The 268,528-nt window shown below is 34.8% G+C and overlaps 10 protein-coding genes and 1 long non-coding RNA gene across 12 annotated transcripts; 6 read left to right on the top strand and 5 right to left on the bottom strand.

Annotated features, from left to right (window-relative positions):
- Nucleotides 1-71,493: 71,493 nt before the first annotated feature.
- Nucleotides 71,494-74,630, bottom strand: LOC128997200 (F-box/LRR-repeat protein 14). The gene has a single exon (XM_054422801.1). The coding sequence runs from the start codon at nt 74,487-74,489 to the stop codon at nt 73,170-73,172; it is 1,320 nt and encodes a 439-aa protein (XP_054278776.1). The 5' UTR covers nt 74,490-74,630; the 3' UTR covers nt 71,494-73,169.
- A 10,262-nt stretch (nt 74,631-84,892) lies between these two features.
- LOC128997055 (COP9 signalosome complex subunit 2) lies at nt 84,893-101,506 on the bottom strand. The gene is made up of 9 exons (XM_054422636.1): nt 101,408-101,506; nt 95,988-96,182; nt 95,089-95,214; nt 94,389-94,556; nt 93,612-93,786; nt 91,293-91,431; nt 89,007-89,197; nt 87,624-87,765; nt 84,893-86,059 (listed from the first exon to the last, which is right to left on the bottom strand). Exons 1-9 carry the CDS (start codon nt 101,459-101,461, stop codon nt 85,915-85,917), a joined length of 1,335 nt encoding a protein of 444 aa, XP_054278611.1. The 5' UTR covers nt 101,462-101,506; the 3' UTR covers nt 84,893-85,914.
- A 3,214-nt stretch (nt 101,507-104,720) lies between these two features.
- On the top strand, nt 104,721-118,451 carry LOC128996466 (ras-related protein Rab-2). The gene is made up of 5 exons (XM_054421821.1): nt 104,721-104,924; nt 107,628-107,699; nt 108,575-108,818; nt 115,531-115,711; nt 116,721-118,451. Exons 1-5 carry the CDS (start codon nt 104,879-104,881, stop codon nt 116,814-116,816), a joined length of 639 nt encoding a protein of 212 aa, XP_054277796.1. The 5' UTR covers nt 104,721-104,878; the 3' UTR covers nt 116,817-118,451.
- A 2,384-nt stretch (nt 118,452-120,835) lies between these two features.
- On the top strand, nt 120,836-141,163 carry LOC128997185 (RNA polymerase II subunit A C-terminal domain phosphatase). The gene is made up of 10 exons (XM_054422782.1): nt 120,836-121,157; nt 122,608-122,767; nt 131,282-131,407; nt 131,831-132,075; nt 133,058-133,254; nt 133,938-134,572; nt 135,928-136,116; nt 136,463-136,729; nt 137,738-137,918; nt 139,863-141,163. The coding sequence occupies exons 1-10, from the start codon at nt 120,937-120,939 to the stop codon at nt 140,114-140,116; spliced, it is 2,475 nt and encodes an 824-aa protein (XP_054278757.1). The 5' UTR covers nt 120,836-120,936; the 3' UTR covers nt 140,117-141,163.
- Nucleotides 141,164-144,135: 2,972 nt separating this feature from the next.
- LOC128997265 (uncharacterized) lies at nt 144,136-150,728 on the top strand. Its single transcript, XM_054422882.1, has 7 exons — nt 144,136-144,300; nt 144,769-144,801; nt 146,563-146,744; nt 147,271-147,493; nt 148,423-148,578; nt 149,175-149,362; nt 150,521-150,728. The coding sequence occupies exons 1-7, from the start codon at nt 144,249-144,251 to the stop codon at nt 150,659-150,661; spliced, it is 975 nt and encodes a 324-aa protein (XP_054278857.1). The 5' UTR covers nt 144,136-144,248; the 3' UTR covers nt 150,662-150,728.
- Nucleotides 150,729-153,290: 2,562 nt separating this feature from the next.
- On the top strand, nt 153,291-216,194 carry LOC128996555 (insulin-like growth factor-binding protein complex acid labile subunit). The gene is made up of 7 exons (XM_054421944.1): nt 153,291-153,452; nt 209,259-209,441; nt 211,319-211,487; nt 212,154-212,380; nt 212,895-213,269; nt 213,786-213,958; nt 214,260-216,194. Exons 1-7 carry the CDS (start codon nt 153,426-153,428, stop codon nt 214,645-214,647), a joined length of 1,542 nt encoding a protein of 513 aa, XP_054277919.1. The 5' UTR covers nt 153,291-153,425; the 3' UTR covers nt 214,648-216,194.
- A 57-nt stretch (nt 216,195-216,251) lies between these two features.
- On the bottom strand, nt 216,252-226,463 carry LOC128996556 (28S ribosomal protein S5, mitochondrial-like). Its single transcript, XM_054421945.1, has 9 exons — nt 226,225-226,463; nt 223,520-223,636; nt 221,869-221,994; nt 221,109-221,336; nt 220,381-220,415; nt 218,765-218,960; nt 217,538-217,875; nt 216,836-216,952; nt 216,252-216,405 (listed from the first exon to the last, which is right to left on the bottom strand). The coding sequence occupies exons 1-9, from the start codon at nt 226,259-226,261 to the stop codon at nt 216,280-216,282; spliced, it is 1,320 nt and encodes a 439-aa protein (XP_054277920.1). The 5' UTR covers nt 226,262-226,463; the 3' UTR covers nt 216,252-216,279.
- Nucleotides 226,464-226,716: 253 nt separating this feature from the next.
- Nucleotides 226,717-234,153, top strand: LOC128996313 (26S proteasome regulatory subunit 6A-B). Its single transcript, XM_054421557.1, has 9 exons — nt 226,717-226,905; nt 227,320-227,526; nt 230,142-230,246; nt 230,840-231,040; nt 231,915-232,017; nt 232,357-232,643; nt 233,205-233,432; nt 233,674-233,788; nt 234,082-234,153. The coding sequence occupies exons 1-8, from the start codon at nt 226,852-226,854 to the stop codon at nt 233,782-233,784; spliced, it is 1,296 nt and encodes a 431-aa protein (XP_054277532.1). The 5' UTR covers nt 226,717-226,851; the 3' UTR covers nt 233,785-233,788; nt 234,082-234,153.
- Nucleotides 234,154-234,603: 450 nt separating this feature from the next.
- On the bottom strand, nt 234,604-245,524 carry LOC128997022 (neuronal acetylcholine receptor subunit alpha-7-like). Its single transcript, XM_054422600.1, has 10 exons — nt 245,428-245,524; nt 242,965-243,042; nt 241,554-241,669; nt 240,468-240,512; nt 239,820-239,929; nt 238,515-238,716; nt 237,710-237,878; nt 236,760-236,912; nt 235,758-235,930; nt 234,604-235,428 (listed from the first exon to the last, which is right to left on the bottom strand). Exons 1-10 carry the CDS (start codon nt 245,462-245,464, stop codon nt 235,273-235,275), a joined length of 1,239 nt encoding a protein of 412 aa, XP_054278575.1. The 5' UTR covers nt 245,465-245,524; the 3' UTR covers nt 234,604-235,272.
- A 2,073-nt stretch (nt 245,525-247,597) lies between these two features.
- On the bottom strand, nt 247,598-250,118 carry LOC128997267 (uncharacterized). Of its 2 annotated transcripts, none has more exons than XM_054422886.1 (4): nt 249,923-250,118; nt 249,487-249,553; nt 248,764-248,915; nt 247,598-247,782 (listed from the first exon to the last, which is right to left on the bottom strand). In XM_054422886.1, the coding sequence occupies exons 1-4, from the start codon at nt 249,962-249,964 to the stop codon at nt 247,765-247,767; spliced, it is 279 nt and encodes a 92-aa protein (XP_054278861.1). In that variant the 5' UTR covers nt 249,965-250,118; the 3' UTR covers nt 247,598-247,764. The 2 variants fall into 2 exon arrangements, with proteins under 2 accessions (XP_054278861.1, XP_054278860.1); XM_054422885.1 differs by having other exon boundaries at nt 248,764-248,918; nt 249,923-250,117.
- An 8,475-nt stretch (nt 250,119-258,593) lies between these two features.
- LOC128997038 (uncharacterized) lies at nt 258,594-268,310 on the top strand. The gene is made up of 4 exons (XR_008491083.1): nt 258,594-259,141; nt 263,312-263,463; nt 264,166-264,315; nt 267,730-268,310. It is a non-coding gene; the product is annotated as an uncharacterized LOC128997038 (long non-coding RNA).
- Nucleotides 268,311-268,528: the final 218 nt, after the last annotated feature.

The following is a 268,528-nucleotide window of genomic DNA, read 5'->3' as shown; positions in this document are numbered from 1 at the left end:
TTTATGGGATCTTACTGGTTATGTTCAAATAAACATTAGTTTGTATTACAAAAAAAACCGTTTACTATTTTTCACCTGAAAACTAAACACGCCAAATTGCGAACCATGTGGCTACATATCAAATGTCCCTCGTTCCTGCCAAAACTGCTCAATTACTTGCCGCTCACCATATGTTGTCTGGCTAAATAGCAAAAGAAAACTGTTCGACAAAACTAATCCTATGCAAGTTTTCAGCCACACTCTATATTAATAGGCAAGCATGTTTCTTTGATCGCTTTTTTCTCATTCATGTGCATCTCAGGAAAAATCTACAAATAGGCATACTGTTAGAAGGATATTTTCCTGTACACGTGCAGAATCCCTTAATAAATTAAAAGATCAAAAACAAACAAAAAATGACGAAATAACAACGAAATTGTATAAACGGATAATCAAAACAAATTGAAGAAATTTCAATCACATGTTTTATTTAAAGAAGTCTGTACGTTACCTACACATTTTTGGTCGAGTTTTCGACCACTGGACGTCCTCTAGTAATAGGTTAAACTTACTTTTCTTTTTATAATAAAACCAAAAAAACTAAAATTCTTTATTATAAAAATATCTAAAAGTGTTGGTAGTGGATTATCGGAACAATTAGACATAGAAACACCGATTCCTTCGATTTTTCAACTGTGACGTCAGATCAAATTTATGTTTAAACAAATGTGTATATTGTATATTATTTCGCTGTTTGCGAAGTGAAGTCCTCAGTGGCTAGACTGAGGCAGATTTGTTTATTTAACCTTCATTTTTGTGATCTACTATTGGTTAATCTGTTAATTTTTAAAAGCGTAATGTAATGTTCAACGTGCATTTTATCTTTTGTTCTCATTTCACCTTCCGCAATTTCGCAAAGTGTTATGTGAGACGGATATAATTATAGCAGTAAATATGCAGTATTAAAAATTACGTAAATAAACATATTGCTTATCTGTAGTGATAACAAGTCTATGGGGTCGATGCCTATTATAACGAAAACCGTTACAATAAAATATCATCAAATTGCTAATTTAATTACCATATGATAAGACGGTCTTTTTACATTCACATGCATTTGGAAGCCAAAACTTTCAGCATACATAAAGTATGTTGTCCTTAATGATGATTTCAGTCTTTCTTAATCATTGTACTCTTAGGTGAAAATGTACTGAAATAAATAGGCCTACATATTACAAAATAAACAATTCGATAGGGATAGAACATACACGCAGTAGACCTACTAGTACAGGTAAAATAAAATTCTACTAAAAGACTAGTAGAAAACATACAAATTGGTCCGTTCATGAAACTTGCAGGAAACGTAGTAATTACCATTAGGTTTTGAAATCTGAAGAGTCCCTCGTGATTGTGGGGGTGGAAGTACCATTTTATGGGGGTTAAAGTTTATGGGGGTAGTGATTTTGAGAACGTTTTTATTTTTGGGATCCACGGAAGTGAGATGTCGTTTTCTATGTATTTTAAGATGCAGAATCGAAAAAAAACCTAATAAAATCAATACAACCGACAGTTTATGAGAAAAAGACAAATTTAATCATGAAAAACTAAATATGACAAATTAATTAAGGTAAAATAATCCAGTTAATAACAATGATCAATTTTGTAATGATTATTATTAACGTAATATTCGGAAATGCTGAATTTTTGCTATAAAAATACCCTTTTGTCGTATTTAGAATTGTTCACGAATATAAGAACAGAAAATGGTACAGATGAGTATAATCAATATAAACAAATAACGTAGACTAACTGGCCCGAATCCTATACTAAAAACATTAAAATGTGGTTTAGTTTAGACAGTTCCCTTTAATCAATGATAATGATTACTGTCGGGACCAGGTCGGGGTTGTTATTATACCAGCGACCACAGAATTAAAATTTTAATATACAGTATATCTATTATACAGTATATACAGTATATCTATGGTCGGGATAGTAACTATCATATATTTGGTTTATATCCATGATCCATACCGGTTTCTGGGGTTACTGGTTAAGGTCAAAAACGCATGTGCCACACACACTTACCACAAAAATTGCAAAAATTAGGGTTCAGATGGAGTAGCCCCCGTTTTGTTTTAGTCATTACTTTGCTATGACCAATGCACTGTGTCCACGCCACGGTCCTATCGTCCCACCCTGTAGGCGTGACGACACAGACTGCAGCGCTGCACTGCGACACTCTCTGTCGGAGGTCCGGGGAACTTCCTCGGAGTAGCGAGTGACGAGCACTCTGTCGGAAACTCCGTCAGACATACTCATCTGAACCCTTCCATCAGCTGACTGGACCTCGCGGTGTATATATGCTAAGCGCAGTCGCACAGTTTCCTGCGAGAACCAAAATGTAAAATTGGGTTTTTATAGTCTTTTGGTTGTTTTTTTGTGTTTTTCGTTTGATGGAGTTGATTAGTAGGTGTTTAGAATTGGTGTATTGGGTGAGAAGAGGTTGTAGTTATTTGTGGAAGCGTTTGTATGAAGATTTGCCTTATTATTGAGACGCGTAGTGAATTTCTTCTATGATTTTAATGGGCGAGTTAAGCTAAAACATTTTATATTAATCCTGTACTTGGTTACTGACAAAATATTTCTTAAAATCAAAACAATAACTAAACTTAAAATATCAGATGAAAAAACCATCAGTTTACGGTACTGTCGGTAGGTACAGTAGTAAAATCATTTAAATCATAAGCTACTGTAATCTATTATCAAGTTGGTCATACCAACACCTCTTCTTAAAATATGGTCAGTTTCGGGTAAAAATCTTTCCTTAAACTTTTAACATCTTTAAAAAAATCTGTATTGGTTCTGTAGGCCTACTGAGATACTAACGAAAAATTTTAAAAACTCAACAAATAAAATCAGCTGTTTGAAACAATAAGTCGGTAGTACTTAAGTATATTGTTTAACAATGTGAAACTAATAACAATTTTCTACAATAATTAATTATTATATTCAAGATAAATTAAATGCATTTACTTGTACACGCCCACAAGCTTTATTAATATAGGCTACCTATTAAGCGAAAAAAATAAAAATCTATGTTTGCAAAAACTTGGAAACTAGGTGATATGCTAAGTTGTTTTAGCTTGTTGTTGATTCATTTTTGCGAATTACATTTTGTAAGTTATTTATTAGGATTATTAAATTAATATAACTATCGAACGAAAAACTATGAGTTCAGTTATTAAAACTCATAATACATTAAATTGTTTGTAAAAGTATGCTTTCGCCTTCTTTTAATTGCTTGTTTGATCAGATATTTAATTGATTCCCTATTATTAAACTATTAAATTCTAGTACAACATTTGTTTTACATTTACACATACGACAAATAAAACGTTATATGTGTTCAGACAGGTTTTATTAATCTAAAAAAATTAACCTTAATAAAAACCAATTCTGTTTCACTCACGACAAAAGCAAATCTTGGCAAAAATGTCGCTTAAGCTGCTATCGAGTGTATTGCAAGTAAAACTGAAACCTATTTAAAATAGAGTTGAGATCATATTAGTGTAACTGAAAAAATAACTAAATAAATGTCAAAATAGCTAAGGAAATGTTAAAATTTCTTTCGTCTAGAGTTTGTCCATCTCTCAATATGCACTTTTGTTATTAGGCCTATCATTGTAGCTTGGCTAAAAATTAGTTTACACACCTTATGGATGACTGTGCTAACTATAAATCGACATAAAATGTTCATTCAATAAAATTAAGGAAACATTGTTCTACTCTACTAAGAACAAACAACGGGGTGAGATTAATGTTTGTCGTTATTGCATTCATTAATTAAAGAATAGTGGCACTGCAGCCCCTTGGAGCAATGTTCTATATTGATGGCTTGGTTTTATTGAAATTCCTCCCCTCGCAAACAAAGGGTTAATTCGCGGAAGGGATTCGTACAAGTAGCATTGTAAAGTTAAACATAGAGGGAATTGAGATTGGCAAAATGATTAATTACGTCGTAGAAAACCTGCAGATTAAGTGGACTTTTAGTTTTTTTTTATTTTAAGATTGGTTAACTACTCACATTTCAGTTAAATGAAATTCCATGCGTTATTGAATTTGAATTTTGATTGAAACAGTTAACATGATTAAAACAATATACTTTTATATCCTTACAAGCATAACAAAGCTTATTTGAGTTTTAGCGAATCTGAAGGAATCAAGATTCGTCCATTTAGTTTTTGCAATATTTAAGCCATATTTTGACACTATTTTTCACTAGGCCTACACATAATGTGTAGGGGTTACTAAAATTTTTTATTTGGGACCATACTACTGTATCTTCAAAATCACAATTTGTGTCAATAGCTGAAGATAAACTACTAATGTGGTACTGTAATATATTTGTTTGTTATCCATATACTTAATACAATACGGGTTTACGCTATTACATCCCTTTTCCACCGTTCCTACTTAACCAATCTTTTCGATTTGGTTGTCACTCTAAAACTTATGATCTAGCACATTGCGAATGGTAATTAGAAACGTAATATCATTTATGGCTTCGCCCCCCCTCATTTTTCACATATTTCTAGAATTTTGCTGATAAATTGATGCTGACGAACTTTCTCTACAGCGATTTAAATGTTAACTAGCTGTTGTACCCGTGCTTTGCAACGGGAAGAGGACACAAAATAAAAACATTTTAATCTTTATCTCTTGCATATAGGTAATAGTTACACATCCACCAACGCTTTTAGAAACAAAATTTAACTTTTATGGCCTTGATAGAAACGTTTAAGTCATGTCTTTTAAATCTGGTAAGTAGTGGATACCACCATTTTGGTTTTGATTAATTTTAAATCTTGTGTAGGCTGATATAAGAAAAACTGACCAAATCTTCGAGTAAAACTTTGACATACATAATTTACCAGATTTACCTTTATCTCCCTTAATTACACATTTTAAAATTTATTATTGACATTTTAAATTTCAATTTTGAATTTGCAAAAATACTAATTATTAAATTTAAATATCTTTATATTAAACTCTTCTTTATATTAAATCACAAATCCTTTCATCTTCAGTTTTTTCACTCACAATAAATCATTAGCAAAACTAAGTCAGCTGTTATAAACTTTAGAAATATTGCTGTGCCTTATCAATACAGTCTTTTGAAATATTAAAGAAACTATATCTATAGGTACTATAAACAATTTCAAACAAATAATTTAGAATTAAAGACAGCAGACAAAACTAATATGATTATCAAAGCATCAAGGACTAAAAAATTTAATAGCAAATACAGTATATGTTCCATTGCATCTCTGATTCTACTATACAAAAATATCAACAAACAACTTAATATACAAACCAGTTCTTTTAATCAGTTCCATCGTCCATTGCCTTTACATTTTCACACTTACCATTAAGAAAACATAGTAACAGATATTTCATTGATTTTAGAAACAAAAGAACACTGTGTACTGCTTAGTTTTATGATATTTTCCTTGGTTTAATTTAATCAGTGGTGTGGCAAAACACAAATAATAAATGTATCAAATAAAGTAAATGTGAACTGAAAGCTATGTTAAGATAAAATAAGAGTATTTTGTATTACCATTTGATAATTAAATATAGTTACACATATACAACAGATTTTAGAAAACAAAAATCAACGACAATTTAGTTATTGTCATTGATGATATTCTTTAGTTTAATCTAAGCATAGGTTTAGCAAAACACAATAACTTAATTTACCTAAATATACATATAAAAACAATGTGATGTGCAAGTTATGTTAATTTAATCTAACACATGTGAAGCAGTTAGAATTTATTTAAAGTAGCCTCCAAATTCATACCAAACATCTATACATTGTAATTTTCATCATGTTTCCATGAAAACATATCAATAACATTATTTTCACTTAAGCTTTAAAAAATCCAAAGCAGAGCCAGAGTTGATACAGCAACGGCTATAAAATCTTTTTTTCTATAATCATTGACATAGTTTTAGAATAAATAATCCATGATAAAAGGTTAGATTAAAATAAACCTACCTCATATTTATGGAAAATATTATATTTAATTTCTTTGTATCAGCTGTCTGAAATTGTGAAATATGCAGTTTAGCAGTTCTTCTTGTTTACATTTAAATGCTAAAGCAAATGTAAACAAACATTGTTAGTGTTCTCATCACAGCCATGGAGACCAATCAATATTTACTTTTAAAATGTTCACCTCAGAACTTTTAAAGCCAAAGGGGCAAAGCCTACGGTTAGTATCGAAATGTGAACAGTCCTATAATGGTCCTTGGTATGGTAACTATATTTTTGTAAAATTTTAGCCCAGTTGGTTCAGTAGTTCTTGCATCTATTAGTAATACACATACAGACCCCATTAGATTTTTATATAATAGTATAGATATAGATTGTAATTAAACAGATGATACTCCACTAATTTGATTGTAAACCAAAGTCAGATTGTAAACAAGAGACAAAACAGTTTATTAAAACGGATTTTAAATATGCTTTTGTTTTTAATTGTAACCTGAGTAAGTAAATCACTCTTTTTGGTGTATATCTAAAATAATTTTCGTGAATTGGTAGTTATTTTTCACTTTTGTTTAAACAAACATAATCCATGAAAAGAACGGGTCAATAAATCAGCACTGTGAAGATAAAGCAGGACTTTTGTCGGTAAGGCAGATTTTGTGGCGGTAAAGTAACACGTCGAGTTCATCCAATCGCCGCTAGATGTCACTACCAGCACCAAATTCGTGTTTTACCAAATTGTTTTTGTTTTCTGTCCCTTGTGGGGTGAGAAAAATATAACCATGACACAAGTTTAGTCAATCTTTTTTTATAAATTTTTGAAATTTTACACTTGATAAACTTTTCTGTACAGTAATTGAATTGATCAATAATTTGCCACAAAATTATTACAGTAGTTCTCAATTTTTTACTATATAGAATAATAATGTCTTTTATTCTACAACGTGAGCCTATGTAAATATTTTAAATATATTTATTTCAAGTGTTTAATTTCATTTTACACATTTTTAAGTACCGATATTGTAGTTAACCGTGATTTCAGGCCGTCTTTTATTCTACAACGTGAGCCTATGTACTATGTAAATATTTTAAATATATTTATTTCAAGTGTTTAATTTCATTTTACACATTTTTAAGTACCGATATTGTAGTTAACCGTGATTTCAGGCCATATTATGTAGTAAAAATGTAAGATCAAGTAATGATTTATACTGCCTTGTTATAAATTAATAGCAACACCATTCTATTCTTCATAATACAAATTAAGTAATTAGACTTAATTCCCAAAAATGTCTATTATTTAAACAAGTACCTAATAAATTTTCATTTAATCCAATCTTGCATCAAAATTATTCTTATATTATTATGTATAAAATCAAACAAATAATGAATTGACTTCGTTATTATTACAGTGTATATACAAATGTCAAAAATTAGTTTACCATTCCACGTAACATTTATGAGCGAATTTCCCCAATATTTAATAAGCTATTTTCATTGTAAGCTATCGTTGAACTAGAATTGTGTCATTATGTTAAATAATATGTTAATTTAAAATTAAGCAATCGATTCAAACATACAATGTTCTCTTAAATAAATTAATTGTCAATTTCAGCTTATCAGTCAAATTGGACGGTAATCATTTTCAATTTTAATTTATAATAACGTTATTTTCATACATTGCAGACAAATTTAATTAAAACATTATTAATAATTACGTTATGCTACAACCATACCATATACCGTTGGCAAAGTTTATTAAGCCGCATAAATAATTTGGTAATCGGAAGATACAAATTTTCATCGCGTCTCTACGGAACAATTCCGAAGAAAAACAAGAAGAGATGGGCAGCAGTGAGATTAAAAAGCTAGGCGAGAGTCTAATTTTGGCGACGGAGATTGCAGTGCTGGAGCCGGGGGGGGGGGAGGAGGGGGGTCCGAATTCCGAAGCGAGGGTAGCTGCCCCTAACAGTGGGGGGAGTAGAGTTCCATGTATCGGCTTTTGGGTCTGGTCTAGGCGCTAGGGGAGTGAACCACCTGCTTATAGTAGGCACCTGATAATGTATACATGTGAATGTGATGGGAATTCACGGAATATTCCTTGGAATGTGATAGGGATTCACTGAATATTAGAATATTCCTTGGAATATAATGGGAATTCACGGAATATCCCATGGAATGTGATGGAAATTCACTGAATATTACCATTGACTACCTACAGTCATATAAGGTATATATAGTAGGTATATATATAGGTATATTTAGACTATATAAGGTATATATAGTCAATGATATTCCTTGGTATATGATGGGAATATTCCTTGGGATTTGATAGGAATACAATGAATATTCCTTTGGATGTTATAGGAATACAATGAATATTCCTTGGAATTTGGAATATGATGGGAATTCACTGAATATTATTAGGAATACGATGGAAACATTCCTTGGGATGTGATAGGAATCAATCAATCAATCAAATATTCTTTATTCAAGTTAAGAAAATATGTCTTAAATAGCGTCATTAAACTAACATGAACAAAAAATTATAAACTAAATCATTAAAGTCATTCATTACAAAGGATCTATATAGTAAAACTAAATTGAGTGTTATTACTTAAACAAATCACAAAATCGATTACGTCAGAGTAAAACTACAATGAAATAACAATGAAAAATACAATGAATATTCCTTGGAATGTGATGAGATCCGTGAAGTTGGCGTACCCATATTAGCGTATCCACTTTTGATCATACCAATCGTTAGTTCATCGTTAGTTCTTGATAGTTCCCAAATTTTGTCGTTAGTTCTCAAAAAATAAAAAAGTTATAGCCGATAATAAGTGGGTACGCTAACTTCACACTTCCGGGTTCTAGCGCACGCCGTTTCCTGATGAGAAATGTTTACATCTATATATCAATCGTTAGTTCTTCGTTAGTTCTCGATAGTTCTCCAATATTAACGTTAGTTCTCAAAAAATAAAAAAGTTACGAGGCATACAAAGTGGGTACGCCAACTTCACACTTTTTTGAATAAAAATGCTTATATCTATATACCAATCGTTAGTTCTTTGTTAGTTCTCGATAGTTCTCCAATATTGACGTTAGTTCACAAAAAATAAAAAAGTTACGAGGCATACAAAGTGGGTACGACAACTTCACAATTATAGAATTTCCAGCGGGGACACTTTTTTGAATAAAAATGCTTACATCTATATACCAATCGTTAGTTCTTCGTTAGATCTCGATAGTTCTCCAATATTAACGTTAGTTCTCGAAAAATAAATAAGTTACGAGGCATACAAAGTGGGTACGCCAACTTCACAATTATAGAATTTCCAGCGGGCACACTTTTTTGAATAAAAATGCTTACATCTATATACCAATCGTTAGTTCTTCGTTAGTTCTCGATAGTTCTCCAATATTGACGTTAGTTCTCAAAAAATAAAAAAGTTACGAGGCATACAAAGTGGGAAATTGCTGTGCCCGCTGGAAATTGTATAACTGTGAAGTTAGCGTACACTTTGTATGCCTCGTAACTTTTTTATTTTTTGAGAACTAACGTTAATATTGGAGAACTATCGAGAACTAACGAAGAACTAACGATTGGTATATAGATGTAAGCATTTTTATTCAAAAAAAGTGTGCCCGCTGGAAATTCTATAATTGTGAAGTTGGCGTACCCACTTTGTATGCCTCGTAACTTTTTTATTTTTTGAGAACTAACGTTAATATTGGAGAACTATCGAGACCTAACGAAGAACTAACGATTGGTATATATATGTAAGCATTTTTATTCAAAAAAGTGTGCCCGCTGGAAATTCTATAATTGTGAAGTTGGCGTACCCACTTTGTATGCCTCTTAACTTTTTTATTTTTTGAGAACTAACGTTAATATTGGAGAACTATCGAGAACTAACGAAGAACTAACGATTGGTATATAGATGTAAGCATTTTTATTCAAAAAAGTGTGCCCGCTGGAAATTCTATAATTGTGAAGTTGGCGTACCCACTTTGTATGCCTCGTAACTTATTCATTTTTTGAGAACTAACGTTAATATTGGAGAACTATCGAGAACTAACGAAGAACTAACGATTGGTATATAGATGTAAGCATTTTTATTCAAAAAAGTGTGCCCGCTGGAAATTCTATAATTGTGAAGTTGGCGTACCCACTTTGTATGCCTCGTAACTTTTTTATTTTTTGAGAACTAACGTTAATATTGGAGAACTATCGAGAACTAACGAAGAACTAACGATTGATATATAGATGTAAACATTTCTCATCAGGAAACGGCGTGCGCTAGAACCCGGAAGTGTGAAGTTAGCGTACCCACTTATTATCGGCTATAACTTTGTTATTTTTTTAGAACTAACGACAAAATTTGGGAACTATCAAGAACTAACGATGAACTAACGATTGGTATGATCAAAAGTGGATACGCTAATATGGGTACGCCAACTTCACGGACCTAATGTGATGGGAACTCACTGAATATTCCTTGGGATGTGAAGGGAATTCACTGAATATTCCTTGGAATGAGTTAGGAATATTCGTTGGGATGTGATAGGAATACAATGAATATTCCTTGGAATGTTATTTTTTATGAATACAATGAATATTCCTTGGAATGTTATATGAATACAATGAATATTCCTTGGAATGTGATAGGAATACAAAAAAAAATCCTTGGAATGTGATAGGAAAAACTGTGATTACCTAATAATTTATGCTGAAATTCATTCTTAGAATGAATATTCCTCGGAATATGCATTACTTTGTTGAGCACTGGTAAATGAGAATTAAATAACACGATTAATTATTTTATGTCTAGTTTTAGGGAGTTGAAACCTGTCACGTGGTTTAAATTTATAAGACTATTTTTTTTGAATATTATGGGAATAGCTAGAATACAGTACGTTTTAAAATTTACAAATTAAAGATTCCTTGCATGTCTTAAATGTCAGACACTTTCTCCATTTTGTTTTTTTTTTATTGAGAAATACTGGTTATGTCTAAATATTCATTGGAATGTGATGGGGATATACTGGTATATTCTGTTGAATATGCTCTTGCTATTAAATAATCTAAGTACTTTCAATTGCGAAGTTTCTTGATGCATGGTGCAATGATACAATTATAGCTTTAGATTCTAGTATATAGTAGAAAAGTAAAAAAATGTGATGCATATTTATAGTATTCACTTGGAATTTAATTGGTACTCTCCAGAGTCAAGGGTGTTCATTAAAATATTATTTCACCAAAGTGATTTCAATTGAGAATTTTTAATACTACTGCTTATACATACTACTACTACTATTACTGTTATTAAGGTTTAGTCGTATGTTTTCTGTGTCCTAAGCCGGGAATATATCTTGGAATTTCCATTCATTTTGAGATTGCGAAAGTATAATTATTTTCAAAACTCAGTTATTTATCTAAATGTTACTCTTATTATTAATCACAACACATTTTATGTCTGGCTGTACATAGAGCATTCCCTTGTATACGAGTCCCCTGTCTATCCAGTGTTATCTTGACGTCCCTAGGGCGCGATCTGAGAATAAGGAGCTGCTATCACAACGGGCGAGAGCCAGGGAGAGGGGGGGGGGATGACTGATGGCCCACTGGGGGGTAAAGTGGAGGGGGGAGTTGATAAGAGCTGCATTTATTACAGCTCTTCTTACAGCTGAGTTTGATAACATTGCACTGTGTTTAGATATAATAAAACTATATCAACCTTTTTACTACACATTAGTTTACTTATGTTGCATTTCTTGTTGTTCCTTGAATGGCACTTTGTATCCTGTAATGTACAATACCATAGTCCCCTTAGTATACTTATGCTGCATTTTTTATTGTTGTAAATCCTCTAGTACATGCCTACGTGTGTGGTTAAAGCTACCCCTTTTAGTTTTAAGTTTGCAAGTACAGTAAGAAGTAACTGATGGGATGGTCTATTGTCTGTGATAAGAGTTGCATTTATTACAGCTCCCTTGCATAAAATTCAGTTTGATATGTAACACTGCTTCCTGGCCATGTACAGAGTGTGAAATAAATGTTTTATCTTCAAATAGACTTCTTTGTGTGTGTATAAACACCGGAGGCATTATTGATTACCTATTTTGTGAAGAAACTGCATAAACCTGGGTTTTTGTTAGTTTCGGGTTTTTTTAAATTTATTCTCTACCAGATATTTATATGTTAGTCTATATGTTCGTTAAAGTGCGTATCAACAAATCAAACAAATTACTTTATGACATAAATTGCTAAGGCTCCTTATTACATTGCAAAATTGGCATTAAATTAATTTCGCTATATACTTTTACACTTTGGGAACACCGAGAAACAGTTAATAGCCTAAGTAGTTAAGGGAATTATTTTGTGCTTATTACAAGCAGGTATTTCTTAGATGAGCAAGGTTTTGAAGTATATATTTCATATCTGTAATGGGTTTGTTTAGCCAAAGTATAATATTCTTCAAGAAAATATTTCGTTGACCAACGTGCAATCCTTGTATTTTAATAGACGAGGTTGTGAAAAGCACATTTCTTCACATTCAACTAATATTTATTATTCAAGCATATTTTTTCTGCAGTACTACTTTCTCAATACTTATATATTTACAATATAGGCTATCTAAAAAAACTATACAGGGTGAATTTTAAATGAGTTCCCCCCCTACTTTTTTCTACATTTCTTAAGATATCAACTTCAGACCACGTCAGATCATTGTAGTGTAGTAAGTACTTCATTTTGACTGGATAAACATTTTTGGCCGCCATCTTGGATCCGCCATATTGGATACAAAATTTTTTTTTCAAATGTAAAGGTAGGGTTGTGACCCATTGTTTCAAACTAGAATTTTACGCTAATTACAATGCCACAATTAGTTTAAAAAAATCTTGATCCGTTCTAAAGTTATGAGGACTTTTTATAACTTTATTTTTAGCCCATTTTAACATTGTGCATTTACAAACAAAGACCATAATCTCAAAATAGTGCTAGATAAAGATAAGTATACACCACCATTTATTGTCGACCTATTATCACTTGGTTATGACGGATGTATTTCTTTGGCCGCCATCTTGGATCGGCAATTTTGAAATGTGATAAATTAATTTAAATATGAAGGTGGTGTTGTGACCCATCATTTCAGACTACTTTTTTATGCTGAATTCAATGCCACAATCCGTTTTTGTTTCTCAGGCTTTCTTGATGAAATATTAAAATTATCTTATTTAAATTTCCAATATTTCAAAAAACAAATATGAAAATGCAAAACGGATTGCGGCATTAAATACAGCATAAAAAGGTAGTCTGAAATGATGGGTAATAACACCACCTTCATATTTAAATTAATTTATCACATTTCAAAATGGCAGATCCAAGATGGCGGCCAAAAAAATACATCCGTCATAACCAAGTGATAATAGGTCGACAATAAATAGTGGTGTATACTTATCTTTATCTAGCACTATTTTGAGATTATGGTCTTAGTTTGTAAATGCACAATGTTAAAATAGGCTAAAAATAAAGTTATAAAAGGTCCTCATAACTTTAGAACGAATCAAGATTTTTTAAAACTAATTGCGGCATTGTAATCAGCGTAAAATTCTAGTTTGAAACAATGGGTCACAACCCTACCTTTACATTTGAAAAAAAAATTTTGTATCCAATATGGTGGATCCAAGATGGCGGCTTAAAATGTTTATCCAGTCAAAATAAAGTACTTACTACACTACAATGATCTGACGTGGTCCGAAGTTGATATCTTTAGAAATGTAGAAAAAGGTAGGGGGGGAACTCATTTAAAATTCACCCTGTATAATAAATAAATATTTTTATGAGTCCTTGAAATAGACAACGGTTGTGATTTAAAGGGTCCTAAAATTCTTATTTAAACATTTTAAAACAAATAATTAATATTTTCATAGAGGAAGCAATTTTGAAAATTTAATGTAAATAATGCATTAAGTATAATATTTTTACACACTTATTGCATTTGGATAATCTCTATGGGTATAATTAGGCCTAATATTACCAATTTCATATTACCAATAAAAAATTTTTATCTAAGACAAAAAACATTTTATTCCTTGTCCATTTTCAACGTAAAAATTTTATTTCACAGCATCACATATAATGGAAACTGATACTGTATTGCAAATTGTACTTTTATTATTTTAAGGTTATTTATTACATGTAGTTTAGAATTGTAAGTTTTAAAAACATTCATCTAATCCTCCTATTGTTTGGATTTATATTACGTTCTTATTGACTAATATTTACAATTTTTAAAACTGCATAATAGAAAACTGAGATTTGAAGAACTCGTATGTTAAAACATGTCAAGAGGGTTTTTATTTGGGTTGTTGTAAAATAATTATTAAATCCCATTTGATATTTTCAATCTCCTAGTTGACCTTTTTACAATCGATATTAAATACAGTATCTATTTGAACACCAGATTGAGACAAACTTTCAAATTCATATTCAAACAAAATTAAAATTACTTTTTAGGCCTAAATTGGTAGGACACTTGAACATTTCCGACCACAAAACCGTGCAATTTATTTAAAATACATTTTTTCTCATTTCCTCTTTCTCCGCCTATAATCAATGCATTCCCAACATCACTAATGATCAGATAAGACCCATAAACAATCAAGTTTTTACCCAAAATTAGCGCAGTGCCTCCTTAATTGCGCAATTTTGCACGCTTTTGTGCTCCTCTGCCCGACAATTTCCCCCTAATTGCAATTAACGGTACACCATAATCAGCCTCTTAATTAAAATATAATGGAGCAATTTAAATAGGAACCTAGATAAGGCGCCTGCGAGTCGGATGAGACGTTCCTCTTTAACTTGGGTCGATCTATCCGCTTTAAAGCTGGGAACTAAAAAACTTGTGTGAGGGGGAGTCAGAGGGGGGCAGAGAGAGAGAGATAGAGAAAGAGAGAGAGAATCAGTGGGGGGAACAGGGAGGAAACAGAGGAGGGGGAGCTCCTATCACGTGTCTTTCACATTGCATTTTTTGTTTTCAAACTTTCGGTTCCAAACAACTTGTTTGAATATTCTTTGTTAAAAGCGTATTTTCACATGCACCTCAGTGTTTTATATTAAATTCTGTGGATGAAATTCCGCAATCTCGGTTTTTTACATCTTACTAGAGTTTTAATTTTTTTACGTATTTTCACATGTACCGCAGTGTTTTTATATTGAATTCCGTCAGTCAAGAAGTTTCACAATTTCTGGTGGTTGCATATCAGATTTTATTCAACATTTTACTAGGATTTTTATATATTTTTATTTTATCTTAAATATGTTTAATTTCAGTTTTTTTTTCATTTTTGTAACCTTTGTCAAACAGAAAATTAACTTTTGAACAGCGAATATACGGAATTGTAGTATAAAAATAATTGTAGTTAAATGATATTTTAATTTTTATTTTATTTTTTATTTTTAATTTTATTTTTTTATTCTTTCAACGAAAAAAAATACTCATACTGCTACTTATGTGTAGAAGTTAATGTCTATATTACCCCAAAATGTGTACAAACTTTTAGTTTAAGAATTTTAATTTAAAATTTGTTTATCAAAATGTATAACATTTTCTGTATTTTTTGCAAGAAAAACGAAATCCTTGTTTTTATTGTTACCTTTGAACGGAGTTTATAAAACTCATTTGCAAAATAATTGATTTGATATGTAATTTTATATTAAGTTCCTACACACAATAATATTAAATTATAATATATTATTACATTATAATATAAATAATTAAATTAATATTTGTGTAAGTTGCATTATAACTGTCACCTAAATATTTAGGCCTATGTGAAATTCTATACAAACTAAACATAATTTATAGGCCTAAAGATACTGTACTATTGACACAAATTTGTGTAAAATATTTGTATGGAATAGTGACTTACAGTTACAGTACAGCCCTATGTCGTGACTATTAAAGTATTTAAAGATTAAAATCATTGTTACTGTAGATTTGACACAACAAAATCAATGCATTTTGTCAATATTTTAAAAGATTATTCGAAACAAGCTAACAAGTTCTCAGTTGATGGTGGTGCTAAACATTATTAAAATATAACATTACTCGATAAAATATAACAATAATAACCACCTATAACAATACAATATTATACATTAAAAAGACAGGAATTTATTTGAAAATACAAGTATAATCTATTTAAATGACTTGAGGTTAAATCTAATAATAACAATGCACTTTTCAACATTTAAAAAATTGTAATCGAAACAAGTTTCAATCAGTGATTACAGACAAAACGAGTACGACTATACAAAATAATTCGAGACACAACTCCGTAACTAAATTGAAAATGGAAGTCGTAGGATTGGACAGACGTGGGTCAAATTAGTGGGAACGAGATGGGCTCAAAATGTGCTTGGTCCGTGGACCAAAGCGTCGAGACTGGTGTAATAGGGGGTCTGGGGTCTGGAGCCGGGGGCGATTGGGACTATTTTGTGGGCGTCCGGTTTTGAGGGCTCTATACCCAGAATAGTTGTCTGTCGTATTTTGTTTTGAAATTTTCGTCAATGTATCAACATTTGCATGCCGTGCGATTGTCATAACATGATTATTGTAAATGATTGCTCTTTGTACCTGGTGGATTTCCCAGTCATTTTACATTGGTGAAACTGGATCTTATCGCTTTCACTTACTTAGCTTTGGGACACCTCTTTTACGAATTTTTGCATTTTAAAATACATAGTACAGTACTGCTATAGGATGGGTTTCAACTGTCTTCGATAAAACACAATTCGAGTTTATACTAACAAAATCTCTGTGACGAAATTCCCCGTAGAGACGTAGGCTGGGGAAAACCCCCGACATTATCATACTGTTGAGAACATTTATATAGGCCCCTATAAAACTACATACAAGTAAAAATATATATACACAATTAATTCGAATTGTTGGTTGATAACATTATTAAAATAGCATTTTCAATCACAAGTCAAATTTGAGACAAATTATACAGAATAATCGATATATTCATAGGCAAGCATGTTTCTTTAAAATCAGTTTTCACAGCTCGTGTACATCACAGGGGAAATCTACGCATACTGTTAGATAGATATTTTCCTGTAGATGTGCAGAATCCCTTTATAAATTAAAATAGGCTCAAAAATAAGCACAAAAAATTAATTTAAATAAAAAAATTAAATTAAAACAAATAGGCCTTTATGGGTTTCCATGCTGGTGACAAAATAACAGAAATATAAACAGAAAATCAAAACAAATGGAAGAAATTCCAATCACATGTTTTATTTATAGTGTGGGGGGGGGGGTGGAAATAGAAAAGTCTGTACACATCATATTCTTGGTCTCATAACTGGACAACCTCTAGTATGTATAAAAAAGTCTACTCCGGGATAAAAGTTTCTCTATAATTTGACAGAAATGTTGAAAACTCTATATCGCTATGAAAATAAACAATAAAACAACAAGTTAGTGTTATTTTAAGTGGGGTATCATTTTCGAGCTGCATTTTCATTATAAAGTACAAATATCTACTGTAACACACAAGAATCTGTGAAAAAGCCAACTCAGGCAATTAAGTCTTTAAATGCAGACAGAAATGTATTAATTAAGAAAGGGTTGTGCCAAATCTGACAGGGAATAATTAATGATAGAGGTTACAAACAATAAATAACAATCTTAGGCAGTGCAGTGGAGCGGGCTTTAATATTTCACCCCTGTTGGTTGAGGGTGCACAAAAACCGGGGGGGGGGGTTCTGGGCCCCTCTGAATTCCAATGAACTACCCCCCTCCCCCCCCCCCGCATAGAGCTAGACCAAGCGTATAGGGCCGAGACAGGTTTATGGATCTAGTGTAATGAAATTTAGGGCCCATATTGTAAAGTGAGGGGAATGCAGGGAAAAAGCTATACCATGAAATTAGTTGTATTTTATCCATTGAATAGGTTTGACTTATTTGGGATACTGAATTTTGGTTTAATTTATGATTTCGAGACCTTAAAATATTGAAATGTAACAGGAATATAATAACATGCTGTATAATGTGATATGGAAAAAATGTTAGTTTATATAAAGGAAGATTAAATTCCTATATGTTTTAAATTGGTTTTAAGCTTGATTCATTCCTTTATGCAATTAAATATTAGTACACACCTCGATATTAATGCCAGAGAATAATTAATGTTCAAGTATCTTGGTTGAAAAAGACATATTTTTTAGTCTCAATTACACGATGTTTTAATTTGTATATTAAAACATTGCAATCTGGAAGGTAGGCATTTAAAGTTTAAATCATTCACAGAGAGATAAGGATATGGCGCAAAGTTTATCTTATCTGTTTAAATGTCCGTTATCGTCATTCATTCGTTTCATTGTTCTTTGGTATTTAAATTAATCTTTTACACGGAATGCCATTGATTATCTCAACTGATTCATTCCACATATTTCCCGAAAATGTGCTGATATGGTGTCTATATTTGCATCTTTTAAAAACATTAAATTCTCGTATTCAAGGAAATGAAAAATTTATTTTTATTTTAAAATAAACAATAACATAGCCAAAAATAATACTTTTGACAATTAAAAAGCCTACTGTATATATGATATACTTTATAAATATATATATATATATATATATATATAACCTAATATTTATATTACAGTTTTTAATTTTTAGATATTAAATATTTGTTTTACTGAATAACCGTTTAGGGAGTACTTATATATATATATATATAAATATATATATATATATATATATATATAACCTAATATTTATATTACAGTTTTTAATTTTTAGATATTAAATATTTGTTTTACTGAATAACCGTTTAGGGCGTACTAAAATATATTATGTAGTTCAATTCCTCATTTAGTTTTTCATTCTATTCTAGTTATTGGTGGCATAAAAGAACGTATAATTTCCAATTGATTGAAAATGTCGTATAGCTTAGTTGAAAGTTGGTGAACAATATGTCTATTTTTTATCCATTTGGTAAAGCTTACTCAACGTTATCAATACCCATGCAATATACATACCCAAAAGTATGAATAGCCAATTAATTTGACTAAGGACAATTTTTAAGCAATATCTGAATTCGATACATCTAGACAGGACGGGCCTGTAGGCCGTACTCAGCAACTGACAACCCTGTTTGTACCCAGTAATTATACCCCCCTGTTGGGGGGGGGGGCATGTCTGTCTGTCTGTCTGTCTGTTGTGCGTGCAGTCTGACAGTGACGGCCCTAGCACGCCCAATGCTCGCTGCGTTTTTTAATTACAGGGTAGTCCGAAATCTGTCAGATGACCCCTGCACAGCTGTTTTTAGAAAGTTTTGGTTTTTGTTTTGTACCAGTGAGCTTAGATACCACAGCAGACATCCCAGTTATGTAGAGCGTTTATTTGAGAGATTATTTAGGATATTTTCCATTGCGAATAATAGAAATTTTTTGCTATGGATCTAGATTCTAGAATATTATTCGGTTCTTTGACTAGGAATTTACAAAATCCTTTTAACATTGATAGAACTTCAATATCTCAAAGTTAGTGGTATACGTAATAAGATTAATTCACTAACCCGGTCAAAGCTAAATTGTCACAAAAGAAAAACACACAACCAAAGAGAACTGATTAGCGTTTATAACATAGACTAACCAACACATGTATACTTCTCATCCCTCATTCAAATCTATAGCTCATTTTTTCACGTCTCATATTTATATTGGTGACACTGGGGTGACAATGAAATCTGTTTCGATTATTTAATGGTTAATTTCATGATTTGTTTTGCACTGTTAAGTGAAATAACTAGGGGGCAAGTTATTGTTTAGGAAAAGATAGCTTAAATAACAAAATTGTAAAAAAGAGATACAATCCTAGCGACACCAGATTAAACTAACAATGCAATTGTCTTCAGCTGATCAATATAAGGAAGACAAATCAGATCTATGTGTTAAATCTACTGTTATAACTATCTAAATCTCCTTAAAAAACACCGTTCTCAGCTGTTTAAGTGGTTTTGTGTTCGACCTCTATACAGCTGGTTGTATTGAATGATAGTCGTGGTGTGCGTTGTCTTACCAAGCTTATAACAAGATCATCTGATCAAAGTGTTAAAATATTTTCTAGGACCTCCTTAAGCACCTATCTTCGCAAATTTGGTTGTAATTTACCTGAATACATCCAGAGTACCAAGAGTCTTATATCTTTTAACTGATCGACTAAGAAAAGTTAGCAGATTTTATGTCCTCTTTAACTCTCAGCTGTTTTGTATAGACTAATCTTTCATTTGTGTTTCATCACTATACAGTAAAACTTGTAATATCAGAGTCTTCATTTGATGTGTAAAAATCTGTGTTATTTCAAAATTAGGTTTATTATACTGTATTCTAAAATGTATCCTAATCATTCAAGTATTGTCATCAATTTAAATATTTATCGACTATGTCTTGTGATATTAAACGTGTTTCGACTAGTTTTCTATGAGTTTTACGTTGTGTCATGGTTACTCTGAGGTTGTGGCGGGAAAGCATGACTCCTTCCCGCGTTTTTTGTCCCGCCGTCACGCTGAACAGCTGATCAACCTGAACATACAAGGCTGACCAAGCTTAATGCGTGACCGCTATGTGAAATGAGGTTACGGAGATAAGAAATAAACAACTAACGGCAAATGAGGTTAAAGACGCAGTAAATAAAAAAATATTTTGAAATGAGGTTTAGTATGAGAACTAAAAAAATAATTATGAGGTTTAAGGTGCAAGACCTAAAATTATGTGACATAAGGTCTAAGGTACAAAAGATAACTAAAAAGTACTGGGGAAATTATGTTAAAGGTACGAAAGCTAAACATGTAGAGTTATCAATGCTGAAATTACAAAATTATTGTCGAAACATAACTGGTGTACTCTTGGAAAGTGTACCCGTTTGAAAATTTCGAGCTAACCCCTACCCCCACTGGAAGGGAAACATTTTCAAAATTAACCATCATAATTGCAGCCCCTCAAATCTAAGGTTGCCGCTAACCAATTTCAAATATCTCGGTTAAAAGGTTGAAGGGGTACAAGTTAATTTTCAGTCACCCTGTATATTTACTTATAACCTGTACATTTTAAAGAGTTAAAAGGTTAAAATGTCGAATATATCTGCATAGTTGGCCTTATCACAACAGCGAGGGGTTAACGCTGGCTGTGTTTTGCATGGTAATATTTTCTCCCCGCCCTCACACCAACCCCTTTACCTACTATACTGGTTGTAGTCTAGCTACCATGTGGTTTAGACGAATAACAGAGGCCAAAAAAATTAATAAGATTTAAAGTTTACTACTATCAAAAATTTTAAACATGTTCTAAGTTTGCATGAGTTACGAAATCGTAAGTCTCTTAGTTGTTCGATATAATCAGTTGATAATTTATATGTGAATTAGTATTTTAGAATTACAACATTTGCACAGGAGCTTATTAGATTGTTTTTAAATCAAAATTCCAGGGAGGAAATCCAGGAAACCTTGGTGATCTACAGTTTGATAAAAACACCTCGAATGTTTTTTTTACAGTCCAGTAGGCGTTTTCTTTATTGGGTAACACCACAGACAAGGGAATAATTGCTTATACCCTTGTTTGTGGTGAAACTGACTTCTAGCGAAAACTACCCTGAAGTACAGATATCAAAACGTATTTTATTATACTCGTATAGTAGTGTTATAATGTTATTTAAAGCCAAAATTAGCAAAAAACATAAATTATTTTTGGTACCGCAACGATGTCAATTATTCTATGTCCAACTGAATCATGTTCATTTAATTACAATAATCTTATATTAAAAAACTTTAGCAAAACTTATGACAGCTAGCCTGACTATACTACTGGACCGAATTACACACAGGCTGAACCAAAAGAAAGGTTATCGGTCTTATATGTGCATGTTTTATTTGTATTTTGAAAATAGTTATGTTAATTGGGTCAAAAATGAAATTTAAACCTTTCTTATGGAGATTTAACATGGGGCCGCTTACGACAGCCACGCTGACCATAGGCCTACTACTGGACCGAATTACACGCGGGTTGTACCAAAAGAAAGGTTATTGGTCCTATATATGCAGGTTTTATTTGTATTTTGAAAATATTTATGTTAATTTGGTCAAAAATGGAAAATCAACTTTCCTTATGGGGATTTGACATAGGAATAATTCTATATATTAATAGACAATCATGTTTATTGAAGACCTTTTTTCTCAGCTCCTGTGCATCGCAGGAAAAATCTACGCATTAGAAAGATATTCGACTGTATATGTACAAAATCTCATAAATTAAAATAAGCTAAAAAAGCACAAAAAATTAATTTAAAATAAAAAAATTAACATGGGACTTATGGGTTGCCATGTTGGTGACGAAATGACAACAAAATAGAAACAGAAAATCAAAACAAATGGAAGAAATTCCAATCACATATTTTATTTACAGCGTGGGGTGAAAATAGAGATGTTTGCACAATGTACACACTTTTGGTCGAGCTTTCGACCACGGGGCGAGCTCTAGTTACATAAAATAATCTATAAATTATGAGTAATACACATTGAATAATTTATGACTGACTAAAATACACCAATCGTAGTTTGCATCCAAGGTCAACTGTAACCAACGCACTTGCCTCATTCCACGTGTCATATGTTCTTGGTAGGCTACAGTGACATCATCGAACAGCTGTGGATGTTAACACGTGGTTATTTACACAATTAATTGTTTGCTTCAACAGCTGTTCCGTGTCATATTCATTGGTCAGCTGTTTAGTGACATCTTTGAGAATGGATGGAATAGACATTCCCATGTTAAAGTTTTAACATTCTTACATTAATTAAAATAATTATATTTCTCATTCAATAATAAATCTGAACCCTGATTTTACACAGGTTTTATGTTTGGAAAGGATTTTTAGTTACCTGTTTCTCTTACTTTTTAGAGTAGATTTTACAAATCGTTCTATACTTTTTGGCAACTACAGTATTAATATTGTTCTAGCGGTAGGTAATAACAAACAACGTTTTAACGGTTAGACTAATTTAAATTTGGTTTAAAGAATAGAAGAAATAGGTATTAGATAACATAGAGCCCATTACATATATCGGGGAACTAACATCAAAATAATTGTCCATGGCACAATACGTTTTAACCTATGCTGGTATTCAATTTGAAAATTTATTTTAAGTTCGAAAGCATTGTTAACTAAATTCGGATCTCCTAACAGCAGTCCTAATTTTATACTATCTTATTTAGTTAACCTATAAATTACGGAAGAATCGGGAAAATTAGTAATTTAGTTACTATAAAGTAGTTAATTTTTTTATTTAAGTTAGTTTAATGACGCTATGTAAGACACATTGTCTAAACTTTATTAAAGAATATTTTATTGATTGATTGATTGATTGGTAGTAAATTAATTGTTTGCTCGATTTAGTATACACAGTCAAACAATAGGCTTAATACACGAGGCCCCAAATGAAAAGAATCCAACTATAGTTATCTAAAAGCAGACTACAGAACTGATTGTAGCACTTGCGGTCGTTGACTTGTCACTTTCACTAATGTTATTGTCACTGTTATTGTTATTGTTACGTCGTTCTATGGACGTTCTTATCAGTGATGCGATGATAGGAAAGGGGTGATTGACTGATTAAGAGTTTGTGTGTGAAGGTTTTATTTATTTGAAGTTTGTTCACAGTGATAAGCTCCTTTTTTACCTGTAGAGTTAATTATGTAAGAAGGCGTCAAACTATACAAAGTTCATACCATATATCAAGTCAAACTAATCTTCAACTAATCTTAGTTCAAACCAGCGAAATTTGTACATTTATTTTCATTGATGTCAGTCAACTTTATGTTAAGACGTATTTTAATTTATTTGCCATCCCTAACATTTGTGTGATTTATTATTATAAAACACTACTAGAGGTCGTCCAGTGGTCGAAAACTCGACCAAAAGTATGTAATGTATGTATACGGACTTCTCTATTTTCACCCCACGCTGTAAATAAAACATGGGATTGGAATCTATATATATAATACGTGAAGCCGTATTTTGTTAACGCAACTCCTCCCTTATTTGTGGACCATTTTCAACGTTTAAGGTGTCAAAAGATTCGTCTCAATATGTAGTTTTGCAATAAGGTCTTAGAACTTTAAAATTTCTACTCTTAAGGGCGTGAGACCCTCTCAAAGGTCGGGTTTTCCCCATAAGAAATACATTGAACAAATTTAAAAACAAAAAACAGCTGTTTATAAAAAGAAACGCATTAGTTTTTTGGGAGTAAATATTAATGTTTTAATATTCAGTAGGTTAAGACCAAGTTAAACAGTTAATCAGTTTTGTTGGAAGAACGGAAAATGCCTCAAGTTGAAAGAAGAAATATTGAAAACGGGAGGAGGAGACAATTAATAATAAGGCATCTTATGCGTATGAGGAGAGTAGAGAAAGAGAGGCCTGATCTAAAAGATACACATCCATATACACATGCACTTGGTGAGATGAATAATATTTGCCAGTTCTGCTATGCAGCTTACTTTGGAAGTGAAAAAATATACGAAGCACATAGTGTTGTAAAATAAACTTGCCTAATGTCATATCAAATGAATGTATGCAAGAAATTTTTACTTATGACACTGACAGATCGAGATATTTCAAAACATTTATTAAAAACCATAATAATGCCTTGAGTTGATAAGTTCAATTAGTAAGATTATACCAAATATTGGCGGACTTAATGTTTTTATTGTAAACTTTTGTATTACTCGCTCTACTTTAATTGAGGAAAAACACAAATGGATTGTTTACTTCTAGGTTATGTTGCCAGTTCCTCGGACAAACGTATAACAAGTTTTTTGACTGAATTTTAGTGGCAATATTAGACATAAGTGAAGGAATTAGTGTTTATGTATTCAACGATCGAGTAGTTACAGTCAAGTTTATTTTTATGATTCAGGAGAGGCAAATAATATACGCTGTTCAAAAAGAGAAAATGAAAATTGCTATCCACATCTATAGCTACAAAAGTTTTCCAACATATTTCGACAAATGAATCCATACTCTCAAAACTTTGGGACAGGTATTAACAGAAACCCCACTGAACAACGTGAGGACGTTCTGATGCGGGGCATATACTGTGACTAACACACAACACGTTAAAATACGTTAATAAACTATCAATGGTGTTGCTGCTTTAGCCTATTCAAAGCAGATTATAGCTTTCCAGTTGATAACCCAGAGTTTGTGGGTAAAAAATGGAGCACATTAAATGGTTGATATCGCCCCACTTTTCAGGATTCTCTACGGAGAAAATTCGTTTGATTAGGGGGATGTCTAGGCAACAGTTTTATTCAATTCTCAATGTTGGAAAAACTTTGTTGCAACATGTTAGCTCGAATTGAAGCAGATCGTTTAGCATTCATTAGAAGCTATCAGTTAAAACTGAGAGCAGAAATAATGCAGGTGAACCTTGACGACGCAAATAGAGATATTTAAAAATAGTTTCTAACAAGTGTTAAACAACTCTAGAGGTAGGCCTAACTAGAATTACTTTATTAAGCATAACAATTCTATAACGTTTTCGGCGTTATGTTTCATACTATGCGGCTCATTGAGCCGCACGGGTTCTCTAGTTTCTTCTATATGTTTTGATGTTCTGTTTATATTTCTTTGTTATTTCGTCACCAGCATGGCAACCCTTAAGGCCCAAGTTATCTTCATTTTTAAATTCATTTTTATGCTTTTTTTACCCTATTTTAAGTTTTAAAGGTATTCTGCACATCTACTGGAAAATATCTTTCACAATGAGCAGATTTTTACGAGCTGAGAAAAAAGGTTTTCAAGAAACATGCTTGCCTATTAATATATAGAATTAGCCCCATGTTTAATCTCCATAAGAAAAGTTGAATATCCATTTTTGGAAAGGAAATATATATCGGATAAATGTTAGGAAACCGTCAACAATTAAGCAGGGGACCCCACAAACCATTAATTGAATAGAGAGTTTACTGTTTCGGTTTTGCACAGTTTAACTAAATTATAGTCCTGCGTGAATCTGCAAACACATGGACTACTGCGCCAACTGTTTAAGAATGAGCAGTAGATTAAGTCTGCCGTTTTGAATGACACCAACGTAAGTGCTCTGGTGTCACTACTAGACCCAGTAAATAACAAACGAATGACTTGCTATACGTCTAGATCTAGTGTAAGTATTGCGCCAACTGTACAAGAATAAGCAGTAGGGGAAGTGGCGCAGTGTTGCCAGTTGGTGCAAGGTCGCTCGGCATTCTTGACACTGCCGCTTGCGCTAGAGCCTCTCTATAAACAATATTCTAACCAACCTCATTCTGTGTGATTCTAGTAAGCATTTTAATATTTAAAAAAATCTTTTATTTAATTTTATTTTGGAACGCATTAGTGGTTCATGCGTGTTAACTTAGTAATTCTAAATAACGTATACCAAGTATGTATGTGTATATGTAGCCAGGATTTAGTCGGCAGACATTGTTAGTAACCCAAGTTAGTAAACCTAAATCCGGCTCGAAGGACCAAAAATGTCGTACGTATGTATATCTGAAGTCATTAAAGTATACAGAGTGTCTCCTATGGTAGGTAATAGTACATCTTAATACGTTATAGATATGGAAATGTATGCATGATATGTTAAAGCACACAGTGTTCAGCTAAAGGGTGAATTAATCAAAATCCGGTTCGAAGGACCAAAACTACAAAAAAAACATCTGATAATACTGCAGATGGGACAGCACGGAGTACATGATAAAGAGTGATATATTTTGAAATATAGACATTATGTTATCACACATTGTGCCTATTTTCGAACCTAACCGAAATCCGGCACGGAGGACCAAAATGCCGAAAACCACAGACGAAGTCTAGATGGGCAGAGAGGATGCGCGGACCAAGGGTAACGACCGAGGAATGTCCACGACGGATTTACAAGTATAAACAGATTTGGAGGATCGGAGGAAACCAAGAGTGCTTAACCGTTAGAGGATGGAACCGGTCGTTTGTAAACTGGTCCTGAACCTCGTCTGTTGGAGTCTAAGTCTGGGAAGGATTTACAGGGTTGGGAAGTTGAGTCGGAGTTTTTGTTTTTGGTAGGAAATTTTTGAAAATCTTAAATCCTCCCTTGTCATGAGTTGTAAGTACGTTTATAATTAGCCTACCAAAACAGCCTAACATGTAAGGGGTTTGTGTTTTGCTTCAGTTCACTATCAGAAACTGTAGAATAAATAATAAATGAGTTTTAAAAATACATGGGCTAAGAATAAACAATTTGATTTGAAAATTTTGTAAACTTAAAAATCCTTAGCCAGTTTCGGATTCTCACATTGTGCGAATGCTTCTTTGTAGCAAGTGGTATAGTGCCAGCATAAAGTGATAGTAATATTATATAATGACTGTTAGCTTAGCTTGTAGCCTATCAATAAAACCAAAACCTGTTTTAACTGTGCTATTGTACTTGAACAAAGTATTGTTAAAAGAAAATAACTACGTTAAGATAAATTACCATTGTTAACAACTACATTTTACATGAAATGAGAGTATAGACAAGTATTGAATTCTCGTTTTAAACTGGTACCACTCTGGCGTTCCACAACAGGATGTGTGAGTGTGGGGCGGATCCGCTTGGGTTGGGGTGTAAAAAACAAAATGAAAAGTGCACTTGTCGCCCTTCTCCCTTCCCCTAGGGCGCCTGTGAGTCACAACGATAGCGACTACACTGCAGCAGTCCTGAATCCTGCGTTCCGTGTCCCATATCGCAAATCATGTGTTCAGTCACTCGTATACCAAATCCTGTCTTCCATCTATGTTATTCCAAATCATGTGTTCCTTCTCTCGTATTCCAAATCCTGTGTTCCACCTCTCATATTCCACATATGTTCCATCTCTCGTATTCCAAATCCCATGTTCCATCTCTCATATTCCAAATCATGTGTTCCATCTCTCGTATTCCAAATCATGTGTTCCATCTCTCATATCCCAAATGACCCAAATCATGTGTTCAGTTTCTCGTATTCCAAATCCTGTGTTCTGTCTCTCGTATTCCAAATCCTGTGTTCTGTCTATAATATCCCAAATCATGTGTTCAGTCTCTCGTATTTCGAATCATGTGTTCCATCTCTCGTATTCCCAATCCTTTATTCCATGTCACGTATTCCAAATCCTATGTATATATTCAAAATCATATTCAAAATCCTGTGTTCCATCTCTCATATTCAAAGTGCTTACATTCACATGTCGTATAATGTATTCTGTCTCGTTTATTCCATATTATGTGTTCCGTCTTTTTATATTTTGAATCCTCTTTTCGTCCCTTAAATTAAAAGTCCCGCGAGTCCCTATCTCAAATTCCAAATCCTTTGTTCCGTATCTCACATCATTACAAATTATGCGTCTCGTCTTACATATTCCAAAATCCTGTGTTTAATCTCTTGTATTTTAAATCCTGTGTTCCATCTCTCATATTCCGAATCCAGTGTTCCATTTCTCATTTTCCATAACCTGTGTTTCGTCTCTAATATTCTAAATCATGTCTTCCGTGTCCTGTGTTCCATGCAAAGTGCTTCAAAGTTTTCACAAACTTTGAAGCACTTTGCATGGAACACAGGACACGGAAGACATGATGAACCCACCGTGTGTTGTGGACAAATATAATTTTGTCCAACATAAGCAGCAATCCCACTTTATTCCTGATCGAGGATCAATATTTACTGCAACATATTCCTATTCAATTAGTTATTCACTCCGTGAATCAACCCATTCGATGCGATCGGCACAGAAAACGTACTACTATAACCTCTGATGGCCGTGATTGAATAAGTCAGCTGTGTGCACGGGAATTGATATTCAATTGCACGAATGAGACGTATATGGAGGAATGAATGGAGGACTGAACCAATGGGTATAGTGATGGCCTACTATGTTGTATTGTGTGAGAATTAAAATATTTCACTATTTTAATGAGTCTGAATGTCAATATGCAATTGATAAAAACTATTGAATGAAAAAGTTGCACATAATGGTTGTACGGTTGGTAGATGAATTGGGTTTGTATGGTCACCATTTCAAAAGTATTAAAGTATGTTTACATTGATGAGCAACCCATTGAACAACAATTGAGAAGAATAAATATGATATCTCAGAATCTAAGAACAACGTCGGGATTCCATAACAAATCTGTAACAATTTATGTACAGTTTGACATGACGACTTTTGATTCAACTATGAATCAAATCAGTATCGCTTCCGTGAATTTTACAATCGAGAATTTGCACTGTCTAGGTTTTCGTTAAGACTTTAGTTATTTAGTCCTGAACGTTTCATCTGTGTTTTGCATGAATTACAAAAGTGAATTCACCTCAATCCCCGGACTAACCGACCTTGCTCGGTCCCCAATTCTCGACACGGTTCTCATCACCTTGAGTGGACTATTACAAACTTCTCGACTCAAGAGTTGCAATGTCGTGGCTCTTGGTGAACTTACAGAATATTTAGGCCTGGTTACACTATTATAGTTGGGAAAGTGGAAAGTGCATGAACGAGTAGTGAAACATTCTGATGAATGCCAGAAAACAATTCTGTTGGTCGTAGCACAAGTTGAATCAAAGCATATCTGGCTTTATTTTAATCAATATAAAATTCAATTATTTTTCACTGGTAATGCAACTAGCAACATATTCATGAGAAACTGTTTATTAAAGTGCCTTTTCAAGGAGAAGATAGGTTGATTTATGTATTTAAGTTTATTCAAAGTGAAAGAAAAATCTACTGATAATGCTGGACTTAAAGTTTTGAAGTGGAACCTCGCATTTATGTGTTCCAGCAGATGAAAGCCCGCAATTTTTTACAATTGATTCTTCTAAACACATTAACTTTGTTATTCTGCTATGTAAGCTCATTGAATTGTACAGAGTGTACCTTAAATTTAAACTTAAAAAAACACTGAGGGGTATATAAACAACGATCGTGTGGTTTTTAACGACTATTTCCATATGAAGATTTCAGTGTTCCCCTTACAAAATGCTACTAGCAACTAAAAACCCCTGTTTTTAGTGAAAAGTGTGATAAAAATGCAATCAAAAGTCCTCCAATATATATCACTGTTTTGATTGGATTCCCAATTCCAAACAGGTAAAGTGATACAATTATTGGAATAAATCATATTAAAAGCATTTGAGCATCATTTAAGTGATAAAACTCGTCAAATGTAAAAATAATTGAGTGCAAAAAAAATCTAAAAAATAAATGTTCCAAAAATTAATTGCAAGTTCTTATCTAGTTAGAACGTAATATCATAGTCTCGGCATAAAAAGTCGGGATTTGTTCCATATTACCACCCCTTTGTCCCAATTCAATATCACATGAAGCACATGACAGGGGTGGGGATATGATAGAGTCCAGATCAGCTGCGATATCTAGGGGTGGACTATCAGCTGATCAGGGGCAGGTGGTTCCGGTCTCACATCCGGTGCCAGTGCCACTTCCGGTGCGGCCCCGGTTATCCGGCCTCTGTGCAGCAGTGCAGCCAACCTGAGACAATGAAAACGTGGTTGCCATGGTTATCATGTGCAGCTACTTGAAATTGAGCAATGATTTTTTTATTACAATTGATATAACTTCAACAATTTAATTTAATATTAGAAAAAAAAAACTGTTTTGCTAATAATCTTTTTCCAAGTTTTTCTTACTGTATAATACTGAATACAAAAGTAATAAAGGTAATCATAGACTGCTTATAATTTCATGACCTAATAGATACAATCTGATGCGAAGCAATAACTTGATTCTTTATCTTGTCGTATAGATTTATGTTCTTGTAAAGGTACAATAGCCTATTTATATTACTTCTATGTGTCTATAGGCTTACTGTAGATAAATTTTCAATTATAAATACAGTAGAATCACAGTAAACTGTTTCTTTATTTACTATAAATATTTGGTGGATTTTGCGTTCAGTATAACTTTATACACTATAAATATTTGTTGAAGTATAAATAGAAAAATGTATAGTCTACAACTTTATAGAAATTAGATAAATGCTCAAGGATTAATATATTATTGAATAAATTAATACATTCTAGAAAACGCTAGAGTATCAATTACAGTATGGCACCGTTTAACTTTGTAAACTATAAATAAAGGATCAAGTATAAACATAAATAACAATACTGTAATTAACTTTATACTAGAGCTACATCAATTAATTACAAATCGTCCACCTCATTTTAGTTCTGAAGAAACCCAAAAGTTTCTCCCGCTATGTAAAACGCCTCCTTAATTGCAGAAAGTGCCTAAACTAAAGGTCATCCAGTGGTCGAAAACTCGACCAAAAATATGTAATGTACAGTCTTCTCTTTTTTTACCCCAAGCTGTAAATAAAACATGTGATTGGAATTTCTTTCAATTGTTTTGATTTTCTGTTTATATCTCTTTGTTATTTCGTCACCAGCGTGGCAACCCATAAGGACCATGTTAATTTTTCTAAATTTTAAAATAAATTTTTGTGCTTATTTTTGAGCCTATTTTAATTTATTAAGGTATTCTGCACATCTACAGGCAAATATATTTCTAAATGTACGTGTAGATTTTCCCTGCGATGCACACGAGCTGAGAAAAAAAGGTTGTAGAAACATGCTTGCCTCTTAATATATAGATTAGTTATAACTTCTCCATTCAATAATTATGCTTTTAGCTCAAGCCTCATTGTAGCCTGTTGCAGGTCTAAATTCCAACATAGACGAAATAATTTTGGTTGTAAACAATTCGGTATATATCGATTAAATTAACCCATCAAATTATTCGAATCATAGCTTTGTTATAGGCTTGTTACCAAGAGCTTTATTCCACAATGATGAAATTTGGCTTTTAATCCGGTTCCAATTACTTTATAACCCAATCTTCAATTTCAATCACCTTTATACGTTCATTTAAGACTGTTCAAGTGTTCAACCTACGCACAATAATGGTATTTAATCTCCAATCAATTACTTATTTAATACTAGCAGTTGTACCCGTGTTTTGCAACGGGAAGAGGACACAAAATATAAATATTTTAATCTTCACATCTGTTGCATATAATAGTTACACATCCGCCATTGCTTTTAGAAATAAAATTCAACTTTTATATCCTTAATAGAAACGTTTACTTTATGACTTTTAAATCTGGTAAGTAGTGGATACCACCATTTTGGTTTTGATTAATTTTAAATCTTGTGTAGGCTGATATGAGAAAAACTGACCAAATCTTGGAATAAAACTTTGACATACATGATTTACCTTCATCTCCCTTAGTTACATATCTTTTAATTTACTATCGACATTTTAAATTTCAATTTTGAAGTTGCAAAAATACTAATTATTAAATTTAAATGAATTTTTTTAAATAAAACTAAGTCAGCTGTTATAAACTTAAGAAATATTGCTGTATCGCTGTGCCTTATCAAAACAGTCTTTTTAAATATTGAAGAAACTATATCTATAGGTACTATAAAAAAATAATAATTTAGCATTAAACTAATATGATTATCAAAGCATCAGGGACTAAAAAATGTAATAGCAAATACAGTATGTTTCATTGCATCTCTGATTCTACTCTACAAAAATATCAACAAACAACTTAATATACAAACCAGTTCTTTTAATCAGTTCCATTGTCCATCACCTTTACATTTTCACACTTAAGTAAACATAGTAACAGATATTTCATTGATTTTAGAAACAAAAGAACACTGTGTAGTGCTTAGTTTTATGATATTTTCCTTGGTTTAATTTAATCAGTGGTGTGGCAAAACAAAAATAATAAATGTATCAAATAAAGTAAATGTGAACTGAAAGCTATGATAAGATAAAATAAGAGTATTTTGTATTACCATTTGACAATTAAATATAGTTACACATATACAACAGATTTTAGAAAACAAAAATCAACGACGTGCAATTTAGTTATTGTTAATTTTCTTTAGTTTAATTTAAGCATGTAGGTTTAGCAAAACACAATAACTTAATTTTTAAATAGACACTAGCGGTTTGCCCGTTCTACGTACGGGAATCTAGTAGTAAGTTAAAACCTTATATTCAGAACAAGAGTTGGTTTGCATATTTAGTGTGCATTTTTCCAGATATGATGGCAAAACTATAATTGTTTAGGAATACATATAAACCTTCTCAAATACAATATCTGACAGTTTCAAAGCCAAAACGAATGCTTCGCAATTAAATGTCACCCGATCGTGTTAGTTCATATTTTATATCTAACGATGAAAGGAATTGCTTTACAGTATAGATCTATGAGGCATAGCCCTAAGGTAGGCCTGTAATTGAAAGTTACTTTTCACACTGGTTAAAAGTAGTTAAAACACTACCTCAACCTCACTACTGCACACTTATTCGGGTTGAAATTTTTATTAACAATGGTGCTCTTGTCTTTTCCACGAAAAATAAGGACATTAATGCGTTACCAATAGACATACACACACAAATACAGAATTGAGTCCACACAACATTTTGGAGTCCAGACAGAAAACGCTAAAAATTATACAGTAAGAAATCAAATAAATAAGCATAAAAGCAGCAGCATTAAATTAAATAAGCAATAAGGTGCAGTGTTTATAAATAAATAGTGATGTGTTTGTAAATTATGTAAAAATGATTCTTACTGCTACCACCGGTTCCAAAAAAGGAAAGGAAAAGTAGCATTACCAAAAACCAACGTTTACATTTGAGAAAAGAACTGTAAGTAGTACTTGCGACTAATTCAACCTGTCCTTCTAATAAAACTGTATTATAGGTGTTAATCTGTTGGCAAATATATAAATAAATAAATACACAGGCCACAAAACATGTAACATGTAACGTTACCAACGTAAAGCTTTAAAAACTCACTATTGTTTGCTAAAAAAACTTTCACTTGATGTGGTGCAGTACCGAAGTTATTAATCTCCTTTGGTTTTAATTTTTTTTTTAAGTTTTCGAAAATCAAAGTTGTTTCCCATTAATAACATTATTTGTAAGCAGCTTTTATTGTTAACACATCAATGACAGTTTGAAGAAACCACCTTTATCCAAACAAAGGTTTCTTATTTAAAGATTACGTAATATCTAAACAATAATCAGTAGGCTACATATATCTAGCAAACATTCGGAGGAAATGTGACAAAAAACGCACTAATCTGGGGTTTTGTACGTTTGTAGTTTTATTTCCTAAGTAGCAAAAGTACCGATATCGTTGTCGAAATGTAAGTAAGTAGAAACCAAAAGTGACACATTGGAAAAGCGAGTTTAGCTACATCTGTTAAGTTAAACCTCTGTTACGGTACGATCACAGCGAAATTAGAAAGATCTTCCAAGATCGCAGCAACATCCACGATCACCCAATGCAGTTGTGATTTTTTACTTTGCACTTAACACAACCGTCCTTGAAGCGCCGTCAATGTGTGGAAACCTTTGTAAGCTACGGTATTGGTGACGATGATTAAAAAAATGTAAGTTTCCTTGCAATAATACAACACTGATTCACGGTATTTTCCCCGGTTATCAAAACTCAAGAACAATCGTTGCACTTGCGATTAATTAAAGCGGTTAAGTAAGGCACAACGTTTTTAATCTCACTTGGTTTGGATGTGCTGACAAAACTTGATCGGAAATGGTTGCGGTATTTGTAAACAACTTTGAATGTAAGCATATCAGTGACAGCTAGAAGTGAGAACTAATCCAAACAGCTGATTGATATTTCATAAAATGTAATAGTAAACATTGGGAGAAAATTTGACAAAAATCGAACAAAATTGGGTTTTTGGTGGTTTGTTATTTTGTTTTCAAAGAAGCGAGGCCATGTTTTTATAGCCAAAGACACTCTCACCAATCCATTAAATACAGAAAAATTATTAGAACCGTGATCGGTACTCTAGTTTTCTAGGAGTAGGCCGCGTAAAATGACATTTTGGTGTTACAGACCGAGTCACAGAATGGACAGACAGACATACAGACAGAAATTGAGATAAGACTCGTTTCGGCTTTCTTAGGCTATGAAACGTAAAAATAACCAAAAACTGCATGATTCTAAGCAATGTACAGACAAAACTCTAATTTTATTTATATAGATATAAAAAACAATGTGATGTGCAAGTTATGTTAAGTTAATCTAACACATGTTAAGCAGTTAGAATTTATTTAAAGTAGCCTCCAAATTCATACAAAACACCTATACATTGTAATTTCCATACTGTTTCCATGAAAACATATCAATAACATTATTTTTATAACTTAGACGCTATAAAAATCTAAAGCAGAGCCGGAGTTGATACAGCAATGGTTATAGAATTTTTTTTTCCATAATCATTGACATATTTTTAGAATAAATAATCCATGATAAAAGGTTAGATTAAAGTAAACCTACCTTATGGAAAATATTAGTCTATATTTAATTTCTTTGTATCAGCTGTCTGAAATTGTGAATTATGCAGTTTAGCAGTTCTTCTTGTTTACATTTAAATGCCGAAGCAAATGTAAACAAACATTGTTCGTGTTCTCATTGCAGCCATGGAGACCAATCAATATTTACTTTTAAAATGTTCACCTCAGAACTTTTAAAGCCAAAAGGGCAAAGCCTACAGTCAGTATTGAAATGTGAATAGTCCTATAATGGTCCTTGGTATGGTAACTATATTTTTGTAAAATTTAAGCCCAGTTGGTTCAGTAGTTTTTGCACCTATTAGTAACACACATACAGACAGACACCATTAGATTTTTATATAATAGTATGGATATGGATAGGCCTAATATGACTTTATATTCTTAGACCATTGCTAGTACCGTATAATTACAAGTCTATAGCCCAGTGTAAATTTATTTGCGTGTATTATGGTTGGTTTTAACAATTCATGTAGAAAATTGCTTCCACCATACGTTCAATGTAATTAATAATTCAGTGGTGGTACTTAATAACGTACACAAACCAATTCTCTAAAACTTAATTGAAAACAATATATCATGTATTAAAATGCATCGCAATAAATTGTAATAAACGCAATTGACGTATTACTCCAATTTCACCTTCGTTGAAAAACATCCATAAAACAATATGGTGTGTATCGTGATTATTTTATTAGTTATTCAAAACTCTCTGTACTATAAATTATGAAATTACAGCGTACACTACTGTTTTTAGCGTTTTATGAATTTTCCGTTGCATTCAATACCAATACAAACACCAAATCACAATTTTCCGACAGTCACCTGACAAAGTGGCCTCCCTAGCACAGAAAGTTGCTAATTGCTGCATCTATCTACTTACTTTTACCGCATACTTTTTACTTTTCCCGCACAGTTTTTTTCTCACACCTGTATTCCAACCAAACAACACAAAACAGCGTGCTCTTATTACCCACGCAATACGTGTACACTTGAAAATAAGTTGGCAGCACTTGATATTACGACTACGATCAGCTGGTGCAGTGTTATAGCATAGACAAAAAGAATTAAATATAGACCGTCAGCTGTGCTGCGGTTACCATAGCTTCTGGCGCACACCGCTTGGAGCGCCATGTATTTACGGCGTACGCGCTACCCCTACAGCGGTGTGCGCCGGAACCTATGGTAACCATGGTAACCGCAGCACAGCTGACAGTCTATATTTAATTCTTTTTGTCTATGGTTATAGTGCTTCCCATTTCGTTCAATGTTTGGATTTAACCTAACCTAAAAACGTGTTGAACAGTGTTGGAAAAACTAATTGTGCAACGCGAGTGCAAACTGTCTTTACTAGTTACACAAATAACTATTGAAAACATTATAAAAGGCAGGCAACAAAAGAACAGTATACTCTCAGTAAACTTACTCGTTAAAGCTTCTCGTTAAAGTAGTTAAAGTAGTTGGTAGTAAAGTTTCCAACTCGTTAAAGTTTATACCAATTTTCATAAAAATATCTCCGAGGGTTTTTGAGTTATTAATTATTAATAAAAAATAAAAAAAAATATAAAATGGTGGATTATGGCTAAACTAAATCTGAATCTGCATAGCCCGCTACGCTTTACAGAAACACCTTTTATTACTAGATTCCAGGATTTCAACTAATATTTATTTTAATTGTTACATTTCCCTAATTTTTGCCAATCCTCCGTAAACAAATCTGTTACGAAATTAAATTGTATACTGTAGTTTTCTCTTGGTTGAAGGGTATGAAACAATAATGTTCCCTATTGTGATATATCTCTAGGAAGGGTGGATTGTTACTGTTGGAGTCCTTGCGGAAATGAGTCAGATACGCCCATTTCCCCTAATTTTGTACCCAGAATAAATTAAAGGTGGAAGGTGGGTCGGTTGCGTGCCGGGCTGACTGCGAGTATCACGAGAGCTTGCTGCAACGTTGCGAACGTTTCAAACAGTTGTTGTGAAATATAGAAATAGTAGTTGGCGTAACAGATCCCACACTATCTTAGTTTACGTGAAAATCCCCGCAGATTCTAATTAGAAATTTTACAATTTATTCTACGTTCAAAATTAAAATTTTACTTAAATCCATGAAGCTGGCTGGCAACAAGGGACTAGACGATGTAGATATTCCATCCCTATTAAAAAAAATGAAATCAGTTGTTGGATGAAAATAAAATAAAATAAAAAACGCACTATAGTTGAACATTGCTTCCAATAGAGTACTTACTGTTATCGATTTTTTATTTTCTTTTTACGTTCAATGTCCTACTTGAACTTGAATCCATGAAGCTGATGTAAGCTATGATTTTGACTATTGATATATCCTTTACAAATATATATTCCATTCCCATCATAAATATGAAATCAATTGTTGGATAAAAATGAACGCACTTTAGTTGAATTGTGCTTCCGATAGAGTGAGCTGTTGTCGATTACAGATTTATGTTCAACTTTATAGAGCTCAAATTTTGAAATGTACTTTACCCCATTGTCCTGCAGCTAAATTTTATAGAATCCTTTAACCCTCAATCTAGCAAATCAAATTTCTAATGGGGATCGATGTTTTTCGAGAGCGCTCGGAAATATTTCTAGTCAAACGATTTTTGATTGACCTCGTTTGTTGTTTGATCTTCATACCTTTTTTGATTATGTTTACTAATTATCGTATAATTCATTTATTATTTCAGAAATTACCTTTATGTATTCTCCAGCATTTGTATACACATTGTTCAACACTATTAAATATTATACTATACTGTATAACACGGTTGGCTCAAATTATGACGAATGTCTAAATATACAACTTTTACCCAGTAACCACGAGAGAACACGTATAAAAGTCAAAGAGAACACAGGGAATTGTAAATTAACAGGATAATCACTCAACTACATTTGTGAAACGCTCTCGCAAACAAAACGTTTTAAAGCGTTCATATGTGAGTTGGGGTATTTTTTACATAGAGGGATGAAATATGCACTTGTCCACAAGGGATTGTCTTATGAAGCTAACGTATCTCTAGGGAAGGGGAAAGGGGTGTTTATAAAAGTTTCTTTGAGGCTCCCTCCTTATCGCCGCAAGCTTATGTGTAATCGCACCCTTACAAAGGGACTTTGCTTTAGATCCTTTGCATGGGAAATGCGATACGGTATAGGTATTTAAATTAGTGCATGTTTTGTGTAGGCAAAACGAGCATGGGATACAGAATGTATCTTAGTTTTGTTATTACTGTCAGTAATTAATCGTCAAGTGAATAGTGAGAGTACGCGGGAATAAACAACTAAAGGCTGGGTAGAACCCATAATGTGTATTATGATCTCAATAGTTATTCCTAGATATGGTATAGTTAAATACTCCCGCCGCAGCAAACCTGCAAGTTTCCATTTGCCTCATTGGATATACACTAAAAAGTCTCCTTAAAATATCACATGTATTCCCTATTTAAATAGCATTAGTTTAACGAGAACTTATGTTTGCTGCAACAGGGAGGGTAAAAAGGTGTTTTTTTTGTAAAATGTTAATATTTTAGTATGAAATTAATGCATTTTCCAAATTTGATCAACATATGTTCATAAACAAGCAAAATACGATAGTTACAATTTTCTCCATAAGAATAACATGGGAATTTTAAATTTCCATTTTTTTATTTTCTCCGTAACCATTAGGCATACAACAATGCTTCAATATATTAAATTATTTCTTTTTTAGGCTCTACAAAATGGTTTGGGAAAGCAATTCCAAAATGTTATGTTTTTAGGGTCAAAAATAAGAAAAACCATTTTTTACCCCTATATATACCAATATATATACTGTGTATATATATGAATTTGAACGGATGGTGATTTTGGCCTCTAGGGATTTCAAACGAAAAATTAAATCGGTCCCGGGTCCAGGTCTTACCATGAGTAGGCCTACTACGGTAATAGCTTATTCCCTTTATGGGAAATTCACTAAAACTTCAGTAATCATACTAAGAAAAGTAATATTAGCTAACCTCTAAACTTAGTAATGTACTAATTGATTTGTATTCAATGAGTCACGATCGGTCCAATATGTTCGTGCATACAGTGGCATGCATCTGTCTTTTTACTCGCTAGAAATTCCTGCAAGTATTATAACCCGTGTTAATTGACCGGGTATAAAACACAATAACTTATAAGGAATCTTTATTGGAATTTTCGATTACTAAATGAACAGGTGAACATCTTAATCTTTGCCTGAACAAAAGAGGCAGGTGGGGTGGAACGAATATTTGAATTTTGGACGTGTCGTAACACTTCGGCCCAAGTAACACTTCGGCCCAGTAACATTTCGGCCCGAAACCCTCAGATGTGGCCTACGGTCCAACTCTCTACCTGCCCACTAGTAACACTTCGTCCCAACAAAATATTTGATAGGTTAGGTTAGGTTAGGTTAGGTTAGGTTAGGTTAGGTAAGATTCCACCGATTCTCCGTCATGTGAGGTCAGAGGATGCAAGGGGTGACGGTTGGGCGACATTCCACCAGAGGGTGGTTGCAAAGTATACAGGTCATGTACCTCTTACTACCTGAACTGCGTTCCTCAACCCTTGTCAATTTTTCGTCGGGCCGAAATGTTACTCCATTAGCTTATTTAATCATCTGTAAAAGCGAGTGGGACGAAGTGATACTGTTTTTCTAAGAAATTTGAGTTTGGCCGAAATGTTACAGGGCCGAAGTGTTACTACATCATTTTGGAGTGGATTGATTGTAGGAGCTTTCAGTGCTTATTTGGGCATTGTTTAGACATTTGTTGCTCAAAATAACATTTCAGAGTTGTGATTTTAGAACAACTAGAGGTCGTCCAGAGGTTGAAAACTCTACCAAAAATATGTAATATACAGACCACGAATACTAGAAAAATAACGGTATGGATCACAAATAAAAACAAATGATGTTTTTGGTCCGAAAGTAAACACACACCCTATACTAATAGCACTAATAGCAGTAATTAATTAACATATGGTTTTGTTTACTTTCGAGCTAAAAACGTCATTTGTTTATATTTATGGTCCATGCCGGGTATTTTCTAGTATTCGGGATACAGACGTATATATTTTCACTCAACGCTGTAAATAAAACATCTGTTTGGAATTTCTTCCACTTGTTTTGATTTTCTGTTTATATTTCGTCACCAGCAGGGCAGCCCTTAACGCCCATGTTATTTTTTTCAATTTCAAGTTTATTTTTTGTGCTTTTTTAATCTTATTACCTTAGTTGATTCGCCTTTTATTTTGTTAATTGCCTTGTGTTCTTGAAGTAAAATTTATTTACTGATGAACATTTTGCCATAAGGAGTGGCATCTTCAGAGTTACACTATAGTTTTGGCACACTGTGGAAAAATGTGCTTTAGAGAATAAATTTGACTTCAAGAACACATGGGTTGCCAAAAAATAAAAGGCAATACAGTAATAGGCTACGCATTTCATTACAAAGTGTTACAAGATAGCCTATACAAGATACTTGTATAGTTTTAGCGAATTTCCCATATACGGGATAAGCTATTAGTAGGTCTTATGGTAAGACTTGGACCCAGAACCGATTTACTTTTTTCGTTTTGGAGTCCCCAGAGGCCAGAAACACAATCCGTTCAAATTCGTTTATATATAATATGTTACGTGTATGTCCTTTAGCATGGTAACTCGAGCAAAAATGGTACGATATTAATGAAGAAATTATGTATAAACGTGTATGTACACTTATTCGAACGAGTTCGCAAACAGCATGGCCAGACTATGGAAACCGGGGTTTATGGGGTAAAATTGGTTTTATCATTGTTAATCCAAAAAAATAAATCATGCAATTTCTTTCTAGCATATTATTTATAAAGGAAATAAATCTGACAATTTAAGGGAATATTTTAGTGGAAAATCCAGCCAGGTAAATGGAAATTCGCAGTCTGTAGGTTTGCTGTGGCGGGGGTATTTATTAATTACTATCTCGACAACTTAGTGCTCATGGCGTTTAGTAATTATGAGTTTTGTTTTCCAATTAGTCAAGGTCGAAGATTAAAACTAACTTTCTCGATGAATTTTGTCTGATCAACATCTCATTAGCATTTTAACGACAACTGAGGCTATATTTGGACGATTGAAGTTGAAGATGACTGATTTCTGGAATTGATCAGAAATCAGAAAACGATATACAATTGATAGGCCTCCTCAAGACGAGTTTAACTATTATTATATACGGTAATAAACTTGTTACACTCGTCTTTACAAGCAATATCGATTGTATAGGGTTCAAAAAGAGCTTGATGATAGCCAAAAATTGTTTTTTGGAGATCAAGGTCCACCAAAAAAACTTGATTTCGTAATTGTGTTAATATATATGCAAATATATACTCGTTACACTCGTCTTGAAAAGCACTATCGATTGTATAAAGCCTGGATTTTTAATGATTATTATAATATTATATAAATATATACGTATACATTTTTTTGACCATAATATTTATAGATATTTTATAACAATAATAATTATGTATGAATGAATACATTTTAATAACTGTTTTAATATTAATAATACATATATAATAATATTATAGGAAGTATAAAATGCAAATAAATATATATACATTTTTTGACCATATATAAATACATATTTTAAAATTTGTTTATCTTTATAATTAAATATGAATCAATACATTTTTTATTTTTTAAAATATTAAATATGTAATATTAAACACAAGTAGTGTGTTTGATGAAACATGTTTCCAAAATTTTACAGATTTTCGAATTTTCCCATGCTTTTATCCAAATCTAATTTTAATTTTTTGATTTAGTGTCTTTCGAAAAAGTTAAATTGTGAACTTTTGCGCAATTATTATGGTTTCCGTGTTAATTTTATTAACCGGCGATTACCGAACCTACGACTAACAAATTGAATAATTGTGAATAAAATTTTACCGTGTTTAAGACACTAGTTAACCCTCTAAAGCTAAAGGATCCTCTCGATTTCATTAAATTTTGGATACAGAAATGGATATCCCATTTAAATGGGCCAGCTGTAATTTATTAAAGAAAATGTATACTATTATATAAAAATCTAATGGTGTCTGTATGAATGTATATCACTAGTAGGCGCAAAAACTACTGAACCAACTGGGCTTAAATTTTTACAGAAATATATTTACCATGTCAAGAATGGTAGTAGGACTATTCACACTTCGATACTGCCTGTGGGCTTTGCCCCTTTGGCTTTGAAAGTTCTGAGGTGAGGGTTTTAAAAGTAAATATTGATTGGTCTCCATGGCTGCAATGAGAACACTCACAATGTTTTACATATGCTTTGACATTTCAATGTAAACAAGAAGAACTAACAAATTGCATATTTCACAATTTCAGACAGCTGGTCCATAGAAATTAAAAATAATATTTTACACAACTATGTAGTAGGTTTATTTAATCTAAAACGTGTTCATAGATTATTTATTCTAAAACTATGCCAATAATTATAGAAATAAAAAAAATATGCTATAACCCTTTCTGTATCAACTCAGGCTCTGCTTTAGATTTTTATAGGCCTAAGTTATGAAAATAATTTTATTGATATATTTTCATGGAAACAGTATGAAAATTATAATGTATAGATGTTTTGTATAAATTTGGAGTCTATTTCTTATAAATTCGAACTGCTTATGTTTTGGGTTAACTTAATTATAACTCGCACTTCACATTTACTTTTTTATATTTAGGTAAATTTAGTACAGTAGGCCTAATTGTTTTTTTGCTACACCTATGCTTAAATTCTAAAGAATATCATATATAACTAACTAGTACTCCGTTGATTTTTTGTGTTCTAAAATTTTTGGTATATATGTGTAACTATATTTAATTATTAAATGGTAATACAAAATACTCTTATTTTATCTTATCATAGCTTGCAGTTCACATTTACTTTATTGCATTTGATCGATTTATTATTTGTGTTTTTTATACACCACAAATTAAATTAAACCAAGTAAAACATCATAAAATTGAGCTGTTCACAGTGTTCTTTTGATTCTAAAATCAATAAAATATTTGTTACTATGTTTAATGGCAAGTGTAAAAATGTGAAAATGTGACTGGCTCTTATATAAAAATATCCAATCCCGGCTGATATTTTACATAGAGTACTGAGACACATTTTCTGAACGAATCAGTACAGAACTATTCATTGCCTCTACGCCTTTATAAAATATCACCAAGCCTATTTTTCTCATGAATATTTTTACGACGTTTCGACATGGCGGTGAATTACACAAGACGATGCGTCACTTTTTACTTCCTGGACAGAAGCCAAGCCGCAGATAAGTAAAATATACAGCAGGAAACGCAGTGGCGCAGCACCATATGATTTATAGTACAGATAGCAGTTGACGCCGACGGTTGACGGCCGGTGAATATTTATAAGATGGCGGCAACAGGTGGTTACGTCACTGGGAATCAAGGTCACATGACCTCTCGCCGCAGTGGTACCAACTGTAGCCAGGTAGATGAAAATGCGATATGTAACAAAGTGTATCAAGCAACGGTCACACTCGTCACACCACGGCACGGTATCACGGATTGTTGGTTCGAGGGACAAAATTAGGGGGTGTTATTGCAGAAGAGAGTGGTACCAGATTGTGGAACAAATAAATGGATAAGAACACTAAAATGTGCGCTCACCATAATGTATGCAAATGTATAAGTCTTCTAAAAATATGTAAGTATTCTTCTAAAAATGTGTAAGTACTGTAGTCTTCCAAAAATGTGTGAATAGTCTTCTAATAATGTGTGAGTAGTCTTCTAAAAAAGTATAAGTAGTATTTTACAAATGTGCGAGTATTCTTCTACAAATGTGTAAGTAGTCTTCTACAAATGTGTGAGTGGTCTTCTACAAATGTGTAAGTAGTCTTCTACAAATGTGTAAATAGTAACCTACAAATGTGTGAGTAGTCTTCTACCAAATGTGTAAGTAGTCTCCTAAAAATTGTATGAGAAGTCTTCTACAAATGTGTGAGTATTCTTCTACAAATGTGTGAGTAGTCTTCTATCAAATGTGTAAGTAATCTTCGACCAAAGGTGTGAGTAGTCTCATAAAAATGTATAAGTAGTCTTCTACAGAAATGTATAAGTAGTCTTCTACAAATGTATGAGTAGTCTCCTAAAAATTGTGTAGTACAGTAGTCTTCTACAAATGTGTTAGTAGTCTTCTACCAAAGGTTTAAGTAGTCTTCTACAAAATGTGTGAGTAGTCTACTACAAATGTGTAAGTTGTCTTCTAAAAAGTGTAATAGCATTATAACAACGTGTATAAAAATAGATGCACAATATGTAGGTGCACAATGTGTGTATTCAGTAGGTTTGAGCTGAGAAATTTGAGTAAAACCCTTTTATCTATGGTAAAACTTTGACTATAGATAAACAGTTTTCACAATATTATATAAGTAATAAGAACCATTCTGTTCATCAAGAATTGCGTTATGTGTTCGTTGACCTGATTTTGGCAAACTAATTAGATATTTTTTTAAACTCTGTCCTGTGTTCAATAGTTGATAATTAGGTAATGCGTTGATTGTGTTGTCCATTTATAAATAATCTGTTATATCCTGGGGCTTACCGCGTTCATTAGGTTTATTAATTAAACTATAAACTTATCGCTTGACTAACACAGCTTATTAGTCACGGTTAATCCGCTTGTTTAATGAGTTGCATAATGGGCCAATTAATTACGGAATAATGAGTTCATTAGGTGTAAGTCTATTCATGGGAAAGGAAAATCAAAATGTCCTCGCATGGTCCTTGAGCATATCTGTGGAAAATGTGTGTTCGAGATTCTGGAGCTGACTCCTCCTGAAAAAATCAGAACATGTTAACACGAGTTAAAAAATATATAAAAAGCCTTTAGAACACCGAAACAATATCCCTTCGTCAAGAAATCAACGTACAGTAATGGGTTAAGATTCAAACAGTAACGACTTTACCAATATAGACAAATGTACAATTCAATCAAAAGAATCCTTTAAAAAATTAACAGAACGAGGTCATTATAAAATTATTGTCCTCAAAAAATTTACTTAAGGCTTCGGCCTCACAGGTGTTTTTTTCATGCGGAAACAGGTTGTTGAAATTTTTACAGTAGCCAAAAAAATATTTTACGAAAAGAGAAAAATTGACGTCGCAGAAAAAATAACTCTTTTACATATATTTAATAAATTAACAGAAAATGTCAAGAAATGAATTAATATACGAGTCCGAGTAATTAATACATACTTGAAAAATAACATAACTGTTTTAGTGTTTGTTAACAACACTTGTACAATAATTACCAAGAAGTTTATAAGTAAATAGAACAGATTGAGGTTTTGGTTTTGAACACAACTTTATAAATCGACAAGCACGAGCAATTTTACTTCGAAATTTAAATGCAAATTTCAGAGTGGGGAGGGACATGAATATGTGTGATTTGACGCAAATTAAGACACGTGTGGCTCAAATACATAAATACTCACATGCTTTCTGGCACAATTCTACGCGTGCATTATCCAAACATCATTCATCGATATTTTAACATCGTAAATATTAGTTTTCAATTATTGACTGGTCATTTATTCCACAAGTGAACAACTCCAGGTATTCTGTATACCTACAGTATCATCGGAATAATCTCTAGTAATCCATCCAGCAAAGATTTTGGCATTATCAAACTCCCCTTAAATTCAGAAAATTCATCCCCTAAGATTAGCACCAGATTTGCTATTTCCAAAATAATCTTCGAATCCACTTTCTCTATTTCAAGGAGAGCATTGTAGTCGTATTATACTCAAGACTTCGTCAAATGTGAATTTCTCGAATTCAGCCCCTAGTTCAATCACCTCGTCTCTCACTCTTTGGGTTCATAGGTTTGGTATGTAAAGCTGTTGGCAACTTTTTATTTATGTTCAAGATTCAAAATTATTTAATTCCTTAAATTGCAACATGCAGATTCGCTGAGAAAATATTCCTCACAAACTGAAGATCTGAGAAAACTTAATGGAAAGTCAGGTAAAAATAGAGGAAATATCAGGACATAATCGAATGAGCCACAACCAGAATGCGCTGCTGTGAAAATCATATTCCATCCTTTAGGTTTTTATACTATGAAATTTGATGTAGTAATCACCGGAAATCAGTAATGCAATCAGGACCTTTTGCAATGGCTGTATTCAAATGCGTCAATTTTGATTCCAACCCCGGCTTCAGATCTAAGATGGGAATGATATGTATACTTCTACTTTTATCACTAGTATAAGCCAGTACATGTTTATAGTATAGATTGGCACTAGCATTATTTGCACCACAAAATATTCTTCGAACTTTATTATTGGTTACAAGGGTAATATATTGTATATATATAATATATATAATATTGGATCGGAAACGGTCAAAAACGGGAAAACGTCATTATTGAAGATTCCTGAAATTTGACTTCTCTCTTATTCTGAACACTGCCCATTACGTTCTAGTATAGATTCTCTGTTCTGTTCTTCGTGACGTTCCAATCCAGAGAGCTGAAACCCCACTGGACTGAGGCTGTTTTAGGACTTATAGTCTTGTATATATATATAGTCTTGTATATACTTATAGGACTTGTAGTCCTCTTCAGTCAGGGAATTCTAGTCTAGATTGACACAAGCATGATAAGTTACTCCAACGCCCCAAAATATTCTTCGAATCCACTTTCTCTATTTTCAACACGAACATTGGAATAGACCTCTGAAAACCTTTTCTTTGTCAAAGCTCACTCAGGTAGCTAAGGACACGTCTTACAATGGATCCTGAACAAAGGACGAAAGGAAGACCTGACAATAAAACCTTCTCAGTAGTGTAAAGCAGGATGTCCACCCGAACTGTGAACATCATAAATCATAGAGGAAGCAGAACATTGTGGAGTTTTAGAAAACGGTCAACGATCTTGGACTGAAGTGTGTAATCAGGTTGAAGACCTTTTGCATTGGTTTTTGGCTGTTGGCACCGTTCTATGGTTTATTGGAAAATATATTAGATTCTGATTTTCAATTTTAACGAACTACATTTGGTATAATTCCAAAACCAATCGCTGTAGAAGTAAAAAGAATAAAAGTGATTTGAGAGAAAAAAATTCTTTATTTATAACAAATTATTTTGCAGTAAGACATATAAAAATAAAAATATCACATGCCTACAATGACCTGTGCGTGAGAGAGAAGTGTGTTGTGTTGTTCACAATAAGGTATTCCTAGTTTTTATATCTACAAACAACATTGGTCGGTGGCTTTTCGTCATTTTTCTTTGGGGTTCGATCTTAATGTAATTAGGTACTTAATTTTTTTAAATCAACGTATTTTCAAGGGGTTTAATCTTATAGAGATTTGTAAGCCTAATAATTTTAAAATCGCTGTAGAGTAAAATAAAAGTTATCGCGTTTCATGATGTCCAATCTTTCAACATTTTCCAACTAATTGCTTCAAAAAAGAAAAACTATTGAAAATCACCTGGCAATCAATGATTACGAATTTTAAAGTGTCAAAACTGTAATGAATGGGACACCCTTTAACATTTTTTTACGGTTTTGATTCTCATTAAAAAAAAAACTTTCAAAATCGACCACTTTAAAAACCATTAGTTTATGAAAGAAAAATAAGACAATTATATGTAAAAAAAATAACACATGAAAGGTTCACATTTTACATTAATCTTTACTTTTACATGTTTAAATGTCATTTTGATTTATCATTTCTGCAACCATAACCAAATCATAAATCTCTACCACAAAACAAATACAATTTCGATTAGATTATCAATAAAACGAAATCATACGAATCGGAATACATTAAAAACATTACCGCACCAAACAGTAACCCCTGTGGAACTCCAAAGAACAATATTCGCAGAGGCAAAGTTTCAACTTAAACAAGCCCAAGAGAATGTTTGAGCAGTTCAATAGAACCCTTCCCTCGTATAAGTTTAATTAGAAGCTTGCATGTTTTACTCGGAACCCCTTGTATTGACTTTTCTTGCAAATTTGATCGTTTCGGAGTTCGTAGGCCTGTGAGCCTTGTGGCCGAAAAATTGCTGCATTAATGAGTGGCCGAAACAGGGAACATCTGAATATTTCATGAAGCCATGGACTGTCTGGATTGTCGGGGGGTAACTGTTTTTGGAAACAGTCAGGAGTTGTACAAGCCATTTGATGAATTGTTGGAGAGTAACTCCGTCTGAAAAAAATTGGAATTTTTTTTATGACTCATGTACACTTAACAATAAACAGACGAGTTCGAAAGTGATTCCGTATCATGAAAACAGTTGGGAATGTCATCCTGTAATCCAGCTACTAGGAGGTTACGAATTGTGGATATTTATAGGCACGCACTGTGGATGCGATACTCCCTGGTGTGGATTAACGTCCGCACGAATTCGTATATACCAAAGCAAAAATGTGGTTCGGATTCCATCATAAACTGTAGGTCCCTTAGTTGCCATTAGCTGTATGGGCTATTAATTAACAGCTGTGTCTAAGGAATAAGTCGGCCTTAGTCACTAACAAGACAACAAGATCGCACCACTCATCCTACACTCATCTCCATTCATACTTGGCTTAAAACACCTACTTTGTATGGTCGCCATTTCATTGAAAAGTACTGAAGAATTGTTGTACAATGTAATTTCCTTATAGACTGACAAGTTTGTTGGAAACATCTTGTATTCTGAAAACGATTGGGAATTATTTGATAATATTCCACAGAGTGGACGATGGACGGCAGAGCATGTAGGGAAGAAACTTATATTTTTTTATGGAAGGTTTTGTACAATATTCCATTACAGTTAACTGAACTGGTTTGTTGGGGAGGTTTGTTTGCAATATGTAATGAATTGGGCTTTGAACATTTTGGGAAGTCTGTCTTCTAAAATCCATCTGGAATTTTCGTCTCCATAAAGATGATTTAATCTAGAGCCCCCGATATTATAAAAAAATAATTACGCATTCAAAATCATCCAACAGCAAAAACATTCTTGGAACACACTTAACTTGACACATTCAAACGTAGTACTTGTCGTTGTCAAATAACAAACAATCAATCCAAAGCTTCGACTGACCAGTCATTATTCTTCTCGCTAAGAGTTTCCATAGAGTAGTGATATATAGCCATGGTCATTTGTCATTAGTGTAAAGCCACTGTACTCTATGTCCTTTGTACGGACAGACCATTCGTATCTCTTTGCGTCAAACCTGTGATCCAATACACCGTTTTTACGGTCTCTCTCTTGTTAGTCATTGACTGATGATTAATTGTTGTAATATGGAGCAGTTTAAACTGAATGAACGAGTTTAAACTGGGTTTTGATAGTAGACAGATGTGAATACTCTTTTAAAAGCAAATATTTTTTCATTGCAATCATTCATCAATTGAGATGGAGACGTCACCTAGGTGCGTATTTTAACATAATATGAGTGAGGGATAAGTGTACAATGGAGTGAGATTTGTAGCTTTGTTACTGACTAAGATCAGCTGTTTTATTATTCAGTATCATTTATTAAATGAGCAGCTGGGTCCAGTTTCAAACCACCAAAAACCTAAACTTCAGCCACTAATCCGTAGTCTTTATTTTTCGAGAAAACTTGTGTTAAATTATGGTTATAATGTGTACTCAAATTTAGTTTAATTGTTGTACAATTGTACGAAGAAATTTGATATGTGAATACAAAAAAATCGACAAAGTGAAATAAATTCTGCAATAATGTCACAAACCATGATCCAAATTTACTTAAAGGGTTTGTTATGCTGAAAACTTATAAACATTAAGAAATTATGAAAAATAAAGGAAATAACACTTCTACAGATCTCGATCAAATCAATGACGCGTTGCTTTCTACTACAGAAACTGTGATTTTCACCTCATAACCATCGAGTGCGAAACAAGACGCAAAACCGCAAGAGAAGAAACCCAGAAAACCGCTGATGACGTAAGCACAGTTGCGAAGAAGTGAAGCAACTTTAGGTCCCGGGAATAGAAGTACGACGAAACTTTTGTATACAAGGGTCATTGATAAACAGTAAAACATATCAGACTTTCTAAAATAGTTAATTAACCGATAATTCAGATAAATAATTCAACTAACTAACAGCTATAAAAACAGCATAATATACAGTAACAGCAAATGCGAGTACATTGCAATGTTCTACCTACAGATATTGTTTGGATGATTGGTCGAATATTGTCATAAATACCTGTTCATAGAAAATAACAGTGAAATTGTAAAAAGGTTGCACATTCATTTAGTTTTCACACAAAAAACATAAATGGTTATACAAAGTAGTTATTAATCCTAACCAATGATTAAGTATACTGCACAGAGAAGTTTAAACTGAAGTAAACATTTCATCTGTATAAACCATCTGTAGGAAATTTTTAACAGAAGAACATAGTTTTATTAAATGGGCCATTCACAGAGGGTACAACATTCTAAAATCATACTTCCTCACTTATTTTTTATTTTGTTTGCTGCAGATTTTGTGAGCACTGTGATAGCTTACGTTACACGAGAGGTTACAGTTTTAAAAAGGTTGTTTTTTTAGTCTGGCTTGGTTAAAAAGATGGCGTATGCATCGTTCATCAGTAGTTTATATCTAAGAACTCAGTTCAACTACTTCCTTTTTCTAAAACGGCTTAAAACTGTTTACATGAAAATTGAATGTCTAGTTTCATTCCTAGTCAAATCCTTTAACAACGTATGGAACTTACCACTGAATCCCGAGGTTTAAATGGTTTCAGAAACGTTATTTTTACCATGAATCATTTTTACAGGTTTACAAGGACCAAGTACTAGAGAGATACTACACTGTATTTGAGGAGAAAGCCGAAGAAATTCATGGAAACCACGGAAACTGGACGCTTGATTCGTCCTGGCACATTACCTGGAGTAGATCCTTTCAGCAGGATCTCAGGATGGACTCTGTTGTTGCCCAGGATCAGGATGTTGAAGAGGTGATACATCCTTAGTTCTTCTGCGTCGCTCTCTCTGTCATGTTCTTTCATTGTTCTCTGTACAGCTGTGTATACACTGTGTAGGCTAATTGCATTGTTCCTATGACCAATTTAAGTAATATGTATTGTTGGTTATTTATACGGTAAATACTAAATAACTACCTTTTTTGATCAGCTCGCTTCTGAGGTGAAGGGTGAAGCATGGCTAATCATTCGATCAACTCACTGAGCAACGTACTTTCCCTACGTGTTTTAAGCAAGAATATGTGTTCAGGCCGAGCGTAGTATGGAGTCCAGTAAAACCTCAGTACGACAAATTATGGCAATTTTTGAGAGTTTGGGAGACGTCAAGTTATCCAGAACGTTGAAATGTATAGGTTTCAATAAATGAATACTTAACAGACCTATTTTTACATAAATGTATTACTTACACGAATATTTCATGTATTGAATAAATGTTGAAAGAAATGTCAAATATTCAACAATTAAGACTTGAAAAGTCGAACACAATCGACAACGCCGGATAATCGTGCGTCCTATCAGCTGTTGTCTGTCGAGTTACCGGGTGTCGAGTTAGCGAGGGTTTACTGTATAATGACAACAGAAGTATAATGGTCCAACTTTATTACCAAGATGAACTGTTTCATTAACCAGAGTAATGTACTAGGCAAATTATCAATGACACGGTCAACTTTTGAACCATCAAAAAGTAACTAGTATTAGGATCGAACGGGTGCCTTCTGTGTTTCTCTGTTCAGTTTGTCACCATAAACACTCAGCTATTCCACATCTACATTGACATAAAAAAAAACAGCTTAAGTAAACTATTTTTACTATGTCCACAGCAGTTGTAGGATTAATTCCACACCAGACTTCGCAGGACCTTAGGCAGTCTAGAGCCGTGTCTAAGTCGAAGGTGTTGAAACCGCTACCGAGGCCTGGACAATTCGCTCCACCCCGCTGGCCTGGGGCGAGGTCCGAGGACGAGAAGAGGAATGGAGGTCATAACTCAAACGGGACGGTCAAACTCCAGGGGTTTGAGAGTTTGAAATGCAATCTAGATCAAAGGATCAAGAGGCCTTGCTGGTCTAGTGGTTAGAGCTTGTGACTTCGTTCCTAAAGGTTCTAGTTCGATTCCCGCCAATTACCAATGTTGGGTAGCTGAGATTTAAGAGCTCGCCTGATAATAAAAAAGTAACTAGTTAGATCTTAAGGCAAGTCAGTAGCTTTTTGATGGTTCGACAGTAGTCCCAGCTGTCCTTTATATGTGCTTTAAATACATAAGCCTAGCTGAAGAAACAGTTTTGTCTCAGTCAATAACAAAGCTACAGATCTCACACTATTCTAAAATCACCTTTCATTCATAATCAGCTAAAAATACCTACCAAGGTTAACATCGCAGTCTTGAAGAATTGAATTGAACATACAGTAACTGTAAATGTGATGTCTCTATTTCAGTACCTTTAAAGGCATAAATCATAAAACTATCCGTACATTTAGATCGTCACTAAGAATGAGTCAACAATTAAGCATAGACAACAATTTAGATTAATCTTGGCTGGTTAATTTAAGACATTTTTGTTGATAGCAATTTGTTCCTTCTTGGTTAACTAATTTTGGCTAGTTAATTTGAGACATTTTTGTTGATAGCAATATGTTCCTCTTATATAACTATTTTAACTGAATACGAGCTGCTGCACCCGTGCTTCGCAAAGGGGGAGTACGCGAAAGGGGATGCTTTAAGATTCTCTGTATGAAATAGTTATATGTACACATATTACTTACTTAATAAAGAAAACATTTATTTCACATCTTTAACTAGTACCTAACATTTTTCCCTTTAAATTCAGATAAAGGGTTTAAATTATCTAGGCAATAATGTACAGTACCTGGCCCTGTATATACAAGTAAGTGACCCTGATGTGTGTTTAAAAATACTTTAACTGTTTTATTTAATTTGAAAAGATTAACTTATTTGTAGATGTACACATTTTGGGGTTCATTTTGATGGGGCATATGAAAACATTTTAATTTGGTTGTCCTTATTCGATGACCAGACATTTGACTGTATCACTTTAATAATATAGGCAAAAAGATTACAATAAAACTGTGAATCGTTTGTTCCCAGGTAATACATTACTGTACAACTTGTAAAATCTGCATCGAACTGAACATGAAGTACGCATAAAAAAGATTTAAAAATAATTTACAGAAGGAAGATAAGTCTATTTGCACTTTTCAATATAAATACAGTATACTATTAGAAGATGCCCTTTCAACTGAAGATTAGACACTTTCGTCCGTAGAAGAAGTTAAAGCTTCTTTAACTGTCTAAATGTGTTCTTACTGGGGAACTTTTTATGTAACATGGACCAGATGTTAGTTGTGTTTTGATACCGAAGTTTTTCATCCGAAGATGTATGCCATATGTCTAGTGTTTATTCTAGTCCCACGGTCATGCGTTTCTTTACGAAGAAATTTTCGTTGCTTTTAAAATTCTAAGTTTAAATACTGTTAAAAGATTTACTGATAATATTCAAAAACATTTCTGACAATTTTGGAAAGAGTTGATTACCTTAAAATCCATTTGTTGTCATTTTGTTAATGTTACCTTTGACTGTCAATGCTGTTACATATAACCATTGACTATTCTATTGGATACTGAAGTGGGCTTCCCATACGCAATCAGCCATAATAACTAGTACATCCAGAAGAAATCAAATTCCTTAGCCATTCAACTCACCATAAATCCAAAGTCCAAACAATATGTCCAAACAACTGTATTGTGCAGTATTTTATTCATCTCGCGTTGAATTTATTTCATTGCGGATGAAAAAGTCCAAATATCGTTTATGTAAACCTCATACATAACACATATTCTGATTTTAGTATGAATTTCTAATATAGGAAATAAGCTATTACCGTAGGTCTCAAGGTAAGACCTGGACCTGGGACCAATTTACTTTTTCGTTTTGAGGTCCCAGAGGCTAAACACACCATTCATTCAAATTCACATATATACTTTATATATGTGTCCGTTGGCATGATAACTCGAGCAACAAATGTTAGATTTTGATTTTGATTAAATTTGGTTTAAACGTGTAAACCTACATTATATTCGAACGAGTTCACGAACCCGCATGGTTGGACTATTAGATCAGGGGTTTATAAAGTGTTTTATGAGTTAAAAATGGAGTTTTCCCATTTTTCACCATGAAAACATAAAATTTTGCCGAACCAGCATCGGACTATGGGATCAGGGGTTTATGAAGGGTTTTATAAGTTAAAAATGGGGGTTTCCCATTTTCCACCATCAAAACATAAAATTTTGCCATTTCTTTCAACACCATTTAGTAAAGCTCAAAAACAAATAATTTAGTACATTGCAGTGATCTGACAATATTAAGGGAATAATTAAGTGGAATTCTAGATAGAAATTCACTTAGTCTGCAGGTTTGCTGTGACGGGGGTATTTTAAAACGTCACATAGGTCTACAGTTGGTTAAACAACACGTAACCTCATCGCAAATTCATTTGCAACGAATACGCACGTGCTACTCCTAATAACTCTTGGCTAAGCGCTGCGCACGATGAGTATTGTAAACAAGGTGCGCAGTGCGCGGCGAACACTGCGCATGCGCAATATTTCCCTCCACCGCGCACTATTTACAACCGCGCACTAAACAGCTGAGTTACGAGCGACTCACTCCCGCTCTGTGTAATTCTGAATTATCGCAACAAGCAACAGTGTTACATGTTCGAGGGACAAAGTCTCGTAAAATGTCCCTGCAATTACCAACTCTGCAGGAATTGGGTTTAATAAGTGGTTTATGGGGTATAATTTACTGTATGAGTGCCTGTGGGTACTTGCCGAGTTGAATGGAGATGGCTTCAAGTAGACATCCGTCTATATGGACCATCTGCAACTAGTTTGTGGAATCAAATATAGTGTTTTATTTATAGTTGACTGAGCCTCGCACAAAATGTGTTAATGATAAAAATATTTTCTCCTTAATAGAGTACGATAGTCGATTTGGCATCAAATATGCTGTGGTTTCAGATAATTGTAATTTCAGTTTGGCTTAAGTAAGGATTATAGAATTAATTTATTTTAATCAACATGGTAGTGTTAATTTTACGGAAAGTAAATATAAACGTTTAATATACTTGCAATATATATTTACACTCACAAGGTTTTAAGAAGACCGCAATGCAAATACCAATAATTATGAAATTATACCTATAATTATGGAATAAGGTAATAGTGAGTGATTTTAAATTGGACTTTCATCAGATTGAATTTTCATCAGACCATTCGTGGTTACTGTATCTATATTTATAAAAGAGAAATGTCGTATTATATATTAAAGGTATACTCTTTAATCTATGGTTATATGTAATAGGCGTAAGAAACCTCCTTATCAACAATTTAGTTTTCGACCGGAAAAAATCTAATCGAAATTTCAATGCAAAAAATCGTATCGAGGCAAAATTTATCGTATGCCAATAATTTTATAAAAATAATATTGATTAAATACATTGTATTATATTTTTAATACTTTAAATAACACTGTACATTAGGATTGGACAGTTGTTACCATGGCAACTCGTCCATTATAATATCATAACAATCATTCTGTAATGGTGACTAATGGTGTCTCCAAGAGTAATGGACATTTGAGCGCGTCTTGGACCATGCTATCCACATCAGATGCATCGCTTGCCCATTGAGAAACTGAGAAGACAGTTTTATAATAATTTATTTTTGTAAAAAAATACAACCGACTTCAAACGCTCTAAAAAGAGTGAAATAATTTCAATAAAGAAAACTTTTGTATTAGGCAAGCTCACGTATTTTAAGTCGGCGTGGCTCTATGATGATTTTTGATACAAAATTGAAAGAGGGTGTCCATATTGCAGGTGACTATCTATAACTAAAGGTGTTAATCTGCATGTCTTTTTCATAGTTATGCGTTAAGTGTCATTTTATTACCGTAATCAGAGATCGGCATTATAGTGGTATTAACGAGTATCTTTAAAAAGATTATAACGCATTTAAATGTTTCTAACTTGGAATAGTAACGTTTTAATACTAAACTAGCTTATTTTCGCTATCATAATATCAAACTAAATTATTTTCCTATTCATATAGAACATTTGTGTGTGTTATTTTCATGATGCATTTATTCTGAAGTTACAAGAAAATATTTCCTTTAATATACATACAAAACAGTTCAGTATGTTTTTTTTATATATTTATGTTATCCAGCTACAATTTATTGATTTTCAAAATACACACACAATATTTAATTTCAATCATATTTGCAGTTTGAGCCGCGCCGACTTGAAATACGTGAGCTTGCCTAATACAAAAGTTTACTTTATTGAAATTATTTCACTCTTTTTAGAGCGTTTGAAGTCGGTTGTATTTTTTTACAAAAATAAATTATTTCATGATTTTTAGTGACTGTATAATTTTTTATATATTAATTACTTGAGGATTTTTGATAAGCAAAACTGTTTGAAACATCAAAAGTTCCACAGAACAATCATTATTTTAAAACTGCTTGAGTCATCTGTTCAGGTTACATAATCAATGGGTATGAAAATAAACATCTTTAGATATTCCTTAAGAATGAAAAGAGTTGTCCATTACAAAATGAAAAACTAATTGCAGGCATAATAGTATTGATATGATAGTAACTGGATAGAGAATATCAATAAACATTCCACATCTGCAAATGCATGTTTAGTAATTAAAATATTTAACACTTTTAAGACAATTGACGATTATGCACTGTCACACTTCTTAGGTCGTGTAAGGAATAATTGCATTTAATTTATATTTAGACCTGTTTTACGAATGCTTTGGTTTTCACAATACTGTACACCTTTATTTGTCAATATCATACAGCTATTCACTGAAACATATATGTTTTTGTAAGTCAGAATATTCAATACTAAAAACTGAATTACTGTATACACAAATCAGGTCAAACGTTAAAATACATTTTTTATAGTAACCAAAACAAAATGCATTTTTCTCAATGTAATTCATTTAGGCTCCATGGCAAGAAATAGTTTATTGATCAATATGAAGCAACTGTTTCATGAAGAATTGTCTGTAGCTTCATTTAAATGGTTTCAACTAACAGCTGTAGGAATGTTATTATTATTTATTGCCTTCTCTGCACAAATGTAAACAATCTGCACAAATGTAAACAAAATAAATGTTGAATATTTAAGGTTTTCAGAATTTTTCAACGAAACAAATATTATACTTAAACATAATATATAAGGTACCAAATAGAAACTCTCCTGGTTATTTTGGTGGTGGAACCACACTGATCGGTCAAAGAATCACAGAGAAATTGGTGAACATACATAAAAAAAAAAACATCGCCACAAACAAATTGAGAACCTCCTCCTTTTGTTGGTAGTGGGGAAGTCGGTTAAAAATCTCATGACATTCTAGAATCTAGACCAAATTACATGCATATATTTTTCCTTTGCCAGATTACAAGAAGTTAACTTTTCACCCTATTGCAAAATCTGATGTTTTGTGGGTGTTTCAAGCTGGATACGTTTGAGTGTGCTGATGTTGATGAGTTTTTTCTTATTAGCCTCTTTTGGTCCTTTGAAGGAGGAAACCAATATTTCAACTGGTAAATTTGTAAAAGAGCAATATAGTTGGAGGAAATGAGTTGGTTTTATCAATTGATTAGGGTGATTAATAAGCGGTGGGAGTAACTATGCTATTTTATAGGGAAAATACAAATAACTTTTCGACCGTAGTTTTTTTTCAGCTATGGGGGGCTATGCACTATTTTGTTTAGAATTGTAAAGACCATCTAGCTAAGCTAATATGGCGTAAACACAAGAGTGCATGTAATATTATGTCGTTAACAGTTGTCCGTATTTGCAGCAATTACTTCAATCTTGCCAGCGTTACAGCATCTTCTTTGGAGCCAGTTGCGGAAGAAGAAGAAGGTGGATTCCCGCTGATTTGATTCTTAGTTTTATTTTACTAAAGTCTAATTAAAATAGTGTGTGCTGAAGAATATGTAAACATCTTTGCTGCCAGTTGCCACATAAGAAGAAAATCAAACAATTATAGATTCTCCCTGATATTCTATTTTTGCAAAAGTGTGTGCATGAAATAGTACATTTCGTATCTAGGGTCGAAAATGAGGTTTTGTCGGCTCGAGATAGTTTTTAATCGAGAGCTGCAAAACCATTTTTGGTCCGTGGTACGAACACTATTTTTCACCTGTCAAAGGACAGGAAGGAAAAGGACAAAAGGAAAAACTATTTCCAACCCCAAATCAAATCCAATAAACCCCCTAAAATACAACCGCAAGATGCCACGTAACATACCTACGTAACGCATTTTCATGCCCGTATCTAGTCTTTCGTTCGATACTCAACTGAACCCCCTAAATACCTGTGCAGCTATGGAGCTATGTTGCCAAGTCTGCGTACTTTATACTTGACAATAGGAAACTTTAAACACTCTTTCCATTTTGTCTTGTCACATTCTCAAAGTTCCTCTGAACCCTCCAACCGAATGAGGCCATGTTGCCAAATCGTGCACACTCACAAAATGAAACTTATCCTAACCCATTCCCCGTATCAAGTCTGGGGTTCGAGGCTCTACAGAAACCCCCCAAATACCAAACAGCATGCCACGCTGCCAAGTCGTGTACACACTGTGTCTTGGCACACTGCCAGCCAGTACAGAGAGAGCGTAGATCTGGCAACGTCGCACTCAGACCCGTCCGGCCACTTGTCAACCTCTGCCCCAGGCTTCGGCCCGAGCACAAAAAGGAAATACTAATAAAAAGGCTCCAATTCTGGGCCGCTGCGCCGCTCCTCGGTTTTGAAAAGCCCCGTCGGTCGGCACAATGGTTTCTTTTGTCCGGTTCTGGTGAATTCCTCGGCGGGCCGATTTTTACGACCCTTTTGAGCGTCGGAGCTGGGAAGGATATTCGAGGAAAAGTGGTATGAATGAGTATGATATGTGAAAAGCAGTTTTGGTACACTTTTGGGCAATAAAATTATCTGAGTCTTTAGAGAGGACTTAGAAGAGAATTCGAAGAAAAGGTGTATGAATGAATATTTTTGTCATGTTTGAAAGTGTTTTTGGTAAGATACAAGACATTTTTCGAAAAATAAAATCCACTGGATGACAATGCCATAGCCAAAGGCCAGTTGTCAATGTATACAATCAGCTTATTAATACAACTCATAGCTTATACAATACAGTAAAGGGATTGTTTATAAATGTTATAGGAACATTTCGTATATTTAGAATCTACACATTCCCATATTCCTGTTCATTCATGTAATCAAATTAAATGCCATATTTTTATGATGTACTTTTGCTTCTTTAATCTAGAAGCCCAAATATATTTTTTGTACCCTTTGTAATATACTATTTATTCCTAAGTAGTAAGTAGGGTGAACTAGTTGCAGTGTTTTGCAACGAGAAAAGAGAACATTTAATCTTTAAAGCATATTTAAGTTATCAAAATTTACATATTTTACGCTGAATAAAACATTTCTTTAATACCCTTTATTTTCAATTTAGTTAGAATAATCTATACTTATTTAATACGCAAGCAGGTTTTTTGTGACAATTACTCCTCCGAAACTACTGAACCAATTGACATGTTTTTGGTGTCATTGGAAAGAGGGTAACGTGAAGTTGTGCAGGAAACTTTCTTTTTAGGGAAATAATGAGAGATTGAGGGCCTGGAGCCCTTTAAAGTTTCGTATTTCTCCATAAGGATAACATGGGATATAATTTTTATTTACAGAAACATATGTTTGTTACTTGAAAATAGTCAAAGGCTACTAGATAATAATTGCTGTGTATTATGACTCTTAATGTATACCTACTACATTTCAATCAAGGATTGTGTACCTTAATGTTTACCCATAATGGATCTTACTTTATTTTAATGCTGGGAATAGTAAAATTTAGCGGAGAATAAGTTACCATGATTTAGAAAACTTTACTATAATAATTTATGTATTTAAATCATAAATCTTTGACATTATTAATTCATTTAAAACTAAAAAGCTGATCGACAAATCAAACAAATCATCTACTTCATGTGAATAATGTTATTACACAACCATAGTTTTTTTTTAACCAATATCTTGATACCTTTTTACCTGTGGGTGTATTTTGAGTTTGCAGTTATGAAAGCACCAAGCCAAGTAACTTTTATCAAATGTTCTTTATAAACTAACAGTATTAATGAATTACTACATGAACTTGACAAGTTAGGTAATTAATGGTCAGTATGCCAAGGGGAAGAAGAGTGAGTCCTCAAAAACAGACGAAAGCGGAGACATCCATCTAGAAAATCCAACTGAGTTTTTAAATATAGAGGTCAGTGGATTGCCAAGACACAGATTAGACTAATAATACCCCCGCCGCAGCAAACCTGCCGACTAAGCGAATTTCCATTTGTCTGAATTGATTTTCAGTTAAATACATTTTAATAACATTAGGTTTAACAAGTACCTAGGTTTGCTGCTACAAGGAAACTAATAAAGTGTGTTTTTGAGTAAAATATTGATAGCTTAGTACAAAATAAATAAATTTGCCAAGTTTGATCAAAATATATCCATAAACAAGCAAACTACAACATTTGACAATATTCTCCATAAGAATAACATGGGAATTTTAAATTTACAATTTTTTTAATTTTCTCCGTTACTAATAATCGAACAAAAATACTTTTATATACCAAGTTATTTGTTTTTTTAAGCTCTTTAAAAAGGTCTAAAGAGAAATCGGGAAATTTTGTGTTTTGAGGGTCAAAAGTGAGAAAAACCAATTTTTACCCCATAAAACCCCCCGTAAAGCCCCGTTCCCATGGTCCGATCATGCTGGTTCGCGAACTCATTCAAGTTTATCCCGCTTTACACCTTTAAACCAAATTTCATCAAAATCGGACAAAAGTTACTCAAGTTATCGCGTTCACGGACATATATATATATATATATGTCTATATATATATATATATATGTCTATATATATATATATATACATATATAAAAATTTGAACGAATGGTGTTTTTGGCCTCTGGGGACATCAAAATGAAAAAGTAAATCGGTCCCGGGTCTAGGTCTTACCGTGCCACCTACGGTAATAGCTACTTCCCTATAGGGAAATTCGCTAAAAGGGGGCAGGGGAATTATTGGTGAGGAATAAATACTCAAAAATCAATAAACAATCATAAAGGGCCTTATTAATGGCACAAGGCTTCATGTGATCAGAATGGTTAACAACTTAATAGAATGTAAAGTCTTAACTGGAACAAGTGAGTGGGGACGTATTTTGATTTCGAGGATAAAAATTCACCCGTCTGAAAAAACTTACCTTTTAAAATGGAAAGATGCTAATTTCTGTTACCTTTGGCATTTGCAGCGCTGTTCTTACCCAGACCAATTTCAGTCATGAGCAACTATATTATGTTGTTTTAAGTAAGGCTACATCTTTTAATAGGATACGCATATTCGTTACGGAAAGCTCTGACCAGGGTAATCTTCCTGAAGGTAACTTTAAGGCTAAAATCGTAGTAGGTATTCATGGAAGTGCTTTTGTGATTAAAATGTTGTTTTTTAGTGTTTATTTTTAAAAGTGTGTTTTCTTCAAGCAGCATTTTTATGACCCTCAAAATATGCTACATAGGCCTATTGGTTTGATATTATAAAATGTTTTGTTAAATGTGTTTTAAAAATCTTTAAAAATAACTACCCTATAACCTTGCTCGCTGCCTATAACATACTTGAACTTGAACACTTATTAATTTACTAAATATAATACACATTACAGCTAGAAAATGGCTGGACTGCTTCCCTTCCAAGGCTTCATTATTACTGTTTAATTTTTGTCGTCGAGTCAATAGGTATATATAATACGATGAATTTGTTTTCTAAATTCATATGTTATTTTGCGGGGCATTGAGCCGCACAGGTTCACTAGTTTTTATTAAGACATTTGTTATGTACAGTACATTCATTTTCTTTTAAACTGAACCTCACAATTAGATTCAATTTGGTGCAATGTTTTTTTAGAAAATAATTTTATAATTTATTTGAGCATATTGCTTTTGTTCAGTTTTTTTTTTTTTGTTAAACCTGCTGTAAACAAACGGACAATGTAGGTTAATATTTTTAAAACTCTATACAAGTAAGATAAGTCAATACATTTGAATGAAACGGGTGCATATGCCTATGTAGAATAAAGTTAACATAGCAGATTATCATTGATAAAGTATGTGAACTCAGGCAGTTATATCAGGTTCTATGGAAAAACATTGATTCACAAAAGAGGCTGTGTTTACTTTTTCATCGAGCTCAGGATGAACAAACTAATTTCATTGAGGAGAGTTAACACTTTTAGGAAACCCCTAAAAAAGCTTACATTACATATTATAATGACTTACTTTAACTTTGAAAATAAAAAAAAACCTTTTTATGGGTGCGCACTACCCCAGGTCGGATTTCTCAGTTCCTATACGCCGAAGTTCCTCTACCATTGCACTGAACAGTGCCGTGAAGAGCGCTTGCAAACCTTTTGAATCTGGGTGATTAAATCGTTATCCTTACTTTTAGTAAAATAACAGCAGATTCTTGTTTTATCCTCGTTTTTTTTCTCTCTAAAAATTATTTGTATGCGTCGAAACTTTGATAAAAAAAAGGTGTATTTGAACATTTTTAACAACTAAACAGAATTTTTTTTTTAAATATCTAAATTTAAAAAGCACCGGACCCACAAAAATATTTAACGAAAAATATTACACCAAGATTTTTTAAATCAGTTTACAATTGGGAATACTGTTAGTAAGAACAAAAAACCTTGCATTTGTGCGCACCAGACGGGTAGAGTACAGAAGAAAAGCTCCTGTTATTGCTATAGAATTATAAAAACACTCCTTTTTGAATTTAGATCGATCTTTTTGGTTGCCTGGTGCATCTAAGGAAACATCATAAAATTTTCCCTAAATCAGAAGAAAATATTTAGTTGATGTAGTGCACTAAAAGCACAGAAAACATACTACTACAGTATAATCAAAAGTCACCATTATGAAACACACATATAAACAATTTTACAATGGGATGAAAAGTATTCCTATCACCTGTTATTACTATAGAATTATAAAAACACTCCTTTTAGATCGATCTTTTCGGTTACGCGTGGTGTATGTAAAGGAAACATCATAAAATCTATCCCAAATCAGAAGAAAATATTTAGTTGGTGTAGGGCACTAAAAGCTACCATTATGAAACACACATATAAACAGTGTACAATTTTACAATGGGATGAAAAGTATATCCATTCATGATCAAAGTCAATCTTGATGTTCATGATGAAAGTCAATGCCATGATCACCGTTTCTGTTTTTGAGCTGAGCGAGCGAAGCTCTTTTTTCCACATACCCATCCTGGATTATAATAATGATATCTACACAAAATATTGTCTCAGTTAAAATATTTGGTAAAAATAATAATGAAGCTTGGTGGGGACTTGGTAAGGGTCAATGACAAAATATTATAATACCCTAAACTCTGCTCAATTTTGAGGATGATTCTGCAAACACCACCTAGTATAATAAATGTATGTGCTATGCAAATTAATTTGTTGAGCGGAGCGAAGCGAAGCTTTTTGGAATCGACTTCAATAGGTTCAATGTAGACTTTCTAACACATTAACTCAATAACGGCTGAACATATTTTAGCCAAACTTACCAAGGTCGTTTAGTAAAATTTTTGCAAGGTTTAGACGAAACCAATTTCAATTTCTGATTATACCTATATAACTTAAAAGTAACTTGATTTTTTTAAATTTTAACATTGGCCTTATGGGTTGCCATGATGGTTGCAAAATAACGACATAAATGTGAACAAAACAAAGAATCATAGCATATGTTAAAATCAAGCCACGACCTTAACACAGTAGAAAGGAAAAAAATCGGATGATGACAACTGGTCAAATAATACCGAGAATGTCTTAAGTTTACATTTAAGTCGCAATTTGGAAACGACTACTGATCAAATATGTAGAGTATTTACACACTTGATTTACGTAGCTAAATAAGGTAGCCTATAACCTTATTTAATTTCCAATAGTTTTAAATAACTATGTATTCTTAAATCAATATTCAAATCTAAATAGGCTATAATGAATGCTTTCTTATTATTTACTTTGAAATATTTTTGATGATATCATCGTATTGGCAACACACTTGTTGTATAAATTGTAGTGTTGCCAACGACTAGGGGAATTTTATTGCCCAAGAAGGATAAAGTTTTATTTTGCGTTTTTGTTTTACAAGAAAATACCTAATTCGCATAAGAGTGTCTTATTAAGGAAAATTTCAGAAAGCATTCTCAAAACTGCCTGATTTGTAGAAAATGAAGACGAGCAATAAACGCCCGAAACGCATGAACAACTACTTCTAGCAATGTTTTGAGATAGTTGAATGTAGAACACTTGCTTGAAAAAACTGTCTTTCATAATTATGCTACAATATTTAAGAAAAAAAACCTCATAAGGTATAGTGACAATGACAACTATTTCTGCAATTCTGTCAAAGCAGGGAAGTCTTTAAAAGTTACATCTGCTAATCGCATGGATCCATGCAGGATTAATCGTAAATATGTTAATATACGTTAATCCGGTCTACGTAAAATCGTAGATTGTAAAACAAATAAAAAACTACAAAGGAAAATTCCTAATCCCACAGTGCACTAGATATTTCAATTAAAATCACGCTAGTTAGAAAAAAATATTTTGAGAAGGTAAATAACTTTTCATCGGGTGTTTGAAATTAATGAAATTAACATTTTATTTATGGCGGGCAAATCCAAGACGGTTTTAGCATTCATGGACTCCCTTTGAGAACAATTCAAAACTACAAGGGACATTTATAATCTCAGTAACCTAGATATTTAAATTATAATCACTTTGGTGTTTGGAAAATATTTTTGGATGATAAATAACTCTTAAGCGGCGGTTTGATATTATCCAAGATGGCCGGTAGCCTCCAAGGACTCTTAATCAAATTAGTGCGAGAAGTTTATGTGAAAATCCTTTTTTAGTAAAACATTGTTATTAGCTCTCACTTTCTGTCTGTTCTGTACACATTTTTCAATCACTTTAAACTATAACTTCCCAATGAACTAGAAACATAGCTCACAATTGGATTACAATGCAATATTAAATCATTTTATTTTCATATTTCTCTTGGGCTACGCCCCATGGGCATCCAAAGTTTCAATGTTTACATTTTGGAAGAATGTAAATAGTCAAATATATCAATTTAAGTCAGCTGTAAATACTTTAATTTGACAGTTTATTCAAAGAGCAGAGGTTAAGAGGTAGGCCCTACAGGTTCTGCTCCCGAGAGATTCTAAAGTTTTCCAATGAAAATAGTAGTAACGACATCTGATAACAGTTAAAAGGTTTTGGTTGTGTATTGGCAGGCGTTTTTAAACGTAATAAACAGCTTTAAATATGTGGAGAGAATAAACTTGTAAGATTTAAAACGAAAAACGTGGGGCGCATGCAATAGCTAATTTACGATTAATTATTTTCACCTATTGAACTATTATTATCTATTGCATGTGCCCCTCGTTTTTCGTTTTAAATCTTACAAATATTTATTCTCTTCACATATTTAAAAATCATAATGTCCCAGAAAAATAAAAACTCCAGTATATACCATAGATTATAGTATAGTACCAACATACCAAATTCCAGAAAAATCTTACCACAGGTATCGTAGGTAGTTCTGTACAAATCCAAACACACTAAAATTATTTTTCTAAGTTAAACGTTTAGATACACAAATCCTAATCTTGGATAAATGATATTCCAAAGAAAGCTTTCTCAAATGAATTGAACAATTCAAATAGAAACAACTTCTGCTCCATCAACGCCATGCTTATTAGTGTTTACGGTGTTAATAACCAAACAAGTTAACTAATTGATTGAGTGATTGATTATCTGTCTGCATAACATAGCTACCAACTGAACAGCACAAAATGTTGACAGTATTCAGTGCTACCAATTGAAGGTTTAAAATGTTTTGATTTCAACAATGCATCACCTAGCTACCAACTGCATAACACGAAATGTCCAAGTTTTATAGTAGGCCAGTCAAATCGGACAATAAAATCGCAAAGCGTGATGTATTGGTGCATTTTTAATATGTTGTTGGGACCAGTTAGGGTAACTCAAAACCAAGTTTGCAGCTTCGAGATCCCTGTGCTCCCTGCGTAATAAGTAAAATATTAAAAAATTAATGTAATTTTTTTAGTTTTTGGTCTATAACTTATTAATAGTACATTTTTTATAATACTACTCAAATGTAACAATTAAAGTACATAACATTTCCAACAATTTAAGCATAGTTCCATTTTTGAGTGTCAAATAGTTTTTAAGCAATGATTTTTTAAACATTACAATTTTTTTAAAGTAATTACCATAATTTACATTTTTCCTGGGTTGGACCCACACAAATTGGGTAATACCCATATTATGGCAGAACTCTTAAAAACTGCTTTTGTGGTAAATTTTTTTGGCTTTTGTTTTATCACAAAGCCAAGTCTGTACCTTCAACACTTTTCTGAAAACTATACAAATAATAATTTATTAATATCACGATTTTTTTATTTAATGAGTTGAAATAATGTCCCCCAACCATTAGGTGTTAAAACGAAATGAGGAAAAACATATTTAAGGTTATATTTTAAGATAAATTATGACAAAACATTCTATAGTTAGTATTTTGGCTTTTTGGACACTGAAGGCAAGGTATTAGAAATGTTTCCTGATTCAAACTCATCGGGTAAAGACATATTATCGTCAGGGTCATCTTCATCCTCTTCAATATAGTAGACTCCCCCTTATCCGCACACGTTTTAACCGGACATCAGTTTAACCGGACTTCACTCGGCGGAAATGACATCTATTTTATCCCCACCATAAAAAATGATCAAATATATCGGTCTCGGCACTAAGCCTTACCGTACCACCTATGGTAATAGCAACTTCCTATCAGTAAGTAAAAAAGAAGAATATATGTTTTTTAGGGTTTTATTTATATTAGACTTGTTTTCTTTATGTTAAGTTTTAGATATAGTTTTTGACGCCATATCAACTGATTGCTGATGTACTTTTTCCCGCAGCATCTTTTCCGAGTGCCTGAAAGACGATCTCCTTTTGTTGTGTCAACCTTGTTCACTGGTTAAAAGGACAAGGACGTCACTTGCAGGATTTTGATTAATACAAATGGAAAAATGACTTTGTTAAGTTAAAATGGCAAAAGATAAGCTGCATTTTTGATCTGATATTTATGTATATATATATAGGGTGAATATTGTTGATTTTGTACTGTATTGAAATCGGTCCCGGGCCCAGGTCTTACCATGAGTACTACGGTAATAGCTTATTCCCTATATCGAAAATTCGCTAAAACCTTATAATTTTGTTTATTTAGATGTCGAAAAAATATCATTATTTATACACAGCCGAGACTGACTTATACTTTTGACATGTAAATGTGTGTGTATGTCCATCAGCACATTAAATAGAGTAAAATAGAGTATGATCGTACTAAAGGGAACAGGTTTTATGGGATTAAAATAGGTTTCCCCATTCTCACCCTAAAAATTCCTCCTAGGAAGCTGGAGAAAAGTGCCTAATTGCTTTGTATGGTGGCAACACATACCACGATGAATTATAAAACCTTCGATTCCGCCTGTTTGTAAAGGCAGCAGCCAGCGCTAAGGTAAACTTATAACGCTTGCCCACCACCTAAGATGCAGCTTCCTTCCACTCATTTCGAGCATACCACCAAGTGCAAAAATGGTTAGGGATTGAAAAGGATCCCACAGAGTGGGGTTGGTCAAATAGCACAGCAGGATTGGTTCCAGTGACAACCTCATGCAGTCAAGCTCCATCCAACCTTCTGAAACTAATTTCATGTAGGTGCAAAAAGGGATGCACGAGTGCTTGCACATGTCGGAAGGCCGGGCTAAGAGGCGTTTACCATTACGTACTACTTGCTCTGCTAAGAATTGCCAAAATGTCACATTACCATTTACAGTATTGAAGAGGATGAAGATGATCCTGACGATAATATGTCTTTACCCGATGAGTTTGAATCAGGAAACATTTCTAATACCTTGCCTTCAGTGTCCAAAAAGCCAAAATACTAACTATAGAATGTTTTGTCATAATTTATCTTAAAATATAACCTTAAATATGTTTTTCCTCATTTCGTTTTAACACCTAATGGTTGGGGGACATTATTTCAACTCATTAAATAAAAAAATCGTGATATTAATAAATTATTATTTGTATAGTTTTCAGAAAAGTGTTGAAGGTACAGACTTGGCTTTGTGATAAAACAAAAGCCAAAAAAATTTACCACAAAAGCAGTTTTTAAGAGTTCTGCCATAATATGGGTATTACCCAATTTGTGTGGGTCCAACCCAGGAAAAATATAAATTATGGTAATTACTTTAAAAAATTTGTAATATTTAAAAAATCATTGCTCAAAAACTATTCGACACTCAAAAATGAAACCATGCTTAAATTTTTGGAAATTTTATGTACTTTAATTGTTACATTTGAGTAGTATTATAACAAATGCACTATTAATAAGTTATAGACCAAAAACTAAAAAAAAATACATAAATTTTTTAATATTTTACTTATTACGCAGGGAGCACAGGGATCTCGAAGCTGCAAACTTGGTTTTGAGTTACCTTAACTGGTCCCAACAACATATTAAAAATGCAGCAATACATCACGCTTTGCGATTTTAGCCTCTTTTTATGTACCATTTGACTGGCCTATAGTACTATAATATGTTGAGAATTCGAAGTACCTCCAAAATATAAAATAAAGACATCAATTGTGTTTATGCAAGTTTTGGATCACGCCAAATTAATTAAACTAATTTATAAAACTGCAGCTGTTACTGTATTGGTATTAGTATTATAATTTGGGATATTTGTCACTTAAATCCAGTTTGTAAATAGTCAACGAATAAAAACAATATTTATCTCCATAAAAATTTATCATTATTATCTTAATTTGCTTTGCCATAACATTTTTATTTAGCCTATTTAGTCTAAGTAGGTCCTATCTTTGACTATTAATAAGAACGACAATGGAATACTGTTAACGGACGAACCGGTAATTGGTATGCATACTACTGTGAAAACTGGATTTCCAAGTGAATAATCTTTGATGCTAAAAATATTGTACTTTTACGGTCTTTCTTAAGATTATTGTAGCTTTCAACACTTTTTTTTATATAAACTGAATAACATCATAGTAATAAAATTTGCTTACGAATCTTATATTAGCTCATTAAAGACCTAACTCGTAAAAAAATCGATTAATCTCGAAATTTGAAAGATTAATTTTTAGAATCTTCTTTAAACAAAGCAGAACGATTTAAAATAATATTAATGGGGAAAGGGAAATGTTTAGTGGTAAATTGCAAAGCATCATTTTACCAATTTTTGTAGGATCTAATTTTGAATGCATTGAGGAATGTTATATTGTACTGTAGATGTTTAGAATATGTTTTGAAATATGTAGATAAATACAATATATCTTTTCTTCCTCTATGCAAAGGAAACACTTTTCAATACTCCTCATGGTAACGTAAGACTACCTTTAGACATAATCCTGAGTCTAATCAAGACCAAGGCAAGCCAAGTTTGAAAACAGGTTTTTAAAACAAACAGCTTGTATCCAAAACCCATTTAAAATTGTAGTAAATAATAACCAATAGGGTGAATGATTCCTTTGGTTTGTTGCTAAAAGAAAAATGGTAATGTTTTTGGTTAAATTTTTAAAACACAATTGTCATTTAAGAATCTTGCCAAGTTTTACGAAGAATAAAAAAAAGCAACGTGCTTCAATTAGTTTGTTACATTAAGGGTACCTATAAAACATGGTAGACGACGTAATAAATGTACTGTACGATTCATTCCTAGGTGCTGAATTTAACACTTTTAATTTGATATAAGTAGGCTACTCTCAATTTTTTTAATATAATATGAAAGTAGGATGAGTTTGTAAGAGGTTAAGATGTAGCTTTGAATCTGACTATAATCAGCTGTTTATGTGATTTAGCCAGCTGGTCCAATTTTCCAGCTGAACCACCAAAAAGCTTCTGAAATTGCTCAGGACCAAACCACCGACTTTCTAACTTTTATTATAATTATTTTTGCCAATTGAGACGGGGACGCCACCTTTGTGCGTATTTTAACCCAAATATAACTGAAAAATTCGTGTAGAATGAAGTGAGATGATCTTTGTACCTTTGTTACTGACTAAGATCAGCTGTTTCATAGTCAGAATCATTTATTTAAAGCCCAATGATCAGGGACAGCTGGGTCCAGTTTCTTACCTTCAAAAAGCTACTGACTTTACTCAAGATCAAATTACCAGACCACCAGACGAACACTAAATAATATACTTAGATATTATTAATGAAAATCGTTCGTCATTTAGAGCAGGAATCGATGGTCAAATAGTAGTCCTGAGTTGAATAAAATCTTTTTAGAGCAGTTAATATTTTAGTAATTATTTGAGAATCAACATTTGTGCCTTGTTAGCCAAATTCATGAACGTAAATACAGCATACTACGCATAGAACTGGTTATGCAACGATTAAATCTTTGCCTCTTTTCAACAATAGTTTAATCCATAAATAATGCAGTATAACTTACTGTTAAACGTTAAATATTCTGTTTGATTAAAAACTTTAAAATAACGCACTGTCTTGGATTTCAAATGTATCCCCTGATTTCCAGTGTTATCTTAATATACTAATGATGTTTCAAAATTAAAGCACTCCTAACAAATAAAAATCAAACCTGACTAAATATTTCCTCAAAGGATAAGGGGCTAAGAAACAAGTCATTTGAATTTTAAAAATCAACTATATTGAAATTTCATCTTGCAAAGTGTAGATTACACTATAAACACATTCGTAATTTAGATATTTTTTACGAAACTAAATCATTCATTTTCTAGATACAAAATGTTACTTATTTAAGCACCTGATTCTAGCGTTGCGCTAGGAGATCGAACAAAACAAAGAGAACTTAACACAACATAATGACTAATCAATAATATGTACACTTTAACGTTAAAATAAGGTGAAAGTTTGGTAGCTTTATTAACCTAAGAAAACATAATGACAATAACTTAATCTCTTTGGTAACATTTGAAGCACTCGATGCTCATTGGAGGTTTGTTCGTTTTGTTTTTATAATTTAAGTTACAAAAGTTTGTGTCCAAGTTCTTTTTTGTGATAGTAAGTTTATTTATTTGAGAGATTAATTTGGACGTATTTAAATCGCAAAATTACGAGGTTTTTCACGGCGTTTCTGGATCGGGAATCTAAAGCCGTCCTCAAGAAGTAACTACATGTAAAACATAGCAATATTGTAGGTCTATACAAAGGCTACATAACTAGCAAGTGTGTATTCAATACCACCTGATGATAGCATCAGATTCCAGATGATGAAAATTTGTGAAATCAGGCTATTTTATAAATTGTAAACAATAAATCCTCAGATAAAACTTAGTTATGCTCTGAATAGTTTGAATTTTTAATTATTAATATAAAAAAGGTATGTAATTACGTTAATTGTATCAAATCACTCTTGCTTTGGCTTTCAATTTAAAATTAATAGCTACGGTAGGATTAAATTTATATCACATAAACCAGTGGTTACCTCTATGAAATTAGCATATAAGTTAGGATCAATAAGTGAAATGTATATATTTTGAAAACAAAAACAAGCAAACATGCCTCCAATGGTCAGGGTTGGACTACAAAATATAAAATAAAAAACGTAGGTCTAATAGGGTACTACAGTAATTTAAAAACCAGTAAGTTTTAAAGGGCTGTCATTAAATACTTACAGAAGAGAAGTCAAACAACACAATACTAAAAGTAAATTAAACAAAACATTCTTGTCGACTGTATTTAGATCTACGAGCATAAAGGGAAATTAAAATCAGATTTTTTTGCAAATAAAGAGAAATCTTTTGGTGAAGTCGCACATCTTTGCGTTAGGCCTAGAAAAATAGAAACTATAAATTTAAATTGATGTCTACTTCTTTCGTTTATTCAATAAAGTGATGATTGTGCTAAAAGTAAAAAGCTATTAAACGTTAACCACAAATATCAGATTTGATGTACTTTAACCTGAAAGTGTTAAAGAGTAAACAAATTTAAATGTTAAGTCCTTGTATTGCTCTAAAACCTTGAACTAGTTTGTCTCTAAGCTGTAACCCTGTCTCTCGTATGTTAAAGAGCAACACCTACTTTAATAGATGATCAAAACAAGAATAGACCTTCACAAGGTCAATATTTCAAAAATAAACAAGGCCAAACCAACACAATCTTTATCCTCAACAAATAAAAAGTTCAGTCGATAAACTTACGTACAAAATTCAGCTTACCAAACTTCCACCGGGAATGTCACAAACACTTAACAGAATAATAACGAGACGACTTGACGAAACCTGTACAAAGTTGAGCGATAACGAAGGAAAGGAACGGACAGTTTATCACAATATGTTGGTCATCTGCAGATCTGGCGAGTGTCGGACTTCTGCCACAGGCCGAGGTTGAGCACAGCGAGCTGGGGAAGTCTCATGACGTTCTGTATACTAGCCGTGGTGATCTTGGTGCATCCGTAGAGGTCGATGGACTTAAGATGTTTCAAAGACTCCGCGACGGCGAACAACCCTTTGTCCGTGATATTGTCACACTGTCCGATATGCAGAGTGTCCAAATCGTGCAGCGTTTTAGATATCCTGAGCAGTCCGTCGTCTGTAATCTGACAAGCACTCAAACTCAAAGACCTGAGGTTGAACAGCCCTTGCGAAATATGTATGAGAGCTTGATCCCCTATTTTGTCACAGAAGGACACGTCGAGACTGGATATCCTACTGCCACCTTCGGCGAGATACGCCATGCCGATGTCCGACACGTTGTCGCACGACCGTAAATTCAGTTCCTTGAGGGACGCCATTTTGGCCAGGTACTTGAGTCCACTATCGGTTATGCTGACGCAGAAACTTAAATTAATACTTTTCAGTCCGGTTAGGCCTGCCGACACGTGTTTCAAAGCTTCGTCCGACAGACGTTGACAGTCTTGTAGTCCGAGGTATTCCAGTTGTAGGTTTCCCTCGGCGTTCTCCTTGTTGAGCCCCGCGATGTGAGCGATCCCTTGGTCCGAGATGTGCCAGCAGGAGCGCAGGTTTAGCCACCGCAGATTTCTAAGACCCCACGCGATCAAGAGCAGTCCTGTGTTGGTGACGTTGCAACATCCTCCGAGATCTAGCACCTCCAGGTTCTTCAGCTGCGCGATCCTGCCCAAGCTGCTGTCCGTGATTTGTTTACACAACGATAGATTCAACCTGGTGATCGTGGACAGTTCGTTGAAGAACGCTTGAGTAAGAGCTACATCGGTGACGTTGTAACAACCGCTTAAATTTAGCGACACCAAATTCGGAATACCTTGAACCACGTCCTTCAGCGACCTCTTCAGTGACAGAACTTGAACTCTTCTAATCCCCCTTCGGACCAAACTCCCGAACAACGCTGGGTTAGAACGTCTCAAATGAAGCTTGGCTTCCACTCCACGCCAAACCGACTTGTGGTACGAAGCTTCCCTCCAAGCGGAACATACCTGGGCAGCTCTCCCCTTGTCGCGGACCTCCAGGTAGCTGAAGATGAGCGCGAGGATCTCCGGGTAGAGCGACGAGACATGGGTGCCAGTGATGGGGGGTGACGGAGGGATGTGTAGATGAGGTTGATGTAGAGGAGCGTACGGATGGTGTCTTGACGGTCGGTGCAGCGGCAACGGTAACTCCGTATAAACAACACGTTCCTCCATCACAAACACATCACCGTGACATAACCTCACACACTCTCCACGACGTCCCGCACTCGACTGACTCAAGCGCCCCTCCTCCGCCTCTAGCGGTCGACGCGACAACTAACTGCTGTCTCGTGATTGGTCCACGCTCCGGTCATGTGACTCTCTACCAACGTATTGATTCGGGCGCGAGTCGGCGGCATTTTTAAATTTTTCGAAGCGTGTTCTCCCCTCCCCGGCCAGCCTGGCCAATAACAACACTTGCCACTATCGATCATGTTGATAACTGCGATAGTGGATCACCACGTGATTTTTTAACATATAAATACCCGTTAGTTTTATTATTATTATTACTTATTATTATTTTATATTTATTAGCTTAGGTTAGCCTACGCATTTTAACGTTGTAAAAATAGCGCAAGAGAAAAAGTAGTTTCTTCTTTCTTCTAACATTTCCGGTAGAACCTGATTAAAATAAAACCAACTGTTCTTTTTTTACTTAGTAAACAATGTGTATTCTTCCTGGGGGTGGAAGTAATTGTATCAGATTTTATTACTTGCTTTTTTAATGCGTGTTGATATAATCCGTTTATTTTTCACGAAATTCATTTGACGTATTTGCAGGGACGTAACTAGGCTATTCAGCACCCGGGGCAAACGCGTATTTGAAGAACACCATTAGCAATATTAGCTTTTCTTGGAAATCCAAACATGCATGTATTTGTTAGTTGAAAAAATCAGTCCATTCTGTTATCAAATAATTTCAGGTACACATTTTCATCTACCCATTTTAATGCGTTTGAGCAAATAGTGACAGCATAGAATAACCGAGTATTTGTAGCAGTTCTGTAATTGAAGATTTCAAACTACTACATATAATATTTGCAAAACAGGTTAGTATTATTGTACAGTATTGCTAAATATCCTGTGTGAATTAAACAGTACAATATCATTGACGCAGCAATATCATTACGCTAACCTTTGCGTAACAATTATGAAGGACTACATATTTTAAGTTTACACTACTAAGATGATTTAAGTATGCGATTTAATTATGCTATGTATACTCAACACAATAAATTAATGCAGTAGTGTTCATGCAAAATTTTATAGTTGAATTTAAATTATATTATTATATTCATACAGGTGTTTCGGTTCTCGTAGGTCTGTTAAACATACTAAATATACTAATGTTTGGAATACTATAGGGATAGATCTACTTCCCACACCAACAAATAATTGATTCATTATGATCTTGGTATATGCTATACTTGTCTAATCGAAGAGGGTATAATTTTATTTCTTAGAAACATCAAAGGTTCGATAGTTTATTCACAATATATTACCATAAAACGTATATAGTGTAGTTTGTATTTTATTCTGTAATATTGTTAGTTCTCCCTTCACCTAGTGTATGAATGTGGCAACGTTTATTACGTTTTTTCTAAGGAATTAAAGATATAGGTAAATATACTTTAAAATGAGTATACTAAATACAGAACTTGTTGCTATTGTATTTCGTACTAAGCTATTAACATTGCAATCAAAATGACTTTATTGTTTTCCCTGTAGCTGCGAATTTTAGTTCATATTCAATTAATGTTATTTAAATAGGAACATTTTATGGGATTATTTTAGGAGGAAACTAGTCATGGAAACGAGGTATTTAGCCTATGAAGTTTTATTTTTCAAAGATTTGGTTTTTAAATTTTTTTCTCTTTTAAACATGGAAATGCAAAATTTTCGTTACCATCACCGTGATTTTGTGTTTTGAAGTGTTGTAATTAAAGATAACGGGGGAAAAATATCTGTACATTTCAATTCCCATGTTATTCTAATCTCTTATGGAGAAAAGGAAAACTGTTGTAGTTTACTTGCTTATGTTGATCAAATTTGGCAAATTTGTGTATTTCAACCTATCCTACTATTAACGGTTGGTAAAAAAAACACATTTTGCCCTTCCCGTAGCAGCAAACCTGAGCACTCGTTAAATCCAATGTTATTTAAATGTGGAATAAATATTATTTCTTATTTATGGTAATAGCGTAGTAAAAGACAATCAGGTTAAAATGCGCTTAGGTTATAATGGTAGCTCCAGCAGGGGTATTTTATTTTGTTGTCCCCAGAGGCCAAAAACACGTTTCGTTCAAATTGTTACGTTTATATACTGTATGTGTGTGTCTGTGTTACGACAACTGGTGTAATTTTGGTGAAATTGTGATGAAATTTTACATAAATGTGTTAAAGTAGGGACAAACTTTATGGATAAACTTGTTTCGGTTCGTGAATTAGCAATTAAGTTCTGGTAATGGGCACGAGGTTTTAATGTAATTTCGGTGTAATTTTACATGTGTTTGATGTAATTTTTAATGTAATTGTAATTTTTATGGGGTTTTGAACTATATACAAAATTTCAGTTTTACCTACACAATTTTTAAAAGCTTTGTTGCAGCCATCGTGTGGAACTACAAAGCAAACAAATAGTCTTGAAGCGTTGTAGTACAATTAACAGTTAAAAAACAAATGTGGCATTTTTAAGAGGTAGTTTACTACAAATTACAATAGACAAATTTAAATTCGCTTAGTCTGCAGGTTTGCTGAGGTATTAATATTTTTGTGGCACTGATGTCATAGTTCAGCCCGATGCTTAAAGGACCAACTTGCACATAAGAATTGGCAGCAAATATCTTTTAAAGGTTTTAGGTATATTTTTGTACAATTTCTTTGTAGCCTAAATAGTATTCCAGCCCGTTGTGTTGGCTGCACTGCCGCGGTCTCGCAACAGCTGTTGTGTTGTAACCTTGATAACGTCACAGCTGATAAACACGTTTCAGATAAGAGCCAAGCCGACAAAGCTCACAATATAACCATGCACGTTCCTAACAAGGTTCACCATTTATGAATAAACAACTAAACTAAATAAACTACTTAACTATAATAAACTAAAATAAGCCTAGTCATGTTATTTGAGGTGCTAATGCATACATTTTCCATCACGATTGAAAAATAACGGGTTCATGATCTGGAAACTGATCCCGTCTCCGTCAAGAAAATACTTGCAATTAATCATACTAATATTATAAATGTGAAAGTGTGTGTGTTTGTTTGTTTGTTTGTTTGAAGTTCAATCACGCATTAACTACTGGTCGGATTGTGTTGAAATTTGGTATGATGATAGCTCACATTCCCGATTAACATATAGACATATTCTTACCTCAAAAATCCTTTCGGGCTCCGCCCCATCGGCTCTAGAGTTTCCAATGTTAACCTTATGAGTATTCATATTTAAAAGGAATTAAATAATTTTGCCTGCTGATTCAACTACACAATTTGTTTCTATTATATTCAATAGCATTAAAAGGTTATACGGTTTACCAACAGGGTGCAGCACCATTAGGTCTTTATACATTTATGTCAACAGCTAATTTGAACCAAGCAGCAACCAAAACCTGAGTGTGAGAACTTTACTTCTTTCTGTTGTTTAGGTGAAGTGGTAGAACATTATGGCTTTGGTAGATGTTCTATATACTATAGTATAACGTAGATTATAGTAAACCAAATTTTCTCAAAACGTGTCCTCTCTCATTGCAAATGCAATTGCAAATCACGAGTATTTAACTACGATAAGCATTGTATACTAACCCCGTACGAAGGACGGGTACTCAGCTAGTACTCTAATACTTTTCACACAGCCTCTCAATACACAAAAGAAGTACTGTACCACAAAGATACCTTTATAGCACTGTAGTCAAAACAAAGACAAAAACAATTGGTAAAAAGTTGTCACTGCATAGTGTATGTTACTCTGTAGATTGCCTGTCAATAGAAATGCCAATATAATACCGTCATAGCAAACTAGTAGAGGTTGAAAATTTCAAATTTCGTCATTGAATTTGTATTTATATTCATTACAGGGAATTTGTATGTAGACTAATTTTGATATAAATGACAGTGATAGTTGAATCTCAAAATCCTAAATTTTAAAATCAATTTTTGATTAATATGTGTGCAAAATTTTGTTTTGACGTCAAACAATTTTAAATTTTAGTTTGTGAGAATATTCAAAAGGAAAAAATACGAGGGCCCCGGATCTATGTTTATCATGACATTGGAATATCAACTTTAAATAAACACACTTAAATGTCTTTTTTACTGCAATCCTTACAATCTAATTAGAACGAAACATAGAACATGTTTAGTAGGTAAAGTAAATCTAAGTGTAAAATAACTTTTATTGTTAATCATGAATTATAAAAAATACAACTAAAACCGTTGCTTATTCTGCAGGGTTTTTGCGACTTGAGTGATTAAAAACATGAACTAAAGTTCGTATTATTAATCAGTGATGTTTAAAAATACGTCAACGTTAGATAGTAACCCGTTCCTGTACAAAAAACGTGGATACAAAAGCCCAACTATACATTAAAATTAGCTAATGGGCAAACAATTAACATTGGCTAACTGATTCGGAGTTATATTTTTCATTAGTTAGACAATTGCATATATCCAGTATCTTATCATCGGCAAAACTATTTAAATGCAACACTATTTCTAATTTGATAATATCAAAATATAAAAAATTAATACATATTTTGGAATTATTTTAACCGCCTAGCAAAACACAATGCAATATTTATACACGAAAGTGTGCACATTGCCAAGGCTACATTGAAGGAGCCGACGAATTGATTTCGTCACAGAATGAACGAAATTGCGAACTGCAGCATAGCCTGCAAACAAAACTACCAAGTTTTAACGCTATAGCATAGATCAAGTGCTATAGTTCGTTTTACTTATGGCTTCGCTGCTTTCATTTCACATTGAAGGAAGCTCTCTTTAACATTAGTTCTCATTAACTTATTGTTTGTTTGCAGTTTCTTGCGATTGATACGGTTTCTATTGTTATAATGATATTAAAGTTAGATTTGCCTGTATATTTTACTGAATAAGACCATAAAATATAAACTTGTAATCAACACTCCTACTTTACATATTTATTTCAATTTTAGTCCTTCTTCCATTTTTCTTTCAATATTTATATAATACACATTTTAGACGTATTTTAATGAAGGCCATTTAATATAAACCTATAATTTAGTGTTTCTTTATTACAGCTTTATATTTAGAATCTAATTTTTTGGCGTTTTAGCACAATTTGATGTCAATTGTATTTTATTAAGCTGTTTTCGTTCCATTAATAAATTTACATAGTATACGTCTAGGTTTTATAATTCTATTTTTGTTTTCAAACGTTCGATTTTCCTAACCATCATGCACGTAAACTATTGTGTTTCTCTTTAGCTTTCTTCATATTTTGAGTCTTACCTTTGTTAGCGTTAAATTTACCTAAATTAAAAGCAATAAAAAGCGTTCCTCATGCATGGCTTTCTTCCCATTTTAAATTTTTATTATGTTTATGTTAACGTCTTAATATTTTAATCGTTGTACAGTGTAGCCTACAGAAAACGCCATTGTATTTTCAAACGAGAAATAAATTGAACACGATGTCAGTATCATTAAACAAGAAAAAAAGATTTCATCCTATAAAAGTAAATGTTTTTACAATATCGTAATCTCACCAAAAATTAATTTTGTTCGTTAATTTTATACATTATTGGCAACACTGTAAGGTCTACGACCCGTTCGTATGTGAACCACGTTCTTGCCCTTATAATCCCGTCTCAAAACTGCAATCCTGCCCGGCCATTACCCCAGATTTTCTCCTTGGTAGAAAAAATAGAATCTAATTTGAGAGCATAACTTGACCACATGACCTGATTAGTGAGTGTCACATAATATACAAGAGTGCTTGAAATAAGAATTTCAGTTTTCTAACGTCTAGTTAAATTATTGCATTTCAATACATCTTTGAATTCTAACAGAATCAGTGAGTGTAGGCCCTATTATTTAAAATTTAAACTAATTTAAGATCTATATGACTACCTAATATTTCTAGGATTACACAAATCAAATGCTAATCCCAAAAAAATATTTTAACAATCTATTATAATCTGCATTACTATTATTACTACAGTAATTTATTGGATTCCAGCCAAACGTAAAAAATTTTGTTGAGAGAAGATTTCTCATTCTCAACTTGTGTTAAAAACATGATGATCGAGATCAGGCAGCAATTTATAAAGAAGTTTGGGTTTCAAAATGATCTGTCTCAAAGAACTCTTCAACTGTTAAGAAAATTTAGTTCCTGGTCCAAAAAAAATATTCTGTTTTGGTTCAAGCTGGTACAGAATTGAAACCTATGTTTTGCTCTATGCTTGTGTTAAGCGTCTATTTCAACTAAGAGGTTCATAAAAGACAAAATAGTCGCTGGTTCGATTATGAAAACCCAGTCGCTTTTAGGTTGATGTTGATGGAAACTGGACCCGAACCCAGCTGTTCTTGACTATGTGGGGGGAAAATTGACATATTCTTACATTGTGTTAATTTTTATTCTAATTCTTTTTCAGTTTTCTCTTTTCTCGCTTTTACTTTTACTACAGTTAAATATCAAATTACTATCACTTTTTGAAAACTTTGTCAAGACAGTTATGTACTTGTGTTAAAGTAGACATTAAAACTGAATATGTATGCAGATTGTTTTGTTTTTCTTGTTTTATTTTTCTTTTGACGATTGTCATGAACTTTGTACTTAGTTTTAACGACAATAAAGCATTTAATTTCATTTCAGATTATAAAAACAGAATCTGCGTAGCTTACTACACTGACAAAGTAACTATTCATTAAAAGCCAACGCCTAACGATAATCAGCCATTTTGGTTACCTCCCGCTATCTCCGTGTACCGCTACCTCCGAATTTCAGAGTGACACCTATAATCCTCGGTTACTTCCTGCGTTAAGATTTTCCGTCCAAACCTAACTTAACTTAACTTAACCTAACCAAACCTAACCTAACCTAACCTAACCAAACCTAACCTAACCTAACCAAACCTAACCAAACCTAACCTAACCCACGGGTTAAATTTTCATTAAATCTTCCATCCTCGGGGCTTCGCAGCCGTGGATGCAATGACAGCTAACAACGCAGGCAGTGACGGGATTATAAGGGTCGCTCAAGAATTCGGAGATGGCGGAACGCGGAGATAGTGGGAGCACACGCAAGTTTTTAACGATCAAAAAGTTACTAACTTTTCTCAGGATTGAACCCGTGATCTCTTGATGACTGGGCGAGCACTCTTAACTAGCTACCCAGTTTGGACTTATATCTTTGACTATTGATTGATAGAACATACCATCCCTTAGTTTTAAAATGTATTTAGTTGAAGGGAACCACCAACTGATTGTGTTGAAGTAAATCACTGATTCCTGTAGAATATTTTTCCAAATCAAGCTGATAGGATGACTTATTATTGTAAGCTGTAGAACCTTTTATGTCGATTATTCTCAATAACAAGAGACAATACAGTAGAAATAGATTTTTAACACTAGCAGAATTAATATGATTCACTCACAGAACTGTTATCTTTTTATAAAAAAAATTGTAACAGCTAGTCCATTCAGATGAGATGTTTGGTACTGATATACTTCAGTATCCAAAAGTGGTATCATCAAACCTATTATGGCCATTCTACAATTTGCATTTAATGTCTATCTATATCTACGGTATATACTATTGTAAAAATTGAGGTGGTGTCAGTGTCTGGGCAGCTTTCATGACTAAAAATACTAAACCAAGACAGCCAAAATAAAGCAAAAGCACAAAATATATGGTCTACTTATATAGGAATGCCTTAGGCCTATTCACCTTCCTGAGTTCCTGGCGCCCCTTAGATGTCCAAAGTTTTGAGGTGAGGTTTTCAAAAGTAAATAATATTAATTGGTCTCCATGGAATCATGAGAAAATTCACAATTATTAATTACCTTTGCCTTGACATTTCAATGTAAACAATCAGAACTGCCAAATGCTTACAATTTCAGACAGCTAATCCAAACAAATTAAATATAATATTTTACATAACCATGTGGTATAGGTTTATTTATTCTAAAACTTGTTCATGGATTATTTATTCTAAAACTTTGTCACAGATTATTTATTCTAAAACTATTATTTTATGCAATTAATTATGGAATTAAAAAAATATTCTACAACCATTGCTGTATCAACCCAGGCTGAGGCTCTGCTTTTGATTTATTAGTGTCTTATGAAAATAATGTTATTGATATATTTTCATGTAAACAGTAGGTCAAACAAAGTACCTACCTTTACCTTTTTGTATAAAATTTTGTGGCTTTTTGTTTATAAATTCGAACTACTTAACGGATTAGGTGGTATAGTACATCTTCCCATTGCGAAGCACTGGTACAACAGCTAGCCAAAACATAAGAAAGTTTCATAAAGTATCTTTATTTTTGTTGCTGAGATGTTTAATGGGCTAGTAATGAGACGGAGGGCTTACCCTTTGTCGCCATATGGTCCAGGCCTTCAACAGTTAATTTCACTTTTTACTTATGTCTCATTCTCTATCTAGTATAATCCAAGAAACATACAATCCTAATATGCAAGAACTCAAGCATTTTCCATGCCTGTAGATATCTGAAGAGGAAAACCGTAAATGGTAAATTCACATGAATTTAGTAACGAATAGACGAGACTTACATTCCAATAATTGAATATTCTAAAACCACATTAACCAAAGACTACTTCTGTCTATATAGGCATTCCTCCAAAGCTTTGTTTTTGCCATATGCAGCCTTTTGTTGAAGAGTGAGATAGTATAATTTCACATAGACATAGCTTGGATCAGCTATTCAAAAGTGTATCGATCCAGATAGTTATGTACGAGGTCTGTTCAAAAAGTATTCGACCTTGTTTAGGATCGATAAGTCACACGGTGCCATATCCGGTGAGTAAGGGGTCTGGCGTAGCACAGGAATACCATGTTTTGCCAAGAAGCCTTGAACAAGAAGTTTGAAAGAATGCGCTGCAACTTTGTCCTGATGAAGCCTCCGAGAGTTTGTGGCCCACAAATCGGGACGAACTGCATCGCACATGAGGCTTATAACTTCTAAGTAGCTTAGTACTCTTTAGTAATGGGTTGTCCTCTGGTGCGCTCTCATGATAAACTACTCAATTGCAGTAGGAAAAACAGTCAACATGACTTAGATTTTGCTTGAAACTTGGTGTGCTTTTTTTGGCCCCTGAGAAGACTATGCCTTGGTTTCTGAATCATACCCGTACACCCAAGACTCATCACAACTTACTGTTTTGAGAAAGTTTCAAAGTTTGGACCATTCTGAACGCATTCCCGCATGTCTTGAGCAATTTCAAGCCACAATTACTTTTTATCATCATTCAAGTTCTACAGAAAAATTTTTGCAGCAACTCTGCGCATAACCAAATCTTCCGTTAAAATTGAATGAACTGAACAAATACTATTCTAAGTTCTGTATTTCTTATTGTTCTTCGTATGCCATATCTAAACGTGAACTTGATCGATTACTTTATAGTTTTTGACTTGTTGATAGTCTCCCAGAAATATATTTGTTGATGGTTCACTGTTGACAAAGTGCAGCCATCTTTGAATCTGTTGTACAGCAAACCTTCGATAGTTCGACACTCCTTGTAGTTTGACATGGGCTGAGCTATTTTGTCAAGTGATAATTGTTTAGTGGTTAACTATTGTGATGTAAGCTGACTTATTGATTTGTCACTTATTGTTGACTTGGGACTTAACTAATAAACAGTGAAATTGTTAAGCTTTTTAGTATTTCATAAATTTGGGTGATTTCTATGTAAGACTTTTGTTTTTACTTTCCTGTATATTAAACTCCGTTTGATCCCTATAGTTCGACATCCCTTAAGTCCACAAAGTGTCAAACTATCGAGGATCTACTGTACCACTCTTATATCTGTGATACACCAATAGCAAATCTTAAGAATCGTTTGAGCTAGGGTATCATCCAGTTTTTGGCAGAATTTAACGCAGTACCGCTGTTCCACATGTCCCGTCATTTTGCTTAGCACAATAACACGAGAAACACTACGTACTCAGTTTCACGTTTGGTGGCCGCCACAACGAACTGACGCCATGCCAAGGTCCCGTCACATACTTTACAGTTGGCTAGATCTACGTGCTAGGGTGCAGCTCATTGCGGTTGTTGGATTACTAGATAAAAAAATTGGGGTCGGATACCTTTCTTTGATAGGTGGTTGAAGAGATGGCAAAAAGATGTGACAGTGACTAAATGTCAGATTGGACAGATTTTTCAACTTTTTCTGATTAAAGTGTGGTACCTGCATGAAAATCATGGTCAAATAGATAGTAGGAATTTTAGCTGTAAGTTTGTAAAACACCAGGATTTTAGATTTATTTCCTTGAGGCTTGTTTGTCCATAATATAAAACAAATATTAAATATTATTAGTTTTAAATGTTTGAATAATAACATACAGAGAAACCAGGAATAAAAACCACTCTCAAGAATATATTTCCAAGTAACAACAAACGGTAACTGAAAATAAAACCATTGAGAGCAAAGAAAATATATGCATAACACAAAATGCAAAATTTAATATAACAATTTAATTGAAAATAAATTAATATACACTATGATCGAGTCTTCAATACGTTGTAGAACCTAACGTTATAAAACATACACCGGCAGCAGCGATAGCGGTGACATATTACACTTTTATACAATTCCTTACTGTGTTAAAATTAAAAAATCTGTACATCACTTATTAACAGTCCCAATCGATACGTTACGATGTCACCGATACCAGCAAAGTTGCGACACTCAAAACTTGTTACATGTTTCTCAATTAGATTCTCAATTATCACCACACTTACCAGTGAACACAATTTATGCCTTTATGAACATATCTTACATTTTTATTCTTTCAAAGACAATACTTTGAAAGACAATACTTTCAAAGACAAGTTTGGGAAACTTTAGAATACAAATTTCTAGAAAAAGTGATTTTTATCTAGTTTGGTAAAATTTGAATATTACAGTGATTACCGAGAGAAACTTAAGAATACTGTACATAAACTTATGGCATTTGTAGGTTTTTCTGGTAATTTGGGAACTTAATTTGATTAAATGTAAAGCTTTAAGTAATACAAAGCCCCAATCAAACAAAATATAGGGAATTATAACTCATCTGCACAGTTTAAATGAGGACAAAATACCTTTGTTATTTTTGTGACCTTTAATTGAGCATCTCTATTATTAGCCCCTGAGTTCTTATTTTCTCTAAAATTCCAGCTGAACTCTCTTTTTGAGAAATCCCAAATCTGCAATACACCAATTTCGGTATCAGTTGACAAACAAAACCTAACAGTTACAAGTACAATTAGGCCTAACTCATATGCTGGCAGTTTGAGAGCACTGGTAAGCATTGAAACATGCAACTGATTTGAGTGACACGACCGTAGCCAGCACCGGTTGCACCCAGTAACGTTGGGTACAACAACCGGTTCCGCTCTACCACATCCGGTTGGCCACCGCTTGGTGTAACGACGCCAACTGGTTGGTCCATTTGTCCAGTGCATTGTACCTTGCACCACAAACACTCTCTTTGTCCAACTCAAGCACTTGGTTCACTTGGTCAATCCTTCCTCTGACCGTGCTGCAACAAAAAATAAACACGGTAAAATAAAAATGGATTTGTTTTTAAAGCTTAGAAATATGTTTAGAGATAAGCTAGGGCAATTTTATAAGGCCAAATAAGTAGAATAGGATAGTGTAGTACAGTGGAAACTCAATAAATCGAATCCCAAGGGGAACGGGGAAATTCCTCAAGAGGAAAAATTAAAACAGCAACAACAAATTCCAGCTAGCCAAATCAAATTTCCCTTCAAACCACATTAAATAAACTCCATATCATAGGTAAACAAAGATCTCACAATCGAATATAATAAATGAACATGTTATTTTTACTAGAGCTGTGCCACTCTGAAATTTTTTATCAAGCTGAGCTTCATGTGATATCAAGATAAAATCCCGCAGCCATGTAGACATACTCATCCACCGCGATTATGGCAAAATTCATATAATCACACAGTAACAGAAACATCACCATCGTCTTCCAGCGTAAAAGTCTTAAATACAGTAAAACAGGTAAAACCTAACTAACTCGACAGTCAACAGCTGACAGGAAACATGTTTAACTGGCTTTGTCTTACTATTTTCAAGTTTTAGATGCTTAATATTTGATATTTCTATGAAGATTGTTTACTGAATATGTAAAAATAATCATGTAAGTAATAAATTTATATGTAAAAATAAAAATTTGTCTGTTAACTATTCATTTACGGTATTAAAAACAAAATAGAAATTTCAATGTTCTGGATAACGCGACAACCCCCAAACTCGACAAACTCTGGGTCCACAAATTGTTGAGTTAGTGAGTTTTTACTGTATCTCCATCGGTCGTGAATGCACTGTCATTGTCTTCAGCCATAGCGGACAGATTTAGACCATCTCCTGCAGTCACTATTGTCTTCTGCTGCAGTTGCGACAAAATTCTGATCTTCTACCGGTTTTGTGTAGAGGTTTTTAGCACCTCCCTCGGTCTAATTAAACGTTTTAGTCTTCCATGTTCACAGCAATATATTGAATATATCCACGGTCTTTATGGAGACCTCATCATCTCCCACAAAAGCGGCAAAATGATATAACACGGTCACGTGAACATCAGCATAGTCTTCCACGATCTTTGACAAAGCCTGAATATCTCCCATGGTCGTGTAGACATCATTATCTACAAGGCAAAATCCTGATCATCTCCTGGAGGACAGTCGTGTGGACATTATCAGTATCTTCCATAGTTGCAGAAAATTTTAACTATCTTCAACGCGCATAAAGAGATCATCATCGTTTCAGTTGTCGCTGTAAAATCCTGAATATTCCCTACGGCTGTGTGAACAACATCGTCTCCCACAGTGACGGAAACGTCATTGTTGTAATCTGCGATCCCCGCAAAGGTTTTCCAATTGTGCAATTTTAACACATGTGTCACCCATCAGTATCAATATCGACGCTTGACAATCACTTATCAATACGGATACAGATACCAAAGAATCGGTGGTATTGAGAATCAAAACATCCCCAATATTTTTATAAATCAATATTTTCCAATGCAGCCCAAAGTAAAACAGTTTGACCCGCAGACTGTCCTATATTCAACATACCTGTCAAGGATGCAGGAGACCAGGAGACTCTCGACTTCGCTGGCGTCGATGTTGAGTTCTTTGGAGATGAAGGGGATGTGGATCCTGGTGTAAGGCTTGATCAGCTTGATTAGAACTTGCGTCCTGATGTTCCTCAGAAGGTCTGCAATAGAGAAATTGTGTTAGAAACTGATCCAAGGGTTGAGAAGTAACACAAAAACTTTTTGTTGATTTAAAAATATAAATAAGTTTTAAGTACTCAAGCTATCCAGAAAGTAAAGAACGTTTCGTTATGACGCCGCTAGGCGCGCGCCGATCTCGTACATTTTGGTGCGTGCGTACTCGGCAACTCAGTCGGCATCCAGCTGTGACAATTGGGGCGTTCTCACACTGCCCGGTTTCTCAGAATTTCAACTTAAGATGAGCGCTGCGATTTAAAATACCGACATTTAATAGATGCAGTCAGTGATACGGTTTGTGTTGACAGTAAACTTAAAATCGATAGACATTTATCTCCAAGTGTATGAAGTTTAAGGAAAAGAACTTGATGATTGAAAATCTGAGAAAATGGTGCATTCAGATTAAAAATGGCCGATCTGACGCTCATGAGTCATGACGAAGCGAAGGGCGGACGCCCGAGCATTGTGACTGATGAAACTGGTCGCTAAAGTTGATGAAAAGGTTCGCAACAACCGCCGATTCCCAATAACGGGTCTTTCGCTTTGTTGTGTGACAATTTCAAACCACAAAGTCCGTGAAACTTGAGGAGAATTTTCGGTTTTAAGTGTTTCGCAACAAAAACCGTATCACTGACCGCACCCCTTAACTGGCGGCATTTTTTATCGCAGCGCTCATCTTAAGTTGAAATTGTGAAAAAACGGGCAGCGCGAAAATGCTCCAATTGTCACGGCTGGATGCCGGCTGAGTTGCCGAGTACGCACGCACCAAAATGTACGAGATCGGCGCCCCTAGCGGCGTCATAACGTAACGTTCTTTACTTTCTGGATAGCCCTCGTATTTTTTGAAAGGGAATTGAGTTATGCTGGCTTACTTTAAACAGAAATTTCTTATTATCAGTGTATGTTCTATGTTCTATTACTTTTTTTTTGTTTTTATTAACCCCTGGTCTCTAAAAGTAAGCTAGCCGTCTGCACAGGAGGTGCATGTGCAGCTTTATTACTAGGACTTGCTGTTTCTTTGACCAAGATCATTCAAAAACACTGTAATTAAGAACAGTTGGATCCAGTTTGGATTCTCAGGACGGAACTGGCGACCTTCTAAATATCAGATAGACGAGCACTATGACCACTCAGCTACCTAGCTCTGCCGGTGCCTTGGATTAACTGCAGTCTGATAACTTTTATGGTAATTGCAAAAGTAAATTCCATCCAAAGCGAAACTTACCTTCTATGTGTTCTCTAATAAAGGGATCGTCCATTATGTTTTTCCTATGCTTTTTCAGAATGGTTTCAAATTCATTTATGTCATTGTTTTGGTAGGACGAAACTAGATTAGTCATGGCTAGGATTTCTGGGTCGTTCTTGTACGGCTTGGCTTCCTGTGAGTCAAACGGATTGATGCCAGACTTCATTAACCTGAAAAATCATTAAGTCAGTTATTGTCAAACTAAAAGAATTAAAAATTACAGTCACAAAAGTTCCAGGCTTGACACAAAAACATAGAGATCAAGGCTATTGCACTGTATTCATGTCACATTCAACTCTCAGTTGAGCAATATGGGAACCTCTTCTCCAGGAAATCACACACCTTTTGAGATCCTCAACAATTCTTTTCTTTAATCTTTGTCTGACTTCATCTTATTCAAACCTGTACTACCCCACAACACACAAACATGGACCATACCATGAACACCGGTCATACTGGTTATAAGATCACAGATATAGACACACAGTAGGATGCCGAGTAAAATTAGTAAAATGACTGATAATATGCACAATTCATGAACAATCCACCTATTCCATTGACTTCCTTACAAACCACCGTTTATTTTAGGTGGTTCTCTTCCTCCTAGTTCCAACACACAGTTGTACTCCCCAGACCAGACAAAGTCACAGTGATGTCTCCTGGCCAAGAAGACAACCACAAGCAACCTGGTCAAAAAAAACTCTAGCAAAGCACAGTAGAACTCCAATCATACAAATCAATATGGATCAAACCACACTTCAATAGTTCGATTTTTACCCAATTGCGAGCCTATAGAAAATAAGCCAAATCAAGCCGAGCTTTTACTATTGCAATTGCATACGTCTGTAAAAATGGCTGCAACAATTTTGCAATTGAAAAACTCATGCTTTTGCCGCGGTTGTGGAAGACGATGCTTTTCCGTGATTGCGGGAGATGACGATGCATACAAGACCACAGAAAGTGTTTTAAGATTTTGACACAATCAGGGAAACGTTGATGATGTTTCTGTGACTGAAGGACACAATGATGACGTCTTCATGACCGCGAAGGATAATCAAGATTTTGCTACAATCAAGAGAGACAACCATTGCAGTGGGAGATGATAATGATGTCTACACGACCATGAGATGTTCAGGACTTTCAACACAATTACAGCTACTGCCTTCTTTAATTTATATCAACTCTTTAATAGTGTAGTTTTTTCAATTCTTTCTGAAAGCAATTGAGGTATTTGGAGTTCAGATAACTGGAATTCTACTAGTTCTAAAATTGATTAAGGTTGTATCACATGACAGGTACTGTTTCAGCATGTTTTGTGATATGGTTCTGAAGTGAAAGTTTAACCCTCCGAGCGTCACTCGTCGAAAAATCGACTCACGACACACTTTGTGTAGTGTCACGCGTCGATTTTTCGACACACGAACATCGTTTACGGCGAAGGCTCTATGACTGACTGAATCGGATTGAACTGGATCGAGTTAGGTATCGTTCTTTTCGTTAGATTCTAAGCTTTCTCCAGAGGTCTGTCTCTAAGCGCTTTATGTTCTCCGAGCCGATCGTAATTGTAGCAGACAGCTGACGTTCGTGTTTTAGACAACTTGGTTATTTCACATCGGTGACTTGTGTGTTTTTGTACGTTTATCGTCGTTTTTAGTGGTAAAAATGGACAGTAGTGATATATGTAATGCACTAGAAGATGATATTAGTGATGTTGAAGGACTTATTGACGATCCGGATGAAGTTGGTAGTGACATTGATGTTAATTATCAGCCAGATTCCTAGCTATGGTTAGGCTATGCATTCTTAAGTAAACGCTATGTACTGAAATCTGTTTTTTGCCCATAACTTATTTATTTGCAAATCTACTTCCTTATTATATATTTGTAATCCTCATAAAATTTAGAACAAAGAGGCTATTTTCACATATTTATAGGCCTAAATACCAAGTTGACCTATAATTTATACAATTCCATTGAGCACGAACTTATTTATTTTTTTCAATTTTTCCAAAATAATTTTTTTTACCTAAAAAATTTTTTGAAACAAATATTCCTTATGTTTTATGTATGATATTGAAGCCCATGATTTTCCAAACAAAATGGCATATAGAACAGTAGAATTAACATTGTTTTAAGCTTCTCAGATCCGTTTTAATAAAACCTTGCAAATGCGCCAAAAATAGGTGGACATTAAGGCCTAAACTATGGACACTCGGAGGGTTAATGTTCTACATAATTGATCAAGACTTATATGGAGTGTACTTACATATTTGCTAGTACTAAATATTTTAAACACGTTGTTCTTCTTGGGCTACCACTCTCATCGTAGTTCTTGAACGCTTCAAAGAAATCTGTGTGAGCCTTCTCAAACTCTCCTTCCCTAAGGTGCATTTTGCCGCCACACTCTGAAATCAGCGGTTTAGTATGAGTAAATAACCTGAATACAGAGCGAATATTCAAACATTACCACCTTAACTCTTAGTGCTATGCAACAATATATTGTTGTTTACTAAAATCTCATAGAGATATAAATATGAAGAAGCTAAAACGAGTTATTTGAACAAAAAAGTACTAGCAAATCAGCCATTGGTGACCTTTATGTTTATAGGATACACTAAAAACCACTTAGCTTAAAGTTTCCCCCAATATGATGATTCGAGGTGTATGTCTACCTTACTATGCCCTAATGGTTGTAGCAAGGTTTAAGCTGTGGTAGCATTTTTAGCATTTTGCTATATACACAACATAAAGATGCTACATTATTTTTGCAGGCTTTAGCAAACTGGTTTTTCTTGCTATAGGGAGCGAGCTGATCCAGTGGTTAGAGTGTGGGACTTCGGTTCCTAGGGTCCCGGTTTCAAATCCCACCAAATAACTAATGGATATTATCCAAGTGATAATGCCGCAACACCTAGGTCTAGCCTGAAGTAATGTGAAAAACAACTCAGGGCTCGAGCCTAGCGTCCTTGGACAAAAATAAAATAAATAACTAGGAAACAGCACTAGTCATGGACTCTTTTGATGATATATTTCAGTAGAACCACAAAAGTGAGCATAAACGGTTTTACTGGCAAACAGGCTTTTCCCTAAAAAAGGCTATATTATAATAACTATTCTAACTACATCTAACTATCTAACTACATCAAGGTTTAATTCAATATTACGTTGTAAACAAGATGTCTTGATTTTACGAGACTTCTGGTTTCAAATAATGCTATCAGAACATTACAATTTATAAGAAAACTTGGAAATCTACAATGAAAATACAGTTTTATATCATGTTTAGGCCTACTGCAAATACCAAGACTTCTCTGTTGTTACATATTTTTTTATTGACTTATTCTTTTTAATTAGCATTATCAATCTAAAATAGTGAGAACATAACAGTTACAATCCAACAACAGGCTTAATAGAAGTAAGTAAAAAGTAAACGAAAAGTCTTACAAAATACGAATTATTGGCCAAGCACTCAAAGAGTTTTTAAAGATGATTATAATAGATTAATGGAGCTCAATAAAGGTAATGTTTTAAGTGTGTAAGAGGTATTGAAAAGGGAAAACAAGATTGAATAGAATTAGGGAATGAGAGTTGAGAAGAGGAATAATTTATGAGGGTTTGAGAAAACGAGTAAAGAAATCGAGATTGACATGGTTCGGCCACTTAAGAAAAATGGAAAATGATCAAATCCTCCCAAAAATTGAATGAGCTTCCCATGAACGGAAGAGGACTAAGAGGACCTAAGGTGGATTGACCCCAAAAATTGAATGAGCTTCCCAAGAACGGAAGAGGACCAAGAGGACCTAAGGTGGATTGACCCCAAAAATTGAATGAGCTTCCCATGAACGGAAAAGGACCAAGAGGAGGACATAGAAGAAGGTGGATTGATCCCAAAAATTGAATGAGCTTTCCATGAACGGAAAAGGACCAAGAGGAGGACATAGAAGAAGGTGGATTGGCCCCAAAAATTGAATGAGCTTCCCAAGAACGGAAGAGGACCAAGAGGACCTAAGGTGGATTGACCCCAAAAATTGAATGAGCTTCCCATGAACGGAAAAGGACCAAGAGGAGGACATAGAAGAAGGTGGATTGATCCCAAAAATTGAATGAGCTTTCCATGAACGGAAAAGGACCAAGAGGAGGACATAGAAGAAGGTGGATTGATCCCAAAAATTGAATGAGCTTTCCATGAACGGAAAAGGACCAAGAGGAGGACATAGAAGAAGGTGGATTGATCCCAAAAATTGAATGAGCTTTCCATGAACGGAAAAGGACCAAGAGGAGGACATAGAAGAAGGTGGATTGATCCCAAAAATTGAATGAGCTTCCCATAGACAGAAAAGGACCAAGAGGAGGACATAGAAGAAGGTGGATTGACAAGGTGAGACCAGATGTGGAAGCAAGACGAGTGCAATGGCTATGTAGAGGAAGAGGAATTGTTGAGGGACAGAAGATGAGGAGGCATAGTGAACACCCAGACCTGGAGATAGCCAGAACAGAAAAGGATGTATGTATGAAATACAGATAGATGTTCTCTATTAAGCTATCCCAACTCCTTATCAGCAAATTAACTTTCCTTTAAACTTACCTCTGATCACTCCCATAATGAGTGGGTGAGGAATCGCAGACTTTATGTGTAAGGATTGTTCATACAGAGTTTTCAATTTCTTGTTGTTCTTCTGCGCAGTGTACATCTGTATTTCAAGAGCGTAAATTTCTAACAGCTGAGTTCCCTTTTTGAGATCATCTTCACCTTCGTCCGTCTAAGGGCAAAGAAAAATCATAACAAAAAATAAGGCTAAATTGCAGTAATGAGAGAAAAGGTATATTTTTCCTCTAGCCTAATCAAGCTAAATTAGTTTTTGACAAGATAAACTTATGCCATTTGTCACACTGTATCTAACAAGAATGTTAGTTAATCAGAGTGACAGTCAGCAACATAATTTGTGTGGGGAGCGAGCTGGTGTAGTGGTTAGAGCACAGGACTTCAGTCCCTGAGGTCCCGGGTTCGATCCCCGCCAAGTCACCAATGGATTTTATCTAAGTGATAATGCCGCAACCCCACCAGCCAGTGATAACAATCACCAGCCAATTTTACTATAAAATTAGATGGTGATGGTATCTTTGCGACTGCAAAAGATGATCAAAAATGAGAGAGATGCAAAAGTGCCAAGACCACAGATTTAGTAATCATTATGACGTTGTGATGAATCATGGTCACCACACCAAGTGTACTGTATTAACATTTCCATTGTGTAGCATTGTTTGCAAGACACGATTGTTTACATCTTGTCTACTTGTTAAAAAAAATCGTTTATATTGTTAAACTATAAAAAATACATTTCTCAACAACCAATTATTGTACCTGACAAGACTGATGAAGTTGTTTGAGGATTTTCGCCAACTTGTTGAAGTCTCCTCGGTCATAGTAAAGTTTTCCTAATTTCGTATTTGTTTTGAACCATAGCCGATCATTTTTGGCATCTTTTAAAGCATCTAAGGTAGTTTCGTAGAAGTCTTGTAGCAACTCCATCTGAAACAATCGGCAAAAATTAGTTTATTAATAGAAAAAGGATCTTGATCAAATTTGTTGTGAAGTTTTAGCAAACAAGATTGTAAGAAACAAATTGATACAGATTGAGAAGTTTTTAGAGCATTGTAATCAATCATTGAAATTGTTCAATGCATACCAATAAAATAAAAATGCCTCAAAAAGTGATGCCTCTGATTTCTGGGACACACCTTACTATGGACGTATTTTTGTGTCCCAAAAAGAGTGTTGTCTTGGGGCAAAAGTATGTCTTGCATACGCCTACCATAAAAATTACTTAAACCTTTAAGTCTCTTTAAACACTTTGTCATGAGGGGAAGGCAGGTCGGGGTTTATGCGGATTCGTGGCTCCATTAAGTCCTTTGAAGTTAGGTTAGGTAGGTAAAGTGTAGGTTATAGGCCTAGTCAACTCTATAACTCTTTGTAAGTTCAGGTCCCTAAAATAAAATTATACAAAAATATTTTGAATGGACTCTAATATACCACACACAGCATTTCAATTTAAATAACTTACATTTTTCGACGTTGAGATATAGTCAAGGATGGAGTTGATAGATTTTTCACTATGATTTCTCGTAACCGCACTCTTGATATAGGTCAATAACTGCTTATATCTTACCATCATTTCTTGATAGTTATTCTGGAATCATATAAAAATAGAAAACACATTAGTACATGAACATACAATACTCGTACATAAAATAAAACATTTACATCTTCAAAAACTCTATGGATTTGAGTTACTTTGTAACATATTCTGAAACAGCTGAAAATGTTGGTTGAGCATAGGATGGCTGTTTGTAAATGTAGGTCTCCATTGTGCTTTTGTTGCAGCCAATCAAGCGAGTTTAAATCTGAGATCTGCAACATGATTCCACCTATTGGGTCTGATGATGATTGGAGAGTCCAATCGAAATAGATCACCACTTACAAACTTTTATATGTATTTACCGTCTTGTGAGTCAACAGTATAAGTGTAAATATATTATTACAAGTGTTATTAGACGGATAGGCCTATCTTTTTGTTTTTTCAGGAAGAAAGATATGTGAGAGGTACGGTGGCGGTGAATATTGCCAAGGTCCGTTAAATACAAGTTTTACTAAAATTATTACCAACCTGGTCATTTAAACCAGCATGTGAGTCCTCCCGAGTTAATGAGGGCTCAACTACTGGTTCGTTTTTTAACCATAGCGACTTGACTCGTAGCCCAAGTTATTGGAGTTAGATTTGTTAAGTGGCATCTATTGAGTAAGCTCAGTGTCAACGGTACATTTACCTTACAAACTTTACTTTTCAGGAACTTATTTGCATTTTCCGAACAAATACGTAATGTTGCCATTTCTAAGTTAAATAGTAGGCCTACCGCCCGTAGTTAAATTTGAATCTTAACATAAAACACAACATTGACTTACAAGTTTGAAGTTAATCTTGATCATCTGTTTCAAAGCTTTGAAACCCCATTCGCCTTTGTCACCTCCTTCCAGTTCCAGGACCTTCTGAAAGGACGCCAAAGCAGCCTTCGGGTCATCTTCCTTGAGCGCTTTCGAGTTGTAGTACTGATTCTCCAGATCAACGTCCGGTTCTGAATTGCTGTCTTCCGAGTATTCCTGCACAAAAAGATTTGTCAAAGTAGGCAGACTTTCCAACAACATATGCAATACACTCTTGGTGTTGGCAAAACTACTGAATCACAGAGTCTAATTTGGTATTTAGCTTAAATATTGATAATTTAATGCTCTAAATTTCAATAACTTGAAATGAACCTACAACTTTGGTTGAATAAAGTGTTACCGTGCACTGCAAAATATTTTTTTTAATGTATTTTGCAGTGTTTTATCAAATTTCCCTAAAGGAAGTTGCTATTACCGTAGATGGAACGGCAAGACCTAGGCCCGGGACCGATTTACTTTTTCATTTTGATGTCCCTAGAGGCCAAAACCACTATTAGTTCAAAATAAATGTATTAGGCCTATTTAGATTAATCATTAGTCGTTAGTCAAAAGTCCTTCAAAAATTTAAAATGATATAGTAGGCCTATATTGAAGTGGTTTTTTTAAGGTTATTGGTTACTGAGGAAATTCAAATCAGTGTAAATTTAAAATCCCCATTTTATTTTTACGTATAAGTTAATAAGTAAACTGAGTTTGTTTGATTAAGTTAAATTTTGATCAAACTTGGCAATTTATGTATTTTACACTAAGCTGCTAATATTTGACTAAATAACACTTTATTACCCTATAGCAGCAAACGTAAGTACTCACTAGACCTAATGTTATATTAATAGATTTAAGTGAAAATCAAATCAGGAAAATAGAAATTTGCTTAGCCTGCAGGTTTGCTGCAGCAGGGGAATTTTAAAAGGTTCTAACTGTAAAAAAACAGCCTGGAGGCGATTTAAACTTGGGTCCATTATAGCCCAAATTTTACCTTAACTAAGCCAAGTCAATGAATCGTTTAGGCTTAATGGGCTGGATTGAAAAAAAATTGCATTAATTAGCCAAGTCCAATAGGTTACAAAAAAAAAAAAAAAAAATTGAACTAATAGTAACTAGGCTATAGCCAAAATTCATACTATAAGGACTTAAACAGTCACAAATTCACACAAAGCCCGACGGATCATCCTCTTGCATGCCTTTTTAGCGAATTTCCCGTATAGGGAATAAGCTATTACCGTAGTACTCATGGTAAGACCTGGATGCGGGACCAATTTTTTTTTTCGTTTTAAGGTCCCTAGAGGCCAAAAACACCATCCGTTCAAATTCATATATATATATATATATATATGTGTCCGTCAGCACGATAACTCGAGCAAAATTGATCCGATTTTGATGAAATTTGGTACAAACGTGTAAACCTACGTTTATTCGAACGAGTTCGCGATCCAGCATGATCGGACCATGGGAACGGGTGTTTACGGGGGGTTTTATAGGGTAAAAATAGGTTTTTCCCATTTTTGACACAAAAAACATAAAATTTAGCAATTTATTTCCAAACCATTTTGTAGAGCTTCAAAAAACAAATAATTTAGTATATTGAAGCGTTATTATGCGCCTAATGGTTACGGAGAAAATTAAAAAAAATTGTAAATTTAAAATTCCCATGTTATTCTTATGGAGAATGAGTAAACTGTTGTAGTTTGCTTGTTTATGAACATATTTTGATCAAATTTGGAAAATGTTTTTATTTCTTACTAACTATTAACACTTTACACAAAAAAAACAGTTTTACCCTCCCTGATGCAGCAAACCTAAGTACTTGTTAAACTAATTCTTTTTAAATCGGGAATAAATGTTATATTTTTAAGTAGACATTTCAGTGTAAATCCAATTAGTCAAATGGAAATTCGCTTAGTCTGCAGGTTTGCTGCGGCGGGGGTATTTTTACATTAAAATTAACTTTATAGAAGTTTGGTTCAGTTAAGTTACGAAAAGCACCATTCCCGGTCACGTTTGTTTTTTGTCAATGTGTTTCGTAGTTTTTGCAAACGTGTGTAGCTGTATGTTATCTTGTGTCCTAACTCGTAAGTTATATGTTTAATTTATTGAACTCTGTTAATGACCTGATTATGGTTCAGAAGAACCTAGAATAGTTGCCAAACAGCAACAAAGGGTTACTATACGGGATGCAGGTATTGTAAACCATTATAAGTATAATACAGTAATCCGGAGGCTAATTAATTCTTTGAAAATGAAGTTTAAGGATTAGGTAAGTTAATGTAGAATAGTTGAGCTCAGTAAAGAATGAATACGCTTGGTAAGGACTAATTACTAGGCCTACTAAATAAGGACTACAAAGTAAGGTACGGTACCTAGTAGTATTTAAAGGAGACATTATAGACAATGCAATCAATTAAAATAGAAGTGTTTCAAATTTTATTAATAATTTTTATCTTGAACCAATGCTCTTCAATATCACTTAACTTCAAAATCAAAATCAATTTAGCAGCACAGTAAGTTAATAATAGTACGGTATTCTAAGTTAATTTAATTGAGAAGTGACACCATTAGGCTTACCGGTACTGTTGATTATAAACCTGCAAAGCAAAAGTCGTGTATGGTATTTGAACAATATCAACTTGTATCATTTGTGGTAAAAAATAATGGTAATATTGGATTTAGGAAATAAAAACCTATAAAATAAAGGTGGGTTTACATTAATTTGAGCTCGCATTTCTCCTCAAGTAAGTATCAACCATAAATCTACTAGCATGCTAGTAGTGTAATATGAGCACAAATGACAATTTGTCATTTGAGCTACTTTCCAACATGTCGGGAAATGCTTGCACACGATAACTTTCTTTATGCAGCCTAGTTTGTGAAAACATACGTGTGATGGAAAAAGAACATTACCGTTTGTTTATAGCTTTTGTGTTTACTGTTCATTTTCCAGTGATAACTACAAGTTCAATGATGATGATTAAGTTAAATTTCATTTTATTCGACATACCACCAAAACACCTTTTTGAATAATTTCACTCACTACATCTACATTTATACAAACATATTATACATTTCTACATAAGTTAGTTCTTGAATAAGTTCACTCATTAAACATTTAAACATAAATAACATTATATGAACACAGTAAGTTACTTCGCTTTAGCCTTACAATTACATTACTCGCGACAGTCGCAATCTGCTTTTATTATTGCAATTCCAATTAATAACAATAATGTAAACGCTGCTGGAATTAGCTGTCAATCGATACTAGAATAGTAACTTGCTCGCTTACGCATTCCATTAACTCGAATTAGTGTAAACACACCTTAGGATATTAAAATCGGTAATACGTGTGGGGGCACCTAACTTATAGACTAGTACCTAACTTATATAGGCCTTATAATTGCCCAAACAATAACTAATAACAGATATCAATCCACGCACAATTTGATGTAGTGATTGAAATCGACAGAAATCATTAATTTAGATCAGCACAATCTCTCGGTGGCTCACATCAACTACGATGATTTTGGTTAAAAACTGGCTACAAAGTTAACATGGGGATGGAATGTCTAGTTGTATTATTTTCTTTCTTGTCTTATGGCCTTGTTTTCTGGGGAAGTTCTCCCGACTGTAATTTACATACAATTTTTGTTCTCCAGAAAAGAGCAATCAGACTGATAGCCAAGCTATGGCACAAAAGATCAAGATATTTTTGTTAGGCTAGCTTAAATCTCCCTCACTTAGTGGACTACATTTATCAACTTATTATGCTTGGGAAAAATTATATAAAGCACACAAGTAAAAATTGTCGAGTCCACAGGTGATTTTTTTGTATAATGGTTGTATGCTATAAGGCCATAAGGTAATTGTAAGGTAGCCTAATTATAAGGTAATTGTATGTAAGTAGGCCTAACTTATGGGGTCATGTTCGAAGTAACCTGTTCAAAATAAGTTTAGTTCAAAAATAATAAACGCTGTAAGAATAATTTTTCTCTGCCTAGTTCCGATCCTAATTCTTTTATGAATCCAAAATGTTAACTCTTCTTCCATCTATAGCCTATAGGGCCTAAGGCCTATTCTTGGAACCCTCCATTGTCACCGTTTCAGAGAAACACCTCATTATCGGTAAGTTAACCTAGATCCCATATGTTATTCCCCTTGCAAAATCCATATCTGCTAATACCTTAAACACTTAACATCTTTCTAATAAAACATTGGCTTTACAATCCAATTTTAGACTACATTAAAATTACGACTTTCAGCCTTCCCCTCCCTTTAAAATTATAATCAAACCACTACAAATTTAAAACATTCTTAAGTTACAGCTTCCAAGAGTTTTTGAACCAGAAGAACTGGAAAATGGTAAACCCTGCCATAATTAGGATTAGGCTTAAGTTGTAAATAGCCTACCTTTGTATAGGCCTAAGTTAAGTTAAAAAGGCCTGGAAAAAAGCCTATGTAAATTTTTTTAATTTCACAGAGGATAGGTACTTAAGTTATGTGTCTGGTAACCGGACGTGGATTAACTTAGGCGTCCGGCAGTGACGTCATCAGGTTGTGGGTGTCCGGAACGCCATTACCACAACGATACAATGTACAGCCATCGGTGTTCGTGGTGTAGTGGATAGAGTGCTCGGCTGATATGCAAGAGGTGCCTGGTTCATATCCCACCGGCAACTTTATCTTTTTGTCAAAAAATTTGCTTTGAATGCCATTTCTTCTTAACTGTAGGTACATTTTATGTAAGAATTTTTGGCATTTTATAAGTTTATTTCATTTTATGAACAGAATTTAACCTTCATTTGATTTTTTCACTATCAGCAAGTTTGGTTGGATAGGTTAGGTTATGACGGTAACTGCCGGACGCCTAATCCACATCCGATTACCGGACGCATAGGCCTATCCTCTGCATTTTAAATAATGACAGCTAAGTTAATGCAATTTACAGTCAACTTTGGCTGAATAAAATTATTTGATTTGATTCAATCACCTCTGATAAAATTGCAGCCCACGAAAATACAGTTTTTCGAACCAAGGAAGTATTTTAAGAGACAGAACCTAGAATCTATCATAGGCCTAGCCTTCTGAATTTGAACGTACCTGACACTCACTAGCGATATGATGTAAATTGCGTAATTTTACTGGAAGGAAATAAATTTCTCATACTCATTGTATGGATCAATCAATTAATTCAATATTTAATAAATTATAACCTTTTTGAGAGCATTTATTTCACCCGATGTGGAGACAAGCTAGGGTAATGACTCGTGACCTGGCGTTACAAATTACTTGACCATAATGGTTATATGCCAACATAAACCTTATTTTTCTTATAAACAATAATTTACTGTGTCGTATTAAAATAAATAAAATAAAAACAACGTATTTACCAAGCCATAATCCTCCTCTTCTTCACACATAAAATCGTCCTCGACGTCCGACATCTTGGACCGGTAAGTTATTTATCAATGCAATGCGCACACGTAGAGAGAGTAAGAAAGACCTTAGAGAAAAAGGAATCTCATGACATGGAGTACAACACTCACTAAAGTTGAAGATATCGCAGACTGTATATTAATGTAACCAAGTTTTTAGCAAAAGATCTTTATCTAATATGTTCATGATTATAATTGAAAGGTGCCTGTTTCAATTTGTTTTTCTTTCCTTACGTTTCTTTCCTGTAGCTTAGAGATGTGTCGCTGCAGCTGGAACTACATTTATCCACCGTTCCGAGAGTGGAACTCGTTCCACCGTTCCAAGCGGAACCACAATCCAGTTCCAGTTCCACTGGAACTACTTTTTCAGCTGCAGCTCGGTGGAACGATTTGAATGTAGTTCCGCACAAACAGCTGCAGCCTTTTTGTAAATTTTTTAAGATAAGTTCCGGAGTAACTGGATTTGTAAAACACATACAGTTACAACAAAACAGCTGCAGCTGGTTTATTAATACTCTCACTAAACATTAAGTTCTAGCCTGTGCAGCTGATGCGTTTGACTTATTTGGTCTATTGTAAACAAAGGTTTGATTAGCGGATATGGTTGACATGCCTTAAAAGAAATTAATAATTTTCTGGTTTTTTTATTTTTTTCAGGCAGGAATTAAATAAAAGTACATCAGTCCCAGTTAAGTCGTGCTCATAATATATTCAAATATAATTATCTCTTCCTCAGTAATCAGTATCGTAATAATTGTATGTGTTTAACTTACCGGTAATTCAGGATTTTTTTCGCTATTAATTTTAGAATTTTATATTAAGAATTAGTGTAAGTGGTGTTTGAGTAATATTATTTTAACAATAAAAAATGTATAATATGAATAAATGCATAATATGAAGAACCTCTAAAATAATTTATACCGGCCTCGTCACGTATTATTTTTAGACCCTAGATAGACAAACTAAAATAATTAATTACTTGTACAATATTTTCAAAACAAGATATTGATTTCTTTAAAGCCGCTATTTTGCATTATTTAAAACAATATTCTAATTCAAGAACAGCTTAAACTAATCCGTCTCAAATTATGGCAATAAACTGATATTTTGTTCATCCGCCCTTTTGCCTCGTTCCACTCACTACAGCCAGAGCTCAGCTGCAGCGAGAAAACCAGCTGCAGCGGGCAAAACCAGCTGCAGCTGGAACTGCTTTTGGAACGAGTTCCACGGCGACCTTGGAACTAGCTGCAGCTGTTTCACCCAAGTAACTGCTTGGCACATCTCTAAGTAGCTGCAATGGTTCTTGGTGACTCGGAACTGGACCCAGCTAACATACATCAGTTAGTAGTAGTGGTGGGTTTAGGATCTTAGATTAAAAATTCAAATAGATTCCAAATATTTTAAGATTCAACGATTTTATATTTTGTTGTCAAGGGGAGGGTGGTTTACCAGGGGGTTTTAAGTACCAGTGGGGAACCCCCGTAAGTAAGAAAGTATTTTTAAACCATTGTGTTGACTCTAAATCCATTTTTCAATAGGGGAACATTAAGCCAAAAGGGCCCCCTCCCCTTGACACCACCACTGATCATTGGACTTTGATGATTTTGACTAATAACCCGGCCGATCTTAGTCAGAGCTGTTATCTAATAAGATATGATACATTATTTATTCTAATTATAGTAATGGTGATTTATACGAATTTTGAGAATCAAGTTTGGGACAGTTACGTGCTGTGAGATGTTCCATTGTGAGATCTAGTTCTCATGGTAAGACCTAGACCCGGGACCGATTTGCTTTTTTCGTTTTGAGGTCCCCAGAGCCCAAAAACCACGGCTGCCTTTAGAGGCGGCCGTGGCAAAAAAATCGCCCAGTTTAAATTTATACATGTGTGAATCACATTTGACCATTCAACAATTACATGCTATCAGTCTCGTCATAAGGAAATTACAAAATGTAAGTGTCCGTTAGCGTGATAACTCGAGCAAAAATGTTTGTATAACTCGTGATATGTCGCAGTCGAGGAGCCGAAACCCCACCGGACTGGGGCTGTTATAGGACCAGGTCCTCTACCTACGGCAATAGCTTATTCCCTAAATAGGAAATCAGCTAAAAATACAATTTTTTAAGATTTTACTATACCAAACCTCCTGAGGAAAAAGTTCTCGAAGAGCTATTAACTTACTCCCGCAACTGTATCATGTATATTTAATTGGACTTGGACAGAATAGCAAACCAATAGGTTGATTGCTGGCATTGGTCGAAGAGAATCATGTAAATCGGCTTTCATTAAATTAAGAATACTCACTTTTACTTTTATCTATATCCAAACACTTTAATATTTTTTAAGCAAAACCATAGTTTTTTTTTTAACTTTTATTTCCTCACTCCAATTACAATACTAGGAAAAGAACTGATTTAAATATCCTACAGCATAAAACTTCCTTTTTTAAACGCCTTACAACGTTGTTCAACTCGCTGCCCGACAAGCTTAAGTTAATAAGTTAATAATTAACATCAGCTATTCAAACGAAAACTTAAAATATGTCTAATCGAAAAACGTTTTTATTCTGTAGAAAATTATGTTAAAAATAGGTGGTAAAGAGGGTTTTTTTTTACTTATGTGAATGTTTATTTTATTTATTGTATTTGAATATAATGTGACTCAAGCCATGCATGTCACTGTGTTTTATACGGCAATAAAGAATTTTTTATTTGATTTGATTTGATTTGACGACCAGTTTGCATGGTGGCTGGTTGTCAGGGCGTCACCTCGTCCCCGGCATACTTACTTACTTGTATACAATACTTGATGTAGTTTCCATACGTGGTGGCTGGAAGACGGACGGGAGGGTGCACAACGTTTTACCATAGTTACGTTTTATCTCCGGATAAACTTGTGGTGGCACTTTGACGGCAACCCTCTATTACCTTGTTAATTTCATTTAAATGTTGGGAGGATGGCTAAGATTTTGTAATGTGTAAGACATCCTTATTTAATTTACTAAAGCTACCGAGTACCGACTTTGAAAGTTTGGCATAGCCTAGTGATGCCTTACGTAATAGATATTAAAATATTTAGTAAATTGTGTAGGATAGTTAAAAATTTATGAAAGAAATACTGGATTTTGAAAAACATGCTTTACAATTTTTTAGACACATGACACATTATGTAGTATTTTGAATGGAAATTATTATAAAAATGATTACAGTATCACAAGAGGGAGGAGTTATCGATTTTCTCCTCCTACTCCTGTCCGCTTGAAGAATATCGTCGTTCTGAAACAGCTGCTTGCTGCTGTCAAATATTACGACTCATTAACAACAAAACGTTATAGAAGTATTGCAGCTGATAATTCCAATTTTCTCGAGTATTAACGTGTTAAATTCTTTTACGGGAGTAACTGGTGCTTGAAGAATAATTTAAAGATGTCCTACGCGTATTTGTTTAAATACATTATCATTGGAGACACAGGTTAGTAAGACCTACCATATTTTGAACAATAATTGTCTATTCCTAATGCTTTGTCTTAGTTGAACATACACAAAGGATATGGGACATGGTTTTTGCAATACTGAGTATTGCAATAATCTTGAATATCAAATTTAGGTACCGTTTATCGGTTGGTTCATTAGTGATGCTACCGTGCTGGATGGGCTGCTAATTAAAAACTGCACAACTAGGGCCTACTCTATTCTAAGCATAAGGCCAATACAAATGGTTCTTATCAGCCTAAAATTTTAAGCTCACAGCCTTTGTATAGTATTAGATTTGTTCCCTAAAGTACAATAGGCCTAACAATGTTATACCCTAAACCTAATCACGATTAAAAAATTTATATCAAATAAAAGAAATCAATAAGTTACCGGTAACAGAAAATAGGTTACTGATTGTTTTGCTCGACCTTTTAGACCTACCGGTAGGCCTACCTATTATTATTATCTAGATCCATGACTTACATTGTGGTGAGTTAACATAAAATATTAAATCTGACTTTCAATAGTTATGAGAACACCATTTTCATAAACATAGGTTAGTCAGTAAAAGCTGAAAACAAGTCGTTATTCAACAAAAGTAGTACCTAGCCCAAGTGACTCATAGGTTGGACTTAATGTGGAAAAGAGAGCATTACCTTTGACTATTGATAAATAGAAATTCCATTCCCATATTAAATTTGTTGCCAGTTTTAAAATCTAGGTAAATCGTGGTAAGTTAGTTGATGTAAGCTAGTAGCGTAACAGATTTTTAGGCCCCCCTGCATACTCATTTTTCGGGGCCCCCTCTCATGAGCTATTTTTGCACCACGGATACAATGATCGAAACAGTTTCATCGTACATGGAGTTGTAAATAAATTATGGGTAATGTTTCATAAAAAAGGGTGTGTTAACTTACGTATTCCAGTCATGGTTTGTTGAGGTGGGGAGAAGAGCAGATAACTTACTTAAGCAGAGCTGCCAACATGACAATATATCAAAAACCCCAGTTAATGTTTTTAAATGACTGCAGGCTCCAGATAACTTAATGTTTAAAATGTTATTTGGTTGCATACTCAAGTAGTGTACAAAAGTAAGGTAACTTAGCATAATAATTAATGACCCATGTTAAAACATAAAATTTGTTACAGTAGCCTACCTCATTTTGTTAACTTATCACTGATTAGGCCTAACAAAATTAAACGATAACAACAAATTATTTATAATATTAATGTTTAGCTACCGGTACTTGTTTAGTAAATAACTTCTTGATCTTTCTTCATACCGTAAGTAGGCCTACTTGTTTAGTATAGTTATTTAAAATAACAAATTTCAGTAGGAACAAACTCCAATTTTTTTGGAACTCATTTCCTACTACTGGAACGTCAAATATCAAATAATGGTAATATCACCTTCTTCTGGCATTCCAATTGTTATGGACTAACGTACTACGACGTGTTTTGTCAGCACAGTGACATCATCAGGTAGGATATGGCTCCATCTTCAACATTAAAAGACAGTCATAACACACAATAAATACACAAAATTACATTCAACCCACATAATGCGTACGCAGATGTTTCATTCTGGGCAACAACTGGGTAACATCGTCGTCCAGAATTAAACATGTGCGTACGCTTGATGTGGCCACCACAACTACGTTACCAATGGGTTAAATGTAATTTTGTGTATTTAATGTGTGTTATGACTGTTTTTATTTTAATGTTGAAGACAAAGCCATATCATACCTGTTGATGTCACAGTGCTGACGAAACGCGTAGTAGTAGTCTGCAGTAATTGGAACACTAGAAGGTAATATTATCACTAATTCCAAACTTATCCTCTCTGCTCACCGGTTTCCGCTCCCTGTTTCACTGCATCTCGCTGTTACTTCTGTTACGCTACTAATGTGAGCCACCAACAGATTGTGCTGATTTCAATACCGGTAACCAATTTCTGTTGAATACACACACTTTTTTACCAAGTCAAACTAATTGCAAGATCTATTTTGAGCTATAGCAACTGTTATGACCCATTACCTATATGTCAGCAACAAAATAATAAGGTGGAAAATAGAATTTTAGACCCCAGCATATTCTGTGACTGTTTCACACAACTACGTTCTTTTTCAATAAACATCTGGCAACAGCTGGTCAATAGATAGGATGTCTACAACAGTAGCTGTATCCTAATGTCTGATTGTCTATTATGTCATTAACTTGTCTACAAAAGAGAATGAAATTATTGATCCTCAGATGAACCAAGAGGATCTCATGCTGTCACATAAGATGTAAAATTACAAGTGTTGGCCAACTCCAACTAGGAGTCTAAAATTATCGTCAATGTTTGAAAATATTTCAGTAAACACATCATGTTTTACCTCAGTTCAAAGGTTTGCTTACTTATTGAGGATAATTGTTCATTGCTGTACGACTCATTTGCATGTAGGCCTAGTTTCTATAACTTAAATCAAATAGCCAATTTATTTATCAAAATTTTGCAAATGCTTTATTTTATGTTAGCTGAATACAACTGATAACATAAAGAATAAACATTTTATTTTCTCCTTTGTTAAAAACAGTTTCTAGTAGCCTATTTAACTTATTGTTAACTGAGAACTGAAGTTTTGTTACTACCGCATCCTGTGTAAGACCGAAACAAAGTTTTCAGATTATGATTGTAAAAAATTGTATTTGTTCCCAGGGGTCGGAAAATCATGCCTGCTTTTGCAGTTTACTGACAAAAGGTTCCAGCCTGTTCATGATTTGACAATAGGTAAGTAAGTTAAGTAATATCCCATATGGCAACATTGCCATTCCTTGCCTCATGATGATCTTCTTGTGGGGAAGTATCTCTTCCTTTCACCTCCAACAAACCTAGAACCTACTACGCGCCTGAGCCCACCGGAGCCTCTTATTTTGTTTAACATCTCTTCTTCTGTTTTCTGAGTTTTATTATTAACAGTCGTTACATTTCATCATTTAATATTCTCCATGTTAATCTTACACACGAAAAACAAACTTTAATGGCTGCTTGAGCCCTTCCAAACAGACTTGTCTAAAACCCAAAACCTTTTTGTAAAACTACAAGCTGAAAATTTTTTTTTGACACCTTAAATGTTAAAATTTGTTAAGAAATAATAGAGGAGTTTCATTTAGCATACAAAAACGACTTGACTTATTTTATATACAAAAGATGATGATGATATCATCGTATCATTTGTTTATATTCAGCCAATAACATATAAGCTCTTATGTCATCATGTGTTTTACTATCAACCTATGCAATTAATACAAATAATTTGTCGGTTTAAGTAAATAAAATCTTTTCTCCAAGTGGAATGAATGCTTGAGGGGGAAGGGGGAGTCTACATAAAAAAAACACTTTATTTTGACAAATTGTTTGTAAAAACCCGCCCATTCGATTATTAGCGGAGGATAAATTGTTTTGTTTATGGAGGATTATTTAATTGTAGTTTGCTTGGATATGGAAATATTTAGATAATATTTGGCAAATTTATTTCATACCAAGCTATTAACATTAAACAAATCATTACCTACCCTGTAGCAGCAAATCAAGTACTTGTTAAACCTAATGTTAGCCATTCACTGGGCAATAGTTGTCAATTACAAACTATTCAATACTCTCAGGTGTGGAGTTTGGGGCGCGCATGATCACCATCGACGGAAAGCAGATCAAGCTGCAGATTTGGGACACTGCGGGACAAGAGGCGTTCCGCAGCATCACCCGATCGTACTACCGTGGCGCAGCTGGCGCACTGCTGGTCTATGACATCACCCGGCGCGAGACTTTCAACCATCTGACCACTTGGTTGGAGGACGCCAGGCAACATAGCAACTCTAATATGGTTATTATGCTGATCGGCAACAAGAGGTGGGTGAAGAGTGATGAAATCAAATTGTCTTCATTTCATATTTGTACATCAGGTACCCCACCATGGTGTCATAAACTGTACCGAGTACTTAACCTTAAAAAATATGTAAAACATAAAACATTATGACATATGCATTCTTCCAGAATATGGCTATACAGTGGCGGTTCTAGGACCTATGGAGGGAGATTGCCGGGGGGGTTGTAGTGTGTGGAACACTCCCCCAAAAGATTTGGTATTTTTAAAGCCGCTTGGTGACTTTCTAAAGACACTTTTTATTTCTAGAACTGTTTCCAAAAACCTCCATTAAAATTTTAGAACAAAATGTAGGCCTATATTTAAATTAATTTTTCCAGGATCCAAAGGGGGAGGGGCTTTAGCCCCTATAGTCTCCCCCTTGGAACCGCCACTGGGCCTATATTCAGGTAGTGACAACAAATGGCGCTTCAATTGTTTTTGTTTATTTTTCATCCAAACAATTTATTTTCTTTCTTAATGTAATCACCCAGTTTATTGCACCAATAATTTAGGTGCCAACGGCATAAAAAAGTTTTTTGGTCATATAAGCCATATGTGCAGGCCTTGATGTGTGTACATTTAATTTATGTACCCTGAATTCAGAGTATAGTTTGACTTATGAGTTTAATTAGCCTATTGTTATTTTTACAATTTAATTTATTAGTTCTGCCAGACAAAACTAACAAAAGATACAAACATTTACAAAAAATATGGCTAGACAAATTGAACACTAACTATGGTTAGCCTAGGGTATACATGACAGCAACACTACCTATACGTGCAGTACAGCTCTGGTAATAGCTATAATGTTACAAAAATTATGAGATACTAGTGAACCTGTTGCTGAATTCGAGCAATTGCAAAGTATTACAGGCGTAATTTCAAAACGAATAACAGTCATAATTTCCGATGACTTAAAACAAGGTCAACTCAAGGATAATGTAATCAATCACTCCACTCCAGTTATCGAAACTGAAAACGAACGCTCTTGTGTTTATCATGTGTTTACTATGAACAGCTGTAATTAATACAAAATATTTGTCTGTTTAAGTAAACAAAATCTTTTTATCATAAGAAATAAATTGGAATTTTGATGGCCTGTGGGGCAAAGCCCGTGGACTTTTATGACAGGAATTGGTGAAATGGGGCGTCTACACAAAACATACTCAATTTTGACACATCGTTTGTAAGAATCCGTACATTATTAACGGAGGAGTAGTGTTTCGTAGAAAACGCCTTCACGTATTATATATAAGGATTGTGTTATTAACAATACTGGAACATCATGTTTATTAACGTGCGAGTTTCGTTAACTGTCCTCGCTACTATCATGAAGTTGTTTACATTTTACTCATTCTGTATCTTTATCCTTTATGTTCTTTATGGATTGATATCTTGACTTTGGTAAAGTCAAAATCATTATGGTTGTCAAAAACGTTAAGGCTTGATTCGAGGTACTTAATGTTTCTAGGACAGTTACTGTCACTGGGTTGCGAGTTGCATCTTAAGCTGATTTATATGCAATATGAGAAGAATTGAGTGGATGATCTGTGTAAGATACACTGTTTCATTAGCCAGGACTATTAGTGTAATCAAGGACAGTTCTTGGGTCCAGTTTCACACCATCATAATGTTTCTGACTTTTCTCAGCATCAAACAAGCCAACTTCTGACTACAAGGCAAACACAAAATGACCACTCTGCTACCCAGCTATGTTTGAATGGTTGTGGAGAATACTTTAACATGAGACGGAAAGTAATGTAAATAGAACGGTCAAGAACTTAAGGTCTTTTGTCAGTATGAATCGGGAAGAGATCTTTTATGATTTTGGATCAATTTTGGTATTGTGTGTAATACAAAATTGTGTAAAAGACTATTCTGATTCATTTTAAAACACTTTAATTTAACTAGCGTAAAAAAAATAGGACTATTTACTAGACTGGTGGAAAAACTTTTGTTTGTTTATTCCACTAGTTCATTGTTTAAGTTAAATACAAATACAAAACAGTTCTCAAGCCAAAGCAATCTTATATACGTTATTTAAAAAGTTTGGTTTTTCTTTTCCGATTTCGTTTAGCTCTTCTCCCCGACTGGTTTTTATGATTGAGATCTCAAATTGAAGGTATAGACGCACAGATTTTAGCTATTATAGTCATTCAAATCGGCCGAGTTTCAAGCAAACCCAAGGTGAACAGCTAACATAACAATTATTTTTATAAGGTTTTTCTATGATTAAAAATCAATAGCTCCAGTATTGTTTGTGTTTTTTTATGTTTTAGACTCAAAATAATCAGTTAATTATAGGCTTTAATTTGAGCTATTGATTGTTTGAATCAGTTAAATTCAATATACTATATTACTCAATCAAAAATCATAAATTTGATTATTTCTCTAATATAATATTTATTTCAACGCTGCGGAGCAGCATGGGTTCTCTATTAAAGTAAAAATATTTTTTTAATAGGATTGTGTGATTGTTATTACAATCAAAGTTTGTTATTCCCTAACATGATGAAACGATTCAAACCGAATGTGATCCCTCCAATAGCTAGATAAGTGATAACTAGTAGACGTTAACAAAACATTGTGTTGCCCTATTCTTATCTTTGGTAGTAACAATGTTTTATTTTAGTATTAATTTTTAATCAGTGTCTGTTTATGTGATGTAGGTCACTGCGAGATTTAGCTCCCAAAGCATTCCAATAACTAAATCAAGTGTTTCTTTCTGAACGTGAAGAGTTTTCTTGTATGATGGTAATGAATACATAATAATACAGCTGCAATGATGTTTATTCTTTAATTTTTTATTGTCTTTATCGGGTCTTTTATAGCTGAACTTGATTCAGCTTGACCTACATCAACATTTTGGGATAAACAGAATCAGAAACATACTTTTCTTTCTTTTTCATAAATGTATTCAATTCATTAAGCAAAATAATAATCAATTAGCTGATATTTGCAAATGGCTTTATTGAACAATTGATTTAGGTTATTAGAAAAATGTGTTCAATGTTTGTTTATGCTTTTAATGAGTTGCAAGCTTTGAAATCGTTGTCTTGGCTGAGCAGTTATCATTGGACTAAGTGACAGATATAAAATAATAGTAGTTTACGCAACGATTGCGTTAAGTGAGTCTTTACGACACGAGTAGAAAATTTAAGGCACGAGCCTTGGCGAGTGCCTTAAAAACTTCTACGAGTGTCGTAAAGACTATTAACGCGAGTTGCGTACACTACTTTACCTACGACCGTTTTTTAATTACTATCAATCTGGATTTAATTACTAACAATAACTACTACTGATAACTTTTTAGAGAGGTTATGTTTTCGTGTATTGTCATTGCCACTGAAAGTGATGCAACGACTTGTTGTATAATCAGCTGATTTCCTGTAATTACGTGTTTGTTAAACTTCGTTAAATATTACATTGCTAGCAGCATTCTTACCATAAATAATATTGTATCAGGTACAATTCGGCAAATATTTCATTTATTTTTGGACTTCCACCAACTTAATTAAGAATACGCGAGTATCAACATGAACAAGTCGGATCAACAATTAAATTGGTCAACTGATCAGCTGATCAGCTGATTAGTTGACGTTCGAAGCATTACAATTGTAATTCTTTTCTCTCAATACTTGAACCTCATTGGTCCGTTACCTGTGTGGATATGAGAAAACTATGCGGATATGAAATGAAACTATGAGGATATGAAAGTAAACAGCTGTAAAGTGAAACTTTTCAATTCTAAAAACTGGACTGAAATGGCTACTTTAAAAAACGGTCGTAGGTAAAGTTATTTTTGTGTTATAATAAATAATCAATTTGTTTCTCCGATTGTTTGCAGTATTTATTCACTATATATTTGAATCAGAATAGCTTCTAAACTGGCATATTTACCGTAATGCAGCTTGTGTCATTTTGTTTTTGAGAAAGAACTTTAATAAACTATGAAAATCTCAACTACTGTATTAGTATTCCAATTCAAACTAGTTTTATGAGAATGGTGTTGTGTCTAATGATTTTAGAATACCAGTAATTGGTATTAGCATGAAAATAGGCAGTTTAGTCCCAAAAAAATATTCTTTAGGTGCTGTTTTGGTGATTTCCACACCTGATAAGTTTACCAATTAATTAAATGAAACACGATTGAATAAACTATTCAAGGTCACAAAAATGATAGTTCAATCTCAAACCTGCGTAAGAGTTGTAATTTGTATTTTTTAAATTTTAGGTTGCCACATTTTTTTACAAAAGATAAAAAGGCAATTATGTAAATAAAGCGGTCGAGTGTGATTTGAAGTTTGGAAAATTGGAGTAAACGCCATTGTGTAGTGGAAGAAAACACTCCAAGTTATTTGATTTAAATGCATCACTTCAACCAGCTGCATTTAAACATTGACTATTTAAACAAGATTTAATATTGAACAACTGTTGCAATTTAAATAAAACTTTGGAATCACCACAATGGTTATGGGTGACCTTTGTCCACTCTAGTGTTCCCAACAGTAGAAACTTTTCATGTTCTGATTAGATATTGTACTGTACTTCATAGTGTAATTAATTAGATAACAGACATCACAGCTCAATACTAAACACATTAGATAGTTCAACCGTTACTCCTTACTCATTGTTTCAAGCTGTGTAAATGAGTGGGTTCAACCTTTACTCCTTACTCATTATTTCAAGCTGTGTAAATGAGTGGGTTCAACCTTTACTCCTCACTCATTATTTCAAGCTGTGTAAATGTCATTGTTTCAAGCTGTATAAATGAGTGGGTTCAACCTTTACTCCTTACTCATTGTTTCAAGCTGTGTAAATGAGTGGTTTCAACCTTTACTCCTTACTCATTATTTCAAGCTGTGTAAATGAGTGGATTCAGCCTTTACTCCTTACTCATTGTTTCAAGCTGTGTAAATAAGTGGTTTTAGTTTTAATTTTAAGTATGAATATAGTGCTCGCCTAACAATCAGTAGGGTGCAGGTTGGATCTCGAGATCAGGTAGCTTTGGTAGTTCTTGGTGAAACTGAAATTGGACCCAGCTGTTCTTTATCATTGTGAGCTGTGGCTTAAATCATCTCAATTTCACACTCCCTGCTTGAAACTGGAATACAGATTACATTTTAAGTGTATTTCCAAAAGTGAAATGGAAAAACACTATCTTGTTGAATATTACCAAATTATTTTGTGTTACTAAATTATTTCTTCCAAAAGTAAAATGGAAATAACTCTCTTCTAATAAAAAGGCCCCTCTTACATCCTCCTGTTTGTGTTTTCTGAGTGTAAGCCCAATAATTAATTAAGAACAAATTCTACTCTAGACCTATTTTTTTTATTGGCAATGTCTTGCTCATACTGATTGCTTCATTAGTACAGTAGTTATGTATATTATTAACCCTTTGAGTGCCACGCAACGATATATCGTTTTGCACAACACATTTGAAAAATACTTCACAACGATATATTGTCTTTGGTAGTCTTACCGAAAAATACATTGCAACGATATATTGAGCCGGTGCGACTTTCGATCATGTGAATTTTAATGGGCATATCGGTAGACTTGGTTATGATTTCAATCGATTTCTCATACGATCGAGGCACGATATATCGTTCCATGGCACTTTTAGGATGAAAATTTATACTTTTACCGACTTTTATTCTTGTGCACTACGCTTCGCCCCAACGAAAAGCCTGGCACTTTTCAGACATAACTAGTAAAAAAACTCTGGCACTTTTCGGAAAGTACCAAAATAAATTTCTGGCACCCAAAGGGTTAAAAGAATTTTTGGGATTTTTGTATATATAGGACGGCTTTCCTATTTTTTAAATTCATTTAGTGTTTTGCCCCGGATAATTGATGGTTGATTTTTTTGGAGTAAAGGACTGTGGTAAAGAATAAAGAACGAAAAGGCATTGACTCTTCTGATCAGGTCTCATATAAAACATCAACTAAAAAATATAGTTGTTTAGCCTCCGGATTTCTGTGTTATACTTAAAATAGTTTACAATACCTGCGTAGTAATCCTTTATTGCTGTTTTGGCAACTAGTATCGGTTCTTCTGAACCAATTTCAGGCCTCAATGTGTCTGAAGAACCGAAACTAGTCGCCAAAACAACAACAAAGGATTACTATATGCAGGTATTATACATCATCTTAAAGCCTCGTTCACACGGGGCGAGTTTACAAGCTACTCACCAGCGTTAAAAGAAGACGTGTAAAAAGACGCCACCGAATCGGCGAGTGCGCTTGTAGTCGTTCACACGATGCTTTTTCCACTCACTCAGTAGCTGGCTTGAACCAAATCCTCCACCATCTTTGAATAACATGCGCACAAGCACAAGCAACTGTGTTCAGACTGGGCTACTTTACACGCCTACTCGCTCAAAAGCTGGCGAGTTGGCGTGTAAGGTAGCAGCAGCGTCCACTTTTTCCAGAGCTTTTTTACAAGCAGCTTTTGAGCGAGTACGTCGTTCACACTGAGCTATTTTACTAGCTGCGTGTAAAAAAGCTGGCGTGTAGCTTGTAAACTTGCCCCGTGTGAACGGGGCTTAAGTATCAATAGACAATAGACAATTTCTTTATTACAATTTCATCAAGAAATGTTACAGCGTCAAATTTTACAGATACAAAAACTAAAATTTTGACGGGTGTAGAAGAATATTAAGATTAAATAATGATTTTTTTCAACATTCTAGTGATTTGGAGTCGAGGAGGGAGGTGAAGAAAGAAGAAGGCGAAGCATTTGCCCGGGAACATGGTCTCATATTTATGGAAACTTCAGCAAAAACGTCAGCGAACGTTGAAGAAGCTTTCATTAACACAGCCAAAGAAATTTACGAGAAAATACAGGAGGGTGTATTTGACATTAACAACGAGGTTAGTAACACTTCCATGTTAAGGTTCACTAGTTAACATATTAGTTAACTCAAATTAGTTAGCATAAGGATATAGGAATGTAAAAATAGAATCTCTTTGGTAAAAATCAGTATAATAAATGCATAAACATTTTTTTATTGTATTAAAAAAAAATATTTCTAATAGCTATAACCCAAAAACCTTGTGTTAAATAAAATATATAAAATTATTTCTTCATCAAAATGAAATAGTAGTTTACACAACAATTGCGTAAAGATAGTGTTAACGACTTGAGTAGTAAAACTTGTAAGAGTGTCGTTAACACTATTAACGCGAGTTGCGTACACTACTTTACCTACGACAGTGTTTTAATTACTAAAAACCACTACTCATAACTCTTTAGAGAGGTTATGTTTTTGGTTATAACCTCTCATTGACACTAACGGTGAAGCAACGAAACATTGCACCAAACACTAATTGCACCACTCAACAATTAAATTGGCCTGAACAGCCGATTAGTTAAAGTTTGAATCTTTACAATTTTACTTCTTCTCTCTCAATTCTTGAATCTCATTGGTCCGTTACCCGTGTTGTTATGATTAAAACTGTGCTGTGATGAGAAACTTTACAATTCTAAGAACTGAACTGCAACCACTACTTTAAAAAACAGTCGTAGGTAAAAAATTATATCTATCTTTGATGAACACTGAGAAAAGTGCACTTTTGTTAGCATAATGTAACATAGGCTTCCATTACCCTCATAATGTATTATTATGCAGCTGATTGACGTTTTGACGAACTTCAGCGGTTGAACTATTGTTTTAAAAGTAGGATCATGAGGGGATAGAGTTCTTCTCCTAAAACCTTCTAAATTTTATAAATATAGTATAGTAGGCTAAAATGCTGCTCATCTTAGAACCATCTGATTGAGACTTAGGGTTCAAAACCATTTTTGTTTGTACAAACAAAATTACAATCACCTTAAAGTTACTTTATATATTTCAACTTACATGTTGGTTTTGGTTTACAGGCAAACGGTATCAAGATTGGGCCGCAGCACTCTCCCAGCAACCCAAGCCTCCCTCCTGGCAGTCAGGGGTCCATGCAGAGCGGTGGCTGTTGTTAGATCTCCGCGGCCGTCTCATAATTTACTATTAACTTGTAATATATTCCAGTCATCAGTTATTGTTTTCAAATTTGAGGGGAATGTCACAATCTCTTATTTGTACATACACCCTTTGCGTGATATGTTCATTGATAGCCGATGTGCGAATAAAGTATTTATTATGTACTTAGTTTTTTGCGTTAACGTAATTTGACGGCCTGACTGAATGTGTCTTCCTTAAGGCCTTTGGTGTGGAGTCATTCAGACCAGCGTCTAGCTAGTACAGTAGACAGTGTTGATCGGAAAGAAAAGAGTTTGGATTTTTTACTCTAATTTATATATTGTAATTGGCAAATGTCCTTTGCCATTGCTCAAGCAAAACCAATGTTTAATGCTGTGTACGTAAAATACACAAGCTGTAAAACAGTATATTAATGTTGTAACTAAAATATTTACGAATTATCAAGGCGTAAATATATTTAAACACAGCTTTATTAATATTTGTTGTGTCAAAATTATGTTTTTTTCGCTTGCTTAGTAGGGAATGACTTAAAAAAGCTTAATATTCTATTTATACGCTCAGCTACACAATGTTAGTGTTTCTTAGTTAGATATGCACTTAAACAATAACAGACGTTTCCCCTCAAATTTGTAATATACAGTACAGAGTAAATACAAATTATGTGATGTAAAATTGTGTGATTTTGTGTCTAAGTTAGCAGAGTGCATGGTTTATGTTACTGGCAACGTTTTATAAGAATGCCAGCTTGGTTCATGTTTTCCGAGGTTGTTTAAAGAATTAACGTTAAGAAGACTAATTACCTTATCATTATTCCATTTTTGTTTCATAGCAAAAATAACGTTTTAACTCGAATTCTGTTTTTGACACATGCATTTTAATAATTAATCTTTGAGGCTCATAGAAAAGTACTTTTCAAGAATTTTTGTTATAAGTTTTAAAGCTAAAACTCTGTTGGAACATTAACTGGGTTTAAAGTGGCAAATTTAGGGTAAATGTGTCAACAAAGGAATTTAATGATTGTAATAAAATAATAAAAATAAAATAAAAATACATTTTACTATTTTAATGCTACCTAATGGGAATATTTAATGTGAAATATTCCCTAAACTTTAAATGATCACTAAACCTTAAGAATAAACTGTATACAGGTAAATATTAGTTTAAAAAATGATAGGTATATTATTTAAAATTTTGAATTTAATAGATCTTATTACTCTTAATCTGTGTTAATTATATAGGCCTATACAAAAACTCCTGGCTTTAAAAATATGTGGTTATACTAATTTTATTTCTGTCTAGATTTCATTATGACTGAATTATGCTAGGGTGAAGAAAACGAGTAAAACAAACGTTTGACAGTAACAATTTATTTGAAACATAATAAAACTTATTTAATTTTTTATGAGTAGAAAATCTCATATCTGCCCAGAACTTCACGATGTTGGATTATTTATCTCTTAAGCAGGTCATAAGTAATTTACTTGTAACTTTTATTCTTATCAATCAATGCGTTTTACAATGCAGTCTCACTTTTGTAGGTAAAAATAAGTGCTTTCCACAGCTATAATGCTAATTAAAATGTAGTACATATGATGTGCAAATTTTAATTATGTATTAAAATGTGTATTTTCAGATTATATTGTTTATTTTACCTTTGTGTTGAATGCCAATTATTTTGCAAAGAGTAACTACTGTCCGAGGCATTTAATTTCTCTGTGTATTCGATGAATAGGCCTATGTAACAGAAACTAAGCTGTAATAGTCTGGAAACTAAATATTGTAAAATCAAAAGCATAAATGGTTGACAGCACCGCAATCCCTTTCACCCTCTCCTAATCGTCAGTCACTCCACGGCAAACGTACAAAATCAGTGACACGCTCTGTTTCATTAATTTTACACTATGGCTATGTTACACCCATGTACAAACTCTTCAAATGTAATGTTTACACTATGACCTTCACACCTCTAAAATTTCTATGTATTTTCTGTTTTGTTTTAGGCATTGTCACATTTACCTCACCTCATTTACTAGAGGACAATACGGTTAAATTGACTTAAATTCAACAAAGATGGCTAAAAGCCACACTTGACATGTGCATAGGTGTTATAAATAGAATCAAATCAAATAATGCATTGATTGTCCCATTGTCTCATTAAGGGACACCACCATATAGTCCATCAGCTATTTTGCTGCAATAAAAAGTAGAGTTAATATACACTACGTTAATTTTTCTGGAATCGCTATTTTTGTTAAACTGTTCCAGGGCTTTCAATCAGTAAACTATCTTTTTTAAAAGAAATATTTTTGAAACATGTAGGATTTCTAAGATGAAAAGGAAATGAAATAGGACACTGCTTTTGAGAGAAGAATAATCATAAAGCCTAAGTAAGTAGATATCTTAGTAGAGGAAGCGACGTTGAGCAACTACACATTAAAGCTAATCATCTTTTGGAGCTGACCAAAATCTGGTTCACATTAAACTGCCTAAAAATACAGATAAGACTCAGTCATTGCTCTGCACTGGGAATCCGCTCAGGGATCAGGCGGTGAGGGTTCTGGGTGGATCCCAAACTGAGCTGAATTCACACATTGATAGGGTATGTACGCGTACATGACTATCCTGGTCAATTTGCCTCCAAAGGAATCTTCAATCGGTAGGCTACTTGATAACTAATGTAGGCCTACCATGCTTTGTTTTACTTCTCCAGAAAACAAGCTGTAAGAATCATGTCAATGTCAGCTGAATATGCACCAAAAATTGTAGGCCCTCTTTTAAAGACCTGAGTACCGGTATTCTTACAGTTAAGTTATTATCAGTAAGCTTCTGTGTTGAACTTCTAAAAGAAAATGTCCACCGGGGCTGCACTTTACTTTAGGTCCTACACTCATTCGATTGATATATCGGGATTAATCGATTGTTTCATTCGATATATCGTTTGGTTAGTTAGGTAAAGTTAACCTAACTAACCAAACGATATATTAAATGAAACAATCGAATAATTGATATTTTCATTCGAATGAGTGTAGGACCTAAAGTAAAGTGCAGCCGCTGCGAAAACTAAACACCTTTTGTCCTACACCTTGATCACTAAACAAAACTCCACAGAGCGGAGAGAAATCCCACATCTTTATGGTGCTAACCCCTTTGGTCAGGTCTAACCAAGGCCCCACTAGAAAAAGCTAGTGGGGCCTTGGTCTAACACAAAATATAAAGTTTAAATTGATAATAGGCTTACTAAGGATGTTTAGGGATTCATAGGTGTTATACTGTAATCATACAGTAAAATAAATTATTCTACATATTCTGGCATAACTCTTTTGGTTTAGAGGCATTTTAACCCAAAATTTAAAAACATGTAAACAAAATTATTATAGGCCTAACTTAGGTTAAAATTGAGTAAGAAGTCATAATGTTTTGATTTGAAGGTTACTTTGATGAACTACTGTCTTATCTAGGGCCAGTGAAAGGGAGAGTGCTGTTAAATTAATTATTACAATAATTGTAATAATTATAATTGTAATAATAATATAATTGTAATTGTAATAATTGTTATTATAACTGTAATTATTACAGTCTCTCCTAGCCCTTTTCAAGTTAAATCAAATCGTGTTTTTTGCTTATTGGACGAGAGCGAGAGGATTTTAGATTCATCAGCACTTTTATGCTATGCCTGCATTGCATTGCATAGACACATACAGTAATTAATTAGTAGTGTCAGATGCGTAACATAATGGTAACATTAACATTTGCCTTGCCAACCTCAAAAATAGTTAGGCTATGTGCTATGATAGGTCGAAGAGAAATAAGGTTAACTTTATTAGAATCGAATGAGAGTACAGTACATAGATAAGGAAGGAACTGAGAATTTTTAAATCGTGGCGTGGCACAGCACAGGCACACTAGAAGAAGTTAAAATTATTGTAAACAACTAAACATTAAACAAAAACAAGCGTTGTTCTGATTCTCGGTCAGTCAGCATTCAGCAATCGATCAATAACCACCAGAAAAGTGAATTTTAGAATCTGGCATCTCATTGGCCGGTAAATTTCATTTTCAGACTCTGGACCAATCCGAGACCTCGAACCACAAAGCTTAGGAAATTAGTTCGTGGTCAATATGGGCGCCAAGAGTGTAGTCATTTCTCTTCCGAGCCAAAATTCTGCAAAAATTTTGAAATGGAAGGTAGAAGAAGGGACAATTGTGTACGACGGACGTGTACTATTGCATTACGATGTAAAATCAAACGACGGAAGTTCCGAATTGAAGAAATTAAAGGCTACAGCGGTTGGAACTGTTCGCAAATTGTTGGTCAAGGAAGGGGAACTTGTGGATGGAGGGTAAGCTGAAAGCGGGAAATTTGAATGTCTTGCGATACTTATCACATTCCGTTGTAGTTTATAAGCTAGGCTAGTTTTAATGATCCCTCGAATTTTTGCCATAGCCGAGCAAAATACTAACGGCAAAAAGCCCTTTCAAAGAAAATTATCTTACCAAGTAAAGGCATAATTTAGGCTAGCTAACTTTATTTAAGTTAGCCTAACTTAAGCTATATAACTTAAATGTTGTAGGCCTAACCACTGAGAAAAAAAAAATTGCTGACTAAGTTAACTAGGCCTTGGTACAGTTCTGCTGAGAACCTTTGACATAAGTTATTATCGGATGAAATATTTCTTCGATACAAGTTTTAACTTAGCCTAGGCCTAAACTCACTTAACTATTGATTAAGAGACTATTGACTTCCATATCTGTTGGCACAAATAACCGAATGAGTAATATTGATCATTTGATTGTTTAATTCGATATATCGATCGATTAAAACCCCGATTAAAATATAAGTTACCCCTTTTAATGTTGACTTAGCGGGTAGACTTCCGTACTTATATGTTGTCAAAAACAACCAAATGAAAATACCGATTGTTCAATGGTTTCATTCGATATATCGTTTGGTTAGTTAAATCAGATTAACCTAGCCTAACCTAAGTTAACTAACCAAACAATGTATCGATAGATATTTTCATTCGGTTGTTTTTGACAACAGATACGGAAGTCTACCCAACTTAAACTCATGAAAATAGGATGCGAATACAAATCGACGCCCTTGTAAAAGATTTACTAAGTTATCTCTTGGGCAAAATAATAAGTTAACTAGCCTACTTGTTTGTATAGGCCTACATTTTACAGGGCTGCAGTGAAAAAAATATTCTTGAAAAACCTAAGTTCAGCCTAATTTAGAATAGATAGGTACCTATTTAACTTATTTTGAGTGAAATCAAAGTTAAGTTATATTCAATGTGATATAGAATATAGATAGGTATTGTACAAATGTTTTATCCGATAACATATTGTACAGTAATTTAATTTTGGTGTAAGTTAGTCTCGAGTCACTTCCTCCCGTTATAGGCAAGAGAGGCTAATTTACCTTTATTCCGCCATAAAACTCGTCACTGGAACGATTCCTTCTCTAAGGATGAGTCACAAGGCGAAATTAAGTTAAATTTTAACCTCTCTTCACCATAGGCCTAATCATGGTAAAGAGGTTAATTTACCTTAATTCCACTGGTAATATTTAACTGTTATTGAAAGCTTACTAAGCCTATAGGTAGGCCTAAACAATTGTAGGTACCCCATTAAAACAAAAGTTCATCCTTTGGCATCCTTCTATCTTACACCATCTTAGCAATCACTTTACCATCACAAGCATCTCTATGGCCTGGACGCAAATAATACTTGAATTGAGAGGTTATAACTTACTCAACTAAGTTAATGCCATTCTATTTACATTTCCAGAGCTCCATTAGTTGAGCTGGAACTAGGATGTTCCCATCCTACAGTCATGAACGATCTTTGTGCTGAGTGTGGAGCGGATCTTCGCAGAGAGGATATTGTCAGGTCACAAGCATCAGTGCCGATGGTACATAGCGTGCCTGATCTTAAAGTCAGCGAGGAGGTTAGTTGAGATATATTTTAGGTTACTCAATACAGTAGACTCTCTCTGATCCGGACTCCTCGGGACCGAGGCCAATCCGAATAACGGGTCCCCAAAAAGTCATTAAAATGGACCGTTTAAATGCATACCGTACTGTATACAGTATTTGACTTAAATTTAGGAGAGCATTGTATTTAGATAGCCTACGTGATAATTGGTCTCAAATCTTTTGCACAAAAACAGTTGTTTTAGTACTGCCCACTTCCTGGCGATCTAGTCCAGTTAAATCGATGTGCTGATAAAAATTGTCCGGTTAAAGAGATGTAATTTCCGCCAAGTGTAGTCCGGTTAAACTGATAGTGATGTCCGGTTAAACTGATAGTGATGTCCGGTTAAAAGGTGTCCGGAGAAGAGGGAGTCTACTGTATTGTACAGAGTTATTTTTTGTGTTGCCTGTCTAAAGAGCTGTCTAAAGTTTACCATCTGTTTCAGTTACGTTTCTAGGGGGAGGGGCTACATGGGCTTTCCCCTATTGGACCCTGGAAAAATAAATTTTAACATATATTTTGTCCCAAAAACACAATGGATGTTTTTGGATATAGCCTAGTTCTTCTGAAAAAATAAAGGGAAATCTCAGACCACCTCCTTTTGTTCCTCACCCCCCAAAGCCCCCAGTAGCCCCCCATTGACAAGGTCCTAGAATCGCCACTGATCTGTTTGCATTTCATTAAGAATCTAAATAATTGCTTCTAAAAATTATGAAGGTACGACTGGGACGGTGCATTGTCCAGTAATGCAGCCACTTCGAGGTCACAAATTGTGGATATTTATAGGCATTCACTGTGATTTCGATACTCCCTGGTGTCGATTAAGGTCCGTACTAGTGAGTACTACTAATATTCACAGTACTATCCTCATAAATTAGACCAATTTGTCTTTCACAAGGTAAAAATGTGGTTCAGATTCTACTATAAACTCAAACTGTAGGTCCCTTAGTTGCCATTGGCTGTATGGAGGGCTATTAATTAACATCTGTGTCTAAGGAATTTGTCAGCCTTAGTCACTGACAAGACTACAAGATCGTGCCACTCATTCTACATTCATCTCCATTCATACTTAAGAATAAGAATAAGAATAAGAAGAATAAGAATATCTTTATTGTCATTAAATACAAACAAAAGTACAATAGACAACGTCAAAATAAATACAAACTTTCTATGGATTAGGTCAATTGTGTTGAAAGAAAATAAGTTACAGCATGAATTGAAAAGGGAAAAAACAATGAACTATATATTAGGTATTTGGTATTCTAAAAATTCTTTTACTGAAAAAAAACTTCTGTCAAGAAGCCAAACAGCCAATTTATTTTTAAATTTATTAAAGCTAAGCTCTTGAAACGATACAGGTAGCTTATTAAAGAGCTGTATTTGGAGGAATTTGTGACTATTAGTTGATTTTGATAATCTTACTATCGGAATATCTAGGTGGTTACTTGTTCTAGTATTATAACTGTGAAATTCATTACGTTTTGGGAATGATGAAAGATTTTCTTTAACAAATAGCAAATTTTGAAAAATAAATATACACGGTAGAGTCATTATTCTGTGTTTGCTAAAAAAAGGTTTGCTGGTCGTTCTGCGTGGTATTTCAAAAATTATTCTCAGTGCTTTTTTCTGCCATGAGAAAACCTTTCTGGCTCCAGCGCTATTACCCCACAGAATGTTTCCATACAGAAGATGAGAGTGGAAGAAACTATAATAAGCAGTAATGAGCATATTATCCGAGACGCAACTCTTAAGTCTTCTCAACAAAAAGCAGACTCGGGAGATCTTAGAGACAACATGCGTAGTGTGGTGTTGCCAGGTAAGCTTTGCATCCAAATGTATGCCTAAAAGTTTCACTGTTGACGGGATATTTGAACCTTCTAAGTGTTTTAGCGAAAAGCAAATCCGCTCAGTTTTATCATGATTTAAGGTAAGAGAGTTTGCATTAAACCAATTAGAAGACAAAGTAATTGCGTTGTTGACTGTGGCTTCAGACTCAGTAAAACTACAACTTGCGGAAAATAAAGTGGTATCATCGGCATATAAGAGTGATTGGCAAGATAGGTTACTAGGTAAGTCGTTAATCATTAAGAGAAACAGAATAGGCCCTAACACTGACCCTTGAGGGACTCCCGCTAGAATTTCCTCAAACTCAGATGAGTCCTGCCCAACAACCACTTGTTGGAATCTGCCACATAGATAAGTATTGAAGAAATTTAGCTCATTTTTTTGGACTCCATAAAATTTTAATTTATGCAAAATAATTTGGTGTGATGTACTATCGAAAGCTTTACTGAGATCCATTAAAGCTACGTTAAGATATTTTTTGTCTTCAAAAGATTTTAATACCTCAGAAATTAATTTGTCAACTGCCTGTATTGTTGAAAGACCAGGTCTGAAACCAAATTGAGCTGGGCTCAGAATTTCGTGCTTATCAAGATGACTGTAGAGTTGAGATTTCACATGATGTTCAATTATCTTTGAAAAGATTGGAATTATAGAAATTGGCCTAAAATTATCAATAACTGTTCTGTCTCCCTTTTTATGAATTGGGTGTGTTTTGGAAAATTTTAGGCTATGGGGAAATGTACCTGAAAAAATAGACAAGTTTGTGAGATAGACTAATGGTTCTAAAATGAAAGGGATGATTTCCTTTACGACATTATTTGACAAACCAAATATATCTTCGGATCGGGAGGTTTTTAATAATCTTACAATTGATAGCAATGACCGGTTATCTATTGGCTGAAGGTGGAACTCTTTGGTCACCGGCTTTACTTTTTGAAGAAAGTTGACAAAGTCACTATTGCAATTGGATGAATTAACTTTTTCGGCCACTCTTCTACCGATCTTAATGAAGTGATCATTAAACTCTTGGGCTGAAATTGGGGACTCGAGCTTCTGTGTTTTGTTAATGTTGGATTCAAATTTTATGAGCCGCCAAGCGGCAGCGCATTTATTTGGCGCATTACTGACAAAACTGTCGTTGTATTTGATTTTAGCCTTAATGATAGCTGACCTGTATCGTTTCTTAAAATTAAGATAAAATGCTTTCAACTTATCGTTTCTATACTTGGGTATTTTTAACAAGTCATTTAATAAAATTACAGTGTTTCTCTGTTCTTTCAAACTGCTATCAAACCACGGCTTTGAGACTCTTTGACTTCCCGGTACACATTTTTTTGTTATTCTAGGGCAATAAAAATTATACAATAAAAGGAGTTTATCCAGAAATAATTTAAACGCAAGGTTTACATCATGAGTACAAAACAATTCATCCCATTCAGTGTTGGCCAAAGAGCTTGCAAACAAATTGATCTGTTTTAGATTTCTATAGGAAATTTCATCTAACTTGCATTTTAGGGGATTTTGTATTATTAATTCAAACCAAATAATTGAGTGATCGGAAATAGTATGGGGCCAAATTCCTTGTTTAAATTGAGATTTATGACAATTAGTGGCTATGTTATCTAGACAACTCAGGTTTCTGGTAGGCTCCCTATTTATACAGTACAAATTGAATGACTTAAGTATATTGAGAAACATATTACTGGTAACATTCTCTTTAAGTATATCAATGTTGAAGTCACCCCCCAAAATCAATCGATAATTAGTTTTTTTCTTACACACATAATCAAGTAAAGCATCTAGTAAACTTAAGAAGCTATTAACATCGGAACTCGGATTTCTGTACAATGATATAACTACCACCTTATAATCTATAAGCTCAATACAAACTGCTTCCATTAATCCTACTTGTGTTAGGTGAGATACATCGATTTTGTTACATTTGAGATGTTTGAGAATAAAAATTGCTGAGCCTCCGTGTGGATCATTATTTCTACAATAAGCATCGGCCAGCTTAAACCCTTGGGGTGTATAAAACATTATCTCTTCATTACAACACCAGTGCTCGTTAACTAATACCACACTACACGCAAACTCATCCAACAATAAACCAAGCTCATCTACTTTGTTTCTGATGGACTGTAAATTGGTATGCATAAATCTCAAACATTTGTCACCTTTATTTATTTTATCGTCAACTTTTTTATAATTTACTTTGGTTTTTGTGCTGCTCTTTAAACCATCACAGTTTTCCGGAAATAGCTTTGTATTTTTAGTTTTTACGTTGTTTTTGTAGTTTAAGTTAAAAGATCTTAAGTTGTTCTGAGGAGCAAAACTACTTTTTTTGTCATTGTGCTTTAGTTTAAAGTTGGCATGAGCGGGCTGAGCAGTGAATAACTTAATCTATGATTATGATTATTTCCAGACGCCACACCGTGCACACACATATCTGACAGAGACCCATTTACATTCTTGGACACTGATGCGGTCGTAGGCACTTCACTGGCACTTATTTTCTGAAGATTCGCTGGGTCTCGGTGACGGTCCACAGGCACAGCTTCCCTAGAGTTTCCATGTGATGCTGCATTTGAAGGTAGGACTGTCGACTGTGGCGAATTCTGGCTAGTGCTCATCCCTGTTCTTGGTGTGGATCCACTGCTTAATTCGGACGAAGAGAATATGGGAGAAAGATCAACATCTTGACTATGGGGTTTGTAAGCAGCTTTCTTCTGAATCAAATTCTTCATCTGGCTTACAAAGTCGAGAAATTCTAGTCCATTTCTTAACGAACGCGTAGAACGCTCTTCATATGTTATGATCTTGATTGTAGCTGCCGTAGACTCTTGGAATTGTATCAAATTCGATATGAAAGTGTGTAGAGGAATATTGTCACGGACACATCCAAGTGGTGGACAAATCAGCCGCTTCAATTTCCTCTTCTGAAAATCTTCTACGAGCTGTAGGAAAGCCGTGTTGTAGTCATTCACCGTAGGTTTTCCGTTGTACCTTGCTTTGGTCAATAGGCCATATACAACTGATCCATCTTCGGTTTGACAGGTAAGGTGAGAGTTGGTGCGATGTGAGACTAAGGGTTTGCCAAACGATTTTTTAAAGGCCACCGCAACGCCAGCACTCATCCGTCGGGGCTCATCAAAATCTGAGGATATGCAGTGTACAAAGGCTGTAAATTTGTCACTTCTAAACTTCTTTATGGCATTCTCCATCCTTCCATTTACAACCTCAATATTAGCCGATCGAAAGTTAGAGGTTTTATTGTCAACGACGTCCAGCTGCTGTTGCGACAGACGGGTTAAAGCACTTGTTGCAATACTTTTGTCTTTTCCCAAATTCGTATCACTTTTAATTAGATATTTCATCCATGTACAAATCTTTCCACACACTATGTGTTTTCCATGATGATTTAAATGTGACCCGTTCCTTGTAAAATGTTTAGAGTGCAAGGCGTGTGAGAAAAATAGATAAGGTACATTAATCTGTAATGATAACGTGGCAAGTAGTTTGTTGCAATCGGATATTTGTTCAGTTTGACATTTTGTTAGATTGGGAAGGTAAGGTAGCTCAGTAAGGATGATAGTCGCCTGAGTTGAAGATTTGATACCACGAAGGCGGTCCATCACCTGTGCGTAGTGCGCGGGGCTGGTGTTGTTGGTGCCACCAACTATAACCACATAGTCTCCAGCCGCTACAAACCGACGCTGGATTTGATCTTCTAGACGATCAAGCACGAAGCACATATTCGCTCCGGGGTAGCAGCTCGCTGTTACATCAGTATCCTTGCCCACCATATTTTGCAGTTTGTCTGCCATATCCCTTGCGTGACTATCTCCTATTAAGAAAATTTTATTATTATTTGTAATCTCTTGTGTATTATTGGCCAAAGTGGAACTCAAGTCCGGTGTTCTAATTTTACTATAAATATCATCAACGGAGAAGTCCCTCATGAAAAAATCCTTATCGAACAGGGGCAAGTTGTTAGCCACAAGGGAGCATACTAGTTCGGCGTTATGCACTGCATATGCACCACACTCTACTCCGCCGCTCTGCTGTCGACACGGGACATTCACAAGACGAACCTCGTTACTTATGTTGCTGCCATTACCGACATCGCCATCTCCGTTGGACATAAAGTTGCTCAGTTTTACAGCCAAGCGCTTCGCTTCAGAGGTGTTTATACCGCCCGCAGAGTCCCAGTGGTAGGAGATATCCTGGTTGTTCTGACTTTCTTGCTTATTAGTAACCAAGAGAGACCAATGATCCCCTCCTTCCTCTGCTTCATTTTGCCTTCCATTTACAACACAGGCAACAAAGTCATATTCATTCAGTTTAAGGCCGTTGCATGTTTCTCTCAAGACTTCTAAATCATCCTGGGTTTTAATTAGGTGGCTTACCGCAGGTGGTAGCAGTAACAGATTGTCCGGTATCAGGTGTAGAGTCTTGAGTACTGTGTTAATATCAGTGTCCGTCATTTTATACCAATGTTTGTCTTGCATGTTTTTTCTTCCTATTCGCCTTTCATTTGTTTCAAGTCGTTTTAACACCTTAGGTTTACTTGTTTTGGTCTTTTTTAATGGGATTTTAATCGTAGTTGGCCGCACCTGTTTGTTCTCTGCCGAATTCTTTTCAAGGGGACGGCGTAAAGGTGTCGGTGTATTTTCTATAGTAATTAGTTTTGAATTGTCACGAGTTTTCCTTATGTCATCTTCTTCAAGTCGAGTTAATATATAGTCATATTCATCTTGTTTATCCCTCAACCTGAGTTCGAATTCCTTTAGTTTTTTATGCAAACAGTCTCTATCCTCGTTCAATCTATTAATATTTGTCATTAACTGGTCAGTGTTTTCTTGTGTAGCTTTACACAGTGAACATTTTGTGTTTGAAGAGTGGTGAATTGTATTATTGTTAACTTCACTAATGGCTTTACGTCCAGGTGTCTCGGGTATTAGCTCGACCGTAACTGTTTGTGTACTGGCGTGCGAAACCCTGTCCTCATTCCGACGTAGCTTCTCTTCTAAGCTGCATTTGATTTTCCGTAGTGTTATCACCTCAGCTTTATAATTACTTAATTCATTTTCTAGAAGGTCTTCGTTGCTGATTGACGTTTCCAGAGCTAGTTTTCTCTTCTCCTTCTCTTCAAGATATTGTTTTTCCAAATGTTTGAAGTCTTCTGTTAAGTTTTGTATGTTGCTAACAAGGTCGTGGTTTTGATTTAAGCAAGTGTCATATTTATTTAAGAGTATCACTAAATTTGGTAAAATTTCAGCAATAGCTTCCTCTTCATATTTCTCTGCCAGTATTCTTAACTGAGCATGAAGATCTATGGCGATATCTATTACTTCTTCATTGATAATATTCGTTTTTAAGCCATTTAACAGTTCTTTTGTCCCTTCATTTAAAAAACGCATTCCGTTTCTTGTTTTCATTTTATTTAATTTATATTATTTAGTTTTAGTTTAGTACATTGTTTTGGATAGCGCCTTCCATAATTGGAACACCTTCACGCAGTACTCAACTGTCAAGCGGAAAGTATCACTAATATTGCGGGCGTAGCAAACTTGCGTAATCGCTCCTAGATAGCGTTGTTATGTTCTCAAGGATAGGGGTGGTTGCGCGTATCCTGTATAGGTGGCGTCTGGCCTCTGTACAGTGGCGCTTCGGTAATCAAATGTTGACGTGGAAGTTGGGTAGTGTGACCGGTATGGGTTCACTAAATATTAGCCAAATGTTAGATGAACGAAACTAGGTTATGATTAAAAAACTTCTCACATTAAAAACTCACGCAAAGGAAAGTCCAGGCAATAATAACAGTAGAATGGGAAACCATCGACTACACAGTACAATGAAAATTTGCTTGAATATGTTATGTATTAAAGAAAAATCGGAAAAATGGCAACAGAGCAAAACAAACCCGTCTAACATGAAACCGTGGTCACGTGACTATAAACCTGATAAAATCTGACTACTTGGCTTAAAATACATTTTTATGGTTGCCATTCCAGAATAAAGTATTTAAAAAAGTAGTAGGAATTTCTTTCTCAGAATCTGTAAGTAACTGTTCGCACAACTTCTTAGCTATCACCGTTGACTATTAATACAACTAGACATTCCATCCCCTTGTTAAAAGTTGTCACCAGTTTTTTTGGTCAAAATGGTGGTAGATGATGTGAGCCACCGACAGATTGTGCTGATGTAAATTACTAATTTCTGTCAAATACACAAACTTTTATATTGAGTCAAACTGATGGAACGGCTCATTGTGGGCTATAGCAACTGTTATGACCCATAAACTATGCGAGAAACATAAAATAAGGTAGAAAATAGAATTTAAGACACTAGCACACTCTGATTCTGGCTCACACAACTACGTTTATTCGTAATAAAAAATTTGCGACAGCTGATAGCCATATAGATGGAATAACTAACTTTTAGTATCCAATAGTCAATGCTGTCAAACTGTTGTTTTGGCTCTTGACACTATCTTAAATGACATAGTAATTCCCCCCCCTTAACAACTACTGTATGGATTTGCTCTTGGCCGCTGTTTAGGATAAACTAACTACGGTACGGTACCTACCTTCTAACTTTAAAATTACGTACATATTTGCTTATCTTTGAATTTTTTCAGCAAGCTCAGATTTTGGGGAAAGCTGATGAAGAGAGACTTCTAAAAGACAGAAAACTTGTTCTGTTAGTGGATTTGGACCAGACATTGATTCACACAACTAATGATAACATTCCTAATAATTTAAAGGTAAAGTAAGTTAATTACAGTTTTGAAGCACATATTGAATTTTCTCCTACTTAAAACCATTAAGCTGTTGTATGTAAGCCTACTCTCCGTCGTGTGTTAGTTGGTTTTCAATCCATGGGTGAAAATAGCAAGAGAGTTGGTTTGTACGGTTGTAGTGTATTATTCCTAGGATTATTTTTTGTTGAGCACATATTCATTGTTTTAAGTGGTTACACACCAGAAACTGTAGACAAAATATGATGTGAAACTCAAGTTTAAAGTGTCTTTTTTAAACTTGATAAAATTTCTCGGTGTTAAAAAAATACCACTTTGCCCACTAGTAGCGCAAAAAGAAATAATTAAGTTACTTAATGAAGAAATGTATCATTGTTGTAAATTTCTATTTAACAATCTACTTATTTTTTTACTAATCTTCCTTTACAGGATGTATACCACTTTCAACTGTACGGTCCACGCTCACCGTGGTATCACACACGCTTCAGACCCGGAACTCACCAGTTCCTGGCCAAAGTCAGTCAGTTGTACGAGTTACACATCTGTACGTTTGGAGCTCGCAACTACGCCCATATGATAGCTCACTTTCTGGATCCGGATGGCAAGTTTTTCTCTCACCGAATATTGTCTCGTGATGAATGCTTCAACCCAAACTCAAAAAAGGCCAACTTGAAGTAAGTACTTGTTTATTTTTAAGAGTTGTTGTACACTGTTATACTATGGGTTTTTACTTGAATGGACGTAGATCTTTATCCATAATTTGAACTTATATTGCTACCAGCCAATGTTGGCTCCAGTGGTAAGGCCTCACCCCCCGCTAAAGCTAGATAAAAAAATTAAATATGGTGTCATGATAAAAATGTTTTGTAATAATTTTTAGGCTATTAATTTGATATTATTGTAAACTAATATTAAAATCCTATAATGCATACCCTAAATCATTAAATATGTTACCGTAACTCCTAAAGGCCATCTCTTTTCAGTTATGATTTTTTTTATAAGCCTACTGTCCAATCCCAATTCCTGTCTAACAAAATAATTACTTATTTTGGATTGTTGATATTTTTAGGCAAGCACTCTTGGATGCAATACTCCCTGGTGTGGATTAACGTCCGCACTAGTGAGTACTACGACTATCTGCAGTAGTTCGGATTCCACTATAAACTGTAGGTCCCTTAGTTGCCATTAGCTGTATGGTCTATTAATTAACAGCTGTGTCTAAAGAATATATTGGTCTTAGTCACTAATAAGACTAAAAGATTGCGCCACTCATCGTACACTCATCCTTCACTCATATTTGGGTTAAAATACGCACAAAGTGGCGTCCCCATCTTAAATAATTGATAATAATTGATAAATACTGTCCTGTATCCTACTACAAACACTGGAAATAATTAACCAATTGTTTAGATGTTAGGCCTACTTGCTCAAATTAGTGAGCACAGTAAAACGTAAACGAACAGACAAATTGCACAAGTGTTTGAGAATAATAGTGCTAGCAACTAGGCTACTGCGCCAGCAAGTTGTGAGAAAAACCTTTTTGGTTTTGCCTTCCGAGAAGTGGCCGAGTATTCCGAGGAATGATAAAACCGAGGTTGGATCTCAGGGGTTCTACTGTATTCTTATTCAATTTAATCACAGCTCTCATGCTTGCAGGGCTCTGTTCCCGTGCGGCGACGAGCTGGTTTGCATCATCGATGACAGAGAGGATGTGTGGAACTTCTCCCCCAACCTGATCCACGTGAAGCCGTATCACTTCTTCCGTCACACCGGAGACATCCACGCACCCCCGGGTCTTACCAAGGACGAGAATGATGAAAAAGAGGGATTCGACTTCTCTCATTTTGCTCAAGGTTGGTGGAGTTTGCTCTTCAACGCTTGCCAGTGGAAACCACCCAAAGATAGCCGCAAATGTAGACATTGATTTTAGCCATACCGATTTGCTGGCAGGACTTTATTGTGCTTTCAATGCCATTGGCAATTTTCTACGTTCTTGCTAGGGAACACTCCAATCTCTTGTCACAATACAATGTTACCTTTTGTTAGATAGCATCAATATGTAATGGTTCAAAGACAATTGGTGGGGTTGAAAAAGTCGAGAATATCTGTGGTCTGGAAAAATTTTGAGATATTGGGTGGTAAACCTTGAAACTAGCAATGAGTCAAAGGCCAGAATTTGCAAAATTGAAAAAAAATCCATTAATTGAATTCAAAGCTTTCACGGTTGTTGGATTGTACTATTGGCCACTGTTACCTTTTGTTGATTTTTAACAATGTCTCCAGATCAGTGGTATGTTATTAGTCTCCCACGTCTTATCCTACATCGTTGAAATCACCATCTATGGATATCAGGAGATTTTTATCAATTATTGTAATAGTTTTTAATAGGCCTTCATTTGCTGGTTAGGCGTGCTAGTCAACAGTTGTGTAGGTAACTGCAATAGGAATAGAAGTCATGCATGGTTAAAATAAAAATTGTAATAATATTAAGCTAAAAACTACTTGTAATGTTTTGAAATAATATTGCTTTTTTCAGGCACGTCCATCAGGCCTAAAGAACCGGATCCTGATAAAGGCAAGAAAAAGAATAAAAGAAAGGAAGATTCAAGTGAAAGCGAGTTGGAAGAAGGCGAGTTAAGGTCCCGCAGTAAACAAAACACACCAGAAAAACCTGGGAAAATCTCATGTGGAGAGGAACAAAAGGGGTGTGAGGATAAAAGTGAAGCAACAAGTATGTGCAATGAAGTATCTTCAACAACTGATGACAACAAAGAGAATGACAGTGAAGAAAAAAGTGGAGCAAACGAGATAAACAAGGACGAAATCAAAGTGGAGAGTACTGGGAACAACCTTGATGTTAAAGAGAGCAAAAGTAAGGAAGGGAAGGAAAATTCAATTGATATAGAAGAGAAAGACATTGATGGAGAAAAGGTTGCTGGAGTACAGAGTAACAAAAAGTCAAATGCTGAGGAAGAAAAGAAAAATAAACCAACAAAAGAAGCAAATGGTGAAATAAAGGTTGTAGAGCATGCGAAATTGGTAAACGACTACATAGAGATTGAAGAAGCCGATGACTATCTTATGTACCTGGAAGAAATACTGAGGAAAATCCATACGTTCTTTTATGAAATTGTTGATGGAAAACGGGAAGGAGACAGAGATTTGAAAAAGGTAAAGTATTTTATCGTTAGGAATGTTAGGATATTGGTAACCTTATAACCTTTGTATACCTGGGTAAATGTATTGTTCGCCTAGAAACTAGTAAGATGTGTTTTTAATGTGAAGAAAAGCCAGTAGCTTATTGATTGAAACTGGACCCAGCTGTTCTTGATCTTTCGGCTTTTAATGGTCCTGGTTAGAAAGTAATAAAACTCAGTTTATTCAGAAACTAGGGATGGTCAAGTCTCGACATTTCGGGAAATTTTCAATCTCGTTACACGAGACGAGATTTCTTTTTGGCTGAGATTTTTATCGAGACGAGAATTAAAAAAAAAAAAAAAAAAAAATTAAAACGCCTGCAGAAAGTCAATGCAATACCCGCAATACAGGAGCGTGTTGTAGTTGCGTTTCCTTTGCGAAGGCGTTCTTATTTAATTAATTCTTTTAATGTAAATATTACTTTAATTATTTTAATAATATTACTTTAATAACATTTGAGAAGTTTTGTTAAGTGTAAGCAGTGTGAGGAATGTTTTATTACTATAAAAAAGTCAAAACAAGTAACTCTTTTATAAAAATGAATATTGCTTTTATTTTATAATTTATTTTATTTTAGGATAAGTTGAACTCTATCCTAACTGATTTCACCATGTTTCCTAATCGTAGGCATTTTTAATAAGTTAGGCGTGATTAATAAAAAAATGTTATATGCTGATGTTATTTAATAAAAGATTGTAAATATTCTTGCCTATTATCATTATTTTTGTATTTAAACAGTCATCTAACAATGTTACAAAATCAGGTAAAAATTTTGAACGTGCATTTCCCGTTGTGTATGAGAAGAGAAATCTCGTCTCGATCTCGTCTCAAAATTTTATGAGAAATAAAAAATTTCGTCTCGTCTCGAACTAAAAATCCAAACTCGTCCATCCCTATCAGAAACAAAGCTACACGTATCATCTCACTCCATTTTACATTGGTCCTTCACTTATATTCGGGTTAAAATACACAGCAGTTCATTTCTGTCTCAAGGAGTGCACTTTTGTCCTTCTTATTTAGTCTTCAGTCTTAATTCATAAATTTGAAAAACTGTAAGTAAAGTAACAAGCGTAATCATATTCAACTAATTAAACAAGCCACTTACATATATTTGTTCAAAATAATAGCCTAACAATAAAAAATTAATCACAAACTGATATCACTTAAAAATTATAAATTACAGTTAATAGATAAGATTATGTTTATGTGACTAATACACACTTGGCTGAGTATTTAAAGGTGAATCTTTAAACTATTCATTACGGCTCATAAACAAGGACAATAATTATAGACAACAGTAAATTGTACAATTTTTAATGTAATTTCAGGTAATTCCAGGAGTGAAGAAGGAAGTGCTGACAGGAACAAAGCTGGCGTTCAGTGGGTTAGTGCCAACCAATCACAGCCTAGAGCAGAGTCGAGCGTACAACATCGCTGTGGGTCTAGGAGCGGAAGTAGTGCAAGACCTGACCAAAGACTGCACACACTTGGTGGCTGTGAGAACAGGGACAGCAAAGGTAATAACTATAATGGTTATTATTATTATAAGTTTTAATGGTCCTCGGTTTATCATGCCAAGTGTTGTGTATTGTGGGTGTTGTGTATTGTGGGTGTTGTTTATATCTACAATATTCTGCAATGAAAAAAATTGTAATACCTCCATCTTTGTTTGAGGCTTAAACACTAGTTTTGACTAGACTTATCAGTTATCAATTACGTATTATAGAGTTTTTAAATAGGTTGGTTCATCAGTCTAAATCGTTAGCTGATCGATATGAGAGAACCTACTGTATCTATCTGTAGACAGATTTAAAATGATTCCTTTATTTTTTAAAATGATGAAACACTGAAATTGCTATGTAGGTGAATGCCGCTCGCAAATTCAAGCAACTCAAAATGGTGCCGCCTGATTTCAAACTGGTGTCGCCTGATTGGCTGTGGTCGTGTGCCGAGAGGTGGGAGAGAGTGGAAGAGGCGTTGTTTCCAGTGGGGGGAGAAAAGGGGGGCACGAGACAACCCCCTTCACACTGCTCCCCTCCGCATATCCCACATACACCCGCGCCACGGCAGCGCAGCGCCTCCGGCCGCTTCATGGACACCATCAACCCTCTGATGACGTTCAGCTCGGAGGTGAGATAGTGTGGTATGCTGAGACACTGCGGTGGGACGTAACTATTACTATTGCCAAATCCTTGATTGTAAGCCCTCAATCATGACAATTTCATTTTCACATATGTATATTTACACTATTTATTTACGTTCAAAGTTGGTTAAACAAAATAAAGTAGCCTACAGTAACTTTTTTCTATTGGCACGCCAGCAAGGAGCTCTTATAGGTTGGTGAAGGATTTCTTTTAATATTCTTCAACAGAATAAAGACTTAAACCAATTCCCGACTCTTGTTTTAAACTGCCTAATAGAAAGGATCTTGACTGGTTGAGATGGAGCATTAAACATATTCAGGACAAGACAAGCACTGGTTTGCTCTCTTTTGTCATGGCGACATCGAGAATATTGGCTCTGTCTTAAATGTTACACTGGTAGACTTTGTCTCTAGACAATAGACAATAGACAATATTTCTTTAGACATATTCTTTGAAAATAGTTCAAGCGTCAACAATTACAAACAATAATTAAAATTACAAACTGAGTAATTATTTATTTGATTTATTTTTCATTACTTTCTCCTGCTATACCATAATTTATGGAGAAAGGATTGTGGTATACTAAGTTTCACTTCTCTTGCTACTTGATTTCAATCTTTGTTGCCAATCAAGCGTTTTGACTCTTCATCTTCTTGTGCTTTCCTTCCTATTTTTCCTGCATTCCTGTAAAATCGTCGCTTTAAACTTAAAACTCTCTTCAATCAGTTGTTCAAATTGTTTAAAGTATACTGTGTATTAAAAATAATTTGACATTAATCCACACCGGGGAGTATCGTATCCATGCTTATAAATATCCAAAATTTGTTACCTCCAAGTAGCTAGATTGCAGGACGACGCCACGATCCCAGTCCTAGATTAAGGTACTTACTACTTAAGGTACTACTTAAGGTACTTAAGGTACTTATTAAGGTAGGTTACTAAGTTAAGGTAGAAGAATGTAGCCTAAAATGTTGAAATTTGTCCTCTCGTCTAGGACATAGCAGACATGGACGCCGAGGTAGAAGACATGTGTAATGACGAGTCAGACAGTGATGGAGAAGGAGAGAAAGAAACAAAAAAGGACACGGTGAGAGAAAGAGTGGCGAGGAAGAGGAAAAAGTCCTTGGAAGGATACAAGGACGAGGACTCATCTAGCTCCGATAATTCTATCTCAGGTAGGATTCTTGTCTTGGCTGTAAAAATATGTAAGGTTTTCTATGAACATAGTATTTGCCACGTAAAAACAACAGCTTTTTTCCTAGCCTTTGATGTATACTTTATTGTTCTTAGTATCCCCAATGGTCAGTTGAAAACCAACCACTTCTTAATTCCGTTCAACACAGGTCCAGTTGATCTGATGGTGCTGGCATCCCTTGGTCCTATATTGCCCGCTTAGCATATTTCCTTCCAAGAAAGAATTTTCTCAATGGCTACGTTTGGTTGGCTTTTGAAACACAAAACCGGATAACTCCCTGGATAAGATTATTCACCGTTACACACCAGTTCTGATTCAGTGAGGAATTTTAAGACTTAAATTGGTCCACATGAACCCTCCTTTATCAACCACATAAGTAATATTGTAATTGTCACTTGTTTTATAGCAGTAATGTAATGGTATATTAATACATAATAGTATTGTTTTTTGGAGGAAAGAGCACTTGGCTTAGAAATACATGAAGAAAGAAGAAATCAATTCACAACTAACTCACCCAAGTAAAGAATTCCGGGCAGTTGATTCACACAAACAGTTCACAATACAATTGATTTACTTAAAATGGTTTACAATACCTGCATATAGTAATCCTTTGTTGCTGATTTAGGCAACTAGTTTCGTTTCTTGTTTTGAACCATCTTCAGGCCTCAAGGTGTCAAGTGATCAATTCATTCGAAGGTCGTTAACAGATGTGATCACTTGACACCTTGAGGCCTGAAGATGGTTCAAAACAAGAACTGAAACTAGTTGCCTAAATCAGCAACAAAGGATTACTATATGCAGGTATTGTAAACCATTTTAAGTATAATACAGTAATCCGGAGGCTAAACAACTATTTTTTTAAATGACAATTGATTTGATATTCTTCCCCTACAAGGAGGTTTCTTCATAAGTAATTAGTTGTGTTGTAAGCTTTTTTTGCTGTCAACTACCTGGACTTCTTCTGTTGGTTAGGTTAGCTGTGTGTCCATTCCTTATTCCTCAATGTATTCTTAAATACAGAAATATCTATATCTTATTTAATACGCTCTTATTTTTTACTTATTTAATACGCAAGCAGGTTTTTTGTGACAATTACTCCTCCAAAACTATTGAACCGATTGACATGTTTTGGGTGTCATTGGAAAGAGCGTAACGTGAAGTTGTGCAGGAAACTTTCTTTATAGGGAAATAAATAGAAAGTGAGGCCCTGGGGCCCTTTAAAGTTTTGTATTTCTCCATAAGATTAACATGGGAAACAAACATTGTTATGAAACTCCAGCTATTGACAGAAATTAAAAGTGAGAAGAAGAACATATGTTAATTAATTGTATAAACAGTCAACAAGTTTGCTAATTTAACAGTTTGCTACAAACATTTACTGACTTGGTTGAAATGAAATATTTACTATTTGAATGTGGGTTGGCGTAAATATTACAATGGAAAAAAGCGAGAGAGCCTGGATGGTTTGATATACTAAAAAGAAAACCGAATTAACACTGTGCTGCATTTCTTAGTGAACATTGAAAGAGCCGATTTGAAAACTATGGAAACATAGAAAAGTCATAGAACACCACCAAGGAGAAGAAATAGAAATGTTTTTTTAAGAATCTATAATCGTTATTATGGACAACCTAATGCGGCTATGAGTAAGGCTATTTGTAGAAAACACTGAAAACAAGATCAGCTTTTGAAAAATGATAAGATATTTACAAAAAATGTTGATTATTATATCGATCTGAGTTATGCACATCTTGAGTATTTCCATAATCTTTGAGTCGAATCTTTAAAGTTATCAGAAATTATGACTGTTATTCGTTTAAAATAACGCCTGTAATACTTAGTAATTGCTCGAATCCGAGCAACAGGTACACTAGTGTTAATAATAGTACAAGTTATTGTTATAAAGATATAACTTCCATTTTAGGTTCAATTGTGCCCAAAGGCTGGGGAAAGAAACAGAAGTTAGAGGACGAAGAGGAGGAAAAGGCAAGAGAATCATCTGATAACGAATCTTTGGCGGATATATTCCGACGGGGAGAAGAACTGCCGAGTGACGTCGAGGATTTGGGGAGCGAGGAGAACTCGGCCGGAAGTGAAGATGCTCTAGATGAAATCAGCGATAAAGACTGGAACATGATGGGGGCCGCATTAGAGCGAGAGTTCCTGGAAGGGGAGTGAATTCTGGAGAGAGGGAAGTTCAAAGTACAGGCAGTTTCTGAAAAGAAGTTTGGAACACTGTTTATTTTGGACCAAGTCTGGAGCACCAGTAGTTTCCGAAGGAAAGTGCAGAGTACAGGGAATTTCCAGGATGTCCATTTTTCTGGAGTGGGGAAGATCAGGAGCACGAGAAACTCTGGGAAGGGAAAGAACTCTTGAGAACCTGCCCCACTGTGATACTTATGTACCTCTAGAGTTGAGTTAAGGGTAGCAACTATTTGATCGTAACAAATTACTGTGCAACTACTTTTTATCCATGATTCAGTTTAGTGTTGTACAATGTGTAGGACTAATCACTTTCAAATAGGATTAAATACTCTCAAATTTTTGTAAACGGTTTTTACTTATTGTTTTGCCTTTTTACGTAGGAATGCATTCTAGATGTCAACTGATTTATCAGTAATTTTATTTTGTTACAAGCTTATTAAATAACTGAATGTTAAATATTTTGCTTTAAGGTTAATTTTGTTTAGTTAAGCAACGTTTAAATTCTTAAAATTAGCGTTAATAGTTTGAATTGTCATGATAAATGATTGTTTTAAAAATTCATAGATTTAGCAGTTTTAAGATTCTAGGAACATTGTGAATTTTTTTGTTTTCTCTTCTCGTAAATACTTTTTATAACAGAGAAGTTTTAGTTACTGTTAATAACTTTGCTGCTACTGATGTTCTTAAATTTATTTTAAAATTGCTCTCGTGGGTTTTAAAACTGAAAGTTAATGTAAATTACATTTAGATATAATTTATTAAATAAAACTCTTGTAGAATTATTATGTTTTTCTAAGTGTTTTGAGTGGGATTACAATTTTTAAAGCAATAAGGTAGCAAAAGCCAACAATTTTAGTTAGCATTGTGATAATTTTATTGTTTCATGGTATAATTAAACTGATAAAGTTAAATATTATAATATAATTTTTAGTATGAAAGTGTTCGGTATTATTTCTGAAAATGCTAACTATTTGATAATAAGCTATGTATTTTTCAATCACAGGATAAAAATTAAGTCATTGTATCAATAAGATAGTAATTATATTGTTTGAAAAAAAATCAAAAATTTTAAGTTCAAAATTAAGTGTTTTATCAACATGCATTTTTTTTATTCTTTGTAAGCCTGATGAAGTTTACATGAAATATTGAAAAAAAGTATTTGAAATATAATTCCTTTTATCCAATGTAATCTTTCTACTGTCTCGTTATGCCCTTGTCAGTATTTTCAGTAGATCACACTACTGTATTTTAATCAAGGGTTCCTTTTATATTTGAGATTGGAGCTTATTTGATAAATGTATTTTTTTAATATGTATCAAAGTAAAATGACATATAAGGGTCTATTTTGTTAAATATTACGTAAGTCAGTACTTAACTGCACTTTATTCTTGTATTCTTAGTGCAGATAATAAACTGTAAAAAATGTTTCCTTTAAGTTTGTTGTAAAGCATTGTAAAATATGTATATTGTAAGAAAATACTTCATTGTTTAGTTTACTGTGGGTACCTAAGTAATTTTTTGTTTAGTCTGGCTAATCAAATATCAAAGGCTCAGGCTTTTTTGTTTCAACACTTTGTCCTTTCTTACAAAAAATATTGTCTGATAAAATATATCCTTTCAGTAAGAAACATTGTATATAGTTATTGGTAGTTCTTGTAGATTAAGATGACCGTTTTCCTATTATTCAATATTTAGGTACCGTAACTTTAGTTAAAAATTGTCAGAATATTTTTGCATTTAGGCTGAGATATCAAAGCCAAAATTAGGCTTATATGTTTGTTTGATAGGTCTAACAATGAACGCTTATCACTTACGTTAGTAACTTATATATGATCAATTGAACATATTGGTACAAAGTTTGTTACTTATGTCTTAAGCTAAGTTAATTGTATGATATGTAAAAATAATTTGCTCTTGTTTGTAATATTTATGTTTTATTCCTTCAACTTGTTACAAGTTTTCTACTTCCTGTGTGTTATTGCACATAAATATGAAAACTATCTCTGGCGTTTCTTTCATAACCTTATACACTTAAATTTGGTATTAGTTTAGAATAATGTTTTTTGATTGGTAATTTAAGATTTGTCTACTACTTATTATTTAACTAGCTGTAACCCGCGGGCTTTGCCCCGTTTAACTTCTTAATTTTCAAGATTATCTCGTTCGCATGGCTCAATCACGTCCTGGTTGAAGTTTGTTTGCTACGTTCACTCACCTTTAGGTTGGAGCTCGTTCGCTACGCTCACTCACCTTTAGGTTGGAGCTCGTTCGCTGCGCTCACTTGCCTTCAGGTTAGCTCGTTCACTACGCTAACTCGCCTCCAGGTTGAAGTTTGTTCGCTACGCTCACTCACCTTTTGGTTGCAAATTAGCTGTTGTCATAAATGTAAAAGAAATAATAGTGCTGCACCCTGTTGGTAATCCTTGTAACTTTAATGCTATTGAACATCATTGAACAGAACCAACTTGTTTAATTGAAACAGCTGTTAAGATTCAATAATTCTATTTCTCATAAGGTTAACATGGGAAACTCCAGAGCCACTGGGGCGGAGCCCGAAAGGATTTTTGAAATAAGAATATGCCTATATGTTATTCGGGAATGTGAGCTATCATCATGCCAAATTTCACCCCAATCCGACCAGTATTTTTCGCGTTCACTTGTCACAAACATCCAAACTTTCTCATTTATAATAATTAATATTACTAGCTGTAACCCGCGGGCTTTGCCCCGTTTGACTTCTTAATTTTCAAGATTATCTTGTTCGCATGGCTCAATCACGTCCTGGTTGAAGTTTGTTCGCTACGCTCACTCACCTTTAGGTTGGAGCTCGTTCGCTACGCTCACTCACCTTTAGGTTGGAGCTCGTTCGCTGCGCTCACTTGCCTTCAGGTTAGCTCGTTCGCTACGCTAACTCGCCTCCAGGTTGAAGTTCGTTCGCTACGCTCACTCACCTTTTGGTTGCAAATTAGCTGTTGTCATAAATGTAAAAGAAATAATAGTGCTGCACCTGTTGGTAATCCTTGTAACTTTAATGCTATTGAAAATCATAGAACAGAACCAACTTGTTTAATTGAAACAGCTGTTAAGATTCAATAATTCTATTTCTCATAAGGTTAACATGGGAAACTCCAGAGCCACTGGGGCGGAGCCCGAAAGGATCTTTGAAATAAGAATATGCCTATATGTTAATCGGGAATGTGAGCTATCATCATGCCAAATTTCAGCCCAATCCGACCATCACATTCCGATCCGATCCGACATTCCACAGATCACCTCAGGTTTTGAGTAAGTCCCATCTTGGAAATACAACTCATCGACATCAATTTCCCATACTTGACGTAGCAATGACCAAACACAAGCCAATCCAAGATCAAACAATGAAATTCGTCGGTGTGATCCTGCTCACCGGGGTTTCTATGCATGGTATACTTTACGTGGCCTACTCTAAGGTTAAGAATCGAAACGGCTTGAAAATGATCTTACCGTCCAACAAATCCTACTCACTCCTGCAACGCAGTATGGAAAGTAGTTGTAATCAATCTTAATGATCCTCCAATTTCGTCATACAAACAACACTTTGTGTTACCCAAACTTCGTGTCTTTGGGTCTTCGTGTTACCCAATCGATATGGAGTTAAAAAGTAAATCATTATGTAGACTCAATGTATTAAAATGTTTTATTATTTGAATCATCTAAAATGTGTACACATACTTTTTTTTATTTGTTATTTAGCTAATATCTAATAAATATTAAATTCATTCCGAGCAAAGCTCGGTCTCCTGGTACTTTTATATAAAATTGTAAAAGGTCTGCTAAAGTTAAGTTTTTATTAGATCAGACCGACTGAAAAAGTTGTTTACCAACAATTAAATACATCTTCATATGAATTAATGTTTAAATTAAGTAATTATAGCGTAGTAATTAACACAGCTGTGGTCTTTAACATATGTTTAAATGTCACACAGTAGTTTAAGCTCACAAACAAAGGCAACTACTAAAAAGTATATTCAGTATATTTAGTACTGAATATACTGCTCAAGTGTGGTACAATACAATGACTGATATTTGTTGTTAGGTTTAGGAAGCAGTGCAGATTACTTTTAAAATGTGGATTGATTTCGCTGTGTTACTGTTTTGTTTACTGACACCAACAAAAGGTAGGAGTGATTTTGGGATTTAATTTCAATAGTATTTAAACCTTTAAACCCTTTGGAATATTATATTCATTTACACAAAGATGTGATTGTAATCACTGTAAACAAAAAACAGAATTATTTAAAAGGTATTTGGTGTACACATAGACATAGTAAGCATTGTTAAAGTAGGAAAATGCTTGATCAAATGTGCAACTCCAAGAGGATTTACCCAAGTCATACAAAAAATTGAAATGTAATGAATAATATGAACATGTAATTCATTTGTGTATTATTTAGTTATATAGTGTATTTCTTTTCAATTAAGTAGACACTTTTCTCAAGGGGCTTGCAGGTCTTTTGCAAGATTTTGATAACATATAATTGTTTCCAAGCTATCGTTTTGTAAAAGTCTACCTTTTTATTGCTGTACATAAAATTAGTAAAATTTTAATAACATTATAGGCTACATTGTTATTTTTATTTTTTCAGCGTGTGAAGAATTTGAATTTCAAACAATTGAGAGTAAGTCTAGCATTCTTAATCATGTGTTTTAATCAACTTACAAACTGTAAGAGACCTTTGACTGCCATATTTTTGTATTTATATTGTTATATCAATTATATGTCTGCGATTGTTTGATCTGTCTTATAAAAACTTAGTATTAATTTGAATTTTTCTTTAAACAAATTTCTTCTTTTTCTGGAAATAGGTATACTTTTTATAGTAGTTGAAAATAATACAATCTTTATACAATAATAATAACAGTGTAAATAGGCTTTTTGATATTTGTAATTTTTTAAATTTTGGGAGTAGACTGTCATCATGGCAAGCCTACAATAATTGTTTTTGGGTTAAGTGAAAAATTAAAACATCAAACCGATTTATCCGATAGTACCGATTTAGTAAATTCAAAATAGAACATTCTTCAAAGCAGATCAGGTTATAGAAGAAACATGATCGTTTCATGGTCAAAGATAATTTTAAGTTAATTCTATTAGAAAAAAAGAGTTAAGAGGGAAATAAAAAGAACCCACTGCAGTTGTGATTATTTACTTTACAATTTACACAACTGTCATTGAAGTGCCCCGGATGAGTGGAAACCTTGTTTGTAAGCTATTGGCAACGATGATTAAAAAAATTAAGTTCCCCACCCCTATACAACACTGATTCAATGTATTTTCCCCCATCAAAACTCAAGTACAATTTGATACACACAGAATCTCCGGTTCCTGACCTGGATGATGCCTAGTTATTTAATTTCCTTTACGGTTACACATTAATGTACTTGCGATTAATTAAATTCGTTATGTAAGGCACACCGTTTTTAATCTCACTTGGTTTGGGTTTTCATACAAAACGTGATTGGAAAAGGTTGCAGTATTATATTATATTATTATATAGTAAACAGCATTTTTTATGTAAACATATCAGTGACAACTAAAAAAAAATCTTGATTCAATAAACATCTGTTCGTTATTTCAAAGATGACGTACTTTCCAAAAAGATTATTAGTATTTCATAAATGAAGTATATGGTAAACAATGGGACAAAACTTGACAAAAATCGCACAAAATTTGGTTTTTGAACGTCCGTTATTTTATTTACAAAATAGTGAGGCCATATTTTAAAGGCTAAAGACACTCTCACCAATCCAGTAAATACATTAAAATTGTTTGAATCTTGATAGGTACTCTAATTGTCTCGGAGTTGGCCGTGTAAATTTGCAATTTGGTGCTACAGACACAAAGACTCGTTTCAGCTTTCTTAGGCTATATAGACGTATAAATAACCAAAAACTACACAATTCTACCCAGTGTACAGACAAAACTTATTTTATTTATATATATTGTCATATATACTATGTATTAGAAATATTTTACAACTATTAACCTACAGTAGACTACCTCTTATCGGGACTCCTCGGGACCAAGCCCAGTCCGGATAACGTTTTTTATGGTTAAACCGATGTCCCCAATAACTCGTTAAAACGGACCGTTTAAAATCATACTGTATACAGAATTTGGCTTAATTTTAAGAGAATAGAATTAGACATGGTCTCAAATATTTCTCATGAGAACAGTTGTTTCAGCAACGCCCACTTCCTGCTGATATAGTCCAGTTAAACCGATGTGCTAAAAAAAAATTGTCTGGTTAAAGAGATGTCATTTCCGGTGAGTGTAGTCCAGTTAAAAAGGTGTCCGGATAAGAGGTAGTCACTTTATTGATTAACATTGTAATGCGCTTTACCATTGCTCTGATTTCATCATACTTTCATTTAAATAGTTCTTCAAAGATTCGAATGGGAACGAACTATCTTACCATTAACAACAGCAGATGCAAAGAATAACCAATGGCAAAGAGTTGCGCATCATTGGACTTACAATTTGGAAATATACCGGTACTCAAACATCAACAACTTCTTCATATTCTTCTATGCTGATCAACTTGTGGGAGTTGGACTTGCTGTAAGAAAACGTTTTTCAAACTATTCATAAATTTGATAAAGAAAACCTGCATAGCCAGAAAAAGAAAGGGAAGATGGGGCTTTTTATTCACAGATTAGACTAAACTGCACCACCTTACAAAATTGATTGCATAAAATTAATTTGCACCTGTTAATGTTTCAATAAGAAAATCCATTAGTTGCTGGTTGAAAAAGCTCTTCCTTTAGCAATTTTAGATTTCCCTCCTATAGCTAGACTTTATATAACTTTTAGTTTGAGACCTACAGTTATTGTCATAACTAAAACAATTTATTATTGTTATATTTAATTTATGGGTTTTCTCCAAATATAGAGTTAGGTGCCATATGACCACTGACCAGGTGTAATATTTTTGTACAGTAATATCTTCACTATAGCCAATGACGATTTCTCTTTTCTTCAAATTACACACTGGTAAACTTGAGAAATCATCTCACTCTAATATGATAACTAAACCTAATTTCTCACCACTATGTTTCCTACGTTTTGAAAAATAAACTTTTTTCAGTACAAACCAGACTCAGAATCTCAGGAAGTAATAACTAATGAAGAGTATCAGGAAAATGTAGAGAAGAAAGGGAGAACCAAGGCCCTAAAAAAGTATTTAAAAATAAAGGCCAACAATATTTTGAGCGATGCGAAAAATCTTGGAAAAAGATATATGTTTAAACATACAGTGACTGTGGACCACAGGAAGTTTAGATACGCAATGGTTCTCTTTGTAAATCCAGGTAAATAAGATATGAGCAATCAGAGATTAAATTAGGGCGATTATACACGGTGGCAGTAAAAAAGTGTCGCTCGAGCGACTTGGCGTTTGTGAAGAAATAGAGTTATAAAAAAGAAAGAAATAGATAGAGAACCTTTACTTTCAATGATAATCAATTAACTGATAATGTTTACAAATATTTTTAGGAACATGTTCTTTAAATTTCTTCTAACATACTCCCGTACAACAAAAAAAAGAACATCAGCTTGTAGATGATATTGGTAGGCGACAAAACTTCACAATCGCCCTTTGCAATATACCAGTAGCAGTGTCACTACTCGAGTTTACTTGTCTTGTCTGGGGTGAACTTAATAGCTCTAGAAAAGACCTTTTTGATGGAGGATATCGTTCATCGATAATAAGAACAATTGATCCGATTTCCTCTGGTGTTGATGTAGATCTCCACTTGTACATTGTTTGCATTTTTTGTGTTCTCTAGACCACCTTTTCCAAAAGCTTTGTTTCATTTGTTGCAATAACTGCCACAGCAATGGTCGATTTTGTGGCACTCCTTTTAAATCTGGCTCTGGAACAGCTGATAAAGCACTAAGCAGAAAATGAGCACAGGTATCATCTGGATCTTCATTCAATTTGAGAAGCTTTTATCGCTGCAGATTCACTGCTTGTTGTGGAATATGTTCAACTATGTCCAGCGATTATTACTCGCGGCCTGAAGATAAAGGTGGTCGTGGTTTATAATTATAATCTCATTTCTTTAAAAATTTCATATTAATTATGTACCCATACGTTAATTTTACACTTTAGTTTGTTAAGCGTAATTCCATATAAATGTGCTAAAAAACAAATAATCAAGAACTTTTTGTGATTTTGCTCTGATAATATTGAATTGAAACAAAAGCTAAAAAACATAAACTATCGGAATTGTCGTAGATGAACTGGAGCGAGGAAGTACACCGATCTGTTTCACTCAATTCATACATTTTGAAGGAAGGAATGAGGGGCATTGGCATAAAGTCCCCATTTTGAAGGTAAAAATTCCTGATGTTGAACCAAGAATGAATGAACAAGGCTGCCAGAATAAGTTTGGTAAGTTCTCCTCACAGTCTTCAGTTCAAACCATTGATTTAATCCAATGTATATTTATAATGCCACTATGACAATACTACAATATTATTGCTATGGTTGTTTTTATTCTGAGAATTGAAAGGCTATAATAGTATGATTTAAAACATAGTATATTTCATCACTTGGGCGTAAAGTGACTCTTTTCGACCTGAGCTCAATCTTTATGATCGAGGCGAAGCTGAGGTCAAGAAATGAGCAAGGTAGCACTCTAAAATTGCTCCTGAAGAATTTTCTTCAAAGACAATGTCATAACTAGATAGGGTAAGCTCTGAAAACAGCAGTAAATAAACTCTCAGAGGAATCTCCGTTTGAAAGAGTTTCTACAGTAGGAAAAATACAACTTTTAATTTACTTACATGGTAGATTTTCTTGCCCATCTCTTGAACTACTACTAAATTGTTACATAAGCATTTCACATTATATGGACCATTTTCAATTTTTTTTTTGTCAATCCTTAACAAAATAGAACTATTCTTTACTATACACACAAAAATCCACCATGACGCCCTGATCTAACATTATGCACAATTTACTAATAAGAACAAGAATTTTGCCAGGTCGCTACTATTTCTACAGCCTAGATGATAAAACTTCATGCAGAGAACTTCACGGGTTCTACTGTTTCTATGGTGATAACGGAGAGATGAATGGATTTGGAGTGTTCACTCATGGAATGGATGTAATCTATGAGAGCAACGACCATCCGCACCCAGTGTTTCGATTTTGGAACACCGCTCTAGTCAAAGTAAGGAAATTCTTATAATAAAATTATCCTGTACAATTTTCAAGTACCCCCGTCGCAGCAAACCTGCAGACTCAGCGAACTTCTATTTACCTTGCTAGATTCCCACTAAAACATCCCTTAAAATTGACAGACTTATTTCCTATTTAAATAACAAAGGAGTACTTAGGTTTTACTGCTACAGGGGTGGTATAATGAAGTGTTTTTTTTATTAAAAAGTTGATAACTTATTATTAAAAAATTGCCAAATTTTATTAAATTAAAATACATATCCATAAACAAGTAAACTACAACGGTTTATATTTACCTTCCATTAGAATAACATTGGGATTTTGTATTTACACTTTATTGGAATTTTCTCCATAATCGTTAGGCATACGATAACGCTTCAATATACTAAATTATTTATTTTTTAAGGTCTACAAAATGTCCTTGAAAGAAATTGATAAAGTTTATGTTTTTAGGGTAAAAAAAGAAAACCCTATTTTTACCACATAAAACCCCCCATAAACCCCCGTTACCATAATCCGATCATGCTTGTTCGTTACCTCGTTTGAATAAACGTAGGTTTACAAGTTTGTAAACCTACGTTTGATGAATTTCATCAAAATCGGATAGTTTTTGCTTGAGTTATTGCGCTAACAGACACATACATATGAATTTAAACCGAGGGTGTTTTTGGCCTATGGGGATGAATCATGATTCATTAGCAGTACTATCACTCCTCGGTTGTTATAGTTGATTGCAAAGGAAAAAAACTAAATCCATTCGAAGGTGAAAACATTGTATTCATTAAGTAATTTATTTGATTAAAATGTTTATTAAATTAATATCATCCTCGAGGTTTTCTTTTAAAGTTGCCATATGTACAAACTGTCTCAATCAACATTTTGGTCAATTTCAAGCAGCACACAAAACCCAAGGTTTCTTTGTTTCTAATAAAATTACTGGCTGGCCAGCCTCAAACTCAAACTGTATTGATGATTCAAAACTTGACGATAATCCGAAACACCTTATTTTCACTTTTGCATTAGATCCATTCCTCACCTTTAAGATAATGACATAACTATTACAATAAATTATAAAATAGATAAAATACTGCAATTACTAAAATATAAAACAACTAGATATGCTGCATAGTTATAAGTGTATTTGTTTTAGGAAATAATACCTCATAATGCAAGGTGTATCGGCGAGAAATCGTGGGACGGCTATTTTACTACTGTTATTTTCCTAAAACCAAACACGGAAACTGATAAATTCAAGTGTAACGACAAAGGTGGCAGCAGTCAGTTGCATTAACCTACATCCAAAAACCTCTGAATAGTTATCCTTGACTATTAATACAACTTCAGTATCCAATAGTCAATGGTTATATACAAATTCTATATAAATAAAACGGTTAACTATCTCCTAAAAACTACATCTTTACCTATATTCCTTAACTTAATAAACATACACATTTTAGCACTATGATAATAAATCTTTTACAAGCTTCGAAGTCTTTAAGAAAATCCACTGCAAGTACCATAAGCCAGTATGTGACCACATCTTTCAGTTTTTCATCTTCAAATAACCGCTGAGCTGAGATACAAGTGATATTTTACCATGCAAGAATATATGTTGCTGGCTGCTAAATAGGGGCTTGAACTTTTCCAGAAGGTATTTTGTTATATGAACAGCGTGGGGTCGGGCGTTGTTATGCAAAATCACAATACCACATTTGTTTTGTATGACCAAACAAAACACTTACTGAATAAGATATATTACTTCTCAATAATGATTCTTACTGATAAACCCATATTTGTTCCTTCGCTCAAAACACTTTCGCATATAGTTTATTGCTAGGTACTGTAAATTGTATACCGAATGTCATAAATAAGTATATGTTTAATGCTTATGAAGATGAAAAAATGGCTCACTAACTAAGCATTTCTGGAATAGATGCTATTCATGATTTTTATTTTATTTTGACTCACAAAACCATTTCTTGGAGTAAAAAATTTAATAATGAAAATTAACTTTCATTATAATTAAAATGACTTTTTAAGAGGGTACTGAATGTTAGAATGTTTAAATAATGTGCCCAACTATAAATATAGCAGCCCTAATCATAATAATTTCTATAATCATATATTGTATGCGTTTTTGGTATGTTTGACCGCTTGGGACATAAAAACAAAAAAAGTCCATCAGTCCCGGATGTAGGTCTTACCATGAAACTTACGGTAATAGCTTTATTTAATTTTTGGGAAACTCGCCAATATGGTATTTATGTTAAAATTTAAGAACTAAAAGGTGTTAGTGAGTTAGTTCCAGGATTTTTGAAACGCCTTCATTTTCTAAGCCACTTTTTGTCTTACGTCACTATAAAACTGGTGCAGTCAATAATTTACAGGTGCTTGTAAAAACAATCATTTTGCTTTAGCAATCTCTAAGTACATCGGGATGTGTGTTGGTCACAGTAATGATATATTATAAACGTTATCACATCTTTTTACATCTTATCTCTAATTATTTTAAATCCCCAAGGATATAGGAGTTGAATATAGGCTACGAGGGGGACATCGCAAGTTAAGATTGTTGATGTAAATTACATGGTCAATCCAGTGCGTTTGGAGATTTTAATCTAGAATTGCCTTTTGTGGTACCGGTACCAATAGCTATTAGCCATATTTAACTCTCCTAACCATCAGTTGGCGAAATCAAACCTCCAAACTGACCTTCCTTGCAAACTTCTTCAGATTAATTGCAATAGTAGTACGATTTTACTTCCTTTGAGCGTCATCAATGAAGGCACAGGAAGAGTGGTCTTTCCTGTGTCCAAACAACCTGTAGACACAAACTATAGAGTACTTTACTATATATTATATTATGTGTCTACAGTCTGTGCTGTAGTCCCGAACCTCCTATATGCCACTCAGATACAAGTGTGCACGAATTGATCCGCGGTCATAGGGTAGTTTTGGACCATACAAACTGATCCGGGGGTCGGGCAGGTAGATAACGCAGGGTCGCTTGAAACACGAGAATTGATCCGCGAGTCATTGAGTGAGGGAGGGAAATTCTCCCCGTCCTCATCTACGGGGAAAAAATATAAATGATACAAGCACGTGAATAAACCTGTACGTTACAGATTATTTACTATGCAATGTCTGTTGAAAGTTTTTAATAAACTGTTACTATAAGTTGGACAACATTTTTTTTTAAATTTCTTTGGACAGGTACCCCTATTCAATCAAAGCTGGATTAGCATATATTATTAACAGGTATTTTTTAGTAAAACATTGTTCAAAAAATTCATTGTCCAACTAATAGTAACAGTTTATCAAAACTTTTAACATACATTCCATAGTAATTAATTAAAGAACTTTTACTGTCATCACGTTAACAAGTGTGCAGTTTATAAAACAGTGCATTTAAAATCTCTGACTTACTATCGGATGAACCCAAAATTGATTTGCCTTGTTCTTGTATAAACGCAGAAAGACTACAAAACAAGGTAAATAATTCAAATAGTTCTTACCACTGGAAAAATAAATAAAAACAAAGTATACCTATTGATTTTCAGATAGGCTAAGCGCACACAGTCGATTTGTTGGTTGATGTCTTGGTGCACACGTAGCGATTTTTTTTTGTCCAGAAATGAATTTTTTCGATAAATTGAATAGGTCTACTAGAATGTCTACACAGTTAATTTCAAAGAGTGAATTCCAACGCATCATTATCACTCCAAATGTTAATGAACTTCGGCCGAGGCGATGCCTAGGTGTCGGTTATCAGTATTCAAGATAAGGTGAGAGGGGGGAGGTTTACCCCCCTTTCCCCCCACCACACCTTTGTTGCGAACAGTCACGGGTTCTAAATTTAGCTGACTGCTCACTTCACTCGCTCTCGCCTCGCTCCAGTCGTTTAGTCGTTCTCGTTCAGTTATTAAATTCGGTGCAGTGCAGTCGCACGCAGTGGTGTGTGGTGTTGGTGTTAGTGAAGTTGTTGTTGTTGCTGTAGTTAGGCTCAGTGTGGCAGTGTTTCGTGTGACAATGTGGTGATTGTGAACCATCCAAACATGTGGATAACACTGAAGCTGATTACGGTAAGTTTGTGTTTTTGTTTCAAGTTTCTTGAGCCCGATCAACCAGTGGTTGAGCCGGTTTCGCAAAACTCTCCTTTGGTATGGAGGGGAATAAATATTGTTTGTTGATAGCAGTGTGTATGTGTGTTTTATAGTTTAAAAAACCAGAAGGTTAATGGGGAACACGATAAACTAACGACTGTTTATATTAAATTACTCTCAAATTCATCAGTCATTTGTATGCTTGAATTTTTTAAACGATTCTTATAGTGAACGAAAAGTTGCATTCTTTCACCATTATTATTAAAACTAATATAATGAATTTTATAAGAATAAATGCCTATATATGCACGTAATTATTTATGAAAAAATCAAGAAGTAAACAATGTCGGCCATGTAGTTAATTTTTTGTTCTCTGTTTTTTGTTAATTTGTTCCTCTGTTTTGTATCGGAAATTCGCTTAAACGAATTAACTTAGGTAGTTTATTGATCTAACTTTCATACCGTGCCAATTATTTATGTTGATTTTAAAAGAAACTTTCGTTCGTTTTTCACAATACGGTACACAAAAAAAGATAGCAAATCTGTAGTTAGTTAATCAAATCAAAGTATTCACTGAAGAATGATAAATGGTTTGATCCAGAGAAGAATGAATGGCTCATGTTTAGAAATTGATACAGCTTTGATCATTTTCTGATTTTAGATACCTGCCTTTTGCTGGTCTTTTTGTAATTTGTAATTGTAACGAAACTACACTGATCATCTCACTCTATTTGACAGTCATCGTATGTGTGTGCCACCTCTCAAAATAATAACAATAGCAGAGAAAACAATTACGATTGAAAATCCACGTCCACGCCAGTCTTTTGTTTATTTATTTATCACTACGGACATCTTCATTTTACATGTAACAAATCAGAGACGTTTCATTCATATTTGGGTGTTGATACATCAAAGCATTTAAAAGTTACGTCTCCACTCTCCACCTAATAATATTGACAATATAAAATATTCAATACTGTGATATAGACAAAGATGATAGTTCTTTCGACAGCAAAATTTTAACAACTATTAACTATTTACATCAGTAATTGATCAATAGAAAGTTACCGTTGCTAAAAGAGATTGATTATAGCTGCTTGACGGCAGAAAACGTGACTTTTCGAACGTCTTGAATTGAAAGTTTAAATTTATGATTTATGATCCCCTCTTTTTACGTAAAGCAAGTTTGGGATAGGCTCATCGTGGTTTTACAGTTTCATAAACGTAAAACCGCACAACCTTGAAGCCTTATAACTTACAGCCTGCGCTAAAAAGGATGCTGACTCACTGTTTAAAACAGAGTGGTTTTATGTTTGTCACTCTTCAAAACATACAGCGTTATGTGTTTGTTATGTTTTTTTTTTACACAATAACAGCAATATAACCGTATAAATAATACACAACACTTTTATGAGTTTGAAACCAACATTTTTAAAAGTATGATATTTTCTTCCACTAGTGAACGTAAAAAATAAAACATTCGAAATTTTTAGATTATCGATATTATTTTTTCGAATAAGGTAACCTAAACAAGAATCTCTGTTAACTTTATAATTTGGTTAAAAATAACACCTTTGACATCCTAAAAAGTAGTGCGAACTTTCAAATGTATTGCAAATTTTAAAGTGTAGGTACCTATTTAACTAAAACAATATTATAGAGCCTGTGGCTAAGTTATACAGAATTTAAACACCTTTTTTTTAGGATACAGCCAATTCGCAAACATCTCCAGATACAGTACCGGTAACCTATTTACGCACTGTCGAAGAAGTAAGGGTCGAAAACTTGGCTAAAATTTATCTACACGGATAGTTAGTTAGTCGAGTGCGGGACACCATACGGGTCAGGTGAATGACGTTTTCGAGTCAGTGCTGAATTGTTTCTTGTGGATTCGCAGCATCTGATTTCCTCACTGTTTTCCCGGGTTTATGAAAAGTTGCTCGTCGCTGAACACAACCTTTGAAATAAATGTCTACGTGATAAAAACTTGTATTCCTGCAGTCACCTGACAAAGTGGCCTTCATTGCACTGATTATAGCACAGAAAGTTGCTAATTGCTGCATCTACTTACTTTTGACACACACTTTTTACTTTTGCCGCACACCAGTATTCCAACCAAACAACACAAAACAGCGTGTTTTTATTAGACACGTAATACGTGTTTATTAGGCCTAACAACTTTCTGTGCTATAATTGCAAGGAAAACCACTTTATTAGGACTGTAGGAAAATAGCTATTTAATCTCGATAATAATGCAATGACCGCAGAATCTATTATGTTTCTTAGATTAAATGCATATTAAAAAAAAAATATCACTCTGTTTTGTAAAAAAAACTCCTTTCTTTTTTAGTTTTCCACCAACACATTTTTACTGATTAATTATCAGTACGATTGTTTATTTAAGTAGCTATATTAAGATAAAGAATGAATCACCTCTACTTGTCGAGCTGATGAGATTCTTCACAAAAGTATAACATAAATAACCCACTCTATCGAAGGAGTCATAGATTATAACATGCGTTAAATTGGAAAGTTCTATTGAATCAAATAATTTATTCGGTTACGGTGACGAAAATCACATACAAGAGAATACCTTTCAATACACCTGAAATCTGAAATACGTAGTTTTAGGACTTCGAACGATATGGAAAATGTTAAAAAATTTGTTTGACTGTGTTTTACATTCTTTTTTTTTAAATTTGGAGTTTAACGTTTACTTAATTAGGAATAACTTATATCAATTCATGTAAACCCCGATGTATCTCTATGGGGCATGCAGAACACCAAGAAAATACGATGCAAAATTACTGAACCTACTTGTGAATATTTTAAATAATATGCAGGCATTAATGTTTATCATGATTGAAAATTAATAAATTCTCAAACACGTAAATTCCAATTACGTCTAGTGTGGTTTTGTATACACACTATAAATTACCGTACTATTGCAATTCTTCTCTCTTTAGTTTTATGTAGTGTATTTTACTAGCTGGCTTAGCAAAGTAGGTGTAGTGTTTGTTTGATTCAGAAGCTCACTGGTTCAATCCTGAGAAAAATCATATAAAAACTTATAAAACTACGACATCGCTGCCTTGGATCCGATGCCCGGCACGCCACCGAAGACCAAACTGACTAAGCCACCAGTAGTTTTTTTGCGTCTATTATTGTGTCTATCTAACACCAATGGCATTAAAGTTTTTTTGCAAGGGTCCAAACCCTGGTCTTGTTTAACTTCGACCCGTTGTTAAAAAGCATATTCAATTGATGCACGACCAAATGGTATCTGTGGTAACGATCTCGCTTGGAATCAAACCAAGCGACCTTCAGATTTGAAGGCGAGCACTATGAGTACTCGGTTACCCTAACAATTTTTTGTCGTAAATTTAAAACTGAACCTAGCTGTCACTAATTATTGGTTGTTCAATAAATATGCCTAACTAAAGAAACCCGGTCGTTATCCGTAACAAAGCCACAAACAAGTCATCTCGCCCATAACAATAGACATACGGTTCAACAATCAAGTCGGATAACTCAAATGATTGTCTTGCACACTGTACGCTATACTTCATACTCTTACCCCCGTTTGTCCGGTGAACCTCCTCTCATCCGGAGTGCATGACTACATCAGTGTATGCAGATGATCGCTGTTGTATGAATATGCAGATCGTACAACCCTATGTTTTGAGTGGATTGTGTTCTGTTTGGGTTGATTTATTCAGCTGACTACCCTGATATTAGAGACACGAATAACTGATGTTTGCGCTACTATCTTTTTGTCTCATTCTTGAGTTTGCTTTGTGGAAAATTATCTGATTAAATTTTGTGTCAATGAGTCAAGGATGTCGAAAATTTAAAAGATGTTATTGGGAAATACATCACTAAACTACTGTGCGCTATTATACGGACGTTGCTGTTCCGCATAGCAGTTTGTCAATGTGAAATCCACCTATGTTTTTTTTATACCCTTAACAATTTATTATAATAAATTAATTGTTGTTAGGAAAGGCATCGTAAAAGAAGCATTCAAAGCCCAACATTTATAATAGAAGACTTAATTTCGGTTGCTGTAGAATTTTTGTCCTTATAAAAACTGTATTTAATTTTAAACTCGCAGCTAGCAATTGGAAAGATTTGAACAATTAATGATGCTTTCCAATAAAATTCCCGCATCAGATAGTTACAGTATATAGACTAGACTAGCCGCACCTTGGTAAAGTTCACGTTGAAAGTTTTCGACCACGTGATTTTAAGAGTAGGCGTAAACAACTACCTAGCTCGAAAGTAGGAAGGTGTGTCAGAAGTCAACCTGTTCTGGGCAAATGGAGCTTACGTATTCTATGCTCAGACACTGTGTTGATTACAGTGTCTGAGCATAGAATAAAGAAAAAATGTCAAAAATGTAGAATAAAGATGGCTTAAGAATATATTGCCCGTTCTAGACCATTCCCCGGTTCCAGTAGTTCCCCTATTCTATATAATTAATACGCTACATGAAACTTTGTCGGTTGAACTCCTCCGCCAATTCTTAAACCGATTTTATCCATTGACGTCTCATTGGAAAGAGCGTGTCACGTAGATTTGCAAACTGGCCTTACATTTTTGAAAAAGTCCCTTGGGCTCTGCTCCAGTGGCTTTGAAAGTTCCCATGTTATCCTTATGAAGAACATAATTGTTTACATTTTGATCAGCTGTATAATTTAATTGCTGTTATTTATTTTTCAATTCAATGAAACGCTTGAGTACATTCGTTTACTATTTGAGTTTGTGTAAACATAACCCCCAAGACGGATCGGGTTAGTATGGTTGTAGGCCTATCTTAAATTTGTGTATTTATCGTTGTTTTGTGTCGCTATGACGGATCGTGTTAGCATGATTGTAACTTAAATTTGTGCATTTATCGTTGTTTTGTGTAGCTATAATTTGTTTATATGTTGTTTTTTTCTTTTAAATGCATTTTTATATTTTTTTCTCATTGTCAATATGTCTGTTATTCGTTTTGAAATGACTCCTGTAATACTATGCAATTGCTCGAATTCGAGCAACATGTACATTAGTAATAGAATAATGCGGGACAATAAATTTAGCCTAGTCTAAAGATAAGTTACGATAATTTTTGGTTACTCAACCAACAGCTAGTCATTTACCGGTACTCAAATAGTTTTTTTTTTAGAATGTAACTAAAATTGTGGGATATACTGACTAAAAATGTTGAATTGAAATGTCTTTTGAAATTTTCACCGACTTTGATCACAGAACAAAGATTGAGAGTCTTTATTCTGTACTAAAACCAGGCTATTTCTTCTTCTTCAGTAGGCTAAATGACTAAATGATCAAACCCATCTGGATCCATCCATCAAAAGGCTACTGTCTTTTCTCATTTATACAGGCAATTCTTATCATTCGTTTGAGTAAAGGTTCGCCAACTCCGATAACACTAACAGTAGTGGGGAGCGGAACAATAATACTGATGACACACGTCCGACTTGGAACACATCCGGCAATTCTGTTGGGTTCGTGCCATGTGTGGAACACTGTGAGTAGTGGTGACCTGGTGGAAACGCGCGTAACAGCTGTCGGGCAGATGTTAGCAGATGTTACAAAGTTAATTAGTTTAAAGGGCATAAGGCGGAAATGACGTAGAGTTGGGTTTTATGCGGGTGGTTGGGGTCCTACGTCACTTGTGACGTATGTGGGTAGTGACGTAGGTTGTTGAGATCATTTGTGGGTGTTTAAAAGAATGGGAAACTACTTTACACTTATAAGTGTAGGATAGCTTCTTTCTTTTGTTTATTGGTTATTTATAGAAAACACAGAACCTTGCAGGAAAAAGTATCAAAGATACGATTTGGATTAGTTTCTCGTAATACACTGTAGTAGTAGAAAAGGATTATGCAAGACTTGTAACATATACTTTGGTGAGATTGTAATTACAAGTCAAAACTGCAGACTTTGAATGTATGCTCAACCCAGTGCAGTCCAACAGCAGTGAAGAGGAGCATACAGGAAAATAAGATTTCGATTAGTTTCTTGTGATTTTGTTGTCAGCTCATGACGACAAAAGATTCGTAATGGAGAACGAGGTTAAGTTTGACTAAACTCGAGTGTAAATGGAATAAGTCAGAAATAGAGACTTGAGTGTAAGATTGGAAATAGCTGAAAAATTGATTGCCAAACCAAACTTTATAGATCGAACAGTGTACAATGAGATCTTGGGAAGGTCATCTTTTCTTTTTTTACAGAACAACTGGCAGCTGTACATATGAGTAAGAGCAAACTTCTATATATTAGATTTGAGCAAAGTACGAATGCATGACTTTTACTACGATATTATAAAGCCTCACGGTTGGTGTTTATTGTTGTTTATATATAAAATTTGGTACTTTTAAACAATTTCCCAGTTGAAATTACCCCCATTAGCTTATTTGCTACGTACCGTACAGAGTATAATTGACCACCTGCCTGTATGATGTACAAAAAGGTTGTATTCAGTAGAGCAGTACACTACTGTTGAATGCAAAAACTGGAACCCGCATTAATCGTTCTGTTGGTGGACACACACACACACACACACACACACACACCTGCGGGCGGTGTCGGTAAAGCAGTACAGTACTTGGAATGTGAACTATCCAAGTCGGTAATATAGTATTGTGCTAGCAGCTGTGTGGAGAAATTTTTCCAGCTCTAAACATCCATGATCACAGTTTAGTATTTTACTTTTAATTCTGTAGGTTAATTCTGCTCTGTAAGCGGTAGTTGTTTAATACCCGAGATCTGGAAATACAATGACGGAGACAATATTCACTAAAAGAAGCCCCTCGTTGCCCCCCTCTCTCCCTCCTTGTATCGTAGTGGGAGTAGCGTGAGTCGTTGATCTAAGAGGTTTGCGGGTTCGATCCTTACCAATCACAAAAAATTAAATTTTTTTTTTATTTCATTTTATACATATCTACTTGCTGTAGTACATAACAAATGCAAAACAAATGATAATTCATGTATCCAATGTTAAAAACAACTGAAAGAAGGCTTAAGTGTAACTTTACCGTTGAGTATAAAAAAAATGGCCTTTGTAAAGGCCACCAAAATGTTGGATGTTAAATTTACATTTCATAGATGTTATGTACTCTTGGGATGATGGGTGGTCTGAATTTATGTTTCTTCCTAGTAGTTGACTGTGTATGAGACTGTGTATGAGCCAGAAGTTCACGGGTTCGATCCTTACCAATCACCAAAACGTTTAATTTACAGTTGGAGTAATATGTTGATTTTTTGTATGATATTGTATCGTAGTGGGAGTAGCGTGAGTCGTTGATCTAAGAGGTTTGCGGGTTCGATCCCTACCAATCACAAAAAAAACATTATATTCTTATTTTTAAGCTAGGGGTAGGCAGGCTAGCTTTCTAGTGACGGAGGCCAAAGTTGGGTTGTCATTCAGTCTTGGCTATGTTTATGATAGAAAAACGCACTGTGATAGCCGTGAGTTAGATGTAGATATGTAAAGCAGCTTATGCGTTTTACTAGTGAAAACATGGATTTTGCAACAAGTGAATTTTTAAAACTGCTGTAGCAGTACTAAACGTTGAAGTTCCGCAAGTGATCTTTTTCCTGATTCATATCTAGAAATTCATTTTCCCAGTCTTTCGGCTTAAGAGGTTTGCGGGTTCGATCCTTACCAATCACAAAAAATTAAATTTTTTTTTATTTCATTTTATACATATCTACTTGCTGTAGTACATAACAAATGCAAAACAAATGATAATTCATGTATCCAATGTTAAAAACAACTGAAAGAAGGCGTGTAACTTTACCGTTGAGTATAAAAAATGGCCTTTGTAAAGGCCACCAAAATGTTGGATGTTAAATTTACATTTCATAGATGTTATGTACTCTTGGGATGATGGGTGGTCTGAATTTATGTTTCTTCCTAGTAGTTGGCTGTGTATGAGACTGTGTATAAGCCAGAAGTTTACGGGTTCGATCCTTACCAATCACCAAAACGTTTAATTTACAGTTGGAGTAATATGTTGATTTTTTGTATGATATTGTATCGTAGTGGGAGTAGCGTGAGTCGTTGATCTAAGAGGTTTGCGGGTTCGATCCCTACCAATCACAAAAAAAAACATTATATTCTTATTTTTAAGCTAGGGGTAGGCAGGCTAGCTTTCTAGTGACGGAGGCCAAAGTTGGGTTGTCATTCAGTCTTGGCTATGTTTATGATAGAAAAACGCACTGTGATAGCCGTGAGTTAGATGTAGATATGTAAAGCAGCTTATGCGTTTTACTAGTGAAAACATGGATTTTGCAACAAGTGAATTTTTAAAACTGCTGTAGCAGTACTAAACGTTGAAGTTCCGCAAGTGATCTTTTTCCTGATTCATATCTAGAAATTCATTTTCCCAGTCTTTCGGCTTGATGGTTTTGTTTCCCGTAGCTTTCATATCCGTCTTCTTTTTCAAACAGTTTTAATATTATTTATGAGTTTTTTTTCACTTGTGCTAGTAATAACCTTTCCTAATACATTGCAAAACTTGTTTGTTAATAAGGACAAGGCTTTAGTTTTTGTTTGCATTTTGTATTTATCCAAGACAATATATAACTATTTTTTAACGATTTTTACCAGCAATGCCCGATCAACGTTAGTACATGGAGGGTAATATTCACTTGCAGAAAGATTAAGCTAGACTGAGGTATTCCTGTGTAGTGTGTGAAAACAAAGGGCACCAGGGCGGGTGATATGTTCAGAATTGAAAGTTTGTATTTTGTTTAGTATTTTCTACGCCTAGTTTACTCTAACCTGTTAGAATATACTAGGATTCGTCAAATTTTGTTTTTTATATGTTGGTAGAGTAAGCCTATACAAATGTGTAAGTGTTTCAATTCATGTTTCTATGTGGTTGTTAACGTATATATATATATACATATATATATATATATATATATTTATATATATATATATATATATGTGATCCAATGTATTTTATTGAAGATTATTTAGCTCCCTTCGAAAAGAACTCGAATGTCGTGATTTCATCTCTGCAGAGTGTAGTGTGTGTACAACTCTGAAGGCGTTATATATATATAAACCACATTAAAAGAACCGATGTGTTATCTATGATATATATAATAAAGAACGGTTACAATATTAAGGTACGCACAAACAAATAAGTACAACCAAAGTAGTTTTAACATTAGTTATATGGAAAGTTCCCTTTAGAAAGGAATTACGACTTTAAAGGGCTTTTTTTTTTTTTTTTATAAATAATAATGGATAGTTTATGCGCAAGTTTTTTCGTCATGACGAACATTTAAGTATAGCCAATGGTTTATGGAAGCGTGACTTGTAGTTTGTAGTTTTAAAGTAAAGTGTTTTGAATGACTCTGGAGAGTCGATGAGTATTCAATCTTAACCCAATGTGATATGGATATGCGTATTAAACCTAAAAATAAATAAAAGTGCCACGGTTGAATGAACAAAAACTAAAGTAAAATCCCTACAGAGTCGTCGGGGTCCAATTAATATACTTGAACGGAGAATTAATCGCGATACGGTTTAAAACAAACTTTATATTAATATTCGTAGCTGATTGTTTGAATCAGCCTACTCTCAAGACTTGGTTCTTTCATCCGTCAAAAAAACTGTGTTTAGAACTCAGATTATGAGTATTTGAGGTATTAAAACGACGAACTAACTCAAATAAACGTACGTAACAATTATTTGTTAGCGAACGGAACAAATATACTTTTGTAGCTAATTGATCCAAACAAAAGGAAAGATATCTACCACTAATTACTGGCAGACAGGCAGGGACTGGCTGGGTATTATCGTAAAAAAAATGCTGGCAAAACTATTACTGTATACTATACAGTAATAGTTTTGTGTACAGTGTATAGGAATAGTGTATAGGGATACATATAAACCTTCGCAATTACAATACAGTATCTGACAAGTTCAAGCCAAAACGAATGCTTCGAAACTCAATGTTACCCAATCGTGCAAAACATTTATATGTAGCTTTAAAAAAAAAATACTCATAATGGTTTGCTTAAAGAACCTGTCACTTAATGTAGTATCAATGCCGAAATTATTAATCTCCCCTTGGTTTTGTATTTTTTTAACTTACAAAAATCAAAGGTAATTCCCATTAATAGCATTATTTCTAAGCAACTTTCAATGTTAATATTAAACACAGAAATAGCCAAAAGGGTAATGCTGACAATCTATAACCAATGTTGATATTACTGTACATTTAATAAATTTAAAAAAACTAGATTCTACACACAGCATAACTTACATTCCTAATTGTGCATTGTTTTTTAAAGAATTGTTACAACTGTTTTGTTCTCAAGCTAATGAGGCTAAAACATGTGTCAGATTGCCGTTTATTTGAATTTTAGACAGATAAAGAAGTGTTATTTAACATGTTGTGTAACTAATTGAACACTTTGATCACCATTGCCTTCTGTCAAGGTTATGAGAAATTTATTCAAAACCACTTTTTACAGTCTACAGTCTTCCCAACTTAGCCAGTATTGCCAACTTTAGACAAAATACAAACCAAAATATCAGTGGTTTTATTTATTTTGATTGTTTTTTGTTGACTTGTAGAGAGTATTAACCACAAGACCGAAGCTACTTTAATAATAAACCAGTATTTGTTCACAACTAACATTAAAAATTGTCTTCAGCTGTTTCCATAAGGATGGAGAATCTATACCGCTAGTTATGGTAATTTATGTAAATGTGGAGCGAGTCAAGTCGTATCCTATAGTCTGTAGACTTCAGTCCAGTTTGTTCAGTGTGTTAGTTAACTTGTTACTGTGATATAGATTTACTATGTCTTTATAAAATTTTTAATTTTTCTTTTAGTGGTGCTTGTTGGAATTCACAATATAGAATTTTGTAAGAGGTACTGTAAAACCACATTGATTCATGTTGTAAGTTCTTTATTATAATTAAACTTAATAATAAATGTGATGATGATAATGGTGATGATTAAATTGATGATTATGATGATGGTGATGGTGATGGTGATGATGATGTATTATTTGTTGTTGCATTTGTTGCTGTTCTTGTGGTTGCATTTGTTGTTGTTGTTGTGACGAAGGAGAAGCCCCCATCTCTTCTTTTATTATTTCAAATACTTGCTGCCTACCCGACTCGCTGGTTTCAGTCATTATGAGTCCAAACGAATTGTCTGGAACAGAAATTATTCCTTGTAAAAAGTTATAAACTTGAAAACTAAATAAAACCAATACCTAAAAACGTATGTCATTATGCGAGTTGGTGGATTCCGATCAGGAAAGACTTGTAAATGCTATAAAACCGAACTGTCAGCACCGTTAATGGTTTTGGATTTAGTACCGGTATGTTTAATGAGATTGCAAAGAACCTGATAAACTGAAGATTCCGCTAGCGGCAACTCGTTACTGTATGTGGAGGATACAATGATTCGTCTGTAAATTGATTAGGTCCAGGTATGATTAATTGGCCTATAGACCAATTATTATTATTAATGGTCCAATGCAATTCCGCGTTAAATTTAGTGATTTCCTCCTACGGCACATTGACCTTGTTACTAATGCACAAAATAGCAATTTTAGTATTAACTTTGAGCTATATTTTGATGATCAAAAATGTTCAGTGTTGTGTTAACTCCCGAGATTTAAGAATTCAATTGAATGCATGAAATACATTTGGCCGTATAGTTTTACAAAGGCAAATTTACTGCATTCAAGTTTTACAAAGGAAATCCCACAACAGTCCACATTGGATTTTACTCCGAAAATCTCACACTTCACATGAGTTTGGCAAGGAAGGCATTAAAATCCATAATTCGATCAGGAAATAATCTAACTATAGGACAATACGAAACAGTTGTACAAAAAAGTGGATTTGTATCCCTATTAGTTGAAAAAAGAAAATTCTACTGAAATGAGCAAAAGATTGACAAAGTAAATCGCACTAACCCGCATGCATTTTACTAAAGAAGTAAAGGAAGCACTAGCAATATCTACATTTATATATAACTTTACAGTTACATCCTAAATTTCGGGATAAAATCGCACGTTGGGAACTGGTTTCGTAAAGCCGTCGAACCCCGCTAGTCGAGCCTCCGACCTTGACCTGGACCTTTATGAAGACCTAATCAATTACCTATCAACCTAATCAATTACCTATTGAAGAACCTATCAAGAACCTAATCAATTTACAGACGAATCATTGTATCCTCCACATACAGTAACGAGTTGCCGCTAGCGGAATCTTCAGTTTATCAGGTTCTTTGCAATCTCATTAAACATACCGGTACTAAATCCAAAACCATTAACGGTGCTGACAGTTCGGTTTTACAGCATTTACAAGTCTTTCCTGATCGGATTAAAATCTTAGCGTCGGCTGCTAGACTTTTCAAAAATTAAAACTTAATTTCTAAAAAAAACTGGGGACCCTAAACTAAAATTATGGCTTCGACATTCCCTAGTTCTCAAAATTAGCTTTCTTTCAACACAAAAAATCATTAAAATCCGTCGAGTGATTGATTCAGAATCGTGAAATAAAAAAACACTGTTTCGTTTTAATATTATAGATGTTAAAATGTAAACAAATCTATTCTCAATAAGGAGAACATAGGAACTTTAATGACCACTGGGGTAGAGCCCTGATGGAGTTTCTCGAAAACACTTCTTATTGCACACCTAGGGTTATAAATCCACAATTGAAATCTTGACTTATTTATACTATGTGTAATGGTAATCATTGATACGTTCTATCCTTTGATAAGAGGATAACAGATTATTTAAATATACATAGGTAAAATACTAGGATGTTCAAAGCATTTTTTTAAAAATAAATCTTTGCAATCTTCGGTTTGTTTTAGTGCAATATATAATTTTTCTTTTAACTAACAGCTGGTTAAATATAAAAATGCTCTGTAGAACTATTAGGTTAATTTATTTACTCTGATTTGTCATTGATTTTTAGGAAATAAGTAAGATTAGTAGACTACCGATAAAAAGTAACACCATCGATGTATACGAGTCTTAAAAAAGGATATGGAAATTATTATACTGCTTAACCTTTTTAGGAAAGGGTAGGAAAATCAATTTTTACACGTTTTATTTCACTTTTTGATCAAAAAACTTGGCAGATTTTTTTTATACTAAGTTATTATTTAAATAAAAAAAACACGCTTTATTAGTTTTCCTGTAGCAGCAAACCTAGGTATTTGTTTTAATGTTATCTATAGATTTAATTTCAACTCAATTCAAACATTTAGAAATTGGCTGTTAACATTGTCTCACTCTAATTACTTTGTCTCACTCCAGATTTGCAACGTGAAGGCACGAAATATTGAACGCGTAACATGCAGGCAACGTCGTATGCGCGCAAAATACCTACGTTGGCAGCACTGGCTGTAAATCAGCTGGTCAGCTTTTGTACTCTTGTATTTGTCACTTCACATTAAATGTTATATTAAAAAAGTTCACTTCTGTGGAAAAAAAATAGGTTATATTTCTTCAACAATTTATTTGTTTTATGGTAACTGTAGGAAAAGTATAATGTGCAACTCGAGTTCAAAGTACAATTGCCTCACTCGAGAAACCATTCCTCACTCGCCTAGGGCTCGTGAGTAAGGATTTCTCTCGAGTGAGTCAATTGCTCACTTTTCTCACTTGTTGCACAAATAACTATATTTAGGAGTTAAACCTATGTAGTGATTAAAATGATTTATTGCCGGGATTATGTCTTACTGTACGATTTACGGTGATAGCTTATTCCTATATATATATATATATATATATATATATATATATATATATATATACGGGAAATTTATGGAGTTTTTTATAAAAAACTTGACAGATTTATTCATACTAAGTTATAATTATTATTATTTAAATAAAAAAACACACTTCATTAGTTTTTTTTGTAGTAGCAAACCTAGGTACCTACTTGTTTTAATGTTATTTATAAATTTAATTTAATCTCAATTCAAATATTTTGAAATTGGGTTAGTCAACAGGTCTGCTGTGGTGGGTAGATATTTTTATATTGATTAGGATGTCTTTACTTTATGTTATTGTTTTTACTTATATGTTGTTAAATCTTAACAAAAGGAGTATAAACTTAGATATATTATCAAAAATGTATTTTCATTTGGGTATTAAACCTATGTACTGATTAAAATATTGGAAAGAACTTCAACAAAGACAAACAATAAACTGCTTTTTTACGTTAAATAAAACATATTGGGTACGGGGATATCAAAAAAATTAATATAATAAATTGGTCTCAGGGGTTTATGTATTACAGTTAGATCTATGGTAATAGCTTATTTCCATATACGAGAAACTTAATTAATGTTTATTTTTTTAATATTTTATAATTTTTATGAATTGGTCTATGCTTCTTTAAAAAAATGTCCTTATAAATAGTTAGTTAAACCTACATTTTACTAACCTTTACTCGGCGGGTCTACCGATAGAGGCTGAAAATCGAACATCGAGTCCAGCTGCCTGTAATGCCTGGCGGACTCCTCCCTCGTCATCAACTTTGAAATGTATACAACGAAGTGCTGTGCCATCTTTGTCTGACATCAAACTGAGAGCAGTAAGCTTATATATAGGAGATTTAAAGCTGCTTTGCCACTTTCTAACATTACAGCTGGTTGAAAGTCTGCCCCCACCCAACTACCCTCCTTTTACCTGATGCGACATATCAAATATATCATAAAGTAGAACCCTAGACATTATAAACTTAATAATAATTTATATTTTTATCAAGGTCTAAACATGTTTTTCGTTTTCTACCTTACATTAAATCATAAAATTCTTGTCATATTATTCTATAAACAAAAGTAGGTGCTCACCAAGCTTCAGTACAACAAAATCACTGTCGACGTAAAGGTATGTACCTTAAATATTAGTTATCAAGTATGTTACTCTACTTTGTAAGAAACCATTAAAAAGGAAAATCTACTGTACAGCCACACCCAATTCCGACCGATTTAAATAATTAGGAAATATGATGTTCGTTGTACTAAATCTAAGTGAGCACCTACTTGCAGTCGACTTTTATACTGGGTGTATTTTTTATTTGTAAAAAAGAAAATATATATATATATATATATATATATATATATGCTTGTGCGGTTTGCGTGATATCTATTTCTATTGTGGGGGAAAGAAGTGTCAAACCAAAAACAAGCTCACATTTTTCCTTTTACTATACAAATCTTAATTAAATATGAAAAATCATAAGATTAACATGGGAAACTACAGAGCCACTGGGGTGGAGCCTGAAAGGGTTTTTGAGATAAGAATATGCTTTAATGTTAATTGGGAATGTGAGCTATCATCATGCCAAATTTCAGCCCAATCCGTCCAGTAGTTTATGCGTGATTGAGCAACAAACATACACACAAACTCACAAACTTTCAGATTTATAATATTAGTAAGATAAGATACGATATATGTAGTTTTTGTAGTTATTAATACATAGAGAATATTGTTGCTAACGAAAATATGAATGTGTCTTACCGTTTTATAATTCTTAGAGTAAAAAACTTGTTTTGATAACAAATTAAATGTCTTTCATACGCAATCATTACAACATAAAAAATTGTAGATTTAAAAAGTGATAACTAGCTTTATCGTTTCCTATGAAGATATTTCATAAAGTTTTCTTGGAGTACATTTTTAGGCAGGATATTACCCGTTCTTTCTTGGTTATAATTTTTATATTGATACAGTATAATGTTTAAAAAGATAACCAGTTTGCTATAATGTAATAATTTGTTTGATACCATAAGGATTGTAGTACTGTAAAGCACATTTATTGGTTTTTTATTATATATCAAGATCGTTTGTATGTATAAAATACTCCCGCCGCAGCAAACCTGCCGACTAAGCAAATTTCTATTTGTCCGAATTGATTTTTAGTTAAATATATTTTAATAACATTAAGTTTAATGAGTACCTAGGTTTGCTGCTACAAGAAAACTAATAAAGTGTGTTTTTGAGTAAAATATTGATAGCTTAGTACAAAATAAATGAATTTGCCCAGTTTGATAAAAAATATATCCCTAAACAAGCTAACTACAACTTGACAATCTAATATATAAAATTCTCGTTTCACAGTGTTAGTCTGCAAACTCCTCCGGAACGATTTCACCGATCGTAATGAAATTTGGTGTGTAAATTCTGTAGGTATGCGAATCGGACGTAAACTATTTCCCGTTTCGAAATTCTTAAAAGGGCTCCGCCCCAGTGGCTCTGGAGTTTCCCATGTTAACCTCATGAGAAATGGAATTAATGAATCTTAACAGCTGTTTCAATTAAACAAGTTGGTTCTGTTCTATGATGGTCAATAGCATTAAAGTTCCAAGGATTACCAACAGCGTGCAGCACTATTATTTCTTTTACATTTATGACAACAGCTTTCATACTTTATACTTTATACTTTCTTATGAAATGGCGACCATACTATGTAGGTATTTTAAGCCAAGTATGAATGGAGATGAGTGTAGGATGAGTGGCGCGATCTTGTAGTCTTGTTAGTGACTAAGGCCGACATTCCTTAGACACAGCTGTTAATTAATAGCTCAAACAGCTAATGGCAGCTAAGGGACCTACAGTTTATAGTGGAATCCGAACCACATTTTTTCCTTGGTATATACGAATTGGTCTAATTATCAGGATAATACTGCGGATAGTAGTAGTACTCACTAGTGCGGACGTTAATCCACACCAGTGAGTATCCCATCCACAGCTAATTTGCAACCAAAAGGTGAGTGAGCGTAGCGAACGAACTTCAACCTGGAGGCGAGTGAGCGTAGCGAACGAGCTAACCTGAAGCCAAGTGAGCGCAGCGAACAAGCTCCAACCTAAAGGTGAGTGAGCGTAGCGAACGAGCTCCAACCCAAAGGTGAGTGAGCGTAGCGAACGAACTTCAACCAGGACGTGATTGAGCGATGCGAACGAGATCATCTTGAAAATTAAACGTAACGGTACTTTCTTTCTATCGGTCTGTCTTAGGCGATACGAAGTTCGCCGGGTCAACTAGTATTCTCTATAAGAATAACATGAGAATTTTTTTTAATTTTCTCCGTTACTAATAATCGAACAGAAATACTTTAATGTACTCAATTATTTGTTTTTTTAACTCTTTAAAAAAGGTCTAAAGAGAAATTGGGAAATTTTGTGTTTTCAAAGGTAAAAAAAAAAATGAGAAAACCCAAATTTTTACCCCAGTGTCCGGTCCACTTCATATTTTCTCCGTCAAAAGAATATGTCTTTAATATACTATATACAATATTTACACTCAAGTTTAGCCAGACTTAACCTCATTCTCCATATTTTAATTCTTAGGTATTTTGTAATGTCCCCACGGTAAAGTCCTTATGCTATTATTAAAAACAAATCTTTTGTCATCATGAGCTGACAACGAAATTTTGTTGAGTCCCCACACTGTATAGGTCATGTTTATAGCTCCTAATTACGTTACTTGGAAAGTATTTGTTAATTTGGGTTTTCAGACAGTCTTTGTAGTCTTGGAATATAATAGTATTTTCTACAACTGCTCCTTAAACACTTTTTGATCTTTTTTGAGATGCTGTCATTTTTTCTGACCTACTTGCATACATTTTTTTTATTTTAACGCTATGTGTCCAAACATATTTTCCCCATTTATTTTGTCCTTGAATTTTCCGATGATATTCTTATTAGTGATACTAAAACATGGATAATTAGGTGGGGTAGTCACTCGTGACAAAAAAATCTTGCATTTCCTCCATATATATATATATATATATATATATATATATATATATATATCAGTATATGTTATGTATGTAAGTGAGTCTGCGTACTGCAATTGAACTTTATCCCCGTATCGTGCTTTTATCACATTGTAGTGAAAGTCATACATCAATGTCTTAGACACGCCCAAAATTCTCATTCCTACATAGATAGGTTTGTTGAATACATCTCATTTGTGTTGTCTCACAACGAATGTTAGTAGCAGGTAACTAATAGCGGTAATTCAGCTAGTCACTGCTATTCCTACCTTTGTAAAGAAAGAAAAAAAACTGTTGTTTATGTTGTTTACTATGTTGCGGTTCTAACGCTCATTGTTAAAATACAGCTGTTTGATTGTAAAATGAGCTTTAAATGAACAGGTCTTGCCCTATTTGACCAAATGAAATGCATGAATAAATGAATCAAACAATCTTTCAACAAGATGGTAAACCACCTAATTTTACAAATCCTGTTAAACAATTACTAAATGACGTGAAATTGGTCATAGAAGTGATTTTTTTTTTTAGATTGATCACACCGATCACCTGATTTGACTGTTTGTGACTTCTTTTTATTAGGTTATTTGAATAGGGAGTTGACATCTTTCCAGAATATTTACAAACCAGTTATTTTGCAAACCGGTTTAAGTGGAAACGTTAAAGCTAAAAGCTGAATATGTGAAAAATACTTTCACATAAACTAAGGCCAGGGGCACACTCATCTTATCTCGCAGAATTTTATTCCCACGGGCATTATCCATGGGTTTGAGAGATACATTACGGAACACGGACACGGATGATAAGTATTGCCAGTGTGGCATGCTCTATCAGTCTCACTGGTTGAGTGTGCCCCACGGTCAAACTGTTGCACGTGTCGCACGTGAAAACGGAAAAAACAGTCTCGTTGGTTAAATATTACAAGTGTGGCCCCGGCCTTAAGGACGAATATACATGATCAATATGTAGAAAAATAGCTTTTTGATTATATCATAATTTTTTTCTATTAGTATTAGAAATATAATCTACTTCACAAGGTATATCATACCTAATTGTGGATTATAGATTTTGTTTAATCCACTGACCATAAAACCACTTAGAATGGTCATGATTGTACCTTGTTTGGACTTATGTAGCACGGCAAAATTCTAGATTTCATTAATTAGTGTAACACTTAAAATGGTTATGATTATACCTTGTTTGGACTTATGTAGCACGGCAAAAAATTCTAGATTTCATTAGTTAGAGTAACAAATAAGTAAAATTTACAATTTAACACAATGTGATTTTGTAGTACAAGGGGGCTAGTTGGTGATTGATAGAAAACCTCACTAACAATAGGTAGGTGTATGTATGTATGTATGTATGTATGAGTAAGGATGTCTCTCTCATCCTTTATTGTACAGGAAATGTTGGACAAACTATAAAATAAAATAAAATAAGATATAGTACAACTCTGGTCTTACGATATCAGAAATCTTTAATTTTGGTTTAAACGCAGGTAAAGCTGACATTTGACCAATCCTGTGAGGCAGCAAAAATGTTTGCAGTTTAGTCTTTCCCCTACCTTTACTTTCCTCCCACCATACATTGCCTGTGCTAGAGTCACGAGCAATATGATCAGAATAATTACGCAAGAAACACAAGCAAGTTCGTAGCCTACAAATAGAAGGACATAGTGGGGGGGAGAGTATTTTAGCAGTATAAAAGCGAGTATTACTTTGACTGTTCTCATACTCCTTCCACCTTCTGTACCTCCAAAGACCTCCTTTTTTGTTTTAAAAAAATATGACATCCATAACTGATGAAAAGTTGCGTAAAATTAAAACGTCTTTAAAGTACAAACCTGTAAGAACTAGCGGGTTTAAGAAATCTTTATCTGTTAATGATCGACTTAGGCAAAGATTTTATTACAATGTTTGTTTGTACGAAGGAACTTCAATAGGCTCATCCTTTAAGAAATCTTATTCAAAAAATCCTACACAACCTGAGAAATCTTTAGAAGTAAACGAAGATAACTTGCAACATATTTTCAAAGATACAGCCATACCAGAAATTATATTACTCGAAATCAACAAAACCAAATTCCGTCGTCTAAAAAAAGATATTAAGTATCAATTTGTTTATTCTAAAGACATAAGAACTTATGTACTGTACAGTAATGACAAATATTTTGAAGTTTCTCTACCAAAATCCATAATGGGATCTCCAACTATGATGAAGAATAAAACAATCTTTTTATTCTGGGACAAAAACCACTGGCGATGGCAGTAAATAGCTTTGTTTATAATCCAACAAAGAAAAGCAGGATGCATTACAAAATACAAATGATACAACAATAATTTTAAAACTTTTGAAAATCTGGAAATAATTTTTCGGAACAAAATGTTACTTTTTGGTATAAACTGTCAGCAAAAAAAAGGTTCTTTTAAGAGCCACTATAAAAGACATAAAGAAAAGCAGGATTCATTACAAAATACAAATGATACAACAATAATTTTAAAACTTTTTAAAATCTGGAAATAATTTTTCGGAACAAAATGTTGATTTTTGGTATAAACTGTCAGCAAAAAAAGGCTCTTTTAAGGGCCACCATAAAAGACACTAACTATCGATATATACTGTTAGCTGTGGAGTAATAAACGTAGGTTCTAGCTGTGCTTGTTCTTATGTTTATTCAGGACCAGATTTCCCAATAGACCCAGTAGGTTCAGACCTATAGGGGTAAAATTGTTTGGGGCTAGGGGTACCAAAAAAAGCTAAATCCAGCCCTGTGTTTATTGCTACACAACTAACAGTTTATATTTATTGTTTCCACTATGTTAAAACCAACTTGCAGGTAGTGGTTTGGTCTTAACCAATACAATATCATATTATTGCTTTATTAACATTCATAAAATATTCTTTTAAAAAAAATGACTTTCAAACAATTTGTTAAACTATAATTATTAAAAAGACCACATTTATTGAGCAAAGCTCTTATACTACACTCCTGCTTTTGTTTTACAAATACTACTCCTGAACGGTTGATACGATCTTCACCAAATTTAGCACAATCATAGTAACTAACCATGGGAAGGTATGAATCGGAAATAGTACAAATCGGACCACAGGGCTTTTCCCTACGTGAATTTAAAATTTTGGAAATTTAACATGAGCCTTATGGGTTAATTGGTTGTCATGGTATTTGTGAGATAATAAAAAGTGAAATAAGAGTCAAAACATATGTTAGTCAACAAATCATCAAAATAGAGGCATTACAAAATACCGTACGGAAAAAAGGGAAGAACGATAGGATTAATAATCATTAGGCATAATTTATTACAAAATGAATAACCAATAATCAGTGCCGCCGGAATAAGGCTGATACACCATTAACTTTAATCCAAATAGTCCATTCTATTTACGTGAAACAAATATATATATAAATATAAATATATATAAATATAAATATATATATATATATATGGCTACAATTGAATTTGTATCCTGCAAGTAAACATTCCATTGACGTGAACCAGATGTACCATTGACTTATAGCAGTGGATATAGCAGTTATATGGCACTATATAGTGGCACTTCATTTATATGAATTAAATTAACCATTTTTTTTTGAATCCTGCAAGTAAACAATTCATTTATGTGAACCAAAAAATGCCATTGAGTTTGGGTACTGCAAATATACATTTCATTTAAGTAAAACCCGAAGTAAACCTACCATTGGGTTTGGATAATGCAAGCAAGCATCGTATTTGTGTGAACCATTGACTTTGGATACTGCAAGTAGACATTTAATATATAAAAACCAGATGAAACATAGACTTTTGGTTCCTGTAAGTAGACAATTCATTTACGTGAACCAGACTTATAATTTACTCTGAATACTGCTAATAAATAGATTATTGACATTGGATACTGCAAGTATTTAATCTCATTTACGAGAAACATATGTACCGTTGACTTTAGAAAAGTATTGGATTAATATGCAAGCAGACAGCTGGCTACCAGCTGATAACGTTCAAGGTTGTTAGCCGAAAGGGGAATTAATTATTTCAGCTAGATAGCTAGATCTTTGTTCGAAAAAGGTTTCTTTTTTCCTTTTTCCGGTTTTATGTATTCCTTATGTTAGTTGTCCTACGGTCAAACAATTAATTTAGTTGGGTCGGACGTAAGGCGTTAGGTTTGACACATTTATGTTGGTAAAAAACAGATTTTATAACTGTGGTTTAAATCATCAGTTGGTTTTAACCAAAGATAAACTAAACCATCGATAGCATGAATTTGGTGAAATCGGTTCTAAACAGTTACGTAAAATACCACCCAAATGTTGTTAAAAAGGAGGCCATGGAACCAGAAACAACTTTATAATGTATTCACATTTCACCATGTGCTTGCCAAAATCTCCACCTGTTGGCAAAAGTGTTATTCCAGGTCAGTGCTGTCAACTTATTTCGCACACATACAATCTTAAGTAAACATATTTAAGTGGGTTGCTTACGAAAGTTAATAGGTTATAAGGCTGTGAGACCCTCTCAAATGTCAGGGTTTCCTCATAAGAAATACATAGAAAGAATTTGGCTGTTTATAAAAAGAAACTCATTACTCTTTTGGCTATTTCTGTGTTTAATATTAACATTGAAAGTTGCTTAGAAATAATGCTATTAATGGGAATTACCTTTGATTTTTGTAAGTTAAAAAAATACAAAACCAAGGGGAGATTAATAATTTCGGCATTGATACTACATTAAGTGACAGGTTCTTTAAGCAAACCATTATGAGTATTTTTTTTTTAAAGCTACATATAAATGTTTTGCACGATTGGGTAACATTGAGTTTCGAAGCATTCGTTTTGGCTTGAACTTGTCAGATACTGTATTGTAATTGCGAAGGTTTATATGTATCCCTATACACTATTCCTATACACTGTACACAAAACTATTACTGTATAGTATACAGTAATAGTTTTGCCAGCATTTTTTTTACGATAATACCCAGCCAGTCCCTGCCTGTCTGCCAGTAATTAGTGGTAGATATCTTTCCTTTTGTTTGGATCAATTAGCTACAAAAGTATATTTGTTCCGTTCGCTAACAAATAATTGTTACGTACGTTTATTTGAGTTAGTTCGTCGTTTTAATACCTCAAATACTCATAATCTGAGTTCTAAACACAGTTTTTTTTGACGGATGAAAGAACCAAGTCTTGAGAGTAGGCTGATTCAAACAATCAGCTACGAATATTAATATAAAGTTTGTTTTAAACCGTATCGCGATTAATTCTCCGTTCAAGTATATTAATTGGACCCCGACGACTCTGTAGGGATTTTACTTTAGTTTTTGTTCATTCAACCGTGGCACTTTTATTTATTTTTAGGTTTAATACGCATATCCATATCACATTGGGTTAAGATTGAATACTCATCGACTCTCCAGAGTCATTCAAAACACTTTACTTTAAAACTACAAACTACAAGTCACGCTTCCATAAACCATTGGCTATACTTAAATGTTCGTCATGACGAAAAAACTTGCGCATAAACTATCCATTATTATTTATAAAAAAAAAAAAAAGCCCTTTAAAGTCGTAATTCCTTTCTAAAGGGAACTTTCCATATAACTAATGTTAAAACTACTTTGGTTGTACTTATTTGTTTGTGCGTACCTTAATATTGTAACCGTTCTTTATTATATATATCATAGATAACACATCGGTTCTTTTAATGTGGTTTATATATATATAACGCCTTCAGAGTTGTACACACACTACACTCTGCAGAGATGAAATCACGACATTCGAGTTCTTTTCGAAGGGAGCTAAATAATCTTCAATAAAATACATTGGATCACACATATATATATATATATATAAATATATATATATATATATATATGTATATATATATATATATATATTCATAAAGTCAGCACCATTGTTGATACCTTAAAATGTGCTGCAATTGTTGATACCACTTTCCATCGTATATATTCTTTTATTTTGAATCCTACGTTACAGTGGATGGTATATTATTAAGTTTTATAAAAATTCAGACTTATATATTGTTATATATTTAGTTTATAGTCATGTATAACCAATAGTAATCAAAAGTTGATCTTCTTAAAAAATATCACCTCAAGTTGATACCTCGACCAATATAGAGCCGCCATCTTGCATTCATAAAAACGGCACCAAAGTTGATACGTTAAAACACCTGACTATGTTGATACCTCTTTCCGTCGTATATATTGGTTTATTTTAAAGCCTATCTTATGGAAATAGTTTTACTTCTTTGTCTTATAACATCTTAGACTGATACTTCCTTAAATGTTTAGTTTATAGTCTTTAATAACCAACCAATAGTAATCAAAAGTTGATCTTCATAAAATATCACCTAAAGTTGATACCTCGAACAATATAGAGCCGCCATTTTGCATTCATATAAACGGCACCAAAGTTGATACGTTAAAACACCTGACTATGTTGATACCTCTTTCCGTCGTATATATTGGTTTATTTTAAAGCATGTGTTATGGAAATTTGTTTACTTCTGTGTCTTATAACATTTTAGACAGTTACTTTCTTATATATTTAGTTTATAGTCTTGTATAACCAATAGTAATGAAAAGTTGATATTCTTAAAAATTATCACCTCAAGTTGATACCTCGACTTGTATAGAGCCATCATTCTGCATTCATAAAAACAGCACCAAAGTTGATACCTTAAAACAACTGACTATTGTTGATACCTCTTGATACGACAGCGCTCGGCCGAATCTAGTGGCGTCCACGGGAACTATCGGCCCAGCCAAAAATATTCCGCCGCGCCGATCGTGGGATCGCGATTTGACTACCGGAAGTCCACTTCCTGTCTTCTTTTCTTCTGCAAACTACACTGAACGTTATTTTTTAATTATTTCTGTAGCTAAAATATGTCTAGCTGTCTCGCAAAGCCTTCGTGGATTTATGCTTAAATTTTCTGTTAGTCAACGTACATATTCAGTTTTTTTCTCTGCAATCCAGGTTTGTGCAGATAAATAATTCAAGCGTGTAAACGGGGATTTAGGGAACAACGTAACCACGGGCCTTCGGTCCCTGAGGTCCGCGGTTTAAATCCTTCTAATCACAGATATAGTTACTTTTAGCTTGATGATGCCTAAACAGTTCCGTGGTGAATACAATGTCCTAATATGTAAATGTAGGACATAAAATGAAAAATAATAATATGTTATTATTTATCTAATATTACCAATTCGTAATAAAATCAAACTGTCCTTGATAGTGGTGTAAAATTTTTAATTTTTTTGAACTAATAATAATGGATTTAACAAATTGGAGCGAGCTGGTTTGGTTGTAGAACTCAAGGCTTCGATCTCGAGCATTTGGGTTCAAATCCCAGTAATCACCAATTGAGTTTATCTAGGTGATAAAACAATACATAATGTTACTTATCTAATTTTATAAATTCATGATGAACTAGGGTATATTAATTGTCACTAAAAGTGTATTCAATATTTGTTATTGTATTATAACTAATATTAATGGATTTAACAAATGGGAGCGTGCTAGTATAGTCCTAGGAGTAGATTGTGGGGCGGTATTGATGTTATGGGTTTGATTCCCCCCAATTACTAACCAACCCTATCCAATTAGTAAAAATTATTAAGACTCAACAAGCTAAAATTACCAATCCGTGATTAATAGTGCCCAAATAATGGTACCGTAAAATGGTTGATTTTATTCGAACTAAAATTAATGTATTTAACAAGTGGTAGTGGGAGCAGCCTGGTCTAGTTGCAGATCGTAAGGTTTCGGTCACGAGGTTTTGGGTTCAAATTCCGCCAATCACCACTGTTCTTTATCTTGGTGATATAAATGCTTTAGGTTATTCATCTAATACTAAAAAATTGTTAAAAATGATAATACTGCAACTGTCACTAATACTGCTGTAAATAATTGTTTTTTTTTATTATAACTAATTTGTATTGCTTTAAAAAATATAAGCGAGTTGTTCTAGAGCTAGAAGTACAGCGTGAAGCGTCTCCCAAAGTGTTGGGTTCAAATCCAGCTAATCTCTAGTACACTTTATTCAATTCACAAAAATATTAAAGTTTTCAAACAAATACATTATTACTAATTCGTGATAAAGTATAACAGTGTTCTTATCATAATGGCATAAGTTACGGCATTTTATAATAACTAGGCTCAAATCCCTCCTAACACTAATGTTCTTTATAGTGATAATTCCCCTACTCTTTAGGCCTAGGGTGAATAGTAATGTGTTAACAGTTCTGAGTAATAGAGCCTGGCATTCTAGGGTATGATAAACAAATCGTACACAATAAAAAACCATTTCGTGCATTTAATAATTGTATAATAATTATAGTTAATTAATACTTAATACTTTATTCCGATATGGCGACCACACCAATGTAGGTATGTTAAGCCAAGTATGAATTGAAGCATTAAAAAACGAACATAAATATGTCATTCAGAAGTGAATAATACAGTTAGTTTAATGCGCTGGAAGGGAAATAACATGGTACAATCATGCCAGACCTACCTAACAATGAGTCTGATACCTACCCACTTTTAACGTTGCGTCTGCATTTGGAACACACTTTTTGTTATAGAAAGTAGGTATTATTAATTCAAAGTGGTTTGATATTTGTCTACAATGGACAAAATTTACACTGTTGTCTGATTTTCCATCGAGACTAATGCCAGGGATTTTATTAATTTTACATCGATCACTTCAGACCTGCTTCAGACTAGCCCTAGAGGCTGCGGCATTATCACTTGAATAAAATCCATAGGAGATTGGCGGAAATTGAACTCTGGACTTCCAGTGCCGAAGTCCCACGCTCTCCTACACGACCAGCTTGCTCCAGCAGTGCATCAACAGACTGATAATTAATCATTATTTGCTGACTAATTATCACAAATTATTCTACTGTTACGATTCTTTAAATTAACTTACCGTTGTGATTGGCAATTTTCCAATGATTCGGAACTCACCTGCACTTGTAGATTGCTAACAAATAGGTAACGTTTTAAAATTATTAAAGCTTTGCCAATGTTATTTTACTATCATCAGCTTTGGCTTGATATTTTGGAACAAACTTTCTTCTTATATATATGTGTAAATTAATGAGTGTTATAAAATGTACAATTTCACAGAAAAAAATTATTGCAATCCCAATTTCATAAAAAGGCATAATTATCAGCGATGGTAAAAATCAGCGATCAGTCGTTAAACGTTGGTTGTAGATTGGTTGTCACATTGTATTGTTGATTGAAGATAACCTTCAATAAGTGTTCTGAATAAGTGTTCAGTTGTTCTGAACCCACCTTTGGTTCTTGGTTGTAGATTAAACTGTAAACAATTTTAAATAGTATTTTGCCAGGCAATGTAAACAACAACAGCCATACCATATTGTATAGTCAATGGTAATATTGTTTTGTTAGATCAAGTTAACATTGTATGTGTTTATAAGCTGGTGATGGCCCAGTGGTTCGGAACCCTCATTTGACTGTAGCTCAATTAAAACAAAATAATAAACATATTATTCTGGCAGGCAATAAAAACTACTTAAGTCATATCGTATTGATAAATTAAGGTAACATTCAATTTTTTTAGGTTAATGATGGCTTAGTGGTTCGGAATCCATCGTTGGCTGTAAATTACTTTGGTTTTTTTAATGGTTAAATAATAGCCTATTTGACCAGGAAATGTAAACAACTTAGTCATATCGTTTCTATATAAGTAAAATTAGAGTTTTATCTGTAGCCTACATTGCTCAGAATTACATACCAAGTTTTATAAAGATCGGTTGAAAAATTTCAAAAATAAAAATGTTTATGTAAAATATACAAAATGGCGGATATCTGGTTAACCAAGTGATTTTGGAAAAATATTATTCTTGATTTTCTCTTTATTTTGAGCCATAGAACCATTTCCCGGAGTTTGGCTGTTTACTTACGGGACACCCTGTATATTTTTTGGTTATTTTTACGTTTTCTACATTAAAGAAGCCGAAACCGGTCTTATCTATTATGTCTGTCTGTATGTCACGGCACAGAAGGCATTGTACGCGGCCTTCTTCTGAAAAACGAGAGTACCTATGAATATTGGCGAGAGTGTCTTTAGCTATTACAATATGGCCTCCTTAATTTGTAAATAAAATGTCGGAGTTCAAAACCAAAATTTTGTGCGATTTTTGTCAAGTTTCTCACAATGTTTATCACATACGTCATCTATGAAATAACGATCAGCTGTTTGGATCAAGATTATTTTTTCTAGCTGTCACTGATATCCTATACTCTAATATGAGCAATGTTTGCTTGTATGTATGTATGCTTGCACCAAGATATCGAAAACGGCTCCGACAATTTTCTTCAAATGTTGTAAATAGTTTATTCCTGGCCTAAAAAAGGGTTTATTGCAGTTACAACTGCCAACAAAAATCTAATTACATATAAAAATTAAACTGAAAGTCACATTTTTTAACATTAGTCTTATGGGTTGCTAAGAACCATCTTGGCTGAATTAAATAACAAGGAAAAATTAAACAAAAGACTTGTAAGATGTCTATCTACAGTATACTATCAAATTACAAAATACAGTACAAAAGGAAAAACATTAGTATGTTACTATTGAGCAAAGAGTATACTGAAGATTACTCGATACATTCTAGCAGTACTTTTTTATCTATGATTGTAGTAAAGGCTAGCAGTGTGGAGTTTGGGAACTGTTATGATGATTAGATTAAGGTATCTGCAATCCTAAAATGCTATGGGAAGGGAGGGAAACAGGTCCGCGATGTAGGAAGTGGTGAAGGAAGTAGTAAAGGCAAGCAGTCCGGAGTGTGGGAACTGTTAATACCGATTAGATTAAGGTACAGTATCTGCAATCCTAAAATGGTATGGGAAGGGAGGCAAACAGGTCCATGAAGTAGGAAATGGTGAAGGAAGTAGTAAGGCTAGCAGTGCAGAGTGTGGGAACTGTCAGGGAGTGTTGAAGGAAGTAGTAAAGGTGAGCAGTGTGGAGTTTGGGAGTGGATTAATGTATCTGCAATACTAAACTGCGTTCAGAGTAAACTAATGATTTTCCCCGAGCAAAGCTCGGTCCCCAGGTACTGTTTACATTAATATAACTAACTCTGCACATAACCCGTTTTATGGTTTTGGAGTATAGGTACTTAGCTTGGTTTTCATTACTATAATTATGGACATACCCCTCACAAATGTGTAACTTTATAAATTAATAAATTTTGTTAGTGAAAAAAAAAAGTTTTTTCATCAAATTATGATCATTTATCTTTTGTTTTAGCTACCCTAAATAATATGGTGTAAAAATTGAGCATTAATGGTTTGATAGATATTTTTTCCAATAACTCAAGAAGATATTTTTGGCACGTAGCACGGATTTCATTTCCACTCTACAAATGATGTTTACAAATTCCACAACCATTTCCGATCACGTTTTGAAAGCAAATGCTAACCAAGTGAGGTTAAACACATTTTTTCCTTACATTACGGATTTAATTAGTGCAACAATGAGTAACCGTAAATGACATTAAATAATTAGGCATCATTCGGTTCAGGAACCGGAGATTCTTTGTGTATCAAATTGTTCTTGAGTTTTGATAACCGGAAAAAGACCTTGAATCAGTGTTGTATATAGTTGGGAAACTTACATTTTTAAATCAGCGTCGCCAATAGCTGAGATAAAAATATTCTACTCATTGACGGCGCTTCAATGGCGGTTGTGTAAAGTGTAAAGTAAATAATCACAATTGCAGTGGGTGATTGTAACAGAGGTTTACGGATTATGCTCAACTCGCTTTTCCAACGTGTCTTCTCACCGCTATGTGCTGCAATCGCTGGACCATACAACAGCCAATAGGCCATTTATTGCCCATCTCTTGGGTGTGTAGGCCTAACCAATTAATCATAACCAAATATCGACGATGATCCTTGATACCCGTGTTCAATGGTTAGGTTGAGGTAGTATTTGAATTACTTTTAACTAGTGTGGAAAGTAACTTCCAATTATATAAAATATTTTTTGAGTTCAATCTTTGGATATAACATGGACCAACACGATCCGGGTGACATTTAATTGCGAAGCATTTGTTTTGGCTTGAAATTGTCAGATATTGTATTTGCGAAGGTTTATAAAATGTCCTATAATTGTTTTGCCAGCATATCTGGAAATATACAAACCAACTGCTGTTCTGAGTATACGAAGGTTTCCACTGACTACAAGATGGGGGTGCGTAGAACGGGAACACAGAAAGTACTACAGTATTATAAAATTGAGGTGGTGTCTGTGTCTGGGCAGCTGTCTCGACCACGACTAAATACTAAACCGATACAATCAAAGTTAAGCACAAAGATGGTCCACATATTTAGGCACGTCATAGGTATATTCACTTCCCTGAGTTCCTCTCGGGCTACGTCCCTTGGATGTCTAAAGTTTTGAGGTGAGGTTTCCCAAAAGTAAATATTAATTAGTCTCCATGAAAGCACGAGAAAATTCACAATGTTTACCTTTGCGTTGACATTTCAATGTAACGATCAGAACTGCCAAATGCGTATTTCACAATTTCAGACAGCTGATCCAAAGAAATTTAATATATTTTACACAACTATATGGTAGGATTATCTAATTTAAAACTTTATCATAGATAATTTATTCTATATCTATGTCAATGATTATGAAACTGATTCGACTTCCCGTTGCGAAGCACGGTTACAGCAGCTAGTTGTTAAATAAAAAAAAACATTCGATTACGTGGGTTAGTCGTGGCCCAGTGGTTCAGAACCCACATTAGGCTGTAGATTAATAAGTTTTAAAAATAGCTAGGCCTAATGTTAATTAATTAGGCAATGTAATGTAAACAGCAACAGTCATACCTTTGGCCGGTTTTATGCACCGCGACAGTCGCGTGTCGCGTGTCGTGGCGCGACTCAAGTTCTATTGAGTTAAATGGGAGCATTTATGCACCGCGACAGCGACAAACTGCCGCGGAGCGACTCTAAATACCCGCGACAGGTTTTAGAATCGCAGCTTCAAAAAATGTGTCGCGCGCGGTTCAAGTTCTATTGGATCAAATGGGCACGTTTATGCACCGCGACAGTCGCGGCGCGACAGTAGTATTTTTCATACTCCACGTGGTATATTCTCCATATATTTATATTGATTAATGTTAATAATTAGTATATAAATGAGTTCTTTACTCTTTATTTGTAATATAAATTACACAATTATATTATGTAATGACATTTTTAAGAGGGTTGACCCAATTCCAACTGTAAATTGTATGTGTTGTTTAAATAACTGGGGTTTTGTCATTAACGTGTACAACACTACAGGGTCTATATTTAAACAACTTAATAATCACTTCTACATCAAAACACAACACACAACATTGGATTGAGAACAGACTGATTTCTTTAATTCCCCCACCACCGGATGTGAGTTTACGCGACAAAAAAGTGTCGCTGTCGCGTGACATTTTTGTCAGCCGCAAGACGTGGCGCGACTCGCGACTCGCGACTGTCGCGGTGCATAAAACCAGCCTTTGAGTCTATAATATAGTCAATGGTCTTGTATCGTTAGATCAAGTTAACATTTGATTTTGTTTAAACCGGTAATGGCCTAGTGGTTCGGAACCCACCTGTGGCTGTAGATTAACTAGGTGTACAATGCAGTTGTCTACTTGCAATATTGAGCGGAGCTACCATATTCATTCTATGTCAATGATATATTTGGTTCACATTTGAAATAGAATTCCTATTTTCAGTAGGTATCCAAAGTCAATTATGAGTCAGGATTAAGCGAATGAATTGTCTACTTGCAGGAACCTATAGAAAGTACAAGTATAACCAAATTCTATGTTTCATCTGGTTCTCATAAATTAAATGTCTACTTGCAGTATCCCATGCCAATGATATATTTGGTTCGCATAAATGGTATGCCTATTTACAGATTCTAAAGTCAATGATACGTCTGGTTCACGTAAACGGATTGTTTACTTGCCGTATCCAAACTTAATGGTACATTTGGTTCATGTAAATAAATAGTCTACTTGCAGTATCCTAAATCAATGGCCAATTAATTTGGTTCACATAAATACAATGTAGGTGTGTCTGTGTGTGTGTGAAGGCTGTAATCCCTTAGAGTCCTTCGCCTACCTCACTGACTTTTTTTTTTTAACTGCACTATCCAAAGTCTATGTTAGGCTTACTTTTGCTTCACTTAAATGGAATGTACTTTTGCAATATTCATACCAATGGTACGTCGGGTTCACGTTTGTAAACGAATTTTCTGCTTGCAGTATCGAAACTCAATATTATATTTGGTTCACATTAATGGAAGTCCTATTTGCAGATTTAATGTTTGCAGACAGGAAATAGGAATTGCAGTTACCTATTCAAAGTCTACATTGATGGTACGTCTTGCTCACATGAATTGGAAGTTTTTTACAGTATTCAAACGCAATGGTAGGCCTATATTTGGTTCACATACCTGTAATGGCTATTTGGAGTATTTAAAGTCAATGGTGCATCAGCCTAATTCCGGCGACCCTTATTATTGGTTATTCATTTTGTAGTAAAGTATGCTCGATGACTCGATGATATTAATCCGATTGTTCTTCTCTTTTTCTCTGAACGGTTTGTAATGAGCAATTTTAGATGATTCGTTGACTAACATACGTTTTGACTCTTGTTTACATTTTTATTGTTATCTCGCAAATAATGCCATGGCAACCAACTAACCCTTAAGGTCCATGTTAAATTTCTAAGAGTTTAAATTCACGTAGGGAAAAGCCCTGTGGTCCGATTTGTACCATTTCAGATTTATACCTTCCCATGGTTGGTTACTATGACTGTGCTAAATTTCGTGCAGATCGCTTCAGCCGTTCAGGAGGAGTATTTGTAAAACAAAAGCAGGGAGTGTAGTATAAGAGCTTCGCTCGCTTCGCTTCGCTCCGCTCAATTAATTTGAAATTGATAAAATACTATTCAACCAGGCAATGAAAACTACTAAAGTCATATCTAACGTTAAATCAATATACCATTCGATTATGAGGTTCGTGATGTTTCGGTGGTTCGGAACCTACCTTTGCTGAGGAATAATTGATAAAGAAATATTTAAATATTATTTTCAGGGGCCTATTTCATAATAAACTACAAAGTAATATTATTAATAAAACAACTGATTGCCCAATGCAAATCTAATGGAAATTACAAATTACAGGTTGTAACTTGTAGCTTATTATGAAATGGGCCCCAGGCAATGAGAACTTCTCAGTCATATTTTATTGTTAAATCAAGATATAATTCGATTATGTTTTAGTTAGTGATGTCCCAGTGGTTCGGAACCTATGAATTAGCTGTCATTTGTTAAAAAAATTAATATTATTTTACCAAAAATTATAAAAACAACTAAAGTCACATCATATAGGCTAGTTATACCGAGATAACATTCGATTACGTTTAGTTTAGTGGTGTCCGAGTGGTTCGGAACCCATCTTCGCTGCAGTTTGTTTGAAAACAAAACAAAAAGTGTCTTACGAAATAATTGAAACAACTTAAGTCATGTTTGATTTGTCGATCAGCTGTTTTGTTTCAAATGAATTAATAATGTCAAAGATTTTAAATACATAAACTATTATAGTAAAGTTTTCTAAATCATGGTAATTTATTCTCAACAAAATTTTACTATTCCCAGCATTAAAATAAAGTAGTAAGATCCATTATTAGTAAACTTTAAGTTATACAATCCTTGATTGAAATGTAGTATACGTTAACAGTCATAAGTCACAGCAATTGTTATGTAGTAGACTTTGACTATTTTCAAGTAACAAACATATGTTTCTGTAAATAAAAATTATCTCCTATGTTATCCTTATGGAGAAATACGAAACTTTAAAAGGCCCCAGGGCCTCACTCTCTAATTATTTCCCTAAAAAGAAAGTTTCCTGCACAACTTCACGTTACGCTCTTTCCAATGACATCAAAAACATGTCAATCGGTTCAGTAGTTTCGGAGGAGTAATTGTCACAAAAAACCTGCTTGCGTATTAAATAAGTAAAAATAGATATAGATCTAAGTGGCCCCCGCCCCTAGTGGGTTTGGGTAGAGTTTGTTGACATCAGTTACATCTCCGTAGTTTTGAGCTCACAATCGGAACAAATATACGTAGTTGTAAATGCGAGATTTTTTTTCCTAGGACGCTAGTAGACACGAGCCCGTAATTGTTTTTCACATTACTTCAGGCTAGACCTATGGGTTACGGCAATATCACTTAGATAAAATCCATTAGTGATTTACCGGAGTCCCGCGCTCTAACCACTAGACCAGCTCGCTTTAAATGCGAGAATAGTAATATATAAAGTGACACAAACGTTGAACGGAGTAGACTTGGCAACAATGCAGGGAAAATAGATATGGCAACACTGTAACCGGAAATGGATACAATACGCTGCACCGCAAAGTAAACCAAACAAATAATATTAGTCATTCAACGAATGACTATTATTATAGAATAAACGAAAATGAGTTGTATCGTATCTCAATTTCAGTCCATCTGCTTTCTTTGTATGTCTGTCATTGCGTATATAACGCTAAAATTCCAATGTACGTGGACTATTTCGAGGAAGCAACAGTACCTATAAAGATTGAAATTGCCTTCCTGTATTTACTGGATTGGTGAGAATGTCTATTGCCATTAAAACATATTCTAACCATTTTCAAAATAAAATCATTGTTCAAAACTCCCCTTTTGTTCGGTATTGTACACATTTACGTCTTTATAAAATAATAATCATCTCTACAGAAAATTAACAAAATCTGTATAAATTATATTAGCCTACAGTTTTGTATGTAAATCGCATAGAATCTTCATTTTTACGTTGCCTAAACTAAGAATGCAGAAACTAGTCTTACCTCAACATATGTTTGGCTGTATGCATTTATTGTATCTCTGTAAAATGTTAGAAACTGAAGTACCTATCAAAATTCAAATGTGTTTCTGTATTTCCTGCAATGGTAAGAATGTCTTTAGCTCTTGATTAAGATCAAAACTGTTGATTTAGAAGTTGTTCACATATACAGTAGAACCCCGGTTTACCGAAATAAAGGGGGGGGAAGCCGTTTCGGATAACCAATTTCTCGGTTAACCCATCATATGGTGCAATTATTTCCCTGCACGCTGTTTAATGAAATCGAAAATTATGTTGTATTAATAATTTTGTAGCTTAAATTACGTGGATTTAATGTATCCCAAGTACAATAGTTTTAGCCTGTAAATAAAATTAAATTACTAGGTACTATCCTGACTAGTAACCCGGATATTCTGCGAATTTGAAATTGTACTGTACGAAAAATTTAAGTTGTAATATGTTTTTGTTCTCACTTCTCAATGGCCCTTTACATTTAATTGGGGCATTGGCAGTTGTCAACAAGTGATAACTATAAATTTACTTATGAAACCCTCACAAAACGTTATCATAATCCATGGGTGTTAAAATCATAGCATTTTATAAACCAACTCATTCACATGCCCATTTTCCAAGAAGTAATTGACAAAAATGTAAGGCATTATATTTCAGTTACGAGAGCAAAGTTCTTCTTTAAGTAGCTTAGATGTTACCACTGTCGATAAGTAATTCTATGTTAATGACTAATAAGTTTGATGTTAAATGGACACGTTTCGAGGAAATACGTGTGACCACAGAAGGTCTTCCTACTCTAAAGACAGTCGTACAGTAAAAAATGGTTTGTAATGATTGGAAAATGCACATTTCATAAATTCAGATGTAGGCTTTAACGGAGTCAGCTCAGCATACAACAGCAACAAAAGCAATCCATCATTCTACAGCTCAAAAATTGTTACATTGGTAATGAACTCGAACTGTGCATTAATTGTAATGAAAACCACCCCATTTGTTAATTTATTTCTCTCCATTGTTGAAACTTGCACCCAAAGATCTAGATGTAATTTACCAACACCAACTGTTTGAATGTTAACTGCCTGAGGTCATATAAATTCAAAGAATGTACTAGTAAAATACATATAAATGCATACAACTACATAGTGTTAAAAATCACACATTTTTACATCTCAGTGTATATCGATCAAAGAACACGTCTCCAGGCAAGGTATGGAACAGTCCTCCATAACTGGGTATCAGTGGCTGGCATCGCATCACCCCCCCCCCCCCCCAATAATATTTATTGCAGAAATAGGAGATGATCGTGTACTCACAGTGTTTTCACTAAAGAGAACTGAGAGTGAGGAAGGGTATTTTCGTAAATACTGATACAAAACCATTTTCATCCGCATGTACAATTGATGTTATTCAATTTGAATTCATTTTTTTTTAAATTTGGTGTGTTTTAATGATTTTCACTACTGCAAAAGTAACATCGTGCAAATACATGTTCGAATTAGTAAGTTTTCAGAATTAAATAGTAAGTTGTTGTAAAGTGTGGACTAATTTTCTTATATTTAAATTCCTCTGTCAAAAACCACAACTTCATTAAACAATGACAACTGGTTCCTGGAATAAAAATAATGAACAATTGCTCCACAACTGCTCACGTTAAAGCCGAGTACTTTCTTATCTATCGGAACTTCCGTTGCAAATCATTCCCACGACTCGAGGATAAGCAAAGACTGGCAATGGTGTAAAACAATAAACTATATAAACACATGTAAAGCTTCATTTGAAGCGAGTTTGGAAACATTATATAATTATTGTACAAGTGATTTTTCTTCCTAAATCCTAAATACGTACGGAATAAATCACGTAACACAATAACAGCCTTGAAATTTCCTTTTGTAAAACTTTGGTTTACTATTAGCTATTACTATTAGCCAAACTGTTGTAAAAATTGCTGTAAAATGGTGATATTTTTCGTTAAAACTTAATATGGGGATATAACAGAGCAAACCTGTGAAATCCGCCGACTTTTACGAAGATTAGATTACAAATACTGTTCAGATGTTTTGTTTATATTTCGCTAATGCCAAAACACACTGTAACCTTAATGTGTCATGGAAAGATTGCTCTCGATAAGGTTAAGGCTTTTTTTGTTTTAGCTAATACTTACTCCAACATATATACATCAAAATAACCATCTTGACGTGTAGATTTGTAAACTAGCTTTAGATTTTTATGTACGCAATAAAACTCGAAAGAGACGCAAAAGACCCTTTGTTTCCTTTTATTAGCGAATTACCCTTTAGGGAAGTAGTTATTACCGTAGGTGGCACGGTAAGACCTATGCCCGGGACCGATTTACTTTTTCATTTTGATGTCATAAAGGTGAAATATGAGCAGATTACTCATCAGATCAATTTTAAAGTCAGGCTGAAAACATGAATGGATCGTCTGCAACTGTAAACGAGAGATGAAAAAGTTAAGAAAATAATATAATATTACGCATTTTGCACTTGGTACCCCTTTAAGTATTACATCGTACTGAATCATTGTTTTTACACACATTTCTTAAACATAAAGTAAATAAACTGTGGTGAACTGTCCATTTATTCAAGGTAGTAGTAATAATTGTTTAGCAAACCAAAACTCAGTTATAAACTGTTAAATTGAGAAAGAGGATCAATGAAAGTCAGGTGTAGAATGGTCAATTTTTCATATTATCTAGTATTCAAAATATCTGTTTCTAAATCTTTAGATGCTTACTAAGAAAGTATTTTAAAGTATTTTCTTTCAAATACTGGGACGGGTGGCGTCGTCATGTAATCCAGCTACTAGGAGGTCACGAATTGTGGATATTTATAGGCATGCACTGTGGATGCGATACTCCCAGGTGTGGATTAACGTCCGCACGAGTAAGTACTTCGATTATCCGCAGTACTATCCTGATAATTAGACCAAATCGTATATACCAAGGGAAAATGTGGTTCGGATTCCACTATAAACTGTAGGTCCCTTAGTTGCCATTAGCTGTATGGGCTATTAATTAACAGCTGTGTCTAAGGAATGTCGGCCTTAGTCACTAACAAGACTACAAGATCGCGCCACTCATCCTACACTCATCTCCATTCATACTTGGCTTAAAACACCTACTATGTATGGTCGCCATTTCATTGAACTGTATTAACAGTATAAGTTAATTTTTAAATTTCAAAATAATGACCACATTCAATTTTTTAAGGATAGCCTAATATATTGTAATATGTATCAACGGTACGCCTAAATAACCCCGTTACAACACATTTGCATATTCAGAGAATGTATAAAGACTTATTCGAAAATCCTGCCTTAAAAAAAATTTTGTCGACTCATGTCCAAAAATAAGTGTTCAAAAGATTCATTCATAAGAATAACATATAGGAAGTGAATCTGCAGGTTTCCTGCGAATAAAATTCTTCTGTTGGAAGAACCATTAAATAAATAGTATTAAAATCGTATTGGTCGATCTTTTGTGGTAAACATTTCCGTGATTTTGTGACAATAGATGTCCTCTCTGCAACTCTAATGCTACAGCCTTTTTGAGGTCATACTTTTAAATGGGAGTTGACTAAACTGACTTAAGGATAATAACAAACTTTGAATTTATTCATACATTATTACCGAATAAGTTAATTATCAATCACTGCCTATTCTATATAATTAATACGCTACATGAAACTTAGTCGGTTGAACTCCTCCGCCATTTCTTAATCGATTTTATCCATTGACGTCTCATTGAAAAGAGCGTGTCGCGTAGATTTGCAAACTGTTTTGAAAAAGTCCCTTGGGCTCTGCCCCAGTGGCTTTGAAAGTTCCCATGTTATCCTTATGAAGAACATAATTGTTTACATTTTGATCATCATATTTATTTTTTAATTCATTGAAACGCATTGAGTACATTTATTTACTATTTGAGTTTGTGTAAATATAACCCCCAAGACGGATCGTGTTAGTATGGTTGTATCTTAAATTTGTGTATTTATCGTTGTTTTGTGTCGCTATGACGGATCATGTTAACATAATTGTAACTTAAATTTGTGCATTTATCGTTTTTTGTGTAGTTAAAATTTGTTTATTTGCTGTTTTTTTTAAATGCCTACGACGCAACGACAACGAAACATAGACATGAGGCGTATCGTGATAACGACCGCAGCTACAGAACAGTGGCGCGTAGTAGGCTTAACTCATCACAGCCAGCACCTGACCCTGGACAAACTCAACTATATTAGGTTACAAATGCACCCTAACACTACCCCAAAACGATTTTTGGTTCTCGATTGGCCCTCTATCAATGACCTGTGTTGCCTGTACAGCGAGGAATTTTGAGAAGGAGAAAACCGGCTGGAATGCCTTAGGTTTATCAATAACGAAGATAATCGTGGACAACCTTATTTGGCTATAAGTCAGGAAATGTTTGTAGAAAACATTAAAAAGCAATACCTGGGGCCCATTTCATAATAAATTACAAACTAATATTATTAGTAAATCAGCTGATCGCCCAATGCAAATCTAATGGAAATTACAAGTTACAAGTTGTAACTTGTAACTTGTAGTTTATTATGAAATGGGCCCCAGGTTATGAAAATGATACAATATTTACAGGACATGTTGATTACTGTTATAAACATCGCGAGGCGAGTATCTCAATGAGTTACACATCGGTAATCTGTAAGTTGATTCTTTTAAACTCATTGTAAATATTACTGTTATTCGTGTTATTAGGTTATAGAATTTAATATAGAGATTATAGCTGGATTATTCGACTGTAGACTCTTGAAAACATTTTGAGTTACTTTTTTTTAATAAACTAAATAAGTAGTTCCTTACTCTGTGTTTTTAGTTTTCCTGTGGTTCACATACTCTTACCCATTAAATTTAGCTTTAACCCATCAATACAACTAGAAATTCCATCCCCATGTTAACTTTATAGCCAGCTTTGTGACCAAAATCGTCGTAGTTGATGTGAGCCACCTACAGATTGCGCTGATCTAAATTACTAAATTCTGCCTAATACACAATCTTTTCAGTGCCGGATTTACCACTAGGCCGATTAGGCCGCGGCCTAGGGCCGCAAGCAAAAGGGGCCCGCAGAGGATTGGGAAACACATTTTTTAGATAAAATTAATAACAAATAATTTATTTTAAACCACCAGTTTGACGTGATCTTAGGTGACCATAATGATGTCTCCGCGGACCGAGGGAGATGTTCACGATTTTGCCGCGGCCTCGGGTGCCTGTGATGACGTCCCGTGATTGCGGCCCGCGGGAGACGTTCACGATTTAGCCGCGGCCGTGGGTGACGGGGATGTCTCTTTATGATCACAGCCCGCAGGAAACGTTCACGAATTAGATGCTGTATCGAGTTGTCAATGATGATGTCCCCGTGATTGCGGCCCGTGTGCGGGAGATGTTCACGATTTCGCCGCGGTCACAAGTGTCGATGATGATGTTCCCATGATTGCGGCCCGCGGCAGATGTTCATGATTTCACCGCGGCTGTTAGTGTTGATGATGATTTCCCTGTGATCGCGGTTCACGGGAGTTGTTCACGATTTCGCCGCGGCTCGGGGTGTCAATGAGGACGTTCCCGTGATGGCTTTCCGAGCGGGATGTTTAAGATTTCGGCACGGCCGCGGGCACAGAAAACGTACTACTATAACCAGTAGTACGTTATAGTAGTATAGTAGGTTATAGGTTATAGTAGTACGTTTTCTGTGCCGCGGGTGACAATGATGAAGTCGTCATGATCGCAGTCGACGGGACAGGTTTTTTAACACGACTTTGCCGCGATCGCAAGTTTCAATTATGATGTCCCCGTTATTGCGGCCCGCGGGAGATGTTCACGATTTTACTGCGGTCCCGGATAACTATGATGGCTTTGACTTGGTTTAGGAGAGATGTCCACGATTTCATCCAGGATCACAGGTGTCGATGATGATGTCCCCTTGATGTATAGGAGATAGTCACTATTACTTCCGCGATCGCAAGGAATTTTCACCACAGGGGGAGGGCCGCTCAAGTAATTTGGCCTAGGGCCGCAAGTACCCTAAATCCGGCACTGAATCTTTTTAACCAAGTCAAACATAGGGAATGACTTCTGATGAGTTATAGCAACTGTTATGACCCATCAATCAGGTCAGCAACAAAAAATAAGGTATAAAATAGAATTTCAGACAATAGCGTCTGTTTAACTCTGGAAGAAAACCCTCGAGAATTACCACTGATACATCCTGTACTGAACCTAAATTACTATTTCCTTTACTGACCTGGGGCTTTGGTATGTGACAGATGATTCTTTTCAGATCCCTATTCCCAGTGCATTGTCTTTGAAAGACTAATAATTTAAATGATTTTTCTCTAGAGATACTTTCCACAATCACCTACGGCTCGTGCGTAAACATTATTTCCTCTCGTGTGCAGCAAAGGTACTTTTCACTTTTGTTACACATTATATTTTTTCCTGCAATTACTAAAAATCATATAAATAATTAGTCTTCCAAACACTTTATAACACATTTTTAGGTTAGGCTTGAATAAAAAAAATTAAAATGGGAAATGCTGCACCAGCTGATCGTAGTCATGGTATTTTTAAGTGTCATCAACCCATTTCCCAGCGTAAAAGGATTGTGAGCATAATGAAAGCACGTTTTTTGTGTTATTTGGTAGAGAGTGGTGTCGTGTGTGACAAAGAAGAAAACGGCACGAAAAGTCAAAAGTGTGCGGCGAAGTAAGTAAATGCAGCAATTAGCAGCTTTCTGTTCTATAATCAGTGCAAGAAAGCCCACATTGTCAGGTGACTGTAGGAAAAGGTATTGTTCTCTCTCGCACATCATTTTGTCCTCTAAATGCCGATGTACAATTACTGATACTTTTAATATCATTATATATTTAATCCTTTCCCATTACCATCCCAGTTTATTATCTACAGCTAGTTTCATATTAACAATCTTGAAGTATAAAATTATGGGGTGGCTAGTTACTGAACTGATTTAAGACCCTCAAGACTCCATATTTCTCCTCTATCCTACCTTTTCAGGAATCAGTATTAGTTTTGAATTTCCCCTGAGTAACCTTTTCCTCACATACTACACCAAAAACAGCTTACTCCATCATTCCATAAATATATAATTTATAAAACAATCAATATTAATTTTGCCATGTGTGTACATAGAAATGAATCTACTGATTGATGATAACTATTCGATGGATTATTTTAACACTTTAAGACATTTAATACTTTGTCTGAAATGGCGATTCAAGAAATTATCATTTGAAAACTGCTGTGTTTTAATAAAAGAATAGATTCAAATAACTTTAGTAACTCATTTTATTATAGGTGAAAACAGAAAACATAACTGTACAATCCCAAACATTAGAAAAAAGCTGATCAGCTGGTATAACAAAAACGATCCAAGAAATTATCATTTGGAAACAAGATGAGTCATATGCATTGTTTTAAAAATGTTGACACCATTACGTCTACTACATTCTTAGTTGTTAAAAATGTGTCAGTGACTAAAAAATAGTTTAGAAAATAGTAAAATAGATAGTAAAAATACAAAACAGTTAGGTGCGCGCACCGTATTGGGTGACTCGTCACAGTGGCATACAATGTTGGTTTGGTGCGAAGCATTGGAAACAGGCTTCACTTCACTCTACCGTTTGGCGTGCCCGTTCTATTTTAATTCTGTGGTCACTGCCTGCTGGCGCTCTATGTCAATGACATTAAAATCAAGCTTCTATTCATACAATAGGATTGAAAATCTACATTACTAGGCTGGTAACGGACCGATTTTTAGGTTATACGACAGTATCAACACAAGCAGTGCATTTATATAGAGCTCAGCCACATAACATAACCTCAAATGCTGGGAATATGCACCAAAGTCCGCCACTCTACACAACTAGGCTAACAGACCGGATTTAGGTTATACGACAGTATCAACATTAGCAGTGCATTTATATAGAGCTCAGCCACATAACATAACCTCAAATGCTGGGAATATGCACCAAAATGCTGGGAATATGCACCAAAGTCCGCCACTCTACTCAACTAGGCTATTAACAGACCGATTTTTAGGTTATACGACAGTATCAACATTAGCAGTGCATTTATATAGAGCTAAGCCACATAACATAACCTCAAAATAATGGGAATATGCACCAAAGGCCGCCACTCTACACCAATAGGCTACTAACAAGACAGATTTTTAGGTTATGCGACGGTATCAACATTAGCAGTGCAATTATCTATAGCTCAGCCTAGTGATGGGCGATACGGACGCGTATCGCGATACAGCGATACGATACGTATCGGAAAAAAATATCGTATCGCCGTATTGAATCGGGCGTCTGTATCGCGATACGCGAATCGTATCGTCAAAAATATCGAAAAACGATACGTATCGTATCGTTTTCCCCCTCCCCTACCTAACATAGAAACGGCAAATTTATATAAGTACCTGGGGACCAAGCTTTGCTCGGGGAAAATCATTAGTTTACTCTGAAAACAGTTAGTATTGCAGATACATTCATTAATCCATTTCCACACTCGACACTGCTCACTGCTCACCTTTACTACTTCCTTCACAATTCCCTACGTCTTGGACCTGTTTCCCTATCCTTCCCATAGAATTTTAGGATTGCAGATACATTAATGAAATTGCCACAGACAGTTCCCACCTTGGCCACCTACACTCTCACTGCTAGTGCTACATAGCACGCAGCACGCTAGTGGAAAGGAAATGGACTGGACTGGGATGGGACTGGTACATTATCAAGTAAAAACAAAAAATACACACGTCAAAAACTCCTATTTCAAACCACTTTCAAACTACACATCCACAGAGTACAGATTTTGCAGGTTGCTCAATGCTCGGCCTACGCAAAAAAAGCTTAAAAATATCGTTTTGACATGAATCGTATCGCTCTATGTGCCGATATAAATACAAATATCGTTTTAGGCGATACGATACGTATCGTTTTTCAAATATCGTATCGAAATATCGTATCGTCCCTCGCGTATCGCGATATTCCGATACGATACGATACGTATCGCACATCACTACTCAGCCACATAACATAATCTCAAAATGCTGGAAATATGCACCAAAGTCCGCGAATCTACACCGATAAGCTATTAACAGACCAGTTTTTAGGTTATACGATGGTATCAACATTAGCATTGCATTTATATAGAGCTCAGCCACATAACATAACCTCGAAATGTAGGGAATATGCACCAAAGTCCGCCACTCTATACCACTACGCTATTAACAGGCCGGTTTTTAGGTTGTACGACGGTATCAACATTAGCAGTGCATTTATGTAGAGCTAAGCCACATAACATAACCTCAAAATGCTAGGAATGTCCACCAAAGTCCGCGAATCTACACCGAAGAGCTATTAACAGACCAGTTTTTAGGTTATACGATGGTATCAACATTAGCAGTGCATTTATATAGAGCTCAGCCACATAACATAACCTAAAATGCAGGGAATATGCACCAAAGTCCGCCACTCTACACAACTAGGCTATTAACAGACCGGTTTTTAGGTTGTACGACGGTATCAACATTAGCAGTGCATTTATGTAGAGCTAAGCCACATAACATAACCTAAAAATGCTGGAAACATGCACCAAAGTCCGTGAATCTACACCGATAAGCTATTAACAGACCAGTTTTTAGGTTATACGATGGTATCAACTTTAGCAGTGCATTTATATAGAGCTCAGCCACATAACATAACCTCAAAATGCCGGGAATATGTACCAAAGTCCGCCACTCTATACCACTACGCTATTAACAGACCGGTTTTTAGGTTGTACGACGGTATCAACATTAGCAGTGCATTTATGTAGAGCTAAGCCACATAACATAACCTCAAAATGCTTGGAATATCCACCAAAGTCCGCGAATCTACACCGATAAGCTAATAACAGACCAGTTTTTGGGTTATACGATGGTATCAACATTAGCAGTGCATTTATATAGAGCTCAGCCACACAACATAACCTCAAAATGCTGGGAATATGCACCAAAGTCCACGCATCTACACCAATAGGCTACTAACAGACCGGTTTTTAGGTGATACGATGGTATCAACATTAGCAGTGCATTTATGTAGAGCACAGCCACATAACATAACCTCAAAATGCTGGGAATATACACCAAAGTCCGCCACGACCGATTTTTAGGTTATACGACAGTATCAACATTAGTAGTGCATTTATATAGATTTACAAGTGAATATATAACTGAAATGTTGATACCAGAGTGCTCCAATGTTGATAGTATCAACTTTAGACTGAGTATCAACAAGAGTAGGTAAGATTTAAGACAAGTATCAACTTAAGGCCCACTAGTATACCTATATATATATATATATATATATATATATATATACGTTAACAACCACATAGAAACATGAATTGAAACACTTACACATTTGTATAGGCTTACTCTACCAACATATAAAAAACAAAATTTGACGAATCCTAGTATATTCTAACAGGTTAGAGTAAACTAGGCGTAGAAAATACTAAACAAAATACAAACTTTCAATTCTGAACATATCACCCGCCCTGGTGCCCTTTGTTTTCACACACTACACAGGAATACCTCAGTCTAGCTTAATCTTTCTGCAAGTGAATATTACCCTCCATGTACTAACGTTGATCGGGCATTGCTGGTAAAAATCGTTAAAAAATAGTTATATATTGTCTTGGATAAATACAAAATGCAAACAAAAACTAAAGCCTTGTCCTTATTAACAAACAAGTTTTGCAATGTATTAGGAAAGGTTATTACTAGCACAAGTGAAAAAAAACTCATAAATAATATTAAAACTGTTTGAAAAAGAAGACGGATATGAAAGCTACGGGAAACAAAACCATCAAGCCGAAAGACTGGGAAAATGAATTTCTAGATATGAATCAGGAAAAAGATCACTTGCGGAACTTCAACGTTTAGTACTGCTACAGCAGTTTTAAAAATTCACTTGTTGCAAAATCCATGTTTTCACTAGTAAAACGCATAAGCTGCTTTACATATCTACATCTAACTCACGGCTATCACAGTGCGTTTTTCTATCATAAACATAGCCAAGACTGAATGACAACCCAACTTTGGCCTCCGTCACTAGAAAGCTAGCCTGCCTACCCCTAGCTTAAAAATAAGAATATAATGTTTTTTTTTGTGATTGGTAGGGATCGAACCCGCAAACCTCTTAGATCAACGACTCACGCTACTCCCACTACGATACAATATCATACAAAAAATCAACATATTACTCCAACTGTAAATTAAACGTTTTGGTGATTGGTAAGGATCGAACCCGTAAACTTCTGGCTTATACACAGTCTCATACACAGCCAACTACTAGGAAGAAACATAAATTCAGACCACCCATCATCCCAAGAGTACATAACATCTATGAAATGTAAATTTAACATCCAACATTTTGGTGGCCTTTACAAAGGCCATTTTTTATACTCAACGGTAAAGTTACACGCCTTCTTTCAGTTGTTTTTAACATTGGATACATGAATTATCATTTGTTTTGCATTTGTTATGTACTACAGCAAGTAGATATGTATAAAATGAAATAAAAAAAAATTTAATTTTTTGTGATTGGTAAGGATCGAACCCGCAAACCTCTTAAGCCGAAAGACTGGGAAAATGAATTTCTAGATATGAATCAGGAAAAAGATCACTTGCGGAACTTCAACGTTTAGTACTGCTACAGCAGTTTTAAAAATTCACTTGTTGCAAAATCCATGTTTTCACTAGTAAAACGCATAAGCTGCTTTACATATCTACATCTAACTCACGGCTATCACAGTGCGTTTTTCTATCATAAACATAGCCAAGACTGAATGACAACCCAACTTTGGCCTCCGTCACTAGAAAGCTAGCCTGCCTACCCCTAGCTTAAAAATAAGAATATAATGTTTTTTTTTGTGATTGGTAGGGATCGAACCCGCAAACCTCTTAGATCAACGACTCACGCTACTCCCACTACGATACAATATCATACAAAAAATCAACATATTACTCCAACTGTAAATTAAACGTTTTGGTGATTGGTAAGGATCGAACCCGTGAACTTCTGGCTCATACACAGTCTCATACACAGTCAACTACTAGGAAGAAACATAAATTCAGACCACCCATCATCCCAAGAGTACATAACATCTATGAAATGTAAATTTAACATCCAACATTTTGGTGGCCTTTACAAAGGCCATTTTTTTTATACTCAACGGTAAAGTTACACTTAAGCCTTCTTTCAGTTGTTTTTAACATTGGATACATGAATTATCATTTGTTTTGCATTTGTTATGTACTACAGCAAGTAGATATGTATAAAATGAAATAAAAAAAAAATTTAATTTTTTGTGATTGGTAAGGATCGAACCCGCAAACCTCTTAGATCAACGACTCACGCTACTCCCACTACGATACAAGGAGGGAGAGAGGGGGGCAACGAGGGGCTTCTTTTAGTGAATATTGTCTCCGTCATTGTATTTCCAGATCTCGGGTATTAAACAACTACCGCTTACAGAGCAGAATTAACCTACAGAATTAAAAGTAAAATACTAAACTGTGATCATGGATGTTTAGAGCTGGAAAAATTTCTCCACACAGCTGCTAGCACAATACTATATTACCGACTTGGATAGTTCACATTCCAAGTACTGTACTGCTTTACCGACACCGCCCGCAGGTGTGTGTGTGTGTGTGTGTGTGTGTGTGTCCACCAACAGAACGATTAATGCGGGTTCCAGTTTTTGCATTCAACAGTAGTGTACTGCTCTACTGAATACAACCTTTTTGTACATCATACAGGCAGGTGGTCAATTATACTCTGTACGGTACGTAGCAAATAAGCTAATGGGGGTAATTTCAACTGGGAAATTGTTTAAAAGTACCAAATTTTATATATAAACAACAATAAACACCAACCGTGAGGCTTTATAATATCGTAGTAAAAGTCATGCATTCGTACTTTGCTCAAATCTAATATATAGAAGTTTGCTCTTACTCATATGTACAGCTGCCAGTTGTTCTGTAAAAAAAGAAAAGATGACCTTCCCAAGATCTCATTGTACACTGTTCGATCTATAAAGTTTGGTTTGGCAATCAATTTTTCAGCTATTTCCAATCTTACACTCAAGTCTCTATTTCTGACTTATTCCATTTACACTCGAGTTTAGTCAAACTTAACCTCGTTCTCCATTACGAATCTTTTGTCGTCATGAGCTGACAACAAAATCACAAGAAACTAATCGAAATCTTATTTTCCTGTATGCTCCTCTTCACTGCTGTTGGACTGCACTGGGTTGAGCATACATTCAAAGTCTGCAGTTTTGACTTGTAATTACAATCTCACCAAAGTATATGTTACAAGTCTTGCATAATCCTTTTCTACTACTACAGTGTATTACGAGAAACTAATCCAAATCGTATCTTTGATACTTTTTCCTGCAAGGTTCTGTGTTTTCTATAAATAACCAATAAACAAAAGAAAGAAGCTATCCTACACTTATAAGTGTAAAGTAGTTTCCCATTCTTTTAAACACCCACAAATGATCTCAACAACCTACGTCACTACCCACATACGTCACAAGTGACGTAGGACCCCAACCACCCGCATAAAACCCAACTCTACGTCATTTCCGCCTTATGCCCTTTAAACTAATTAACTTTGTAACATCTGCTAACATCTGCCCGACAGCTGTTACGCGCGTTTCCACCAGGTCACCACTACTACTGTGTACTCAGTCACACGTTGGCAATGATAACGTCAAACGTGTACGTTCCGCATGTCCTCTTTGAACACCCAGTCGTACAAGCATCTGTGTGTGACTCATTGGAAAACAACGTAGTTTTGGGGTTGGAATAATTTCTTGGAGTATAGTCGACGGGTAACGAAAACATAAAAGATAGGGAAAATTAAAATCATCCACACTTCAAATTGAGAACACACGCTTAATTTGTAATATGTGTTTGGATTCACATAATAAAGTTTGCTTTGTGGTTGGGGTTAGTAGAGTACTTAAAATAAACTTTGGTTTGTATATGCAGGTGTTTCCCACAACTAACTAAATCTGCTGTATGAGTTGAAAAATATGTTTTTAAATTTTACTTATTTCCCGAAATGTTACCCATTTACTGTGTACAAAAATAAAGAGAGGCATTGGGAAAATGGCTTTACAGTAGACTACGTGAATGAGTGTCCAAAGTATACAAGACAAAATATAGTGTCAATATTAGTATGTAGTCAAGTTGTTAGCTCTTTGGAGGTGATTCGCTTGACCTGGCTATAACACAATCAGCTTGTTTTGGCAAGAAAACAACAACAGAAGTGGCAACGTCGCAGCCCCGGCCTATCGAAACAGCTGGCGCACGAATTCATAATGGAGATTCTGCTCAATTATTACTATGGCCACAGAAATAGTACGTTTTCTGTGCTATGGCGTAGGCTGGCCGGTGCGACGTTGCCACACCCCAACGCCGCGGTCTTCCAATATAGGAGGCTATGATTATACGCAAACTTGTGAATCGATGTTATACGTAAGTAAAAAAGTTCTAACATTGCATAAGCAACATTATAAGTCAACATAACAATTAGAAAATGTGCATTATTATACTCAAAGTTTGCAACAGAAGTATTTAAATATACATAGGTACACAAACAGTGTCTAACGTAAAAATATGCTTACACGACCCAAAAACAGCAATTCGACATAAAGATCCTCAAAAATGTTATTTTGCCACGTTAGCAATAAAATTATGATTACTCGTAAACAAAATATGGTGGTTGAAAATATGCTTACACAATACGAAGTAAACATTTTAATTCAACACCAAACCAATATGCTTACACACCAACAATCGTCATTAAAACTATACAGTAAAAAAAGCCTATTCATCGCAATCGTAATCATTTCATACAAAAATGACACAGAAAACGATTTATGAATTGGCTTTAGAATGTCTCTAACAGTCAATTAAATCATTGTCTGTCATCGCAGCGCGGCGTCGGATGGTGACGAGCTTAATTAAAAGCTATAATGGTCAATTTGGTCCATTTAAACACATGTCTGTCTGAAGTTACTCTGCCCAATGTTGCGTTGTCGACGATAAATTGATGTTTGACGTTTGACGTGAAATAAAATATTTTTGTTGAAATGTAATTGTTTTCCTGTTTAGAGGGTTCTGCCATAGACAAAAAGAATTAAATATAGACTGTCAGCCGTGCAGTGGTTACCATGGTTACCATAGGTTCTGGCGCACACCGCTGGGAGTGCCGTGTGTTGCGTAGCGCGTAAGCCGTAACTACATGGCGCTCCCAGCGGTGTGCGCCAGAATCTATGGTAACCGCAGCACAGCTGACGGTCTATCTTTAATTATTTTTGTCTATGGTTCTACCATAGATTAGACATACTCCCTTACTATGTTATAAAATGATACGAAACTCGACTATACTTGTAATTTGAAAATTTTGAGCTATCCCCTACCCCCATTACACCTAAGGGCAAAATTTTCAAAATTGACCACAATTATTGTAGCCCCTCATACCGAAGAAGGTTGCCACAAACAGATTTAAAATATCTCAAATGGTTGAAAAGTTAAGGGGGGGGGGTGTAAGTTACTTTTCAGCCACCCTGTATAAATTAAGTAGATATACCGTTAGGTACAGAAATACAGTCAGGTTCCCTACGATAAATTGGTGGGATATATGGATAGAGTAACTGTTTTCTACATGTTTTGTGCTCGCGGATCGTTAATAAATAATATAACGAACCGTAGAATACTTCGGTTATAACTTACAGTTATTTGTAGGTATCTTATAAAGTCAAACTTTGTATTGGCGACAACAAACGATTGGTATAGTTCAGTATGACAAAATATGTTGCTTATGACATTGGTCAAAAGTAACTCTACAATCCTCGCTCAGCTTCGGGAACAACTTAAGTCGTGTCTTAAAGATTCAAGTGATTAAACTATTACAATGTTGAAGCCATACACATTCACAAAAACATATGAAATAAAGACTGTTCATTCTTAAAACTATAAAAGAAACCACATTTATTTTCCTGGCAACAATGAACAACAAAGACTCTATAGTCAGCTGATCATGGTAACAGCAATTCCAGTATTCAAATGTAAATCGTGCTGATGTTATCTTTCAAACACATTGCTTGTGGTCGCGACACTGTTTATAATGCTGGAGACGGATATACCACGATGGCTACGATGTTTATGATGTTAGTAAACAGCACACTTCATGACACTTCTCTCAGAGTTTGAGTGAAAGCCAAAAGATTCAACTTCTAGATCAAGAGACATATCCGCAGCCTGCGTACAGACAGAAGTTGTTTTCGAGGGTTCAAAAGATGGCTTGTCATATCTGAACGTAATTGGGCGACGTAATCGCAGTTTTATATATCAAAATGTCCATTCATAGCAGATTGATTGCTAACTCTTTGAATATCGGGCATTGAAGAGTAAACAGTAGCCAGCCTCCTCATATGAGCAATAGCTGTAAGTTGTTTTTAGCGAATTACCCTATAGGGAAAAGGGAAGTGCCTAATGTATACCGTAGTGATAGACGCAAAAATCGTTTCATGAAGTTTCTGGATCAGGGACCAGACAAGATATTTGGGTGAAAGTACACTAAATATTACAAATTATTACAAAACCCAGGCAAGGCTGAGATTTAATTAATTGTGTTTTAGAAAAACAGTAAAACACAAGAAACAAAAATCTAGAAAGAATTTGTGTGTGTTTATTATACAGGGTGGTAAAAAAGTCCCTGGACAGTTAAATATTAAAAGAAATAATGCAGATAGAGCTACAATACTTGGTACAAAGTTACAGGGCATAAAACTATATTTTAACACATATTCAGTGATCCAATAACTCTTCAGGGGGACGGCCCACAAGGAGTCGGAATAAAATCTTAAATGGAAGCATAGGTCAATATGCACATCAAATTAAAGGTCTTCTAGTAGAATACAATGCCGCAAACCGCACTTCAAAAAAGGTTGATCCTGCGCAAAATGGCAGATGTTCAAAGATTTCTTGAATCCGCCATTTTGAATCTTTGAACGACTGCCATGTTTTACCCAGGCATTCTTTTGAGCTTGAATTTACGGCATCGTAATCTACTAGTGAAGACCTTTAATTTGATGTGCATATCGACCTATGCTTACGTTAACAATTTTCTTCCGATTCCTAGGGCTGTGCCCCCTCTAGCAATGTAAATTAAATGAATCTTTGAACAATTGTCATTTTGTGCAGGGTCAACCTTTTGAAGTGCGGTTTGTGGCATTGTATTCTACTAAAAAAGACCTTTAATTTGATGTGCATATTGACCTATGCTTCCATTTAAGATTTTCTTCCGACTCCTTGTGGGCCGTCCCCCTGAAGAGTTATTGGATCACTGAATATGTGTTAAAATAGAGTTTTATGCCCTGTAACTTTGTACCAAGTATTGTAGCTCTATCTGCATTATTTTTTAAAATATTTAACTGTCCAGGGACTTTTTTACCACCCTGTATGTTATTTTCTTTAATGGTTTTTTTACTTCAGAACTACACTATACAGTAGCTATACACTATACGCTAGCTATACACTATACAGTACTCTATGTTGTTTTCTTTGGTGATTTACTAATTTTCTGTGGACTTGTGTATTTACATAGTTATTTTTTTAGATTGTTCTTGCCTGGGGTTATGTCGAAACGTCGTAAACACCGGTAAACACCCTTTAAAACAATCGTGATGGCAAAATATCCTCAATAAATCCCTGAAACAAACTTACCATTACCAAAAAATAATGTAATAAAACAAAGCCACGTCACGAGAAAAATTCTAATGTACCTAGATTAATAATTTGGCTGCATTCTAAACAGGGACAAAAGTTATCCGAGACGCAGGCAGATTCTCAAACGGGCCCAGAAATAAACAAAACACTCCACCAGACACATTTCGTTCAGCCATCCATCTGTTTCAGCCAAGACTATCAAACAGCTGTTCTGTGTGTGGCCTGCTACTGCACAATGCTCAGCAGTTATGTCGTCTGCTGTTTTGAGGTTATGTTCGCCTGCAGGCGCCAAGGTGGGAGAAACGGGCGGGGAAATATTTATGACCATGTCGCAACTTTTCTTTGAGACCGAAGTCGTTCTCGCTCGACGACTTGGTCGTGTGGGTGACCATTGTATTGCCGCATTCCGCGTCGTATTGTATTGTTGCGTATTCTGTATTGCTTTGTTCGTGGATGATTGTGAAGGTAGTTGATGATTTCAGACGATGAACTCGTTGACTCGCTCCCAATGAAACCTATGCTAATAATAATTGTTATTTTTGGTTTTGCTGTATACGAAATTGCTATAGAGAAATACATCAGCCATACCGGTGTTTACTGACAAAATTAAAATACACAATGTATCAAATGGAGGCACTCTAAATCTAAATCTCTAAACTATAACTTAGACTAATCAATATGTTTGATCGATTGTTAAATTCACCTGGGAAAAATAATTAGTCTACATGCGTGGATATTTCATTAATAAGATGTTGTAGCGGTCAAGTGGTCACGTGATTTCACTGCAGACGATCTCGTGTATTGCTACTTCCCTTTAGACTTCCTTGACACCTTAATTGTGAGCGATGAGGAACGCCAGTCGCACTTCATTCAACCATAGATTAAAGAGTAGATTGGCCTACTCTTTAATGTATGATCTAACCAGTGACAGGCAAATAATCAATTGGTCGTCCCAGAACTTGCGTCCTTTTCCAATTCAACTGTTCCAGGGATTAGGCGTCTATGGTCTATACACAAAACTGGGCAGATGGGTCCTCTTATTCGTTACTTACTGTAAGTTATGTCTTCCTCAACCACGTTGATCAAGCAAATTATTCTTACTTAACGCTTTCTTTTTATTTAGGCTTATAGCTTTTCAAAGGATCAACAAGATGTCTATAGCCTATTTTTACTTGCTTCAAAAAACAATGTCCAATGTGTGATTACTTACGATGGGTCTTAGCTGTCCTTGATGATGGGGACGTGACTGACTGCCACTACCGCAGGAAAATTTGTATTTTGCTACACAACAAATTTGAACATTTCAAAATTTCACATAGGCTTGCCAAGTAACTATGTTGGTAGAACAAAATAACAAGTAAAAGTAAACAAAAGGCTTGAAACATATGATATAACAAGTCATCCACAGTATACTAGCAAAATTATAAAGTACAGTAAAGTGATAAACAACATGAGTCGTTACTATTGACAAATATTACATTGGAGATTACTCGATATAGGTAAAATGGAGCAAGTCTGTGTTGACAATGGATACAAACCCTTTGTATTTATTGGTGTTGATGAGTGATGATTGTTTTGTATTGGTGCAGTTTGAGTGCACTGGCGTCAACTCAATGTTTCACTTTGGTTTAAAGGTGGATTTACAATTTTTATGCACTCTTTTTTTGTAGTTTACATTATTTGGACAGCTGTATTCATAATAAATTAAAATTCCACTGGAGCTTAAATAATAGAATTCAAAATTAGTTGTAAAAAACGTGAGTTTCCTTATATAGATTTTACAATCGAAATTAAAACTATACTGAGCCATGGCTCGGTCCTCCATGGTGGAAGGAAAACACATAGGTGTGCTATTCAAAATTAACAACAGAAATTAAATTGCTTTTATATAAAACGATTCAACCAAAACTATACAAAACCATTGTGGACGTATGGTATCCAACTGTGGGGGACATCCAGTGAATCAAATCTGAACGTCATCCAAAGATTCCAATCCAAGGTTTTAAGGTACATTCTCCAGGCACCATGGTTTGTTAATAACGAAGTGCTTCACAGGGACAGTCGAACCCCAACGGTAAAAGAAGAAATTTCAAGGTTAAGTGTCAATTAAAGAAATTAGAGTACCATACTAAATACCTTGCTTTAAATTTATTGGACAACAGCAACTGTGTATATAGATTGAAAAGATACCATGTCTTGGACCTAAGTTGTCGTTTTAGGAATTTATGGACTTAAAACTTCGTACCAATATGCCAAGTTTGTGTGTTAGCTTTATTGTTGGATAAAGAACTAACTACTGTACTGTATTTAAATTTTATCATATTTGCCTATTGTTAATATTTTTGTTGAACAGATTGTAAATAAAATAAAATGTTAAAACAAAATTCCCGTCATATACTGACATCACCCAGATTGCAAAAAAAAAATCACCTGATTATATTAACATAAGTATATATGTATTTTGATTTGATTGTTATTGTTTTTTCACCACACTATCATGTTTTTGGCTGTATTACATACGTTAATTGGTGGCCGAAAGTTACGTTTTGCTGGCGATGCCAGCTGTCCATAATTTGGGGACCGAGCAGGTTTTTACAGGCCGGGGCCGCAAAATCAGCTGTCCGCTTACTTACTTAAAACATGAATGCATTTTAAATACATAATCAAAATCCATAGCATTTCAATAGAATTGTGTTATTGTCACCGTTGCCTAGCAACTATATATTTTTATTTTTGCTGATTCCTCAAATTATTTCTTCACATAACCTTAAAGTTGTAGTTGTGTTGACTATCAGTGTGCATTATTATTGTGGTGAATGGTGAAGGTGAATAGTGGTAATAGGGTATAGTGTGGTGAAAAATAGCGTTCGTACCACGGACCGAAATGGTTTTGCGGCTCTCGATCGATTTAAAAACTATCTCGAGCCGGCAAAACCTCATTTTCGGCCCTAGGTACGAAATATACTATTATAATTGTTTCTAAATGGTGAAATGGTGTTTGCAATCTGAGTGACGTTAGCATAATATGACGGGAATAGCAAACCTATGTTTTTCCCTTCCACCATGCAGTCCCCTATAGTCCTAAATAATCTGATACAAATTGTAATATAATGAATGATTCCAAGTACAGTACTTTGCAGTTGTCATTAATCGAGTGTTTTCTACTTCTAGATCTTTTGCTGTGTTGGAGTGGACTGGAGCCATGCCCTGGAGAAGGATATAGAAGTAGCCTGCTTGGATGGGAAAGCAACCACTATTGAAGATGGAGGAGTGGAAGCCAACTGTGGCTACCAGGGACTTACAAGAGTCACCACCTTCGCACCTTGGCTCTTCCAGCTGGCCAACGTTCTACAGGTATGTACAAGTGGGGAACATTCTGGTACAATTTTTTTTGTCCCAAATTTACATCCTATAGGTCCTAGGGTTTAGTCTGGGAAATATTTTTTACACTTCAGAGGTGATTGGCAGGATTTGAACCCGGGACTTCAGGGACTTAACATTTCTCTCATGTGCAGCAAAGTGCCACTTCACACACTAGTTAAACAAATAACTATTCTTAAATTGAGTATACACTATTCAGCCTTTTCTTGTTAATGGGTTTGGTTGTACATTTAATAGGTACAGTAACTTACCTACCTAAGCAGGCATAGCACTGTCTTTATAATATCAAGTTTATTTCATTCAATAAGACTTTCAATAACCCAGTCAATAATGAGGGTTTTCTGAACAATATCAAAATCTTACTTGGGATATTTTGTTTAAACATGATCAGTCAAATGAAAATTCTCTGATCAGTAATTAATAATTAATAGTCTTAAAGATGTAAATCTGGCAGAATGAAGGCATGCAAAGTTATTCTTCAGTAAAGGAGTGTGCAAAGTGTTAGTCATAGGGCTTCAAGTGTTTATCAACTGTGTGTGCAAACCTTGTTTAACCGCAAGTGCTGGTGAATTCATTAAGCAAACAATAAGTCCCTACTTGACCATGTGTCCATTCTCTCATATCTCTTTGCCAATTGACCTCATAGCATTTGCCTTTATTTTTCACAGCTTTTTCTCTATAAACAGAGATAAAGGTTTCTATGTACATTATTTTGTTTGACTATAATCAGATACTTGACTGTGAAGTATACAAAGTTAATCTTTATTACCTAAAGTAATTAAGTGACAAAAAAACTTGTATAAGTATAATAAATTGTATTCTAAAAATATTTATAGGATATTTTTGCTCAAAATTTTAAAATATCAACAAAGTTCTCTATGGTTGAACGTTTTGTCGCATATGATAAGAGGAACGAGAGGTCGTCCAGTGGTCGAAACTCGACCAAAAATATGTAATGTACTCACTTCTCTATTTTCACCCCACACTGTAAATAAAACATGTGATTGGAGTTTCTTCCATTTGTTTTGATTTTCTGTTTATATTTCGTTGTTATTTCGTCACCAGCATGGCAACGCATAAGATCCATGTTAATTTTTTCAAATCTTTAAACTCATTTTTTGTGCTTATCTTTGAGCCTATTTAAATTTATAAAGGGATTCTGCACGCCTACAGGAAAATAGCTTTCTAACGGTATGCGTAGATTTTCCCTACGATGCACACGAGCTGAGAAAAAAGGTTTTAAAGAAACATGCTTGCCTATTAATATATAGATAGATAGATAGATAGATGGCTGGATAGTGTAATTTGATTGTGCTCTCATAGTAATTAGAAAGAAGGTTGTCAGATCAATTCTGTAAAATTGGTTCAAACTGGGCCCAGCTGGCTTTGATCATTATGAAAGAAACAGCTGATATTAGTCAGTAACAAAGCTACACAGATCATCTCGCTCATCTTCAGTTCATTCAACTTAAAATACACACATATGCATACGTCACTGTTTTAGAAGTTATCAATAGTTTTTCATCCTCTACGCGCTAGTGGGATTTTGTAAGTAAGAATTGCCAACACTTATGGGAAAGCAGTGTGAACCCTTGATTTTTGTGGATAATTTATCCCTCCTGCAAATAAATTTTTAAACGTTAACCACTAAGCTTGCAAATCTGTATAAAGAATAATGTTTTTCACGGATCTAACTGGACTCAGCTTCCTTGATCATTGGGCTTTTAACAAATGATATTTGTCCATGTACAGAATGCCCTCATTGCAATTAACGTAACAACTAACTAAAATCTACTGTGTAATTTCCAGTACATTCGTCAAACTAATTTTTTATCGTTATCTTTTTTTAGAAAGTGAATGCATCTCACAATCACCTCAAGAAGGTGACAGTGTTGCCAGTTTTGCCGAGAGTGTTGACTCTAACCCTTGACCACAACAGCATCAAAGACATCGAACCTCTTGCATTTACCGGGTTGGAGAATCTGCAGAACTTGGACTTGAGCTACAATCGGATTTCAGGTGACTGAAAAATTCAGTTTTTGTGACATAAGTTACTGTGTATAACTATTTAGCTGAGTTTTCGTAGGTTTAATTTGGGCACTGAATTGGTTGGTTTTACCTGAGGATATATTGCAATGGCAATGGCGAGTGTGTTGAATAAATGTTTCTGAAATTTACCATCACAGGTTGTTTTTACATACCGACCGGCCTTGAATTCAGAACAAGATTTTTAAGGGCTTTTACAAGTAAGAGATGGTGGGGTCGAGCTGGAACGAAGAGATCAGGAGCCGTAGTGGAAGACGGATTGAATAGATGTTAATAGAGTGATTTTTTAAGAAAAATTAAGTTGATCGTACTAGAGGGAAGGAGACAGAGAAGAAGGATGGATGAGTTTAAGAGAGATGTAGAGAAGGGTGTCAAATGGTCAAGCAGGTAAGAATAGGAAATATAAAGAAAACTTATCAATACCCAGATCCAGAAATGAATAACTGGTACAGAAAGTGATTTGTTTATGTACCTATATTCTGGACATCACAATGCTTGAATACTATTCTCGTCATGTTTCTTCAGCTATGATTGAGGTCATGCATTAATCTTGCACGTACTGTTGTAAAAATTTAGTATTCATCCATTGTCTTGAATTATTTTACTTAAAACAATTAAATTCCCTTAATGTTGCTGTAGGAGACAGCCTAAAGGGTGTGTTGGTCGGCAAGAAGACTCCGGGAGGTGATAGATTCGAACCTCTGCCCATCAGGGTCCTCAACCTCGGCCACAACAACATCAGCAGTCTAGAGCCTGATGTTGTGGCTCACCTGCAATATCTACGGGATTTATACCTCGACGACAACCCCATCACTGACATCGGGGTGGAGTTCTCCCAGGCGCTGCAGGAACTGACGGAACTCAAGGTAGGTGGAGTGCTTGCCTTAGGTTCCCAGTTTATGTTAGAAAAACCAGAAGTCTTTGATGATTTGAAACTGAACCTAGCTGTATTTGATCTAGAAATTGAAACTTCAGCTCACGATGGATGTTTTAAATGGTCGTGGCTAGAGCAGCTAGTCTTGTTCCTATATCATATTCAACCCCCATATTCTCCTAAACTATACACACATAGGTGTTTCACTATTGTATACATCTAATCTAATTAAGATGGGAAGTGTTTTAAACGCAGGTACAAAACATTCTTTGATCTTTACCGACATCTTAAGGGAAAAATTTGATAGTAAACACAAGCATACTGTTGAAAACCTAAAATATTTAGGCCTAACATAAAACTGTTGTTTGGATTTTTGTAAACTTTTGTTTTAAAAATGTGTCCCTGGTGTACATTTGGATTTAGTGTGTAGAAAAATTCACCCAATTTTGAGTTTCAAGTAATATTGTTTCAAAAAAATACTTTCCTCTCAATAATGTTTGTTTCAGTTATTGAGCCTTGCTGAATGCAAGTTAAAAATACTGCCCAAAGACGCATTTTCCGGCCTGGATCTAACCTCGTTGTTGTTGAATGGGAACCAGTTCACTCAAGTACCAGATCTTCAACTTCTCGGTAACACACTTAGAGTACTCAACATGAATCAGAATCCGATCGAAGAGCTGGACGACACTTCATTCGCTGGGCTGCACAGGCTCAATGAAATTATGATCTCAGGGATGCCAAAGCTAACGAAGATCGGATCTGGAACTTTCTCGGTTTTAGAAAATATCAAAATAATCAGCTGTACGTACAATCCTCAACTTGTTACAATAGAAGAGAAAGCGTTTTGGAAACTTGATTTGAAACGGACAATGCTTCAAGAGGTAAAGAACAATAATTGTATTTTGTAAACCACTTAGTTACTAAGTTTGAGTTGAGTTGATTTTACTTAGTTAAGGAGACTTCAAGACAAACTTTCTCCTCAAAAAGAATTTTTTTGGTTTAAAGGGAATCAGTCTAAATCTCTCAAATATTTTTGGACATGAAGGAAATTAAACCTGTCTCCCTCACGCAAAAGTCTGAGACGCTAGCCACTAGGCTCACACACCTTGATATTTTGATAGCAAATGACTGAGAATAGGGCTTAAGAAAATCCCAAAACTTAAATTAGATTCAACAGCACCACTTGGTTTTATGATATTCTTACACGTTATCACAATAATAATTTAATTGGTGATTGGTAGGATTTGAACCAGAGACCCTGGTGACCAAAGTACACCACTCTGTCACTAGGCCAGCCTGCTCCCCACAGTTGTGCTACCTTTAACTATGTAAAGAACTTCACCATTAAAATTGCAAAACATTTAGGATACTTATTACTTATGTTATCATATTTTTAGGTGTATTTGAACAACAACAATCTTCCAAGAGTGAGAAAGAACCTTCTCCCATGGCTCCGAATGTCGAAGGTGACCTTGGATGGGAATCCGTGGGTTTGCGATTGTCGTCTGCACTGGCTGGCAATTCTTCTGCGTAGTAGAAACAACACTGTGGATCGGCTCACAGAGATCAAGTAAATAACTAAACAATTCTTATTTATTTCCAGCATGGACATTTTCCGCTATGCGACTACCAATTTATCATAGAATAAAGACAACGGAAAAGATTTATCTGCTAAATCTCTTTAGGAAATATCCGTATCAACTTATGCATCACAAGAAGAAGCTATATGTGGAATGTTAAAATATCAAATGACTTTTGAAACGCTCCTTGTGATGGTGTTGATGGTACGGTTAAAATAGTATACATTCTTTAAGAAATTGTTGTTCTAAGAAACTAACCTTAAAATAATAATCAATTGTCTAACTTTTCAGATGTAAAGAACCAGTCTGGCTTAACGGGAAGCAAATAGTGTTTTGGGACATCGATTTGACCGGCCGACACGAAAACTTCCCCTGCCTCGCTGAGAGGGAAGAAGAAAAACTGCTCCAACAAAAGCTGCTGCTAGAACAGCGAAAATTCGAACTAGAAAGAATTAAAAATGCTACGCCTCCAAAAGAGGAAGAGAGTTCTGTTAAGTTTTACTATATCTTTGCCATTGCTGGAATTATTATCTCAGTTTTAATTATTGGTGCGATCATTGCATTCAACAAATATAGAAACTACCGGCCAATTTACAATGTTGAAAAAGTGTCCGCCATGAATAACGAAATGAAGTACATGAAGGGTTCGATCACTGAGAAAGCACAGCTAGTCCCTTAGCGAGTGAATTAACTATGCGTAAATGTTACTTAAATTTATGAATTTAATTTTATGACAGAATTTTACACCTGAAAGAGATAAATTTTCATTTACAAATCTTATTTTTGGACTGAATTTTGTGAAATAACAACTTCAGTAGAATTGTGTTAATTAAAAACACATTGAGGCTGGAAGACTTAATTATGTTACTGTGCCTTAATTTTTAAGTAGTAATACGGAGGTAGTTTGCCATACAGGAAAAAATACTGAACAATAAATCATAAGTCACTCTAGTCGTAAGCGTTAGGTTAGTCATTCAAAACATGAATGCTTGTAGCATCACTGTACGATAAACATACCAAGTGTGTTCATTTTTAAAATAATGTTCATTAGATTTTGTATAAGGTTAATATTGTTCTATACAATGTAGCCTACTTTAAGAATCGGTAGGACCCCCGGCCATCTTGGATTTTCTGCCCATGATGGCAATAATGGTTGAAGCATATTACCGCATTGTTTATTAAGATAAAAAGTACCTCATACCTTATACCTCCTTCTTCGTCTTTTACCCACAATGTGTCACTTAACACGGTTACTAATCAAGTTGCAAAATATCTCACTTTAAAGCTATTCAAACAGCGGATGTGATTTGCTATCTACTAAACAGCGGATGTGATTTGCTATCTACTAAACAGCTGATGTGATTTGCTATCTACTAAACAGCTGATGTGATTTGCTATCTACTAAACAGCGGATGTGATTTGCTATCTACTAAACAGCTAATGTGATTTGCTATCTACTAAACAGCGGATGTGATTTGCTATCTACTAAAAAGTGGATGTGATTTGCTATCTACTTTTTAATTTTAATTGTTATCATTTTGTCAAAATACATCATTATTTTGTATGAACACCACGATGATCAACAAAAACATATGTTCACTTTGAAGCCTATTAATCATGCACCGTGGAGCAAAAATTTTTATGTAATTATTAAATATATTTTCTATGTGAATTGATTTTCGTATTTTTAAAACTTTTGTTTTAGAGGTTGAAAAAAAATCATAATTTAAGTCAATATATTTATGAAATTTGACAAAATAATAACAATTAAAACTAAAAAGTAGATAGCAAATCACATCTGCGGTTTCAATAGCTTAGAAAAAGGAGATATTTTGCAACTTTTTATATATTTTTACGCCATGCTTCAACCATTAACATTGCAATTATGAGCAGAAAATCTAAGATGGCCGGCGGTCCTGCCGACTCCTAATTTTTAGTATTAATTTATCCTTAGTGTTTTAAAATTAAATGATGGTATGATACTCCCATGATAAACTCTAAAGAACCAAAGCAAAAAAAAAACTAGGTTCGTTTCATTGTATGTCGATCAGGATAGGACAATAACGTAAAATAAGTGTTTAAGTTGAAATAACATTGTATTAGCAAGCTTAAGTTTTCATAACTTTGCAGTAATATTTTCATCGCTTTGGTTATATAAGTCTGTTGTAAATAAAACGTTTTATATGAAAAAAATAAAAATTTACAAGTATGTTTATACTTTATAAACTTTCCTGGAGTAAGGAACAAAAAATCTTGTAAACAGTAAGAATTATATATTTACATTTACATGGTAACAGTCATTATAAAATATCTACTGTTCTCCTGATTTCTTCTCTGCTCGATATTTATTGAAAGCATAATCAATATGTGCTTCCGGATATTTCTCTCCGAGAAAACTGCGGACCTTTCCGTAGTCAGCAATCATCTGTAGTTTTGACTGTAACACAAAAACACCTTTCATAAAATGGTCTACACTAAATTGTATTCTGAATGTTTTGTAAGCCACAGTAAGTTTTACGGGCTGGCATTAAGAAACAGCTGGTTTCAGTAAAAGATAAGGCTACTCGCCTATTTTATTAAAATGAATATGTGGAGTAAACAACTTATTCAAATTTTTTTGATGTAAACCACTAAGTCGGTAATGGTTTTTGGCTGAGAATTTGTAGTTCAAAGAGCAAAATCCATACTTTCCTTTGCTCAGTTATGCTAAAAATAAATGTTTTCACCTTTTGTTTACTGCATCCATGACTAGATTTGCTATTTCACAAAGACTACATATAATTATTTTAAAATTTGTTTATGGATGCTCAGGTTTGATTGATCCTAATGTATATTGCCTACAAGATCTAAAAATATTTCAATCTAACCTTTTCGTGAGTTCTTCTCTTTTCTGCTTGCCAAAGGTGTTTCTTGTATCCAAAAGTGTCCGCATAGAAAGGAGGAAACTTCTTCCTCTGCAGTGCAACTCGGTTGTTCATTATGTACTACAAACATCAACTCAACATTAGTATACTAAAGTGCAAGAGTCGTAATACCAGAGTACACATGTAATACTTGAGACTCATAAAACTTTCTTGGAACTAGATGTACTTGTTAAAGTTGGATACAGTAGGCCTAACTGAATTTTTATAGGTCCTAATATCAAAATAGGGAATTACTTTTTCAATTGTCTATTGAAGGTTGACTTCTTATGAATGTTGATAACTTATTTTGCATTGAAAAAATGGAGGAAAGTTTTATCAGGTGACACCTACGCAGATTTTAGGTTTATTTTACCTCAGCTTCAGTCAAAAGATTTAGTTGTGTTGAATACAGCTGTTTTGTACACAAGAGGCACATCGTCAGGTCTATAAACAAAGTTGAAGTCGTCATAAGGAGGTACAGGATACAGCATGACATTTTGCACCTGAGTTCTCATAATGAAAAAGCTGTAGTCACTTCAGCTAGACAAGATCATTTACTGGACCACTATCTTAATAGCAATTTCATTCTAGATTTTTTCATTTTGGTTTGTTAACTTTAAGATTCAGTCACCAAAAATTTACGCTGAAGGTTAACTCAACTTTTACCTGGTCAAAATCCGGAGGATCTGTACTATCTTGCTTGGGCTCTTGAGGCGAGGCTAAGACAATGGGTAGTTCTCCGTTCTCCTCACGGAACTCTACCAGGTGATAACCCGTCTCCTCGGCCAGCTGTTCATGGGTTTTCTGCTGAAGTAGACCCAAGAAGAAAGCTTTGGTGATATTCTGAATGTTGATGGCACCCTCTACCTTAGCGTGAATATCTTTGATGCCGATCACCTGACACATGCTTTTTATAGCTCGATGGCATTTGAGACCATACCCTTCTGGCACCTTCTTGACAAAGATTTTGGTGCTGCCGAACTGTGCGAAGAAGTCGTGCATAACTGAAACATTTATAATTTGTTAGGGTTTATAACTATTAAGATAGATAAATTTGTAAATTAGATTATCGTTATCAAATCTTTTCCAATAAAGGCATGCATACCAGGTTTTTCATAACTTGTTGAATTTATAAAGTGCTCAAAACCACAAAGTGCATTAAGTGGTCAGATACATATAGATATCATGCCAGAGATTGCTTTAAGCTGTTTTTGTTCAGTTCATTAAACTCGAATAGTTGTAAGTGGAAGTTTTGTTATGTTAGCCTTTCACTCGATATTGGATGTTGGAGCTTTAAAGGGTTGTGTATACAAAAAAAAACCCATTGAATCGTTGAACAACTGAAAAGGTGAACATCTCTACAGTAAACTCCCAATTATCCGAGACCTCTTGTTATCTGAGGTCGTTTTTGGCCTAAATATTTATTTTGATTTTTAGTAGGAATTTTGTGGGAGAAACCATAGACATAGGCCTTAGACACTAACAAGACTACAAGATCGCGCCACTCATCCTACATTCATCCTTCGCTCATATTTGGGTTAAAATGCGCACATAGTGGCGTTCCTATCTTAAATAATTGATAATTAATTTGATCGCTGAAATAATAACAATTCTGTAAGACAGAACTTGTCAAATATTTCCATATTTCTCATTCACTCACGTACAAACTATGAGCCAGATGGTGGACCTTTTCAGCAAGTTCAATGACGAATTACACACAAACAGAAGTCTGTTGAAGACTTTATCTGTCAGCAATGATTACTGTCCTTAACTTTACTCATGCGACACCTAAGGTTCTACATCCACTAGTAATGTGGATTGAAGTAAGTTCTATCAGTGGTCTTAATAGAACAAGTACACATAAAGCATCAGACTAAGTAACGAGAGATTTACCAGTGTGGTCGTTGTAGCGCTCTATGTACATGAGTTTCTGCCCAGCTCTGTTCTTGGCCGTGACAAGAGCTACTCTCCCCTCCACTGCCTTGCCTCGGGCGAACCCTGCCAGTCCCTCGCCGTTGCCCGTCACCACAAACGCACTCACTTGCCTCTTGCGGCCCAGGTTACCGGTCATGTGGAATACTTGTTTGTACTGTGGAAACATTGTATTCATGAATATAACATTATATTTGTTCAACAATACAGTAGACTCCCTCTTATCCGGACCTTTTGACCGGACATCGGTTTAACCTGACTACACCCGGCGGAAATGACATCTCTTTAACCGGACAATTTTTATCAGAACATTGGTTTAACCGGACTTGATCGGCAGGAAGTGGGCGGTACTGAAACGACTGTTCTCGAAGGAAAGATTTGAGACCAGTGGCCACGTACAATGCTCTTCTAAATTTAAGCATTTTAACGTTTTAATGAGTTTTTGGGGACGTCGGTTTAACCGGAAAACCCGTTATCCGGACTGGCCTCTGGAGTCTGGATGAGAGGGAGTCTACTGTAGCAGGACGAGCTACGAATCCAAGATAGCAATGTCGTCGGTTTGTGCCAAGGTATCAACAATAATTCAAAGCGTTCACTCTTGTACTGAATCGGCTCACTCCTTGCTTCGGTCAGGGTGTCTACCAGATTTCTCAATTTAAATTCCCGACTTTTCATTAGCCATAAAAAAACCCCAACCAAAAACTCGGTCTATTCTCCATGTAACTACACCTTTTTCTGTCTCGCAGTCACAGCACCAACGTCAAAATGTCCACGGTCACGACACTATCGTAACATGTCCCACAGTCACAACACCATCGTCAACATGTCCCACGGTCACGGCACCATCTTTAACATGTTTTGCGTTCGCGACACCATCTTCGACCATCTTCGACTTGTGTCGTGGTCACGGTGCAAGCTTGTAGATCTCCACGATCCCGGAGATATCATCATTGTCTCCAGGGTTCGCGAAATCATTGTGAAAATCTTTCTCGACCGTCGAGACATCATAATCGTCAGCCGCAATTCGCGATCGCGGAAACGTCATCACTGTCACTCCCGACACAGCAAAATCTTCAACGATCAGAACGAATCACGTGCCGAGGAAATCCTGTATTAAATGTAATCCATTTCCCAATGATCGGGAACACACAAACTCTGAAAATTTTTGGTACCTATTCATACCTAATTTTGAAGGGTCAGATTATTCCCGACCTTTAAAAATCCCTGACTTTTTCCTGACTTTCCCAGAAATCCTGACTGGTAGACATCCTGTTCACTGGATTCGTTCCAGGCAAAGGCTAGAGGCTTAATTAAAAGAGGCAGTATATTAAAAAAAATTAATAAATAATACATTCGGACCAGATGTAGCCAATTTTGGGTTAAAAAAGAATGTTTTTTAATGAGCTACACACCGAGTACGCTTCAGAATAAAATACTCTTTCTCCCATAGCTCTTGGTACTATGGGCGATGGTTGATGTGATATAAAGATGCGTACTTAAACTGCAATATCAAAACATTCAAAACCTTTCATATTTTAAGTTAAGGCACTGAATTTAAGAACTATTTAAACACTTACCTCAACAACCACTGAATTGAATCCTTCAAACTTATCTGTAAAATAGAAAAATAAAAAATTAATCAGTATAAAACCCCTCAAACAAAACCGTTATATAATACAAAATGCAAACCAGTTGGAAACATTTTAATAAGCTAACTCAAGACAGAGATACAGTAGGCTAAAAATGTTTGCTCTTACAAAACTTAGAATAGCCTAAGGAATATAATAGCTTAGAAATATACTTGGCGGAATTTTGTCCCTATTCTGTTAAGGATTTCATCAAGAATGACAGATCTCTAAAAAAATTGTTAATACTGTAGTAGTTTCCCCCCATGTTTTTCCATTAGGAAATGTAAATTTAATTAAAGTCAAGATATTGAAATTTCATACATTGACATGTTATCATGGGCGGATCAACGGAGGGATATGGTGGGGGTGGGGGGGCTATAGATTCCCCCCTTTGGGGTGATATGTGAAAAAATTTAAACAATGTGAAGTATGATTAGGCATGACCAGGCTCGAATTGTGTTTTACGTTATGCCTTCAGGTTTCCTAAATGCATGTTTACAGTTAGGAAGGTTAACATTTTCCCAAGAGAGGATGACACCCCTATTCAACTGACTGGATTCAACTATGTGTCTTATTTGTTAACCAATATGATAAGCTCAATTTTGTTATATTAGGCCCTATGCCACGACTAAATCATTTGTTTTGGACTTTGTACAATGTTACACAACTTAACTTACCTTCCCCAATCGGGTCTGGAGGGCCGAGCATACGTCCGCCCAACTTGGCTCCGGTCCATCCTCGCTCGATGGGGCTGAGCTTGAGGGGTCGGAATCCCACCATCTCGCTCCGGATCTTAATCAGCTTCGCCTCTCGTTCGGGATCTTCAGGCAGCTTCTGCTGCTTGACAACCTCCTTGCCTCGAATCACGGGACTGTTGAGACCCGGCCAAATAATGTTGGCCTTTCCTGCAATTCCAAACAAAAATTTGAAAACATGTTATCTAACAGAATACTGTGGACATTATTATCACAATTAGTAGAACTAGTTCAAAGAATGGGTAATTATCTTATTGGGAGAAAAAATTAGTAATCCAAAGCAGTACAACTTAAATCTTTATGATACAGTCAAAACATTGCCTAGAGAGAAACTCCCAAGCATCGCCATTTAGAGACTATCTAATGACATGTGATGTGAAAACTTCTTTTTGCTTAAGGTGATGAATAATGTTCAAAACATTAACAAACACCTAAATATACTTTAAACAGAAACTGTTATGTCCTTGCCCCTTGTGTTTTCAAGAAATGGCTGTGACTAAAAAAACAGCTGATTTTAGCCAGTAATTCTGACAGAGATCAGCTGAATGTGAATTGTTGTCATTTAATTCTTTCATTATTCATATTTCATCCATCGTCACCATGAAATATGCACACTGGTATTTTGTTCATTTTGTAGAAAACTAATCTAATCTAGAAACATAATTTGTCCGACAATACTAACCAACACCGATCACTTGTCCTTTATTAAGGTTTTTCGCGTGTTTCTTCCTGCCACCTGACGCTCGACCACGTTTGCGTCCTGCATTACTGACACTTGTCACTCCCTTCCACAAATTTTCTGCAGGTACTGAAACAAACAGCTAAGTTAGGTAAAATTAGGTAGCTTACTGTACTCAATGACTTAAGCAACGACTTAAGCTATTTTTTCTATAAAAAGATAAAATAAAAAATTATCAAAACAGTAACACTCCCGATTATCTGACCCCCAGTTATCTGAGCCCTCGGGTTATCCAAGGTAGTTTTTGGCCTAAATATATATATATTAGTTTTCAGTAGGAAAACAATAATTACTTTATTATAGTATGTTTCTATTCAAAGAAGCGTAAAAATAGCAATTAATTTGCGATTTATTGAAACGAATACAGTACTTGGAATAACCATTAAGTACCTTAAAAATTAAAATCACACATAGCTACTAGGTTGGCCGGCAGCGAATAGCAAACTGGACAAGATGAGCCATCTGCAGAACCTAAACAATAGCAGTGACCCGTCTTCTTCATTAAGATTTGTTGATGTCAACATCACTGTGTTAAGTTATCATGTCAAACTTTAAAAAAATGTAATTTTATGCTTTTTAAACTAGAAAGATCCTCCGTAGTTTTAAGTTTTAAATAATGTAGTGTATTGGTTTATCATAGTTATAATAAGTTAATATTGTGTTTAACGTTTTTCAAGACAATTGAAGAAGTGTTGAACATGTTGGTTTGTTATTTTTTTCTTTAAAAATATTCTCTACAATATAAAAAAAAAGAGTTGCATCAAAATTAGATATAGCCTATTATCATTTTTCATTCCCTGTGATGTATGAAGTATTTAACTTTATAATAAGGTACCGTAACTAACCTCAAAATCTATGTGATCTCAGTGTCATCCGACCGAAGTAGTCACGGTCCCAACAACCTCTGTTAATCGGGAGTGTACTGTAAGTAAACTTATTATAGGGTTTTTTTTCAGAATTTAATATCTATATACTAGATGGGAAGAATCAAAGTTCAACAGATGATGTTTGAATGTTTGAATGATCAAGGTTACCTATATCATATCTGTGAAACATTTAAGAGGTAAAATAACATAAGTGGTATAGTGCTGTAAAGCCTACTGGGGGGTAGTTAAAAAAATGGTACTTTCTTATTATACGTAGGCCAACCTTGTACAGCGAGCTGTGACGGTTAGGTTCAGTTGGGTTATTATAATTTTTTTATGACTCATCTGGTATCGTTTTATTCATAACGAAACAAGGAAAGTTCTACAAACATATTTATGATAACCCAACCTAACCTAACCGCCGCAGCGCGCTGTAAAATAAGTGGCCTCCGTATAATATGAAAGTTCCAAAAAATTATTTAAGTTATTAGGATTTTAGTTTATTGCGGTTTGATTTATCAAGGCTCTATTGTATGTTGAAATTGCAATGTAACTTATGGCCAAAATCCTTATCATTGGGGCCTATCAATATTAGGTTATTGTTTAAGTTACGGCAAGTCATTTAAGCCTAACGTAAGTCGCTATTTAGTCATAGTTAAATTAACTTAAATCACTATTTAACCATGATTTAAGTTTAAAACTTAACCAAGTAAATAGCTTTAACTTACATTTGTTGAAGAAACTTGTAGTTGATGTTCTGATAACTATTTGTACATGACTTGCTGGGACAGCTTGTCTCACAGTCATAGCAGAAAACAGAGTAGACAAAGCTTGTACTTTATTTCCTGAAATAAATAAATTGCAATAATTACAAATAAGGCCTACTCTTAGTCTATACATTTTAACCTATTCAGATTTTTTGCCCATAAACTCTTTAAGTTAGGCTATACAAATACCATCTTCTTGGCCGTTGATCCATCGTATGATGGGAATAGGCTGTGTCAACGTAAAACAACTTATTTAATTTCCCGCACATGTGTATAAAACTCACAAGGACTCACAAATTTTAAAATATGTGAAGAAAAAACATACTTTTAGGTGCTCATGGCGGTCGCTATGCTACTAATTTAGCTCATCCAAACTACCTTCCAGGAATTCCTTTGTTGAGTAGTAAGGGTTTTTACGGAAGAAATTTCCTGTGGTGGTTTTAAACTTTCTACTGGCAAGGGTCTTTGTGGCCTAGCTGGGAGTTTGTTGAAGAAACGGATGGCGCTTCCAGGGTATGAGTCTTGATTTCTACTGAGACGTGTGCGAGGTACATCGAGTTGATTTCGGCCACTTGTATTGTAGTTGTGTATGTCACCCCTGGCCACCAGGCCCTATTCATTGTTCTTGATTTCCTGCATGCATGCCCATATGTAGTGGGTCAAGATGCCCAGGTTTTCGAAGATGGGTTTGCTATGCTCATGGCGATTGGCTGCTTGTTATGCTACGGACAGCTTTCTTCTGGAGCTTCAAAACTATGGCTGCTCCAGCAACGTGTCTCCAGAGATGTATGCCATAAGAGATACGACAATGAAACATAGAATGGTACACCAGAACAAGGTAGGAACCTGTACCGGTAACACACTTCTTCAATCTCCTCAGTAGAAATATGACACGAGCCAGCCTAGCACAGACATGTTTGACATGATCCCTCCAGTCCAGTGTTGGGTCAAGGTAGAAACCCAATAGTCTAACACTCCAACCGATGTTGTTTGAGGTGCGTGACAGAGTGCAAGTCATCCAGTTTGTCTTGGCCTCATTGTCTTGGCAGTTTGTTTGCCCGGAACCACAGCTCCACATCTTTCAGATTATGTTTCGCTTGCTCCGCTGCACGGATCGGTGTTTTCCCTCTGGTATACAAGGTAGTATTGTCAGCAAAGAGCACAAGATTTCCATACCACCCCAGGTCGTTAATGGCAATCAGGAAGAGAAGTGGCCCAAGAACTGAGCCCTGAGGGACTCTGTGTAGAACCTCCCTTTCTGTGGATTTTCCACTCTTAAAGTCAACCACTTGTCTTCTGTCACTTAAGTAGCTACTAAGCATGGAGAGAGAGCTTTACCTCTGACACCAAAAGCGAAAAACTTATTTACAAGGGAGGAACACAGTCGAACGCTCGACTCAGATCACACAGTGTAAGAGATATTGAGTCGCTGTCTTCAAAAGCGTTTGCTATTTTATCAGCAATGACTGAAACTGCTCCAGTAGTGGACCTACCCCGACAAAACCCGTGCTGCGAGTTACTAAAAAGGTTGTTTGACTCAAAGTAATTGCAGGTTTGTTCCTTTATTACTATCACGAGAACCTTGCCCGAAGACAGGTACCAAAGAGATAGGCCTATAGCTAGCCAGAACGTTGGGGTCCCCCTTTTTGTATATTGGCACTGTCCGTGCGATCTTCATGAGTGCGGGGAAAAACCCTGCTGCAGGCTATCAATCGAAAGCCTGCAGCAGGGTTTTTCCCCTAGGGTGAGGGGTGCAATGATGACATTCGCTACTTCCTTAAGGAGCTTGGTAGACCATCCATAGTAGTCTTTCACGGCTCACTTTTCTCTTAAGCCCACTTATAATTTTCTGGACCTTTTCTTCATTTACTTTACTCCATGCAGTCTTACTAAGGTCGGGCCGGAACTCTGGCATCCGATCTTTCAAAATGTCCAAAGGGTCCGAGAGAGCATCAGGGATACTGGTAGCCTAACTATGTCTGAGACTGATGAATAAAGAAGTTGTTAAATTCATCGGGACTTGCAGCGCAGCGCATTCCTGGTGTGGGTGGCCTGACTGACCTTATGACGTCCCAGCAGCTTTACATTGATTTTTGAATTTTCAATGAATTTGACATTACAGCACCTGCTCTTTTCGCCTCCTCAACTTTTGTTATGCAGCTTCTTAGCTATCAGATACCTAGCCTTGTCTCCCCTGGCACACAACATCAGCATGAACTCCTTGAGTCTACCAATCTGAATGAAGAGTTGGAGTGTACCAATCTGATATGCGAGGTTTTCTTTGGTTTAGGCCTACCCGCCTTACTCAAGGTTGCTGCCCGCTTCTCCTTTACTGAGAACACAGTATCCAGGGTTTCCTGAAGGTGGCTAAAAAAATAATCGAAAAAACTCTCACCCTGTGGTCTACTAGCAATTATGTCATCCCAGGCAATTTTTTTTAGAGCAGTCTTAAAGCGAAGAATCCGTAAGGGATCATTCAAGGTACTATAAGCTAGGCCTAATTATAATTTTAAAAATTATGTGTAGACCTAGGCTCTAAACATAATTTTTGTTTAGACATCCTAGGTGGTTTGAAAACGACCACAAAATAGCCTTATGTTCAAGTCTATTGGTGTATGGGCTTAGCCTAATTCTATTAATTTATTTCTGAATGTAGTTATTCTTACCATATCTAATGCTGTTTCCTAAAATACTAGGAATCATTGTAGCTCAGTTAGTTACTTTCAATATCAAATAGAGTAGAGGCTAGCCTACAAACGTTCAGAAAGAAGGGTTTTTTTCAAAATATGACAATTTAGAGCGGTCTATTGTCTCTTCCTATTAGACTCTTTCATTATTTATTTTAAATTAAACTTAATTTATTCTATGAAAAAAACTCTAATTTTAACCTCAATAACTACACTATGAAAATATTATTTCCCCGCCCCACCACAACTAACACGAACAGACGACCATGGACATGACATGGACTATGGATGGACATGGAATGGAACTGGGAAGGGGAAGCGTGAACGTCATGAAATCATGATGTCGAGCCTACGTCACGGAGCGTCCCGTGAGCCTTGTGGGAACTCGACCCCTACCGAGTGGGCTAGTGCTGAGATCAAGAAGACAAGAAGAAAGCATTATTTATTCCTTTTACTCTCTGGTCCGATGAATCTCAAATTTTACTGAGTCAGGCATGCTGAGGTTATGTTTATTGTTCTATAATAATTAATTCTAAGTTTTCTCAATCTATTGACTCGTGATTAGTTTGTGTTTGTGTTAAACATTTTTTACTGGAGTCTAAAATTATGGCGAGTTCTAGTAAAACTTTGGAAGATAAATTTATGTGGGAGGATGGAGAGGTAATTATTTGTAACTAGGCCTTAGGCCTATCAATGGGTACAGTTTCTTAACTGAGCTACTCTAATATTGATTGAAACTATCGAATTGAAAATATTGATTAATAATAAATATTTTAAAATATATCTATTATAAAATTAAACTGTCATAACCTAACCTAACCAACCAAACTTGCTGATGGTGAAAAAATCGCACGAAGGCTTACTAATTGAATCGATAGTTTCAATCAATATTAGCGTAGCCCAGTTAAGAAACTGTACCCCTATCGATAGTAAGTTGTGTGAAATAGAAATTGGCTAACTCTTAAGCCTAAGTAGCCTATTTGAAGAAATATACACTGACATTGATATAGGCCTATACTAATTAGGCTCTGTGCATTAAGCTATTACATATACATATAAAATGTTGTTTTTCAGGAATCACTTGGAGAAGAAGTGTTGCGTATGTCAACAGATGATATTGTAGGCAGAACCCGTCTCTTGGACAATGAAATTAAAATTATGAAGAGCGATGTCATGCGAATTTCTCATGAACTTCAGGCGCAAAACGAGAAAATTAAAGAGAACACTGAAAAAATTAAAGTTAATAAAACACTTCCTTACTTGGTTTCCAATGTCATTGAGGTGAGTTAAGATCTCATATATTAACTGTAAGCATAGTAGCTCTAGGTAAGGTACCGTAGTCTAAATTGTGTAGCTTAACTTTTTTTTTACATTTGAATGTTTTCTCAGTGGTGTTCTAAATCTGTGAATAACAAAAGTATAGCTTTTAAAGGCCTGTAAGTGACATATACAAGGTAGGCTACAGGTGGTGCAAAAAGGATGGTCGGATATGAAACTGCATAGTAGGCTACTAGCAGTGGGGAGAGGGGCGGGTGCACTGCCGGCCGTCTGCAAGTCGACCATAGTACCGATCCAGTTTGCTGCTAGATGGCGCAGTGGACAGTGGATCTCCGTGTTTTTGCTGTTGATAAGTTTTCAGGAACAGTGAATCTTTAATTACCTGTGCAATGGGCTGTTTTGATCATTAATACATATGGTGACTGCATTTCAGACAACAGGTTCCGTTATGAGAGGTAAATCTGATGGACGTTCACGAACGGCAATTACTCCACAAAACATTATGACGGTAATAGCATCAGTGCTTCAAAGTCCGCTACATTCTACTAGGCGATGTGCTCAGACTTTGCACCTCAGCCATTGCTCTTTACAGCGTATTTTACGCCGCAAGAAGTTTCACCCATACAAAATAATGATCACGCAATGGCTCTATGATTTTGAGCACCGCAGCCGCTTTTGTGAAAAAATTCTACACATTTTGTGTGTTCAAAGATGATGTGCTCATGATGTCTAATGGGGCTCACATATTCTAACAGATATATGAATAAACTAAACACGACTACACCAGAAGCCTCTGTTCTGTGCTAAAGTGAGAGTTTGGTGAGGGATTTCCAAAATAGTGATTGTTGGGCCTTAATTTTTTGAAGAGATTAAGTTAGCGCTACAGTCCTGCTCAACTCATAACGTTATGATAACATGCTCTGTAACTATTTGATAAAGAAACTGTGGCAGTTACGAGTGAACATTAAAGGTATTTGGTTCCAACAAGATGGCGCTTCAGCCCAAACGGCCAATGACTCATTGAGGGCTTTGAAACAGATGTTCCCCCACCACGTCATCTTGGGTTTTGGTGTTATCCACTGGCTCGCTAGATCACCTAATTAGATTTCTCAGCTTGTGATTTTTTTCTTTAGGGATATTTAAAATCTAAAGTCTATGTTCACAAGTCCCGAGACTTACACGATCTAAAACAGGCAATCCGTGTGGAAATAAAGGCCATTGGTGAAGAAACAGTAGGTAGCAAAAGAGTTGGAGAATTTTGAGGAAAGACTTTACGAGTGTATCCTTCAGGAAGGGCACCATTATTTCCCCCAAGTTATTTTCCGTACATGAATTTTATGGTTTGATTGACATTTATATAATAGCTTACTGGCAACTTTGTAACTTTCAAGGTTTTTAGCGAATTTCCCATATAGGGAATAAGCTATTACCGTAGTACTCATGGTAAGACCTGGACGCGGGACCGATTTTTTTTTTTCATTTTGAGGTCCCTAGAGGCCAAAAACACCATCCGTTCAAATTCATATATATATATATTTATATATATATATATATATGTGTCCGTTAGCACGATAACTCGAGCAAAAATGATCCGATTTTGATGAAATTTGGTACAAACGTGTAAACCTACGTTTATTGGAACGAGTTCGCGATCCAGCATGATCGGACCATGGGAACGGGGGTTTACGGGGGGTTTTATGGGGTAAAAATAGGTTTTCCCATTTTTGACCCAAAAAACATAAAATTTAGCAATTTCTTTCTAAACCATTTTGTAGAGCTTAAAAAAACAAATAATTTAGTATATTGAAGCGTTATTATGCGCCTAATGGTTACGGAGAAAATTCAAAAAAAATTGTAAATTTAAAATTCCCATGTTATTCTTATGGAGAATAAGTAAATTGTTGTAGTTTGCTTGTTTATGAACATATTTTGATCAAATTTGGAAAATGTTTTTATTTCTTACTAACTATTAACGTTTTACAAAAAAAAAAAAAAACAGTTTTACCCTCCCTGATGCAGCAAACCTAAGTACTAGTTAAACTAATTCTATTTAAATAGAGAATAAATGTTATATTTTTAAGTAGACATTTCAGTGTAAATCCAATCAGTCAAATGGAAATTCGCTTAGTCTGCAGGTTTGCTGCGGCGGGGGTATTTTTGTAATGGGGTATTTGAAAGTGTCCAGAAATGTTTAAGTCAGTAAAATTTATGTGTAAAATCATTTGCGTTAGGATGGCCTATATTAATTTCAAAACCGACCATATTTGTTGTGCCACCCTGTTGTTGTTGTTGTGTTGGTAGTGAAGACTGCTGTAATTAATTTAGCAGATGGTTGGGTCTCGAACCAGCAGTTTTGGGAGGAACATACTTTAGGTTTACTTGGTCGATTCTAAAAAATAGTGGATCCTAAAAATAGTGGCAACTACTTCATAGTTGTCTGCTTCTACGCACACTTAAAACCAGGATCGACCAACTTTAATTTTAAGAGTATATTTATTTGAACATGCCATACTGTAATGTAGCTATCCAAACTTAATTATGGTTATGGAACAATTTTGCCTATCATTAATTTACCCCAACTCCCAATGCTTTCCTAATTCACAAAATTGATTATATAGCTCTTGGATGTTGACCCACAAGACACAGAAGAAGATGGTGCAGTAGTAGACTTAGATGCACAACGGAAAGGAAAATGTGCCGTCATCAAAACATCCACTCGCCAGGTTTGTAATTGGTTTTTTGTACAAAGGTAACTTAAACCCATAAAATGTGTTCTAGCTCTATATCAGGTTAAGTTTTGAGCAACACCTAATTTCTGTCAACATAGCCTTAGAAGATAGGCTATTTTTGAAGGTCTACACTTTACCTTAAAGTTTTCTATTTTTATTATTAAAATTACAATCTTTTGGGTATTTGTGTAAAGAGTGTTACGTTTTTTACTCAAAATGCAAACTCTAAAAGTGCAGGGCTATGTAAATCGAATAATTGAATGATCACGTTTTATAGAGTCTAACATAGCTTTCTAAAAGGATTGGTTTTTTTTTACTTAGGCCCTATAGGTACGAATAGGTTTCCATGGTATGCCTATTCTGTTAAATCATAGTCCTCAGGTAGAACTGGCATAAATAGGGTACTGATGTTTTGGATGGGTCGAAGCAATTATCTCTGAAGCAAAATACCATTCAACTCTATTAGAAGTCTATTTGGTTCATTTACACTGTTCTAAAACTTAGATCTATGTTAGTCTTGTTGAAATAGATAACCTAAAAAAATACAGTGTTTTAACCTTATACTTAAATGGCATGGTGTTTCACAGACATATTTCCTGCCAGTGATCGGACTGGTGGACGTTGAGAAGCTGAAGCCTGGTGACTTGGTGGGAGTAAACAAGGACTCTTACTTAATTCTGGAGACTCTGCCAGCTGAGTACGACGCGCGAGTGAAGGCGATGGAGGTGGACGAGCGGCCCACCGAGCAGTACTCGGACATCGGAGGACTGGACAAGCAGATACAAGAGGTGAACCTAACATTTGATGCAAACATTTTCCAAATGTTTTATTTGTTGTGTATGCAATGTTTTAAAAGTTTATCCCTATGCATAAATTATTTTTTAAGAACTCAGACCTGTGATAAGTCATGATGATATCGGGTATTTTCAAGATTGTAATTGTGAGTTACTGAGTTAGGTACCTAGTTAGGTACTGTAGTTAGGTATTAGGTATTACAAATTCCTTTCTTTCAAGTAGCGATGTTGAAGTAGGCCTAGATTGTTCTGCATTGTGTTTTTGTGATTGAGCAATAAAAAAACAGAATAAATGAATGATTATCAGTTTAATGGCTATTTAAGTCCTTTTCTGCCAGATTGTGACTTTACTTAATTGCCATAATATTTAGCTTGGATATCTTTTTGTTGTTGTCAATCCACTATCTGTTGTAAGATGGGAAATCTCAAAACATTATAGTTCCGTTTGCCAAACTCAGAAGATCACCATCCCGAGAAAATATTAGACAACACATTTATTAAACACTTAAAATCGGTAACATTGTCTGTAGATTTTGGCGTAGTAGGCCAAAAACGTCCAGATACCAAACCAAGTGCAAGGAAAGTTTTGAGCAAACTATCCTTTGGCTGCTTGATGGGGCTGCGTTGGTGCACTATGTTCATTCTAGAGTTAATTGTTTTGGCTGGCCATATAACTTTACCAAGGTTGGCACACTTGATGTCGATGTCTCAACAAAATAAACGACAATAATTTCAACTGAGCATTGTTTAGGTAATGCTCATATAATTACTCTCCTTTAAGAAGTCAAATTTTTGTTTATTTCCGTTCTGTCCGCGGTGAATCGCCCTTCTGTTTTGCATTAACACCAAACATATTTGAATGTTACAGCTTATTGAAGCCGTTGTTCTGCCCATGACCCACAAAGAGAAGTTTGAGAACCTGGGTATACAACCTCCCAAGGGTGTTTTGCTCTATGGACCTCCAGGAACAGGTGAGTGACCATATAGCAGGGTAGCCAACCTTCTAGCTTTATTTCCCTTCTCAGATCATCAGATTCAGTTGTAAACTACACATCCCTCTAGCATAGAAAAATTTGGTCCTTAGGAGCTACCTTAGAAAAAAATGTATAGTATCATAACTGATCAGTGATCATGGTATGGGATTTAGGTATTTCGTGTATAAAGCTGCCAGTAGACTATTTAATGTTTTTCAAGGAAGGTGTCCAAACCATGGTTTTGTTAACGAGTACTTGTTTTTGGAAAGCATCATTAATCAACTGCTCAATGGCAATCTGGTTTCCAGAACTTGTAACAATTGCGTTGTTTTACAGGAAAGACGTTACTGGCTCGAGCGTGCGCTGCTCAGACCAAGTCAACCTTCCTCAAGCTGGCTGGTCCTCAGTTGGTCCAGATGTTTATCGGAGACGGAGCCAAACTTGTGAGGGATGCGTTCGCCCTGGCCAAGGAGAAAGCACCAGCAATCATCTTCATTGACGAGTTGGACGCCATCGGAACCAAGAGATTCGACTCGGAGAAGGCTGGCGATCGAGAGGTCCAGAGAACGATGTTGGAACTGTTGAATCAGCTGGACGGATTCAGCTCGACGGCTGATATCAAGGTAGACTCTTGCTAAACCAGCATTCAGGAGTAACAGATTACAAAGTGGCATCTATAAACTTTATATTATTGGCAGGAAAGTGGGAATACCCTGAATTAGAGAATAAAAAGTCTTCTAAAAGCTATCACACCATTTTCACTGTCATAACATCATAGGCCTACTACTGAGTAGGTCTATCTATACCCTACCCAGCTCCACAAACTTTGCACATATAATACAAAAGTAACTGGGTAAATATTTTATTTGTTGCAACCATTTACAAAATTACAGATTTGGCCTTCAATGCTCAACTGGTAGCACCATGAAGCAAAAAAGTGTGAAAATATTTATGTATTTTTCCAATGGAAAGATTTCAAATGTACCTAACAACAAGTTGTCAGATATTGGTTTGAAAACAAATGTGTAACTGACGTCCCAAAAAAGTAATTTGGCTAACTAACTATATTACTGTACTGTACCCAGACAATAAAAGTTTCTAAGTTTGGATGTTCCAAGGTTAGGCCTAATCAATGACTTGTTGATTGGTTGATTTTGTTGACAAGCTTTTTTTTTGGTCGACAGGTTATTGCGGCCACAAACCGTGTGGATATCCTAGACCCAGCGTTGCTCAGGTCTGGACGTCTGGATCGTAAGATTGAGTTCCCCCACCCCAACGAGGAGGCTAGGGCTCGCATCATGCAGATTCACTCTCGTAAGATGAACGTCAGCCCAGACGTCAACTTTGAGGAGCTCTCTCGGTCAACTGACGATTTCAACGGGGCTCAGTGCAAGGCTGTTTGTGTTGAAGCGGTAAGTTATGATAGTACAATAGGTACTCAAATTATCCGAACTCCCAACTATCCAAATCGTGATACTATAGTTTTTTAAACAAGGAAGGTTGAATTAGTGGTTGCACAGCATTATAACCTAAAGAGTACAAATTAATAACCAACCCTACTAATTTTTTATATTACCAAAATCAAACTTTAAAATATAACATGTGATTTTCTTGTGCCCAAATACCTGCAGTAAGTCTTGTTTTCTCTCACAGGGTATGATCGCCCTGAGGCGAGGCGCTGCGGCCGTGACTCACGAGGACTTCATGGACGCTATCCTCGAGGTTCAAGCCAAGAAGAAGGCCAACTTGAACTACTATGCCTAATGTGGTGAGTTGAATTCAAAGCATACAATACTTGTTGTTACACTTAACTGTTTCAACAAAGTTAAAAAATGTCTAGAGATACCTTGAGTTGAAAACATGATCCAGTGAAATTATGACTGAAATAAATGTAGATAATGCCAGAGTTATCATAGCAAGAGTTCAAAACAAAACGGGAAACATATAATTACATTTGGACAGAAACGCTGCCTAAAATTGTGTTCAGCTGATCCATAATCTAGATGTAGTAGCTTCTTGTTTCATCTTAAACTATTTTCTAAAATGTTCTTTAATTTTCAGGAGTGGTTGGTGTGCTGCTTATGTGACTCTTTTTGTTAATCTTAAGAAATATAATTTATAATTCTCTTGTAATTGAATATTTATTTTAATTTCCCGACAATTTAAATAAAAATTTTGTTTATTGAACAGTAGTTTTAAATTGATATTAACAAATTTTATAAATGCTTTAGGCACTGATTAGTATTTTTTAAAACTAAAATAAAAATGATAAGACAAATTTTAAGAGGAATCTGTTAACAGGACAAATAGCCTTTTTGTGTAGAATTAGCTATATCATTCTTTACATAATTATCTTTACATAATTATACACATTTCGTTTATTGCTTTTAAAATAAGTTATAACAGTCAATTTACAAATCACTGTCTAAAGTGGTTGATCATATCATGCCGGTCAATAAATAGCCTACTAAAAGAGGCAACAATAATCTTTCATTTTCAAAACAATCCAGGAAATGTATAAAGGCATATAATTTGTATGATTTATTTCTAAAATAGAAAATTTTAAATAATTACATTGACATATTTAACAATATACTACACATTACTACCAAAAAGAACTTGGAATGCACTTGGAGAGTGTGCTACTGATCCCTTAGTTTTTGTTACTATGATAGCTGACAATAAGTAGTCCCTTCTTGGCTCATTTTAAAAGCTAGAGTATTTGAAATAAATCAGTAAATTACATCTGTGCTATCTGTTGATGGCTTAATAGTTTCTCTTAAACTGGTTTCAGCAGGGAATGGCATGTCCACTTCCATCAATAGTCAAAAGGTTTTAGCTTGCAATAGGGTTTTCACCACACTACGCAGTTAGCAGAACGACTGCCATTGCGTAGAGTATTGTAATCGATTTTCAAATAACTTATCACAGGAGATGGATCACGATAGAGAATATTGTGAAATTCCACACAAAATAACGATTAAGCCTACAAGAATTAGCTCATATTTGCTTGTTAAATCCAAAAACAGGTATGAGTTTTCCTTATTTCCAAAATAGTTTACAAAGGATCAGTAGAGTTTTGTTAGTCTATAGGTCTAAATTAGTAAAAAAAACTTGTTGCTGCTTGTAATGCAAAAAGTATCGTACGAAACTCACTCGGTAATGTGTTTACAGCACTCCCATCATCTACTCGCAACTATAATGCTCGTACCGTAATCATCCACTTCCCGCCATTGTAGCGTAATACACATTTTATGGGGTCAGAGACATAAAAAAGTACATGTAGAGTAGGAGGTAGAGGCTGAAGAATATCCGGTCGCTCAAGATGATCAGGATGCGCCATTGCTGTTCTGTACAGTCCCGATGTACTACTAGAGAAGACTCGTCTTCATCCCCCGATGTGCCTGACTGTAGGACAGTGCAGCATTAGTACAAAATTAATCAGAAAGTAAACAATCGAGAATGGTAGTTTGACCATAAAATGTGGTCACAGAATGTTTCTGTGTTCGGAAATGGTACTAGGACTAGGTTTTAACGTAATTTTACCTTTTAAGCTCCAGGGATTATTCATTCCTCTGCTGACTATTTTTTACATTTATTTCATCTTATAAATACAAAAAAGGGTAAAAACAATCAAAATGGCTTTTTGAGGCGCAACTCACAAAAATATACCCCCATCAATTCCGAGCTGAACTGTCCATTCAAATCAAATAAAATCAAAATAAAATTTGACTGACCTTGATGAAAATGTCGTGAGGAAGGAAGAGTTTGATGGTCTGGTTATTGTTTATGTTGGTAGTAGCCTTGTACAACCAATATGGTGAAAAAGAGCAACTACATAGAGCTCTACACACAACACTCCACCCCAATCCTACACCAGCCAGTAGCATAGAGTTGCGTACAACCACAACTGTAACATACCAAGGTTAATTTTGTTCAAGGAAAGGATCTAGGCCAGGATTTTGAATTGTGTAATAAAGAGGATAGCAGCTAGATTACCTTGAAGAAGTGTAGGAAGGCTATAGAACATACAGAAGAGACATTGTACACTTGATATTTTGTCCCCCCAGGGGCTTTGTCGAGTGTAGAGAAGGTTGTAGAGTTTACAAAATGGCTGCTGTCTTGGATGTTGCCAACTATGCAGTGTTGCCACATATCACTAGTTTATTTACAACTAGGTACAAAACATGTTTACACACACATATATAAATAAACACAAGGTTAAAACTGTTTATGCGGACTCACAGCAACGTGGACCATCTGTGCATCATTGTCATTATTCTTGGTAGTCATAATAATATTGCTACATTTCCGTCTCAAAACATTCCTACACCGTACTAAATGCGCCAAAAAATGGAAATTAAAAAAATCGAATCTGTAAAAGGGTGTAAGTAAACACACCCTTTTACAAATTACAACTTTTATAATCAGCATTCTGATGGTGGCTTAATTCTACTACATATATTCATTTTCATTCCAAAACTGTCAAAACTTTAACATGGAATGTCTAGTTTTTTTTTGTCCTAGGACGCTAGGCACGAGCCTGGGATTGTTTTTCACATTACTTCAGGCTAGACCTAGGGGTTGCGGCATTATCACTTGGATGAAATCCATTGGTGATTTGGCGGGACCTCTTGGACCAATGTCCCGCGCTCTAACCACTAGGCCAGCTCACTCCCCCCAACATGGAATGTCTAGTAGTACGATATTCTATAAAGGTGATACAAATCAATACTTACTGATGACTGGAAGACTTTCAAAGTTGGAACTGACTACTTCCATGAGCCATCGGAGGATGATCATGTGACATAGGATTGTCAACCCGGGCAGTACGATACGGGCGGAACATTGCGGCTCTAGCCAGAACACGCTCAGCACCATCATCATCATCACTAGAGAACATGGTCGTCAGAAAATCACATGCATTTTGACTGAACACACGTCTGTATTCTGTTTGCAAAAGGGTTCTATTATTATATATCCCATTTATTAGGATTAGAAATAGTACCCCATCTGCAGCAAACCTGCAGACTAAGTGAGTTTCTATTTAACTGGCTAGATTTCCCTAAAATATTCCCTTAAAATTGTCGATTTATTTCCTATTCAAATAACATTAATTTTAATGAGTACTTAGGTTTGCTGCTACAGGAAGGTAATGAGGTGTGTTTTTTATGGAAAATTTTATTGCTTAGTGTGACACAACACTTCAATATTCTAAATTATTTCTTATTTAAGCTCTAGAAAACAGTTCAGAAATAAATTGCGAAATTTTATGTTTTCAGGGTAAAAAATGGGAAAACCCAATTTTTACCCCATAAACCGCCGTTCCCATAGCCCAATCATGCTGGTTGGCGAACACATTAGAATAAACCTAGGTTTACTTGTTTCTACCAAATTAATCAAATCGGATCATTTTTGCTCAAGTTATCATCCCATAATCGGACACAAACACACACACACACACATGTATGAATTGGAACGGATGGTGTTTTTCGCCTCTGGGGACCTCAAAACGAAGAAGTAAATCGGTCCCTGGTCCAGGTCTTACCATGAGTAATAGCTTATTATATGGGAAATTCGCAAAAAATTTAAGGGATTTAGTCCACTTTCTCTTTAGAAGTGTTTGTGATTATTTTATACGAAGTTCACTAGCTTAGATATTAAATGTAAAACTAAACAAGTCACTTGCCTGCCAATGGTGTTGCACTATAAGCTGAACTTCTTCTCTCAATCACAAAAGTATACTCCATGTCTATAGTGTAGAAGTCGTCAAACAGCTTCGTTACATTGCGATTGGCTTTGAGGGACACCAAGTTCCAAATTCCATGCGATCGGTAAAACGTGAATAGATTCGTCCCCTGGAAAACATATTTAATTTTTTGGGAATTTGTATATTGCATGCAACAACAGCTTTATTAGCAGAAACAAAATTTTAGTATTTCTGCTCAAATAACTGAATTGTCATTGGAATAATTAATGGAACCACATAAAATTCCAGGAAGTCTTTTGTTTGGACGATTCTTAAATGTTTGTTATACGCTTATCAAGACCGTGATTAATTATGGTATTTTAAAATTGTTTACGGTTTGACATCAATCTGTTTGTCACTATCCATTGGAGTATGAGAATAAAATTTATTTCTTGGTATGTCTTAGAGTTTTCAACTAACAGATCAATAATGTTGGTTTCAAGTTGGACCTAAATACCACCGTGTATGTCTAAATGAATAGTAGACCCTAGGGATATAATAAGAAAGTAAACATAGACATGAACATAATTTCATACCTTGTTGAAATGGAAAAAATAAAACTTGAAAACGTAACAAATTGTGAAAAAGGTTGTTTAAGCTCAGACTAAAGAGACTTTATCCAATGCTAAGTGTAGGGGTAATCACAACGTAAAGTGCTTAACCATCCACAAATATAAAAAATATATCAATACAAAAATTAAAATACCATGGATTTTTTTATATGAAGAAGAAATAAATAAGTCACCTCAAAGTCCATAAAAGTGAGGTCGAGGACGTTGTTCTTGTAGGTTCGAGGACGGAATACTACTTTGCAATGATGGCGGTCGTTGGGGAAGTAAGTGAGGTCTATGGTACAGCGTGCAGTGACACCCATGTTCTTGGAGCAATCAACGTAACCAGTAGAGCGAACGACACAACTCATCTGGCGAGATATCTGGGACTGAGGGCTGGAATCAGATATTTAAATAGTGTTTAGTTGTATATATATTTATGCCTTGTGGAATATGAATATTTAAGTTTTTTGTTAGGGAGCGATTCAATCAATGGTCTTACATACCAAAATCCAACATTTTGTTAGGTAGTACCATTATTTGAAATCCCAAAGACAGGGTGTGGAAACAATCACAAGGAGCCAGCGAACTTCAGATTTGAAGGCGAGCACTATCATGCTACCCAGAAAACTAATTGTTTAGTTGAGAATTAATCATTTGAATTCATTAAGTGTGTAAAAAGTTTCCTCCCCCCATAAAACGTTCTTATTCACTTTATCAGTTTAGACTTCATCTCATTGATCAGTTCTGCAATTGGTAGTCTGAGGGTCAACAAGTATGTTGCATTTTCTCCTTCATCAATCAGTTATTTCTCTTGTATATTTTTTCAGAGAGTACCTATATTTTCTATCAACCATTTGAGCTTCAGGGATTGTGATTCCACCTTGCATCAAAGGTTGCCAGCATTTGCAAACATTTTTCGAACAAATTAAATGGGGCCGTCCATATATTACATAACACGTTTTTTGTTATTTTTAAGACCCTTTCCCCCCCCCCCCCCTGTGACGCTGCATAACACAAGGCTAAACCTCCCCTCCTTTTTGTATTCCCTTTTGTATTGTCGTTAAGCAGTCTGATATTATCATAAACAGGATTGTGGGGTATGAAATTCAGTTGAAAATGTCTCCTGAAGTAAAGAAATTGTTTGTAATTGGTTTTGAAATAATGTTATCAATACAAACAAACATTTTAAGAACAAACTTTACAGTCTATTAACACCATATCTGAACATTTTAATGTTAACAATTACTAATAGGCCAATTAACAATTTTAAAATTAGGACTTGTATACTTAACACTTCTCATGTGTTTAAGCATCTTAAACCTGACTGTTTCTTAAGTAATTTGATCATTTTGGTACTTTAGGAAAAATAGATCTTTTAGTGTGTTATCGTAACAAACTTGAAACCCCCCTCCCCCCATTTGAGCATTATTTAATATTAAGTTATATGGACGGCTCCTTAAAGTTATTTTATGTAACGGAAAAAATGTAAAACTTACGGGTCACTTACGAAGATTTCTGGAACCCAAACCATGTTTCCATCGGTGGGAAATTCTTCTAAACCATCGTAATGTGAGCTGTTCCATGACAATAGATCATCGTTCCAATGCTGAAATATATATTTTTGTCATAATTGTCCGTACAAATTTGATGTGTATAAGTATGGACTATACACATAATTCTTTGTATAGTCAATAGTATAACATTACAATACAACATGATAATTTTAAAAATAACCAATTTGGTTTTACACAGGAAATGCATGATTGAAATTGACTCTTAAGATTTTTTTGATGAGCTACAATGTTTGTAAATACGAGCATCACTCTATAGGTCGGCCGGTTAGAAAGCGACCTGCGCGAAATTTTTAGCGCATGTAGGGGAGGGTATGTTCCCCCTCTCCGCGTATTTGCTTACATTTTGATCAGCTGTATAATTTAATTGCTATTAATATTTTAGTTGCAATTTAACTAAAATATTAAATATTATTATGGGGCTTGTGTTTGGGAAGGGTTGGGCGGCAGCGGAGTGGGGCAAGAGCCATAGTCTGTCTCACTCCCACAGCACGGTATCTCTCTCTTGCACCAATGCTACGAGGAGGTCGTTTTCTAACCGGCCGACCAATAGTTACTTTTATTCTAACTCACCATGATTAGCCAAAATGACATCCATATTGAGTTCCTTTCTTCATGCTGGAAAGTATAAAATTGAAATAAAAATTAAATTCACTATCAACTTTTAGCAACACAAGTCCAGCGTAAAACTAAAAAATGTAGATTCTAAACGATAGACAGTGGCAGCCCTAGAGATTGCGGGAGCCCAACACAAAGTTCAACATCGGGCCTGAACTTACGGCTTAATACCTGAAATAAGGCTGTGTGGGACCCCTGAAAAGCGCGAGGCCTCAGGCACCGCCTTGTCTGCCTTTATGTAGGGCCGCCTTTTACGGAAGAGCTTACGGAAAATAATAAAACCACAAAACTGAGTAAATTTATTGGCTCACATCTATATTTTACTAAGGGGCGCGAAGGTTTGGAGTTCGATTTTTTGTAATCTAAGGTAGATATTTTAGTACCTTGATAAAGACAAACTATTTCCAATTTAAATTGTTGTACAGAATATGTTTTTTTTAGAAACCTAATTTTCTTTTGAATTTGCTGTTGGAACTGGGGGGTTTAGTGGTTACAGTGCGAGACCTCTATCCTTGAGTTCTGGGTTCAAATCTTCCCATCAATTACCACAGTTACTTTTAGCTAAGTAGCTAAGTTTTTTAAGAGCTCAATATTTAAAATTGTAGTTCCTACTATGAAGAAAACATAAAGGGATAGGTGTCTTATGGGAGGAACACTTTTCTATGTTGTAGAACTCTATAAACTAAAAGCCATACATACAATTATATATTATTTTCTTTTATTATTCTTCCAGCTATAGTTTTAGTTTATTGTATTGTTAAAAGATAGGGTTTGAGGGGAAACAAATTTATTTAAATCAAACCGAAAGGACGACTACAGTATCATAAACCATTGTATTTTTTATATAATATAAACTGTCATAGCATAAAATAACTAAGAAAAAATCAAATGTTGACAGTATCCTACTTAATTAGTGGCTTTTTTAACCATGTTCTATATAAATAAAACATTGGCTAAAGCGGGTCCATGTAAATGGACGAACGCTCATATCAGTACCTAAAAGTGAATAATAGTTTATATCTTATCAGTTAACATAGAGACCATCCATCCGATGTTGATGGGAAAGGCGGCCATTTTGACGGAAGTCTGGTTGGAATGATGAGCGACTGGTCTTACAGTAGGGTCATAACCACAGAATATCTTCTTCTTCAGCCTCCCTGAAATTAAATATACGTTTCATTAAACTGTTGAATAATCTATCCAGTAGGCCTAGATTGTTTTTCATCTTGCATGAAATTCCTGGAAGTAAACCTCTATGCTTGCAACACACTAAGGATGTATTGATAATTTTTTAATTGTGGTTGTGCATATAAAGCTAGGATGGATTTGAACTTTTGAGAAAACTGTAAGCCATAAACCTATCAAACGCATACTTGAATGAAAGGTCTTGATGTGAAACCTCCCTGAAAAATAATTTTTTTCGGAAAACCTTCTCATAAGGACAGGAACCACTAAAGGGATGTATGTTATCACATTTAAAATATTGAAGATATATCAGCTGTTGGATTTGTTTTTGTTTTAGTTTGTTTGTTTACTTTTCCTTGGCTTAAGAGGGTTGTGGAAATAATTAAGTGACACAATAACCATAGAGTTTGGAGGAGCCTTATGTGTTACAACTGGTAAAAAAACGCATCTGTAGAGTATTTTACCTTGTCACATGGACATTGATAAAACTAATTTACACCAATAACAAGCGCCTAAGTTTACATAATGTTAATGTTGTTTGCACATCGGGATGAAGTGACATAGTACGTTACCAGTCTACCAGGAGTATACAAAATCAAAAGGAGTGCACATAATTGCCAGGATTTCACTGTTATTTAGGACTTTATACACTCTCCCTTGAAGATTTATCATAAGTCATTTATTTAGCCAAATCAACCAAATTAGGCACTTGTTATTGGTGTAAATCAGTTTTATCAATGTCCATGTGACAAGGCAAAATACTCTACAGATGAGTTTTTTGCCAGTTGGAACACATAAGGCTCCTTCAAAACTCATCATAATCAAACTCAACACTTTTCAAACTGATCAAAACTGATCATCGTAATCATTAAGATCAGCTGGAGACATTTTACAAAAACTCAAACTTGAGAATTGTGACAAAAACAATAACTTCTGCATTATTATGTGAAGAGGGAGGAATAAAAAAACACTCAGCACACCTTAATCCTGCCCTCGGCGAGGATCTAAAATCGTACTGTTTTGGACTTTGCTAACGCCCTGACTCGGAAAGACATTTTGTTGACTCCAGAATATAAAGACGGTTAAATTCTAGAACTTAGCTAAATCCTGAGTTCGGAAACTGGCTCTAAATGGACATGAAACCCATCAAAACAGCTTAAGAATTCATACAATGATGAGAAGCCTACTCAAAGTACTTATACAAAGTCAGTAGTGCTCTTATAGGCCTGTAAGAAACACATCATGAGGTAGTATAACCATAGCTTACCTGTGTTAGTTTTGGGTGTTTCATCGCAAGTATCCGTCTGTGATAAGGCTGCTTGTTCTCCATTGATGTAGACCAAACCTAGAGGGTCAACTGAATTTGTATTCCAAGTTTTGTTGAAATAACCCATTAAAATGTAATTGACAACTATCCAGGGGATTTGTAAGGGGTGTTTTGGTTCAGAGTAATATTCCAAATGTTCCAATATTTCATGTTAACTCTTACTCCCAGGATCATTGTTAACGAAGATGATATTTAGCCGTACCTTAGACTATACAACTAGATATTCCATTCCCATGTTAAAGTTTTTGCCATTTAAAAAATTCAAGATCGTCATAGTTGATGTGAGCCACAGACAGGATCTAAATTACTAATTTCTGTGGAAGACACAAACTTGTTTACCAAGTCATACCATAGACTCCTCATCCCATTGTAAATTTTGCAGCATGTTTTTCGTGTCTAGTTCATGTACGTCCACACTGATCGCTGGGGTAGACAACATTTTGTTTCTATTATTTTAGGGTTATTTTCATGATTTGTGCTTTACTGTTTGGTTATATAACTAGGAGACCAGTTATTGTTTATGATTATATCGTTTTATTTGGTTAAATGAGGGTTTAAATGACTGAAATAACAAGAAACAAATTGTAAACAAAACATAACCTCTACAGTTGGACGTACAGAACTAACAATAAAATTGGCTTCAGCTGTTCCATAAGGATGACAAATGGAGTATGATTTATCTATGGTCATACTAATGGAATGACTTATTGAGAGCTATAGCAACTGTTATGCCCCATCAACTTGGTCAGCAACAAAAAATAATAGAAAATATGAAATTTTAGAGACTAGCACATTCTATAACTAGGCATACAACTATGTTCTTTTTTAATTAAAAAAAAATCACACATTGGTGGTCCATAGATGGGAAGTCTTCATCAATAGTCAATACCATAGATAAAACATACTCCCTTAGTAGATTTCTCATCCTTATGGAACAGCTGAAGCCAATGTTATTGTTTGTTCTGTACGGTTTTCTGCAGATGTCGTGTTTTGTTTACAATTTGTTTCCCGTTATTGCAGCCATTTAAAACCTCGTTTAACCAAATAATACGATCTAATCATAAACAATAACTTGTCCCCTAGTTATATAACCAAACAGTAAAGCACAAATCAAGAAATTAACCCTAAAATAATAGAAACAAAGTTTCGTCGACACTAGCGCCCATGTGTCACGTACATGAACTAGACACGAAAAAAGTGCTTCAAAATTTACAATGGGATGAGAAGTCTACTTGTGTTGGTTAGTCTATGTCAATACTTACCGATATTATAAAATTCTGTTTAATTTAGATTGTTGAACTGTAAAAACCGGTGATTTGAATTATAGAAACAATTAAACACTAAAACACTATAGTCCATTCACTAAATTTAGGGGTTGAAGCGGATATAGGTTTGTGGGTGTCTAATCAACTGATCAGTCATATCAATATCAATTATCAATTATTTAAGATGGGGACGCCACTATGTGCGTATTTTAACCCAAATATGAGTGAAGGATGAGTGTAGGATGAGTGGCGCGATCTTGTAGGTTTGGGTGAAGTGGTGGGGATGAAATCACTTCCCCTCAAACCGCCTAAATTTTGTGAATGGAGTATAACATGCATATAGTGTGCCAATGTAGAACTGATTGAAAAATCAGCAAATCTTTTTATAAATCAGAGCTTGGGACACGATTATCTTCTTTGATATCAGCTGCCGTTGAAAAAAGCTACTTTCTTAAGGAAGTGATGAAAACAATAGTTCTGAGTAAGTACTCTGAAAGCCTGGCTTTTACAATAAACTCAATAAATAATTATTACTAGTTGCTCTACCCAACTTGTAGACGATATAATTTTCCTTATTTTTTTATATTTAAATTAGTTTTATTTAACTGTTGCCATATTTTTTAAATTAGAAAATCTTTTTCTCCGTATACTATGGAGTAGGTGGAGAGGTTAAAAAGGAGGAATATCATTATAAAAATAAAAAAAAAACTCCTCTAAAACTAGCTACACAATAGATAATAGAGTATTCTTAAGTACTAAGGTCAACAATTAAGATAAATCTCATATCAATTAGCAATAAATTAGTTCTGATCAATTTTACGTTCCGACAAATATTCTACTTAATAAACAAATCTATGGTCAAAGTTCAATAGCTTTTTGATGAGTTTACAATATTACACACACAGTTATATACAACCATTTAATATTTCAACAACTGATTTAAAAAAAATTTTCGGTTTAGCCTAAATTGTTGTTTGTTAATCGTTATCCTTTGTGTTTAGCAGCTTGCTTGTGATAGAACAAGAATGATGTAATTTAATAAATTATCTTTATATTAATCCACATCTCCCTTTAATATTTTCAACATAATAAAATAACGGAGTTAGAATTCCCAAAAAAATCCAACATAATCACTTACCTAGGAACAGAAACAACAGAATGTTGAGAAGTTGCATTTGTGTTTGTGGTGCAAAACCACCAAGTGATCCTTTTGTCACTTCTAGTCACTTGAGTCGTTTGCACACTGAGGACGGCCAATCAACCCACAATACAGCCACAATCGTGTCTTCCTCTTGGAGTGATTATGCCATTCTCGCTTCCATAAATCTCATATTCCACTCTGCTTCAACACTTATTGACATTCGTAAATTTCAAATGATTCATGTTTCAGATTTTTTAATTCTTAGTTTCCGTAATATTTTAGATACTTTTTCAATTATTTCTTAGTTCCTGGCATCAGAAGTTTTGGGTTAGGTTATTAAAGTATTTAAATTCCATGTTGGAAATCTAAAATTCCTGTTGAACTTGGGTCTATAATCTTTAACTGAACGCACTAATAACACATTTCATCAAGAAGGCCTAATGTCTTGTTTTTTTGCTCGATTCAAGTTTAAAATTCTAATTGTATAACATACATTATTGGATATTTGATATTTATAAAAAAATTACAATTATAAGGAGGTATAGTTCCCAATTAAATTAATTTCCACATTTTGTTGGTTGTATATTCTTTTACAGTGTACTTTATTTCATTAAAGAACAGTGACCAACAATGTATATTTAAATAACCATATTAAGCTGTTTAATTCATTAAGAAAATCTCAAACTGAGAATAGTCACCCACCTGAAGGTAAATTTTTTAGTTATGCGAATACAACTATAGTTCGGCCGCTTAGAAAGCGACCTCCACCAGCATTGGTATAGTATTAGCGCGCAGGTCGTTTTCTAAGCGGCCGAACTATAGTGAGGATATCAAGCAAAATTGTAAGAAAAGAAAAATTGTTGTTTTGTAAGAAATATTCAATTTTCCTACATTTTTGTTGTTCAAAAATCTCAACTTTCTGTCACCAGAACTTCTGATATGTGAGGTGATCTATGTACAGAATAGTAGTGATGTGTCATAACCGAATCTCAAAACCATCAAAACTTTGGAAAATTTTCGGTTTCGAGATTCGATCACTGAGTTTTGAAATTAAAGTTTTTGCAGTTATTTTTGAAACTACTGACATCTTTTTGTGTCATTATTAGTGTTTGAAACATTGTTTCCTCACAAACTCGTAGAAATATTGGTTTCATTTTTAAGAGTTGTTAGCCTCCGGATTACGTTTGAATATTTATAATGGTTTAAATACCTGCATTCAGTAATCCAATATGCTGCTTGTGGCAACTATAGTTTCGGTTCACAGGGAACCATCTTCAGGCCGTACAAGGCGTCGTTATTCACTTCCATATATGAAGGTCGTCATTTAATAAATAAGTACATAGAACACGAACACACGAAAACGCACATTGACACGAACATTTAACATTAAAAATACCGAGTACTCGGGAACACGAGACAGGTGACGCGACCGGGTGAGTTCGAGCTACAACTTCCACCCGGTCGCGTCACCTGTCTCGTGTTCCCGAGTACTCGGTATTTTTTAATGTTAAATGTTCGTGTCAATGTGCGTTTTCGTGTGTTCGTGTTCTATGTACTTATTTATTAAATGACGACCTTCATATATGGAAGTGAATAACGACGCCTTGTACGGCCTGAAGATGGTTCCCTGTGAACCGAAACTATAGTTGCCACATGCAGCATATTGGATTACTGAATGCAGGTATTGTTTATAAAAATTATGTTTAATTGGGTTTCAAGATTATCAGTCACATATTTATGTTATGTCAGGGTCAGGAGTCGATCTCTTTCAGTTTTGATTGCATATTTCACATTTCATTATTACCTGTATTTTTTGTAACCAGCTAAGTAAAAAGGTTTCGCCTTTAGGTTTTGACATTCAGGATTCAATTTTTAAAAGTTTCGGTTTCGGTTTTGACCATCACTACAGAGAAGTATAATTATATGGTATAAGGCACATAGGCGAGTCAGTATGTAAGTTGTTGCACTATAACCAAACAATAACAATCAATTTTGATAATCTTGCATGTACTATGGAGCAGACCTAACTCTCAGTAACATACAATTTAAAATCAAACATCACCTGAGTATAACTGAATGTAGTGTTCAGGTTTTCCTAACCAAAAGGCATCTAATATTCAAAATCATCATTGCCAAAAAGCATGCTGGTAACCAAACAAAGGACAGATTTCTTCGAAAAACATTTTTATTAACAACACAATAATAATTTACATTTAAGTAGCTGAAATAGTTACTTAGCTAACAAAAAATACTTAAATAATCAAGGAGAATACTTAAAGGTGAATTCAATTCAGTCCTGTCATACTATGGTATGGTGGGTGCCTCGCAAGGCGGTTAAAATGCTCCACCACTCTGCAACAAAAAATTAATCTTGTTAGTCAAAGCTTTGAATATTAATCAAAATTTACAAAACAGCTTTTTTGTTCACAAAATTTAGGAGGTTTGAGGGGAAGATCTCCCACTAATGTTTTTGCTCGATGTATATGTCGCAGCTAAATTGATGTTTTGGCAAATCTCAGCTGTTGAGCTATTGTTTTAACGGTAGTATCAAAAGTGGAGGGTATAAATCTCTTACCGTAAAACCGCCAAAATGACCGGAGCATAACAGAAATAGACTCCTTGTCATGATCTATGGTTGTGTTAGAATAAAGATGTCAAAAGAAAGAAGAAAATAATTTGAACAAAAAACACTCTGTGCGTTTAGTGATTCAACACTACCTAGGCCGTAAGCAAAACCCTTAACAACCCTTTACGTTTACAGTATGAAGGCGATGCCATAATTAAGTAATGTCCAGTTTAGTTTGTCGAATTGAGTTGGGATCATAACACATATTAAGTGGATATTAATTATATCTCCACTCTTTCAATGGAAAAATGCTAATGAAACAAATATTATGTAAAAAAATATCCGACAGCTTAAATATAGCCTTAAGTGTAGCTCTTGAGCCAAGAAAACTTCAAGTACAAAATTGTTTTTGTACTTAGCCTGAGGGTTTTTGGTCCTTACATTTCTGATTACAATAGAAACTGGAACTAAACCAGTTTTGAATCATAAATTATACCAGCTATCAGAAAGCACTTCCTCTAAAAAGTATGTTAGGAGGAAAATTTAAATTTAATCTATTTTATTAATGTAATCTAGTTCAAAATAGCTAAAGCCTAAACTTTGATTAAAAACCTTTTTTTACTGATGCAGATATAGATATTTAAAAAAATAGCACCAATTACACTCAAACAGTAGTGACTACAAACCTAACAAGGTGAAAAAAACATCAGTAGGCCTATGCCTAATAAAGTGGTAAGTGGTAAAAGAAAAAAAATTGTAAAGCTTACATTGATAGCATCAATCTCCGCCTGGTCGAGACCGTGTCTGCGATATCTAGCAGGTAGTTGGTAGTCCTCGATGATTGGACGAGACACCACACGACCTGACGCAGCCTTGGACTGGGCAGCGGCGTGCACCACTGGAGGACTCGAACTGTGACCTGCTACAGTAAATACTGCTGACTTAAATAAAATCGTTTTCAGAACCCAGTAAAGGCCTGCAAACTTTGGCATTAGATAGTGCTACTGTATTGTATTAAATTGGGATGCTAATTGGCAAGAGTGCTCGTGTCGTTTGAGCTCAAGCTTTTAAGAAGTAAAATACAATTCAGGTAAAAAATATTCTTTTGCTCAAGACTAAATTAAAGGTGCTAAATCATTAAAGCAACTGCAGATTTTTGATATTATCTTTCTTTAAAGTCTGTAACTAAATATGATCTCAAATCTGATGAAATCACAGGTGTATAATAAATGTTAAACCACCATAACTTGTAGTTTGTTTAGCACGACACTCAGGGGATATAAGTAAAGTTAGCTTAAGGACTTTTAGGTACAGACACAAACAACATTATCCCCTAGTTGTACAAAATGATACCCTATGTAGGAACACAGATTCCACATTTCTAAGATTGGTATCCTCTCCCCAACTAACTTAATTGCTTGTGGCACAGTGACAAAAAAAAAAAATTGTCAATGAAATTTAGATCTTGACGTAATCTGTAAATTCTATACCCTCTGCGTGTTTCTGTGGAGACCCTCCTTTTCTGAATTTGATCATCGGCACATGAGGCTTCACTGTCTGAAAATACAAAAAAAATATGTGAACATTACTTCCATTCCTGCACACTTGTGTTACGAAGTACCTAACTACTTATACAAGGAAAAATGGTTTTTACAATCGATTTAACAAGTGGAGTTGGATACGTCAGGTCCTATCAATGTTCTGCCTTAAACAAATTAAATCTGCTTATCTAAACTAGGCTCTAGCGTCTAGCCTATCTGCAAGACAACCAACAATACTTAGGAAACTATTTATTAGGACAAAATGAATGTAAACTGAATGTTTTTAACTGACGGGTGTAATTAAGCTAATATATTTTGTTGTAAAGACCAGCATGAATAAATTATTTCCAAAAGTAACATATCCTAATTACACTAGCCTACCTACCATTAATGATCTAGATAAAAATAAGGAAATACTTTTTGCCATCTTTTTCAAACTTGTTTTGAATGTTACAATATACTGTGTTTACCCTATTTAATTTGAAACCAATATATGTAAACGTATTTAAATCTAAATAGGCATTCGAGAATTTGTTAGGTCACACACTCTTTGGCAAAAGGCCAAACCACCAAACAAGAATATAGGTTAGTCTTGACTTTAGAATTTAGATAAAATAATAAAATGGTTTAGTAGGTTTAGCTTCTGCTACACAGATGTTTCCGAGGTTTGGTATCTTTTCAGATGTTTTCCGTATTTGTATAGAGTAATAAAGTGTCGACAGTGTCAATAGACTAGCCATTGGTTATAAAGAAAATTTATTTCTTTTTTAACATAGATAAAACGGGAACGCGCCAAGGCGCCACCACGTCAACCCGCCACCAAGTCAACCCGCCATCAAAAAGAAGAAGAAGTTTGAGGTGGCGGGTTGACGTGGTGGCTCGTTGTCGGGTTGGCACGTTGACTCTAGGGTGCACGACAACCCGCCACCTCGGAAAAATGTGTGGTGGCGGGTTGTCGTGGTGGCACGTTGTCCTGGTGGTGCTTAGACATGTTCATACACGTCAACCAGCCACCTCTTTAGTGTGGTGGCGGGTTGACGTGGTGGCTGGTTGACGTCTACGTGCGAGGTGGTGGGTTGACGACACCGAACATTAAGCGTACACGACAACCCGCCACCTCATAAAATAGTGATGGCGGGTTGACGTGGTGGCACGTTGTCGCTTACATGCGAGGTGGTGGGTTGACGAGAGTTAACATGTGGCGTACACGACAACCCGCCATCTTTGTTGGCAAAAGCCGCTGTTGTCTGTGTATTATAAAATGCATCACTTTTTGCAGTTTACCTGGACTTGTGTTATCTAGTTTACTGTTAAGTTAACTAGACATTAGTTATTGTGAATTCATTGTGGTGAAAATAATAATACATTCAACCAAAAACATAAAACAAAATATACATCGTTGATACAGAGTACAACAGACTAAAATGTAATTTGTGTGGACTAGCGCGCACCTGTTTTTAGCGAATTTCCCATATAGGGAATAAGCTATTACCGTAGTACTCATGGTAAGACCTGGACCCGAGACCGATTTAATTTTTCATTTTGAGGTCCCTAGAGGCCAAAAACACCATCCGTTCAAATTCATATATATATATATATATTTATATATATATTTATATATATATATATATGTGTGTGTCCGTTAGCGCGATAACTCGAGCAAAAATGATCCGATTTTGATGAAATTTGGTACAAACGTGTAAACCTACGTTTATTCGAACGAGTTCGCGATCCAGCATAATCGGACCATGGGAACGGGGGTTTATGGGGGGTTTTATGGGGTAAAAATGGGTTTTTCCCATTTTTGAACCTAAAAACAAAAAATTTTGCGATTTCTTTCTAAACCGTTTTGTAGAGCTTAAAAAAAGAAATAATTTAGTGTATTGAAGCGCTGTTGTATGCCTAACGGTCACGGAGAAAATTCAAAAATAGTGTAATTAAAAATTCCCATGTTATTCTTATGGAGAAAATGAAAATTGTTGTAGTTTACTTGTTTATGGGTATATATTGATAAAATTTGGCAAATTTATTTATTTCATCATATACTATTGACGTATGGTCAAAAAACACTTTTTATCTTCCCCGTAGCAGCAAACCTAAGCACTCGTTAAATCTAATGTTATTTAAATAGGGAATAATATGTCTTATTTATGGAAATATTTTAGTAAAAATGTAATCAGACGAGTTAAAATTTGCTTAGTCTGCAGGTTTGCTGCGGCGGGGGTATTTCTATTTAGAAGAATTTGAGAAAGGATAAAGAACTAGACTCGACCCAACCGGTAACGTACTTTGACCTCTTGAGTCAAGGGTATTGCCATTTATATTGAATTTATCATGCTCTGCTTAAAATTCCATTTCATGCTTCAGGAAATACCGTAACGTTACTTTGGTATTATTCTGAGGCCACTTGTTTTCTAGAGGGATTTTTTTTACCTAAGACAAAAAACACATAACTAGAAAGAACATACTTTAATTAGCTTACTGTCCAAATATGATTGCAATTGCAATTAGCGGTTTTTGAGTTCTGCCTCCCAGAAGGCAAGATTGAGTTGAATACGTCACCGCCCCTAGCTTCCACACGAACTCCGCCGAGTAGATACTGAGTAAATACTGCACGCTGTAGCGGTTATGTTAGGTTGGGTTTCCTCGTTTCATTATGAATCTAACAATACAACATATGAGTGACGATACCTGAGATACAGAAGGTGACAGGTGATGCGCGCGCTCCGGCCATTGGTCAACGACCTTACCTTGGCCTACTTGGAGGGGATTTGTCGATGGTATGACTCATCTGGTATCATCTGGACTGGGACGGGTGGCGTCGTCCTGTAATCCAGCTACTAGGAGGTCACGAATTGTGGATAATTATAGGAATGCACTGTGGATGGGAAACTCCCTGGTGTGGATTAACGTCCGCACTAGTGAGTATTACGACTATCCGCAGTACTATCCTGATAATTAGACCAATTCGTATATACCAAGGAAAAAATGTGGTTCGGATTCCACTATAAACTGTAGGTCCCTTAGTTGCCATTAGCTGTTTGGGCTATTAATTAACAGCTGTGTCTAAGGAATGTCGGCCTTAGTCACTAACAAGACTACAAGATCGCGCCACTCATCCTACACTCATCTCCATTCATACTTGGCTTAAAATACCTACATTGTATGGTCGCCATTTCATAAGAAAGTATTAAAAGTTTTAAAGTATTCCATCCATAACGAAACTAAGAAAGTTCTACAAACATATTTATGACTAGCAGAGTACCCGTCCTTCGTACGGAGTTGGAATATAAGTATAAAATGCTTATTGCAGTTATACTCAAGCTTTGCGTTTGCAATAAGGGAGGAAACAGTTTGATGAAATTTGCTTTTTTAAATTTACAGTATTCTATAGTATTACACATCTACCATAGCCATAATGTTCTACCACTTCATCTAAACAATAGAGAAAAATAAATTATCGACAATTTGCAAAATATCACAAAATATTCATGAAATGAAAAACATAAACATAACTGTAAACAATCCTACTTTGACAGTTCTCATTGCGAATCACAGTTTTTTGTTGCTGCTTAGTTCATATTAGCAGTTTTCATAAATGCAAAAAAAATATAGTGCTGCACCCTGTTGGTAAATCTTATAACTTTTTAATGCTTTTCTATATCATAGAACCAACTTTTTTAGTTGAAACAGCTGACTAAATTCTTTAACTCCCTTTAAATATGAATACTCATAAGGTTAACATGGGGAATTACAGAGCCACTGGGGCGGAGCCCGAAAGGATTTTTGAGATAAGAATATGCCTATATGTTAATCGGGAATGTAAGTTATCATCATGCAAAATTTCAGCCCAATCCGTCCAGTGGTTTATGCGTGATTGAACTTCAAACAAACAAACAAACAAACAAACACACAAACTTTCACATTTATAATATTAGTAAGATAACCCAACCTAACATAACCACCGCAGCACGCTGTATAAGGGTGGCCTCCGGATAATATCAAAGTAGCATTAATACCGTACTTTTACTCTTGGCACAATGGGTTCGGCGCATTCCACTAATGTACTGTTGAAAATTGTATGAAATAATTGATTCATATTTAAAAGTATCTTTTACTAACTAAACTAAATCTGTGTACAACTTGTAAACAAATCAAATATAAACAATAACAATAATCACATAATAATGACATCGATCTGTCCACCTATCATCTACTATATCTATCTATACTATTATAAAGAAGAGGTGGTGTTTGTGTGTTTGTATGAGATAAACTAAGCTACTACTAAGCCAACTGATTGGACTCAAATTGGACAAAAATCAAGCTACCGCTCCGAGGATTAGAACTACCCCCCACCTTCGATATTGAACTAGTATCTGCTCCACGGGCTTTCAAAATTCTGAGGTGAGGGATTTTTAACTTATTTAATACGCAAGCAGGTTTTTCTGTGACATTTACTCCTCCGAAACTACTAAACCAATTGGCATGTTTTTGGTGTCATTTTTGGAAAGAGCGTAACGTGAAGTTGTGCAGGAAACTTTCTTTTTAGGGAAATAATTAGGGTGAGGCCCTGGGGCCCTTTACGGGTTCATATTTCTCCATAAGATTCATGGGAAACAGACATTGTTATGTAACTCCAGCTGTTGTCAGAAATTAAAAACGAGAAGAATAACTTATGTTAATTGTAAACATTATGTAATTTACACAACTATGTGTAGTAGGTTTATTTATGCAATTGATTATTGAAGTGAAGAAAAATTCTATAACCATAAGTTATAAAAATTATGTTATTGATATATTTTAATGTAAACAGTAGGGTAATTACAATGTAGGGCATACATTTTTGTAAAAATTTGATTGCTATTTGTTTAAAAAATTCAATCTACTTAACAAGTGTTTGGACTTACTTGGCAGTATGGACTTTTGGTACATCTTCCCGTTGCGAATCACGGGCACAGCAGCTAGTTCCGTTTATTCACTAATTGTAAATAAATTATAACGTAAAGATATAATTGACAGTTGGTAGGAAGATGATTACACTAAACATGTCGCCAATTGTTTTCAGATAACGTATTATCTCGTCACATTATGGTATTTGGTAAGTGACTGTTTAGTACAATTTTAAAGAAACGTGTCCAATATCATTCAAAACAGTGATTTGGATTGTTTTGTCTAAAAATCTTTCAAAAAGTATAATCCGACGACTAAATAAAACAAATTAATACAAGAAATAGAATAGTTTTACCAACAGCAGAATATTAGTTTGGTTCTCTTTTGTGATTACCACGTGAAATGAAAACAGTATTTAGGTTGGAAATTAAAGGACAATCGCGATCTCGCAACTACGGGAAAGTGAACTGACCTGAGTGAGCCAACACCTCAATAACTGGAATGGTTGATGTGAAAGAAAAATCTAAGAAATTTCAGATTAAGTCCATTCGTAGAAACGTGCGAGGGGATAAACGGGACATCCCTGTATTCTGTTTCCTAATATTTCCTTTAAAGTTCCCAGTACTGACTGTTATGGGGTTGTTTATATTAAACAATTGGCCGAATACTTTGCACCAGGTGTTCACGTCTACATTTTACAACATGCATTTCGTTCAACCTTCCCAGAAATAATTCGCGGTTCGTTCCTGATTGTTTAATAATGAGGCATATTATGCTATTGTTCTAAATACATACGAGAGATATTCAAAAAGGCAAAAACAAAGAAAAAAGTTTTGAGGTAATAACAAGCCTATATTTTAATCAGGAAAGTGTTATCATCATGCCAAATTTCAGCCTAATCCCGATGTGCCCAATGAATTGTTATTGAGTGATTGAACCCCAAACAAACACACAAACATTCATTTGTAATATTAGTAAAGTAGCACTGTACTTCTACGTATGAATCAGGCCGTAACTTGAAATAAACGCTTAGGCCAGTTACATTTTTAACATCCAAATGTAATATTATTTCGCCAAACACCGTTGATCAGTTATTAAACGGAGGCAACTGGTACCAAAAGTCATTATCTTGCGAAAAAAAACAATTTGTTTTCAAACAAAAATCAGTTTAACAAAAATAAAGGACTTTGGCTTTGACTTTTTTCAGGTTATAATCCTAAGTCAAATTTGTATCTAATCGTATAATGAAACTGCTTGATGCATAATTAAGGTTCAAATGAATCAGTAATATTATTTTAACCTATGTAGATACGATATCCTGCACATTGTGAAAATTGTTTAGTCGAGGATACATTTACACATAAACATCATCATTATTTAAATATTTAATTGGCCAACACAAATTTTGTGATTATTGTTTTGAAACTGCTACACATCCGATATCATCAAGTTTAACGTGTCGTTGGATAGGTCGTGACATGTAAATTTGCCATAAAACAAAACACATTTGAAATTCCATCAGGGCTCTGCCCCAGTGGCCTTCAGCCAATTGAAAGCGTCAATATACGTGATTCAATTTATTTCATATCACGGACGATTACTTAATATCAAACATTAGAAATAACAAAATAAATGTAAAAATAAACGGTATCAGCATTCTGAAACATACTTTCTCCCATAAGCTTGTTAACATCCTATATCATGGGAAAGCGGTGATAGTATATAGTTCAAAATCACAAAAGCTGAAATAACTTTTGGACCATAATTGTTACAGCAATGGGGTGTTGTCAACAACCCATTGCTGTAACAATTATGGTCCAAAAGTTAGGTGTTGTACTATTTTTTTAAAACATCATTTGTTTATGTTTATAATCCATACCGGGTCTCTTCTAGTACTCGTGGTCTAATCACAGAATACCGATAATTTCACCCGAATTACCTTTTGAATTCAAGTGAATACAATTTTCTTTGCGTCTTGCTTTCGCAATCACCATTATAAAATGGCACAAGACTATCCCTGACTATCGCCGGTTTAAATGTATAAAATGCATGCTTTTCACACGTATGTTGCGTGCGCACGTGGTGGTAGGTGCGCATAAAAACTTATATATATATATATACGCATAATGAAAAAAAAAATTGTTTATTCACTGGCAATTAAGTAAAATAACTATTCTATTTTTGTTTTTGGTATACGTTTTTATCATCTCATATTAATACGCGAGGACTGTGTTTTGTGAACGCTACTCCTCCTTTATTTGTGGACAAATTTCAACGTTTAAGGTGTTGGTGTTAAAGGATTCGGACCAATTCGTAGTTTTGCATTAAGGTTTTAGAATTTAAAAGTTCCTACCCTTAAGGGCGTGAGACCCTTTTAAATGTCGGGTTTTCACCATGTTAATAATTGTATTACCCACGTATTACCTATCAATCTTTCTTCCGAAAATAAACTAAAATGTCCAGATATGCTATTTAAGAGTTAGGTACATTAACTTTCTCTAAATTAACTGAATCAAAGTACCAATATATTTAATGCTACAGAATATAAATCCAACCGATTTATTTATTGATAAATCCAACCGCGAGATGGTGGGTTGTCGAGGTGGCACGTTGTCGCCTATATGAGCGAGGTGGCGCGTTGACGGCACCGAACACTGAGCGTACACGTCAACCCGCCACCTCGTAAAAGAGTGGTGGCGGGTTGACAGGGTGGCACGTTGTCGCCTACGTACGAGGTGGCGGGTTGCCGACATCGAACATGGAGCTTCACGACAACCCGCCACCTCTGATAAAAACTGGTGTTGGCGTGTTGTCGTGGTGGCATGTTGTCGTGGTGGCTCATTGACTTGAGTGTGTACGACAACCCGCCACCTCGGAAAATTGTGTGGTGGTGGGTTGTCGTGGTGGCCTGTTGTCGAGGTGGCGGGTTGACATGTACGTACACGTCAACCCACCACCTCGGTTTTTTTGTGGTGGCGGGTTGACGCCTCTGACCAAAACACCGAGGTGGCGGTTTGACGTGGTGGCGCATTGACAGCGACCCGATAAAACATACCCCTCATAAAAATTATAAGGACTGCTTTATCTATGTTTTTATTCTGTATATACGGTGTAAGTAAATGTAAAATGTAACTTAATAATCAAGATGATTGTTAATAGACCAAATTGAAGGGGATTGAGGATGGGTAATGTAAAGGCGTGAATTCTAAAAAAATATAATAAATAAGATTATGTTGATAGTATTGATAATATAGGAGAACCTGCTAGTAATTCAAACCTACCATAATCACACCTACCTGCCACAGCTCAAGTACTAGTATAGTTTGAGAGTAATTAATTTATTGATCGTGGGAAGGTTTTTTGCCTACTTTTGCCATATAATACGTAACGTGCTTTCAGTTATATTTAAGCCCCCTTGTCTTAAATGTGACTGTTAATTAAGAAATTTGAAAATTTTGGTATTTTTGAAAATAAGTCTTTTAGTACGTTACCGTAACGATCTTAGAAACCCCCTGCCCCCTCCTCAATATAATGCTGCCTAAAGCCATAGACTGACCAACACGTAACTTGTTTTATCCATGGTAATACTAAGCCGAACCCCTCCCCTCTGAACGTTTTATGTAGTAATTGGGTGACCCCTTAGAAGTATATTTAATGCATGATTTTACTCTCAGATAACAAGTACTATGAAATAACTTAATAAAATAATCAGATAAATTTTATTATAACAACTATGAAACCATTGATCTACTTTTTAAGGATACTAATAATATCTATATCTGGCTAGGGGTATAAGGCCGGGGGTAAAAATCCGGGCCGAACATTTTGATCTACCTCATGAATGGGGTAAAAGTCCGGGGTAAAATTCCGGCTCGTACAATCTAGGTTTTATAGTTTGATGTGTTCTGATTAAATTCACAACCGTGAAAATATACGTTAATTCCACCTTTAATTTTTGGAACTGATGTGCCACTCAAACAGTTCGTGGCCAGAATTTTTTTTACCCCTTAGATTGTGACGTCAGTTTTGTTCGTGCTTTAAGGTGTAATAGTGTAGCTACATGGTAGTTCAACCAAGCCAGCTTTTTAAAGCAAACTAGAAAAGAAGAAGAAATAAGCGAACGAAACTAACTCTAACTCTTAATTAAATTAGGTTATATTTTATGTTAATGATTAATGTTTAATTTTGTATTTTCATTATTCTAACTTCTACTTCTAACTTAACTTTTCCTATATTGTGATTAATTGTGTGATACGGAATTTCCTATATTTATTTCCAGTGATGCCTGAAATTAATGGATCTGTGCTACCTGAAAAGGACAACGAGGTTAAGAGAGAAATTACTCAAACAGATCACCTGAACCAAAGGTTGCTGACATCCTTTTTGAATTTAATAAACTCGGCAAATAGGCCTAATAGTGATGATAATCGTTCCGCCTCTTCTCATCCTCAGTCAATACATATCAATACTCAACATCATTCTGTGGACGAAAACAATCATTTTGAATAATCATCTCAAGCTTGTGTAACTTAGTGGTAGGCTAGCCTAATTTAAGACATGTCAAGGAACTCATTTAACATATCTGTTTAAGAAATTCAAAGTGTATGGTACCATATTTTTGTCTTAGTTAATTTGACAAGTGATACCGATAAAGAAAAAAAGGGACTTGAATTTATGGTGGTGAAGAGTTTTAACTTACAAAAGGAATGTGGTAAGTTCTAAGTTCATGAGCTGTTGATCATTTAAGTTAGGCCTAAGTATCCTAGGCAGTGGCGGCGATAAGAGCCCGCGGGCCCTCCCCGCAAGTTTGTTTGCCGGGCCCCCTCCCAATAATCTTTAACTTATCACATGTATTGCTGCCAAAACTTGCACTTTAGTTTGGCACGGCATCTCCCGAGGCACTGGCGCATCAACATCGTATTCCATGATCGCGGAAAATTGTGAATACTTCCTGTAGTAATGGAAAAAACATTTATAGCCTAGGCTAATCATAGTCTACCGTGATTGCAACCAAACCTATGACATCATCAGACTCCAATATACTTGCTAATACGTAGATTCTTAACATTAAAGATAGGTTTTGTGTATTGGTATTACCTTAAAAAACTCTTATTTTTCCAATAACCTAAATGAAATATTTATTTTCTGAATACCGTACCTATATTTAAAAAATCTACAAAAGTTATTTATCATTCCTAATTAAGAATTTACAAAAATGAATCAACTAACTTAGTCACTCTGAAACAGATCTACGTGGACAAAACATAACCTAAGATTTTATGTTTGACTTTCACGTCTATGTATGATTTTTCTAGTTTGATGAAACCGATGAAGGTTAACATTTTTATTGTATGCAAGTTATAGGGCCCATGTTTATTACCGTAATCAATTTGAAAGTTTTATTTTATACCAGTCTTTAGGTTTATTCTTTTCTAGACTAGACTAATATTATTCACAACATTAAATATCAGAGGTGCCCATCCCCCCCAAACCCAGAGGCGCAGCCCCCCCCCAAGCCAAAGGAGTAGTCCCCCCAATTTGTGCTGCCGTCTATTTAAACCTACCCTCCACCTGCCAATGTATCTGGCAATTTCCCCTTTACCTCATAAAACGAGCATTTCAAGTATTTAGTAAACTTGAGGTAAAGAAAAACAAACTTGCTGATAATCAATATTAAATGTTTAATAGGATACGTCATTTAACAATACATCATTATATCTAACTAACGGACAAATTTGAAGTTTTTCAATTTTCAATTCAGAAACTGTATTGTGAGCCAACATGTGCTCAATATACTCGGTGAATTACTCTACTCCAACACAGTATTGTAACTGTACAATATATTAGGTGGCGTTAGTTTTTACGAGCATGAATAATACTTTGACAAAAACTATCTGGTTTCTAAATTATAGGCAGAGAGTCGCTAAATAGGGCAGACTTGTTGCTCGCCACTTCCAGGCTGCCTTCTACAAAAATCGCCGGGCAAAATACACTAAATACCAATTTCCACTAGCACAAAAGGTTTTTGTGACGAAGTAATCTTATAATTCATTTTGATAGCCCCAGGATTGCCTTTTATGACTAATAGTGGTAGAAACGCATCTTGTCAGACAATCCTTAATAATATATGTATGGTAGTGTCGTATTTTACTTGCTACATATGTTTTGCCGGTTCTTTAACATATTTAGACTTCCATATGTAACATACACCATCGTCAGACTTACAAAAGGATCGACTTCTGGAGGTGTCGACAGAATATGTTACAAACATTTAACACAAAACACGAAACGATTACAGATAGGCCTATCAATTCATGCGCGGACATTGCTGCGGGCAGGACTGGAACACTGCAAGTAAACTGAATCAGGTTATGACAGACCGACGTGGTCTCTGGATTGTCGTCTGCGTTTTCAACAGATGTTAGGACTAATTGTAGTGACAGAGGAGAGTGTTGAAAATATAGCGGGATTCATAATTGAGTTTTTCATTCAAAACTATTGACAATAATAACAAATTTTTATGCTGGACATAAATGATGGTCTCGAAATTCTACATTACTGCGTGAAAAGAAATTTATTAAATACATTGGAAGAGTTTGGAATACTGGTATATAAATAAATAAAACTAGGGACAGTACACAATTTTTGAGTGAAAACACTCAATTAATTATGAATCCCATTATATTTCCAACACTCTTCTCAGTCACTACAACAATAGTCCAATATCAGCTGTTGAAAACGCACAAAACAGACGACAATCCAGAGACCACGTCGGTCCGTCATAACCTGAACCTGAACTGATTCAGTTTACTTCCAGTCCTGCCCGTGCCAATGTACTCTTGTGCATTGATAGGCATATCCTGTAAATCGTTTTGTGTTTTGTGTTAAATGTTTGTAGGTAACGTATTCTGAGGACACCTCCAGAAGTGGATATTTTTAAAGGCCTAAGACTGACGATGGTGGAGTTAAAGAACCACCAAAACATATGTAGCAAGTAAAAGTCAGCGAACACAGAATAAAAAAAGTCGACACTAGTACATATTTAAGGATTGTCTGATAAGGTGCGTTTTACCATTCTTAGAAGCAATCTTAATTACGAATGGCAGAATGTTGTTGGTGTTGATAGTGAGCTCCTTAGAAAAAGTTTTTCAGTCTGATTATACAAAATTCTACATTCATTATGACAGCTAACAAAAAAATATCCCTCCCAAAATCTCCCTAAAGAAGTTCCCCCCCAAAAATTCCTGTGGCGCAAACGCGCCACGGTCCCCCCCTCTGGGCACCCCTGTTAAATATTAATATTTCATCATTAAAAACTTGTTTAGGCCTACTTGTAAGTTTTATGAAAGTTAACATGTTAATCTTAATATCAGCTTCTAAAAGTATTTTAATTTCATTATTTTGTAATAAAATACTTTTGTCTATAGGCTACTAATTTGTAGTAGGCTACTTGGCTTATTTTGTATCCCTAAAATTTTATACTGCTCCGTCTGCTACCACAATGGTTTGAAAAGTTTTTTGGATTTGAAACGATTCGGTACTTACCTATTCAAGTTTTTTGAAGACATAACATTTCATTATGAATTGGTAGAAGTTTTGGACGTTTTTTTAATTGAGTAATTTTGTATAGGCCTATAGGCTACCTATGTAAAACTAGCCATGTTTTATTGTTAATACAAGTTAATAAATACTGAATTGAGTGTGACTGCAGTGTAGTATAATAATTTGTAGATTTTTTTAAAAAGTACTACTTAATTGATTCCTCGAAATAAAAAATAGTTGGGAAATCTATGTTAAGGAGTTGGGAAATTTGAGGCTTCTCCCCCCCCCACCCTGGAATTGACCAAGCAACGCCACTGGTTGTATGTAATGAAACCCCAGGAATGTTTGTAAAACAATATATAGTGTGGCGACAAATTTGTTATTTACAAATTTAACAATATGAAACATGAATTTTGAGTCCAAGAGATTTTACATAGTCTTCTATCCTGCTTTTTTTGGTCTTAATCTGCTTTTCTACTTTGTAGTTTAGTGTAATTTATTCCTTCATTACGATTGATTTCATGTTGGCAGAAGTTATAGTTTTAGATTTGGCTAGTATTGAAGATTTACAATCTTCCCTAATGAAGATCAAAGATGGTTTTTATAATCATCAGTACAATTTTATAAAATAACTGTAAGTTACACGGGTTGTCTGTAAATTAAAGTCTCCTTTGAAGCTGGGTCAAGTCTGGCACTGCTGGGTTCTTGACTTCATAGTAGCCAAATCGTCGGACCCACAAAGTATAGATCACGTTCCATGATAACATTTCTGTAATCCACAGTGTAAATCACTTTTGAGGTCTTCCAGCAACTGAAGTACTTTACTGTTGACGTAGAACATGTACGTAAAACGTGCAGGCAGTTGTTCATCTTGTTTGGGGTAGTAGCTAAAGTTAGAGAGACTTTGCTTGCAGGTATCATAGTGACTCAACACGTGTCTGCTGAACTGATAGGGGTAGGCCCTATCTTTAAAACACTCGGTTCACACGATCGACATATCTAGCTAACTAGGCTGTGACTAGGTCTGCAGGACTAGGTAAAGCAGACCACAGGATCAAATAGAGCCATTCACACAACTACTGTTCAAGGAACTGTACGACAACGGCAATCAACCCGTGAAACCATTGCCAGGGTCTGCTTGCTAGCCAAGTGTCGCGAATTATCGCCAATAGCTCCATCGGCGTAGCAAAATCAATTGAAACCCTTCAAATAAAAATGTTTACATTTGAAAATAAAAATGCCAGATATCTGAGTATATCCATACGTATGTTAAATTAAGTTAAGATTAAGAAATCCGCTGAGAATATTAATTATTTTTTACCATAATATGATGTTTCAGCTCCTAGCAAGCAGAATAAACCCCAATATTGATTAAATGCCCAGAGCTATGGGCTTGTTACTGGGATCAACTGCAGCTTTTTTAAGCCTTTCAATTCAAGTTTCATAACAATCAAGGCAGGGTTTCAAACTGTTGTGAGCTCATCTACACAGGTATTTAAAATAAATTCAAAATTTTCTATTAATACTTAGTAAATAAATAAATTGCCTTTATTTACGAGTGAGCTTCATGACACGTGTTTTTCAAACTAACTCAAGTCACTAAATCTAAACTATCCTAATATATTTACATAATATATACAAAAAGTGTCAACGGAATAATTTACAATATAAATTTTACATTTTCTTTTTAATTTTGCTGAGTGCATAGCAACGCTGGTGGCACTGCCTAAGAATTGACAGGCAAAGCTCTCTCAAAGTACTTAACGCTTTTTACCATGCGGTTGGCATTCTGGGTTATAGTATGTTTTCTGGGCTCTCGCTGAGGCTCTCCCAGCCTCACCATGTGATGCAATTGCTGGACCATACAACCAATAGGCCCATAGCCCATCTCTTGGGAACGTACGCCTACCTATTTATTCATAACAACCTTTTCGACGACGATCCTTGATACCGGTACTTTTCCATAGAATACATGGCCTACCTACTTAAGAAATAAAATTACATATGTCCAAAAACCCAACATTGTGTGATTTTTGTCACATTCAACTGAATACTATAAGATCCCCGGGAACGGGCACACAGCTAGTATAATCTAACTTTGCACCAGTAGTAGTAACATTGTTGAACAGTTGAAGTAACATTATGCACCATCAAACCAAAAAACAAATATTGATTAAATGTTATTGCTCAAAGAATGAAGACTCCAGAGCCCCAAACAACATACCACTGGCTGAGGTTGAGGCAGTTGAACCTCAAGAGGCTGAGACAAATGATGGATGCTTCATAAAGATCATCATCAGAGGACGATTGGTTGAGCAGATACTGCTGGTTTTTTTAAAAACGGTAATTGTTTCAAGACTTAAAATTGGTGTACTCCAGTTTGTACAAAAAAATAAACGGTCCAGAAGGATAAATAAGGGGGGAAAAATTAAATTTAAGATGCTTAAATTTAATTTAGCTAGGTGGAGTGGGAAGGATCATTCATTCAGTTCGTCCAAAGTTTTAGTGTGAGCGACCAGGTCTGGCCGGGTCTAGGCGAGGGGGTTGGCGGGGCTACTTTTGTGAAAACATTTGTGTCCTCAGGGTTGGTACGGTCAGGGAAAAGTCAGGGAATTATGACAAGTTCTGGAATTTCTCCTGAAAAACTAACTTTTTACAGATGTGCTACATTTTGATCTAAACATGTTATTATCAGGGTGATGACTTTTGGCAAAAAGAACAACATAAGCACTGATGCACATTTTTATATCGATAGATAGCTATCGGTACAGGGGAGGAATCGATATGTATACAGGGTGTCCAAAAATTCCCGGGTCGATTAAATATTTTTAAATAAGTTATTTAAAATAGAGCTTTAAAACTTTGCATAAAGTTACCGGACGTAAAAATCAGTTTTTTTTTCATATCGAGTGATCCGCTTCTTCGTCAGGGGGACATATTCAGTGATATGCTACTTCCTCAATGGACGGCTAGATGTCAGAAGAAAATCTAAAATTTAAGCATAGGTTGATATTCACGTCAAATTAAAGTTCTTTGTTAATAAAATACAATGCCAAAAACACAAACTTAAACGTACAACCGAGTAAAAAAAGACAGCTGTCCAAAGATTAATTTAATTTGCAATGCTATTATACGCTACCTCCTCAGGGGCCACTAGAAGTCGGAAGAAAATCACAAACGTAAGCATAGGTCAATATGCACATCAAATTAAAGGTCTTTATTTGTAGAATACAATGCAGCAACCTGCAAATTTCAGCTCAAAATAACATCTGGGTAAAAAATGGCAACACTTCAAAATGGCAGATTCAATAAATCTTTGAACGGCTGTCATTTTTGACTCAGTTATCGGGTTTGCGGCTCTGTACCCTACTAATAAAGACGTTTTATTTGATATGCATATGAACCTATGCTAACGTTTAAGATTTTCTTAAATCCTAGCGGGCTTTGTACCCTGAGGAAGTATCGGATCACTGAATATGTGATAAAATAGATTTTTATGTCCAGTAACTTTGTGCAAAGTTTTGTAGCTCTATTTGAAATATTTTAAAAATATTCAACCGACCCGGGACTTTTTGGACACCTGGTATAGTTTGAAACAAGTTTTGTATTAGGTACTAGGGAGTGATTGAATAAGTCAAATATATAAATTTTGTCTAGTTCTTGACTTTGATTGGTCGATATTGACTTACGGTATACCTGGAAAAGTATAATATCAGTCTGGAAAACATGGAAAAGTCAGGGAATTAAATTTTATAAATTTAGTACCAACCAACCCTGGTCCTGCTACTCACTCACCCCTACCCTCAGCACTGCCAATAGCCGGTACCCGTACGTTTTAGTTAGGCTAGTAGCGACCCGTTTGCACGCAAAGAAGTTCTGGCCGATCTGTACCTAATATATTTATTTTGAACCAAAAAGAATTTTGCGATGTTTGGCTATAAAATGTTTTAAGCGAATTTCCCCTATAGGGAATAAGCTATTACCGTAGTACTCATGGTAAGACCTGGACCCGGGACCGATTAACCCCATACTAGAAAAACTAAACTCGGCACACCTTAATTGCATGTTATGAAGTATTTTTTGGGCAAAACCGCCACTTGATGTATTTTTCCAAAATGGGGGATTTTGTGGGAAACTCTAAAACTTCAAATGGTAAGACCCATCGAGTGCTTCCCTTTTTTACTGAATTGAGATAGAGACCTCTAGTTTCAGTTGTAAGCTTTCTTTTATCAGGACCTTCAAAATAAGGGGTCACTCGATGGGGCTTAACATTTAAAACTTTTGAGTTTGCTCCAAGGGCTTTTGAGATATTAATTATTTTTTTAAATATACAAAGTGGCGGATTACGGCAAAATTAAGCCAAAATGGAAAAAAGTTTATTCTTATTCTACATTTTTGACTTTTTTTTGCTTGTAAAATCTGAATCTGCATAGCCCGCTACGCTTTACTGAAACACCCTATATATAAACTAGCTGTACCCGCGGGCTTTGCCCCGTTTAACTTCATAAGTGAGCTCGTTCGCATGGCTCAATCACGTCCTGGTTGAAGTTCGTTCGGTACGCTCACTCACCTTTAGGATGGAGCTCGTTCGCTACGCTCACTCACCTTTTGGTAGCAAATTGGCTGTTGTCATAAATTAAAAAAAAATAATAGTACTGCACCCTGTTGGGAATCCTTGTAACTTTAATGCTATTGAACATCATAGAACAGAACCAACTTGTTTAATTGAAACAGCTGTTAAGATTCATTAATTCCATTTAAATATGAGTACTCATAAGGTTAACATGGGAAACTCCAGAGCCACTGGGACGGAGCCCAAGAGTCCGATCGGGATAAAAACAACTTAGTTTTCCTATTTAATGCCTAAAGAATCAGTGTACCAAATTTCAGCCTCCTAGGTAAATGGGAAGTGGGAGAATTAGTGATGAGTGAGTGACTGAGTCAGTCAGTCAGTGAGGGCTTTGCCTTTTATATATATAGATATACTAGCTGTACCCGTGGGCTTTGCCCCGTTTAACTTCTTAATTTTCAAGATGAGCTCGTTCGCATGGCTCAATCACGTCCTGGTTGAAGTTCGTTCGCTAAGCTCACTCACCTTTAGGTTGGAGCTCGTTCGCTGCACTCACTTGCCTTCAGGTTAACTCGTTCGCTACACTAACTCGCCTCCAGGTTGAAGTTCGTTCGCTACGCTCACTCACCTTTTGGTTGCAAATTAGCTGTGTCATAAATTAAAAAAAATAATAGTGCTGCACCCTGTTGGTAATCCTTGTAACTTTAATGCTATTGAACATCATAGAACAGAACCAACTTGTTTAATTGAAACAGCTGTTAAGATTCTTTAATTCCATTTAAATATGAGTACTCATAAGGTTAACATGGGAAACTCCAGAGCCACTGGGGCGGAGCCCGAAAGCCCGATCAGAATAAAAACTACTTAGTTTTCCTATTTAATCGGTGTACCGAATTTCAGCCTCCTAGGTAAATGGGAATTGGGAGAATTAGTGATGAGTGAGTGAGTCAGTCAGTCAATGACTCAGTGAGTCAGTGAGGGCTTTGCCTTTTATATATATAGATGGTGTCCTGTATGAAAGAAAACATGTATAAGAAGCGAAGAAGAGTGTAGAAGAAATATTGTATGTTTATATTTATATATATGAATTTGAACGGATGGCGTTTCATGAATACTACGGTAATAGCTTATTCCCTATATGGGAAATTCGCTAAAAAAAATGTAGTAATAATTCATACTCTTTTCAGAGATTGGCATTGGTGTGTCCTACGGAGGTGTTGATGGAAGTGTAGGATTGCTGAAGGAGGGCCCAAGACTTTCTCCACTCCAAGGAAGGATGAACATGCTCCAGCTCCGCAAGTGTTTCCCTCAATATAAACAGACTGTTTGTTGCCTACGTCTAAACAGGTATTCAAAGAGCAGATTCATTAAAGCTGATAGATTAAAGATGGAAAAATTAAATCTTTAAGTTAAACAAAATTTTGAGACACATTAAACTGTAGTCATTGTTAAGTTTATGACGCTGTATGAAGAATGTAACATAGCCATTGGAACTAGATTTTAAGGATTTTTGCTAGGATTGCAGACTTGCATAAATGGGAAAGAGTCTCTGACAGAAACGTCAGATTTTACACTATATGCACGCCAATAAACTAAGAGTTAATTTTTACCTTGGATAAAATACCGTCAATAGATTGTGTAAGCCTTACATTGGACTGTTAAATCATTACGGGTGGTATATTTTTTACTGTTAACTGACCACCCAATCAAGTTTGTATAATGTTTTGTACCTAAATATATTTTTCTGTACAGTAGTGTTTCAATAAAGTTTTTTATGATACAAACATGTTTTGCTAAATCACCCTGTATTTATAAATCAATATTAATAAGCAAAGCTTTAAAAGGAAAGTACTTAAAAACCAAAAATTATTTTAACCAATTTTGTACAATCTATTAGGTATTTAATGTTACTGACAGCATTTTCACCTAGAAATGGTTTGAGTTGATATTTCATTCCAGCACAGCAACTTCCTACTTGTATAGGTA

This window comes from Macrosteles quadrilineatus, unplaced genomic scaffold, assembly GCF_028750875.1.
Source record: "Macrosteles quadrilineatus isolate MER2022 unplaced genomic scaffold, UCM_ALF_1.0 Scaffold_6__1_contigs__length_79288215, whole genome shotgun sequence".
Lineage (NCBI taxonomy): Eukaryota > Metazoa > Arthropoda > Insecta > Hemiptera > Cicadellidae > Macrosteles > Macrosteles quadrilineatus.
This window is presented reverse-complemented; position numbering and strand designations above follow the sequence as displayed.

Coding starts and splice junctions, on each gene's coding strand:
- LOC128997200 (XM_054422801.1), bottom strand. CDS start 74,489: ATGGAGGAACGTGTTGTTTATACGGAGTTACCGTTGCCGCTGCACCGA.
- LOC128997055 (XM_054422636.1), bottom strand. CDS start 101,461: ATGTCGGACGTCGAGGACGATTTTATGTGTGAAGAAGAGGAGGATTAT. Junction 94,557..95,088: donor ATATCTCAACGTCGAAAAAT/GTAAGTTATTTA, acceptor CGATTGTTTCAG/ATGGAGTTGCTACAAGACTT. Junction 86,060..87,623: donor GTCTCCTGCATCCTTGACAG/GTATGTTGAATA, acceptor TTTTTGTTGCAG/CACGGTCAGAGGAAGGATTG.
- LOC128996466 (XM_054421821.1), top strand. CDS start 104,879: ATGTCCTACGCGTATTTGTTTAAATACATTATCATTGGAGACACAG. Junction 107,700..108,574: donor TGTTCATGATTTGACAATAG/GTAAGTAAGTTA, acceptor CAATACTCTCAG/GTGTGGAGTTTGGGGCGCGC. Junction 108,819..115,530: donor ATGCTGATCGGCAACAAGAG/GTGGGTGAAGAG, acceptor TCAACATTCTAG/TGATTTGGAGTCGAGGAGGG.
- LOC128997185 (XM_054422782.1), top strand. CDS start 120,937: ATGGGCGCCAAGAGTGTAGTCATTTCTCTTCCGAGCCAAAATTCTGCA. Junction 133,255..133,937: donor CTTCTCTCATTTTGCTCAAG/GTTGGTGGAGTT, acceptor TGCTTTTTTCAG/GCACGTCCATCAGGCCTAAA. Junction 136,730..137,737: donor TGATGACGTTCAGCTCGGAG/GTGAGATAGTGT, acceptor CCTCTCGTCTAG/GACATAGCAGACATGGACGC.
- LOC128997265 (XM_054422882.1), top strand. CDS start 144,249: ATGTGGATTGATTTCGCTGTGTTACTGTTTTGTTTACTGACACCAACA. Junction 144,301..144,768: donor TTTACTGACACCAACAAAAG/GTAGGAGTGATT, acceptor TTATTTTTTCAG/CGTGTGAAGAATTTGAATTT. Junction 144,802..146,562: donor TGAATTTCAAACAATTGAGA/GTAAGTCTAGCA, acceptor TCATTTAAATAG/TTCTTCAAAGATTCGAATGG.
- LOC128996555 (XM_054421944.1), top strand. CDS start 153,426: ATGTGGATAACACTGAAGCTGATTACG. Junction 153,453..209,258: donor TAACACTGAAGCTGATTACG/GTAAGTTTGTGT, acceptor TTCTACTTCTAG/ATCTTTTGCTGTGTTGGAGT. Junction 213,270..213,785: donor AACGGACAATGCTTCAAGAG/GTAAAGAACAAT, acceptor TCATATTTTTAG/GTGTATTTGAACAACAACAA.
- LOC128996556 (XM_054421945.1), bottom strand. CDS start 226,261: ATGATTCCTAGTATTTTAGGAAACAGCATTAGATATG. Junction 223,637..226,224: donor AGGAAACAGCATTAGATATG/GTAAGAATAACT, acceptor TATTTATTTCAG/GAAATAAAGTACAAGCTTTG. Junction 216,953..217,537: donor ATCCTCCGGATTTTGACCAG/GTAAAAGTTGAG, acceptor TGATGTTTGTAG/TACATAATGAACAACCGAGT.
- LOC128996313 (XM_054421557.1), top strand. CDS start 226,852: ATGGCGAGTTCTAGTAAAACTTTGGAAGATAAATTTATGTGGGAGGAT. Junction 230,247..230,839: donor TCAAAACATCCACTCGCCAG/GTTTGTAATTGG, acceptor GGTGTTTCACAG/ACATATTTCCTGCCAGTGAT. Junction 232,018..232,356: donor CTATGGACCTCCAGGAACAG/GTGAGTGACCAT, acceptor GTTGTTTTACAG/GAAAGACGTTACTGGCTCGA.
- LOC128997022 (XM_054422600.1), bottom strand. CDS start 245,464: ATGCAACTTCTCAACATTCTGTTGTTTCTGTTCCTAG. Junction 239,930..240,467: donor TGTCATTTTGGCTAATCATG/GTGAGTTAGAAT, acceptor TATATATTTCAG/CATTGGAACGATGATCTATT. Junction 237,879..238,514: donor TCACTTTTATGGACTTTGAG/GTGACTTATTTA, acceptor TATGTTTTCCAG/GGGACGAATCTATTCACGTT.
- LOC128997267 (XM_054422885.1), bottom strand. CDS start 249,964: ATGGCAAAAAGTATTTCCTTATTTTTATCTAGATCATTAATG. Junction 249,554..249,922: donor TTTTATCTAGATCATTAATG/GTAGGTAGGCTA, acceptor TTGTATTTTCAG/ACAGTGAAGCCTCATGTGCC. Junction 248,919..249,486: donor TCCACAGAAACACGCAGAGG/GTATAGAATTTA, acceptor TATTTACTGTAG/CAGGTCACAGTTCGAGTCCT.